Raw genomic sequence first — 250,790 nt, 5'->3', positions numbered from 1 at the left:
TTACAGGTGAAATGGGTATAACTAATGCTTACCCTCATTTCATCACCAGCTTTCACCTGTCTTTGAGAGTGTGGGCCAGCCATCATTCGAGGTGTACCAGTTATCTTCCAAAGCATTTACGAAGAGGATTTTTCTTTTTTATAGAAGACTCTAGCAGAGTCGGGCATGACTGTGTGACTGAAACAACAAAAGCATAAGTAGAAAATGCTAGGCTTTCTTGTTGTGAACACAGAATCTTTAAAAGGACTCTGTGATTATCCTGATGCTTCCTATCCCTAGACTCTCCCCTCCACACACATATTTACATATGAATTCACTGAAGACTGCCCGAGAGTTTAGATTTATCCCCCCAAATGACTCTGAAGCCAGGCACACTCCCAATGTGGGCCTCAGACCAGATATGTTTCCTGAAAGAGCTTTAGAAATGCAGAGTCTCGGGCCTGCAAACAAGGTTCCCCAGATTATTCCTCTGCATAGTAAATATTTAGAAGCACTGTTTTAAAGAAGTGGGTTGTTTTGTTTGGCTGTGTATTGGAATCACTTGGGAAGCTTGAAAAACTGATGGCCCTATCGGCAGAAATTCTGAATTAATTGGCCTGGGGTGCTGTGGGATTCTTACTCTTAGAACTGTTATTCTTTGAGCGATGTTCCTTTGCTATGAAGTAGGGATAATGACACCTGCGCTTAATACTGCACAGGAGTGTAGAAGGGATCAAAATAAGATCATATAGGAAAAGCTTTAGAAAGATTCATTGTGTGCAGATAAGGAATGATTGATTACTCTTTGCCCCATGTCACTAAACACTTTAAAACCTCAACTCTTCTACATGATCCTTTTACTTCAGCAAAGAATTAGTCTGGGTTCCTTCTTCTCGCTTCCCTTCCCAGCTGCTTTCTTCCAAATCTGAGGCCTCCTTTGGATACACTTTCCCATCAGTGATAGCCATTAGCCACATGTGGATATTGAGGATTTAAAAAGTACTACAACTGAGGAATTGAGTTTTGAATTTTATCTGCTTTTAGTTAAATTTCAATAGCCACATGTGGCTAGTTGTGGGCAGTACAGAACTAGAGTCTGACCATTCACTGGCCCTCACACTTTGAGACGATCCATTCTCTCCCAATTCTCATCCTCAACCTGTGGTTTTCTAGTGAAACATGGGAAGAAAGCTATTTATGGCAAAGAAAACAATGTCCTTGAGGCTACAACTGCCCTCCAAAGCAGATTTACAATCAATGTTCAAGAAAAATAATAAATGAATGCACATAAGTCATCTTGCCTTACCTTCAGAGATCACTGCATACATTTCACTTCCTGCCATATGTAATCAATCATTTTTGGCACAACAGCAAAGAGTGGCAAGAGGAGGATTAGACTCCTGAGCCCTGTAGAAAGAGAGCCAGAGATTCTGCCAAGACAGAGAAAACTCCATCTCTAGCTCTTCTGGCCTCCATTGCCATAACTCAGGTGTTCTCCAAGTGTGAGCCCCAAACAGGGGCATTGGCATCACCTGGGAACTTGTTAGATATGCATATTCTTAGCTCTACCCCATACCTACTGGATCAAGAAACTCTGGGCTTGCAGCCAGCAATCTGTTTTAACAAGCCCTCCAGAAAATTCTGATGCATGATAGTTTGAGAAAGGCTGCTGTAAATAACCCATCTGTTGGGTGCCCACCAGGCTCCAGAAATCATGGGACTTCTTTCAGGAAGATGCCCTTCTATGCACACATATTGAGATAGGAGTTCAGTTTCATTCTCTTTTTCCTATTTTTCTTCCCCATTCCCCCATCTTTTTGTCAGTTAACTGGCCTAAACTTCATCCCTCCAAGTGGGCCCAAAATAAATACCTTTTTTTGCACCTCATCCAATAGGTGTTTTATTTACTGATGGTCTACTAGAGCACACCACTAATTATATTTCATACATTTCACATTTAATCGTCATAACAACCCTGTCACCTGAGTATCAAGAGGTGTTGCTGGAGCTGGCTATTACCAGCTCATGAGAACTAATTGTGTATGTTTATTCCCAACCCACTGGTGGCTGGAAATTGGCCATGCTGAGAGTATTTACACCACAGAAATTGGAAAATGGAGAGTGAATTGTTAAGCATTTACCAGTGTACCACTGAACGAGCCTTTCTTATAAAAGAGGGAAATAGGATCAAGGAAGCTGAGTTGGCCAAGATTGCATATATAGGAATTTTAACCCAGGTCCTGTAACTCCCAAACCACCCTGTTTTTGGTACAAGGCTCTCCTGGGGACACTTGAGTTTGCCTCAGTCAAATGGGAGTGGGAGGCATCCAGAAGGCACCGTAACCTTGTGTTGGGCAGAAAGGGCTTTAAAGGCTCAAACTGATACAATTCGGTGGGGGTAGAAGGGGAAATCTATTAGTTAGAAAACAATAAAGCCCTGCTTTTGAGGACAGCCTTAACTATTTTTCAAATCACTCCACTTTAAGAAGGGCTTTTATGCTTAAGTTTTTCTTGGCTTCTCTCTTAGAAAAACTGGCCACACTGACCTGCAGTGATCTCAAGTTTAACGGGAATGTGCTCTCCCATCCTCAGCAGGATCTGGAGACTCAGACAGGGATTTTGATAGGGATTGCACTGAAGGTGTAGATCAATTTGGAGAGCAAATTAATATTAAGTCTTCCAAACCACAACCATGAGACATCTTTCCATTTATTTAAATTTTTAATTTGTTTCAACAATTTTATGTAGCTTTTACAATGTAAACTGTATACTAATTTGTTAAATTATTCCTAAATATTTTATTATTTTTGATGATACTTAAATGGAATTGTTTTCTTAAGTTCAATTTCAGTTTACTTGTTGCTACTGCACAGAAACACAGTGTGTTTTACCTATTGATCTTATTGACCCCACTCCCAGCAAAGCATTTTCAGTCCCAGCACATCTGCATTAACCTTCCCTTTCTATGCTATCCCTTTCTGGTCTCCTTTTTCAAACCATAAACTTGCTATCTATTGATTCTTTGTTCTGTGTCAAGCCTGTCATCCAATTTTCATGAGATTATTACTCCATTTCCATGTTACAGATGAGGAACTGTCATTTGGAGAGGTCCCAGGTATCCACAAGAATATTACCCAGAATATCAGCTGTGTTCCCAGCCCATAGTCCCTTCCACCATGACTGAATTGCCCACAGTCTTGTATACTCTTGCTTAGAAGGAAAGCATACACTTCTTAGTTTACAGCAGGAAATTTAAATGGGTGTAGAGGAGATTCTCCTGCAGAATCCCTTGTTTAATCACTCAGTCATGTCCCACTCTTTGCGACCCCATGGACTTTAGCCCACCAGGCTCCTCTGTCCATGGGATTTCCCAGGCAAGGATACTGGAGTAAATTGCCATTTCCTTCTCTAGGGGATTTTCCCAACCTAGGGATTGAACCTGTGTCTCCTGAATTGGCAGATGGATTCTTTACCACTGAGCCACCAGGGAAGACCTTCAGAATTCCTTAGGACAAGTCTTCAATCAGACTCATGGTTACTTTGCATTAATGAGTCCCAGGTCACAAAGGCTGAAGCAGAAAGTCAGGCTCAAGAGTATATATCTTCTTCATTCATTCCTTCAATAAATATTTACTGAGTACTGGTATGTGCTGGGCAGCATATGAGGTGCGAGGATCCAGGAGCAATCTTATAAACAACATTCCTGTTTTCTTGGAAGTTCCATTCTAGTGAGGAGACAGTAATATCAAGTATAATGTCATGTTAGTGAAAACTCTCTACGGTTAGGTGGAGAGTGTTGGAGAGAGGCTATTTCCCATAACATTAAGAAAGGCGTATCCTGGAATTATATTTGAGCTAAGACCTCAGAGAAGTAAGGGCATGAAAAGCCTGCAGATATCTTGGGGAAGGAGCTCCTCTGTCTTAGAGGAAGTACAAAGAATGTGCGTTGGGGGAGTCTGGGGGACTTTCAGGCCAGCAAGGCCAGTGTGGCTACAGTGGAAGGAGCAGTCAGTGGAACAGTAGGTGATGATGGCTTTAGAGAGGCAAAGGGAATCTTATCCTGTGAGGATCTCAGGCCTGGGTAGGAAAGTGTTCCTACTTCCTAAGATTTTTTAAAAATTCTCCTTCAACCTTTAGGCATCTCAACTTTTCATCCCATTCCCAGACTCAATGTCCTTAAATGATGAATCATTTTCTGCTATTTGTTAGCAAACTCCTCTTCCTCTCTGAAGGGGTGATCCCTGCTGGTTCCTTCCCTTGTGGCTTTAATAGTTCCCTACAGGTTATTCTGAGCTATAAAAACCCTGGGGCCTCCTGCGGTACACACACAACAGGATGTCACGTTGCTCCTGAGCCGCAGGTGGAATGTCCTGCTCTTAGAAGAGAAAACAGCCCTTTCCTCTCACCCTTTGGAAACCCAGAGAGCAAGTGCAAGGGATGGGTCCTGGGAAACACACCCAGCAGGGTCCACTTCAGCCCCTTTCCTTTGAGACCCAGAAGTTCCTACCAGGTGGGATCCTTGAGGCGTTGTGTCCGTCTCCTCCACAGGTGGGCAAGGAGCAGAGGGAAAGCAGTTGAAAGGGGGAAATGGTTTGTATAGATTTTATCCACATAGAATTGGATGGGCACTAATTAGCCTCAGCTAAGATTTTAAGGGCCAAAGAAAATTGTCATTATTTCATCTCTCTAATAAACATGTGCTCAATGCTTATTTTACCTGGTACTGTGCTTGACCCTGGGAAGATAGACATGAATAACTTGTAGTGCTTGACCCCATAGCTAGCTCAGAAGAAGATGTGAGCCAAATTAACCGTGTTACAACAAGGTAAGTAATTCAGTGGAAGCTGGAACACAGTGCTGTGGAAACAAAGAGGACCCAACTGAGTCGGCCTGCTGTGCGGGTGGGGTGGGATGGGGCAGAAACTCGAGGCAGAAAATGAGATGATTGGAATTGTACTGGCTTTAAATTTCCCTAGGGAAAAGAAAGCAACATCGCAGCCACTTCACCTGCCCTTCTTTAGAGCTCTGAACTTGGAATCTTAGACTACCTTCCTGATCCTGATTCTGGCCAAATATGAGACCTTGAACAAGGCTCTGTACCTCTTGTAGCTTTGTTTATTTCATCAGTAAAATGAGCTCTGAGGTCCCTACCATGTCAAAACTTGTCTAATGCTTTGATTTCGAGAACAAGATAGCGGAGGAGTAGGTGGACATGGAGTACATCTTTCTTCACAGATACATAAGGAATACATCTTTAAAAATAGAAGTGCGTGCAGAACACCAGCTGAGAATGGACAGCAGTACCCGACCAGAGAAAAATAATATATAGACCCACTCAAAACTCGAAGGACGAAGGAACTAGGGGGGAAAACAGGAGTGTTAGTAGGACTGGACCTGCCCTCAGCAGGTGGAGGAACTGAAGCAGGGGTCTGATCCCCACATCGGGGCAATTATCTGAGTCAGAGGAGAAACATTTAAGGCTGGGAATGAAACATCTGATCTGTGGCAGCCTAAATGGAATGAGAATCAGACAGTCCTTGCCACAGCCATACATACCGCAGACAGGGATGCAAGTCTCCTGGAAGGCGCAGCAGCTAGAAGCTGGAATTTAGGGATCGTGGAGCAATCCCAGGGTAAGGGCTGCTGTTGACTGCGGAGAGATGGATCGAGGGGATATGAGGAGGAGATTGTTGTGCAAAATGCCTGTGGAGGAAAGCCAGGCAGCCGTGAAAGCAAGGCGATACTGCTGAGTCATGCGTAGGGGTTGGAGCCATCACCATAGCTTCTCTCTCCCCACATGCCAGCATTGGCAGCTGAACAGCAGAGAGGTTGTCCTGTCAAATACCTGATGCACTGAACTATAGAATAGGACCCCACCCAGGGTGCTCCTTTAAGTGACTATAGAATAGGACCCCACCCAGGGTGCTCCTTTAAGTGACCGATGCACCAAACTACAGAGTAGGACCCCATCTTTGATTTCCTTTTACCAAAATGCCTTCTGTTTCCCAGCCTGAGTTTCTATTATTGTAAGGTGTGAGCACATACAAGATTCCCTATTGGCTTAGAACACCTTAACCAATCTCAAGAAAAGTCGCTGGAAAGCTGGGTATTTGTATGCTCCATAGATGCATAAAAACAGGTGATGAGTGTTCTAACAATAGACAGGCATCCTGCAGATTAGAGCTTCAACATTTGGAAGACTTGACATGAAAAATATTGGTTAGATTCTAAACCCACAACTTTATGACAAAAAGTTTCAATTTTGCATTTGTCAATGTGAGAAAGAAAGAGCTTCTTTAAGTACAACTTAAAGAGTCAAATTTTTGAATGATTTTTAGAAGATTTAAACATTTTTAGCTATCTGTGCAAATTTTTCACTGAAGGTGATTGTTACAAAGTCTGAGAGATCAAAGTAAAAGTCTTGATAAGAATTGCAGGCAGTAATTTAAAAGATAAAACATGAAAGTTTGCAGCTGCAAGCTTAAGTTCCTCAGTGAAACTTTAAAAAAACATTTTATTAGGAATGGTTAGGAAAATTATTCTATACTTATTATCATACCTGCTACTTCATATTTTATCTTTCTTTAAATGAATACATGTATAATATAAAAAAATCTTAATGATTTTTTTTTCCATCATGCTCCACTTAGAGGCCTCAAATTTCCTCCCTCTTATACCAGAGTGCCAAATAAATACCTGTGAAATAGGCTTTTTTGCCATCATGTGAAAAACATTACGAAGCATGATTTCAGGGTATATTCTTGTAGATGGAAATGATCATTTTATTTAATGGTCATCCTTCACCCCACTGATTTGCTGTGATAACTCTGACACAGATCAAGTTCCCACTATGCATGGCTCTATTTCTGACCTCTCCATTCAATTCTATCACTTTGAGTTTATCTCTGTGTCTGTGCCATAGTGTTTTCATTACTATAGCTTTTTCTTAAAGCCTTCATTTTTGGTAAAGTCAATCTTCCACCTTTTGTTTTAGGAGTACGTTCACCTTTGCATTTTTTTTAATTAATAGACTTTATGAGCAGTTTTATGTTTATTGAAAAATCGAGAGGACGACATAGGGTTCCCATCCAGTGAACTAGTTAAGACCTCCAGTACAATATTGAGTTGTAGAATGGTGGGAGCAGGCATCCTGATATGAAAGAAAATCCTTTTAATATGATGTGTGCTATTTAATTTGATGTGTGCTTAACTGTTCTTGTGTATGTCTTTTATCTGGTGAATGTTCCTTCCTATTCCTAATTTGCTAGGGGCTTAATATGAATATACATGCTGAATTTTATTGAATTATTTTGCTGCTGAATAAAATATCCCTTTTGGTTTTGTTACCAACAGAAACCTCATGCAATTTAGGAATAAAACTCAGTCTGAAACCTGTCTGAACTGGCCTCTGTCAGGAGGAGTATTCAGTAGGTCATCCAAGAAACCCAGGTCCCATAGGATTCTAAAAATGTTCATTGATCGATTGAGATAATAAAATCTTTTATTATTCTCCCTTTAAGTAGGTAACGAAGTTAGCCAATTACTGGAAATTATAACTTGACTTCTCAAACTGTATACAACTCCAAGTACGTACCTTGGTGCAAAATTAAAAGCATGATTATATTGCATTTCCAGAGGGGCTTGTCTAGGAAGTCTTCAGTTCAGAGGCATAGAACAGCCAAATGTAGTGTCCTAACACCTAGGAGGCACAGAGTTACTTTATTTCCTCTAGCAGCATGTATCCTCCGTACACCATCCTCCAATCTATTCATATTAAAAATGAAAAAGCCAACAATATAGAGAAGAAGTAAGAAAGGGCAGAGTAAAAAACAGAAAGAGAATAGCAGTAACGAGATCTCCTAGGAAAAGAACACAGAGGTACTAGCATCAGAGCAAAGTGGATATTGTCCATCTAAGAGCCAGTGGAGACATTGCTATAATGTTAGTGTCAAGTGTTTGCACTAGAATCCATTAATTTTTCTTCTGTTGTTTATAGCATACAGTCAGCCCTTCATATCCACAGGTCCTGTATCCTAATATTCAAAAGTTTACTCCTCTGGGATATGGGACCCACAGATATGGAGGGCCGGTGGTCCTATGTCATATTATATAAAGTGTCTGTGCATCTGCCAAAGTCCTGGAATCAGTCCACTATGGATACAGAGGGACAACTGTACCAATATTCAGTGAAATATTTTCTTTTACTGTATGTATGAGTGTAACGTGGGCATTCTTTCACATTTATTTTCTTGTTTTATGTTTTGCACCAAATTCTTACTGACTCCTTTGGCTACTGTAAAGGAAATTATTATTAAGTACTCTGTTTTGCTAGTTGATTTGTATTAGTTTGGGTAAAAATTTATTCAAATTTATTTCATGTTGTCATTAACGCTTGGTTTCCAATATTTGTTGGAAGAGCGTATTGATATCCTTTTATACAGTATTCCATTTGGGATATGAGATTTCATTTACCAGTAAATTTGTTGTTTTATAGCCTACTCAGTACCAAATGTCACTGATATATTTCTTTTTAATTGTGTGAATGTATATTTTTTCAGTTTTAGTAGACTATTCATGCATAATCAAAATCAATAATTTTCATCTATTTCTATATATAGAATAGTGTGACTACAAAACCCTTTAAAAATCTTTTTAAAACAAGTGAGATGAAAACTGTTTCAATTTTTTCTCCCACATTCCCCTCCACCAAATTTTCTTGTAAAATTGGCGTATGTCTTCTGTCAGTAAACACAATGCATACTGACCTTTTATTGTGTGCCAACTTCTTGCTCAGGTCTTTACACCATTATGAATTATATAAGTCGAGCTTGCACAGCATTCTCTGGAGGTGGTTTGCAATTTTTTTTTTTTGGTCTGTTTGTTTTTTGTTTCTCATTTTTTAATTTTGGTCTGGGCCAGTTCCTGGAAGTCAGCTGCTCAAGCCTGTGGATATAAGCAAAGCCCGCTGTCTCCTCAGCCCTGACCCACTGGCACCTCTACAATGGATGACAAACCTGCAGGAGAAAGAAAACAGATCTGGGTGGTGCTTGTTTTTAGAGTCAAGGAATGACATCACTGCCAGCGATTATGACTTTGGACAAGCCAGTGTGTGGGCTTGGATTTACAGCACAGAAAGGTCAAGCTTTGGTTAACAGGGCACATCATTAGCACACAGAGAGCACTATATGTAGCTTAAAAATAGAAACATTAGCACTCTTATGAGCTTCGTGTAAACTGGATGGTGTTCATCAAGGCCAAAAAGTTTGCTTTATGTAAAACTTATATGATATGCTTAGGCCAATTTTTTTCTTTTATTCTAAATCTTGTGATAGCGTTTTTTTTTTTTTTTTCCCTCCAGTAGGCAAAGGCTCTTGCTGGGTTAAAAATCAATGAGTTGGGCTTTGGCCAATTCCCTGTTTTATTTCCATGGGCTCAAAATAGTCAGTCGGGGTCTTCCCTGGTGGTCCAGTGGTTAAGAATCTGCCTTGCAATGGAGGGGATATGGGTTTGGTCCCTAGTTGGGGAAATAAGATCCCGCATGCTATGGAACAACCAAGCCTGAGCATGCCAACTACAAAGCCTGCGTGCCCCAGCTGGAGAGCCTGTGCATCACAACAGAAGATCCCACGTGCTGCAACTGAGACTCAATGCAGCCAAATAAGTACATATTTTAAAAAATAGTCAGTCAGTGTAGAAGGTCACAATTAAAAGAGCACAGATAAAAAGATGACTTGGAAATGTCCAGTAGGGACCGAAAAGTGAATCAGTGCCGCTCATTCTCTGTAATGGTGTGTAAATGGAGTGAGCTAGGGAGAACAGGGCAGGGGATTGGGGTGTTACCAAGGCAAGGGCTCTAATGGGCCAGATTTTCTCCACATTGAGGACACTCTCAGAGTAAACTGGTTGCTATGGAAGCTTATGAATTACTTTAAAATCAGGAAAACATAATTGCTGGAAATAGAACTGCCATACGACCCAGCAATCCCACTGCTGGGCATACACACCGAGGAAACCAGAATTGAAAGAGACACATGTACCCCAGTGTTCGTCGCAGCACTGTTTACAATAGCCAGGACATGGAAGCAACCTAGATGTCCACCAGCAGATGAATGGATAAGAAAGCTGTGGTACATATACACAATGCAATATTACTCAGCCATTAAAAAGAATGCATTTGAATCAGTTCTAATGAGGTGGATGAAACTGGAGCCTATTATGCAGAGCGAAGTAAGTCAGAAAGAAAAACACCAATACAGTATATTAACGCATATATATGTAATTTAGAAAGATGGTAACAATGACCCTATATGTGAGATAGCAAAAGAGACACAGATGTAAAGAACAGACTGTTGGACTCTGGGAGAAGGTGAGGGTGGGATGCTTTGAAGAATAGCATTGAAACATGTATATTAACATATGTGAAATAGATCACCAGTCCAGGTTTGATGCATGAAGCAGGGTGCTCAGGGCTGGTGCACTGGGATGACCCTGAGAGATGGGATGGGGAGGGAGGTGGGAGGGAGGGTCAGGATGGGGAACACATGTGCACCCATGGCTGATTCATGTGAATGTATGGCAAAACCACCACAATACTGTAAAGTAATTAACCTCCAATTAAAATTAAAAAAAATAAAATTAAATCGGGAAAACATAATACAAATTTCATGGCAGGTTAGCACTGCAGTTTAGTCATCACTAAGCTTGAATGAATGGTATTTGGGTCTTTGCAATGGAAAACAGGGATTAACGATGGGCTTTGAACAATCTTGGTCTGAGAGCATCACCACTGGATGGCAGTAACAATCCTTGGATGCCCCCCGCCCCCCACCGCCACCCTTTTTCTTTCTTTCCCTTCTACTCATTAGCTGGTCCTTCTTGTCCACTTAAAAATGCCTTGCTTTTAGAGTTAACTTTTACCAGAACACCTAAATGTGATATGCTTGTGACTTACTAGGCTAAAGTTCAAAAATTTAAAAATAGAAAAAGGAAAGATAATTATGTGTATTACGGTCAAAACAGGATAAAGAAATCTGGATGCCAACAAAAGTCAGGCAATTTCTCCATCATTTAAAGTCAATATCCAGTCTCTATGTCATTTAAAATATCAAATTATCTCAAAAGTGATGGGATATTGTTTATACAAGGTGTCATAGGGACTTCAAACTTCTAAATGCTATAGAGAAAAATGGCCTCAAAAAAGAACACAGTAGTTATCTTTTTACTGGTTACCTTCAGAATTGAACAAAAGGTTATACAGTCCCTAGAGTGGACTTTCAAAATCAGACTCATGGGCATTCAAAAGTCTCCATTTCCAAAATTGAATTCGTTATCTTAACTTACAAGGTTACCTATTAACTCATTCATTTACTCAAATATTTGTTGAATACCTACAGACTGGGGCTGAGTACTGGAAATATAATAGTACCCAAGGGATTCTGAATCTCTTGGAATGGTTTTATGTCTGGTCATTTTACTTTGGTATTTTTTAATTTTGATATAAATTAAAACTTTCAGAAAAATTACAAGAAGTCTATAAGCTCCATAGTTTTTACCCAGGTTTTCCAAATATTTCCATTTTGTCCTATTTTCTTCTTTTTCTCTGATCCTCCACCTCTCCATGCACAATTTTTTAAAATCATTTGAGATTAAGTTGCATATATCATGTGCCTTTATTCCTATTTTTGTCAGTGTATTTCCTAAGAACAAAAACATTCTCTTATATAAACACAATATATTATGATCAAATTCTTGACAGTCCCATGGACAGCAAGGAGATCAAACCGGTCAATCCTAAAGGAAATCAACCCTGAATATTCATTGGAAGGACTGATGCTGAAGCTGTAATACTTTGGATACCTGATGCAGTGAGCCGACTTTGTGGAAAAGACCCTGATGCTGGGAAAAATTGAGGACGAGAGGAGAAGGGGATGACAGAGGATGAGATGGTTGGATGGCATCACTGACTCAATGGACATGAATTTGAGCAAACTGTGGGAGATAGTGAAGGACCAGGAAGCCTGGCTTGCTGCAGTCCATGGGGTCACAAAGAGTTGGATATGATTTAGGTATTGAAGAACAACAATTAAAAAACAATTAAAACAATTTTAAAAAATCAGGAAATTTAACACTGGTACAATCCCATTATCTAATCAAGAGTCTATATTCAAATTCTATAAGCTGTTTTTCCCAATGATGATTTTGTAGTAGGGTGGGTTTCTTAGGAAGCAAACTCTGGGTTGAATATTAGTGTGGAGAAATTTTTATAGGGAGCACTCTCAGGATTGGGCTTCCCTTGTGGCTCAGCTGGTAAAGAATCTGCCTGCAAAGTGAGAGACCTGGATTCAATCCCTGGGTTGGGAAGATCCCCTGGAGAAAGGAATGGCTACCCACTCCAATATTCTGGCCTGGAGAATTCCATGGACTATATAGTCCATGGGGTCACAAAGAGTCAGACATGACTGAGTGAATTTCACTCTCAAGATCAACATCATAGAAAGGAAGAGAAGGAAACAGAATTGGACAGGGGAAGAAATTGCACTGTGATGTAATCTCAGCAAAGGCTAGGCCAACCCTTTAGGGACCCTGAAGCTGTGATGCCCTTTAATGTTGTCCTGAGATAAGGTGAGGGATTTGGGTCTTTATATTATACATTGATCAGTTATCAGATTTGAGCTGCCCTAAGGAAAGAAACATGGGAAATTTGTTCAAGGCAGAACTCTCCAGCTTATGATAATTTCTGATGACTGTCAGCCAATGGTGCCATCAGTAGCTAGAGGAATGTACCTGAGTCTTCTAGTGGACAGAGTGGCAGATCAGATCCTTCACTATGGTTCACCATTTGCACTACTCAGATCCACTTCATATAAATTCTGAGAAGAGTTCTTCCAAGATTCTGTTGGGTCTCTTTTCCTAAGGGAAATAGACAAACAGTTAGGGATAAATTATAGCCCTGGATATAAGCAGTTGGAGCCCAAGCGCTTGGGACCACAACTGTTATTCATTATATACTACCCATTCTAGATTGCCTCATTCTCAGCCACTGCCTTTGCTGAGTAGATGGTTTTCCTATTGGCATGACTCAGATCTTCATTTCTGAGGCCTCTGTGCTCCTGATCTCCACACCTTTCTGATGTATGACAGCTGTGCTTATCCATTTATCATCAAGATGAGCAAAGGAATGTCAAGAGGCACCACTTGTGGATCGACGGTACCATCACCTTCTTTTCTGTCACATTATGTAGAGCAGCCCTCCTCCTTCTGATGACCAGGGTCCTCACTTCGAGATGGCTGGCAACTTCAGAATCCCTCATGAGCGTCTAATTTCTTGGACCATTCCTGCCACTACTGCAGGTTGAGTTTCCCAGGAAGCAGACTCATCACACAGGAATTAAACCGGGCAATGTTCTTGGGAAACATGCCTGTAGAAGGGAAGAGAAGGAAGTGTTATCAGGCAGGAGAAGAAAATGGATTTTCAATCTCAATAGACTCCCTGTCTCCTTACCATCTTGTAAAGTTCTACTGTTTAAAGGTTTTCAATCAAACTAATCACATCAGTGGCATCAAGTAGTATCATGGGCACTTCTAGCCTCAATTTCTTCACTACCTTAGCTCCCCAATGGATGAACACCACCGAAATGAACATCCTTGTCAAGGTTTCCTAAAATCCTTATTTTATTCCTCTACAGGAATACCTTTTATTCTTCTGAATTCAGTGGCTACACTTCAATTGGTTTCTCATAAAATCTTTTTTTTTCATTTATGAAATCATTTATCATTAGGATAGTGATAGGATTTTTCAGTACTATATTTTAAATGCCTCACCAAAAAAAAGAAGTTCTTTGGGAATGTAACTATTGAAATAGAATCTAACAAGCACCATAAATGGAGACATGTTACAAACATTTGTACTATCACCCAAATGCATGACCAATCTGTTCTAATATTTGTTTCTTCATATGTTCAGCAATGTTTCTATGTGATTTCCCTAAAAATGTGCTGACAAAGAAATGCTTTTGAGTTTGTTGGTCTTTTGTTTTATAATTATTTCAAACATTTTTTCTGTGGGAAGAAGAACTAGCGACCCCGATGGTTCGTGACTTTTATTCCTTAATTGTAAATTTGAAAAACCTCAAGAAAGGCTTCTAAGCAATTGTTAGTAGGTTTCATGAGATTTGTCGAGAACTAGGTTTGTTCCATATAACTTTAAGTATCTCTGAAAAACTGCTGACATTTGTCTTCCTGTTCTGAATGCTTAGCTTTTAAATGTCTGGCTAATCACTGGAATTCATAGTATTACTAGTTAATATCTCAGGACATAATATGCTAACCAACTACCATTAATGGAGAAGTTCATTAATATAAGTGGGTGTAAATCCATATTTTAAATGGTTTCCTTGATAACTTTAGATTTGGAGGGATTCATTCTTATATGTGCTCAGTCACTCAGTCATGTCCAACTCTTTGCTACCCTTTGAACTGTAGCCCACCAGGCTCCTCTGTCCATGGGATTTTCCAGGCAAGAATACTGGAGTGAGTTGTTATACTCTCCTCCAGGAGAACTTCCTGACCCGGGGATCGAACTCATATCTCCTGCACTGATTCTTTACCCCTGAGCCATAGGACTGTTCTAATTACAATGTTATTTTTTTTTTATTTTACCATAGTGCAGCTGATTTATATTCAAAATAGAAAGGTTTGCTCTGCCATTTTCTTTAAGTTCATTTTGCTGTTATCTTTCTATTACCTGTTTGTTTTTTGAAGAAATCTTTTAAAGCCATTTTTCCAGTATGAGTGTTAACTTAGTTAAAAGGAAATATTAGCTGAATCTCCCCTTACCGGGCAGACATTATTGGAATGTCTGGAAACCTGCTAGAAGCAATCAATTGACTGAGCCGGGACTACCATCCCTTTGGCACTTTTTCCTCCCTAGGATATCTTAAAACCACTGAGTCCTTGGAATTAAAATTGTAGTCATTAGCATACCCTGACTAACGTAACATCAACAGCAAGTTTGAAAACTATGGCTCCTGTCAAGCCATGTCTCCCCATTCTGAACATGTGCAACTGGGTTTTTTAACATCAATGTAGAATTTTACCTTTGTGCCTGCTCATTTCACTTTCTGTCATTTGTCCTTTTAGTTTAGCCTATCAAGATCTTTTGAGATTCTGATTCTATCATCCAGTATGGTTGCCATCTCTTGTAAGTTTGCATACTTTCTACATCTTTATTCAAGATTTTCATATACATGTATCTTAAGAAGCATATTTCTTTAAAACAAAAATAAAACAATACCAAAAAAAGCGACTTCCCTCTGCTCCAGTTGCTCAGCCCATGGGGCTGACAATGTCAGGATGGTGTAGTCTGTATTCTCTACACAGGGTTTCCTGTCAGGAGACTTCTGCATTTCAAACTCAGGCAACTGGAGTCAAACAACTCTTCGAATTTTTGTTCTCAAACTCCTCCTGCAGTTTAGAGCTAGAGTTCAGAATTCTCTCTCCATGTTCCTAATCACCAGCTCCACCCTCCGCTTGCTCACAATTCCCTTCTAACAGAGACATTTGAATATTATAAAAGTCTTCCCCAGATTTGCCTTTTACTGATTTTTTTTTCCAATTAGGCAACAAAGCTTCTTTAATTCACTGATAGTCCACATAGATTCCCTAAGCAGTTTGAAGACAGTAAGACAGAGGAAAAGGGAAAATTCTAAGATGACACCAGATTTCTGTTTCAGGAGCTGCTTTGAAGCAAGCTACTGCTTCTCACCTCCTTCCTATGAAAAAACATGAATGGAAAAGAAATGGAATCCAATCTTAACGTGATGAGTTTGAGAGGCCCAGGAATACCCATGTGGAGATGTTGAGACTCCATGAAATGGACCAGTCTGGAGCCAAGATAGCCACCAGGATTAGTACTCTGCAATGTGCGGATAGTAATTCCGAAGACTCGTTGAGTATGTGCTCTCACAGCTTTGGTCTCAAGGCAATTCTGGTCCTTGCAGTAGACCTGGAGGGCCAGAAAGAGACACGGGCAAAAACTGCCCTCTTTTTCAGGTGTGTCTGACTCTATGACCATAGACAACATACATCAGGAATCGTTTTGCAAGCTGCCTTTGGAATTCATCAACCCCAAGTGTAGACAAATGGGGATTGCTACCAGAAGAGTTAGTTGCCATATTCAGCCTACACAGCTCCAACAGCCGACTGTGAGCCACAATAGCTGGTTGCGGTCACTGCTCTCTGCTGCCACCTTCTGGTGGGTATGTTGTTGTTCAGTCACTAAGTCCTGTCTGACTCTTTGCGACCCCAGGGACTGCAGTATGCCAGGCTTCCCTGTCCTTCACTATCTCCCTGAGTTTGCTCAGATTCATGTCCATCTAGTCAGTGATGCCATCCAACTATCTCATCCTCTGTCACCCCCTTCTCCTCTTGCCCTCAATCTTTCCCAGCATCAGGGTGTTTTCCAGTGAGTCAGCTCTTTGCATCAGGTGGCCAAAGTATTGGAGCTTCAGCATCAGTCCTTCCAATGAATATTCAGGTGGGCATAGAGCTGTTCATGTATTGTGCAAGGGCATGTCACATTACATACGGGTACTGGTCTGAGCAGCGCACATCTGCTACTGGGAAAATGAGACTGGCCAGCCAACACCCACACAGATCAGAACAATCAGCGCCCACCTCCAGGTTTAAGCCATAGTAAAATCAGAGACACCTAATAGCATCAAGACCTTCTAGAACTAACACCCAAAAAAGATGTCCTTTTCATTATAGGGGACTGGAATGCAAAAGTAGGAAGTCAAGAAACACCTGGCGTAACAGGCAAATTTGGCCTTGGAGTACAGAATGAAGCAGGGCAAAGGCTAATAGAGTTTTGCCACGAGAACGCACTGGTAATAGCAAACACCCTATTCCAACAACACAAGAGAAGACTCTACACGTGGACATCACCAGATGGTCAACACCGAAATCAGATTGATTATATTCTTTGCAGCCAAAGATGGAGAAGCTCTATAGAGTCAGCAAAAACAAGACCGGGAGCAGACTGTGGCTCAGATCATGAACTGCTTATTGCCAAATTCAGACTTAAATTGAAGAAAGTAGGGAAAACCACTAGACCATTCAGGTATGACCTAGATCAAATCCCTTATGAGTATACAGTGGAAGTGACAAATAGATTTAAGGGACTAGACCTGACAGACAGAATGCCTGATGAACTATGGACAGAGGTTCGTGACATTGTACAGGAGACAGGGATCAAGAAAATCCCCATGGAAAAGAAATGCAAAAAAGCAAAATAGCTGTCTGAGGAGGCCTTACAGATAGCTGGGAAGAGAAGAGAAGCGAAAAGCAAAGGAGAAAAGGAAAGATATTCTCATCTGAATGCAGAGTTCCCAAGAATAGCAAGGAGAGATAAGAAAGCCTCAGCGATCAGTGCAAACAAATAGAGGAAAACAACAGATTGGGAAAGACTAGAGACCTCTTCAAGAAAATTAGAGATACCAAAGGAACATTTCATGCAAAGATAGGCTCGATAAAGGACAGAAATGGTATGGACCTAACAGAAGCAGAAGATATTAAGAAGAGGTGGCAAGAATACACAGAAGAACTTTACAAAAAAGATCTTCATGACCCAGATAATCACGATGGTGTGATCACTCATCTAGAGCCAGACATCCTGGAATGGGAAGTCAAGTGGGCTTTAGAAAGCATCACTACGAACAAAGCTAGTGGAGGTGATGGAATTCCAGTTGAGCTATTTCAAATCCTGAAAGGTGATGCTGTGAAAGTGCTGCACTCGATATGCCAGCAAATTTGGAAAACTCAGCAGTGGCCACAGGACTGGAAAAGGTCAGTTTTCATTCCAATCCCAAAGAAAGGCAATGCCAAAGAATGCTCAAACTACCGCACAATTGCACTCATCTCACATGCTAGTAAAGTAATGCTCAAAATTCTCCAAGCCAGGCTTCAGAAATACGTGAACCGTGAACTTCCAGATGTTCAAGCTGGTTTTAGAAAAGGCAGAGGAACCAGAGATCAAATTGCCAATATCCGCTGGATCATCGAAAAAGCAAGAGAGTTCCAGAAAAACATCTATTTCTGCTTTATTGACTATGCCAAAGCCTTTGACTGTGTGGATCACAATAAACTGTGGAAAATTCTGAAAGAGATGGGCATACCAGACCATCTGACCTGTCTCTTGAGAAACCTGTATGCAGGTCAGGAAGCAACAGTTAGAACTGGACATGGAACAACAGACTGGTTCCAAATAGGAAAAGGAGTACGTCAAGGCTGTATATTGTCACCCTGCTTATTTAACTTGTATGCAGAGTACATCATGAGAAACGCTGGGCTGGAAGAAACACAAGCTGGAATCAAGATTGCCAGGAGAAATATCAATAACCTCAGATATGCGGATGACACCACCCTTATGGCAGAAAGTGAAGAAGAACTAAAGAGCCTCTTGATGAAGGTGAAGGAGGAGAGTGAAAAAGTTGGCTTAAAGCTCAACGTTCAGAAAACTCAGATCATGGCATCTGGTCCCATCACTCCATGGGAAATAGATGGGGAAACAGTGGAAACAGTGTCAGACTTGACTTTTTTGGGCTCCAGAATCACTGCTGATGGTGACTGCAGCCATGAAATTAAAAGACGCTTACTCCTTGGAAGGAAGGTTATGGCCAACCTAGATAGCATGTTTAAAAGCAGAGACATTACTTTGCCAACAAAAGTCCATCTAGTCAAGACTATGGTTTTTCCAGTGGTCATGTATGGATGTGAGAGTTGGACGGTGAAGAAAGCTGAGCGCCGCAGAATTGATGCTTTTGAACTGTGGTGTTGGAGAAGACTCTTGAGAGTCCCTTGGACTGCAAGGAGATCCAATCAATCCATCCTAAAAGAGATCAATCCTGGGTGTTCACTGGAAGGTCTGATGTTGAAGCTGAAGCTCCAATACTTTGGGCACCTCATGCGAAGGGTTGACTCATTGGAAAAGACCCTAATGCTGGGTAGGATTGGGGGCGGAGGAGAAGGGGACGACAGAGGATGAGATGGTTGGATGGCATCACCGACTCGATGAACATGGGTTTGGGTAGACTCCAGGAGTTGGTGATGGACAGAGAGGCCTGGCGTGCTGCAATTCATGGGGTCGCAGAGAGTCGGACACGACTGAGCGACTGAACTGAATAGCATCAAATTTTTCATATGTGATTTGGGAGTAGCAATTGAGTTGGGAAGGGGAGCTAGGGAGTCTGTCATTTAACTGCTTTTGTATACTAAGAACTCTATTTTTACTTAGATGCTCTGCTCATTTGGAATGACTTTGGGTGTGGAGGCTAATGAATGTCCTGGGAGCTTAACGGCCCTTTTGAGATACCTTTGGTTCCATGACTTGGACCACCACTCTGCTATGAAGTCCAGGCCATAGCTTAGGGATCCCAACAACCTTTAGCCAAAGTCACAGACCTCTCAGGCTTCCATATACTTTCCAGACTTTCTTTTTCCTTCTCAGCTTTAAGATCCTTACCACACCCAATTTTTAGCAGGAGGCTTTCATCACTGAAAGGAGAAAAATGCACCTCTGCATCAGGAGAGCATCTTCATGTTATATGGCATTTGACTCATGTCCTTGCCCCATAGGAAGTTATTGTTAGAATTTGAGTATACATAGGGAAATTGATATTTGGTTTAAAGGTCCTCCAAATGGTAAGCAGAAGTAGAATTTGAGGCTGGATGTGTCTGGCTTCAAAGTATAGGATCTTTCTGCTTTTTCCACACTTCCTTTCCCGGAGCAGAGCTCAGATGAGCTTCAGAGCCAGTCCAGCATATAGAATAGAACAGGTGTCTATTCCTACAAATTGATTAGTTTAATGCCTTGGAGGACACTTGTATATAAGTTCTTGACTTCCCTCAGGGCATCTCCCAACCCTCTTGGATGCATGCATGCTAAGTCGCTTCAGCCATGTCCAGCTCTTTGTGATTCCATGGACTGGAGCCCACGAGGCTCCTCTATCCATGGAATTTCCCAGGCAAGAATACTGGAGTGGGTTGCTGTTTCCTTCTCCAGGGGATCTTCCCACCCCAGGGATCTTACATCTCCTGCATCAGCAGGTGTGTTTTTTACCACTAGCACCACCTGGGAAGCCCCACCCTGTTGGATAATCATGGTCTGTTCAATCCATTAACCATGGCCCTTGATAACTGCTAATGGCTCTGTATTTAGACTAGTGCCTTTGACATTTAATTCTATTGACACCTGTGCTGAGAAAGCAGAGATCCACAGTGCCCCAAGGCCTGCCCCAACCACTCCAATCCTCGTAAACTATCCCGGTGAGTTTTATCACAGATCTGCTCATCTCTCAAGTCTGCAGCAAATTTTGGAAGTGGCATATATCCTTTATAATCCCTAGTCTTCATCCTCTGACCTTCTTCTCAGCTACTTTTGTCATAGCCATTTGTTCACCAAAGATGTAGGAGGATTATCTGGTATCTGACAGTGACTGTCAGTTCGTATCTGGCTTCAGAGAGCACATGTCTCTGGCACCCAACACCCATAGCCAGAAGGCCAAACTGTATCAACTCAGTTCTGGAAAATGCCTCTGCCTCTATATCCATCTGTCTTTGCTTTGCTCCTTCCTTCTGCTTTATGATCTCATTTTAAAAATCTCATTCCTGATTTTGGTGTTTGGATTCAACTCTACTTGCTGTCTTTTCCTCAAACCTGACACCGTCATGGGATCATGTTTTAAAAATGGAGACTTTATTTTAGAAAGTAGCATGGTGGTTACCAGGGCTTGAAGGAAAGCAGAAAGGGGCAGTTGTTATTTTAAGGGTGTAGGGTTTCAGTTTTACAGGATAAAAAATTTCTGGAGGTCTGTTTCACAACAATATGAATATATTTAACACTTCTGAACTCTACACTTAAAAATCGTGAAGTCTTTAAATTTTATATTAGGTGTTTTTTACTGAAATAAAAAAATGAAGAAAAAAAATTTTTTAGCACCCAGAAAAAAAAAATGGTCTCTCAATCCCTACTTTTTCATGGAAATACAAATTCAATTTGCTACCATTAGGCACACATTGGGCTTCCCTGGTGGCTCAGATGGTAAAGAACCTGCCTGCAATGCAGAAGACCGGGGTTCTATCTCTGGATCAGGAAGAGCCCCCGGAGCAGGAAACGGCAACCCACTCCAGTATGTTGCCTGGAGAATTCAGTGTACAGAGGAGCCTGGTAGGCTGCAGTCCATAGGGTGACAAAGAGTCAGACATGACTGAGTGACTAACACTTTCACCTTCAGGCACAAATTAGAACTGGTTTTAAGGGAATTTTATGCTGTAGCATGTATTCCAATATGGAACCTTGATGTTGGCTACAACTGTAATCAGAATTCACGCAGTAATTACATAACCTGACCCTTTGGGTCATTCTCTTGTGTTAGTTAAAAATATACATTTTGACCCCTGGATCATGGGTTCTGAAACTTACAGACTTATTATATATGTGTATTCCATGGCTTACTCTAGACCTACGGAATTAGAAATCCTCTGAATCTGAGGCCCAGAAATCTGCATGTTAAATAAACTTGATGTTATGTTGAAATAGGCTGTCACTGTATCACAGTTTGAGAAATTCTGCTTTAGAAGGTATGCTGCTTTTAAAGCAAAGACAAAATATTTAATTTTACTGTTTCTTCTGTGGACTCAAGCTCAGAGCTTTGTACTCAGTAGGGACTTACATGTGGTTGAAAAAATACCGTAAAAAAAAAAGAAAAAAAGAAGCATTTTGCTGGACTCGTCCAAATAAAATACAATCTGGAGCATGTGGCTTATTTCAGAATTAATTATGCATTAATATGTATTTGAGCAAGCCATATATAATAATAAGGAGCTATAATGTGATGCTATCTCCAAAAATGTGGTTTTAGTGTTTAGTGTTGTGAAATCCAGACTCTTAGAGCCTCTAATCTCATAGAGCTCTAAAAAGTCATTTCCTTTTTTGAACTTTTTATCCCTCTTCAGCCTCTAGATGGAAATGAAGCATTCCTAGTTTCAACCTGACTTACAACTTTCAGTGTGTTCTCAATGAAGTATTAGAGGACATTTATAATCTTCATTTCATTGTGTAGTCTGTGCATACAAGAATAACTGCGAAGATACTTTTTAATTCCATATATTTTAGAATTTAATGTTTTGCTGAAGGAAAAGTTTCATTTATCTAGTAAGCAAAGCAATTTGGAGTTGCCTCATTCAGATTAAATTCATGTTTATTTTTAATAGCCATTTACATTTATGATATCACAAGTATGTACAATGGCAGTCTTTTCACTTAGAAATTAATAAGACAATTTCTTCTTCATGTTCTGGAGGATTTTTACCCATTAGATGGGTGGTTAGATAAATGTCTGTAAAGGGTCTATCTAACCCCTAAAGTCTGTGAATTTATATTGCCAATGTAATTTTTTGATACACTCAGTATTACTTGGATGTAATGTGAAATGTAATTTGTTCCCCAGAGAGAACATACTTTTAGCCCAAAATTTGCCTGTACAAAGAGAATTGCCTGATAGTTTTATCTTCATGTGTTTTTAGAATGACATCATGCTTTAGAAATATAAACATCCAAATGGAAAATCAAAAATTAGATCAGATAGTAACACCCCAACAGATCTTTTAACTTTTCTAATGGACTAATCTATTATATATGCTCTTTCTCACGCATAAGTCAACAGTAGTAACACAATGGTCACCAAACACCTTGTATGGATACAGCCAGGACTTGTGGCATTCCAAAATGTCTTGAGAGGCTTGAAAGGGCAGGTCCAAAGTCACGGAAGCTTAGAACTGAAAGGACCTCAGAGATGGAGCACAGCTTCTATGGTGGCTCAGATGGTAAAGAATATGCCTGCAATGCAGGAGACCCGGGTTTGATCCCTGGGTTGGGAAGCTCCCCCAGAGAAAGGAATGGCAACCCACTTCAGTATTCTTGCCTGGAGAATTCCATGGACAGAGGATACAATCCATGGTGTACAATCCATGGTGTCGCAAAAAGTCAGATACAACTGAGCGACAAACGCAGCAAACAGCAGAGATGGAGTAGGAAATTAATTAGGTTACTGAATTGTTGAATAGCGTATAATGGTGGAGAGATGACTTGCTTCTCTCTTGAGGCAATGTATTTCCCACTGCTTTGAAGGAGGAAAAATTAAGAAATTGTTTTGTCAGGACTTCCCTGCTGGTCTAGTGGTTAAGAATCTACCTTCCAATGCAGGGGAAGCAGGTTTGATCCCTGGCTGAAGAACTAAGATCCCACATACCCTGGGGTGACTATGCCCATGAACTGCAACTACCGAGCCCACCACTAGAGCAGCCCATGCTCCACAATGAATAGCCTGTGTGCTGAAAAATCCCATGAGCCACAACTAAGACCCAATGAAGCCAAAAAAAAAAAAGAGAAAAGGAAAAGAAATTGTTTTGTCCATTCTGCCTGTGAATGATACTGTGTTCACTATCCTTTTGAAATCCCTAGCTGGTACATCTACTTACTTCTTTTTTCTTGGTTGGGTATCCAGTGTGGCAGACAGACTAGGGCAGCCCCCATGATCTTCTGCCTCTTGGGACTCACACCCTCTTATCCCCTTCCCCTGAGTATAGACAGAACTAATAGAATGCAGCAAAGATGACACGATATACATGGTTATGTGTATGTGATGACCTCACACATGACCGTAAACCATCTTGATAATAGACCTCCTATAGCTTGCCTGGTCAGATATGGTTTAGCCCAGTCCACTGATTCAGAGTCTTACAAGGATCCAATCAAGTTATCAGCGGAAGCTTTGGTCTCATCTGAGGCTTGATTCTGGGGGAAGGGGCTGTTTCCAGCTGCTCTGGTTGTTGGCATAAATCCAGTCCTTTGCATGCTCTTGGACTGAAGGCCTCTGTTTGTAGCTGTTTGTTGGAGGGAGACTGCCTTGCCACGTGGTACTCTCTAGAGGCACTCACAACATGGCAGCTTGCTTCTTCAAAGCCAGTGAGGGAGAGTCTTTGGGTCATACTGTATACAACCAGAAGACTTAGTTATTTTAACTTGCTTCATCTAATTGGGGTGAATTTGCATCTGCAATTTATGTTAGGATTCTAAAACTTGTGACTGTGTTTACTTTGACAACATCAATATAAATGCAGTTTTTTCATTAATTGCATAATCATACAGTTGAAGGGATTATGGAGTACATGGACTCTTTTATGAATTCAAACAAATCTATTGTGTAAGCAAGGAACCCGTATAAACTATTAAATCAGCCACCAACCTACCGCTTGACCTTCCTTAGACCAGAGTGTCTGCCAAAGCAATAAATTTTACCTTGGAGGGGTAAATTAGTTTCACTGCCATGTTCTCTCTCCTACTTCCTTCCCTTCTTCTTTCCAAATGTTGCACAAAAATGTAATAATTGGGGACCAAATCTCTTGGATCCCATGATAACCTCCTTCTGTCTTCAGAAGTGTGCCATGCACTGTGCCTACAATGATCTGTATTCTTTTCTGCATATTTTCCTCCCAGTGAGGGCTTTGCTCTTCCTGATTCCATCAGCGATTAGCTTCACAAACCACCTTATGGTTGAGTCCAGAAGTTTTCCCCCCAAAGAACACACAACTGACAGAAACAATAAAATGAAAGTGTCTATATTTTTAAATTAACAGAAAAAACTTTTACCACAACACCAATGAGAATTTCCTTTAGCTATTATGATATCAGATCTTAGCCTTGACCAAACTGTAAACTCTAGGCATTCATTACTGGAGAGGTTCAAGATTCTTTATTTTAAAATCATTTTTCTGTGGAAACTAGTGCTGTTTCATCTTAGGTGCATGGCGAACTGACAGAAGACCAATCACATCCAAAGTCAAATTCAGTGAGGGAAGTCTGGTTTAGATTTCCCCACTGAGTTTTTAACCAAAGCTGGGCTTCTGCTTGGAAATATTGTGAATGGTTTCATTTGTGCCAGGATTATTGTAATTTTGCAAGGTAAATTTAACATTGTTAGATTAAGTAGAAATAAACAGCTGATGAACACAATTTACGGAGGTTAATGGAGAAGGTTCATCTTTATCCCACTAAATCTTATAATTCCTTCAAAGAGTTGTTAACTTTTATATTGTATTTTTATAATGTAGAACTCCTTCCTGACTTTCCACCATCTTTTCAATGTTCCTGCTAAAATGTATAAACCCATCGTTTACTTATATTCTTTGGACTATTCATTCCAGCAGCTCTGATATATTTTTTATTTGTTTAATACAATTCAAGTCAAAGGAACACAGTTCCCCACAATTTGATAGCACCTAGAACTTCTGCACTTTGTGAACAAAGGACAGAATACTTTAAAAAATACCTACAAAGCACTGAGATTCAGATCCATGCAGTGCATTGAGTCATTTGAGAAATAATATGCAGGCTTTTTTTCACATCTTCCTTGAGGACTTTTTTGTTTGGGTTTCCTTTACATGGTATACATTGAAATTCTTTGTAGATGACTGCAATAAAAAAATGTATTTTCCTCCACTTGCAAAACCAGAAGAAATTGGCACATTACTTTTCCTCAAGAGGTCTTAGACTTTCTCCCCTAACGCCTTTTAAGAGAGTCTACTGCTAATTTTAGATTAAGAGTACAGAGCTTTTCTGTTTCCATAAATGTTTTAATGCTTCATTCACATAGACAGGCTATTTGGGGAGCTCTGTGAAGTTGTTCTTCTTGACAAGTAAAATATTTCCCCACAAAAAGAGAAGGGATGTTTCCAGTGAACAATGAAAGCCTGGTGAATGTACTTCGAGCTCCTTAGAAGAGCTCATTCTCACATGGAGAATGGTTTGCTCCCAGAAACTTATTCCCCCCTTGCCAGTCATTTTTCTGCCAATGTCAACGCATGCACCTTTCAGCCACTTCAGTACACTGCAGCTGTTATATCCTGACCACCATGGACTTCCTTCTTCCTTTCTGCTGCCTCAACGAGGTCATTCACTCCTTTCTCTCTCTCTCTTTTAAAAGAAACCTTTTCCTCTCCATCTGTGCCTGGGATGCAGATACTCTTGCTTTTCCCTCATCAGTTCTGGCTGAGCTCATTGTTCAATCTATTGTTTCTCATGGATAGGGCTTTGCATTAAGGCTACAAATGGACAGAAGTGGCTGCTTAGAAAACCATAATCAAATCACTAAACAAAAACAGGGAGTGGAATATTTTGTTTGCAGTTAGAGGCTTTTCATTTGCTTTTTTCATATTTTCTTTGTTTTGTTAACATCCGTATTAGTAAAGTCTGCTTTGAATTCATCCATTTTAACTATGGCTACCCACAATGAGACAGAGATCTTGTGTCTCCCTTAAATATCATCAGTTTGCTCTTTCCACTGCTTTTGCCCCGCATCAGGTAGCTCCTCGAAATTAACTGGGAAATCGATTGACTTTTTAAACTTTATGTGTAAAAACTCTTGTAGTCTTCTTAACCAGAGTCACTGCGATTGTGTTTAAAGTTATCCTTATTTTTCCATAAAACAAAATCATTTGCCTCAAATCTTTTTATTTGTATTCATGTCTTATTTTAATTGAGGTATAATTGATATTTAACATTATATTAGTTTCAGGTATACTATATACTGGTTTGATATTTGTGTATATTGGGAAATAATCACCACAGTTGGTCTAGTTAACAATCTGCCAACATTCACAGTTACAGAAAATTTTCCTTCTTGTGATGAGGACTTTAAAGATTTACTCTCCTAGCAACTTTCAAATATGCAATATGGTATTAACTCTGGGCGTCCCTGGTAGCTCAGTTGCTAAAGAATCTGCCTGCAGAGCAGGAGACCCCAGTTCAATTCCTGGGATGGGAAGTTCCCCTGGAGAAGGAATAGGCTACCCACTCCAGTATTCTTGGGCTTCCCTGGTGGCTCAGAAAGTAAAGAATCTGCCTGCAATGTGGAAGACCTGGATTCTATCCTTGGGTTGAGAAGATCCCCTGGCGGAGGGCATGGCAACCCACTCCAGTATTCTTGCCTGAGAATCTCCATGAACAGAGGAGCCTGGCAGGCTCCAGTCCATGAGGTCACAGAGTCAAACACGACTGAGTGACTAAGCACAGCACATTATTAACTCTAGTCACCATGCTGTAATCTCAAATTCTTTTTAGAGGGTGGGATATTAATAAGCAAAGTAATTCTGTAGACTGATGCTTCTTATCCTCTAGTGAGCATGAGAATTATCTGGAGTTAAAACACAGATTGTTGGGCCCAGTCGCGGAGACTTTGATCACAAAGTGCCACTGCTTCTCAAAGTGTTACCCAGTGGAAACCGATGTAAAGAGAAGCTTGTTGAGGTGTTAAGTGTATAATCATTGACAGATGATAGATAATAGAATCCTATGAATCCTATGTTACTACTTATTATTTAAATAATAGCAGTTTTAAAAACTCTATCCCTTAGTAAGTTTTTAAAGCCTGGCATACACAGTATAAAAGTTTAAAAAAAACACACAAAATATGTCTATCAGAAATTAAACTGTTCCTTCTGTCTAGATCTCCACACCCACTTTGAAGAATCAAGCATGTTTAATATCTTGTTAGAGTATGTGCACTTAACATTTTGCAAGAAGCTGGAAACTTCCCTCTGTCAAATAGTTTATGCCAGTTTACACTTCCATCTACTATTATATGGATGCTTATTTCTCCACACTTCAATGGTATCGAACAATATCTAAAATTTTGATCTGCCAATCTGACATGTAAAAAATGACATCTAATCTTCATTTTACTTCATGTTGCATTAAACTATGGCAGAAGTTAAACAACTTTGAGTAGCAAGACTGTGGGCAATCTATTAATTTTGTTCAAAAGCTGACTGGTTTTTAAATTCGACTTCATGCTTTCATCCAAGCAGAAGTATCTGATTCTCTTGCTCACCTTTGGTTGACTCTTGCTTCACAAAGTGCTGCTTCACCTCCTTTCGAACAAAAAGAAACAACTATGGTAACCCTCCTTGTCTGCCCTTTTCCTCCTTTCCCCCAGGAAATTTGATTTTTTTTTTTTCTGACAATCTTTTGAAAAATGAAGGCTTAGATGTAGATTTTTTTTTTATGGTCTGTATAGAAAATAATACATCTCCAAACCCAAGCTCTGCTTATGGAAAATGACAGCTGACAGCTAAACAGAGGTTATAGGAAATCAAAGAAAATGTTCACTATGGTGTAACACACCAAAGCTGAATTTTACTTAAATTGTTTATTGGTGCTCACTTGAAAGACACCCCCCCCCCCGGCCCCCAAGACTGCTTTTTGAAATCAAATGTATTTCCTGCCTCTTCTTTCCTCTGGACTCTTACCACCAGCCTATTTATAGCCCAGGAAAGGAAAAAGCACCGCTGGAGGCAGGAAAACTAAGTTCAGAAAGAATAGGAGGAAGTGTGCCTGCCATTTAGCCAAACAACCTTTAATTCATTGAGCTCAAAGCTTAGCGGCTTCGCTGTTGTCGTGAGGCGTAAACAGCTTGCAAATTAGAATTTTTTTCTCTCCCCACGTTTGAATTGGATTTGGGCAATGGAGATGATGGCAGCATTTTAGAAGAGAGAACAGGAATCTCCAGGTGTTTAGACACGTGGAAGAGGAACTGGTGAGGGGTTGGTGAAGCAGAAAGGAGAGGATGAGCTTGAAATGATTCCATGCCTGCGAGTTAAGGTAAGTGTTCTTTTCAAGACAGTCTGCTGTTGTGTCTACACGCATATCATGTGCTATGGAGATTAGCCCCGATGGTGTGTATAATTTGAGGGCAGAGTCTCTTGAAGAGCTCATGAGCTTTGCTTTTATCGCTGAAGAAATGGGGAAATTTCTTTCAGCCTTAGTTGTGACATCTTCAGTTTTAAACAATAATATTTTTAAGTAGTTGTTTCTTTAAAATAGTTTTGTCTCCAGTAAGTTTTCTTTGGTTTCTTTGTCACCAGAGGATTAAATAGTATAAATAATTTCATTGAAGATCATTTTTGAAAAATCATTTCTTGATATTTGTCTGTTTTTCTATCCTTTTCAAAGTACTGATTAATATTCCACATACCAATTTTTGAATCAATACTGGTTTAGAATATATTGAATAGAGAGGCTCTTAAGCAAAAGTGGTCTATTTTAGAAAAGTTATTTTAACTGAAATTTAAATTTTGTATAACATTCAGTGAAGACTGAATTTTTTAATGCAAAGCTTTTCCCAAACATGCATTTTCAGACTAAGGAAAACCCTCTAGAAGCATAAAAAAAAAGAAAACCAGCACTTAACAGCTCCAATGATAGAAACTGTTCACAATAATTACTTACATTTAAATTATTATTTCAAAATATTCATTCAACATATATTTTCTGAGTGACCTGAAAAATTGTTCCTGAGTTTGGAAGTGGAAAGGTCAAAAGGGAATGGATTATATCCAAGAGCAGCTGATGCTGCCCACAAAAACTTGGAAAGCTCCTAGGGACATTCCAACTCTTTTAACATTTTTTTGCCATCACACAAGTACGTTTGTTTAGATGATCCACCGTATTTGCATCCCCCACTGATTATATTCACATTTGTGTCCTGGAAAAACTTGATTAATGTTTCTGTGATGTCAAACAAAGGAATAAGGTTCTGGTGGTTTATTGAAAAGGAAAAGCAGAAGGAAATGTGTTGCTGTTATTTTGGTTTATCCCCGTTTGAGATTGGTATGTTTAGAATCTGTCCTAAGAAGATAGCAAAACTGGAAGCCAGAAAAGCTGAGCCAGCCAGATTGAGACTAACGCAGGAGGCCAAGGCTGAGTTCTGTCTCGATGTGGATTTTATTGCCTGTTCTCCTTCCTGGAAGAATTTAAGGGTTATTTTCTTCTGATTAGAAAATTATAATTCATTCCATGGAAATAGCAAAGTATAATATCCTTGAGTAGAAAGAGCAATATTTCTTAGTTAAAGCTAGGTAGTAAAAAAAATAGAGGGAAATAAAATTAATCTGGACAAATATGATGAGTCTGAAGAAACGGAACAAATTCTTAGCCCTTGTTTCTAGGACACTCTAATTCTGCAAAGTCCTGAATTCAGTGCTAAATACATTTTATTATTTCCACAAAATAAAATCTAAGATAACCTAATTAATTGCCATTCCATGTGGGTCTAGTGATAGAAACACTGCTTACAGTGATTCTGATTTCTCTGTGTATGTTGAACTTTTTCCTCTTGCAATTTCAAAACAACACTCTCATTTGACATATTCGTATGTTTACATTATGAGAATAAAATTGTTATAAACACTATTGAAGGCTTAAATAATAAATAAAACTGTGAGCTATGTATTTTATTCTAAGAATATGTATCTTTTCCAATTTTAAAAGTTTTGTTTTTGGTCATTAGTTTCTGGATGCCCATAGATGCTTATAAATGTATCCATGAAGTGGCAGTTATTTAAAATAGATTTCTTGGGAATTGCTTAATAGTTTCACAGTTTTCTTGATGTATTCTCAAGTTCCTGAGATTATAGTACATTATTGTTGTTGTTGTTTACACACTAAGTCATGTCCCACTGCGACCACATGGACTGTAGCCTAAAAACTCTGTTTCTAGGATTTCCCGGACAAGAATACTGGAGTGGGTTGCCATTTCCTTCTCCAGGGGATCTTCCCTACCCAGGGACTGAACTCCCATCTCCTGCATTGCAGGCAGATTCTTTACTGCTGAGCCACCAGGAAAGCCCATAGTACATTACTAGACTTAGCTAATTTTGAAAAACAAACAAGTAAACAAAAGCCAACTTTTTTAGCTTCTCTGTTAATTAAACAACCATTTGTTTCTTGGCTTCCAGCATAACTCCTACAACCACTATGTGTTTACAGGTTACATGGTATAGCCACCACTTGATACTCATTGAAATATAAATGAGATCAGATTGATGAAGAGATAGAGTGGAGTTTTAAGAAATGTAGGTTTCACAAAATCTGCAACTTGTAATCCACAACTTGTAGGAGGTATTGAAGGAGGATGTGGGGAGAAGTGACCCATGGCCAGGCAGCCATATTCATCTGGCCTGATGATGTGCCAGCAGGGGCAGCTGCAAATTGATTTTCCTGGGTCTATGAGAACCTTAAATCCAGATTAGTGACCTCTGGAGGTTCTTTTTCTCCTATACTCTTATCCCTTCACATCCTATATTACAGATCAGCAGTAGCACCACCAAAGCATATTTATTAAGTTCTTCTACTTATAATCTCTACCTTTGATACACTCAACATTAACTTGGAGAGTTGGAATTATACAGAACACAAGGCATCCTATATATGGAACCAAATGAATGATGTGGATAAGGATTATAGGTAAGGAAGTTCTGATCCTGGCAGGCTTCTTAGAGGGAAGAGGTTGAGCTGAGCCCTGAAGGGCAGATCTGATGAGTATGGCCAGAGATAAAAGCCTCCAAGATAAGAATGGAACTGTGTGCATGGGAAGAGATAGGAAAGTAGGATTCCCACTGAAATGTGAATTTCAGATAACAACATATACTTTTCCTAGTAAGAGTATGTGCATGAGGTCTGTTGCATGAGATATACAAAATCTATTTGTTGTAGATCTGATTCACATTTAACTGGGAGTTCTGTGTTTTTTATTTCCTAAATCTGGTCACTCTACCAGGGAACTCTGTGTCAACCAGACAGGAGCAGAAGCAATGCACATATGGAAAAAGTGAAAAGTGTCTGGAGGAGATTGAGGTCAGACTGTGGTGGGACAATAATGCTAGACTAAGGAATTTAGAATCTAATTTGAAGACACTGAGGAGACACTGAGGGTTTTGAAATGGGAAATGACATCAATAAGATCTGGTCATTTAAGGCAGGACCTGCTGGGGCAAAGAGAGCAGCTCACTGAGGTCTGGGTGCTGGTGACAAAAGAGGGAAAGAAACCAGTCAGATGAAGTCACGTTAGAGAACAAATCCACGTGTCTTGTAAATTAATTGGGTGTGGACCTGGGAAGAGAGGAAGTGTTAGAAAGGATATTATGTTTAATTTAGAGTCCATTCAGAGAAACAGTCAGAGATAGCAGCAGGTCAGGGAATTGGTGAGGGAGGCAAGGATTTTGGTCTCACACATACTAAATTTGAGGCAATGGTGGGATAATCAGGTAGCAATAGTAAGTGGACACTGGAAATGTGAAATAGCTTAGGAAAAGGTAAAGGCTGGAAATAATGACAACGCTGACACTGGTGGAGATTTTCTTTATGCCAAGCTTTCTTTTTTTTAATATCCATTCTCTATTTAATGCTCACAACTACCTATGAGCAGATTCCATTGCTAGCCACATTGTACAAATGAGAACACTGAGGCTCAGAGAGGTTAAGTGACTTGTCCACGATTGCCTGGTTAGAGACAGAAAATGGAACCCAGGTGTCCATATGCTCAAAGCCATGTTCCCGCTCATTCCCATGGAGAATGTTGAGTATCTTCTGTGGATTCATTCCTCCATCTACAAAGATCTAAAGGCAAAATTGTTCATGCTGTAACCCAAATCTTCTTCTTTTTAAAAAATTTATTTATTTATTTTAATTGGAGGACAGTCACTTCACAACACTGTGGTGGCCCCTGCCACACATCAGCACGGATTAACTAGATGCCGGGTCTTTGTACCTCACTGTGGTAGCCCTCAGAATTCTGCACCTTTTGGTTAATCTCTCTGAGGAAAAGGGAATAGTTTTTACACAGAAAATTTCCCACTTATTTATTTGTATATTTATTACCCAAATTGTTTTTCCCTTCAGTGCCTTGATTTTAGATTTTTCCTCGGTTATTTGGTGAAATTAAAATTACCATGAAGAGAAAACAGGACCAAGGGTGTTAAACTCCTCTCCTTGTCTCTGGCTGCCCTCTAGTGGCAGAACCAGGTAACAACGCTTAGCTCAGGTCTGGGAACCGTAACTCTTTAGGAAACCAAGTCAGAGGCAGCAGAAACATCTGTGGGCTCCTAAAAGGTTTGGAGGCTAGTTGTGCTAAGAGATTCTGGAAATGGATTTCATAGAGTTACTTACACCCTTCCAGCTGGCTGGCTTGAAGGGTATCCCACTCTGGGTTTATTAAACTTGGTGATCATTAAAAGTATTTCACTTGTTTATCCTGTTAGGAAGGTAAAAGCTGAAAGTCTCTCAGCTGTGTCTGACTCTTTGAGACCCTGTTGACTGTAGCCTGCAAGGCTCCTCTGTCCATGGCATCCTCCAGGCCAGAATATTGGCGTGGGTAGCCATCCCCTTTTCCAGAGGATCTTCCCAACCCAGGGATCCAACCAGGGTCTCCTGCATTGCAGGCAAATTCTTTACCACCTGAGCCACCATCAAGTTTGGTTATGAAAATTTTAATACACAATTGTGCCTTGATTGTTAAGAAAATTTCCTAGACCTTTTATTCTAAATATTTATTTAAGAATACACCATATATTTTCTATTAAAATATAGTCTATCTTTTAGAAATGTATCCTAAGGAAATATTCATATATTGAGACAAAAACGTATGTAAAAGAAAGTTTGTCTATTTGAAACAGAAAAATTTTGGAAAATACACAAAGATAGGGAATTGCCAAATAATAGTCCACAATATGGAATTACAAATGGCCATTAAATTACATTAAAATATTTAATGGCAATGTTAACTGTTCGTAGTAAATGTATACATGAAAAAGAAAAGACAAAAATGTTATATTCGTGGCATGATCCCATTTTCTTACAAATTATAAATGTATATATGAAAAAGAACTAAGAACTAAAAATTCATATGCTAAAATGTTAGCAATAAGAATCTCTGGTCAGTGGGGGTAATGGAGATTTTTATTTTCTGCTTTCTCTCTGGGATAAGCATGTATTACTTTTATAATCAGGTATGAAAACCAATGTGTTTTGAAACAGTGGAGAACTAAGTCCCAATGCTCTAATTTCTTGCTTTCATGACTGACGATCAGGTTTGTGCTAATTCAGCCCCATTTAGGCTTCTCTGCCCAGTAAGGAGCTGTATCCTGTTTGTGACAGCATAATTCATTGTAATGGAAAAGATTATGATGCACTAGGCTGGTCTATGACTTCACTGTATTCATTGGCAACAGGAAACAAAGACAGACACTTGTGTTTTTTTTCATAATTGTTTTAGCAATAATTGACAATTGGAGGAAATGAATGGCAGAAAACAGTTATGGGCAGACAAGACGATCAGCAAATCAGACTGGGAAATGCAATGGAGCCTGTCTTAGTTCTATTCGTGCAACAATTTCAGAACATTACAAAGATACTATTGTTTTGTTTTCAACCTACTTCTGAAATCACTATTGTTTTTAGCAGCAGTTACACAACTCTTCGCTGGCAGCAATGACCCCCAATGTGTTTTTAATTCAGTAAACTGGTAATCCACGTCAGGGATTTGGGACTGAATTTTTTATCTATGTTAATATTCAGGGTCAGTGTGAACTTCTCAGTGCGCACCATGTATCCAGTTACAGTGCTCCTACAATAATAACTAGCCCCCTGTTGCCTATACACAGGATCTTAAAAGCTTTATTTTCCAGTAAATTTAAAAAAATCGAATTCATATTTCTATTTTCTGTGAAAAGATTGCTTGTTTTTGTTTTAGCAGCAATGGTGAGGGAAACAACAAAAAGTCAAAACAAATGAATTCATGATTCACTGTCTTGTTTCCATGCTGTGAAATGAGTACAATTAACAGCAACCGAGATGAAAATGGATGTGTTATCAACTGGGAAAGAGCTTAAGTAAGGCAGGTATTACATTCACTGCAGTGACGTTTATCTCAACCAGTGGCTTGCGTAGCTAGACTTGACTTAACTGTCCTGTTGGATATTATTAAATGTTCAGATGAAAAAACTAAACATGAAGGAGCTGCTTTAACCTCTACTCCTGGTAATATTCTCCTCTGATTAGTCTGATTTGGAGTAAAATTCTGCAGCAGCTCTGACTTCCAGTCTGAAAGACCAATTATTGGTCATGTGACTTATTGAGGAAGCCTCTAGACTAAACACCGTTCACTAGAAATATAAAGTGAGCCACAAGTGTGGGCCACACGTGTCAGTTTATATTTTCTAGGGGCCACATTAAGAATTTAAATAGAGTCAGGTAAACATTAAGAATTTCGTTTGTTGAACCCATTATATCCAAAACATTATCATTTTGAGTTGCAATCAATATAAAAGATTAGTAACGAGACATCTTACCTTCTTCTTCTTTGGTACCAAGTCTTTGAAATCCAGGGTGAATTTTATGCTTGCTACAACTCTCAGTTCAGATGGGCTCTATTTCACGTGCTCAGTGGCTTCAGGTGCCTTTGTGGCTACTGTATGTAGTGGGCAGTGCAAATCTCAACAGCAGAGCTACCATGGCTTCATAAATGGCATGTGAATTTTGGACTGTGAGATTCCACTATCTGTTCAGGACTCATGGTCTTCTCCATTCTGATTAGGCCAACCTTACATGTATCAACTAAAACTGAATAACTGAAAAGCAAGCAAAGGATTGACAGTTTCTGAGTTTTGTCCTCTTAGAACAATCCAACTGTTTGCTGCATCAGCTGGAATGCTGCCTAACTATGGATTCCTCAATTGAGAGTAAGGGTAAGAGGTTTTAAAAAACTCTCAGACTTTGAAACCTGGATTATGTGATTATAAGAAACTTTATTTTATCATGATGTTTCCAAGTGAATTTAGGCATGTGAACAGCTTAAAATAAACTTCTAGAAAGCATTATAGATATTCTCTTAATAATGTGTACAATAGTACAAAGAAAGAAATCTTTAGCAGTTCTCATATGCACACATACACAAACTTCTACCATTGTGACCATTTCTGATGTCTTTTCTGCATTCTGCATTGTCTTATTTGAAGGGGAGGAAGTATGCTTAAATAATCTTGTATAGCTACTATGCCCTGGGGACTCTCATGCCAGTCAGCTGGAGTGATAAAGATAGCTCTCTGTGCTAAGTATGGAGATGCAAAAATAGAACTGATAGAAGTGGATAAAACTAAAAGACATTGTAGTTTCTTAAGGCCCCACCAACGGCAGAGACCTGGAAACAAGGGCTTCTGAAGTCCTGGCAAGGAGTCACAGTCAACTGAAACAATCATATTTTAGGTTCATTGCTTATTCCATGAAGGTTTGGTTATGGAGCTAGATTTAAGACAATCAGAAAATTCTAAAATCATGATAAAAGTTAAAGACATTTAAAATATAAATAGTAACCATCCATTGCATGATATATAAATCAGAAGTGTTTCAAAAGCGTGTTTTTTAAGAATGTTCTTGGTTCCCTGAATTGACTTTCCATTTTTCCCAAAGAAACAAAGTTATAAAGAGTGATTGGTATGTGCACCTAAAATACCATATGCTTACAGTGAAATCATTACAATGTATTTAGAATGTACTACATTAAATTATTGTGCTTTAATTATAATTTATTATAAATGTGCATTATTACTCCAATGCATTTACAATGAAATATAATTATTAACATTTTGTTTCTACATTAATACATTATACCATACAACACTATGTTGATAATTATATTAATACATTAATAATATATTAATAATTAACCCAAACAGGGCTTTCCAGGTGGCACTAGTGAACCCGCCTGTCAATGCAGGAGACCTAAGAGATGTAGGTTCGATCCCTGGGTCAGGAAGACCCTCTGGAGAAGGACATGGCAGCCTACTCCAGTGTTCTTGCCTGGAGAATCCCATGGACAGAGGAACCTGGTGGGCTACAGTCAGTAGGGTTGCAAAGAGTCAGGCATGACTAAAGCAACTTAGCATGCAAACAGAAAAATAGTATATTGAATCAATTTACAATCTCCATCTACCCAAAGCAAAAGCACGGATGGAGAATTTAGGAAGTGCCAGGTCCTCTATCAGGTACCAGGACAAGCATAAAAGATGAATTGTATTTATTTTGTTTGTCATTGTCAGTAGGACAGCAGCTTCACTAGAGAAGAATGAGGAAATAGATGGAATTCTTTCCTACGGAGACAGCCTTGTTATCTGCGTTAGTCCTAGGTGGAGAAGACCTTTTCATTTCTGTGTCTAATTTTAACTTCTTAACTTTGGATTTGCCTTTTTTTTTTTTTTTCCATCCTTAGGACCAAGTACCTCTCTTCAGTGTGTAGCCACAATTAGGAGCTTTTTTGGTTCCCATATAGGGCGTGATTTTCCTAAGTCACATTTGGCAGAGCTAGGTAGAAGAGACGAAGGTGAGAGGAAAGTTGTGATGAAAGAGAACGTGGAGCCATATGAGAAAGAGAGTTCGCCAAACTGCCTCGGTTCTCCTTGCGGGGCCGGGGGAAGGCCGGGCACAGGGGAACCAGGATTTGGATCATTCCGTGAATTTTCCTCTGCAGCTTCCAGAAAGGGAAAAGGAGGGGTGGAGGCCTGTGCAACTGACCTTTTTCTGTGTGTAGAGCGTACCTTCCAAGTCAGGGTTTTGTATCTTGGTGATCGCATAAACTGTTGGATTCTGTAGTACTGCCATTGCTTTTGCTCATCACTAGCAAATGAGAAGCAGGTGCAAGGTCAGGGATTAACGGGCCTTTAGGCAAAGTCAAGAAGTCTGGGATGAGTGGGGCCACTGATTGAGCTCACAAACCAGCAAGAGAATTCAGGGAAGTACAGGTGAGTTGAGATTATCCCGTTCCTCCCCTCCCGTCACCACTGCTTCTGTGTTTGCTCCTTTTCCCCTTATTTGAAGACTCACTCCAGGGGACTTCCCTGGCAGTCCAGCGGCTAAGACTTCGCCTTCCCACACGGGGTGCAGGCTTGATCCCTGGTCAGGGAGCTAAGATCTCACATGCCTAGGGGCCAAGAAACCGAAACATAAACAACAGAGCAATATTATAACTAATTCAATAAAGACTTTAAAAATGGTCCACATCAAAAAAAAGTCTTTAAAAAAAGGTAGGGGGACTCCCTTAAGCTGATTTCCTTTCCTCGGAGTCTCCTATCCACAGGGGATTCGTTGCAAGATCCCTCTGAGGTACCTCAAGTCCTTTATGTAAAATGGCATAGAGTTTGCATTTAATGTAAACATCCTATACTTTAAATCAATACCTCTAGATCTTGTAATACCTAATACAGTGGAAGCGCTGTGGAAGTAGTTGTTGGTTTGTGGCAAATTCAAGTTTTGCTTTTTGGAACCTTCTGAAAACCACAGATACAGCGTAACTGACCGACTATAATCTGTCTTGGGGGTTGTTGTGACTTTATTGAATTAACATTTGTTAAGTAGAACCCCAGGTGTAGGATGGTAAGCAAAACACAAGACCATAAGAGAAACTGATATATGTTTATCCTGAAGATGTACATGGCAGGCCTGAAGGGAGAGGTCAAGGAAGGGGCAGGCTCACGACCTGGGGCACAAGATTTTATTAGGGTGGAGTGTGTGGGTGGAATGCTTTGAGGTTCCTGAGCTAAGCTCAATCCAAACCCCAAAGGCAGGATTTTGGTAAGTTCCACGGAATGTCTTAGCTAAGTGACACAGGGGAAGGCTCTTGGAGATTGGGGAGACTGTTGATCACAGGGGTTATTGGGGAAGTCATATGGGCTTCCCTGATAGCTCAGTTGGTAAAGAATCCTGCTGCAATGCAGGAGACCCTGGTTCGGTTCCTGGGTTGGGAAGATCCCCTGGAGAAGGCAAAGGCTACCCACTCCAGTATTGTGGCCTGGAGAATTCCAGGGACTGTATATGTATTAGTCCATGGGGTCACAAAGAGTCGAACATGACTGAGCGACTTTCACACTTATCAGGAAGTTACATTTACCGGTGGCTCTTTTTGCTGTTTTCTAGGGCACACCCTTGCGTGAGGGGCTAGTGTGAATTTAAGGCACCCTGCAGGCCTCTTTAGCCAAACAAAATGGATGCCAAGGCAGCAATACCATGGCGTAGCTTAGGTGAACACTTGGCAGAGGACAACACACTGCCTGGGATCTTAGCCAAGTTACAATTGATAGAAATACATTCAAAATAAGCTATATTGGTTATAAGAAAAAAGTGTACCTCACAAAAGCACAAGAAATGAAGCTCAGGTTGCCAGGGGCCTCCACGCAGAAACCAGATGACCAGGGGCCTGAGACCCAACAGGAGAACTTGATGGTTCCGAACCTCCAGTCCTCCTTGGAGGTTCTACTTCTCTCTTCCTCTGTCTCTGTCTCCCTCTGTCCCTTTCTCTCTGTCTCTTTCCAGCTTTCCCTGTCCCACCATGCACAGGGAGAAAGAGGATGTCCATCTGTGTGACTGTCCTTGGAATGTTCAAGCGCTGGTAGTTCTAAATTCCAGACTCTCTTGTAAAAAATCTGATTATCCAACTGGCCTATACTTGCCTCAGGTGTCAATACCTTGTCTAGTCATTTATGACCTTGGGAGTGGAGGTCACTAGACTAATCCTGCAGATGGGGGCAGTTTTCAGCAAAAAGGGGCTTGAGCTGGGATGCCCCAAAGCTATTATACACCTGGCATTCATGTGTAATAGGGCTTTTGGTTTTTTCTGACCTCTCTCTCTCTCAGGCCCTAACCAATGCGTCTCCTAATTGTCCGTGAAATTGCCATGTATTTTCCCTCTCTGTAGACTTTCCTGTGCTGACCTGGCCAGTTAGGGTTGTGCCACCCCTCTCCTTTCTCTCAATCCAAAGCCTCTGTTTCCAGACGCTGCACAGAGTCGCTCTTTTTGATAAACCTATCACCAGCCTTCTGTGACCTTTGCCCACTTTCAAAATACTGTGACGCATGGTCTATTGTCTAATACATGTAATCACATGGTGTTTGGTGGTATTTCTTTCACTTATTCAGCTATTATTTGACTTTATAGTTAACTTTCCAGGAATTTCTTCTCTCTTCAACCTAACTCTGAATTCCTTGAGGTATAAGCCATGTTTTGTTTTTGCTTTTCAAAAACTCCCTCTGGAGTAGGTCAGTGTTCATAGAAGCATTATTCACAATAGCCAAAGAGTGGAAACAACTCAAGAATCCACCAATAGATGAATGGATAAACATAAAATGGTATAAACAGTTGATGTAATATTCTTCAGCCATAGGAAGGAATCAAGTTCTGGTATATACTACAACATGGATGTATGTTGAAAACAAGTATGCTAAGTGAAATAATCCAGACACAAAAGGAGAAATATCATATAATTTCATTTAGATTAAATATCTTGAATAGGCAAATCATAGAGACAGAAAAAGGTTGTTGGAGGCTGGGGACAGGAATGAGTGGAGAATTATTCCTTAATGGTTATAGAGTTTCTAATCAGGGTGGTAAAATATTTGTGGAAATAATGGTGGTGGTTGCACAACATTGTGAGTGTGACAAGTGGTTAGGCTCAGAGTAACAATTTTTTGTTCCATATATCTTACCACTCTTTAAAAATAATAACAATGCAACATACCAAAATCAATGAGTTGTATGGTATGTGAATTATGTCTCAATAAAGCTATTTTTTAAAAATACCCTCTGGGAACCAGATACTAGGTATAATAAGTGAGTGCTTAAGTAATACTTGTATCATTTGTTGTGAGTTAACATGACACTATCATTTGTAATGAGATTCATTAAGGCACAAATTTACATGTGGTAGAGAGCAGGTATATTTCCTCAGTTATATATACACCAGATATAACACGATTGCTCTGTACTTGGTGCTAAGGTAGGTGTTGAGACACATGTCAAGTGCTGTCCAGGCATGATTTTAGATCCTAAATTTTGTCAATCATTTTTACCTTTTGTGGAGTACCTGCCATAAGGGATTACCCACCAGTATATGAATTTTATGTTCGGTGAAAGAAAGAATAAAAATATTAACAAAGTATATAGTAATAGAATTTGCACTCATACATATATATTTTTCCACCACCAACCAAATATATATATTTTACTATCTCTAGAGATTCATTCTTTAGGGCTGAGACATTGTTTTCCAAATATCTGCTTTTAAGACACAATATATTATAGAAGAAGTTGATTTGTGAACTAGGTTCCTGCTTCTCCATTCTCTGGTCATTTAATAAAGCTTGTGTGGTTTCAGTCTCAAAAAGAAAAAAAAGACATATTAGACTATTGTATTGTTGGTAAGATTGTGCAGCCATGGGAGAAATCATGTTTTAGAGGAATATTTGATGACATTGGAAACTTTAAGAATATTGAATGATGTTGGAAATATTTATGATACTTAAAGAGGCAGACTAAAAAGCTATCAGTTCAGTTCAATCGCTTAGTTGTGTCCAACTCTTTAGAACCCCAGGGACTGCAGCATGCCAGGCTTCCCTGTCCATCACCAACTCCCGAAACTTATGCAAACTCATGTCCACTGAGTCAGTGATGCCATCCAACCATCTCATCCTCTGTCGTCCCCTTCTCCCGCCTTTAGTCTTTCCCAGCATCAGGGTCTTTTCAAATGAGTCAGTTCTTTGCATCAGGTGGCCAGAGTATTGGAGTTTCAACTTCAGCATCAGTCCTTCCAGTGAATATCGAGAACTGATTTCCTTTAGGATGGACTGGTTGGATCTCCTTGCAGTCCAAGGGACCCTCAAGAGTCTTCTCCAACACCACAGTTCAAAAGCATCAATTCTTCAGCGCTCAGCTTTCTTTATGGTCCAACTCTCACATCCATATATGACTACTGGAAAACCATAGCTTTGACTAGATGGAATTTTGTTGGCAAATAATGTCTCTGCTTTTTAATATGCTGTCTAGGTGGGTCATAACTTTTCTTCCAAGGAGCAAGCATCTTTTAATTTCATGGCTGCAGTTACCATCTGCCCATCTGCAGTGATTTTGAAGACCCCAAAATAAAGTCTCACTATTTCTATTGTTTCCCCATCTATTTGCCATGAAGTGATGGGACTGGATGCCATGATCTTAGTTTTCTGAGTGTTGAGTTTTAAGCCAAACTTTTCACTCTCCTCTTTCACTTTCACCAAGAGGCTCTTTAGTTCTTCTTCTTCTTTCTGCCATAAGTGTGGTGTCATCTGCATATCTGAGTTTATTGGTATTTCCCCCAGCAATCTTGATTCCAGCTTGTGCTTCATCCAGCCCAGCATTTCTCATGATGTACTCTGCATATAAGTTAAATAAGCAGGGTGACAATATGCAGCCTTGATGTACTCCTTTCCCAATTTGGAACCAGTCTGTTGTTCCATGTCCAGTTCTAGCTGTTGCTTCCTGACCTGCATACAGGTTTCTCAGGAGGCAGGTCAGGTGGTCTGGTATTCCCATCTCTTGAAGAACTTTCCACAGTTTGTTGTGATCCACAAAGTCAAAGGCTTTGGCATAGTCAATAAAGCAGAAACAGATGTTTTTCTGGAACTCTCTTGCTTTTTCCATGATCCAGCAGATGCTGGCAATTTGATCTCTGGTTTCTCTACATTTTCTAAATCCAGCTTGAACATCTGGAAGTTCACGGTTCATGTACTGTTGAAACTTGACTTGAAGAATTTTGAGCATTACTTTGCCTGTTATAAATTGTATAAAACACAGGAAAGATATTTATTAGTTGCCTGTCTCTGTGTAACAAGTTACTCCCTAACCAAGTGCCTAAAGGGTGGGTTGCAGTCAGGTGTCAGGTGGGGCTCCAGTCATCCAAAGACTTGATGGGAACTTGAAGACCTACTTTTGAGACAGGTCATGCCCATGGCTGAAAAGTTGGTATTTACTGTTGGCTGGGACCCCCAGGTCCTCTCCTGTTGGATTTCTCTGTGTGCTTGAATATCTTCATGACATGGCATTCGACTTGTGAGTGAGAAATCCTCGACTAAGATGAAAGCTGAAATGCTTTTTATGACCCTGCCTTGGGGGTTACACACCGCTATGGCTCTTGTATTCTAGCAGTTATGCCGGGCCAGCCCTGAGTCAGTGTCAGCAAGGACTACAGAGGCCATGTAGGATCACTGGGAACCATTGGCAGGTGACTGCAAATACATTCTGAAATAAAAGTTTTAAGAATGGTTAGAATTGATTTTATTTTGGGAGGGAGCTTTTCTTACTTTAAAAAAAATTTTATGGTGAACATACACCAGTTTTGGAATCACACACATCCAAATCAACGCAAGTTATTTTTTCAAAACCATAGCTATTCCACTGAAGACAAGCCCATCCCTGATACCTTGGTATAAAGTTGGGTTATCTATACTTTTCTTTCTCTGATATAATCCTGTAACTAAGGAAAGGGAAATCTATATGGAAAGAGGAATAGTTTTGAAGTATGGGGCACACAACTGGGAAGATGTGGCCAAAGTAGAGAGCCTGGGGTAAGCATAGCAGTATAGGAGCCCCAGAGCCAGAGAGACATCAAAGAGGGTTAAGAATATTATAAAGAGTGACAAGTGCATTGAAAGAACCTTGAGCTTTCAGGTAAAGGTGGGTTTAACATACACTGTTACTTACCTCTGCTTCCTTCTGAGAGCCTATTAAGGCAAGATCAAAGGATTTGGGTTTTTTATAGTCACAAATACACTATGACAATATTTTGGAAGCTTGAAAGTAGATGGTGACTAATTCAATAGTGGAAATCAGAAAATCAACCCAATTTGCCCTGGTGGTGTTGGTGGTTTTAGTTGCTAAGTCATGTCTAACTCTTGCAACCCTGTGGACTGCAACCTGCCAGGCTCCTCTGTCCATGGGATTTCCCAGGCAACAATATTAAAGTGGGTTGCCATTTCCTTCTCCAAGGAATTTGTGCTGGAGAACACTTCAAAGACTTGAGAATTAGTGGCACCAAGTACTATTAAAACTGTAGGTGAAGGTGAGACTAAAGGGAGGGAGACTGGCTTAAAATCTTCCTAGAAAGCAGTTAGATTCCCAGGTCCTCTCCCCTGTTTTACACAGTACCATGATACTGGAGGTTTACTCTCTCAAGAGGATACAACGTAGGTGTTTAGATTGCAGGACCCTGGTCTTTGGATGAGGTCCCGCTGCAGGTAGACACATTCTAGTTAAAATCGGAGAATTATTTAAAAGTTGAAACCCAGCCCTCTTCTCCCACTTGACTCCCAGAACACAGTTGGCAAAGCAGAAAATATGATTACTAATAGGTTCTGGGTTTTATATCTTAAGACTTGGCCAAAGAAAAAGAATGTTCTGGCTCCATGTCTGAAAAATATGGGGAAGGGACCCATTAGGTTAGGGAATCAGCTGCCCGAATCAGGTGCTTACCCCTGACGCACTCCAATTTAGCCAAAGTGAGAGAGGTACTCTGACTGGCCCAGTTAGGATCACATGCCCATCCCTGGACCAGTGAACCTTGCTCAAAAGATCAAGGAAGTTCCAAAGGTCAGAGGGCCAGATGGGCTTATTGTTGAAGAGGGTGATAGAGAATGGGCATATTAGAGAGACAGTATCCTAGATGTCAGCTAAAACTTCTCAGCCTCCTCTGTAGGAGGTGATGTCATGTAAGGAAAGGACCACAGCTTAAAACTCTTAAGTAGTGAGAAATGAGTACACTTTACATTTCTACAATACATTATAGGTTTTCAAAGTACTTTTTCCCTATATTTATTTCCTTTGCTTTCCTATATTTACTTTCTTTGCTTTCCAGAAAAATCTGTGAAACAGATATTGCTATTTCCACTTTCTTGATAATTAAGGGGAACTCATCATGGTAAATGTGGTGGACTCACTCACTATGCCTTAACTAGATGAGGGCAGAGCTGGTATGAGAAATCCTGTCTTCTGATTCTTGAGAGATTTATTTTTTAGCCTCACAGCTATCAGCCCAACATCACAAACTCCTAGATGACTGAGCAGGGAAGGATATGTGGAGATGCTGTGTACAGGCAATAAACTGCAAGACTATCCACAGTCTCCTATCGTCTGACCCACAATTTCCCTGCACATCAACCCCAACACATGTAAAATCAACAGAGGCTAGGAGAGTACAGCCAAATGCACACAGCTTGAAGGAACCACATGGCCTCCTTTTGGAACAAGACTAAAGAATTAACTTCTGGGGAAAATTTTCCATCTGTTTTCCAGATAAGATTGATTAAAACCCAGTTTCACAGATTCCATGAAAGGATGGATGAGCTGTCCCTTCTGGCCTGGTTAAGTTTAGTTCACACTCCTCTGCAGAGTTGCAACTCCACCACACGAGGAAGGCCACTTCTTTACCTTCAGACCTCCTAAGGAGAAGAGGAATGGAGGTCCCAGATGTGAGCCCCACCCTGCACTGAGCACCTTGCTTTAAGAAGGTTGGCATTTTTGCTGCAGACCAGCTGAGTAACAGACAACCTCACATGCATTTCATTTACCATTTTGAGGAGGTAAAAGCAGGGAAGTGTGTTTCTCTTTGCCAGTTCTTGTCTCCCTTCCACTTCCCTCATGCTCTTTCCTCCTGATCTAGTTTTTTCAGTTCCCTTTGTTATTTTTAGTATAAAGAACTTTCATTGAATGACTTTTAAGGCTTCAGGAAAATGGTTAAAAGAAGCTGAGTTGGGGAGCACTGTCTGATCCTCTTATCTGTGTGTGTAAACTCAGTCCTGAATATTCATTGGAAGGACTGTTGCTGAAGCTGAAACTCCAATACTTTGGCCACCTGATGAGAAGAACTGACATTGGAAAAGACCTTGATGCTGGGAAAGGTTGAAGGCAGGAGGAGAAGGGGACGACAGAGGATGAGATGTTTGGATGGCATCACCGACTCGATGGACATGAGTTTGAGCAAGCTCCGGGAGATGGTGATGGACAGGGAGGCCTCGTGTGCTGCAGTCCATGGGGTCACAAAGAGTTGGACACATATGACTGAGTGACTGAACTGAACTGAAACACACATACACATTCATACACACACACTGTTACACACACACATATCCGACACCTGGGGAACTGAATGGATTAAAAATGGATCCATCTTTTGTTTGTTATTTAATGATAGTCTTTGCATTTTAATGGTGAATTCAGACAACACTGTGGTTCTTTAGGTATTTTTTATTTTCTCTTTACCATTCTTTTCCTTTCCTGCTTTCTTTTGGATTTTTCAACTTTTCTGTATTCCGGTTTCTCCCCTCCAGTGTTTTGAGGGTTACGTTGTCTATTTCTTTTCTTTTAGTAGTTATACTTAAAATTTTAAAACACATATTTGATTGAGCAAAGCCTAATGTTAATATCTTCATATTAACCTCATAACATCTTCTAAATAACATAAGAAAATTTTCTGAATATAAATCTTAGAAGCCTGTAATTATGCTCTCATGCTCCCATCTCTCATGTTATTACGTTGAAAATTTTAGCCCAATATAAAACACCAATTTTGTTGAGGTATAATTGATGTATAATAAATAGCACAAAATAAAAATATACAATTTGATGTCTTGACGTGTATATATCCATGATATGTATCACCACAATAAAGATAGTAGTCATCCACTTGAAAATAAAACACTGATTGAGTTCACACACGAACATACCTGGTTGCATGTAAACTTGTTTTACTTAAGGAGTTCTGTCACTTCTGAACAGAAGGAACTAAGATAATCACTATTCATCCAAGCCCACTAGCTGCTGCTGCTGCTAAGTCGCTTCAGTCGTGTCCGACTCTGTGCGACCCCATAGACGGCAGCCCACCAGGCTCCCCCATCCCTGGGATTCTCCAGGCATTGGCATTCTGCTAAATTCTTTACATTAATTATTTCTCATTGTTTTCTTTTTCATTAAAAAAAATTTTTTTAATTATGAAATATTATAACACATTTACAGAAGACTTGGAACATATGGAATGAAGTTACATAGAGTTCCACTATATCATTTCTTTATTGTCATTACTTTTCAATTATAAAAAAATGCAGGTTTAGTATAAGTGAATGTACTCAATATCAAATGAACAGTATGAAAGAGGAAAGACTTGCAATCCTTTTTTTCTTCAGAGTAGTTACATGTTTATTGCTTGTTGTCACTGCAGATATTTTCTATGCATTTGAAAACATAAATACATTATGGAGTTTTTTTGGCTTAAAACAATAATCATTTATGCATGCTGTTTTTATGCAGCTTGCCGTTGTCATTTATTACATCAAAGCCATCTTCCCATCCATCCTTCTCATGGCTGCATGATTTATTCAGCACTGAATTAATGTATTGTGATTATTTTGATCAATCATCACCAACTCAATGGACATGAGTTAGAGCAGGCTCCAGGAGATGGTGAAGGACAGGAAAGCCTGGTATGCTACGGTCCATGGGGTCACAAAGAGTCAGACATGACTGAGTGACTAAACAACAACAGCCCCTTATTTTTGGTTGTGTCCCTTTTATTGTTGTTATTACAAGTGTTGTATTGAACTTGTCTTATGTCTGTAGACAACAGGAGACTTCCCTGTAGCTCAAACGGTAAAAAATCTGCCTGTGAGGCAGGAGACCAGGGTTCGATCCCTGGGTTGGGAAGTTCCTCTGGAGGAGGGAATGGCAATCCACTCTAGTATTCTTGCCTGGAAAATTCCGTGGACAGAGAAGCCTGGCAGGCTATAGTCCATGGGGTCACAAAGAGTCAGACATGACTGAGTGATTAACACAGTATGTCTATCCTTGTGCATTTATTGAATATTTTTATAGGATAAAACTCTGAAGTACAATGCATTATTTCCAATGAGTTGGGTATTATCATTTCCGTTTTACAATTGAGGAATCTTACACAGGCCTTCCTCTGCTTACAATGGGGTTATGTCCCAATTAGCCCAATAAAAACTGAAAGTATCACAAGTGGAAAATGGATTTAATACACCGCACCTACTGAACATCATAGTTTAGCCTAGCCTAACTTAAACGTGCTGAGACCACTTGCATTAACCTATAGTCAAGCAAAATCATTTAACACAAAGCCTATTTTATACCCAAGTGTTGAGTGTTTCATGTGGTTGATTGAATAGTGTACAAAAAGTGAAAAATGAATGGTTGTAGAAGTTCAGAATGGTGTTAAGTGTATGGGTTACTTCCTCGTGTGATCGCTTGGCTGACTGGGAGTTGCAGCTTGCCACAGCAGCTCAGCATCACTAGAGTATCAGAGTGTATACTGCTGGCCTGTTGTTGTTCAGTTGCTAAGTTGTATCCAACTCTTTGTGACCCCATGAACTGCAGCACACCAGGCTTCCCTGCCCTTTATTTTCTCCCAGAGTTGGCTCAAACTCATGTCCATCAAGTCAATGATGCCATCCAACTATCTCATCCTTTGTCACCCCCTTCTCTTGCCCTCAATCTTTTCCAGCATCAGAGTCTTTTCCAAAGAGTCGGCTCTTTGCATCAGGTGGCCAAAGTATTGGAGCTTCAACTTCAGCATCAATCCTTCCAATGAATATTTAGGGTTCATTTCCTTTAGGATTGAGTGGTTTGATCTCCTTGTAGTCCAAGGGACTCTCAAGAGGCTTCTCCAATACCACAGTTCAAAAGCATCGATTCTTCAGAGCTCAGCTTTCTTTATGGTCCAACTATCACATCCATACATGAATACTGGAAAAACCATAGCTTTGACTTTGTGGACTTTGTGGACTTTTGTCTCTGCTTTTTAATATGCTGTCTAGGTTGGTCATAGCTTTTCTTCCAAGGAGAAAGTATCTTTTAATTTCATGGCTACAGTCACCATCTGCAGTAATTTTGGAGCTCAAGAAAATGAAATCTGATGCTGTTTCCACTTTTTCCCCATCTACTTGCCAAGAAGTGATGGAACCAGATGCCATGATCTTAGTTTTCTGAATGTTGAGTTTTAAGCCAGCTTTTTCACTCTCCTTTTTCACCCTCATCAAGAGGCTGTTTAGTTCCTCTCCACTTTCTGCCATAAGGTCAAAACTCAGAATTCAAAGTATGATTTCTACTGAATGTAGATAGCTTTCACAACACCATAAAGTCAAAAATTTGCAAGTCAAGCTATCATAAATCAGGGGGCGCCTGTACTTGAAGAGTTAAGTGACTTATTCAGCTAGTCAGTGACTGATTAGGGAATGAGAATCCTGATTTTCCAGTTCTCCAACGTGCCAAAATCCTCACCACTCACTGTACTGGCTCTCCTCCTAGTTTGGAAAATGGCTAAAAAAGAAAAAAAAAGTTATTAATGTTGGAATTGTCAGGAGGAAAACTAGGGATTTTCAGCTAATAGTAGTCCTATGGAATTAGATTGCAAGGGACATATTTCAGGCAACTTAGAGTTTCACTTGGCCCCTATGCTGAGGACACTAATGTCAGAGTTGAAGGGCTATTTTTAGCAGGTTACTTTTAAGCACCCCTGGAGGGGTTGTGAAATAACCTCTCTTTCACAGGCAACTAGGAATTGCTTGCCTATTTTTTTTTTTTTTTTGTTCTGAAGAAAAGGACACAGACCATCTAGGCCAGTAAGTTGGGTCCAAAATTGGACTCATGTTTATTTTACTTAATAAATGTGTTCTTGAATAATATGAGTTGAATTTTGGTTGGTCGAATGCCATTTTTAATGAACCAGGGCACACACATTTCTTGTAATCCGGCAATGAGTGGCTTTCTAAAACAAAGAATGCTTTGGTAATGTGAACAGTTTTCCTTTAATTCATGTTGAATAGAACTTTTTTTTTTTCTTTCCTTTGGGCAAGGAACTCTATGCTCAGTTGCTGGTGTCTTAACTTGTGTTGGCTGGTATAGCCATATTAGTTAATGGTCATGTGGAATATATAAGCTGTTAAAATACAGACTAACATAGTCCAAACTTTCAGTCCAAAATCCCAAACCAAATGACATGGTGAAACTATATAATTTAGAAGAGGTGGTTTGTGATAAACGCCTAACGCCAGAAAGAGTGTAGTTGTAGACTTGGGGTACTCCTACAGTTATATTTGGATTGTAAGCCCCATCCCTCCCTCACTGAGATGGCATGTGGAAGAGCTGGCCCTTCAGTTACTAAGGCCACAGTCCAGAAAATAAGATAGAAATAAGTGAGGGCGCTTCTGACCCTTTTCCACCCAGCACTAATTTCTAGTACAACATTAACATGTTTGTTCTCCTAACATATCAGTTCATTTTTGCTTATACATTTTTAAAAAATCAATCAGCAAGAGATTCTGCAACTGGAATGGGCTTTAGAGTCCATGGAACTTTTGGTGTATGCAGATAATAAGGGTTGAAGTGAAGTGAAAGTCATTCAGTTGTATCTGACCCTGTGATCCCTTGGTCTGTAGCCTGCCAGGCTCCTCTGTCCGTGGAATTCTCCAGGCAAGAACACTGGAGTGGGTTTCCATTCCCTTCTCTAGGGGATCTTCCCAACCCAGGGATTGAACCCAGGTCTCCCACATTGTAGGTGGATTGTAGGTGGATTCTTTACCAACTGAACCACCAGGGAAGCCCAAGAATACAGGAATGGGTAACCTTTTCCTTCTCCAAGGGATCCTCCCAACCCAGGGATCAAACTGGGGTCTTCTGCATTTCACTCCAATACTTTGACCACCTGAGGCAAAGAACTGACTCACTGGAAAAGACCCTGATATTGGGAAAGATTGAAGGCAGGAGGAGAAGGGGACGACAGAGGATGAGATGGTTGGATGGCATCACCTACACAATGGACGTGAATTTGAGTGAGCTCCGAGAGTTGGTGATGGACAGGGAAGCATGGTGTGCTGCAGTCCATGGGGTCTCAAATTGCTGAACAAGACTGAATGACTGAACTGAAGTGAACTGCATTGCAGGTGGATTATTTACCAGCTAAGCTATCCAGGGAAGCTAGAGAAATAGATTCTAACTCTTAACTTGGGCCAATTTTAGTGATTTGGCTTAATATGCTTTGGTTTTTTAAAAATGTTATTATTCTACATGAAAATCAAGCAAAATCTTCAACACAGATGATTTAGTTAATATGTCTGGTAGGGCAGGATTCTGCAAATGAATAATCTTGATCCTCTAAGTTTACATTGATCAGTCTTTTAAAGGCCTTGACCCTTGCATTGCTTTCAGTTTAATCTTGGGAAAATAAATGAGCGTTCAGAATAAAATGAATAACTGAAATCCCAATAATTCCAGTTTTGGAGATCTATACTTTGGAAATAAAAGCACCAGAAACTAAGATGTATGTGCTAGAATGTTTAGTGCAGCACTGTTTATAGAGGCAAAACACTAGGAGCATCTTTATCGTTCAGCAATAAGGTGAATAAACTATATAACTACGTATGAAGGAGTACAAAACTATTAGGAAAATAAATCTATGTTACTGATAGTGAAGCCAGTGTATGTAACCACGATACACTGTGATGGGGGAAAATCAAATTACAATAATTTTTTAATGGAAAAATAGAGCCCTATGTGTGTATGTATGTATGAGATGCATTTCTCATAGGTGTGTGTCATCTCAGTGAGAAAGAGGAGTTCTACAATGACATATTTTATTTATTTTTTTGTACTATTTACCTTACATATATCTCTATATTTATCTATGATGAGCATTATTACTTTTTAAGTTTAAATATTTTATAAGTTAAAAAATTCACACAGGCATCTGTTTCTCTTACAATGTAAAAGGAAACAAGAGCATTCTTCCAAGTGATAAGGTAGTTTTCCTGACCATTAGAATATATATTTTTAAAAAGAGTTTATGAGCATTCAAATACCTATTGAAGCCTCACCACTGAGGTTGCTATTTTCAGCTATTTTAACCTATGCTCTCCTGCAGTGATTGCTCACTACCATGTGTTTATTTCCACAAGCCAAGATGCTTTGGCTGACTTTCTTAGTTCCTATGGTTGTATTAAGGAAACAGCACCCGCCTCTCAGCTCTGACACTTCCCGTGTACTTGCCTCTCAGTTTGAGAGTTTACCACAACATAAATAGATCTATTGCCTTTCACTAATAAGAATGACAATCACCAAGAAAACCCCTGAGAATAAGCACTCCTTATTTAATTAAAATATGAAGGAAAACTGGAACCGTTCCCACCACTTTTTTATGTGCTTCTAAAAGGGCTTTCTTAGTTGACCCCCTGTGATCTGCAAATAAGAAAATCCTATAGCAAGAATGTTAGATCCTCATTCCACAGCAGGTTCCCACTCTTGTGGTTGCCTTTTTGTTTTTCCAGGAAGTCATAGAAAGGAATATCTTATCCAAAGACGTTCTACACACAAAGGGTATAAGTAACCTGAGATGCAGTCGAAAGTTTCAGCAAAGAGAGTGCAAGTAAACCATGGCGATATTTGATCAAGTATATGATAAATGGAAATGAGGTTAGAAGCTCAGGCCTCACAGATTGAGAACCTACAGGTGGTGATGGTTGGATTAAAGCTTGAGCAAGTACTTTGGCACTAAAGACTGGAAAATAGGACTTGTAGTCAGCCAGCTGGGTTTGGGTAATATGGTAAAGTAAAGAGCAGAAGTGATTTAAGTAGAACATTGACACTGGTTAGAATTATGTATAATTTTGAGCAAAGGGATTTGGTATCAAAATAGTATGGCTAATGTATAGTATAACCATGGTGTAAAAATAAATTCATTCATTCATTCAGAAAGTGTCCACTGACCATCATCTTCCAGCCCAGGCCAGTGGGCTGTGATGTGAACCCAGGACAGCTTAGCAGACTTACAGAAGTCCAGCAAGAGCAAAACAGCAATGAGAGAACAGGGAGAAGTGGGTCCAAGGGGTCCTATAGTTTGCATATAAGAATAAGAGGATTTGGAGTTTCTAACTGTGCTTTTCCTGTGATTCCTAGGAAGATCAAATTGTGCTCCACTTCGTGCATTTGGCTATCACATAACAAGAAAAAAAACAAATTTGAATATTTTCTTTGCCTCATTTATCCCTGAATCAACTTTGTGTTTTATACTTTGATATAACAATAATGCTGACACAAATAGGAAGGAAACCATAAATCTGAAAACTGCCCTTCTATTATTTTCTACACACGAAATGATTCTCAGGAAAATGCATAGAGACAGCCTTGGGGATTTTGTTTATTTATATTTATTTATTTACTTATTTTTTACTCTAAGCAACTTTTTTCAAGAATTGAAAGAATTCTGGAAACTGCAGTGGCATTTTAGAAGATTTAAAGTTAATTTTGTCATTAATCTGTGGTATATAGTGATGAAATCTTCAAAGACTGATGAAATTTGCTGTCAAGTCAGGATTTTGAAAGAAGACTCTTAGCGGGGGAAGTTATTGTATAAGCAGTTATGCTAGGTAAGGTGTTTTGTGCCATGAATACTTAATTTTCCTTCCTGTTTTTTTAATTTAATTGAATATAGCTTTAGCTAGCGTGGTCTAAGAAGCTACACTAAGAGGTCTGAGAAGCTTAGATGAAGGGGAAAATGTTGCCATTAAGATAAATTTAAATGAATTAGATTGAGTAAATGCAACTCTAATAATATGTAATTTATTTTTAAAAAGTAAATGAAATTTTATAAAAAAAAGGGAGAAAAGAGAAGAGATTGGCAGGAAAAAGAGATACTGAAAGTGGAAGGCTATTTTTAATCTGGATTGATTTGTTCCGAAATTTGGGAGTTCCTCCTGGGATGGTGCATAAAAGGGGAGCACAGAGGATGGGGTTTGAGGGCACCTTCTGCTGAGGCCTCCTCTGCTACAGACTGTCCTTATTCATTCTCCTCTTCATTTTTCTACAGCCTGTCTCCAGTTTATGAATGGCTGGGTTCCAAAGACTCACTTATAAATCAGTTATTGGGAACTCAAGATATTTTTAATCCATAGAAGTATTATGCACAGAAGCAATAGTTTTTTAAAATATTTCTTTTACTTATTTGGCTGTGCCAGGTCTTAGTTGAGGCACTCTGGGTCTTCACTGCAGCATGTGGAATCTAGTTCCCTGACCAGGGGTTGAACCCGGGCCCCCTGTGCTGGCAGCATGGAGTCTTAGCCACTGGGAAGTCCTAGAAACAATGTTATAAATGCCACTCAGTCTACCAGACCACCTCACGACCACTGACCCACTATCACTGGCTGAAATAGCACACGTTTGTAATGGACAAGAGTGGCAGACTACTGTTGTGATGCCAATGATTAGATCTTAAAGTGCCATGCAGTTTACTTGGCTTTTATGCTTGAGGGTAAGCAGGGTAAGCTAGAAAAGGACAAGCAAGTCTCTGAAAACTTCTCTGACTGCCAAATCATTTTGTGGGGTAAATGTGCAGGGTTTGGAGTCAGACGGTCGCATTCAAAATGTCTCTTTCTTTGCTGCTTCCTAGCTGAGGGCAGGCTAGTTAATTTTGTTAAAGGTCCTCTGGGAATAATAGCATCTCCATAGAGCATTGCTGTGAGAATTAAAGGAGCGTTTTAAGCAGCTGATAATTTGTTATAAACTTTTAACAATATATTAATATAGTACATTATAATATTAATAGATGCTGATTGTTATGATAAATATTTGTTGTTATTCCTTACATATGGCTTTCTACATGTTCCACTTTTCTCCTGGAGGTGTAATAAACCTTGAAGGTAGAGATTTTTGTCACATACTTTGATGAATCCCTAAATGCAATGTACTTTGAACACAAGACATTTTATTTTCTCATTTATTGACAATGGTTTACTTAGTTCAAGGGCTTTGGCGGTTCAAAACTCTACTCTGATTCTTCACAATTATTTTTCTTTCTGTGACTGGCATGTAGCTCGCATGGGTCTTACAACTGATTGTGATTATGTATTTATTTTGGCTCACACACGGTGAAAAAAAGGGGGGGAAAAAGGGAAGAACAAGAAGGTGAAGGAAGATCCCCTATGATTCTTAGACAAATGGTGGAAGAAATAAAAAGGAGAGAAAGGGCCCCCAAAGTATATGTATCTGAGAAAGCAATGACCAGGTAGAATTTACTGAACTCAAGAAACATAAGTGTAACATTGCATATGAGGTTCCCTGAAAATAAGGTGGGGGTGAAGATGCAGCATAGCGTTGGTACCTCAGGTTGACCAGCAGGTGGTGTGTCACCAGCTTGGAGCAGCTTGTATGGAGCCTGGCACCAAGCAGATGGATGGTTGGGCAGCTTCAGAAGGGGGCAGCTGGCAGGGCTGAGGGGAGTGAGGCGCGGCGGTGGTGGTGGTTCATGCTCTTTGATCATGTGTGCATGGGATGGATACCACTTGGGAATTTCTGCTTGTGGGAATGCCTCTAATAGGCACAAAGGCCCATCGGGACATCTCTGAGAAACTGAATCCAAGGTGCTCCAGCCAGGCCATGATTCCCTCCTCTTCCTTCATCCTTTGAACCTGGTAGTTCCACCACTTCCAGTGACTTGCTGTCAGTTATGGCATCTAGGACCACCAGTTTTGAGAATAGAGACTTAGTTGGGAGGAAGTGGCTGGCTTTGTTAATGGATGGTGAGGCTTTGCTGCTCTGAGTCCTTTCTTCTTAATCATGTTTCTCATCAAGGGCTTTCTCTTCTTCATGTAGATGATTGAAATACTTCAGTATGTTTATAGGCCTAGTATACTTTTTCTTATATAAAAAAGATCTCATTTGAAAATGAACAACTGATACATATTTATCATGGAAACGCTAGAAAAGAGCTGATAAGCATAAAGAAGCAGGGAAAACTGGATGTGACCTCAACTCCCAAAGATAACTGCTATTAAAAATTTGGTGTCAAAAGTTTCAGTTTTCTACATGCTCACATATTTTCTTAGAAAAATGAAATCACACTGAATAAATTGTTTTGTAATTTGTGTTTTTCACTTAATCTATACCAAATAGTTTTCCACATTAACATATTTCAACATTATTTTATGATGACTCCATAGTGGTCCATCTTATGAATATGTTATAATTTATTCTACTACTTTTGGCACATAGATTGTTTCAAATTTTTCACTAGTAGAAATAATGTTGTGAAAAACACCCTTATATATGAATATCTATATTATATTTTGGGGATATATCTCTAAACACAAACTGAAGAATTATAAAGTATACATATTTTAAAAAGCCTTTGCTACATATCACAAAATTATCTTCCTCAAACATTGTAGCAATTTATATTCTTTCCAGTAGAGTATGAAGGTGCCATTTTCCAAACCTCCTGCCAACATTGGAAAGTATCAATTATCCATCTTAGTCAAGTTTTTAGATAATAAATGATATCTTATTATTTTTTAATTTATATTCATTTTTAGGAAACAATATTTTTCAGATGTGTATTGGTCATTTATATTTCTTCCCTTGTGGACCATTTATAATATCCTTTGCCTTGTTGTGAACTATAAATGCTATTCATGTGTTAAGGCTCTTAACCCTTTAATGTACAGGTTTCATTTTTTAATCTCATTTTGTCATTTTTTATTTAATTTTGGTTCTGGTGGGGTTATTTCTGACATATGCAAATTTTACATTTTATTCATTTAAATAGTAAATTTTTTTCTTTATGATTTCTGCTTTTCTGATCATAGAATAATTTTCTTGATAAACATATTTAACCATGATTTAAATGACTTTTAAGATTATAAAAACAATTACATCATTTTCTCCAAGTGTGTGGTTTTATTCTCATATTTCACTCTTTGGTCCACTAGGCATTTACTTTGTGTATGATGTGAGGTAATAATTACATCTTTATTTTTCCTAATAATTAACTATTGAACCAGTTAATTCAACCAGAATAATTTTTCCCCACTGGGTTTAAATGCCATATTTAACAAATAAACATTTTATTTTAGTACTTGTGTTTATAGTTCTGGGCTTTGTGTTCTGTCCCATTGCTCTGCCTCCTTTGGCATCAGTATCAAACTGTTAAATTTGTGATTTTTTCTTTTTAACCTATTTAATATCTAGGACACACCCCTTTGTTTTTTTCTAAAAATTTCTTTACCATTCTGTAGTTCATTCTTTCAAATAAACTTCAGGATTTCTTTTCTAAGCTGTTTGAAAAATCTTTTTGAGATTTTAACCAAAAATTAATTATATTTATAAATTAAATAGGGAAAATTGACATCTTGACAATGTTGAATCTTCTGTTCCAAGAAAATTACATAACTATTTATTGAAATATTTTCTCAATATAGTTTTATAAATTTTTAAATATAAGTTATTCACTTTTTTTTTTGTCATTTCTAGAAATTTTGTTGCTACTATTAAGCTTTTTTTCTCCATTATGTTTCCCAACAGTTTTGGCTATTATATGGAAAATTCTTTTATTTTGTGAATTTGTTTTCTAACTGTTCACCTCACTGACATTTCTTATTATTTAAAAACTTTTTAAAAAGCTGATTTTTTTGAGTAAATGATTATAACATGTACAGGTTAGATAATTTTGTCTTCTGCTCTTTCATAATTCTTTTTTTAGTTTCTTTTTCTTATCTGGTCTAGAATAGTATGCTAAAATAAATGATGGTAGTGATAATGAGCATCCTTTTGTTTGTTTCTGACTTTAATGTTTATACTTCAAGTATTACACCTTGAGGTATGATGCCTGTGTTTGATTTGGGATACACAATCTTTACTGTGCTAAGAAAAATTCTCCTATTAATTAAAAAAATTGATCTTTAGTTCTATCAAAAGACTTGTTAAGATTATCTATTGTGCTAAATCAAAAGTTTTTCTTCTGTTGACTTATTTATGTTACTATGCTAGTGCATTCCTTAATATTGAGATTTTTTTTTTTCATCTCAAGTGTTAACTATGTTTATACAGGAATTTAGTCTGCGGTTTCCTTTATTATGTTCTATCAGTTTGTTTGTTTGTTTGTTTTTAAATTGAGGGTATTATGTTAGCTTTCTGTTACTTTTGTCCACTTGAACATTTTGTAAAGCCTGGGAATTATCTATGGCTTCAAGCCACAAGAAAACTTGATCGTATGAGTAATTTGGACCAAAAAGTTTTCTTGGAACAATTTCTTAATAGCTTTTGCATTTTCCCATGATTATTGATCTATTGTTTTTTAGCTTCTTCTTAAGTCAATTTGTCTCTAAGTAACTCTTTTGCTTTGTGCATACTGTTTGATATGTGGTGTTCTTACTACTGAAATTTCTAAGCATTCTATAACTGTTTTTTCTTCTTTTCCAATCAATGATTTTTTTTTAAGACAAATTATAAACCTTTTGAAAAGCTTGGCTCTTTTCTGACTTTTGTAATTGTTTTATAGTTTTACTACAGTGTTGTCAAAGAATGTGGAGAAAATAATTTCTTTGGGGAGGGAATTGCTTAGGATGATTTCATTCACTAATATAAAATCCATTTTTGCAAACTTGAAAAATATCTTTTCTTAAAGGAATAGGCAGATGACCCTTCTCTTCAATCATTCATTTATTTATTCAACATGGTTACAGCCATGTATCTCCTATATATCAGACATTGCACTAGGCATTGCAGGATATAAAATGAGTAAGTTATACACTTTCTCTAAGGTAGTTGAAGTTTGGATGCAACATAGATGTATGAAGACCTAACTATAACACAGAGTAAGAAATGCGACAGCAGTGGAAAATACAAGAGAAAAATTCAAGCCCAGTCACAGGTTCTGGTAATATAAAGGTACCAAAGCCACCGCCATGGCCTCTGAGAAGCTTTTAGTGTTAAAAAAAAAAATAGATTGAAGGCAGAGACGGGCTTTTGAAGGCAATGCAACTAATTAGGAAACCAATAATCAATGAAGACACATGCAAGATGTAAGAAAACAGGAAGAAAAGAGGGGATTTTCACGTTTAAGGGGCAAGTAGAAGAAAAGTCCACATAGGAGGCTGAAGGAGGCAGGAGTAAAATTTTATAGAAGTCACAGGAGAAAATTTTAAGGAGTGTTTGGATCAAGTACAGCTGAGAAGTTGAGTAAAATACAAGTGAAGCCAATAACTTTGGTTTTCGGTGACTTGGGGGAAGGTTTTATGTGTTAAACATATGCTATTTTAATGTTGGAGAAAGATAGCTGACACATGTACTTAGTGATTTGTTGTTGTTACATTAAAACTGTAGATTTGTATATTTATGTAGTTTCTGTATCGACATTCCTATTTATAGCTTTTTTCTCCTTGAGCTATATAATCTTTCTGTGCTTTGGATTGTCTTGATTTGGTCAGAATTTTGATACATATTAGCCACTTTTAACAACTAATTTTGTTTGATTTATATTATAAACTTTTATAGTTTTTGAATAAATCTAGCCTGTTTGCCCTTAAAATAAATTCATTTCAGTGAAATTGATGGAAGAAGCCAGACTGTAAGCAGGTTGAGACTTAAAATGGGATGCAAGACCATACAAGTATTTTTCCAGAAGTTTAGTCATGAAGGGAATGAATGGGTTAGGGCAGGAGTTAAAGAAGCGAAGGATCAAAAAGGATTGCTTTTAGGACACAGAAAACCATGAGCATATTTAGATAATGAGGAGGGTGAGAAGCTAAAGTTGTTGGTGAAAGCATCCTAAATAGGTGGGAGTTGCCCAGTGAGACCCAAATCCAGTAGGTAGATGGCCTCTGATAGGAGGAGGGCCCCTCTCTTTGAGTTGAAGGAAATGATTGGTACCTGTAGACAGTATGGGCATGGAGGTGGGATCTCCCCATTTCTTTGCGAGGCTGAAAAGTGTCATTGTAGAACCTTCCATTGCACTTCTGGACCCTGTTGGGAAGGCGTGTTCCCAGTCGTGATCTGCACCGACAGTTTGCTTCAGGGGTGTGACTCAGGGTCCATCCTTTTGTTCCTCTCTGCCAACAGAAGGAGCAAAGTATTTCCTTCTTTTATTTTTCTGGAGTATAGCTGCTTTACAATGTTGTTTCTGTGTTTACCTGTCCTTAGGCTCTTTTTTCTATTGGTTATTGAAGGGTTTCTCTCTTTCATTGACCATGTGCTATGCATCAGAAGAATTAACAAGTCAGTTACAAGTAAAGTAACTGATGGATGCCATCAGGTGACAAAAGTTTCTATAATTATAAAGTAAAAATAAATCAAAGTAATATTTCACATCTTCAATAGGCCTCCTTTTCTGTTTCTGGTTAATGATGGTCGTATGAACACATGAGGAAAAATTGCTTATGAAGCTAACATGTATTTCAGCACATTGTACGCTGATGTCCTATTTCTGTTACTAACTTTGAACCCTTAAAAAAAGATACATTTTGAAGCTTTAAAAAAATTTCATTTGTACTTTGGACTCTCACATGTTGCTAACAAATGAATCCTCCGAAAGAATGGCAAGACTGATGGTTTTTTTCATCCTTTTCTGATTTTCTGGAAAAACATTTTATCTTCTGTACAGAGGAAAATTTCTGGTTTGATTAACATTGTAAATAATCATGAAACAAAATCCAGATTTGAAAAGTGGCCCCCACAGGCTCTTCTATTGAATAAGATCTTATTTATGAAAAAATCAAGGTTGACAGTTTAACAGGCTCATTATGGTTCAGAAATCCCCTGGGGCATTTTAACCTTTTAAACATCTTTTTTGGATGTTCAGTTTGCCAAAAGGGCTGAATCTCCGTCCCATCTCCCCTCTACCCTGCTCGGGCACAGATTTGGGTAAGTGTCACTCTTACCACACCTTGGGTCAGTTACCCAAGGTCAGATACTGTCCAAAGCCAGATAGCTTAAAGGCTTTCTTTGCAGAGAGAGGCAAAGAAGAAGGGGGGTGTGGTGGTGGGAAAATCAGCCCAGGTGAGAAATATGAATTCAACAAAGCACTCAGGATGGTTTGCCACTTTTGTGAGCAACACAGGAAACAGCAGGCTGGTCCCATTTCCTGGCATACCAAAGGGGGCAGCGGCACATCTGCAAAGTGCTTTGTGAATTTCTATGATTATTTCTGTTTCCACTCTCATTCCCTCGCTGATAATCTCAACAGTGCCACCAAATGTTGACACAATCCAGTAGATCACTGTGTGGAAGTTTGGTCTCAAGTGCCTGAAATCATTTCCATTTGCTCTTTAGATAAAGCTGCATTTGCTATTCCTCATTAAGCCTCCACACATCTGCCCCTCAGCATCACAGGGCATAGTAGCCCTGTCCTTTGAAATTAAGCCTAAGCTTTCTTAGACTGACAGTCTGCCCTCCTCAGAAGAGTCCACTCAGTTCGTGGCTCTTCCAACAAACTGGAGCCTGGGATGCTGAGAAAATAAAACCAAGATGGAGCAGCAGATGGATGTAGACTGGGGACACCTGGAAAGAAGAGCAGCTGCCGCCAGCTGTACTGCTGGGGTCCCTTCCTCTTGCTGTTCAAGTGCCCATTGAAAACCTGAGGGAGGGAAGAGAGCAGACGGACTGTCAGCCTACCCCCCGCCACCTCCTTCCTGACGCAAACACATCAACTTTCCACTTGCAGTGACCTGCTCTCCAGGGTGAGTTATCAGCTGTTCGTGTTTTGTCACAAAAGAAAACAAATGATGGAATGTGCTGCTCTACATGCTAATGCACTGGCTGAGCCAGTGCACGGGTTATGAGATGGTTTGCGAATTAGGAGAATAATGATCTTCAGTTTCTGACCTCCTGGCACGTAGCGGTATTTATCAGGAGGTGCATGTGACTGGTTAAGACACAGCCGCAGCTTGAAGGAAACAGCTGCTCGTCGAGTGCTCTGGCACTTGGCAGCTGAACAGGCAGGGTGCTGATGTGAAGAATACACGGCCAACCATCCTAGTAAGTAACTGGAGAACTTTCTGCTCCGTGTGTGTGTGTGTGTGTGTGTGTGTGTGCAGGTACACACATGTTTTGCAAGCCACTGACAATTTTTAATTTTGGTTTCCCTCTGACACTAAAGAAGGTATTTTATTTCTACCTGTTGCTAATAGCCATTTGTGTTTCTACTAGTATTATTTTAAAGAAACTATTCTTTCCAGCAGCGTTGTTTTCTAACTTTGAGGATTAGTGAGGCATATGACTTGATTCCTATCTAGGAAATAGTGAGTTTATTTCCTGGTATTTGGAATTTTAATGGTACATGTCATTTAGTTTCAAAACCAAGATTCAGTTTCTGAAGTAGAGACTATTGAAGTGAGTTGATGATTAGATTTGATTTTCATTTGTTTTTACCACTGACGCTTGAGTCTTAACCATTGAAAATATTGTTTGAGAAATAGCTTGTGAATCAATTGTATGTCTGACTGGACCATTCTTAGTCAATTTTGAAGACTGTCTCATGTAACTGTGTGTAAAAATCTGCAATACAGAAAGCTAACAAAGTAAGACTTAGATTAGAAATCATATTTAGATTTCAGACATGCTTTCTAACTCATAGAAAGATAAATTTTATAATTCTTTTCATCTTCACTAGTTTACAGCTTTTTAAACTCACTTCTATCACTTTATAGCCAAAATTTTAGTCGTCCCTGGTCTTCCTTATTTTAGATAAGGGAAAATTCCTGTGTTCTTGATGTAAACAGCCGTTCTTCCTTGTTTACGACCCAGATTATAGAAGTATTATAATTATATTTTCTGAAGCTAATTATCAACTCTAGGGGACCTGGCATCCAACACTGAGAGAACTTGTTCTTTCTTTGGTTCATTTGGCAGTAATGGAGCTTGGTTTCAGGAGGGCAGCAAAGCAGGCACAGTCCTGAAACAAAGCTTTCGTTTTGGGGACTTGTCCTTGCATTGTTGTCCCCGAACAGAATGTTTAAGAAAGGGAAAGGGGAAAGGGCGAAGGCAAAACCTCTGGAAGTGACAGGTCTCTGAATCAGACCCATGGGGGCAGATAACCAGACAAGTTCCTTTTTCTGGATTGCCTGGACATTAAGGGGGGTGGGGGTGGGGGTGCACAGAGTGGTGTTTTGATTTGAATTCTGACCAAATTTTCAGTTTTGCTTGTGAGAAACCCAGGGCACCCTGAAGTGCGCTTCTTTCCCTAAATGACTGGCAGATTGTCATACAGGCTCAAGTTCTCCCTCCACCACCCCCACCCTCCTCATACATGGAGAGTGGGTTGAAAATGACACACTGATTCTGCCCAAGTTTCCCTCAGTGCGTTTGGCCTTGAGTTGCCACATCAGCCAAAGACCTGGGATGGAAGCAGATTCAGATGCCTAGCTAGTCTGGCATTGGGAGATTTTTTTCCCCTTTATTTCTATCAAAATGTAGACGGATTCACAAAAACTAGAGTGTCCAGTAAGGAAACAATGTGTCCAACTCCTTTGTTCCTCTGTATGCCAGCTGTGTGAGGTCCTCCGGTCGGCATGTGGCCACATGGCCCAGCGAGTTCTGGCTGGCTGTGGGGCACCGGCTGTCCAGGGAGCCATTCTTCAGAGAGTTTGTTTCTGGTGTATTTCCCTTTTTCCAAAGGCTGACAGGAGAAAACAACACTCAGGTGAAGTCAGAGTTAAAAAGCCACCCACCTCAAAAGTGGGGGGTGTCTAAATGGCAGTCTGATTGTTCTTTGAATTATGAGTACTGAATTTTTGAAAGCCCACAGATTATTTTAAAAACCAATGATATCTTGACTTTCAAAATAGTAATATCAGAATAATAGAAATGATTATTTTGTATGAAGATAGTATGTCCATAGAACCAAAGTTTTGTGTGTCTCTGTGTGTGTATTTAGTTAGTTAGTTTTTAATCGGAGTATAATTCCTTTACAATGTTGTGATAGTTTCTGCTACAACAATGTGAATTAGTTATATGTATATATATTTCCCCTCTCACCTCCCCATCCCGCCTCTCTAGGTCATCACAGAGCACCAAGCTGAGTTCTTTATGCTAGACAGCAGCTTCCTACCAGCTAGCTATTTTATACATGGTAGTGAATATATGTCAATACTGCTCTCTCAGAACCAGAGCTTTAAATTCTAGGATGGGAATGATAGAATGTGCAATTTAATGCCTTCATTTCAAAGATGAGGAAATCATAGCATATTTATCTAGATCCCAGAACTAGTCAGGGGCAGAACTTGAAAAGATATCAAGGCTTCTGCTACCACTACCATCCCAATGTTAGCACTAATAATTATAGGGCTTCTCTGGTGGCACTAGTGGTAAAGATCCTACCTACCAATGCAGGAGATTTAAGAGATGTGGGTTAGATTCCTAGGTTGGGAAGATCTCCTGGAGGAGGGCATGGCAACCCACTCCAGTATTCTTGCCTGGAGAATCCCATGCATAGAGGAGCCTGGTGGGCTACTGTACATGGGGTCGCAAAGTCAAACCCAAATGAGCTACTTAGCACACACAGCACGAAAATTATAACATAAATTTATTCTGCACTTGCTGTGCCAAATATTGCGGTGAACAACTGTGTTCATGTTCATATAATCCTCACAGTAAGTCTATGTGCTTTATATAATTATTCCAGTTTTATAGATAGAGAAACTGAAGTTCAGAGACTGTAGTCACTTGGAGATACATGACGCAGGCAGAAGTGATACCAAGATCTGACTCCAGAGCCTGCACACGTTAAACAAACAAAAAAAAAAAGTGCAGCTCATCTGCTAATCTCACACACTGAAGCTTAAAAGCTCATGAAATGCAAATGAGACTATTTCAGCACAACACGATTAGACACACAATGAGCGTTATGGCCTTTTCGAACTCTCCATGGCAGGAAGGGCGAGGCTTCCCTTTGTGACAATCCAAGCACAGGCTCTGTAGCAGCACTGACTGGCAGCGTGTTTTTCTCCGTGAGACGGTTCACTGATGGCCCTCGCATTGGTCAGAACAGCCACTGAGAGCTTTATTATTACCCAGGGATGCACTGCTCCCGCTGCCCTTGCTGGCTTTTCCTCAGTTGTTCCCGTCACTCCTTTCCTTTGGAGGACAGCCACTCCACCCATGCCCCACCCCAAACAGTTAATGGTGATAACACTAGTGTCAGTCCTGGAAGGCGGGTTGTTCAGAGAGTTCAGGACTAGAAGGCTGTTCAGGAGTCAAAGCAATGCACTTCTTCCCTCTCTTTGCTCCATTTGGAGGGTGGGGGAGAGGAGAGAGGTGCTTGTCTCTGCTGATTGGAATGCACCCTGGCACCACCATTTCCCCGAGTGCACACTCCTCCCCCCACCTGCTAAAGACTGACCTTCTTCTCACTGTGGCCCATGAACCTGTGGCTTTCCTGGGTCATCAACCAGAGACAGAGCCCTGAGAAAAACCTACTTCTCAAACGCTTCTGAAAATTTAACTCTCCATGTCCCTCCATGTGGTTCAATGTCAAAATGAGGGCTGGTGATGAGAAAGAGCACTGAGTGAGGAGCAGAAGGGTCTTTTGGTCAAGCAGGAGGAAAGTGAAGTAAGCAGACCACTCAGGCGTGTCTTTGAAAAAGTCGTCAATGTTTTTTCAAGGTGGTTGTAACAAGTTTATATCTTTTGAAGACCAAGCTATTTGTAACAAGAAGAGGGAATTTTTCACCTACTTCTCACCTGCCTGATCCTTCTAAACCTAAGGCCAATTCAAGAGCAGTCAGCAATACAATCTGCTAACCCAGAGCCACTGGAAATCACCTCCAGTTCTTAGCAATCGGTGTGATCTGGTGGGTGCCACATGGCGACTCCTGAGATGAACTTAGAGGTGCAGCTGAATCTGCAAGTCACACTCCAGAGACCTGCTTTGAAGCAAAATAAAGTGATTATTTTCCTGGGATCTTTTATAAGGAAACCAATCTGGTGATGCAGTGCTTGTTTCACTTCTTTCTCTTTCGGTCTCTCTCTCTTTTTTTGCCAGCTTGTGTTCCAAAGAAACTCTTCCCAAAGAGTTAACTCCCTTGGGTGCCATTTCTGTTTGTATTGGTTGCTCATTTGCCCTCCCTGGAGTTGTTTAGCTGTTTGTGTGTCACATTCGCATTGTTTTTATGGATTTGAAGGTCTGGAATTTTTGCCGCTTTAAATGATCACAGTAGGGTATGTACCTCTGGAGTCTGGTGTTATGTGGATTCTCTGTGTTTGCATCTTCTTTGAGCGGCTCTGCTGTATTGATAAGGCAAATGCCTGCATTTTTATGGAAATCTTCCAGCCTTAGACACTTTTCTTGCACTTGGCCACAATCCTATGAAAGGGGGGTGGAGCGGGCACCATCACCACTGATTGCAGTGAGGAAACCGAGAATGAGAGAAAGTGAGTGACTTGTCCATGGTCATGGTACCAGTAAGTGACCAAGCTCAACTAAGCCCCCAGGCTTCTGACTCTGAATAATATCCATTGTTCTTTATAATCATAGGACTTTGTGTTTGTGTTGTATTCTCATGGGTGGAAGGTAAATGGATGACTGATTCCTGATGTGCCATTTAACACATGTCAATGATGATGTTTCCAAAGCCTTTGGATATTTGGCTTCGGCAACAGGGTCAGCTTAGTTACAGACATGATAGTGTTTATTTTGGTCATATTTTTTAAAGGAATTGGTGGTCATTTTCCTACCCTGCAAACCCAATGTGGTTAAGGTGGAGTCGTATCAACTACGGCATGATGTAATATTCAGCTTTTAGGAGGGCTCTTGTTGGTTTTTGAGATGAAAAAGCATAGTCTGATGTCTGCTAGGCACTCCTCTTACCCGACAAAACATCAGCTTTCTTGGAAGTTCTACCTGGTTATATGGTACCTTTATTCTCATGAGAAAAAGATGCACTCTGACCACCTGGCACAGTGTCCCTGTGATCATTTTCTTCTGCCCACAACTGAGAGAGTCTTAGCTTGTTAGACTCATTGAGAATCCTCACTACTAGTTAATTTTCTGTGATAGCAATCCACTTCACTGTATAATCAGTATGTTCGCAAGGTCCTAAAAATGACAGTGTATGGTGTGTGATGACTTTACAGCACAGCTCTGTATTTTGATGACTTGAGCTTAGAGGCAGAGAATGGCGAAAACAAGTGAACAGTTTTTTGACAATAACAGCTATTATGTCGTTTCTTTCCATAGTAGCTTTTTAAAATTATGGGTGTGAAAAATAGGCTTCCTCAAATTAAAACATCCTGAAAAACTTTTAATTCATAAATTGATTCAAGGATATTTTTCCTTGGTAACTATGGTGTAATACTCAGAATATTCTGCACCTTTCAAGAGGAGAAAAGGGGAAATTTTGTTTTAAAGAAAAGAAAAAGATGAAAAAGTTGATTTAAAGGCTTACATTCTTGGGTTACAGTCTATGGACTCTGAAGTAATGTATTAATATTAATAAACCTTATATATATTAATAAACCTTAATGCTCCTATTGTAAGTGGTGAACTTAAAATATTCAACTCAATATATAAATGACGTATGTAGCTGCAGTTATTCCCAACATATTTTATGTTTCTACATGATCAAATTGGTCATTTTATTTTCTGAAGACTTCTCTATGTGCCAACTGCTGCCCTATCTTTGCTGCACTTCGTGTTGGTTTGGGTAAACCTGTCCCTACCTCACAAAATGTTCCAAGACCCTTGCATAGATCATTAGTCCATTGGTTTTCTTTAGTATCATAGTACACTCAGAGTTTCGTCTTTGAATGTGTTCCAGGTATAATTTTTATTTTTTTTAGTTGAAGGATAATCGCTTTACAGAATTTTGTATAATTTTGCAGGTACAATCTTTGATCAAGAACTAGTAAGGGAAAAAATTAAGTTCACGGTTAATTACAGAATTTCATTTTAATCACCACTTTACTGATGCTTAATAGCTGCCAAAGTTACAGACAAATAACTGCATTTGAATGTGTCTAAGTGATTTTAATTGGTTGTCTTTTCCCCCTCTTGAGGTATTTGTAGTAGAGACTTTAGCGGTTGATGCGCAGGCTAAAAGGAAGGATAACTCAGGCAAAGGGTCCATCAATCGGCCATGGGATCAAACTCCATATTTTTTTAAATAAAAAAGAAAAAGGGACTGTTTAATTATACCTCTGATTTGTTTTGAGAAAGTAATATTTTTACTTTCATCCAGCAATTCAAAATGGGCTGAACCAAGTTTCTCTGGAGTCTTTTACTTAACTTCACTTTCGGAAGATTCCACTTAAAGGATTCCTTTTTAAGAACTGATGTACGGTAAAACTGTCCTGGTTTTTTAGAACTCTTTAGACCTAGGATCAAGGAGTTAGGAAAAATGAATGTTATTTTCCAACTACACTCTAAAAACTTGCCTGTGACTTGGGAGAATGAATGTTTCAAATCTCGAGTTACTGTAGTTTTCTGAAGCTCACAGACTATACAGCAGTTTAAAACAGGTTTAAAATAGAAGAACTGAGTATAATTTCCTTATTTGGTTCTGGAAAACTCATACCATGAGTTCAATTTGACTAAACTTTGGATTCTGATCCACTTAACAGTTCTCCTTTTTAGAAATAGAAAGAATTTCACTTTTGTATGGAACCACTGCCATTCAAAATCCTATGAGCTGACAGAATATTTTAGACATCATTATTTTCTTATGGCAAGGATAGGGCTCAATCTGAATGGTGCTGCTCAAGATTTCTCTGTAGTCTCTTTCCAATCACTTCACTCTGATTCTAAGATGAATCTGTCTCTTCCTGTTTTCCTCTGTAGTAGGCATTTGAACTGAATCTGCTACTGTGAGAAGAAAGAATTTGGTGTTTATTTTCACAACTCCCAGAGGTAGATAGTACTGCTGACACTTAGAGAAGCGAAAACTAAATTTCATGGAGGCTGAGGACCTTGTGCAAGGTCACAAGGCGGTGAGTAGTAAAGCTGGAGGTCCCGGTCTTCCTAGAAGCAAAGTGCATGCCTTTTTCTAATCTATCATACCGTCTATATCACTATGTTTATGCTAAAAACTGATGCTCACTATGGAAAAGGCATCCATTCTGGAGGGTCCAGATTCTGCAGTTTTGGTCGTGCCCAGTGCATAACTGTTTCCATTAGAAGCATGCTGCAGGACAAAGAAACATCCTAGTAATCTGGATTCAAGATTGTATTCTGCAGTCTCATCCTGTTTCCATTGTTGAGGTGCTCCCTCAGCTGTGGTGCTCTGTACCTTGGGCAGGGGGCCCCTGCAGAGCTAAGCCTCTGGTAACACTCAAAAATCATTGTATTATCTCAGATGGTGACAGGTATAAAATAGATCATGACCATGGGACTTAGCTAATTAACCAGCAGTGACAGTCTGCTTTACATGGTATTTGGTTTTTTACAAGAAATGACATAATATTGGCACCAAGAGGGGCATTCATATTCACTCTATAAATTGTTTCTTGGGGCCATGATTACAAAGAGAGAGAAGGGCCAAGCAGAACTTGAAGCAGGGCCTATGGAACACATAATATCTCACTCTATTGTAATTCTCTAAGCTTTAGAAGAAATACTACCTTCAAATTCTCTTTGGAGGCTGAAAGAACTTTGATGGACGTAAGCCACTGATGGAGTTATTGTGTAAGAATTGAGTTGCTATCTTTTTAGCTAGAAGGATGACCGAGAAATATGTCATGCATAAAATCCTGCAACTATTTGGAATATTCTTGCACATCAAGCTTATGGAAGAGAGGCGAAGACATCTGAAACATTGTGTAGAGTTGTAATCCTCACATTTGGAAATTTTACTCAACTAGAAGTTATCAAAATATGACTAAGTACATTCTAGTTTATGGGACCTCTTATGTGAAAGTCAGAATCCACATTTGGGTAACAAAAGTAAAAGAAAAATCAAAGTATGTTTTCCTATGAATCATTTGGCAAGTATTTTTACACACATGCTTTGCACTGCATATTGCACAAACGTAAATAATGGCATAGACTTTACCCTACAGGATATTACCACCTAGTAAAGCAGACTGATATTTTAAAAAAATTATTACACCAAACATCTTACAACACACAAATATTTGTTCTAGAAAAGAGGTTTTCACAGAGTTCAATAGAAATCTGGGAAAAGGAGATGACTATATGAGATTAAGTCAGGGAAGTTTCCTTAGGTTTGGTGACTTTTGAAGAGGATATAAAAGGATAAGTACTCATTGTTCAAAAAGGAAAAAAAACCCGTATATTTTGAAAGATTCCTTTCAGGAGTCATATTTCCAATTGTTCAGCTATATTTCCAACTTTTCAGTTATATTTCCAATTTCCAGTTATATTTCCAATATTTCCAGGAATAACATGTAACTTGGTAGGGCTGAATCATAGGGTAGGTGTTGGAGGAGGAACTGGATTCAAGGCTCAAAGATAAGGTAGTTCCAGAGGTCAAGGGTAATGTTTGCCCTTCTGAAGCATTTAGATAGTTTTGAGGAAAATTTAAAGTTAAAAAGTATTTTTACATGTGTTCCCACCCATGGCTGATTCATGTCAATGTATGGCAAAAACCACTACAATATTGTAAAATAATTAGCCCCCAACTAAAATAAATAAATTTATTTAAAAAAAAGTATTTTTATTATAGAAAATTTCCAACATACACAAAAGTAGGGAAAATTATATGGTGAACCTCCATGTGTTCATTATTTGACTTTAACAATTTTCAATGGCCAATCTTGTTTGATATATATCCCTACTCATGTTCACTCCTTCTCATTTTGAAGCAAATATAAGACATCTCATCATTCTACCTGTAAATATTTTAGTTTATATTTATAATAGATAAGTTCTCTTTGTAAAAACCCACAGTATCATTAATACATCTAAACTAATTGACAAAATTGAAGCTTGTCAATAAAGGAGTGATGTGATTATATTTGCATTTTAGAAAGAAAATCGGAGAGGCAATGAGGAAGACAGGTTAAAGAGAAAAAAAAATGCCAAAGACCAATAGAAGACTCCAGAGATAAGTGTGAATTAAACTAATGGTGAGGATGGAAGAATTTTCAGAATGTTTAAAAAGTAAAGTTGACAGTTCCTGAGAGCAATTGGATATGGGGGTGAAGGAGGGGAGGGAATTGAGAAAAAAAATTTTTTTTGGCCACACTGCATCTGGGATATTTGTTCCCAGACCAGGAATCATATCGTAACCACCTGACTGCCAGAAAAATCCCTGAGAAAATTTAAACTTGTGTTAAACTTGTGTGAACCTGGAGATTTTAAACTTAGTGCAGGAGACACCGGAGACAGTGGATTGATCCCTAGGTCAGGAAGATCCCCTGGAGGAGAAAATGGCAATCCACTCCAGTACTCTTGCTGAGAAAATCCCACGGCAGGCTACAGTCCATGGGGTCGCAAAGAGACAGACATGACTGATCACATGCACACACACAATCAGCATATGAGAGATGTGAGAGTTCGTCCATAGAAAAGGCTGAGTGCCAAAGAATTGATAACTTCAAATTGTAGTGCTGGATATATTTCCTAAAGGAAATCAACCCTGAATATTCATTGGAAGGACTGTTGCTGAAGCTCCAATACTTAAGCCACCTGATGCAAAGAGCCAACTCATTGGAAAAAGCCCCTGCTACTGGGATAGATTGAAAGCAAAAGAAGGGGGTGGCAGAGGATGAGATGGTTTGATTGCATCACCAACTCAATGGACATGAGTCTGAGTAAACTCTGGGAGATGGTGGAGGACAGAGAAACCTGGCATGCTACAGTTCATGGGGTCGCAAAGCGTAGGACATGACTTACGGACTAAATAACAATGATCAGCATATGAATATGCCAATAACTGATACAGTTTAGGCATTCTATGAAAAGCAGTTTAGATTGATTTTTCACTCACCAGAGACTATTGTAAACAAATACAAAAATGTTTTCCTATTACTCTAAAACAAAGCTTTAAGACTTGGAATATTTGGAGTAATTTTGATAGCTTCACCTGAAGAGAGTCATTAGCAAAAATTAGAAAACAAGAGAATAGCATCTAAAATGCTCCAGGGGAGAAAGGAGTCACTTAGACAGACTGATAACTGACACCTCTTCAGTTTACCTATGATTAATAGTTATAAAATCATAAAGGCTAATGTATATGACTTATTCACCAAATCCCCAAACACTAAAAGTTTGAAAGATATCAATTTAAAATAATGGAAGTACCCAAAAAACAAAAGTGTAGGACCAGACAACTTCACAGGTGAATTCTACCAAACATTTAGAGAGGAGTTAACATCTATCCCTCTTAAACCATTCCAAAAATTTGCTGAGGAAAGGATACTTTCAAACTCATTCTATGAGGCCAGCGTCACTGAGATACAAAAACCAGACAAAACTATCACAAGAAGAAAAAATTAGAGGCTGATGTAACTGATGATCACAGGTGCAAAAATCCTTAACAAAATATTCAACAAACAAGTAGGATTATCACAGGGATGCAAAGGTTTTTCAATATCTGCAAATCAATCAATATGATATACCACATTAAGAAACTGAAGAATGAAAAGCATATGATCATCTCAATAGATGCAGAAAAAGCTTTTGGCAAAAGTCAACATTCATTTGTCATAGAAACTCTCCGGAAAGTGGGCATAGAAGAAGCACACCTCAAGGAAGGCCATCTAAACACGCATATGTGACACACCCACAGCTAATATCATACTCAACATTGAAAAGCTGAAAGCATTTCCTCTAAGGTCAGGAACAAGACAAGGATGTCCACTCTAGCCACTTTCATTCAACATAGTGTTGGAAATCTTAGACATACATAGCATTCAGACAAGAAAAAGAAATAAAAGGAATCCAAATTGGAAAGGAAGAAGTAAAACTGTCACTGTTTGCAGATGACATGATATCATATATAGAAAATTTAAAGATGGCACCAGAAAGCTACTAGAGCTCATCAATGAATTTGGTAAAGTTGCAGAATACAAAATTAATATACAGAAAGCTGTTCAATTTCTATACAATAAGCACAAGCTATCAGCAAGTGAAATTAAAGAAACAATTCCATTTACCATCACATCAAAAAAATAAAATACCTAGGAATAAACCTACCTAAGAAGGTAAAAGACCTGTGTTTGGAAAACTCTAAGACACTGATGAAGGAAATTGAAGATGACACAAACAGTTGGAAAGATATACAGTGTTCCTGGATTAGAATCATGAATATTGTTAAAATGACCATATTACCCATGGCAATATACAGACTCAGTTCAATCCCTATCAAAATACCAATGGCATTTTTTATAGAACTAGAACAAATAAAATAAAAATTTGTATGGAAACACAAAAGACTATTAGTGGAAATGTAAATTGGTACAGCCACTGTGTAAAGCAGTATGGAAGTTTCTTAACAAATTAAAAATAGAGTTACCATATTATCCAGTAATTCTACTTCTGGGTATATATCCAAAGAAAAGCAAAAACGCTAAATCAAAAAGATAAATGCACCTCAATGTTCATAGCAGCATTATTTACAATCGCCAAGAAGATACGGAAGCAACCTAAGTGTCCATCAACAGATGAAGGATAGAGAAAATGTGGTAATGTGTGTACGTGTGTGTGTGTGTGTGTGTGTACATATATATAAATGGAATATTACTCAGCCTTAAGGAGGAAAACATTTTGCAGCAACACAGATGGACTTGGAGGGCCTTATGCTAAGTGCAACAAGTCAGACAGATAAAGACAAATACTGCATGATATCACTTATATGTGGAATCTAAAAAATACAACAAACTAGTGAATATAAAAAAAAAAGGAGCAGACTCAGAGATATAGAAAACAAACTAGTCGTTACCAATGGGGAGAGGGAAGAGGGGAGGGACAATACAGGGATACAGGATTAAGAGGTACAATCATGTATAAAATAAGCTATAGGGATATACTGTACAACATGGGGAATATAGCCAATATTTTTAATAACTATCAGTGGAGTATAACCTTTAAAATTATGAATTACTTACTGTATTGTACACTTGTAACATAATATTATTCATTAATATAATATGTATCAATATAATATTATCCTTTTTTTACTTCAATTAAAAAATTAGTTGACTGTAAAAAACACAAAATAAAGTATAAAATAATGGAGAGAATTTTTCACATTTTATGATGACAGTGTTCAAGCAAAAAAAGTTGAAAGAAGGGTATTGTGAATATCTGTGTGAGTGTGTTAGTCGCTCAGTCGTGTCCGACTCTTTGCACCCCCATGACCTGTAGCCCGGCAGGCTCCTCTGTCCATGGAATACTCAAGGCAAGAATACTTGAGTGGGTTGCCATTCCCTTCCCCAGGGGATCTTCCCCTGCCAGTTCAGTTTTACCACTAATAATTTCCTAAGTTTGTTTTTTCACGTATCTACCCAAATATTCATTCCTCTATTCATCCATTGGTCCATCTTTCCTTTTCAGTATAATTGTAGACAGCAGTTCACTCCTCTCCTCAACACTTAATCATACATTTCACTAACTGGAGTTCAGTGTTTGTTTATGCAGAATTGTATTTTACACAAGAGATATTAAACTTATGCACTTGTTTTGCCAGAAGGAAAGGCTGTGATTCAAGAAGGATTAACAAAATTCATGGCTGATTGTTCTTGGGTTATTTATAGAAATGAAAACTCTTTGAGAACCTCTTGATCCTCAAAAGTTGTTGCCATATGGAGCAGACACACCCTCCCACAAAACAGCCTTTGAGGCACTGTCAGGTATTGATTTGGCAAGAACACCTGCCTCTTAGTAAATGTTAATTGGATTTGAACGAAAAAAGAAAAAATGACCCCCAGAAGCATAAGCTATTTTCCAGTAACTGACAGAGCTGGTAGGAGGAAAAAAAAAATCACTTCTAATAGTTTCACATTGAGCATCACTCTCTGCCTGAAACAACTCTGCAGAGTAACAAGGCAACAGAGTAGATGATTTATAAGTAAAAACTGTAATATAAGCTATGCATTCTATGTAGAGTCATTCTGAGATTATTCAAGGGGAATCAGTATTGGGACAATGGGAAAGGAAGCAAACTGTTCTCACAAAATCGAATTCCTTATTCCCGTATTGAAAAAAATGTCTTTGTTCATAAATGTTTATCCTCTGATATCCTCCAAAAAGAATTAAAACAGCTTATGATAAGCAGCAAAAATAAAATGAAACTGAAAACAGTTAGCATAGGAATAAAGCAAAGGCCCAAATAATGCCAGTCTAATACTCTTAATGAAATACCACTGTATCAACACCAGGGCACAAATGAGATACAAAATGACTAGCCCTTCAGAATAAGGTTCAGAAAAAGCCAAGCTGAGTGGTTCACAGCACAAGCTGACAATTAGTGATTTATCAACTTGTCTGTCTACTTGTGTGTTGTTGGTTTCCCTCGGTAAACAGTACACTCCACTGGTCAAAGATCTGGTCCATTTCATTCACCACTGGATACCCAGGCCCTGGCATAATGAATGGAAGGTAGAGGTGTGTACTCAGTTGATATTAGTTGAGGCAATAAAGAACTCAGAATTTGGATATCGAATCTAAACATTCTTTTTTCCTGACAAGACAAGAATCAGGTCCTTTTGCAGTTAGAACCATACTTTTAATTAGATTAAAAGACTTAAACATGTTTAAGATTTAAACGTCAGTGGGGGGAGGAGGGGAGGAAAAAACCTGAAGATATTTAATAAATGTGTGTTGATTAATGGATAGATTAACATTTACTTAATTTATTTGTATTCTAATTTATTTAGTTATAATACAGAAATAGCACTATTAACTCTATTTTTACAGAATTATTTTATAAGGCAAAGTTAGATTATTGCCCTTTAATCTCCTTTGAAGAAAGACATTAAACATGTACAAAGCCCCATTTAAGATGGTGCAAAGGTTACATGTACTATCAATTTCTTTAGCCTGAGAACTGCACTCCACTAATGTCTGAACTCTTGTGGTTTGTGAGCCAACAAAGTGTCATCGGTCTAAATTGTTATACACCCCATTTGAAAGGACACCATTTGACAGTGTTTTTGTGAAGTGGCTAGAATTATACCATAGTGTATGCAGCCTTAGAGCCCTCTTCTCTGCTGCCCTGCGCTGTGGGGAGTGTCCTATGAAGCAGGTGGACCCCCAGCACGGAGCCCACCCCAACTTCCCTGGCTGATGGCATCTGACCAAGGTACTGAAGGGTAACAGAAGTGAACAAAGCGGTGAAGGAAGCAACTTCACAGAGAGGAGTAGAGGTAGTACTTCTAAACCTTGATGGGGCATAGACGCCTCTGCAAAAAGGAAACCGTATGTTTTTAAATTGGATCCTAAGCCTAAGTTTGCTCATGGACTCTTTGGAGAATGTGGAAATTTCTAGTAATATACCTCAAAGTTTTTTGACTGTAAAAAGCTGGTGGTGAGAATCAAGGAATGATTTTGTGTTTCCTCTCTTTTTGCATTGGACAACTTAATCTGTTTTAAAATATAAAAAATGGCATCAGATGGTGTATCCTCAGGGAATATTGATTCTGTGTCTTCTGAAATCCTCCAGGCAATCAGTTTGTGTGTTTGAGCAGTAGTTCTTAAACTCTTATTGATCAAAAGCCCCTTTAAAAGCTCATGGACACCAACACAAAATTCTACATATGATGCCAGAAGTTTTTATAGATCTCTGATTCTTGGTTAAGAGCTAAGAATGGACTGAATGTGTATCCACCCCAAATTCATATGTTAAAACTCTAACTCTCATTGTAAGTATATTTGGTGATAGAGCCTAGAAGAAGGTAATTAAGGTTGAATGAGGTAATAAGCATGGGGGCCTAATCCAATAGGGCTCTACCCTTATAAGAAAAAGTCCTCTGTCCACCATGTGAGGACATAGCAGAAGGTTGCAAGTCAGGAAGGGAGTCTCACCAGGAACTGGACTGGCAGCATCTTGAGCTTGGATTTCCTAGCTTCTAGAACTATGAGAAATTTCCTTTTTTTTCTATTAGTCATACCACACAGCTTGTAGGATCTTACTTCCCCAGCTGGAGATTGAACCGGTGCCCCTGGCTGTGGAAGCATGGAGTATTAACCACTGAGCTACCAGGGAATTCCTAGAACTATGTGACCTCTCTGTTTAAGCCACCTAGTCTGTGATATCTGTCATAGTAGTACAAGCAAACTAAGACAAGTCTCTATGGTAGACACTGGTTTCCCCCTCAAAATATCTATAGTCACTGATCCATGAAGGAGTGGGCTGGGGGAGGGGGACTCCCTAGTGAGCTCACTTTCTGTGTGTGGAAGAACCACCCTTTGGGGTGTATGGAAGAAGCCTGGATGCACAGGGACAAGATCAGCTGGCAGCACCATGCCTGGTTCTCTTTCTGCCCTGGGCTTCATGAGTCCACACTACAGAACAAAGTACGAAGGCCATGCAGAAGAATGACAAGCTCATGCTGGGTGTGGGCCATTTCTATAGGTTCTCCTTCATTTCACTGGGCATGTTGTCCATCTTAGCCCAGTGGCCTCCTTGAATTTCTTTCAAACATTTCATGAGACAGGTATCCTCCTGAATACAACAATCCCATTTTGTAAAGTAGATAAATCTTTTTCCCCAGAGTTAAGTTTGGAATCGCCTGAGCCAGGAACAAACTGATGGGAATGCGGGAAGAATTTGCTTCTTAAAAACCCACTTGCCTTGTCATCATCCCTCTTGAAAAATCTGCTGCTGTCTGCTGTGAGTGGAATTTGAGGACAAGGACAATGAGAGCTGCAATTTGTAGACTATTTGGTCCCAAACATGGGAGAGCAGAGGCCGAGTCTCAAAGCCTGTAGTGGCATTGAAGGAGTGAGTTTAGACAGGAGGAATAGAGCATGTAGAGCTCCTTCCTGGAAGAACTTGAAAAGCCAGGGACTTCCGTGGTAGTCCCGTGGTTCAGAATCCACCTGCTAATGCAGGGGACATGGGTTCAATACCTGGTCTGGGAAGATCCCACGTGCTGCCGAGCAACTAAGCCTACACTCTAGAGTTACAAGCTGCTGCTACTTCTGAAGCCACTGAAATGAGAAGCCCCCACGTGGCAGTAAAGAGTAATCCCCGTTCTCTGCAACTAGAGAAAGCCTGCATAGAGCAACGAAGACCCAGCACAACTAAAATAAATAAATAACAACTGAAAACAGAGAGAAGCCAAAGTTTGAGTGACCAAAAGTAACCAAGAAAATACATGGGGTTCCATATGATAAGAGTAGATGTCTGGACAGAGTTCAGGATCAAGGCATCAGAGCCAGAGAGCCAGCTGTTTGTACCAAGATGAATTTTGAGTTCCACGACTCCACCTTCTCAATTTCACTTTCACTGCAACTCTTTACACCTGATCTCAAAGGTACCCAGAACTGCTTCTGATGTCTAGTAGCCACCAACTGGGGATTTTAGCTTCCTACCATACCCTCCACATCATTTTAGACCCCTGAATACAAAAACTGTTTTCACAAAGGGAGATGATTAGGTTGGAATAGTTTTTGCAAAGTTCGAGTGTCAAATTATCGTGAAATCAGAATGGTGAGCAGAAATTCCACAACTCACAGCAACATCCATGCTGATTCATTTCTTCATATCAACATGGTGAAGAGTTGCTTCTTATCAGAAAACTCACACTTTCTTAAGCAGATGCATTAGTTTAAAACAGCCTCTGACACATGCACCTTTTATGTCCCAGAGAACCCGACTCACTATGAGTCTAGATTCTATGGAAGCTCTACTATGATGGTGTATTTTCCTTTCTCTCATTATGTCACTGTTTAAACTTGGGGGAGTTATGCTATCTTTTTGATCCTGGGCTTCTCCTTTGTGAAGTGAGGTCACTAACCTGATAAATAAGAGGTTCCCTTGAAAAGTGGAAAAAAACATGCCTATGTCTTTCCTGCACCACCGACTATTTCTGTTAGCACTAGAGAGTTTCTCTGAATAGACAAAAAAAAAAAAAACTCTCTCAGAAGACTTGAATGAGCAAGATGAGGAAATCAGGTGTTTAGAGGTCAATCCTTGCAGCTGCACTGACTAGTAAATAACCCTCGCTTGGTTGCTGGTTTCTCTGTTTAGAATCATAAACAACAACAAAGGAAGAATACCAGCTCAGCTTGTATCATGACTAGTTATCCAAGTGATTCATTATCTAAGGACTGGAAATGATCTTGGAAATTATCCACAGGAAATTATCCTGAAAAGTCTACAGTGACGAGTACCTGTGAGTTACTCAGATCTGACAGGGAGGAATAAGCTGTTACTGGTTGTAGTCAACAAATCCAAAGCAACAGAGAGAGGAAGTGGGAGAGAGTGAAACTAGATATTTGCTGTAGTGTATGGAATCTGAAAATGCATTTGCCTCTAAGCGTGAGTAGATACATAATTTTTGTATAGATAGCCCTATATACATTCTATTTTCCTGTAATCATTCCAGAATCTACAACGTGAAGTGTTGAGAGGCATTGGCACCAAGTTCCCATGCTCCTTGGGAATCAATAGTGTACATCTATTTTGTTGATTATGAGAACTTTTCTGTAGAAGAAAAGCACAGGAATCTGACAGGACTTCCCTGGCATTCCAGTGGTTAAAACTCTGCGTTTCCAATGCAGGCAGCACGAGTTTGGTCCCTGGTCAGGGAGCAAAGATCCCACATGCCTTATGGCATGGCCAAAAACAAAAGAAAGAAATAAAAACACAGAAATCTGGGGAAATTGCAAAAGTTGGAGATAATCTAGATGTTTTAAGCACATTATAAGTGAAAATAAAGAAGATTTTATTAGCCTGATAAGCCTTGACAAATGCTGTGGAAATCCATAAACTTTTCTTGTTTGGGCAAGGATTGTCTTGCAATCTGAACTTACTTTTTGAATGGAAATAGGCCAGAAGGCATAGGAGCTGTCTTGTGAGTCTTCCTTGTCCAGTCCACGAATAGGAACATTCTAAAGAGTCCTTCTTAGCATCTGTGATGTCAGTGAGCAGCCTGGTGAGCCTGAGATGGGGACTTGCAAAGACAAATGTGTGTAGGGCCAAGAAGGGACCAGAATGAGTGAAGTGGATGAGGGATAAAAAGAATTGTCTCTGTCTGGGACAAGTGGTATTTCACTTTCCTCTTAAATGTCTCAATATAGTGGGATGATAAATGGCCGTGACACTTGGCCTCAGTTTGGGGAGATGGTAGAGGGTAGTGGGGACTTTAGGGAACTAGGAGTTGATTACTCCTTAGCTCCGGCTACATGTTGCCTGGTGGGGATGCAGCCCTAAAACCAGCAGATCTGATTTTTCCATAAGAATTGAGAAAACTGTATTTTTTAAAGTGAAAGTCTGGACTTGTATATTTTTGCAACTAATTCAAAATATTTGCAACTTTGTGAGAGTCAATCCTGTGTGAGGAAACCTAACAAAACTACATCTTCAAGTTAGATCTCTGTAGGAGGTCACTGTTTTACAACCTGCTGATGGTGAGTGAGTGAGAACTTGTTAATGCACACCATCTTCACTTTGGAGGAAAAAAGCCTAACACTTGTGGTTTATTATTTACATGTCTTTAAGTAGATTTTTACAGATAATGAGAAAAATGCAAAAGAGAAGGGCATTTGAGGGACTTCTCTGCTGGTCCAGTAGCTAAGACTCTGCACTCCCAGTGCAGGGGGCCTGGGTTCGATCCCTGATCAGGGAACTAGATCCCACATGCCACAATGAAGATGGAAGATCCCATATGCTGAACTAAGATCTGGTGCAGCCAAATAAGTAAATGTAAAAAAAAGAGGGGCATTTGAGAACGATATTTATAATGTGTGTATGGCCACTATGCTTTCATATTTAATTGTCGTGGCATCAGAACCAGAGGGCTTGGTTCAGAAAGGATGATTTTCTGTTAGGACCTGAATGCACATCTATACGAGATATTGCTGATGTCACGCATGGCACTTGTTCAGTCACTTTGATGTTAGTATGATTCTCAGGAAAAAAAAAACTAAAAAACTTATTGGAAAGACTCAGGTTCTTCCACAAAATATTGAGATTTGTATACATCTAGGTGACAAAAGGAATAGTTTAGTCTTTATAAATCAGATGTTTGGCACTCTGCAGCCAACACATTATTAAATTAAAAAATTTTTGTTCTTATCCAAAATCAATATTTGGAAAGAAACAATAATACCTAAGAACAAAGGCACTTTTTATAAAATCTGGGCTTCCTCCATGTTGTTTTAGATGCATGAAAGTGATACATTTTGGGTCTTGAGCAGTCTTTGATTTTTCAGTGAGATACTGCTTCAGACATTCCAATATTGTCCCCCAGTCATTGATGTTTTTATGATGGGTTTTTGCCTTTATTTCCCAAACCAAGTGTTACTACATTATTATGAAGTGATAAGTTAATGAGAAATTTAACCATTTTCTTCTGTATTTTTCTGTTTTAAAAATTCCATAAATAATTTATGTTGCATTTAGTAGGGAGGAAGTATCTTTTTGCCCAAGTTCTTGGTGAATACCTTCAGGTTTTATGTGATTAATAGTTAAAAAGTGTCTAAGATAAATAAATAAATACATGTCCAGTTTCCTGGACTAGTAATAAGAAGCAAGTGTTGAAAAAAGTCACTGAGTATGAGATATTGTGGTGAGATAAAGATTAACAAGTGTATAAAACTATGTGAACATGCGGACTTGTGAAATCCCCACAAATTACCACAGAAGCCGATGAGGTTCTCAGTCTAATTTTAGCACCCTGCTTGGTTTCACTTACTATTTCAGCTCTTCAACACCCTTCTTGTCACAAGTAGATCCATCAGCAAAACTTTTGGTGGAAATGTTTTTGCGTAATATCCACTCTCAAGAATTGCTTTTGAGGACATTAGTAATCTAACATTTATTTCCATTCTGCAGAAGAATGAATGCAATGTGAAGACCTGGGTCCCATTCATGACTCTTTGGTACACTCGAGATATTGCTGGCATTTCTATGTGTGTCTACTAAACTCTCCTGGACTCTTTTAGGGCATGTATATGTCTTTGTGGGGATTCCCAGGGGGTGATAGTGGTGAAAAACCCACCAGCCAATTCAGGAGATGTAAGAGTCGTGGGTTTGATCCCTGGGTTGGGAAGATCCCCTGGAAGAGGGCATGGCAATCCACTCCAATATTCTTGTCTGGAGAATCCCCTTGGTCAGAGGAGCCTGTCAGGCTACAGTCCGTGGTGTCACAAAGAGTCAGACATGACTGAGCACACATGGATGGATGTGAAGCCTACACAGACATACAGAAAAAGGCTACATTAGATTATTTCACATGGACCATCACAGAGGCTTTTAGTTCTGATCCTGAGAACATGGTATTCTCTCTCCCTCTCTCCATGTTTGTTGAGTGAGTAAATAAACACATAGGTACTTTAACTCCAGTTTTAAGACCTCACCATTCTGTTGGCATTCCTGCTCTTTCCACATCTATCTGCTTTTTTCAATGTCCTTTTCTCTGCAAACAGTGTTCTTTTCTCTGATCAGTGAAACCTCACTTATGCTTTAAGGCACAGTTTAATTCTATGAGTCAGAACTTGTTTTTACTTCTCTCATGACTCTTTCATAATGCCCTGTGTCATAATTTCTGTTCATGTGTATCCCCTCTTTAGACCCTATGGTCTCTGTACCTGATATAAACTTGTACCTCTGCCATGGTGTTGATCACACTGTCTGGCACAGAAGTAAGTATTTATGAAGTAGATGAGAAAGTGACTGGAAGAAGTATTTGGTGTATTTTTATTCTCTCTAACATAAATCTGTACTACTGCAAATCTGGAAGCATGTCTTGAAATTTCATTATGGGCATGCTAATATACGAAGTAAATTCATTCAATAGTCCAAAGAAAAAGCTTGAGACAAAAGTAAGACTAGAGAAGAAAACTGGAAAAGAAACAAATTTGAAGTTTAGACACCATGTTGGAAGACTGTGATAGCACAGAAAGATAACCATATATAAGTTATCAGACATACTTCTGTGTTGGGGGCTAGAAAGACAAGAAGACAGGGCCTACTTCTTAAGAAATTACTGGGGAGACAGAACTACTGAGTAACGTAAATCATACAAAGCCTGAAGGAAGTCAGTACGTTGGGTGCCTGGAAGAGTTGTGAGGGAGGAGGAGAATTCAAATAGGCATTTGAAAAGTGAGTTTGTGATTGCCATGCAGACATACTTGGAGGAGGAGAGACATTCTAAGAAAAAACAGTATGTGCAAAGCATGATGTTTTGGTTCAAGCTGCTGTTAAACCATATCATAGACTGCGAGGCTTAAATAACAAACCACACTCATGAGTTAATTACCTCCCAACAACCCAATCTCCAAATAACATCACATTGAGGATTAGGGTTTCAATATTTGAATTTGCTGGGGGATTCAAACATTCAGTCCCTATCACAAGTTCATTTTACAACAAAAGATAAAGTGGAGATGAGGAAAGAAGAGTGAGGGAATAGGTGGACAGAGTGAGGGCCATTCATGAAAGGCTTTGTAAGACAGGCAAAGACTTTTAATTGAGCAGACAGCGAATGGTGGAAGAATTTTGAATAGGGGAGTTATGTCATCAATCCGATAATTCGGAAAGATTGATTTGGCACCAGTAGAAAGAAGAGAGAAACAGGAGATAAGAGTTGATCTAGAAGCCTGACGAATAAGCATTCCGTGGACCAGGGGAAAGGTAATGACAGCTTGAAGCCAGGAGTGGCAATGGAGAGGAAAACAAGTGGAGGATATGAGAAAGTGCCTGGAGGTACATGATCAGACTAGGATCTGGAGGGATGATGAAAGAAGGCACTAGGCAATCTAGGGTGAACCCCAAGTTTCTGGCATGGAATACTGGAAGAAAGGTTGAGCTATAAATCAAGGAAGTAAATACAGGAAATATAACAGTTTAGGAAAGTGAAGAGGACATATTTTTAAGTAATTACAAATTAATTGGTATAATTCACATACCATTAGAATCTGCCTTTTTATTTTTTTATTGAAGTATAATTGTTTTACAATACTGTGTTAGTTTCTGGTGTATAAGGAAGTAAATCAGCCATGTGTATACATATATCCCCTCCCTCTTGAGACTCCCTCCCAGCCCCCCAGCCCCCCTCTCTAGGTCATCACAGAGCACCAAGCTGAGCTACCTATGCTAGACAGCAGCTTCCGACTAGCTGAATCTATTTTCTAGAATCTACCTTTTTAAAGTGCATTTTTAGTATATTCACAAGGAATTTAATATATTCCAGAACATTTTCATCACCCCCAAACGGAAACCCTGAAGTCTTCTCAGTCACTCCCTCCTCCTCCTTTCCCTCAGCCCCTGGCAACTGCTATTAATAGTTTACTTTCTGTCTCTACCTGCTAGATTCGCCTATTCTGGACATTTCATATAAGTGGAATTTACAATATATGGCCTTTATATATTTACAATGGCCTTTAAAATTTACAGTATATGGCCATATATATACAATATATGGCCTTTTTGTCTGGCTTCTTTTACTTAGCATTATATTTAGAAGGTTTATCCTTATAACATGTATCAGTACTTCATTTCTTTCTATGGCTAAATAATGTTCCATTGTATAGATACACCTCATTTTGTTTTTCCATTTATCAGTTCATGGACATTGGGTTATTTTTACTTTGGTGCTATTGTGAATATCACTTCTATGAATATTTGTGTACAAGTTCGTTGTAGACATACGTTTTCAGTTCTCTTGGGTATATACCTAGGAGTGAATTTTCTCGACCATATGGTAACTCTAAGTTTTTGTGGAGCTGCGAAACTGTTTTCCAAAGTGGCTTCTTCATTTTACATTTCCACTAGCAATGTATGAGGGTAAGAAATGCAAACTTACCCTGAAGTTAAGTAGAACTCTCCCAGAGTCACTCGTTAATAAGGAGCAGAGCCTAGATGTTATCTCAAGAGTGCCTCTCTCCAGAGTCCACTCTGTCCTCTATAGCAGGAGTCCCCAACCTCTGGGATCTAATACCTGATGGCCCGAGGTGGAGTTGATGTAATAATAATAGAAATAAAGTGCACAATAAATGTGATGTGCTTGAATAATCCCCAAACCACCCCTCCCACCCCCACATCTGTGGAAAAATTGTCTTCTATGAAACTGGTCCCTGGTGTGAAAAATGCTGGGGACTGCTGCTATACAGTACACCACGTAGCTGGAGTCACTGACGCAGAGGTGGTGGTTGAATCTTGTGATTGTGGATGAGTTTACATGAAGAGTTTGAGGCAAAATGGAAAGTCATGGAGACTGCAAACCCCCAGCAGTAGAAGATCCTGCACATCAGACTGGGAAGGTGTGACCAGAGGCATAGTAGGCAAATCAGGGAAGAGAAGATGGCAAGAAAATCATCCAAGGGGAGAATTTTAGGGTGAATGTGGTCAAGAGGTAACACGTGGCAGCTGAGCCTTGACCTAACTTGTGACAGAATGCACTGACTTCTCTACCAGAGTGTTTTTGGAGAGGTGTAGGGGTGGGGAGTGGAGGGAGAATTGATTTTGACTGGCTGAAGAGGGGATGAAATCAAGCCAGCTAATTCTACTTGGCCATGGAGGATGGGGAAAGAGGAGAGATGGCCAATGGAAAGCTTGTGTTCTTTGTTTGAGGCCGGGAAAGACATTTAATGTTTACTTAAACTGCTAACAATTTAGTTCCAATTCATCAGTTCCTCACTTGTTTTATAACTGTGCCAACAGAATCCTTACTCCCATTTCTTTGCCTCTTCTAACTTCTAACAGTGACTTTGTAAAAAGCTATCTTCCTCTCCCTCTCTCTTTCTTTCCCCTCCTTTGTCTCTCTAACTAAATATATCTATCACTTTCATGTTTCCAGAAGTTACACAATTTCTGAAGGTTGATTTGGCATATGGAGCTTCCCTTGTAGCTCAGTCGGTAAAGAATCTGCCTGCAATGCAAGAGACCTGGGTTCAATTCCGATAGGGAACCAGTGCTGTCTACCTCTAAACTTGAGAATTCCAAAAGTTCTTTTTAGTGTTTTTGACAGATCCCCACCAATATCCTTGTCCTCCGTGTGTAAATCTACTAGTAATCCATTTATAATATTGTTCTAATGTAGAAATATATTCTAAATTCTGAATAACAACTTTTCAAATATAGCTTAGAACATTTCATAATTTTAGGACTTCCTTTTTTTCCTGTAGTGTTTAATGCCCTTAAAATCTTTTCAAATGAAGGTTATTTTTGGTCTGATGGGGAAGGCAGAGTAATGTTATTCCTCTCATGTTGCTGCTGCTGCTGCTGCTAAGTCGCTTCAGTCGTGTCCGACTCTGTGCGACCCCATAGACGGCAGCCCACCAGACTCCGCCGTCCCTGGGATTCTCCAGGCAAGAATACTGGAGTGGGTTGCCATTTCCTTCTCCAATGCATGAAAGTGAAAAGTGAAAGTGAAGTCACTCAGTCGTGTCCGACTCTTAGCGACCCCATGGACTGCAGCCTACCAGGCTCCTCCATCCATGGGATTTTCCAGGCAAGAGTACTGGAGTGGGGTGCCATTGCCTTCTCCCCTCTCATGTTAGGGATGATGAAAATGAACCTTAGAGAAATTAAGTGGGACTAAAGATAGGACTGAAATTTACTGTTCACTTATGTTTTCTCTTTTGTTGGTATGTACTGCGATCTCTTCTCAGGAGTAAGGTGAAATTAGTTAATGTCTTAGATGGGAGGAAGAGATATCACTAACTCTTGAGATTTGTTTTTCTTTGACAGAAAGAAAGAAACGTTTGCTGTAGGAGAAAAATCTGAAATAAAAGAATCATTAAGTGGTGCCTTCTAATTATGGGCTTCAAGCTGTGTATATTTGATTGAGAATACAGAAATAAGTTAAAAAAAAGCATTTTGGGGAGGTTACAATAGTTTACTTTTAATTGGTTCCAATAAAAAGTGTACCTGCAAATCCTTGATTCAGGAGTAATTTCAAACTGAGACTTGGAGAGAGTGGGACAAATTAAGAGAATAGCATAGAAACATATATATTACCATACATAAAATAGATAGCAAGTGAGAATTTGCTGTGTAAAACAAGGAGCTCAACCCAGTATTCTGGGACAACCTAGAGGGATGGGATGGGAGGGAGATGGGAGCGGGGTTCAGGAAGGAGTGGATATATGTATACCTGTGGGTGATTGATACTGATGTGCGGCAGAGGCCAACACTAAATCAATTGTCCTTTAGTAATTGTATTTTGTTCTATACTTCTTAATATTGTATAATTATAATCTTTGAAAATTAAAAAAATAGAAATAAAGTTTTCATAACACTAAAAAAAAAGAATGTTATAAGCGTATGAGTTTCTGAACAAGTGCAAAATGTTTTCACTTATATACGTATAGCTGATTCACTTTGCTGTACAGTAGAAACTAACACAACATTGTAAATCAACCATACTCCAATAAAAATTAATTAAAAAATAAATATAAACTAAATGGCAACCCATTCCAGTATTCTTGCCTGTAGAATCCCATGGACAGAGGAGCCTGGCAGGCTACAGTCCATGGGGTCACAAGAGTCGGACACAACTTAGCGACTAAACCACTACCACCAAAGTTTTAGAAAAAAATTTCCCTTGTATGAGAACATTGTACAGTTCACTTGAAAAGGAGAAATTAATACTATATCTTCAAGTAGGCCTGTATCTCTGTAAACAAAATTAGCATCAAAATGGTGTAAGAAATCTAGTTTTTAAAGCTTATCAGTGTAAGTAATAAAATTAAATAAATAATAATACTGATAATGATCAAGCATTGTACAGTCCCTTTATTTTTGTGGTACATTCATTACTTATATGTTTTTTAAATCTTCAAAATTCAGCTCATACCTGCCCAGCCCCAATTATTTAACTCTTACTAGCTCTTATTCCAAAGACTATCTTCTGTGTGTTCTTATTCTTTTTTCACATGATGCTAAGTTTTGATAGCAGATTGGTAATATCCATCTCCTGTCCAATTCTAAAATCATGCTCATAATTCTAGCCACTTTGCTATCTGACACCAGTGAATTTTTCTGATGTTTTCTGTCTTTGTTTTGTGACCCATAAACTCAGTACTCTCAGATGTCTCCTCTTTGAGGAAGCCTTCCTAAATCTCTTTGGTTAAATTTGGTCCAATTCCTGGGCTCCTATAATGTCTTGGGCATATGTTTCTGATACTGGACTTAACACTGTTTTATAATAACCAGTTTATAATGGGTCTCCCTTACAGGGATGTGGGTCTTTATGAACAGCTGTTTATACCTTCAGGCCATAGCACAGTGCTGAACATTTAATAGGTAAGTAGTAATCACTGGCCTTTTTGCTCAATCAAACAAATGCCTTTCTCTGAAAGCATGGAGACAGTTTGAAGGCAATATTTCATTGTGTTATCTTCTTGCTGCATTCCTTTGTAACAACTTAAAACTCAGGTTTTGAAATCCTCTCCCAGTCTCTTCAGAGACAGGCAGCTTCCACTCCCAGCTCCAAGTGGTGATAGATAAGAGGGAGATTTTGTCTTCTGTTCACATTCTCTTGCTTCTCAGTGGTGGTCTGTGTAATGTCTTCATTCCTTTGGAGCCTCTTTTGTATAGATTCTGTTTCCTGAGATTGTCAATTGAGTCCCAGTGGGAGGATACCTGAGTTTTACTTAACCCATGCCAGTTACTGAGAATGTCCTCCTGCTCATGGTGGGTTTACAGGTATGAGGATGTTAGTGTTGGCACCAAGTACTAAACGGAAGTTAATAACTAGCTCAGAGCTCACCCCACAAGGCCTCCTTGCATTTTTTTTTTTGTAACAAATAACAAAGTTTTGTTGTTGTTGTTCACCCGCTAAGTCATGTCTGACTCTTTGCCACCCCATGGACTGCAGCACGCCATGCTCCTCTGTCCTCCACTATCTCCTGGAGTTTGCTCAAATTCATGTCCACTGAGTCGGTGATGCCATCTAACCATCTCATCCTCTGTCGCCCCCTTCTCCTTTTGCCTTCAGTCTTTCCCAGCATCAGGGTGTTTTCCTAGAGTCAACTTCTTTTGTGTAGCTGCATTTTATTTATTGCTGGATTTCTGTGGTGGGGCCTGGCCTTCCAGAATTCATTGGGTAAAGTGCTCAGCACAGTGACTGGATTGCAGTACTCAAAAAGATGACTTCCTCTTCCTCCTTCTCCTCCATCATCATCATCATACACTCACTCTAAGGTAAATAAGCAATCAAAGGGTAAGGGAATATGACTTTATTTCAAGCATTTGGAACCAGATCTTTCCAGAGTACTAGTGCTACAGACAGGATTGGTATGAATATATTATTGGCATCTTCAGGAGAAGAAAGTATTGATCTTTAAAGAAAAAACCCTATATTCCCAAAGTTTAAAGTATTAACTTCTGAGCTAAGCATCTCCTATTTCTGGGTCTTATTTGGGGGATATTTACAATTTGAATACTGGAGTTGCCATAACCCTTCTGTGTGGGTGAATGTGTCCAACTAGAAACTATGACTGCAATTACCTAATATGTGTATATGTTAATACTCTTCCATGTTCGTCTACAGCCAAATGCAAGGAAAATATCCCCTTGGTTTAGACTTTAGAGTTCACTGAATTTTAAAAATTTTTATTTTTTTATTGAAGGATAATTGCTTTACAATATTGTGCTGATTTCTAACAGATATCAACATGAATTAACCATGCTGCTGCTAAGTCGCTTCAGTCGTGTCCGACTCTGTGCGACCGCATAGACGGTAGCCCACCAGGCTCCCCCGTCTCTGGGATTCTCCAGGCAAGAACACTGGAGTAGGTTGCCATTTCCTTCTCCAATGCATGAAAGTGAAAAGTGAAAGTGAAGTCTCTCAGTCATGTCCTACCCTTAGCGACCCCATGGACTGCAGCCTACCAGGCTGCTCTGTCCATGGGCGTTTCCAGGCAAGAGTACTGGAGTGGGTTGCCATTTCCTTCTCCGGAATTAGCCATAGGTATACATATATCCCCTCCCTCCTGAGCCTCCCTCCCTCTTACCACCCCATCCCACCCCTCTAGGCTGTCACAGAGCCCTGGTTTGAGTTCTCTTCCACTGCATTTATTGTTAGAACTTCTTCGAGACTTTAATTTCTCATTCAACTCATGTCAAGTGGCTGCAAATACATTAGTTTGGTTGTCAGTATTAAATACTGTTAACCAAGAAAAAATAAATAAAATACAGTTTAACCTTTTTACCAATACTTAATTGTTACAAAAAAATGCTATGAAGACTTGTGAGATGAGCTCTGAGATGGTTATTGACTTCTGTTTGTGTTTGGTACCAGTGAGTCCCTAAATTGTCAAGCTTGCTCTAATAATGATTGTTATTCATTTTTGGACAATGGTACCAGTGATAGAATGCTTAGAAGCTAAGCAAAGGGAACAGTAAGCATTTGTTCTAGATAATGCCTAAAAATTGCTCTAATAGGCAAGCATTAGCAACAGCTAACATTTGTCTGGATAGTGAAAAGAATATAAATTTTTGGAGCCAGATGGACTTAGCTCTGCAACTTAACTAGTAATATGATATAGACAAATAATTTCACCTCTCTAGGCCTCAATTTCCTCCTCTATGAAATGGTTATAATAATACCTAGCTCTCAGGGTGTTATAAGATTGAAACCTAATATAGGTAATTTCCCTAACATTACGTCTATCACATTATATGCCCCAACAAGTAATATTTGTATAAGTTATTCTTATTTTGCTTTCTAAAGTCCAGAACAACATCGATTATTAATGCTCCATTAATTTAGTAAAAGATCTTTGTAGGAAAAAATAAACAAGCAAAACAAATAAAAATTTAAAACCCAGGAAAATCTCATTGTGACATTAAATAAACCTATCTAAGTCAAAAATGAAAAAAAATGCTTTTATATTTGAGAGATTCAATATTATCCATGACTATTGCTTCTGGTCAGTCTTAAATAAAATTTGGGAATATTGATCCACTATCTGTAAATGTGGGATACTTTCTTCTATGGGTCATCATTATGGCCCATTTGAAATGCTTTAACTTTGCTATTAGCACTAGGCTCATTTTCTAAGTTCATACTATCATACTTTCTAAGCTGCTTTGTGATGGAATCAACCCTGACAGTGCTGGCAATGAGACTTTAACAGAGCACTTGAGGAAAAGCAACTGATTGGAGGAAATAAAGTAGAAAGATAAGTTCCAAGAACTCAAGTTTCAAGAACTCAACGTCCAAGAGTTGACGTTGAAAGAAATGAAAAAGAAAATTAAAACAAGACCAACATAGAAATAACCAAAGAATGCTGAATCTGAATAGTGAGCAACAGTAATGTGTCTTGTGACATGTGACCTTTTAAAAAGTAATGGATAATGAAACTGTTGGAGATTGTGCATGGTGGATCCGAAACACAGAAATCTTGACTAGAAAGATAGAGAACATGGGAGTGAGTGGCTGAGGTTGAAGTTGCCAGAATGAAATTTCCTGGAGCAATCAAAGTATGGTAGCTAAATTATTTCTTTATTTTAGTTTCCTTTCCAATAGTATCTGTCTCCATCTTCCCTGTTGTAAGCAAACTAGGTGAGATGGGAGCAGAGACCCATGCCCTCATATGGAAACCATCCAGAAAATGCCAACCATGCTTTAGCTCTGAGGTTCATACTTATAGAAATTTATGTGACTAGATGATAACAGTAGAAACCCAGAATTGCTTGCTCCATACAGAAGAAGATCAATACTTGATCTTCTTGTATTGACATGAGTAAGTAATGTCACGCAAGGAACAAGGAACACTAAACTTCCTCTCAAAACAAACTCCAGAAAAAGAGAAAATCAGCCTTTTATTCTTGATGAAAATAATCCCAATACTTCTGGTTTCTTTCTTCTGATCTTATACAGTATCTTTTGTTTATTTTCTCCTCTGCGTAAACCTCAGATCTGCTTCCATCAGACCTTCCAGCGGATGACCTTGTCTCCTTCTTTTAGAGTAAATAGAAGTCACTAGACAGGAACTTCCTTGACTTCCTGCCATCAAAAGGACAAATATACCTGTATCTATACCTGTTTTTTCCTCTTCCATGCTTTTACATTGAAAGAGGCAACCTTCTAGGACACAAACAGATGGAGAAATATACCGTGTTCATGGATTGGAAGAATTAATATAGTGAAAATGAGTATACTACCCAAAGCAATCTATAGATTCAATGCAATCCCTATCAAGCTACCAATGGTATTTTTCACAGAACTAGAACAAATCATTTCACAATTTGTATGGAAATATAAGAAACCTCGAATAGCCAAAGCAATCTTGAGAAAGAAGAATGGAACTAGAGGAATCAACCTGCCTGACTTCAGGCTCTACTACAAAGCCACAGTCATCAAGACAGTATGGTACTGGCACAAAGATAGAAATATAGATCAATGGAACAAAATAGAAAGCCCAGAGATAAATCCACGCACCTATGGACACCTTATCTTCGACAAAGGAGGCAAAAATATACAATGGAGAAAAGACAATCTCTTTAACAAGTGGTGCTGGGAAAGCTGGTCAACCACTTGTAAAAGAATGAAACTAGAACACTCCCTAACACCATACACCAAAATAAACTCAAAATGGATTAAAGATCTAAATGTAAGACCAGAAACTATAAAACTCCTAGAGGAAAACATAGGCAAAACACTCTCCGACATAAATCACAGCAGGATCCTCCATGACCCACCTCCCAGAATATTGGAAATAAAAGCAAAAATAAACAAATGGGACCTAATTAAAATTAAAAGCTTTTGCACAACAAAGGAAACTATAAGCAAGCTGAAAAGACAGCCTTCAGAATGGGAGAAAATAATAGCAAACGAAGCAACAGACAAACAATTAATCTCAAAAATATACAAGCAACTCCTGCAGCTGAATGCCAGAAAAATAAACGACCCAATCAAAAAATGGGCCAAAGAACTAAACAGACATTTCTCCAAAGAAGACATACAGATGGCTAACAAACACATGAAAAGATGCTCAACATCACTCATTATTAGAGAAATGCAAATCAAAACCACAATGAGGTACCATTTCACACCAGTCAGAATGGCTGCTATCCAAAAGTCTACAAGCAATAAATGCTGGAGAGGGTGTGGAGAAAAGGGAACCCTCTTACACTGTTGGTGGGAATGCAAACTAGTACAGCCACTATGGAGAACAGTGTGGAGATTCCTTAAAAAACTGGGAATAGAACGGCCATATGACCCAGCAATCCCACTGCTGGGCATACACACCGAGGAAACCAGACTTGAAAGAGACACATGTACCCCAATGTTCATCGCAGCACTGTTTACAATAGCCAGGACATGGAAGCAACCTAGATGTCCATCAGCAGACGAATGGATAAGGAAGCTGTGGTACATATACACAATGGAATATTACTCAGCCATTAAAAAAAAATACATTTGAATCAGTTCTATTGAGATGGATGAAACTGGAGCCCATAATACAGAGTGAAGTAAGCCAGAAAGAAAAACACCAATACAGTATACTAATGCATATATATGGAATTTGAAAAATGGTAACGATAACCCTATGTGCGAGACAGAATAAGAGACACAGGTGCATTGAACAGTCTTATGGACTCTGAGGGAGAAGGTGAGGGAGGGACGTTCTGCGAAAATAGCACTGAAACATGTATATTATCATATGTGAAACAGAACACCATTCCATGTTCGATGCATGAGACAAATGCTCGGGGCTGGGGCAATGGGATGACCCGGAGGGATGGGATGGGGAGGGAGGTGGGAGGGGGGTCCAGGATGGGGAGCACATGTGGACCCATGGCTGATTCATGTCAATGTATGGCAAAAACTACTGCAATATTGTAAAGTAAATAAATAAATAAATAAATAAAAAAGAAAGAGGCAACCTTCTGTTTTATCCAAGGTAAATCCCTCCACCTGGGCACAGTCCATCACTCTTGTCTTCCCAGAGACCTTGTTATATAAGTTCTTTTCCTCCTGCCCCTTAAATTTCCCTTTCCACTGATGCTTAGCACTTAAACATGTAACAGATATCCAGAAGCGAGCTCAACATTCCCCTTAAGATGTCTCAGGCATTTCTAACTCAACACATTCAAAAGTGCATTCATTGTTTGCTGGCCTCTCCATGAACTTCCTACTCCTTCCCCCATTCCTTAGTTTCTCAGTCTCAGGGAGATGGCCCGTAACCCAACCAAATGTCTAGCTGGAAATTTGGAAATTAGCCCTGATTCCTCCTTTCTACTCATTCCCCATAGCCAACAGATCAGCAAATCTTGTTGGATCTATCTTCAAAATATGCTCTGTGACCAATCATGTCTCTCCATTTTCACTGCCACACATTGGTTTAGATAACCACTATCTCTTGCATGGATAGTTATAATTAACTCTGAACTGGTCATTAGTGTAGGTCTTTACTAATTTCTCCTCCATATTGCAGCTGGAAGAATCTTTTAAAAAATCCAAATTTGATCATACTATTCTCCTACTCACTTTAAAAACAATGAATTCTCATTGACTTTCAGATAAAGCCCATACTCCTTAATATAGCTAACAATATCGTTCATGAGCTATTCCTACTGACCTTTTTAGGCTCATCTCTTGCCCCATTCAATACATCAGTTGTTCTAAATATCTTTTCACTTTTCTTAATTGCCATCATCCTATCCACACTTGGACTGGCTAAAACTCCTCTGACTCCTAGACTGTCTAAGTGCTCCAGCCCTTCACAGGATACTTTAATTTCTTATTTAATTCTTTGCTGGAGTATAAAGAGCAAGAATTATGTTTGTCTTGTTCATCAATTTATCCTTCTCTTTGCTTGTCTCCAACTTTTTCTACCAGCCACTCAAGTGTACTTTGCTTGGTATCTGGGGTCTAGTAGATACTCAATAAGTATAGGGTTAGCCACAAAATTCATTTGGGTTTTTCTGTATGATCTTACAGAAAAACCTAAATGAACTTTTGAGCCAACCCAATATTTGTCATGACTTCACTGGTGGCTCAGATGGTAAAGAATCTGCCTGCAATGCAAGAGCCCCAGGTTCAATCTCTGGGTCAGGAAGATCCCCTGGAGAATCCCCTATCCACTCCAGTATTCTTGCCTGGAGAATTCCATGGACAGAGAAAACTGGTGGGCTTACAGTCCATGGGGTCGCAAAGAGTTGGACACAACTGAGCAACTAACACTTTCACACTTAACACTTACTTAAAATATTTGTCAAATAAATTAACTATCTTTCATAGTTTTGTCATTTCTCTTATTGAACTCAATAATCTTGATTCTACTGTGGAGTCTTAGTGAATATAATCACAGTACTTTTAAAATTTCATGTCTCTGTAGAGAAAGGAAGATTAAGCTTGAGTGTTGCCAGAATTACAAATGCTGTGGCACCTTAGTTGTTAAAACTTAAAGTGTAAAAGTTTGTAATAACTACCGCTCATTTTAGCAAAGGATTTAGACTTTTGGAGCAATCCCCTTGTCTCCATATGAAGGTGATATGAGTGTGGGATCATACTTATGGTTACTTATATATTAAGGCAATATCTGCCATTAGGTGGGAAGAATCGTCAAGAGATTTCATCTGTCATTTCTTGCAACAGAGATAGTGCTACAGACAAGACTATCTTTGTAAGTTCTAATATGGTCAATATAATTTCAACACTGTTGCTTGAATACTTACTAGATGTAATATTTCACCTTATAAATTCTGCAATCCTAGAGCTACAGGCAACCAACCTTTGCTGTTATTCTGGCATGTTTCCTAGACGCTGTCTGGGAGTTTAGTCTACAACGTCTATGACAGTCATTACCTTACTTTGGCTTCAGCACTTTCAGGAATGGGATTCCATTGCTGATGAGGCCACCTGCCCACTACTGGATGCCCTAGTGTCATAGTATTTTTTTTCTCCTATTTCCTTCTCCTTTCTCTAAATTAACCTCTCTCTTCCTGTACTTCTAAACCTTGATCTTCTATAATACTTCACCTTACGTCCTCAACTTATATGCTTTTAAATATGGGAAGGGAAGACGAACTGTGTACAAAGGGAGACACCTTCCCGAGCACCCAATTTTTTGCAAGATTGACAGTGCGTGCCTTTTATGTTACCTTCTAACTCAAACAGTCTAGTAATTAGCGTTAATGGCATTTCACTCAGAATGGTAATGACATTTTACTCAAACTAGTAAAACTCTCCCCATTTGTCTATCTAATATTGAAACATGATTTTTGGAAAACTAAATGCTCTGAGTCAAGAGTCTGGGACTCTTAAGATCTGTCCATGTATAGTTGCATGGAGTTGGCTCCTTTGCACAATCTCTAACATTGAGAGCATCATTCTTACTGTCCTAAGCCACCTCAAAAGGAATTTTTGGGTCTTCATAAGTGAAATTAATGAAAGTCTTTTGCTGCATGAAGACATCATGGCCTTTGGAAATCACACCCAACAGAAGTCTATTATTCTTTTGAAGTGAGACTTTCTCTCTTAGAAAGAATTCAAGCTCTGGGGAAATTTTGACTTATTGTGTCCTTTTCAAACTTGTGAAAAATGTTTATGCTGGGGAGCAATAATTTTCACTAAAGCCAGAGAGTACCTATCAACATGAAAGCAAGTCCAAAGCCACCAGAAGACTAAACAACATGGACTAAAACAACATTGACATTCTCACTGAGACTGTCAGGAGTGATTTAGAATCAGTTTCATGATCACCACAACAAATTGTTTTAGAGATTTACTAACATTCAAAAGTCAATGTTTGGAAATTCTTACTGAGTAATCTACCCATAGATGTATATTTGGACTAAAATAATATTTTATGTTGTGTATAAATTTTGGTTTTGTCACACTTGTAGGTTTTTTGGGCTGCATAGGGTCTTAGTTGCAGCACGCTGGATCTTCATTGCCGTGAGGGCTTCTTTCTAGTTCCCTCAGGGGCTTAGTTGCCTCATGGCATGAGGAATCTTAGTTTCTTGACCAGGAGTTGAACCCACGTCCCCAGCATTGGAAGGTGGATTCTTAACCATTGGACCACCAGGGAAGTCTTCCATACTTATAGCTTTTAATTGGCTGGAATTTATTTTATTTTATTTTTAAAAAACAATTTGATCTTAAAAATATCATGGCACCAAATAACTACCTCAAATGTATGGTCTTTTTAATTAATTGTGTGGGTGATGTTTAGACAAAAATCTCAAAACCACTTATAACTGAAGGGTTTTGGAAATGCTTTAACACAATGGATTATTTGGGTCTCCTATTATTTAACTCAGGGAATTTATTTCTGTTCTTTTATCAGGTTCTCCAAAGTACTTATTATTTGTGTTGGGTAAACGAATTCAGCAGATTGCATTCTCGATGCATTTGCCAGTGATGAAAACTGCCCTTAATATTCTTTCAGGCCTGGATATCTATCTGTGTAAGACCAATAGGTAAGTATTTCTTTAAACTATTGTAGGTTATGTAAGAAACTTGCCAAAATAATTAAGAGAGAAAAACTAAAAGAAACATGCCATGGTATTAACAAGAGTTCTTTGGGTGATGAAATTGTGGATAATGATTTTTCTTTCCTTTTTCATTACTGTCCTATTTTAAATGAGGAATGTATATTGCCTTTGAAATAAAGAAACTTTACTTTTGAAAAAACAGTTATAGACACAATAATATCCACACAAATGAAATGAGATCTCAAGTACATATGCAGGTGATAGAATTCTAAACAGGGACACAGATACATCTACTGACTGCAGAAACGGATTGTAGCTGGAGAGCCTCGTCCATCTGGCTCTCATGTAATGATTCTTTGCAGATCACAAATATAACTCCAAATATGGTGATAGGTCTTTGGTGCCAGATTACTTCTAACCCTTTGGGGAAAGTCAATACCTTCCCCAGACAGATTAGCTGAATAATTTTGGTTTTGATCTCAGAATTAGTTTAATCAATCCAGGTTGTTTGGTTCTAAGTAATACATTTACTCTTCATTAGCAAGCATTAACAAGATTAAAAAAAAAAGTCTGTTTATTGAGGGCAGGAGGAGAAGGGGACAACAGAGGATGAGATGGTTGGATGGCATAACCAACTCAATGGACATGGGTTTGGGTAGACTCTGGCAGTTGGTAATGGACAGGGAGGCCTGGCCTGCTGCGGTTCATGGGGTCACAGAGTCGGACATGACTGAGCGACTGAACTGAACTGATACAGGAAGGTAATCAAACTTGTTAATTGTCCAGTGTTGACTTTTCATGGGGTTGACAGAATTTGCATTAAGAAAATCAGAAAATTCTGCCCCAAAATGTCTTGGAAGAGGTACCAAATTCTTGTTATCAATGGAGTATAGGCAGATACTATCATATCTAGAAAGCTGCAGAAAATCTAGAAAACTTCTGTTCCAGTAATCTTTACTAAAAGCTGCTACTAAACTAGCTACAGTTTAGTAGCTTTTAGTACTAAAACAAACTAAAAAACAACCTCTTAAAATTTTATGGTATCCACTATCCCAAATATATACATATTCAAAGACCAGCTTTTTATCATTTTTATTTTACTCTTTCTTTATCCATCCATTCACTCATTCATTAATTCAGCAAATTCTTTTTTTGTGAGGCAAAATCTTAGGAATTGGGAAAAACACCAGAGAACTAACACAAAAATTCCTGTACTCATGGAGCTTATGTATGTAGTGCTAGAAAGATTTAAATGCAGATGAACAAGTAAAATGTATAGCATCTCAAATGGGGATACATGTTATGAGGAAAAATAAATCCAGGAAGAGAGATAGGGCATGCCATTTGGGAGGTGGACATGGAGAGAGAGTGTTGTGTTAAATTACGGTGTTCGGGAAGGGTCTTACTGATAAGGTTACTTTGTTAAGAGATGTAAGAGTTGGTTCTGCACTACTTTAAAATTCCCATTTCACAAACCCTTTGAGTATCAAAGTGGCACAGCATTGATCCAGTGTTTCTGTTATTTTTATGACACGTGAAATAATTCTTCTTTTGATGCTCTGAGAGTGGTACCTTTAGCACAAGACTGTGTTTCCACTGGATTTATATAGCTGGTGAATAGACTCATTCAGATGTCAATCTTCAGTGGCATCATTGAACTAACACAGCCGCACATGTGGACCTTAGGCTATTTTTTTCTTTTCTTTTCTTTTCTTTTCATTCATATGTTTGCCTTCTGAAGTTGACTATGGGCCCACTGAAGGCAGGGATGAGGTGATGATGTGTTCATCTTGGCAGCATCAATGCCTTGCCTAGTGCCTAACAATTGTCAGGTGCTCCATGACTACCAAGGAATAAATAAACTTTGAGAGTAAAACAGACATTGACTTTAAACAGTTCAAGAGATGAAGTCCAAATGGCCACATTTACCTACTAAACTGTCCAAAGTGGATAACTGTCTTACATCATGATGATGTCTCCATTTCTCTAAGCCTTGTATGGAGCTGGCATCAAGGACTTGCTCTATAAAATAAAATGATGGTGTGTTTCCTACAAGGACACATCTGGTATAAGCACCTTGGAGAGGTTGTTTCTAATCCCACTTTCCCCACGCTGTTGCTATAAAATGGACAGCTCTCAGGCCCACATTTTCCTTCTACCTCTGTGACAAATAATCTGCTTATATCCTCTTTTTGAGATGGTGTAGAGTGATATTTTTCACACTAGATTAGGGGGCAAAATTATGACAGCTCGTGATGTCTGCACTTGGGAGAGCAATAAAAGGGAAAAAGGGAAGCCAAAAACTGTTTTATAATGGAGTTGTGATTCAAGGCCTTAATAATTGTATGGCTTTAGACCAACTGCCAAATTTCTATGAATCCCATGACCTTGTGTCTATACTGGAAATAATAATTACTACCTTACAGTATTGCTGTGAAGGTCAAGTTGGATAATATATGCAAAACATCTGATATAGTCCTGGTACATAATGTAGACGTTCAATAGATTATTGTTAATATTTTTAATACTATTAATAATACTATTAGAAAAGTTATGCAAATAATTTTTTTTACCAGTTGTTCAACATTTACATGATCACTGAGGATAATCCTCAGTAATATATTTGCACTTTAAAGTTTATCTCTCTATATATACTTGTAGGGGCTTCCCTGATAGTTCAGTTGGTAAAGAATCCATCTGCAATGCAGGAGATGCTGGTGCGAAGATTCCCTGGAGAAGGGACAGGCTACCCACTCCAGTATTCTTGGGCTTCCATTGTGACTCAGCTGGTAAAGAATCTACCTGCAATGCGGGAGACCTCGGTTCGATCCCTGGGTTGGAAAGATTCCCTGGAGAAGGGAAAGACTACCCACTCCAGTATTCTGGCCTAGAGAATTCCATGGACTTTATAGTCTATGGGGTCACAAAGAGTCGGACAGGACTGAGCCACTTTCACTTGCATATACTTGTAATAAAATTAATCCAAGTAATCAGCAATACGTGAACCGTGAACTTCCAGATGTTCAAGCTGGTTTTAGAAAAGGCAGAGGAACCAGAGATCAAAAGCAAGAGAGTTCCAGAAAAACGTCTGTTTCTGCTTTATTGACTATGTCAAAGACTTTGACTGTGTGGATAACAATAAACTGTGAAAAATTCTGAAGGAGATGGGAATACCAGATCACCTGACCTGCCTGTTGAGAAACCTGTATGCAGGTCAGGAAGCAACAGTTAGAACTGGACATGGAATAACAGACTGGTTCCAAATAGGAAAAGGAGTACGTCAAGGCTGTATATTGTCACCCTGCTTACTTAACTTATATGCAGAGTGCATCATGAGAAACGCTGGGCTGGAGGAAGCACAAGCTGGAATCAAGATTGCCAGGAGAAATATCAATAACCTCAGATATGCAGATGACACCACACTTTATGGCAGAAAGTGAAGAGGAACTAAAGAGCCTCTTGATGAAAGTGAAAGAGGAGAGTGAAAAAGTTGGCTTAAAGTTCAACATTCAGAAAACTAAGATCGTGGCATCCAGTCCCATCACCTCATGACAAATAAATGGGGAAACAGTGGAAACAGTGGCTGATTTTATTTTTGGGGGCTCCAAAATCACTGCAGATGGTGATTGCAGCCATGAAATTAAAAGACACTTACTCCTTGGAAGAAAAGCTATGACCAACTTGAACAGCATATTAAAAAGCAGAGACATTACTTTGTCAACAAAGGTCCGTCTAGTCAAGGCTATGGTTTTTCCAGTGGTCATGTATGGATGTGAGAGTTGGACTATAAAGAAAGCTGAGCACTGAAGAATTGATGCTTTTGCACTGTGGTGTTGGAGATGACCCTTGAGAGTCCCTTGGACTGCAAGGAGAACCAACCAGTCCATCCTAAAGGTGATCAGTCCTGGGTGTTCGTTGGAAGGACTGATGTTGAAGCTGAAACTCCAATACTCTGGCCCCCTGATGAGAAGAGCTGACTTATTTGAAAAGACCCTGATGCTGGGAAAGATTGAGGGCAGGAGGAGAAAGGGACGACAGAGGATGAGATGGTTAGATGGCATCACGGACTCAATGGACATGGGTTTGGGTAGACTCCGGGAGTTTGTGATGGACAGGGAGGCCTGGTGTGCTGTGGCTCATGGGGTCGCAAAGAGTCAGACACGACTGAGTGACTGAACTGAACTGAATGTTTATGATAATATGCTCCTGAATTTCTTTATCACTTAAGAAAGTAAAGAAATTGTAAAATGCTGTAAATTCTTTTCAACTGAAAAACAAGTTGTTATTTGATAGGGAACATTCCCATGGTCTGGAGAAGGAAATGGCAACCCACTCCAGTATTCTTGCCTGGAGAATTTCATGGACAAGGGAGCCTGGTGGGCTACAGTCCATGGGGTCACAAAGAGTCGGACACGACTGAGTGACTAACACACACACACTTTCCCATGGTCTCAGAGCATCATACACGCTAAGGAATAGTTTAGCAGGCATTTTGCCATCATGGTGATTCACACAATCTCTTTTCACTTTGATAATTTTCTTGCAGAAATACAGAGTAAATGGAAGTCATTATCTTTTCAGGTAGGAAAGCCATGATAGTTAAAATATCTTTAACTAGTCTGGCAGAACTCTAGTCTGATACTTTTTCTTCTTGTTTTTTAGAGCCCTGAGACTTTAGGACAGAGATCACCACTAAGCACAAACATCACCCGCTTGCATAATTATGGAGATGATCTGCATGACGTCGAAAATGCCCCTAGTTTTTTGACGACGGCTGTGTAACCATGGGGTCAAGTGGACTTGGGAAAGCAGCAACGTTAGATGAGCTGCTGAGCACTTGCATTGAGATGTTTGGTACAAGCCTTTCTCCCTTTTGTACATCTTTTTACTCTTACCTCCCCCAGTTCAGTTGCAAGTGTTGCTATGGAACAGAATTCAATCTCCATACGTGGTATTTGGGACTTCCCAGGTGGAGCTAACTGTAAAGAACCCGCCTGCCAGTGCGGAGACATGTGTCGCAGGTTCAATCCTGGTTGGGAAGGTCCCCTGGAGGAGGGCATGGCAACCCACTCCAGTACTCTTTCTTGCAGAATCCCAAGGACAGAGGAGACTGGCAGGCTACAGTCCATGGGGTCGCACAGAGTTGGACACGACAGAAGTGACTTAGCAAGCACTCACGCACCTTGTTATTTAAGGCCTTTTTATTAACCCCAGTCTGTCTCCCCAAATTCATTGCCCCGTGCGTTTCCTTCCTTTTACTGTCCACAGCTAATACCCAGACATACTGTTCACTTGATGCTTCTGGAACATTCCCTGCATCTTTCTACCTTTATGCCTTTATCATACTCCTTCATTGAAATTCTGCTTCAGGCCTCATTTAAGGTGTCATCTCAAATCTTCATAGTATCATTCCTATACTCTCCTGTCAGGAATGCTGACAGCTTCCTCCACTCACCCATAGCCCTTTGTGATTTTTTCATGGACATGGTATATGCTGCTGTGATCCTTTCTTGGTCCTTTGGCTTAGACACGTGTGAATACCACAATCTCCTACATTCTATATTTGTCCATAAGTCTTACATCTCCTCCAAAGTTGTAGACTTTACAGATATATGCTTTTAATGTTGTCTAACTACCTTAGCATTTTGGATTATTCCTTGTACAAATAGAATCACAAAGAAGTTGTTTGTTGAATTGATTGCTTTAGGAAGAGTTAAACCAGACAGAGTAGGGTTGCCAGATAAAATACAGGATGATCAGTTAAATCTGAATTGCAGATGAGACACATTTTTAGTACAAGTATGTCCTAAATAGGGCATGGGACATACTTATACTAAAAAATTCTCTGTGGTTTGCCTTCATTCAAATTTAACTAAATGTCCTATATTTTTATATGTGAAACTTGGCAACCGTACACCAGAGGAAGGATGAGACCTACCCACTTAATTTGCAAGGAAATACCAGAAGTAGGAGGAAAATAATTGGGTCTATAAGAACTTTTTGACACTAATGTTTCTCTACTGATATTAGAAAAAGAGAAAAGTAGTATGTGCTGTTGTCTCCTCACCTCTTAATCTTCTTTTATTTTTTAACAGATGACAATGGAGAGCTGAGTAATAGTTATTTGCCAAGAATAGTTCTACTCATGCACCGATGGTATTTGTCTTCCACTGAATTGGCAGAAAAACTTCTCTGCATATATCTTTTTAACTAGTGTGTAATTTTTACAGTCATAAATCAAGTTCTGTACTTAGATGAAGTGTCTAACCAAAGCCAGTAAATTAAGATGAATAAACAATCTTCAGTCAATTATCCAGCTGTTTTGTGAATGTATATAGATGTCTAGACAAAACATTTGGATGATTGACCAAATAGTTGATTATCCATCTGAATGTTTTGGCTCTACTTGAAAATAACCACTTGATATGAAATGAAACAGGAGCTGTAGCCTGAATGTTTCTAACTTGTCTTAAACATTTCTGCTGTTAGTATAATGAAAGAATATTTAACACTGATTCAAGAGTTATTTTATTCCTTTTAGGAAGGCAGAATGGTAGACCTAGAGGATACAGTTTAGACATATGGAAATGCCAGCCAGAATAATATGATCTGGCTCAGGCATAAACACCACCTAAATTTTCACATTGTCCCTTGCTGGTGAGACACAAGGAACATTCTAGCAGGTTTACTATAATCTGTTGATTGACATTAATTTTAGATCTTCTTCTGATACAACGGCAAAGGAAAAAACCACAGTTAGAAACCCCTTTCTATAATAAAGACTTTTAGCAATCCACCACTTTTGTGCATGGTACAATCCTAAAAGGTGGTTAAAAGCCAAATGACTGAAAAATGGCTACAAAATAGTCACATACTTATAAGGAGGTTTTAGTCCCTGAGATCTAACGTTTATTATATAATTGCTAACGTAGGTTCCTATAGTCTCTGCCTGCTGCAAGCCCAGGGGACCTGCAGATGAGTGAGAAGCCTCGCAGGGCAGGGAGAGCCTGAGAGGGAGTGGGGCCATTGAGTGTTATTAGGGCTAGCAGGGCTTCCATCTGCTTCCTTCAAGTTTCCTCCACTTTCTACTTCTTCACTCCATCATCAATCATCCCCCCAACCTCAGGCAGGGAGTGGGTGTTGGAGACGAGAAGGGGACATTCACCCTGAACAGAGGTCCCTGGAAATGAGCAATATCTTAGTACCTTGTGGTCCAAGGGTTCCGCGGGTCCTGCTCTTGAAAGGTGGTATGTAGAGAAGGATGGAGGGAACTATTTTAGTCTAGCCCCGTTCCCTCCTTAGGTTCCAAACACTGTCCACAAAATGTGCCCACAGACAGTATTCTCATCATCAGTATGTCCACTGCTATATGAAACACAAATAGAAAGGGATAGTTAGGCACAGTAAAGCTTAATATCTGAAAGTACAGATTGTATGAAAGTTGAAGCCACCTGTGAATTCACATTTCTCTAGATTTTCCTCCCTTTGGATTCCCTGCTCACTGCATATCCATGGTACCTGGCATATAGCATGAACTCAATAAATATTAGCTAAAAAGTATGAATAAATAGACTTGAGACTAAATAACTGTAAGATGTGTATATTAATATACCCCAAAATGACATTTTCAAATACTAAAGAAATTAGAGTACTTATATACACCATTAATCCTGCATACAAAATCTTTTTGGCTAAAATGGTGTTTCTATGTACTATTCATTTTAAATTATCTGTAGTTAGTAGTATATTTGTCATTACAGTTGACAGTCATCATTTGGTAAGTGCTCAGGAAGGTAAAATTCATTTTATAAGTGGCTTCTCTTCCAGACCAAAAAAATACATCTCAGAGCAATCATACATGGTGCTAGTTATTTAGCACTGATGTCATCAGCACCCACTTTTCTCCCATGAGAACATCCATGTCACCCTAACAGTATAGTCCTCTTCTAAGGAATTCATCTAAATTGATTAAACAGCCACAGATCTGTGCAAAGGAAACAATGCGCAAGGATTTTTTCCCTTAACTAGTGTACTTATCGAAATGCCAGTGGAGAAAGCTGTGATGAATTTCGATTAAAGATCTGCTACTTCATGAGGTACTTACAAATTTAATTGTCTTGTTTCTGGTTCTGGAATTATTGACAATTTTCTTTCCCCCAAACTACAGACCTAATCTGACAATAGAATTGGACTCAAGTCCCCCCTTTATTGATTTTATTAAAATTGGCTCTCCTCTGTTGCTGGGGGCATAGAATTTATCTTTCTTTTGGACTATCAAGCAGTGGTCAATGTAATTAGGGGATGAAAGCATCTCTGAGAAAGAGTGCATTCAGTTTTTTCTTCTCCCTCACTGTACACATCCCCACCTACTTGCTATGAGTTGGGAGAAGGGTTTCTTCTCAGCTGTGGTTCTAGAGAGAAAGAGACTCTCAAAGTAAGAGTGATGGACTTGGGTCCTTGATTAAAGCAGGGAAGAGCAAGACTCAATGCGATGGATGGGGGATAAGAGATTGCTAATGTGAGGTATGGTCTTAAAGCATTGTTAAATGTAATCTGTAAAGTGACACCATAGTTTCCATAGAGATCTAGCTTGAAATCTTCTGGTTGTCAAAAATATTTGATGTCTTTCAGGTACTGGATTGTGAAATTTCCTGCAGAGTTTAATTTGGACCTCGGTTTGATCCGTATGACTGAGGAATTCCGGGAAGTAGCTAGTCAACTAGGATACGAGAAACACACCAGCCTCATCGACATATCCAGCATGTAAGAATGGGGCAAGCTTCTTTCAAATATGATGAGTCTGCTTTTTGGAGGAGGGAGTAGTGATGATCCCACTTGACCTCCATCCATACGTGTTCAGAATCAAGGTGTCCTCCTTTGAGGAAAGCTTTGCTGCAAAGAGCACAGTCCTGTTGGACATAGTTTCTCTCTCCAAGCTTCAATTTCTGTGTTTGTGAAGTAGAAATTGTACCTTTCTCATGGGGTTATAATGAGTATCCAAGAAGTACATGAGATAATATGTGAAAGTATTTGACACGTAATAGATGCTCAGTACTTGGTTGCTGAGTCTAGTCTCCTATGCCCTTGCCACAGTGTTCTCTGGATCAGCAGCTCTGGAATTACCAGGGGGTGGGGGCTCAAGAGAAACATAGAATCCCATGCCCCACCCTAAAGCTGCAGAATTGGAAACTGCATTTTAATAAGATTCCCAAGTGATTCATATGCTCATTCAAATTTGAGATGCTCTGTACCATGGTGCTTCTCATGTCAGCCTGAGGCTGTGCAAATGTGGACCATAGCTGTGCCATGAACTGATTAGCTCAGTAGTTAGGAACTTGGTGCTAATTAGGCTAGCCTTTTATATTACTAGCTAACTTTACAGACAAAGCTATTTTACGGTTGTAAGTATTATTATCCATATTGAAAATATATATATACTTTTGTGTCCTAGGCATTCATACTCTAGTCTCCTTTCCTAAAATGCTTCTTCAAGAGTGATCCATGGTGAATAGTCCTGGAATTATTAGGGGTGTTGTTAAAAATATAGATTATTCAGCCCAACTCCTCTACTTACTAGCTATGTGAGCTTGGATAAATTTTTAACTTCTTTGTGCCTATATTTTCTCATTTATAAAATGGGAGTAATAATAATATTACCTGATAGAGTTGTGAAGATTTAATGAGTTAATACCTGTGATTATAGTGGTGCCTGGGACATCAAGCGTCTAATAAATGTTGATGTTAAAAAATAGATTATTCAGATTATTCACTCCTAGTAAATCAGAATGTCTGGTAGTGAGGCCCAAGCCTCTGTTTTATAACAAGCTTTTCAGATAACCCATATGTTGCTGACCATATGGATTTTGATGGTTTCTATGCCAACTATATATTGACAAAATCCCTCATGATTCAGACCTTACTGCTCACAAGAAAGACCAAGTAAGAGATTCTGGATGGATCCATGCAAACCAACCCTGTCTGGAGAAACAACTCGAAGTTTATGTCCTATTGGCAATGGGTCAGTGGGTTTCTCTTCAAACACAAAGGACAGGGCGTGTATTTTGCACAAGCCCCTGGAAGCAGGCCAAGAGTTACAGAGTCAGTAGGTTAATAACTTCCATTGAGTGAAATGGGCTTTCAGCACATTGACCAGACTTGCTCTTCTTTCATAGTCCTTCCTATGACTGGATGAGAAGAGTCACACAGAGAAAAAAAGTATCCAAGAAGGGAAAAGCCTGTCTGCTGTTCGACCATCTGGAGCCCATTGAATTGGCCGAGCACCTCACTTTTCTGGAGCATAAATCTTTTAGAAGGATCTCAGTAAGAACCTGGACATTTATTCTTCCAAGGATAACAACCTCCATGCCAACTTTCCCAAGAGCTGCATTTTCATACTCTGAAGTGTTGGCAGCCTCTGTCACTGTGCTCCTCTGGAAAAGTGCCCTTAATTCACAGGAACAATCCCTTTTAACCAAAGATAAATATTATCCTGTCTTTCTTTTATGGCTCAGGAGCTATATTTCTGTCGCTATTTTCAATGTCTCCTTTCATAGGATTAAAGCATGGTTTTCTAAATACTCGGTGGAGATTTAACCATTCAAGGTTTATTTAGCTCCATTGATGTCTCCCAAGTGAACACATTTGGCTGGGCCCTTCATTTGGGGGGAAGAAATATTTATTTAAGTTGGGATTTGTATAAATGCCTAATTATGGGTATAGGTTGAAATTAGGAACTGTAAGCTTTCTGAAGAATCTTAACATTAGGCTGTTTCTTTCTCAGGGATGGAGATTCTGGATTAATTTTTTCTTTCTTATTTTGTCTTGATAGAGTTCCTTCTCTATGACCCCTTTCTTCCTTTCGACTATGGTCTCTTCCTAGCCACCTACTCACTTATTCACTTTCCATTTGTTATATTATTTCCACAATTGTTCACAAGCAGACTTTGTCTCACCAAGCTTTGGGCATATCACTCCTTTTCCAAGATGCCAAAGAATGAATTACATTATTGCTTGCAAAGAAGAACATGAGGTCAGAAGTATGGATTTCTGAAAGACTGATTCTTTTCACTAAGTAATACTGCTTGGAGAGGACCTTTGGAGTCCCCACAGGCAGGCCATGAGAGGAAACCTCGTGCTCTGTTTATATGATGGGAGGCTCTTGTGTATTAATATCTGATGACTTCCATGCTGACTTCAAGAAAATGTGTCTGTTTTGCAAAAGAGTGGCCTTACTTCAATTACTATTTTTTTTCTCTTCTTTTCTTGAGAACAATTTTGCAAGCTTATTCTGACTTGAAATTATGATCTTTATGTTCATTTCCTCTTCTTTGATGCATGCCATTGTATCTCGAACTTGCCCAATCACTGGAATCACCAGTAGTGGTGAAAAATGGAGATTCTTAGATTATTCCTCTGGAACAGTGATCCTTTAGGTCTAACAAGTTTCCTGAAACCAGTGTTTTAGCAAATGCCCCATGTGGATATTAAGATCCAACAAATTTTGGACTCACTGGAATGTGACTTTGAGTCTTGCCCCTTGCTCTCCCCACCAACACTACGGTGTGTAATAAGTGTGTGTCTGTGTATGGGAGAGTGAAATGCAGTGAAATAGCATGTTAAAGGTACAGATATAGTCATTATTCATAGTATATTCATATGTGTAAGATGCCATTGTAAGTGTGAAATGAAAGAAATAGTGATGTTGTCGTGAAACATTGTCTCACCTCTTCCATGAAACATTCTAATTTATGATTTTTCAAAGACTCCATTATAACTCAGAGTCTCTGAATCTTCCTTTACTAGTTCACTGATTACCAAAGCTATGTCATCCATGGCTGCCTGGAGAATAACCCAACCTTGGAGAGATCTATTGCTTTATTTAATGGAATCTCTAAGTGGGTCCAGTTGATGGTTCTTAGCAAACCAACTCCGCAGCAAAGAGCAGAAGTCATCACAAAGTTTATCAATGTTGCCAAGGTATGTATGTCTGTTAATTAAACTGAGATTCTCAAAGGGTTGTAGACATTCATTCACTTGGTTAAGAAAAGTCATTGAAGAAATTTGGAGTTCACAATGTAGAAGGCAATTAAACTACCCATAAATGTCTAATGAACAAATGTACTTCTCTCATGCAAGAAGATTGCTTTTAATTGGCAACACTTGGAAGTATTTAATGTAGCTATTTTCTGTGAAAGGACTGATATATTTTTCTAGTGAGTTTCGTTTGTATTTCATTTTGAATTGATATTGTTTTTCCTACATCCTTGTTATTAAAATTGTGCATGACTTCATCTATACTGCAAAAAGGTGACAATAATTCAAAAATTGTTACAAAGTACTGAAGTTAACATTTTTTTATTGCAGAAGCTCCTTCAGCTCAAAAATTTTAACACCCTGATGGCAGTGGTGGGAGGCCTTAGTCATAGTTCCATTTCCCGGCTCAAAGAGACCCATTCTCATCTTTCTTCAGAAGTTACAAAGGTACAGTGAATCAGATCATAATCCCAAGTGAAAAATTTGCTTGGAAATTGTTTAGATGTAGGATGATCCTAACAAATGTCACTCAAAAGGGGAAAGTTTTCTCCTTAGACAATAGGAGGTTATAGCCATACCTCCTGGAAAAACAGAATAGAAGTGGCAGCAAGTGTTCCAATACAAATGCTTTTAAACCCCATTAACGTATTGTAGTTGTAAATATTAAAAAAATATGTATTTGGTGCTTACTATGTGATCAGTGTTGTGAAATACATGAAGGTTACAAGGCAAACAAGACAGATATCATTCCTATTATCCCCTCCTCAAATGAAATCATCGAACACCTGCTCTCTTCATAGCACTGGATTCAACATGGTGGAAGATACAAAAGAAGAGGGAGGGGACAGAAAGAAATCTTTTGTATAGAAAGCCTTCAGATTTATAGCTAAGTTTCCAGGAACAAAAATAATTTAAAGCAATGATTGTTTCCCAAACTGAACTTTTTCCAGACCACAATTAAATTTTTCCTTACTGAGCAAAAAAGAACATTTCATCCTAATAAAAAGATTTCTCTGTAAAAGTGTACTTTGCTATATCAGTAAGGACACTTTCAACTATAAGTTAAAACAAAATCTTGGAATTGCCTAAATAATAAGGAAATGGATTGTGTCACACACCTAGAAAGTCCAGAGGCAAGGCCAAGTCTATGCGTGGGCTGATCAGAACTCTGGCTCAATTGCTCTGAATTCCTCTGAGTGTGAGATTTTTGTGTTTGTTTTTCATCAAACTGATTTCCCTCCTGACTGGGTTGTCTGCGACAATGGAAAAATTTTGCTGTTTTGTTTATAAAAGTTGGAAGTAGGGAAAACCCCTCTTTAGCTTTGCCCCCATGGAATAAAGACCTTCTTTTTTTAGGTAGATTGGACCATCTCAAATCACATGCCCACTCCTGGGCTGATAACAGTATCCAGAGGAATACAACATGTTGATTGGCTTAACTCTGTATTCCTGAACCAATCATAAACCAGAGGGATGAAATTATGATGATGGTAGATCAGAACCTATGCTTGGACTTGGACATGGAAACAGCTCCATCCGAGACACATGGGAAAGAGAATACTAGTCAAAGTTAGAGTCTATTAGGAAGGTCTGGTTGCTGTTAGACAACCAACAATAACTTGTTCATATGAACAGGAGAATTTAAGCCACAGAAGCGCTGCTGACTGACCTCAAATACTGTACTCATTTCACGTATAATGGGGCTCATTATATGTTTTGTTTTCCTCTAGATTAGTACTGAATTTCCAGTAGAGAGCAAAACATATTTTAAATGTGAAGAATAAGAACTCAATGGAAAAAAAAAATTGAAAGAAAAAGAGAATTCAATGGAGTCTCATAGAGGCTTGGAACCACCAGTGTATATTGAAAAATTATTTATTCAGACTCCTCTTTCTTACAGAAAAAGAAAGCTAATGTCCCTAAAAGTGAAGTGACTTGCTTAAGGTCACCTTCTTACTTAGTGGCAGAGTCCAAAACCACAGCTATCTCACACATCAATATGACTGTTCCTGCCCCCATCCTGTCCCCTTCAAGTTATATCTCGAATGCAACTTTCTTGGAACTAGGAAATTTTAATATACTTCATATCTTAATATAATACATGCTTATTTTTTAGATTGTAATATTTCCATGAATTATTAAATACTTATATAATGATGCCATTTAACATCTCAACATCCCTAGTAGGTAGGCAGAGGTGTGGGCTATTTCTGTTTTGTAACAGAATGGAACAGGCTGTCCAATTCATAGTCAGGTTTTCTAGCTTTCTTTTTCCTAGTTAGTATCTCCCTGCATCAATGTTGGTGCAATCAATACTTCTCTTGGTAGCAGAGGAATTTCCTAGCCACACACTGTTGGGCCTGGGGATGGGCAGAAGGGAAGGTTGTTTGAAAATCTACTTTTCCATCTGTTCCCAGAACTGGAATGAAATGACGGAGCTGGTCTCCTCCAACGGCAATTACTGTAATTACCGCAAGGCTTTTGCCGACTGTGACGGCTTCAAAATCCCAATCCTTGGCGTCCACTTGAAAGACTTGATAGCAGTCCATGTCATTTTCCCAGACTGGACAGAGGAGAACAAAGTGAACATTGTGAAAATGCACCAGCTCTCCGTTACCCTGAGTGAACTGGTCTCCCTGCAGAATGCCTCTCACCACTTGGAACCCAACCTGGATTTGATCAACTTGCTCACAGTGAGTTCAACGGGCTGGAGCTTGTGCTCCAATAGGCTGGAGCTTGAACCTCACCTCCCAGGGGATGCGGGAAGATCCCTGCCAGCAGTTTACAGGGAGGGGAGGGGAGGGGTTGGATGCAGGGTCAATGGTTGGGAAGAAATCTCAAAGGAGGAAGGGTGAGGGAGCCGTACCTGTAACCTGCATAACTTCAGACTGTTAAATATGATCTCCAAGCGAAAAAAATTCTGTTTGCTTTGAGAGTCCCAGTCTCTGCCCCCACAGCTCTCGTTTCTGGAGTTCTTAGAGAGCCCCTCCAGCTCTGTCCTCAGTGCCTCACAATCCTGCATCACACTAATCTAATTCACCACCACCTTCCCTATGCCCTCAGCTCACTGGCTTCTCCGGATCCTCACCGCATTGCTGTAGCTGAAGCCTGGAATAAAGCAGGAACCTCCTCCCAGATCTCCCTGCCCCCACTCCCACCAACCTCCCCAAACCACCAGAGGCACTTCCCAGTCTGGCCCTGGAGGCCCTTCAGGACTTGTTTTCTGACTCTTAGTCTCTCCTCGTTTCTGATCACCGGATCCCTCATCACACCTGCCTTTGAGGAGTATGGGACTTACACTTTCCACCATTAATTGCTGCCTTTTATTTTCTGGCCATTGCATTTTCTTGGAAAATCCTTTCCTTACCCCTCCATTCTACCCCCCCTCCACCCCATGACTAGCTTGAATTTAAATGCCTCTCTCTTTATTTAAATACTCTCAGGGAGCATTCTGTTTCCCTCCAAAAAAGTAACGCATCTGTCACCTGTGTTGCCCTTGCACTTTGTACTTTCTTATCTATAGGCGTTACCACTTGACATTAGATTTTTTTTTCTGTCTACTTGCCTTATGCATCGCATGTCCCCAGCACCTTTCATAGTACCTGGCATATGCAGGGGCTCAACAGATGAACTGAATGCTATATTTAGGAATGATGTGGGTTGGAAGAAATTAACCCACTTCTCATCATTTTGGGCATTAGTGGCACACACAGTTAGCTGGTCTCTAGGTCCTAGCACTTTTAGATACACAGGTGTGTAGAAGAGAATATTTCCCATTGGCTGCTTCTTTGTCAGGGGGAAAAGAGGCATAAGCAAATTCTCTCAGCCTAGCTGAAACAAGTGGAGGAGTAACTTCCTTGTTTGGGTTTATGACACTGTAGCATTTGAAACTTGGCTGCAATACTGAATTAACTACTTCCTTCCAATGGCCATAGGAAATGAAAACAATGATCCCTCTGAAGCTCTGAAGGGCTAAATCCTCTAGGGCTGCTGCATTGGAATAAGAGTGTGGTTCCTAGACCTTCTCACCCACTGTTCCTAGAACACATAATTGTCTACCAAAGAGTTGACCCCCTAGATGTAGGCAATAATGGAAGCTGCCTTCTTCGTATAAAGCAGAAGTGGCTAACACACAGAAACACAAATCTCTTGGGGTTCAGATTGTGTGATAAATAATAAACACACAGACATTCTCACTGGGTGTGGGGGGAACCTCACAATCATCCAGGCACCTGCATTTATTAATCATTTGCCATGTAAATCTGTTTCTATGAATAAGTGACCAGAGTTGCAGCCCTAATCAGACTGTGTAAACCCACACACACAGGTGATGTCTGCAGACCAGTCTCAGGGTGTAGCCGAGGTTTTAGGTGTCTGTGTTTAGACTGTCTCCCTGAGGTGGAGGATAGCTTCACATAGCAGGTGCCTACACCTGGGCAGTTTCTCATCTGGAAAAAAGATAATGATAGAGTAGGGGAAATAGTTTTTAATCATAAATGCAGAGAAATCTTAAAGGATTTTGAATGAAATTTTGGAACGCCAATGGAAAATCTGAACTCCAGAAGTAAAAGCTAGGAAATAATTGGGTTTTGCTGAGAAGGAAAGAAAAAAGAAAAAACCTTGATCTCTAGCTATCTCTCTCTCTCAGAAATTGAAGGAAAATTTAGAGGCCACCAGGCATCATATTTAGTCAGAGCAGTGGTAGTAGAGTGTAGTATCTGGGCCAGAATCCCTGATGGGAGATATAGCTGTTAACATTGCCTCTGCAGTTTTTTAGCTTTGTCTCCTTGCTAACTGACTTTGGATTTTTTTTCCTAAAGAGTTTTGTGCTCATTTGTGAGATCTCACCCAGTTCTAAACTTCTGTGGTTCTAGATGTAAGGAATGGTGGAGCCTTGGGACTAAGGAACCAAGTGTCAGCCCAATCCTGTGGTTCCAGCCCAGCATGCATCAGGATAGCAGATTGCCAGAGATGAGCACAGTCATCAAGTCAGTTCCTACTTAAAGCCAAGAGCCTTACTCTCTCCCCACAACCAAGGAGAAAGTTCAGTGCATTCACTCTTCCTGGCCACAGGCAGATTAATGTCCTCAGAATGAGGGTGGAGGAGGCTCCCAGGAGGTGTTCACTGGAGCCCAGTGAACATTTCATGAACCACATACATGTTGGGGTGAGAACCATATGATTGATGGCAGCTGCCCAAATGCATATGAGGTCATTCCCAGGCACAGCATTGAAGGGGTGATTCTTTCTGCTCTAAGACTCTAGGTCAAGTTTCTGCCTGAAGTGACTGCTTCTAAATATGGCCCCTGGTGAGGAAGCTGATATCAATTGAGAGCTCCAAAAACAGGAAAATAAGAACTTTTAAGTTCGTCAACAATTACTATGTATTTGCCCGCTCTATGTACAGCAATGCTTGAACTTTCTGTAGTAATCAAATCCAGTTTTCACAGCACTTTTCACATACGTTGCCTCAGTAGATTCTCACATACACCCTGTGATGTAGCCTGGGCAGGTCAGAGGGTGTAACATCACCCCTACTCCTTCCTGTTTTAGAAATGAAGAAGCTGAGAGTCATAAAAGACAAAAAAGCTTGCAAATAACCAACTTCTGAATCCCCAGTTTGGTTGTTTCTCTCTCTCACGCTCTGATGGACATTTACTCAGTAATGTGGGAATATTGCTGATATTTGTTTTATTTTGCATCTTTGAAAATTAAATAATCTCTCTTTTCATGGATGTCAGTTGCGTCCGACTCTTTGTGACCCCATGGACTATACAGTCCGTGGAATTTTCCAGGCCAGAATAGTGGAGTAGGTAGACTTTCCCTTCTCCAGGGGGTCTTCCCAACCCAGGAATCGAACTGGGGTCTCCTGCATTGCAGGTGGATTCTTTACCACCTGAGCTATGGGGGAAGTGTGTAAAGAAAAAGTTAATTGCAAAACAAAATCTATGTGAGCAGGGACTCTGTTTGCCATTTTTTTATCGTAACCTTAGCCCCCCAAACAGCACTGGGCACATGAAGGAAAGGCAACCATACACCAAACTGCTGTGATTTAGGTTATTCCCTGTTTGAGGGAAGATCTGGAGAAGACCCTTTCTATTGTGATCCTAATGCATGTAACAGGAGCTTTCAGACTGAGGCTTCTTGTTTCATGGTACATGAAATAGTCTGATTTTTTTTCATAGTATTTTTAGATCTATCAGTTACGTTTACCATTCTGACTATATGCAAATAACTGGAAAGCCCCTGTATTTTTACAATTGAAGAAGAAGAAGAGGAGAAGAAGAAGAAGAGGAGGAGGAGGGAGAGGAAGAGGCAGAATTGTAAAAATTGTGAATGGAGACAATTTGATGATCAACTGTGTGTTGTTTTACAATTCTCCAGTCAAGGCAATGTCAGTCGTAAGATGCAGACTAAATCCACAGCCATCTCTGCTGATAGGCTTGGATGTAAAAGCAACAACCTGAAACATTGTCTCAAAACATTTTTCATTTTTTTTTAAATAAGTTTATTTATTTTAGTTGGGGGCTAATTACTTTACAATATTGTAATAGTTTTTGCCATACATTGACATGAATCAGCCATGGGTTTACATGTGTTCCCCATCCTGAACCCCCCTCCCACCTCCCTCCCCATCCCATCCCTCTGGGTCATCCCATTGCCCCAGCCCTGAGCATTTGTCTCATGCATTGAACCTGGAATGGTGTTCAGTTTCACATATGATAATATACATGTTTCAATGCTATTCTCCCAGAACGTATCACCCTCACCTTCTCCCTCAGAGTCCATAAGACTGTTCTATGCACCTGTGTCTCTTATTCTGTCTCGCATATAGGGTTATCGTTACCATTTTTCAAATTCCATATATATATATGCATTAGTATACTGTATTGGTGTTTTTCTTTCTGGCTTACCTCACTCTGTGTAATGGGCTCCAGTTTCATCCATCTCAATAGAACTGATTCAAATGTATTCTTTTTAATGGCTGAGTAATAGTCCATTGTGTATATGTACCACAGCTTCCTTATCCATTCGTCTGCTGATGGACATCTAGGTTGCTTCCATGTCCTGGCTATTGTAAACAGTGCTGCGATGAACATTGGGGTACATGTGTCTCTTTCAAGTCTGGTTTCCTCGGTGTGTATGCCCAGCAGTGGGATTGCTGGGTCATATGGCAGTTCTATTCCCAGTTTTTTAAGGGATCTCCACACTGTTCTCCATAGTGGCTGTACTAGTTTGCATTCCCACCAACAGTGTAAGAGGGTTCCCTTTTCTCCACACCCTCTCCAGCATTTATTGCTTGTAGACTTTTGGATAGCAGCCATTCTGACTGGTGTGAAATGGTACCTCATTGTGGTTTTGATTTGCATTTCTCTAATAATGAGTGATGTTGAGCATCTTTTCATGTGTTTGTTAGCCATCTGTATGTCTTCTTTGGAGAAATGTCTGTTTAGTTCTTTGGCCCATTTTTTGATTGGGTCGTTTATTTTTCTGGCATTCAGCTGCAGGTGTTGCTTGTATATTTTTGAGATTAATTGTTTGTCTGTTGCTTCGTTTGCTATTATTTTCTCCCATTCTGAAGGCTGTCTTTTCACCTTGCTTATAGTTTCCTTTGTTGTACAAAAGCTTTTAATTTTAATTAGGTCCCATTTGTTTATTTTTGCTTTTATTTCCAATATTCTGGGAGGTGGGTCATGGAGGATCCTGCTGTGATTTATGTTGAAACATTTTTCAGAAACAACCAAACTTAAAATGTTAGACACAAATAAACATTTTTGAAATCCCATTGACAAGCTGCCTCTATTATTAAAAAGGTGTGTAGGAAGTAGAACAGGGCCATAATGCCCAGAGGAGATCCAAGAAAGCAAGTAAGATTGTGACTGGGAAAGAAGAGAGATGGCAGGACTGACCCAGATGGCAGCTCTGTATTCATGGTTGAACACTGTGGCATTTGGCTGCTATATTGATTGGAAGCCAAACCCTGCAGTTCCCTTCTGTGTGACCTTCTAAAACAAACTGCAGTGGACATATACTAGCTTGTTTAATCTTCCCAACAATCCTGGGAGGGAACTATTATTAATTCCCATTTTACAGATTGAGATAGATTCTAAAGGCTAAAAAACTAACACAACATTGTTAATCAGCTATACTCCAGTAAAAAAAAAAATTTTTTTTTGAAGAAGGTTAATAATTCACTTAGGTTCATACTGCCACTAATAAATGGAAAGCAAACCTTGGAAGGAGACCAAAACATTTCCATCATGGAGTCAGGTATCTGTCCATTTGACACAAGAAAATCCCCAAGGATGTTCTATATCTTTTGAAAGAGCATCTCCCCTACTTGGTGTGTGGCATATTTAGGTTTTTGGTTGGATGTTCTTGCACTGCCATCTTCTCTTCTCCAGCAGATGCCAGTGCCATCATTAGAGGAGGAGTCAGGAGGACAGGAACATACTCACCAAAGCCCAGGTTAACTGCTAATATCGAGTAATTCAGAAGGAAGAAGTCACTCAGTTTTCTAGGTAGCATTCACAATGCAAGGTAGCAAACTAGGACAGGGGTTATGGGGGTAGAAAAGACAGGTATACTCTTTGCTTTCATGAGGCTTGGAGATCAGCAGAGTCTTCTATTGTGGAATTTACAAAATGGTCAGCGGCTTTTCATGGCAGATGTGCTTTATTTGACCCACAAGGAATCATAATTTTTTTTTTATTATTAGATGCCAGTGCTTAAAACGGGAGTATTTCATATAACAGTTGTGATTTATGACTTCTTTTGATAAATTGGAAGATGTGGCAATTGTTGTCAGACTGATGACAATTTGCCTTAGCTGAGTAGTGGCTGTCTCCCATTCATCAGAGTTCACACCCGCCCCCTTGCTTCCCTAACCCAGAGATCCAGTGTCAAATTCCACTTATCAGCAGAAATTTTTCTTATTGTTAGGCTAAGAGGAAAGATCCCCAAGTTAATCACATTGCAAAACTCTTTTGCCAAATACTCCGTTGTACCAATGTCTCTATCACAATCTCCCTTTCACGCATCTTCTTTCACTCCATTATATAGTAGGCTGGCTCCTAAAAGTATTTGTTTGTGACATGGGGCTAGTTCCTCTCCAGCAAAAAGTCAGGGTGCCTGGAGGTAGAAGTGACCACTCTTCAGGGGAAGATGAATACAGTGTGCATTCTTTGTGAGCAGGATTTTCCTAATCTGAAATGATACTGGGGTAATTTTGTAGTAAAGTCAATTGTCAATTTTATTATGCTCAGAAAAAACCTTTGGATGGCAAAGTCTAGGTAAAGCAATACATGATCAGATGTGTGAAATTCTTAACTTAAATGTTATGTTTAGTAGGTAGAATAGTGACTAGAATGGTCCTCACCATGTATTAGGTGGCCGATAAATATTTGTTCAATGAACGATGCAAGAATGCTGTTTTATAATGCCAGCTTCTTCTTTTTTTAAAATGAGATAAAACATAAAGATAAATTCTTCAAAGATATCCTTTGCCTCTGAGTTTTCTCTTGCTTCCTTCTTCTTTTTCTTCCCTCTCATTCCATACCCGTACACATTAAGCCTTTATCTAATTTATCTAAGCCTTTTTTTAATTGAGTTTTTAAAGTTTGAATTTTTTCCTAAGTATAAAACTATTTAACTTTTTTGGCTGTGTAGGGTCTTAGTCGTGGCACTTTGTGGGGGTGGACTCTTTGTGGCTCGTGGGCTTCATTACCCCAACCAAAGATCGAACCTGTGTCCCCTACATTGGAATGTGGATTCTTAACAACTGGACTACCAGGGAAGTCCCTAAGGTTTTATTTTTAGATGAAATATATTAAAGGAAAATTTTCATGCTTAAGTGGTCAGAGAAAGGATAGGGAACATGGTTCTCTTCCCTGATAATACTATGGTATGATTCACCTTACCAGTGAAGGGCATGTATGGCAATTATCCAGGCTTACTTAAGTCTTATGAATTCTGTTTTAGGTGAATGAGACCATGCATTTTGAGGTTTTATAGATTTTATCCATACTCTTCAGTCTTGGTGTATGTTGTCATCCTTACCTACCCTGTTTTTTTTTCTCTGTATTTTTCTAAGTCTTCCCAGGAAGGTCCCAGTTTACAAATTCCTCTATGAATCCATTCTGATCTTTTCAGTCTTCAGTGGTCCCTCCACACAATAATAAGAGTAGTTTTAGTAGCTGTAACAATAACAATGACAGCAACAACATCTGATTATATTTCCTGAGATTTCACTGTGTACCAGGCCCTGTGTGAAGTCCTTTACATGCAGTATTTCATTTGATCCTGAAAAAATCCAATTAGATAAGGAATTTTTGTGATCGTTCCCATTTTACAGAAGTGGAAACTGAGTGTCAGAGAGAAAATAACTGGCTCAAGGTCACAGAGTTAACCAGAGACAGGCTTAGAATTTGAGCTCAGGTCTCCAAAACCTCTCTGCCATGCTTATACACGCTGCGCTATGAAAAGTTCCTACAGCACTCAGTGTGGGACAGCTTCCTCGCATTTAGCTTGTGTTGCCTTTTGTTGACATGAATATATATTTTTGTGTTCAGGTCCTATTTATTCAAATAAATGTGTCAGGTCCTTGAGGGCAGAAATCACTTTATACCATTTTGTATCATCAGAACCTAGCACAATGATTGGAAATAATAGAAATCTTTTAATTCCTCCTTTATTTCTACAGTTCTCTAATCAAACCTCTAAGACAGCACTGATTCCATTCCCAAGTCTTATTTTATGCACTTGTCCTATTCCATAACATCAAGGATTCCTGATCTCTGGCTCTTAGGAGCTTGGTTCTTAGGAGCTGCTCAATAATTATTGAGAAATTGAGTCAATGGTTCTTTTTTATTTTTTAATAAATTTATTTATTTTAGTTGGGGGCTAATTACTTTACAATATTGTAATAGTTTTTGCCATACATTGACATGAATCAGCCATGGGTTTACATGTGTTCCCCTTCCTGGACCCCCCACCCACCTCCCTCCCCATCCCATCCCTCTGGGTCATCCCATTGCCCCGGCCCTGAGCCCTTGTCTCATGCATCGAACATGGAATGGTGTTCTGTTTCACATACGATAATATACATGTTTCAATGCTATTCCCCCAGAACGTCCCACCCTCACCTTCTCCCTCAGAGTCCATAAAATTGTTCTATGCATCTGTGTCTCTTATTCTGTCTCGCATATAGGGTTATATGGCTCTTAGGAGCTTGGTTCTTAGGAGCTGCTCAATAATTATTGAGAAATTGAGTCAATGGTTCTTTTATGCTGATGACCGCACTAGGTTTAACTTTTTCCTTTTTGAAATTTCATTTTCCGCCTCTGCATGCTATCTTTTTAGTGTTCTACATTCAGTTCACTACATTGGCCCCAAGCATTTGGTTTGAAGAAATTTCAGCAATGTAAATAAGTAAATAAATAATTCAGCATTCTGATTTATCCCTTCTAATTTGTTGTAGCTTTCTCTGGACCTCTATCACACAGAAGATGATATTTACAAACTATCACTGGTTCTGGAGCCTAGAAACTCTAAATCGGTAGGTATTGCTTTCTCTCTAAGGATTAGTGACAAACACCATTATTTGTCATTTACAATAATTGCCCATTACAATAGTGCTATGTGGTCTAAAGATTAAGGAATTAAAAAAATCTATATTCTCATCTTACCAGTGGAACAGCTTAGCCTTGACAGATAATTATCTCTTCACTTCACAGGCTAACAAAGAAGAACATCATTTCCAATTACTCTGTTTTATTCTTGATCTTCCATGTTCCCTCCGAGAACTACCTACATACAGGGCTAAAAAAAAAGAAGCGGTAACAATAACTCGTCTTAATGTTAAAGATCATTCTGACCCTTCCAGGCTTTCTTTTAATCCTATTCAACATAAAATTAGATTTAATAAATTTTAAATACACTAATCATAATTCACAAATTTCTCTACTAATGATTGACCCAACTCAGAATTTCAATATCTCATTTGGATGGAGCCTCACTTAATTGACTCTTAGTAAAGAAACATTATACAATGAGTTGAAGAAATTGTATTACTGAGTGTACACTGCTCATTACTTTTAGCAAGTAGACTGTAGCTCAGATATGTTTTACACTAGGAAGAAAAATATCAGGATGAATATGAAATTTACAATAAGGATGAGGTTTGCATGATGAAGAAAAAATTTCTGTCTGTTTCTTATATATATCCTGAGATCAGTTTTCTTACAAATGTCTCATTCATTACCTCCATTCCAGTTGAGTTCTGTGGTGTGTTGCCAGCAACTCTAGGCTCTAAGTCTGTCCATCTATTAATACCCACTACAATTCTGAACCATTGAACTGAAAGAGGCAGAATGACTGTGAATGCTGTTCACAGCGAAGGCCAGGTGGGAAAGCATAAACTTGAGTCTGAGTCAGTTGACCTAGTAGCATCTGTTATTAAAATAATAAGTGGTGTTTCCATCACTATGTTGCCCTCCCTGCCAGTCCCAAGAGGCTCATCTTCTGGGGACACTGCAGAACGCAGCCTTATGGGAAGACACAGCACAGACGAAGGGAGGGGTTAGGGCCAGACTCTTCAAAATTAGCATGCTAAAGAGAGCTAGAAAGAAAGGTGGGCTTCCCAGGTGGTGCAGTGGTAAAGAATCTGCCTGCCAATTCAGGAGACGGAGGTTTGATCCCTAGGTTGGGAAGATCCCCTAGAATAAGAAATGACAGCCCACTCCAGTGCTCTTGCCTGGAAAATCCCATGGACAGAGGAGACCGGTGGGCTACAGTCCATGGGGTCACAAAGAGTCGGATGCAACTGAGCACAAATACAAGCAAGAAAGAAAAGTAATGTTACTGAAAAAAGGGAATTCGTAAGCTTCTCTTTCATTCCATAGCTCCGGTGTGATGAAGCTGTCCTGTACATGCGCACACAGAATTGCTGCCTCCTGACACCTTCCTTTATCTGTAACCAGGCATCTTAATTGCTGTCTGTTGGTTGTTGAATGCCTGGCAGGTCATAATGTGTATGCTATCTCATTGACTCTGTTAAGGAAACAGAGTCTAGTGAGCATAGGTATCTTCGACAGACACACAGCCAGTAAGTGGGAGAATTTGGATTCCTCTTGGGACTGTCTGGCTTCATCACCTGTGCTTTTTCCTATGATGCTTCCCATCATTTCTACACCATCTCTTGTTCAGAAACTGGGTAGGAATGACCATGTTGGCATACATGCCTGATTTATGCCCTTTAGATTTACTTTATTTTCAGTGTCAAGTTTTGCCAATTTTAGGAGATATTTCCATAGAATATAAAAAAGAAATCTTTAAAAAGTATTTATTTATTTGATTGCACCAGGTCCTAGTTGTAGCAGATGGGATCTTTAGTTGCAGCACATGGGATATAGTTCCCTGACCAGGAATCGAACCTGGGCCCCCTACATTTGAAGCATGGAGTCAGCATGGGACCACCAGGGAAGTCCCAAAAGAGTTTTTATCTCTTATCAAAGCAGAAGCTTTTGAAGACCTTTCCAAGTGCTAAAATCCTGTTGTTGTTTAGTCGCTCAGTCATGTCCTACTCTTTTGTGACCCCATGGACTGTAGCCCACCAGGCTCTTCTGTCCATAGGATTCTCCAGGTAAGTATACCGGAGCAGGTTGCTATTTCCTTCTCCAGGGGAATCTTCCTGACCCAGGGATCGGACCCATGTCTTCTGCATTGACAGGCATATTCTTTACCACTGAGCCACCAGGCAAGCCCCCTCAAATGAAAACTCTATGAAAACACATTTCCCAATCCCTTTCTGTCTCTTCTCTAAGTGGAATGTCATCCTATTTTGTATTTAGTGTTTTATGCGTGTTGGGAACTACAGAACAATTTCCAGTCAGGATTATTACTGAGAGCCTGTGGCTTTAGCGTGCTTATGGCTGGAGCTGGCCGACCTCCCCTACTTAGTCTCAGAGCCTCTCGACCTTTTTCTGCTCACAGTGGCATCTCTGTGCCTCCCTATTTTTTGTGTTTTACTTTGTGTCTCAGTTTTTTCATGCTACCTCTAGGTCAAAAGAAATACCTAATATTTCTACTTACAGAATAGTTAGGTCCAAGCAACTAAATATGTATAAATACTGATATCCTAATGACTTAATACCCGCTTGAAAAATACACACTGAAAAAGATATTATTTTTATTTCATTCTTAAATAACCATAAATACTAATGTGTGTTAGGCATTGCACAATTTCTTAAATGTTGAAATCATATTGATACCATATCCTTGTGAAGCTGTCCCCCTTATCGCTTGTTCCAGATTGATTTTTTGCTTCACAAGGATATGATATCATTGGTAGAAACATAGCATGATTTAATGGGTGAACTTTGTAGTTTGGGTGGAGTCCAACAAATATTGAGTATAGCTATATTTCTCTTGGAAGTTTGAAATATCTTCTGGTATCCCTCTGAGTTTATGATAGTGCTTTGAGGAGAGGGGGGTACTTTACCAAGTACCAAGGGAACCAAGGGTTTAGTCCTTTGTCATATCAGCAAGATGAAAGACTTGACCGAAAGAGCCGAGATGGGAGAGTGTGTGTGTGTGTGTGTGTGTGTGTCAGAGAGAGACTGTGTGAAAGGGTGACCATATTCAGATGGCAGATATTTTTTGTTTTATTTGTAGCCCACGGGATATCAGAAACACCCACCTCACTACATTAGTAGAGGCATAAATCCGTATAGTTACACCTCAGCTCCCCTTGCAAAAATGTTTATTCCAAACTCAGTGTCCAATTAAAAAAAAATCTGCTAATACATGTTTGTATGTAGGCACCAGAAAAAATATTTCATTGTGTGAGAGTCCAAGGGAGAGGACGCAACGTGCACAGCACTCTTGGCTGGTCTCCTGATAGGACTGTGTTTTGTGCTTGTGTCGTATAAACGTGTTATGCCTTATTGCCACCATCTTCTCACATTCTTAAGTGAAAATATCTTGCAAGAACGTAGTAACACCTGTGGAGAAAACAAGTTGCACTGAAAAGGGCTCAAGGGAGCTAGCGATTATTCAAACCATCAAGAAGTGATTAAGCATATTGAGAGAGATGCTAGCAAGATGACATAAACTTGGCTGTGCACTGCTGCCTGCTTGCTGCACACACCTAATTTATCACTACCACTGAGTATTACAGAATTAGATAACTGGTGTTTCATAGGCTTTCTATTATACAAAAAAAAACCTGTATGGAGTGTTATAGAGATGTTTACCAGTGTTTTAGTATTATTTAGGGAACTTGGATAAGATTTTTGGATTAGCTGGATGAGCAATGTTTTTTCCCACCTAAAATAATGCAATCTAGGCTCCTGCTAAACAAAACGCACTATCCAAATATGTATTTGGTTACAGTTTAGATTCTACGACAAAATATTCCATTAACAACATTTTCATTGATGTTTGTTTTAAAAACATGTAAGTGCTACACAAATATAATTTTCTACTGATGTGAACATGCAAAACTTACATGTCTTTCTCAGTGTCCCTGGTCCAAATTGCTCAAAGTCCCAGATAAAGTTGAAAAATGTGTGTGTTTTCCACATGTAAAATAGATAGCTAGTGGGAAGCTGCTGTCTAGCACAGGAAATTTAGCTTGATCCTCTGTGATGACCTAGAGGGGTGGGCTGAAGGTGAAAAGTGGGAGGGAGCCACAAGAAGGAGGGGATATATGTATACATATAGCTGATTCACGTTGTTGTACAGCAGAAACTAACACAAAAGCAATCATACTCCAATTTAAAAAATCAAAAAACTTTTTTTAAATGTGTATGTTTTCTGTCAGCAGCCTACCTCCCCTACGACGCCCACCAAGCCTGTGGTGCCCCTGGAGTGGGCCTCAGGAGTGATGCCGAAGCCAGATCCTACAGTCATCAACAAGCACATAAGGAAATTAGTTGAGGTAAGTGAGCACTAGGAGGCCCCTTTCTCTTTCCAGAATGTTCTCTGGTACCAGCCTAGGTTTCAGCTGGAGTCCATTAAAACAGCCCTCTGGCAGGTAGGAGAAATTCAACAGACATTTAGCTCTGTCTGGCCATGGCTTCTGGGGGAAGAATCTCTCTGGAAGGTCCCCTTTCCCCTTTCTGTACGTTCTCACTTGTCCGAATACTCACAGCTACTTAGAATTCCTGTCTTCCCCAGGCATTTGACACATTTGTCATTGCCCCTGAAACCCAAAGGATTGTTTGAAGGTTAGAATCTACTCATTAAAAATCCACATTGGGGGACTTCCTGGTGGTCCAGCGGTTAAGAATCCACCTTCCAATGCAGGGGATGTGGGTTCAATCCCTGGTGGGGGCATTAAATATCCCCCAGGCCACAGGGCAGTTAAGCCTGTGAGCTGCACCGTCTAAGCCCATGTGCCACAATGAAGACCCAATGCAGTCAAAAAACAAACAAGAAACAACCCACGTGGATCATAATAAAATACTTGATAAATTGGTTACCTGAGGGTAAGAGGAAAATCCTGCAAGTTAAATAGTTTCTTCAGCATTGTGTGTTTGGAGGTCTGTGACACAGCAGCACAATACCATTTAGGTCAGAAACATCACTTAATGAAAGGCAAGATGATGTCAGAGTTCTCCATGTAAAAAAAGAGCAGATGCACCAATGTGGGAAAGATGGAAATATCTCAGGCGCTAGAAATTGTGATTATTGATTACACATCTACCTTCAAGGATCAGTATATCCTCAGGTGCAATAGAAACAAGTCTTTGGTGTATAACGTACTCTTTGCTGGGAAAGAATGTTTATAGAAAAAGAATGTTCTACATCTTGGATCATCCACAAAACCATGAGGTGCTGATAGAAAAGTTTCATGGAGCATGTGAGGCAAAAATGGAGGAAAGGGTAAGGGAAGATGATGAGAAAGCCACAAGGTCCAGTGGGGACCATATGATGATGTGGTAGTGACAGACCCCACTTGGAGCCAGGGAAAGTGGGCAGAGGATCCAGGGACATGGAATTGTGGCTCAGGAAAGTCTAGAATCAGGAAATAAAAGAAGTATTCTCTCTCCTGCTCTTATGTCTACTTTTCTCCACATGCTCACTCCATTCTCTGCAGACAGGCCTTCTTGGCTCCACATGCGGAGTGTATTTTGCCCCTCAGCACTTTATCTCTTTTCTCTAATTCCAATTCCATGGGGGAAGGTTGACCCAGTTTTGATAGGTTGAGTACCACTAATTTAATCATATAAATGACTGGGTTTTACTTGAGTTTCCATAATGAGTTTTATTCCACAAAAAATCTTATACTCTCGGTATAAATATGGGTATTAAATGATAAATTGTAAGCACTCCATAATAGCTAAATTTTAAGCAGTTTTGATTTGGATAAGTATTGAAAGTGAAACTTACAATAAAAGTTCAGTTATCTATGGATAAACTTTATAATGAGTGCCAAACAGTCATATTTTAATGAAGTAATTTGTTCATTTATTCATTGCCTACTTCCCCAAATACTCCTGAAGCAGCCTACAACCTAAGGCAATACAGATAAAATATAATAGAAACCACAAGGGAAAGAGAGAGAGATTCATTACAGCTAGACTCTAAGTCAAGTATTTGCATACATGTGTTTGCAGGGAGAACTCACAAATTTTTTTAAAATCCAGTTTAGCAGAGGGCAATAGAAAATTCTTTTTTATTTTTATCTGATTATAAAGAAAGCCAGGGAAATTCCACTGGAAGTCCAGTGGTCGGGACTCAGCACTCTCACTGGCCCTGGTTCAGTCCCTGGCTGGGGAATTAAGATCTCACAAGCCATGCAGTGAGGCCAAAAAAAAAAAAAAAAAGCCAGAAACACTGTGAATATTAATGCATTACATAAAACGTAGAAAGTTTTACTTTCAGGTCTTGGTGTTTCTTCTGCCTAGGGATAATCACTGATAACTTGTAGATGATCTTGTATGACTTTATTCTACTTCTTCCATACATACACACATGCGTGCACATATATACATGTGTATCCTTGAGCAAACTTGTTTAAGAATTCTGAATTCTTACATATATATAGACCTGTTTCTAGACTGTACTGTCTCTACTAAGTTATAATACCATGTTGTTTTAGCTAATGTAGCTTTGATTTCTGATAAGGTACACTGTCTCTCATTACTCCTCATTTTTTTATTTGAAGTATAATTGACCTTCTAGGTGTTCTAGGTATTTGACATTTCTACACATTATAAAATGATCACCATAATAAGTCTGGTTACCCACTGTCACAATACAATGATATTAAAATATTATTGACTGTATTCCCCAAGCTGTGCTTTCCATCCCATGTCATTTGTAACTGGAAGTTTTCACCTCTTAATTTCTCTTGCCTATTCTTTCATCCGCCCCCTCTCCTCACCTCTGGCAACCACCTGTTTGTTCTCTGTATCTATGAGTCTATTTCTGTTTTATTTTGTTTGTTCATTTGTTTTTTGAATCCTACATATAAGTGAGATCATATGATATTTGATTTTCTCTGCCTGACTTATTCCAGTTAGCCTAATATTCTAAAGTCTTTCCATGTTGTAAAATAATGGCAAGGTTGCATCCTTTTTTTATGGCTGAATCTATTCCAGTTTATTCGTATACCACATCTTCCTTATTCATTCATCTATCAATAGACACTTAGGTTGCTTCCATATCTTGGTTATTGTAAATAATACTGGAATGAACACAGGGGTGTATACACCTTTTCAAACACAAATATTTTTGTTTTCTCTGGAAAAAATACACAAAAAGGAATTGATGGATTGTATGATAGTTCTATTTTTAATTTTTTGAGGAACCCCCTTACTGCTTTCATAGTGGCTGCACCATTTTATAATCCCACCGAAAACAGCACACGAGGGCTCCCTTTTCTCTACATCCTCAACAACAGTTGCTGTTTGTTGTCTTTTTGATAATAGCCATCCTGACAGGTGTGAGGTGGTATCTCACTGTGGTTTTGATTTGCATTTCCCTGAGATGAGTGATGAGAGATATTGAGCATTTTTTCATATGTCTGTTGACCATCTGTAAATCTTCTTTAGAAAAATGTCTATTCAGGTCCTCTGCCTTAAAATTTTTTTTGGTCAATTCTTCGTATATTTTGAATATTATCCCCTTTTAAGATGTATCATTTGCAAATACCTTCTCCTATTCAGTAGGTGGCCTTTTCATTTTGTTGATAGTTTCCTTCCCTGTGCAAAAGCTTTTTAGTATGATATAGTCCCAGGTGTTTGTTTTTGCATTTGTTTCCCTTGCCTGAGGTCATTACTCCTCATCTTTAACAATTTTAGGCTATTTTCAACATGTCACTTCTATCGGAACTTTAGAATTAATTTGTTCATTTAAAACAAATTCCCACCGGGATTTTTATTGGAATTGTATTACATGTATACTTTGATTTTTGAGATAATTTAACATTTAAAGTTTCACTTTCTATTGTCATGGTGTTGGCATTTGTAAATTCACCAGCCTCACTCCTACTCAACCCAGAGGTCTCAGTTTAGACCTTGCTTTCTTCAGGAAATATTTTAAAATTTCCCTCCCCACCTCCCGTCATAGCATTCTGCCTTTATCTTCAGCATCGCAATTATCTCATTATACCCTAAAAGCGTCTCAATTTCATTATCTCCCACTAGATTTCAAGCTCATTGATAGAAAAAGTAATATGCTAATTATGCTTTCCCTATAACAAGTTCAGAGGCTGCCTCATAAACAGTCATTCAATAAATATTTGTCTTTCCTTTGCAGTCTGTGTTTAGGAACTACGACCATGACCATGATGGGTATATCTCCCAAGAAGACTTTGAAAGTATAGCTGCCAATTTTCCCTTCTTGGATTCCTTTTGTGTACTGGACAAAGATCAGTAAGTTTAATTTTGTTATATTATAGTGCAGCTGTCCTGAAGCAGAAAATTACTATCAAAGGAGAGCAGAGAAGTCTCTCTCTAATTTATATCCTGAAAGCATTGATCCTAGTGATTTGATGAGATGTGTCTAACTTTTTGCTAATTTTTTCTTGGTGTCCATGAACACGACTGGTTAGATGGAATCACAAGGCAAATCACATCATTAGTGTTAAGTAGAAGTTCACTTGCAAATTAGCCCAGCTCTCCATTTCACATATTACCGCTACTACTTAGCAGATGAACTATCATCAACCCCAAAACCTCCATCAAAAAAAAAATAGAGGCTAAATATTGTTAGGTCTAGTATAGCAGAGTCTTTATCATCACTGGACGAGGGAGTAATCTTAAAAATCAAGTAAGTAAGATTTTTTTTTTTAGATTACTTACGGTATTCATCTACAGGTGAGCAGGTGACAGGTACAGATAACCAGAAAGTGTCCATGCTTTGTTTTTTTCTTTGCTAGCTCAAATGTTGTCAGGAGAAACAAAGGAAAAATATGTTTCTCTTTAGCTTCAAATGATTTGTGAGAGATTAAGTAACTTTAGAGGCTAAAACCTGGATCATTAATTATTTTAAAAAAAATTGGCAAGAAACTCTGACAGTAATAATTTTATCACTTCATTTTTAATTATGTGAGATTAGTTCCTAGTTTAAAAATCATCTGTAATGAAATACTGGATTTTATATTGGTTAAATATCCAAATTATATCATATTAAAATCCTCTAATATTTGTGTTGGTGTGAGAAATTTTTAAAAAGTTAAACCTATAAATAATTCAGCACAAGGAAAGCCTTGGTAATTTATCATAAACATATTAAAACCTTAATCTATCTTCACTGTATAACTAGATCAGAGAAATACTTTAAAAATACTTATATACTTTTAAAATAAATTATTAGAAACATAAACTTCTCTTATAAAATCAAATTTAAATTATCTGCTGACTACCCACTTCTTCCCTGTTTATTTCTGTCGGTAACATGTATGTAAAATATGAACTTAAAATCACTTTCCAGTCTTCATTTTCTTGCTCTGACATTCTTTAGATGGAACTGTGTCTGTCCCAGCAAATACATATATTTTTTCCTAAAAATATAGTAATCTTCCCTAAAAATGAAGGTTTAAAGTATCCCTACATGATTTCTTGTCAGACATGCTTAGATATGTTGATTTTGAGAGGAAAGTGGACCATCCAGGAGAAGATTCTAGCAGATTGTTGAAGATATGGCACCAAGATTCAAGAGAACAGTCAGGGCAGGAGACATAGATGGTCAGATCTTCAGTCCAGTGGTGTGAGCTGGAGTCCTAGGAGTGTGAGCACATTCTGATGGGAAAGCTTATTATTTTAACTAAAAAAAATTCTTATCTTTTGGCCCCACCGCACAGCATGTGGGATCTAGTTCTCAGACCAGGGATCAAATGCATACCCCCTGCAGAGGCAGCACAGAGTCTTATCCACTGGGCCATCAGGGAAGTCCCTCTGATAGGAAAATTTAGAGGAACATGAGCATGGGGCCTGGGAATGTGGCTTCAGGGACTCCTCTCCCCACATGCAGAAGCTGAAAGACATGGATCCTTCAGAAGAGCTAGAGAAGGAGGAGCAGAGCAGGGAGAAGGGAGCCATGGCTACATGGAATCACTGGGGAGCATGGAGAAGGGATGTCAAAAAGGAGGAATCCTGTCCCCATGTCACATGCTGCCAGGATGTCAGGAAGTTCAAGGAATGAGAAAAGGCCCCTGAGGATGTTACTGTGACAGCTTCAGTAGAATGGTGAATTAGAAACCTGATTATTTGCAGGAAAAGAGTAATTGAAGGAAATGGAAAAAAATGTCTACTGAATACTCCTCTGAAAAACTTTAGAAGTAAGAGGACAACTTCAGGAGTAAGAGAGAAAAGACACACAATAAGACATGAATGAAAAGGTTACCAATGGTAGTGATCTGAACGACATCAGGTGGAAAAATTTGAGAATGGTGGGTCTAGTTGTCATGGTTTCCTGCCTTTCTCCAGCAACCTGATTCTTGCAAACCCTATTATGAGGCAATGGCTAGAGAGGAGATGTCCTTCTGAAGCTACTATTGGTAATGAAGAAGACTTTCTGTGCTACAGTGCACAAGTCACCCCCCCCCCCACACACACACACGCTCTGCTTACTAAGAAAGCCTTTGGCACTGAAAGCTGTCCTTTGAGGTCCTCTCCTTTTGGATGTGAACATGTGAACAGGATAGTGAACATTCCCACCTGCTTTGGTCACAAAGGTTTGGGAGGCGAGTGATTTAAGTGTGGCAACTACTGAGCGGCATGTGTTTCAAGAGTCCTCTGTTCTTGGTTCTCTTCACAGGGATGGCCTAATCAGTAAGGATGAAATGATGGCTTACTTCCTGAGAGCTAAGTCCCAACTACACTGCAAAATGGGACCAGGATTTGTCCATAATTTTCAGGAGATGACCTATCTCAAGCCAACCTTCTGTGAACACTGTGCAGGATTTGTAAGTCTGTTTTTCAGTGTTTTCACTTGTATGTAGTGATTTGTGCAGTATTCTGAGAATGTGGTAAAATGGTCCACTAACAGAGTTCATTGTCTGTCTTAGATCATGTAAACCATGATGGCTCCCTGAAATGAAACATTCAATTAAAAGCAAGATCTGCAGGTTTAGCTACACTCTTTCTAGGAATGCAGGGCTGGTGAAGACAGGGAAGGTTGGTGAGGCCTATTAACTCAAGAGAGCAGTTTGACTGTTCTTACCTGCCAGGGAAAGGTTCTGCCCGGTGAGCCCTGGCATTCATCACTAAGTGGGTACAACTAAGTAGAGTATTTCTCATAGCCAGCTCCTCCCAGTTCTTGTTTTATATGGTGTCAATCACTAGAAATCTATCATGACATGGCTCAATAATTCAGAGCTCAGAAAAGAAAAAAAATCTTTTCAAAGATAAGGTGGCTATAATAATAAATAACATTTACTTGGCATTTGACAGGAATGAACTATTTAGAGACATTAGTGTAATTGATCCTCATAAGTAGCCCACAAGGTGGGCATTTTACTCTCCCCATTTGTGTATGAAGGAGGGAAGTCCAGAGTGGATAACCCAATTCTCCCCAGATTTCACAGCCAATAATGACTAGAGCTGGGACTCAAATGCAGGTATTCTGGTTGTACCTACACCACTGCAACAAAGGAAGGCTGTACACATCATTCCCACATTTGATGATTCTTTGGCAATTAAGATCAGGTTTGGCCTTGGTATTAAACAAAGACCCTTGAGCTCTGAACATCTTCTGGTTGATATCCTAGTAGTAAAAGATGGAAAATGTGGTACCTACACGAGGGTAGCCCAGCAGCCAGGTGAGTGGGATTTGTTCAGGTGCCAACTCAGTTTTGTTAGCTTCATTCAGCAGTCCTGTCCCGCTGTGGGCCCATACAAAATTCATAGCTGATATCATATAAGCTCCCACTAAATTATATTTTTCCCTTTCATTCTTTAAAAAAAAATAGTTTAGTATTTATTTATTTACTTTTTGTCTGTGTCAGATCTTAGTTGAAGCAGGCAAGTACTTCATGCCACACGTGGACTTCTCTCTAGTCGTACTACATGGGCTCAATAGTTGCAGTGAGCAGGCTTAGTTGCCCTAAGTCATGTGGGATCTTAGTTCCTTGATCTGGGATCGAAACCCCATCCCCTACATTGCAAGGCAGAGTCTTTACCACTGGACCACCAGGGGAGTCCCTCCCTTTCATTCTTGAATAACTGGCTTTGAGGAGCCGAAGGACAGGAGTTTCTATTCAAGCATCCCTCTGAGAATGGATAAATTAGAGGCAGTGGTTACATCAAAGATAGCCCCATGTGATCATAGTAGCTGCTGTGGTCAAGGGGCAAGGCCAGCCTAACAGCTCTCTTCGCCCACCCCAGGGAAGGAGAGATTCTCCTACCAGCTGTGCCACTGGGATTGCGTCACCTGACCACTTGATCATCCAACAAATACGTCTCCTTTTTCATGTTTCTCTCTTTTGAGGGGGACTTTTGCCTGTGTCTAGACCTGAAGAGTGCCCTAGTGGGATGGAGCCATGTGCAACTCTCTACTGCAGAGGGAGGCCCAGGGAATTTCTTTGGCCAGGGCCCGGCTCAGCCAAAAGTCAAGCTGAGACTTCTGACTCTGGCATGGTGTGAGAGTTCGTAGGTCCTTATCAAATCTCAAGGTCTTATCTCTGCTCCCCAGTGCTTCTGGATGTCTCTCCCTTTCATGGAGGCACAGGTTCTGTAGAAGCAACAAGGTAGGATTCTTGGAGCTTCCACACTCCCCTCCTCAACTCATCACAGTACATTTGCTGCACTAGGTTTTAGATGCAGCTGTGATCAGATAGAACGCTCTGGACTTGGAGTCCAGAACTCTGAATCTCAGTTCTGTCCTTAACTCTATGTCCTTGACCAAGTTATTGATCATCTCTGAGTATCTATTTTCCTATTTGTAAGAGAGGGTTAAGACTTACCTGTCATGTAGTTGTGATGATTAAATGATATCAGATGTTGCATGCCACAGAGCTCAAAGTAAATCCTTCTCTCTTTGTTTTTTAGTGTGCCTTGATACTTTTGGAGTTTAATTGAAATTAACTCATTTATAGTTTTAATAGCCCTTTTTACTTTCCAAAATACACTTAATTTCATTGCTACAATTTGAGTTGATATTTACACAGGCATATTAAAAAAAAAAAAAACCTCATTGGTTTTCAAAGGAATTTATAAAATATCATGTTCTAGATGGGCATTGAAGGGAATTATGGGGGAATAGAAGGAACTATTTTTTAGTGCCTGTACCAAATACTTTTGAAATAAATTCCATTTTGAGGGTAAGGAAGGCAAACAGACATTGCTTGAAATACATTGATTTTAGAATTAGAATTCCAAAGCTGAAAGAGTTTTGCTAATTCCCTTACTTTGAACTCTGGAGAAGTTAAGTGACTTCCCTAAGGTCACATGGATCATGAGCAGCAGAATCATGACTCATATTCAGGTCTCCTGATGCTCAGTCCAGTGCCCCTTCCACCACAAACAATCACTCCTACAAGAGCCTGAGATCTCACAGTCAAAGGGCGGTGGGAAGTATCCTCTCCTGTCCTTGGCTTGTATGCTGACCCAGAGCCTCTTTCTGCCTCGTGCTGTCTCCTGGTTCTTAAGTAAGGATTAGCAAGCAGTGCTCTGACTTACCCTCCTCATGGGTCTCATGCTTGACTTTATCTTTTTCAGCAGTTTAGCAGTTTCTGCAGCTGTGCTAATAACATGCTATAGCCAGATAATCAAATGTTTCTTAAACCTTATCCTCTCTTGTCCTAGATCAGTGGCTTTTGCTCTGATCTCATGCAAAACACCCAGGATCCATGGCTTCCTGTCTTTCCTCAAGTGACACATTCTTCACATTCTTCTTTCCCTACTGACTAGCTATGAGATCTTGTCAAGTGACTTCACCTCTCTGTAGCTCAGTCTCCTCATCTGTAAAAATGAGAAAATTATCATTACCTATCTCATAAGGATCTGGAGGAGGGCATGGCAACCTACTCCAGTATTCTTGCCTGGAGAATCCCCAGGGACAGAGGAGCCTGGCGGGCTACAGTCCATGGGATCGCAGAGTCAGACATGATGAGTGACTAAGCACAGGGATATTGTGAGCATTAAATGAATTGCTACACATAGCTTACTCATTACTCACTTACTTTGTGAAGCTGCCTTTCACATAGCAAGAGTTCATTCAGTGCTATCACTGTTATTTTTGCTATTACAAAAACCAAGGGCTGTGGGAGGAAACATTTTCTCATACCCACAAAGTTTCCCAGATGTGGGACCTTGCAAAGTATTTGACTTCCTGCATCATGACACTCACCTTTTATAAAAGGGAAGCAAACTTGATTATAATAAAGATCCTTACAGCTATGACAGATATGATTGGCTACCTACCCACTTCCTTTTCTGCAGTGACACCTCCCCATCCCTCTTCCAGTCATCTGAGACACCTGAGGCCTTGCTTCCCGTTAGTTGTCTTAATAATCCTTCCTGTCTCCAAGGCAAAATGTTACCTTGTCCCAAGAGACATTTGTAATGTTTTCTGAAGGAAAAAATTACTTTTAAGGCTCAAAGGAATCACTCTCCACTGGTAGGATTTCCTTGTCAGAAAGAGAGTAAGAAGCAACCTTCCTACTGCTTTGAATCAGCAGCTACTTACTCTTCTCCTAGGGCCATGATGCCCACACTCAGGGCATTGTTCTCCTGTAACACATTGTGCACAACACCCTCATCAGTGTCATTAGCCCCTACCAGCCCTGTTTCTATCAAAATGATTTTATTAGGTAGATATCAGTCACTCAGCCTAACCACAAACAGGTTAAGAATGGAGCTTATCCAACTTTAGGGCTAGGCCCATTTAATTCATCCATGCTCCCTGCTCCTGATGTCCCTGGTTCCCATATGCTAGTGCTGCAGGAGGCCTGAGAAAGAATGTGGGAAACGCCCTTCTTCATGGAGGTTACAGCGAGGCAGAGGCCTTGTGAAGACGCTGTCACCACGATGATGATCCTCAAGCACCTGGGCAGACTCTCCCTTGTCACTTCCTACATCCTACTTCTACCTGGGTTGGCACAGCCCAAACACCGGGCACATGGAGAGAATAATGGCATGAATGCAATATCTTTTCCTCTTTTGTGTTCCATCAAGGCAGAAATGCTTCTCAGAAAATAAGCAAGCAGAAGTCAAATGCTTTGGTAGGATGGTTTGCTTGGGTTGCTTAATTTCCTGTGCTGTGTGCTGTGCTGTGCCTAGTCATTCAGTCATGTCCCACTCTTTGTAACCCTGTGGACTGTAGCCCACCAGGCTCCTCTGTCTATGGGGATTCTCCAGGCAACAATACTAGAGTGAGTTGTCATGCTCTCCCCTAGGGGATCTTCCCACCCCAAGGATCAAACCCAGGCCTCCCCATTGCATGTGGATTCTTTACCGTCTGAGCCACCAGGGAATCCCAAGAATACTGAAGTGGGTAGCCTATCTCTTTGTGGGGGGAGCTTCCCCACCCAGGAATCAAACCGGGGTCTCCCGAATTGCAGGTGGATTTTTTTACCAGCTGAGTTACCTGGGAAGCCCTTAATTTCCTGTAGGGGGCGCCAAAGCAGTGTGAATTGGAAGATTGGGAATAGATGCGTGGGCACTGCCATGTGTGAAACATACAGCTAGTGAGAACCTACTGTACAGCACAGGGACCTCAGTTCGGTGCTTTGTGGTGACCTAGTCGGATGGCATGAGGAGTGGGGATAGGAGGAAGGCTCAAGAGGGAGGGGATGTATGTATATATATATATATATAGCTGATTCACTTTGCTGTACAGCAGAAACAAGCATAACTATAGTTGTAAAGTAACTATACCCTAATTTAAAAACAAAAAAGAAAAGGAAAGGAAAGCAGAGGGATCTAGGGCTTCCAAAGGCAGAGGGACAAAATCTTTCCGTGAATTTTGCTGAGAGCGCATTACAACAGAGTCCAATAAATTCACCAGTATCAGCTTCCCATCCCAGCTCCCGTTTGGCTCCCAGAAAGAAAACGGAAGCCAAACTCCTGTTATTGCTGCAGCTGGAGTGGGCTGGGAGAGGGTCCTTCTATCTGACAGGAAGGGTGTCAGGAGCAGCTACATCCTGTTTGTGCTCCACCAGTCATCACGCTTCCCAGGACTTCCTTCTCTGTGGCCTTGTTTTCTTTCCAGATTTCTCTTCAGATTCCCTGACATTCCTTTGTCTTTTTGTTACAGCTCTGGGGCATAATCAAGCAAGGATACAAATGCAAAGGTACGTAAACGTTCTTTTGTTAAAATTTTTAAACGTGACATTTGGGGCAGAAGTCATAATTGTCTGATGGAAACTTTAAAGCTTTTGGCATCTTGGAGAATCAGGGACTTTGGGGCTACTGGCAACTGAAGAGTTAATGTGTCCAGGAAAGGACTCCCTGACATTTCATTTTGGAAAGCCCATGCTGGAATTTTATCCCAAGCAAACTACACTTATCATCCCCCACACACCTAACCCCTATCTCTAAGATGTCCTGCTCATCATTAGCACACATTCAAGGTGGGAATTCTGAGGAGAGCAAGTCCAATGGAAATACTGTATACAAGAACTTTGTCCTTCAAGGGAAAAAAAAGAACCCATGCTCATTTCTGTAAAACATATGCATCTCTTTTGGCTCTCACATAGCTAGTCCTGTCTCTACTAAATCATAGATGATGATGAGAGAAGAGGAGACACTTTTGCCCTTTTCAATGAATTTGTTCATGTACTCCCCCCATTTAATTGAAATGTATAGCAATTGAATAAATATATATTTAATAAATGCAAATTGTAAATACTTTTGTTGCTACTCATAGATAAAAGATTATTACATATAATTATGTAATATGTATTATGTATTATGCAGACTGTTCATACTGGTCCTTTTAAGACTCTGATAATGCTCTTGAAAAATATAATAAAACCACAAAAGGAACTATTGTAATCACAGAATGCCTTCAGATTAATAATGTTCCCTGTGATGCCTTTTTTTCTCTAGCTATCTTTCAGCATTTGGCTCTCATTTTACAAAGAGTAGGGAGCTTCCTTAAACCTCTATGGGAGTCACCCTTTAGTGCTCAGGAAAAAAAAATTCCCTTTAGTTTTCTGAATCAGTTGTCTTAGTCTAACTTGAGTTGTTCCTTTCAAGCAGCAAAGATACTGGTTTCTCCTCCTTATGCCCTAGACAGACAGACAGACACACATACACACATAGAATTTTATGAAGATGAAAACCAGTTAACCCTAAGATCTCTATTCATATGGTATTTTCTCTTAAAGATACATAGAGTGAAAAGTCTAATTAAAACAGACCAAACATCATTACAATTTGATCTTTCCATGATGTCATTACAAAATCATTTAAAACTAGACCACTTAGGACTGGAGTCCCCAGTCTCCAGGCTGCAGACCAGTACCTGCTGTCAGATCAGCGGCAGCATTAGATTAGAAATAAAGAGCACAGTAAATGTAATGTGCTTGAATCATCCCCAAACCATCTTCCCTACCCCTGGTCTGTGGAAACATTGTTTTCCATGAAGAAGACATCCCCTGGTGCCGAAAAGTTTGGGGACCACTGATTTAGAGGGAAACGGTTTTGAAAATAATGAGAAAGCTCCTTTTTGACGGTGAGAGAGAAATATACCCTTTAAAATGATCGTATCTGTCCAGTGATTCTAAGAGGAATGTAGAACTCTCATCGTAGGAAATAATTGTGCTGTTATCTTCCAAAGTGGCCAAAATTTTCTACTCCAAGTAGCAATTAATATCTGCTTTCTTGACTAAAGCATCTCATGGGGTGATCACAGGGTCTGCTGCATGCCATTTCCAAGCCACAGTCAATGAAACATGTTTATTGAGCATAAGCTCACCTTGTCTTCTGTTTCTGTGCCAAGAAAGGAAGCGGAAGATGAAATCACTTGCTCTAGAAAAGGTCTGGGGACATGAAGAAGACTAGAAAATACAGACAAATCCTGAATGGAGGGATGCCTTGCTATTAATAATGAGAGGCAGCAGTAGGTCCTGGGAGAGAGTAGACGCTGAGGCTTCTCACCCTCGTTCTGGCTCAGGGAGTGCATTTGTGGGGAACGGATCTTGGTCTGGAGAAGAATCCCAGGCCCATGTAATTTACATCTAGTTTGGGGACAAAGGCAGCTCCTTCCCTCAGGCTGCCCCTGCTTGTTGCTCCCCAGCACTTTAACGAACTGTGTAAAAGAAGCAACAGAACAAATATGAGAGAACTTTAGGAACCCCAGGAAGGGAAGAGAGTCCTGTTGGCCCTTTTACTGCCCCTAGACACACCCTGTGGATCTGAGATTAAACACAGAAACAAGGGTTGGGGAGGGGAGTCCTTACAGCCCAAAGACCACCCTGGAAACCTGGTCAGCACCCAACACACAAGGTTCACGCTAATCACCTATGATGCTTTGGGTTATTTCAGATTGTGGAGCTAACTGTCATAAACAGTGCAAAGACCTCCTTGTTCTGGCCTGCAGGAGGTTTGCCCGGGCACCCTCCTTGGGCAGCAGTCATGGGTCGCTGCCTGGAAGTCCCTCGTTGCCCCCAGGTAATGTCCTCTACTTTCTTTCCTATGGTGATTTCTCTCTGCTCACCTTCCAATCCTGCACCTTGGTTGGGTTCTGGATCTAAAACTGATCAGAGCCATTAGAAACACAAAGGTCTTCTTTGGGGTGAGCAGCAGTCGCTAAAAACCGTTGAACCCCGCATGCTGCTCTCTGCTTTTAGGTGTTAATAACCTGAGGCCAGTTTCACTCCGCCTCTGTTCCTCTAGGACCTTGCCTTTTGGGGGACTCCTGTTGTCTGCAACCACGTTGACTGTTTGCTATGAAGCAGTCGGTTGTCAAATAATCACAATAATCACAGTAAGCTTTCCCCTTCCAGTGCAGGATGAGGTGTTCGAGTTCCCTGGTGTCGCCACTGGACACCGAGACCTGGACAGCAGAGCCATAACACTGGTCACAGGCTCCTCTGGCAAGATCTCCGTGCGGCTGCAGCGGGCCACCACCAGCCAGGCCACCCAGACCGAGCCTGTGTGGTCAGAGGCTGGCTGGGGGGACTCAGGGTCCCACACCTTCCCCAAAATGAAGTCCAAGTTCCACGACAAAGCAGCAAAGGACAAAGGCTTTGCCAAATGGGAAAATGAGAAGCCCAGGGTGCAGGCTGGTGTGGATGTTGTTGACCGAGGCACCACGTTTGAACTTGACCAGGATGAAGCAGACATGGATGAGACCAAACAGGATGGTGAGGTCAGTGCTGGTCAAACCACAAATAAAATCAGAAGAGGGAAGCAGAAAGGGACTGAGATGAGTGTTATAGCGAATCCACAAGGCACCCTGGTAGTTTTGAAAGCAGAATGGTTGGGAATCAAGATATATCACTTTTGTTTTTTTAAGACATATCACTTTTAGTCTTGCTGTTGGCTAATTATGTGACTCTGGACAAATGGGCTCTTCTCCTTGGGCCTCAGTTTCATCATGTATAAAACTGAACCAAGGGGCTTCCTGGTGGTCCAGTGGTTAGGATTTCACCTTCCAATGCAGGGAATGTGGGCTTGATCCCCTGGTCGGGGAGGTAAGATCCCACATGCCTCGTGGCCAAAAAACAAACATAAAACGGAAACAATATTGTAACAAATTCAACACAGGTTTTGAAAATGGTCCGCATGAAAAAAAAAAAAATCTTAAAAAAAAAAAACAAACCCACCTGAACTGAATGGGTTCTAAAACTCAGTGAAGATTTTCCTGTGTACTGATGTGATATCCAGGGATCCTTGTGTGTATCCAATATATCAGTGCACTACACCCACCAGCTTAGTTTTCCAACTAGAATCAGGGCCCAAACTCAGAGAAGGCAGTGGGAGCAAAAAGTTTGCAGACAGAGGAGAGTTGGAAACTCTTGCCCCTACTTAAAAAAAAAAAAAAGCCTTTTGACAGCATCATGGGGGAGAGGGTGGTGAATATCAGAGTTGTGGGGGCTTTAGGATTCTATGAGTCTTTGCCTCCACACAAAAATGATGCTCAAATCATCCAAAGCAAATTGGGAAGTATATGCAATGTGTTACAACAAACTGAAAATATAAATTGATTCAAGATGGACTTAGATAAATTTATTAGTCAACGGTCTATAGTGTATTAAGAAAAGGATTTGAGGAAATTGGTGTCATATTCCTAACCTTTAAAGCAGTGTCATAGAAGGCAGCCATTGCCTCCCTACTGAATCATAAACAGAATATTAGGTTAGGCAGATATCCTACTGGATCAAGCTGATACTCTTTATTCTTATGATTGGACCTCCACATTCCACTTGTCATCAGGAGATCTCAGCATAGTCTCCATAGTTATTGTGATGAGAAAAATGTCAATGACCTTTAACCAAAATTCCATCCTCATTGAAGACAGTAAGGATGCCACACATGATCGTCAGTCATATGAAGTTTATTTTAAGTTCCTGCTGAGCTATTGTTTCCCTTTTTATAACAATAACTTTTAAAACAGCTTTATTGAGATATAATTTGTGTACTATAACATTTCCCCATCTAAAGTATATAATTCAGTGGGTTTTTGTATAGTCACAGAGTTGCACAAGCACCACTACAATATAATTTAAGAACATTTACACCATGTGCTGGGTGGACTACATGATCTTCTAATCCTCTCTAAATCTTGAGAGCACAAAATACTGGTCATTTGTGATGTTCCCTCAAAATTATCTGATAAATTGCTTTCTGGGGATAGTTTTATTTTACCAAGAGAGACCCCTTGGTACAACAGATTCTGATTCATATTGCAGGATGGCTGACTTCAGCTGAGGACACTGAAGGCAATTGTGTTGGCATTTGGAAGGAGCAAGATAAGAAACTCTGAAGAACACTCCAATGCTCAGGAAGTTACCTGAAAAGATATCTGGACATTTACTGGCTTGTGACACTGTGAGATCTAAGACTGAACTATGGGCCAGAGGATTTACCCTATGAACTATTTATTTCCTCCTCCCCTACTCCTAGTGAGGTGCCAAAGAGAAATGTGTTATGTAGTTGGTGATTTTCTCTCCTTTCTCTAGAGCCATTTATATACGGGTGAAATGGAAGCTTTGGGGCATGTGTTTGATATTCATTCTCTAAACTCAGACTTTACTTTTCTGTGAGAATGTTACTTCAGTGTTTTTATAAACTTCTGAGGGGGGTGTTTAATGAGGAGTTGATTTAATGGTCTTTTTGTGTGCTTTTTGGACGGCACCAGGACTTAACATTTTCTTGAGAGACAAGGAAGCTCTTCCAGGCTTGGAGTGAAGTGGTTCTTCTAATAATGACCTGTTGCAAGAAGAAGCTCTTTACATTGTTCTTACCATACAATGTGCAACAAGCCACACTTTTATAATCATATGTCTTACCAATTCTGCATAACTAGGTAGCCATGATACATCCATGAAAACTCTCCTAATATTTATAATTGCCATGGGGGAAAAATTAACTAAATACTTGTCCCATCTGACTAGGTTTAGCCATCTTTCCTAAGACTGCTATTAAGAAGTGTCAATAGCAATTAAAAAAATCAATTCAAGTTTTTGGGAATAAAATTAAGGAGAAAAAAAACCATCCCTCTAACCATATACTGAAATATTTTTAAAACTCAACCAGCAATTTTTAAAACCTCAAAATAGCTTTAAGAATTTTGTTTGTTAAAAAAGAAAAAAAATTTTGGTTGTGAAAGAGAGCTGGCATGCTCTTCCTAAGAAATTGCCATCCATGGTTAAAAAAAAGAGACATAGAAAGCAAATCACCACAAACTGCCTCTGATTAACATTTCATTTAAACTTTTAAAGTATCAGTATTTTGAATATCTTCCTTTGACTCAGCATTACTAGACATGGGTCTGTTTCTTACATGATGCATTAGGAGAAAGCACTTGGTTCAAGATATTGAAAAATAGAGATGGGTTTGAGCCTAAGGGTGAGGAGAATGACCTGCTACCAAGTGACCAGTCAGAAACTGGATCCACAGAGGCACACTGGTCTGCATCTGGGAGCAATCCATGTAAGACTGAGTTTCTTTGGGGGCAGTCGCTTCAATAAAGAAATGCCTTTCTTCTCATTTTCCATTAGGTAAATGAAGAGAGTTCTGTTCAGCAAACACTTGTTGAGTACCTGTTCTGGGCAGGTCCTGTGTTAGATGCACAAAGAGGAGCAACCCTTCATCTCTCCCCTTGGAGATGAGAGTCTATGTGTGTTAAGGCATGTTGATTCTCTAAAATACTGTTTCAAATTTGCTAGAATTAACTTAATCATGCCAAACAGATCCAGAGATCAATTTGCAAAGATAATGCAAATTAAATAAAGTTATTAGGTGAGGGGTTGTGATTAAGCTAGAAAATACAAGAACTCACCATTTGCAATCACCTCAGAAAGCAAACAGCCATTCTCAGCCATTGGTTCTATGTATATGTACTCTCTATTCCTATTCATAAATGCAATGAAATACATGTTATCAAAATTAATAACAGTAAATGGCAATTGAAGTACAAGAAAACTTTCTTGTGTGTATGTCTTGTGTTGTTGTTAAGGAATGTTAAGACTTCTTTTTCTTCTCAAAGCAGTTATTTCACTCACCATTTAGTTTGGGTTGTTTTTGAGATTTCAAATATACGGAAAGTTTTATATGATCAGCCTTCCTGTGACAAAGATACTAAATGAAACTGGAGTAAAAACAAACCAAAAAAATAATAAAACAAGCATATTTGTGTGTATATATGTATACAAATTATTTTGTATATATGTGTTTATATATATATATATATATATATATATATACATGGCTAGTGGTTAGGATTCAGCGCTTTCACTGCTTCCATGGCCCAGGTTCAATCCCTTGTTGGGAACTGAGACCACTCAAGCCATGTGGCAAAAACGAAAACAAAACCAGTGAGTATTATTAGATACTAATAGGCTTCCCTGATGGCTTAGCAGGTAAAGAATCTACCTGCAATGAAGGAGATATAGGATACAAGGTTTGATCCCTGGGTCAGAAAGATTCCCTGAAGGAGGAAATGGCAACTCACTCCAGTATTTTTGCTGAAAAATCCCACGGACAGAGGAGCTTGGAGGGCTATAGTCCAAAGGGTCACAAAGAGTGGGACATACTTGAGCAAACACATGCAAAGGAAATATTAGCTACTGCAACTGAGTCTTCATTGAAAGATGTGCAAACTGGATTGATGCTTTCCCAGATCTGTCTAAACAAGAGTGATCCTAATTGATATTTTGAACACTTTATGTGGAGCGACTGTTTCCTGAAGTAATAATGTCCCCAGATTTCCCTGGTAATAGAGTCTCTCCAAAAATCAAAGAAGTTTGTTATTTGACAATGAAGGCAGGACTCCTACAGAAGGAAGTGCCAAACTGTTATTGATGGCAGGAAGCTTAAGCATCCTGAAGATAAATATCTAGATTTTTGACTGAGGAGGTAAATTCAGTCAAATGAGATTCCCACAGCACACCTTTCGCATGCAATCCACAGCCAGGTTTAAATCCCATCTCTGCCAGTTGTAGTCATGAGATCCTGGGCAAGTTATGTACATATATTTGAGCCTCAGTTTTCACATTTGAAAAGGAGAGATTTCACCACCTTCTTCATCTACCTTGTGTGTGTATGTTCAGTTGCTCAGTCATGTCCGACTCTGTGACCCCATGGACTGTAGCCCTCTAGGCTCCTCTGTCTGTGGGATTTTCCAGGCAAGAATACTGGAGTGGGTTGCCATTTCCTGCTCCAGTTGATCTTCCTGACCCAGGGATCAAACGCTTGTTTCCTGCATTGCAGATGGATTCTTTACCCCTAAGCCACGGGGAAAGCCTTCTACCTTACAGAGTTTTAAAGATCAAGTCTAATAATACATGTAAAAGTACTTTGTAAAGACCTTATAAGAATATTATTTTATAGTCAAATAGGGTTCTTTTCTAAACTTGTCTTCAGACTACATACTTACATAACTCTGTTCTTTGGAGGCTCTAAATCCAACATTTAACTAAATTTTGTGTCAAAGAAGAATTAAACAAAGAAATATTCACAGGGTTTTATTTTTTATTCCTGGCACTGTGTGTGTATAGGGTCAGCTCTGTTCTGTTTTCTAACATTGGTTATTCTCACTTTGTTTGAAAATAGGTAGATGAGATTAAGAAACCAAATGGGTAAAATGTAAATAAGCTTAGAGAAAAAGATCAAAGTATAAAGGTGCTTAAGAGGTTGACCTTTTGAAATAATTTATTTTACTGCAGGGATACAAAAGGAAAATAAAACTTAACTTTTTAAATAAAAAATACTTCATTTATTTGATATCTGCAATGTATTCTGTAACTACTGAAGGTGGTAATGATAGGAAACTACTTGAATTTAAGGTTCATCAGAAAACTGCTTCCTCCATGCTTCATCCAAAACTTGCTTGCCGAAGTTTAGAGAGTACTCAGACCTCGAACAAAAATATTTATTCTCTTCTTAAGAGGTTAATGGCAACCACGTTGGAATTCACATCTATTCAGAATCTAAGTGACTTGCAGTTTACACAAAATAGCATAAGGAAAGCATCACATGGGGCATTCTATAAAGCAGTGGACCCTAATGCTTCAAAAATAAATTGGCTTTAAAAAAAAAAGTAAAAGGAGGGATGGAGCAGTTATAGCTCAACCAAAACCCGACAACAAAATGAGGTGTTGTAAACCTTGATTGGATTCTGGACCAAAGAATAAATAAAGCAGACATTTTTTTGGAAGGCAACATATTTAAATATTTAAATTTGGGGAATTTAAATATGAATTATATATTACATGACATATGGAGTGAATGTTATTAATTCACTCCAGTCTGAGATTTTATGGTTGTGTAGGAGAATGCCTATTTTTAGGAGATACCTACTGAAGTAGTTAGGGATGAAGTATTAATATCTGCAATTTACTTTGAAATGGTTCAGTAAAAAAAAAGGAAAGCTTTTTCTGTAGAGTGATAAAGCAAATGTGGCAGGATGTTAACAATTGTTATATTAGGTAGAGCATTATGTAATAGGGAAGAACCTTTGTATTCTATTAGAAGCTAATCACTATAGGGATGTTGCCTATAAGCTTAAATTATATATAAAGGTGCATCTCTGGGAAACTTGCCTCCCAGGTAATGAGCATTAAGCTAAAATACCTTTGTTTAGCTCACGGGAAACAACCTGACCAGGCCCACCTGTGAATGACTACAGGCAGGAAGAAATTAACATCCCCTCAGGAGGCTGACAGGAACCAGGAAATGTTTGAACTTGCTTTTCCTCCTTTTAGTGTAAAAGAAGCCTGAATTCTAACTCAGGCAAGATGGTTCTTTGGGACATGAGTCTACCATTTTCTCAGACTGCTGGCTTTCTAAATAAAGTCGCCATTCCTTGCTCCAAAAACTTATCTCTTGATTTATTGGCCTGTCATGCAGCAAGCAGTACAAACTTGGACTTGGTAACAAATTTTGTTGTAGTCAGTCAAGAGCCTTGTTGCTCATTGCTAGCCAGCCCTGGTTGGGGAATTTTCAGGTAAGGTCCTAGCAGGTGCTGGGGTCCCTCGTCCTGAGGATCTTCCCTTTGAATTTCCCTAAGGCAGTACCAGCTGCCTCAGTGTTTGGCAGTCAGAGCAAGGAATCAACATTTGGGAGCCAATGGGATCCATACAGTAGATTAAGTCATCCTGGTGTGAACAGTCGGGCCTTTATTTCCTCTCTAGGGCTTTTTCTCTGGAAGAGTCAATTTATTTTGTATTTGAGTAGGGTACCCTTTTGGAGAGAGGAAGAGTGGTTGGACTTTTACCTGATTTATGAACTGGTTCATTTGTTTCTTTGGATGCATTTGTTTCTTTGGATGCATTTGTGTGTATATTATGTATTTTGCTTGTCTTGAATTTCCTGTCTTTAAAAATGGGGAATTTTAAATGATCAACTAGTTTCAACTATCCCTAAAGCAAGTCTTCTGAGGCTTATTTTGAATAAGACAAATGCATTGGTGGGAGGAAGATGCTATTTTATTGTAACAACGTGTGGCCATAGTACCTGTTGGGATCTCCACAAGGGGTTTAGGCAAGGTTATCTTGGGGTCCTGTGTCCCAAGTACTGTGACCTTTCTTGTATTAATTATGTCATTTATGGTCTACTGCGTTATCGGTATTTGTAAAACCCTAAGACCAAACTTAAGGATTTATTTAGGATTTGTGTTTGTTCTTTGGGTTTTTCATTTCGTTTGGTATTGTTTCTCCATTTACAGCCAAAGAAATTTTGTGATATTTAAAACTTTTACTGATTTCAGATGGAGGAAAGGATCAGGAAAAAAAAAAAAAAAAAGGGAAAAAAACCTGTCTGTTCTTGTCCAAGAGTGGGACATCCCCAAGGAGAAGAGAAAGGTTCCACTTGGCTCCTAAAATCACCAAAATCTATGAATAGAAGTGTCTTTTCCATAAATGTTATTAAAAAAGGGTATTGCCATCTAGACAGGTTAGCTTGATTTCTCACTTCTGCCAGAAACCCAATTTGAATCCAATCTCTTTTGTAACTGATGGGTTTTGCATTGCTGTACCTGATTCATGACTGAAATTTTGGAAGGGGAACTTTGAGGTCCCTGTGTTTGTGTGTTTGTATGTGTATAACAGATGTGTGGCACTGCCTAAATTAATTTGTAAAAGAGCTGTATTTAATTAGTTGAAAGGAAATTAAGCACTTACATAAATACTCAAACATATAAGACATTGGCCAGAATACACTTTAAGTTCATCAATATTCAATATTGAATTAATATCTGGTATATCTGGTATTAAAGTTACCTTGGGCTTCCCAGGTGGCTCAGTGGTAAAAAAATCCGCTTGCCAATTCAGAAGACATGGATTTTATCCCTGGGTCGGGAAGATCCCCTGAAGGATGAAATGGCAACCCATTCCAATATTCTTGCCTGGAAAATCCCAAAGGCAGAGAAGCCTGGAGCGCTACAGTCCATGGGGTTGCAAAGAGCCGACTGAGCACACATGAAATCATTAAAGTTACCTTAAGCTTTCTGGTTTGATTAATACAGACATGTTTTACAGTTATGAATTTAGGTATAATACTTTTATTGTACATATGTTTACTAGAAATAAAATAAGACTGTTATAAAATTTGTCAGCAAGAAAAACAAACTATATGACAGAGCTTTTAAGTAAATAGAGGTAAATAAGGTAAGAGTTTTCAATAATCTTTAGGAATATTATGTTTTGGGAATGTCTAACTAAAATAGTCTCTCCAGATTTTTGTAACTTGAAACTAAACTAAATTAAATGAAGAGAATTCATTGACTATCTGAGTCATTTCAAATAGGATAAAACAGTGGAACATTAATTGCTGGGCAGGTCTAAGTTTACCTACCTTTGCTTCTTAGGTTCAGTTCAGTTCAGTCGCTCAGTCGTGTCCGACTCTTTGCAATCCCATGAATTGCAGCACGCCAGGCCTTCCTGTCCATCACCAACTCCCGGAGTCCACCCAAACCCATGTCCATCGAGTCGGAAGACTAAAGCATAAGTTTATCAATCAGTAAATGCTGATATGATAAACAGATACAGTCACCATATTATTTTTAAAGCTTTTTTTGAAGGTTTGTAATTTTAAAAAGTTGTGAAACAAAGAAATCCTTACTACTTTTCTTATCAGAATTCATTAGAAAAGCAACAGTTAGAATAAAAACAAAAAAGCAAGCTCCATTTGCAGAGAAACTAGAAGAGATCTGAAATCCTAGGCCCAGTAGAGGAAAGATAATCAAAAGCATCAGAGGTTGATCAGAGAGGCTTGTAGGAGAACATGAAGAGAAGTTGCGGTAGTAGAGAGGGATTCAGTAGCTAAAATATAAACAAACGAACAACTAGCAGGCAGTAACAAACATCCCTCTCAGCATGTAAGGGTAGATTCCTTTAAAAACAGAAGCAATGGATACCAGCAGGAGCTTCCTGGATCTGGTCTGGTTGTGAGAAGCAGTAGAGGAGCACACAGATGAAACATTTGTAAGAGGGGCCCTATTATATGAAGGGACTATATATATATTCATATAATATACAAATTTCCTTTATAATATATATATTACATACTATTATTTGTAACATATATAAGTAAATATTATAAATTATATAAAATATAAAAATAATATGTAGTTATATAATATGTAAATTAAAATTCCAGGGACTGTATAGTCCATGGGGTTGCAAAGAGTCTGACACAACTGAGCAACTGAACTGAACTGAATTCTAAGATAGCGAACTTTGTCATGGAAAAAAAGAAAACACAATTGCCAGTCCCTTCCAATTAACCTTTGCTAAATGAAGTTACATGCAAAACCTAGCATCATAAGACATTTTACCTGGCCTGGATATTATCCTGGCTTCTTCCCAAAGGGAACTTCCTACAAATTTTGGATTACAAACAAACCCACAAGTAAAACAGTTGAGACGAGACAAAAACTCAGGGCTTACTAGAGGGAAAAAAAGGGATAGTTAAATGTGAGACCTCTCACTGCAAAACCAAACAACACTGTTAAAAGCTAAGATTAAAGCCACTTATTGAATTCCTGATCCCAGAAACCATGATAATAATAAAAGCTTATTGTTTTAAGCAACTAAGTTTTATGGTGTTTTGTTACACAAAATATTCTACTTGGTGATTAGACCGTAACTTTGGGGTTATTTTGTCTGCTGTACAGAATTTGTACTTCTATCAGATACCTTGAAAAGATGCAAATGATTTTCTTCTCCAAGTTAACACCTGGGCCCTAATCCATAATAAATATTATTATCAAACTAAGTTATATTCTCTTCGAAGAGTTTCTCAACCTCTGTGCTGTGGATGTTTGGGTCCAGTTAATATTTTGTTGGGATGGGGTGGAGGCTGTCCTGTGCATTGTAGTAAATGTCACGAGATGCTTATAGCACTCTGTCTTCCCCACTTAAGTTGTGACAACCAAAAAATGCCTCCAGACAGTTCCAAATGTCTTTTTTGGGACAAAACTGCTCTTGTCTGAGAACCACTGCACATGCATCAGAATCATGTGGAGGTCTTGCTCAAGCACAGATTGCTAGACTCCATCCACAGAGTTTCTTTCTTTTTTTTTTAATTTATTTATTTTAATTGGAGGCTAATTACTTTGTCTAGGGTGGAAACTGAGAACTTGTATTTCTGAGTTTCCTGGTGATGCTGGTGCTGATGCTGTTAGTTGAGTACTGCACTTGAAAATCGCTGCTCTAGGAAGTCAGCTAACCCTTAAGCAGGCTTGTTAAGACACTGCTCTAGAATGACATCCAAAGGACAATGCAGCCATTCTTTATTTCCAGGTGTGGGGTGAGCTTTCTTAGTAATTCTTTCTAAAGACATAGAAGGTGAACACAATTCTACATAGTTATAAAGGTAAACATTGGAACAACACTCTAATCTTTCTAAATATTAGAATAAATACAAAAACCAAAGCAAAGAGAACCTCTATGACATTTAAAAGTTGTAAAAATAGAAAACAGAATCTAAAATAAGACAGAACTAAGTTCAAATATATCTGTCATGTAAATATAAATGGGCTACACTCAATTATATTTTTAAAAAGATTCTCAGACTGATAACAAAGAAAAATCCAATTCTGTGATGTGCTCAAGATACTTCTTATAAGTGATTCAGATGGTTGAAAAATTGTTTTAAATGCTGGTCATAAATATAACACAAAATTCAAAGCAAAAGTCACCAAAAGAGACAAAGGCAGGCTGATTTTTGATGCTAAAGGATACAATTCACAGTGAAAATTTAATGATTAAGTATTTTTGCACCAAATTACAGTGCATCAGCATTTATAGAATAGGAACTAAAGGTGATTCAAGGAGAAATACCCAGAAATATATTAATGGCATAAGAGATTCATTTTCACCTTACTTAGCACATGATATATAAAAGACCAAGTACACAAAACATACATTGCTGGACCTGTGCCATCTAGTACAGTAGCCACTGACCACATGTAGTTGTTGAGCACTTGAAACGTGCAAAGCCCAAAGTGAGATGTGCTATTAGTACAAAATCTGTCAGATTTCTAAGACAGTGCACAACAAAGAAGGTAAAATTTCACTAAGAAATTTTGTATATTGATTATATGTTATAATGTAATATTTTGATATAATGTGTTAAATAAAATATTATTAAGAATAATCTTACCATTCAAAAAAATTTCTTAACATAGCTACTATAAAATTTTAAATTGCATATGTGAATTGTGTTATATTTCATTTGGAGAGTGCTGCTCCAGAAAAATTCTAAAAATTAACAAAGTAAATCTAAATAATTAAAACAGCTAATACATATATGGTGCTTATTTGATTCTAGACACTATCTTAAATGCTTTGCATATGTTAATACATTTAATCCTTGTACAACCCTAAGAAGTAGATATTATCATTACAGTCACTTTACAAATAAGGAAACTGAGACATAGAGAAATTAAGTAACTTGCCTAAGATTCCAGTAAAAAATCTGAGATTTGGATACTGTTAGTCTGGCTCTAGAGTCTGTACTCTAAACCATGATGTTAAAAATTGATGCATACACATATTAACCCTATCCTCTAAAAACAGACTGTCTTTAGTTCTATCTTCTTCAATGAAACAATTACAAAAATTGACCATATGTTAGGTCACAAGGAAAACATCAGTAAATTTCCAAAATTTGGAAATAATAGAGATAAAACTTTATCATAATACTATAAAATTAGAACTTGATTGCAAAACTAGAAAAATAAATTCCCTAAAATCCAGAAGTTAAAACACAACAAAACTCACCTCTTCCAAAGCTTTAAGAAGAAATTGAAGAATTTATAAGAAACGGTCATGAAAACACTATACATACTTCCTACAAGTTCCACATAAGCACCACCCATAAAAGGAAAAGTCAGTCTTAAATATATTAATATACTATAATATATAATATATATTAATATATATCTTAAATATATAAATATACTAAATTATATTTAATATTAAATATATTATGTATATTAATATACAAGAAAGAATAAAAATAAATGACTATTCAAATTTAGACCTAAAACAAGGGAAAAAAAGAAAACCTAGTTAAAATGGATAATTTCTAGGAAAATACAATCTGCAAAACCTGACTTAAGAAAAAAATAGTGTGGTCATTGAAGAGTTGCTGTCCAAAATTATCATCAGACTCAGATAGTTCTACTAAAAAATGTTATCAAACTTTTAAAGTATAGATTAATTCTGTATAATTTACATAGTTCTAGAACATAATAAAGACTTCTAAAAACTTTAAAGTAAGTCAAACATAATATTGATATCAAAAGAAAACTGGAATAATCTCATTTATGAATATCAAGGCAAATCTGAAATATTTTAAGTACAGTACAAAATATACAGGTTAGTACTAGGAATTTAAGAATGGTTCAGTACTCATTTATCTATGAATATGTGATTAGGTTAAAATCTAAAGAGAAAATTATATAATCATCTAAATAAATGCTAAATATTTGACAAAATATACAGGTTAATACTAGGAATTTAAGAATGGTTCAGTATTCATTTACCTATGAATATGTGATTAGGTTAAATCTAAAGAGAAAATTATATGATCGTCTTAATAAATACTAAATATTTGACAAAATTCAACACGCATTTTTATTTAAAACTCTTGAAAATAAAAAACAATTTAAAAAAATAGATGAAAACTTTTGAATGTGATTAAAATGTATTTATCTCAACTCCCAAACCAGGAAGATACTTAGAAAACATTGTAAGCGTTGTGAGTAAAGACTTGCCGATGATAAGAAGGCCTATCATCATTTATTATCTAACACTGCCTTTGAGAGATGTTAAGTAATACAGAAGATAAAAAGGAAAACAGGAGTATAAATATTTTAAAGAAGGCAAAAACAATTACTGTGAAGTGACTACACTGAGAAACTACAAGTGAATCAACTGAAAATGTTCTACAAACAAAAAGAAAAACCAATAAGGTAACTGGGTATTAAATGAATAGAAATAACAGTCATTAATACAGACAGTAATTAGAAAATAAAAGACCTCATATACAAGTGACAAAATAGTTAAGATATCAAGGAATAAACTTAATAAGAAACAAGCAAACTAAGCTTTAAAATGCTCTTGATAGACACAAAACCAGATTGAAATGCATGGAAAGGTACCAAGTTCCTGGATAGGAAGGAAACATTGTGAAGATTTCAGTTTTCTCTAAGTGAAACTTTGAATTCTTTACTGTGAACTCCAAAAAACACCAAAAGAATTTGTGTGTGTGTGTGTGTGTTAGCAAATTGATTTTAAAGTTTATAGGAGGAAAAACACACATAAATAGCTAGAAAGTATATGAAAAAAAGCAATGAGTAAGTACTAATTAGCCCTGTCAGATATTAAAGCATAAAACAGTTTATTAAAAGGGTATGAATCCTTAGAAAAGGAATAAGCAGTCCGAAACAGGAGAGGTAATACAGTAATTAAGTATACAACAAAGTGGCCATCTCATATCATTTCAAAAAAAGATATTACTCAGTAAAATAATTTGAGACAACTGGGTAGCAACCTTAAATTTGGATCAATAGCTGAAAACTTCTATCATGATAATTTCCAAATGAATAAAAGATTTGAATGGAAAAAATCAAACCACTATGTAACTATGGAATGACTGTAAACTATGGAATGAAACTATGGAATGATTATTTTAAATTGTTATCTTGGATAGTGAATGCCTTTTAAAACATGACAGTACCCAGAAATCATAAAAGAGAAGACATAAAAATCAGCTATGTAAAAAATAAATAAGTCTGAGTGGCTCTTCCCAGCAAAAGTTGTCAAAAGATAAATTTAAAAAATATTTTAGAATATTTGCAAGTCATACCACTAACAGACAGTTTATTTAATATAAAGAGCTACAAATTCATACAACAAATTCAACATCCTGGTTTCAAATAAAATGGGCAAAGGAACTGAACAGGTAAGTCACACCAAAAGAAATCCAAAGGACTCATAAAACTGTATTACCCTCCTCACAAAAAAAGAAATATAACCTTTTTAAAAGTTTTTAAACTACTATGCAATAACAGTTTTCACTTGTCAGATTCAAAATTCTTAAATACTTTCTGGGCATGAATGTAGAGAAACATGCTATTCACACATCATTACTGGTAATAATTTGTAGAATCTCGATTGAAGACTATTTTGGCAATACCCATCAAAATTAGAACTGTATTTTCTTTTTGACTTAGTAGTTCCATGTCTGGGAACTTACCCTAAAAATAATGGTGATAATAATACCAATAACAGTAGCAGCAGCAACTAACACTTAAAGCATTTACTGTATGTCAGGCACTCACTCTTCCAAATAGTTTATATAAAGGGATTCTTTGAATCTTTTCAATAACCTGAGCTCTTACAGATAAGAAACGTGAGGCACAGAGAACTTAAGTCACAGGCTCAAGGATGCAGTTACTAAATGGTGCAGCCAGGCTTCACATCCCAGCAGTATATCTTTAGAATCCAGGCTGTTACTTATGACCTCTCAAGATACACTTGCACGTAAGAGAAATACAAAGTGAGCGTGTTTTTCACAACAGCATTGCTTGGGATAGGAAACAACTGGAAATAATCCAGTATCCATTAATAAAGCTTCGGTTAAATAAATGGCTATATCCACATAATGTAATACCATTTAGATGTTAAAAAAACTATGAAGTGATAATGGTCTCCAAAATAAATATTCAATAAATATCACAGTGAAAAATGGTATGTATTGCAGCCATCATTTGTGTACAAATGAAGGGAAAGAACGAATATATTTAATCTCTTTATGTTCAAAATATCTCTGAAAGGGAACACATGAATGCACACACCCCTAACATATTAGATGTCTGTGACAGTAGAACCATGTGGCTGAGGGGCAAAAGTGAGATTTCTTTGAATAACTTTTTCCTATATTTCAAATTTTGATCCAGGTTATTACCTATTCAAAAATTAAATAATCATAATAAAAGAATGGCCCTCCTTGGGCGTCCCTGGTGGCTCAGTGGTAAAGAATCTGCCTGCAATGCAGGAGATGCAGTTTCCATTCCAGGGACAGGAAGATCCCCTGGAGAAGGAAATGGCAACCCACTCCAGTATTCTTGCTGGGAAATCCCATGGACCCAGAAGCATGGCAGGCTACAGTCCATGGGGTCACAAAAAGTCAGGCACGACTTAGTGACTGAGCACGGGAGCATGGAGTAACCCTCCTTAGGGTCTGTGTCATACAGGAACAAACTGAGGCAAGGTGAACAGTGACAAGTGCCCTTTTGCAACAAATTCCTCTCTAAGAATGACTACAGAAGAATGCATAGTTATGATTTTAATAATCACTTAATGAAACGAAGATGGAGCATCCAAAGATGGAGAAGCTCTATACAGTCAGCAAAAACAAGACCGGGAGCTGACAGTGGCTCAGATCATGAACTCCTTATTGCCAAATTCAGACTGAAATTGAAGAAAGTAGGGAAAACCACCTACTTTCAAACCATTCAGGTATGACCTAAATCAAATCCTTTATGATTATACAGTGGAAATGAGAAATAGATTTAAGGGACTAGATCTGATAGAGAGAGTGCCTGATGAACTATGGATGGAGGTTTGTGACATTGTACAGGAGACAGGGATCAAGACCATCCCCATGGAAAAGAAATGCAAAAAAGCAAAATGGCTGTCTGAGGAGGCCTTACAAATAGCTGTGAAAAGAAGAGAAGCAAAAAGCAAAGGAGAAAAGGAAAGATATACCCATTTGAATGCAGAGTTCCAAAGAATAGCAAGGAGAGATAAGAAAGCATTCCTCAGCGATCAGTGTAAAGAAATAGAGGAAAACAACAGAATGGGAAAGACTAGAGATCTCTTCAAGAAAATGAGAGATACCAAGAGAACATTTCATGCAAAGATGGGCTCGATAAAGGACAGAAATGGTATGGACCTAACAGAAGCAGAAGATATTAAGAAGAGGTGGCAAGAATACACAGAAGAACTGTACAAAAAAGATCTTCACAACCCAGATAATCACAATGGTGTGATCACTCACCTAGAGCCAGACATCCTGGAATGTGAAGTCCAGTGGGCCTTAGAAAGCATCACTACAAACAAAGCTAGTGGAGGTGATGGAATTCCAGTTGAGCTATTTCAAATCCTAAAAGATGATGCTTTGAAAGTGCTGCACTCAATATGCCAGCAAATTTGGAAAACTCAGCAGTGGCCACAGGACTGGAAAAGGTCTGTTTACATTTCAATCCCAAAGAAAGGCAATGCAAAAACTGCTCAAACCATTGCACAATTGCACTCATCTCACACACTAGTGAAGTAATGCTCAAAATCCTCCAAGCCAGGCTTCAGCAATATGTGAACCGTGAACTTCCAGATGTTCAAGCTGGTTTTAGAAAAGGCAGAGGAACCAGAGATCAAATTGCCAACATCCGATGGATTATCAAAAAAGCAAGAGAGTTCCAGAAAAACATCTATTTCTGCTTTATTGACTATGTCAAAGCCTTTGTGTGGATCACAACAAACTGTGGAAAATTCTGAAAGAGATGGGAATACCAGACCACCTGACCTGCGTCTTGAGAAATCTGTATGCAGGTCAGGAAGCAACAGTTAGAACTGGACATGGAACAACAGACTAGTTCCAAATAGGAAAAGGAGTACGTCAAGGCTGTATATTGTCACCCTATTTAACTCATATGCAAAGTATATCATGAGAAACGTTGGGCTGGAGGAAGCACAAGCTGGAATCAAGATTGCCGGGAGAAATAATAACCTCAGATATGCAGATGACACCACCCTTATGGCAGAAAGTGAAGAAGAACTAAAGAGCTGCTTGATGAAAGTAAAAGAGGAGAGTGAAAAAGTTGGCTTAAAGTTCAACATTCAGAAAACTAAGATCATGGCATATGGTCCCATCACTTCATGGCGGATAGATGGGGAAACAGTGGAAACAGTGTCAGACTTTATTTTTCTGGGCTCCAAAATCACTGCTGATGGTGACTGCAGCCATGAAATTAAAAGATGCTTACTCCTTGGAAGGAAAGTTATGACCAACCTGGATAGCATATTAAAAAGCAGAGACATTACTTTGCCAACACAGGTCCATCTAGTCAAGGCTATGGTTTTTCCAGTAGTCATGTACGGATGTGAGAGTTGGACTGTGAAGAAAGCTGAGAGCCGAAGAATTGATGCTTTTGAACTGTGGTGTTGGAGAAGACTCTTGAGAGTCCCTTGGACTGCAAGGAGATCCAACCAGTCCATCCTAAAGGAGATCAGTCCTGGGTGTTCATTGGAAGGACTGATGTTGAAGCTGAAACTCCAATACTTCGGCCACCTCACGGGAAGAGTTGACTCATTGGAAAAGTCCCTGATGATGGGAAGGATTCGGGGGCAGGAGGAGAAGGGGATGACAGAGGATGAGATGACTGGATGGCATCACCAACTCGATGCACATGAGTTTGGGTAAACTCCGGGAGCTGGTGTTGGACAGGGAAGCCTGCCGTGCTGCGATTCATGGGGTCGCAAAGAGTCAGACATGACTAAGCAACTGAACTGAACTGAACTAATGAAACAAAAATTACAGAATTAGTTATTAGCAGAACTGAGACAAGAACCAATTATTTTCAGCTCCTAAGATGGTTCTCTTTCCAGTATATCACATTATTATCCTTATTTTTCCCATGGCTAAAACGACTTTAAAGGTGGTGTTCTATACACTCCAAAGAGAGAGCTTATATATTCAAATAGGGGCTGGTCTTGTATATAATATACAGGGAGAGATTTCTTTGGTTCAAGACAATGCATTAGTAATGAATTATTCCTCAAACACACATGAAGACATTTATCAATCAGAAATTAGTTTATCAATTTAAGCCTTTCTGGTCACCTGCACATTTTTAAGTTTATCATAAGTTTAAATGTTTATTGTTTTCTGTAAAATGAAATGAGTATTGATAGTGATCAGAATACATATCTCATAACATGACTTGATAAAATCGGTTCTATCTTATTTAAGGCATAAAGACCCCTGAAAGTCACTTAACATTTTCCCCATGAGTTTTAATCCAATGTGTCTCAATAGATTATGTAAAATAGTCTATTTATATATTTAAAAGAATCCATATGATTAACTAGTACTCTTTCGGTTGCTCTGAACTCAGTGTCTCTAGATGGGTCAATTTGTAAGAGGAAAATGCGGGATGTATTTTGGAATTTTTTATTTTTGCAAAGTGGGAAAACGTATGTTCTCAGCTCATTTTAGGAAAGAATACTTTTGAAAAATGAGGATTTTAAATTTATTCTTTTGCCTAAAGCAATCCATTCAAGCAGCATATCCCTTGCAATGACTGTTTTTTGCTTATTCCATTTTGGAAAAACATTATGCTAAATCACAGACATCAACTTACCTTCTTATTTTAGATTGATTTTTGATGAAAAAAAAGATGCTCACCTAGAGGGAACACTCAGAGATATAAAAAGAATTCTGTAACATGAGCCAATGAGCAATGAGTCTCCTAATCTTCGACTGACTCCCTTGGTTTTCCTTGATGATGCTGTTACAAGGCTGTTCTAAACACACACTAAATACATTGGAAAAGAATTCTCATGTCAGACAAAAAAAAAAAAAAAGAACAAAAACCTAAAAAACAAAAGGATGCATAGCGACTGTCCATCATAGACTCTGTATGTGCAGGCAATTGGGATATTTTAGGCTGTTTTGAAATTGTAGAAAAGAGAGAATGCTATGTACTTCTTTGCAATATTTGTTTCAAAATGAAACAGGAAGGGAAAAGAGATATAATCTCTTAGGTTCTGGTTAAGGTGTTCCGGAGTATTAATTACCTCTGTAGTGATAATTGCTAAACACTGAATGCCTATTATGTACCATACACTATGGTAGGCACTTAACACAGATCATCACACTTAAACCACATACTTGTCCTATGCAGGTAGGAACTGCTATCCAGATTTTCCAGATTGGAAGATTATTTACGGTTTGTTGGTGATGTTGTTCAGTTGCGAAGTCATGTTCTACTCTTTGCAACCTGGTGGAGTGTAGCCTGCCAGAATCCTCTGTCCACGGGATTTCCCAGGCAAGAATACTAGAGTGGGTTACCATTTCCTTCCTTCCTTTCCTCCTTATATTTCCTTCAGGGGATCTTCCTGACTCAGGAATTGAACCTGTGTGTCCTGCATTGGCAGGCAGATTCTTTACTGCTGCGCCACTAGGGAACCCTGGTATGGTTTAGCTAAATTAAATAACTTGCTCAAGGTCACAGAGCTAGTGTACCAGGTTCTGAATCCAGATTACCTGCCTCTAGGTGTTCTAAATGAATCGTTAAGATAAATATTTCTTGCAACCAGCCATTGCTTTTGAATTTTAATACAGATACACATTCATAGCTCTAGTTTGTTACAGAGAAAGTGCCTCTGGGGAAACATGTTTTCAATCACTTTTGTTTTTCCATAGCAAGCACTTCAGTAACTGGATAAGAAGTTAACTGACAGCAGCCCTACAAGATATTAAGGGCTCCTCAGGTGGTGCTAATGGTCAAGAACCTGCCTACCAATGCAGGAGACATAGAGATGCAGGTTCAATCCCTGAGTCAGGAAGATCCCCTGGAGAAGGGCATGGCAACTCACTCCAGTGTTCTTGCCTGGAGAATCCCATGGACAGAGGAGCCTGGCAGGCTACAGTCCACAGGGTTGCAAAGAGTCGGACACAACTGAAGTGACTTAGCATACAGCACACACATACAAGATATTAAACTGTTATAGATCATCATCATTGTAAATAAGATTATAGAATAGTCCTTTCTCATCCCTTTAGGTTAGGGTTTACTTTCCACTTGATTCATTTGAAATTTTTATATAAATTTCTGATAACTGAAGGTTAGTTAGAACGAAACAAATTTCTCTGTAGTTTCACGTTAGTATAGTCAACTTGTGACTGGTCTTCTATACCACACAACTGGTCTGTACTGATCCTTCAATTAAAAGTGAAAAAATTATAAAAAAAAGAAAATACAGCACACACACACAAAAAACCTGTCACACTGAATTTCTTATTCTTACTCTAAACAAAAACTATCCTACAATTTTACCTCCTAATTATTTCCTGAATTTGTCATTTTGCTCTATTATGCTATATTAATTTAAGCTCTAAGCTCCTGATTCCAATCTTTGCCTCCCTCTTTAAATCGATTCTCTACTTCTTAGCCAGTGATTATTATATAGAATCCAAAACTGACCAGGCTACAAGCCTCAGCATACTAAGGCACATACATTAGGTTCAATTTACTTAGGAAAGTATACAGAGCCCTCCATAGCCTGACCCCTGCAACCTTTCCAACTTCTCCAGGCAATTTCCACCTCATATGAGCAATTCTGAACACTGTGCTAGCCTAGCACCCTGGTACAATGTTCAGTTTTTATTATGTTATGATACAATCATCTATTTCTGGCTCTGCCTCTGGACATTTCCCAAGGTAGGGACTTTCTGACCTTTGTGCTTCAAATACCCAACATGGTGCCTGAATAGAGCAGCACTCAAGTGTTTACTGAAGTGCAGGCCTCTCTTATTCAGGAAAGTATAGTAACTTAACAGGTACTGGTCATCTTCATAAACTTATCCCCTAAGCTTTTCCCTCAAATTCCTAGGAAATATGTTAAATTTCTTTTTTTCTCCATTTCCACCCTAGGCTTCTTCATTTACATTTAGTGGGCAGTGAATGATTTACTATGGAGGTTCTCATGCCAACTGTTAAGTTTATGCAACGTCTTTAGCAACACAATTTTGCAGGTGACTCAAAACACCCAAGGTGAAGGAGAGTTTCAACACTGACATACATACCTGCTTAAACATTGATCTGAACCCTTGGAACACATTAACCTAAACAAATGTGGATGTGTAGCACTGAGCAACACATAGCATTTCTAATGACTACCATCATGTTAGTGGAAAATGAGAGAAACAAGAAAAGTGGGAAAAGAGCTTTCTATAATATTAGATACCCTGTGATGAATGCATTTTTTAATTTAGGTAAACTGAATAGTCCTATTTTAAAAAAAATTTGAATCAAATACCATCCAGGTTACCTAAAGGGGGAGATGGGTAAGTAGTATACACACATTAAAAATCTATTTTCAAAATAGTGTAACACAGGCAAATAAAGTGTCCAAAATGGTAGGATGGGCACAACAAAAAAAATCTCAGTGTAAGAATGTAAATGACCTGGGCAGTGGAAAAACATCTAAATATGCAGTTTTGAATAGCACAGGTCCACTTAAATGTGGATTTTTTTTCCAATAAATACAGTACTATACAATCTGCAGCTGAATGCACAGTGCAGAGGGTCAGCAACCCTAACTCCCGCACTGTTCAAAGGTCAGCCGTACATAGAAACAAATTTAAATGCTTTCCCTCAGCATGAATTTATTTAACTCTATTCCAGTTGGATGTGTTGAGAAGGAAGAAATTTCCACCTCTACCCTCCTTGAGTTCTTGTGGACTAATAATCAAATTGACCTAAGACAGATTAGTAGGAGAAAAAGAAACCAATTTTAATTTCTGCATGCTAAGGTCTCACAGAAATAGAACCCAGCCAAAGAAAGCAGCTTTTATGTTTTAGATAAAAGAAAAAAAATTTTTTTGTGTGAGGAATTAACAGGACAAAGAAATTCAGGTTTTGGGCACTTAATTAGTGAAAACTCTAAACAGTTTGGGTTTGGGGTAGTAAATTAAAGAAGTAATAAGGTTGTTTATATGGGCTTCTCAACCTGAATTCCCTATCTTCCGCAATTAGGGTGTCCTTCTATCTTTAGGTGCATGGAGTATATGTTTCACATGAGAGACTTATTTCTTGCTTTCTGTGAGACAGAAAGGAGGGTCAGAGCGTCCCTCTTTCGTTGGCAGTTTCTTAATTTTAAAATAATCAATATGCCCTTGTGGTATACTTTTGGGGTAGCCAACAGACACTAGCTCTGTTTGGACCTAGAGCAAGAAATGGAAATGGTAGTGGCATATCTCTGGTAATTTTCACAGAAGATGTTGACATCCCGTTCTAGCTCCTGGTAGAGGTGGATACAAAACACCAACAAAAATGTACTGTCTGTCTCAGTCTATTAAGAAACAGTATTTTGAGATTCCCTGGCAGTCCAGCAGTTAAGGCTCAGCGCTTTCACTTACAGGGGGTGGGTTACATCCCTGGTTGGGGAACTAAGGTCCCACATGCTATGCAGTGTGGCCAAAAAATATATATATATTTTAAGATTTCACACGTCAAAAATTCCCTCCTAAAAATAGTTTCTCTAAGAAATTCCTACATTCCCTACACCAGTAAGTCATTATTTTCTACAAGTAAAGGTTAAGAATGTATGTAAAATCAACACTCTAAATAAACCTAAGAACTTTATTTTAATAAAACAAAACTAACTAGTGGTTTGAAATATCCTCTTTCTAGAGCACTAGAATATATGTCAAAGAAAAGAAACTAAAATACAATTCTTTTACAGATTTATAATATGAAAATAAAGTTCTGATATGAAGCAGAAAGTAGAGTGCATTGTCAAGAAATATATTGTTTTCTTATATGCTCACATATGAAAAGTAATCACATAAAAATGACATATGAAATGTAAGCTCTTAACCATAAAAATAAATCAAAATTCTATTTGTCAGAAGAATGAAACACCTTCATTAAGTACACTGTGGAGTCTGATGCTAGAAAACAGATTAAAGCAAACACTAATGTATGTGTTAATACATTCTAAGATACCATTTTAAGATATAAAACCTTGGCAATTTTATTTCTAATAGGAAATCCTATACATACTAAACATATTTAACAGCATAAAGCAAAGACAAACACTTAAAACTTTCAAGATAGAACTTAAAATCTTTAATGATAAATAAAAGTATGTTAAATTATCTTCAAATCTGAACACTTCAGAAAGGTAAATTCCAGTCGAAAAATCTAATAAACAGGTAAAATTAACAAAATGATCAAGGCTTTTAAAAATGGTTTTAGGAATCAAAAGAATGTGCTTATCTCAACAGCAAATAGAATATTTTTAATGCTAAGTTATGAGTTGATTCTTTACTCTAGAAAGCCCAATTTAGTAGGAAAAGGATATACTATTTCTTCTTACAAACATATATTTATATTTTGAATTCACTTCATTCAAAATGTCTCCCATCCTAAGAAGAATGGAGAAACAAACAAAAAAGCCCCCTAAAAGATCAGGGCCATTCAAGGATCTTTGCCTGACATACCGTGTAGCAACAGCTACACCTACTGGTCAGGAATGAGTAGTGACGTTATCCAGCTATAAAGCCATAGTAAAAGGTAAATTTGGAAATAGGTCTTTTTCAACTTACTTAGGGTAAGGTTTTATCTTTTACCACAAACTATGTTTCAAGGAAACACTTGAGAATCTTTGGGGAACAAAGGCCTTAGTTCATAAGCTTGAAGCAAGCGTCCAAAATCAGTTCAGTTCAGTTGCTCAGTCATGTCCGACTCTTTGCGACCCCATGGACTGCAGCACACCATGCTTCCCTGTCCATCACCAACTCCTGGCGCTTGCTCAAATTCATCAGTTTAAAAAAAGTGGCTAAAATAAAACTCAAACCAAAGAGAGAACATACAGATACTTTATTGCTCACCTTTCACACAAAGCACACCTCCAGCCATTTTCTTTCACAGCTTGACAATATTTACGTGTACAAAAACCCAGCAAGAAGCGTCATGTAGATTTCAGTAAAGGTGAGTGTCAAACATCAACTCAGCCAGGCTTTTGTTTTCTGCAGCAATAATAAAGGGCCTCCTGCTCTAAGCAAAAGTCTGTCCTCTTACTTGGTAGTGCATTTCTTTCATTACAAAAAGTCTCCTGCCCAAAGCAAACTAACTTGTATCTGCTGAGCCAGTGGTATTAACTCGTGCATAAAACAAATTTCAGTTTGCTGTTTCTTCTAGCAGATTTCAAGTAAAAATAAAGTTGAAAGAGGAACTTGTTTTGAATGGATGCAGGTCAGTTTGAATTGCTAAACTTAACTAAATGACTACATGTACTATAGGTTCACAACTTAGTCTGCTTTTATAATCTTTATGGATTTTGGCCATGTTCAAGGTTTTCAGAGTTGAGCATATGGTACAGTATTCTGTCAAAAGGATAAGGCTACTGAATGTGCTATCTGCAGAAGAGCTCATTTAATAGGAACTGACCTTAAAGTTCTATCATGAAGCAAATGTTGCATAACCTCTCTGAATAAAAAGCCAATCAGGGCAGAACTGTGCTTGGAAAATAGGCATTAGAATACTTTAAGGAAAACACATATAAATGGATTGTTAATATGAGGAAGGTTTCCTAGTTGTAAATCTAAAAAAATCTAGAAGAATTCTCATTTTTCAAAACTGCATATTGAAAACATGAAAACTACTTATTCAAGTAATTTCTTCAGAAAAATACGCATGTTCTGACTGTGGAATTAGTCTACTGGTCAGTTAAAGGCAGTTTTAATTACCTTTTAAGAAATTCTTCATACAAAGGAGAGATATTGTATGTGTTTCTCAAATAAACAGCACTATGTAAGTCCATTAAAAAAAAAAAAGGAACAGTATTGTATGAAGACCTACAAATGCTTATGCCAAGCAGGAATCTGCCTGTCACCGGTGGTCTCACATTAATTCAAAATCAATGCTGGATTCAGGATTCTGAAACTAAGTTTCTATTACTTGAGCTCTAGCAAAATGTAAGGTTCTATGTAGCCTCAACTAGTATAATGTCTTCCCTGCCCAAATCCAGAATGATTATACTGGTAACCTCCATGCTGGAAGTGCTGTTCAAATTGTCCCCCCTGATGATAATTCTGGCTCCCTCTTCCTCCCCAACCTCCTCCTTGGCCAGCGCGTCCACCTCGGCCTCCACGACCCCCTCTCCCTCCACGACCGCTGCCTCGATCACCATGATGCCCACCATCTTGGTATCTATTGTCCTGCTGATAGCCACCACCCTGGTATCCACTTCCTGTGTATGTAGATGTTTGGAAGCCACCATAACCACCGCCCTGATAGCCACCACTGTGGCCACCATGATAGCCACCGGACTGGAAACCCGAATCTCGATAACCGCCATCTTGGTAGCCACCCCCTCCTCCACTCCCTCCATCTGTCCAGCCTCCTTGATGCTTATTTCCTCTTCCTCCCCCTCGGCCACCATGGTCGTAGCCACCACGTCCACCTCTCCCTCCTCCTTGTTGTTCATGACCTCCTCGTCCTCCATATGAGGAATGTTCATAACCACCTCTCCCGCCTCCTCGTCCTCCTGCTGGTTGCTGGGGGCCATCTTGCCTTTTCTGCCATGGTGGCATCTCTGGGGGTGGAGGTTCGATTTCATTGGGCCTACCTCCTCTGTCAGGAACTCTGCCCATCAACACCTATGGGATAAGAAAGTTATTTTAAATTTTAAATTACTTTATTTAAAAACATAAATAAATGTGTTTGAAAGAAAATTAAAGGTAGTCTTATCACCTTATTGATGGCGCAGGCAGTCTTTTCTCTTATAGAGCCACTGCTCGTCCTTAAGATCTTTGACAAGTCTTGTCTTGCAGCCAACAGGTGGGCAACAGAAATAGTACTTTTAGGAGATAAGACTGAGCGTTTTGGCTGGTAAACCTTCGCCAATTTTTCTGTCTGACTCTGAAAGAAAGTGTTCAAAGACAAATGTCAGTTTTCAAGATGACACAGAAATACTGATACTAAACAAGTTAAATAAAGATTTTTGAAATGTTTGATGATAGTATTTACTAGGCTGCAAATGAGAGAAAAAGTTACATACTCACCACTGTTCCTATCTAGTGAGAACTGTCTTAGAGTATACCTGTCAGACCTGCTGATACAACAAGGAATGATAGAAGGGATAGAAGGGGGTATGGAGATAAAGGGGCTTCCCTTTAAGACTGTGGAACAAAAAGGTTTCCCATGCCATTGGTCTCAAATGCCTTCATTTTATCTGTATCTTATATTTAAATAGACAAAATGAAGGCATTTCTATTATAAAAAAGACTCTACTTTATAACCATTTAGTAGAAGTACATTTAATGTATTTGTAATATAAGATCACAAAAGATGAATGAACAAATGATATAAAGAGCAAGTTTACACAAGAGAAAATAAAGTTTCAATAAATATAAAACATGTTTTCCAGACAAGGATCAATAAATGCAAATTAAAGTAACCTAAATGTGGGGAAGCAACAACAAATTCTTACCTATTAAATTTTGGAAGCAACAGCTACAGCTACAATACACAGGAAAACAGCACAAGAACAAAACATAATTGCTCAGTCTGTTAGTTATGTGCAGGTACTCAAATATTGATGGTAAAAGTTTAAATTACATTATGTGAAAAGGTGTAAAAAGAGCTGTTTACTATGATTATATATGTAAAGAAGATAATGCTAAAAATGAAAACAGCTATCATGGTTAAGACAGTGGGATGATAAATGAGTCTGGGAAATGTTTCCTGAATGTCTTATATTTCATTCCCTTGTAGTCACTATTGTACCTACAGTAAGTGCTCAATCAATCTTTAGGTGAATAGAAACAAACAAGTTTGCGAAAATAGTTTCATATATGCTTCAAATAAAACTGATTTTATAATGCAATTTCAAAGTGAGATATAAATACATAAATTTCATTACATGAAACAAAAGTTCAAAGAGTAAACAGAAGCTCAGACATACTGCATCAGAACCCCAGAAGTAGAGTCCATTAATGGCAGTCTTAAGACCAGAACTGCAGTGTTAATACCTTGGGTCAATGCACATCCATCAATCATTACATGCTTTCAAGCTGAAATTTGCAAGTTTTTGTTTTTGAAGTACAGTATTATGCCAAGAGTGAAATGATTGTTATCATCAAAGATTTTTTAAGAAAGGACTGGTATTTCCTCAACAATAGGCCCAAAAGAGAACAATTTATTCCTTGTGTTACTACTGATTCACTGTGAGATCTCAGGCGAAACCTTCCATTCACTTGGGTCTCCATTTGTTTTTAGTTGCAAAATGAGGGGAGTTAAGACTGATCTCTAAGACCCTTTTCCAACACTAAGATATTGTAATTCAGTAAATATCTACTGCATCAATTTAGCAGCTAAATAGGACTATTCTATGGTTTAAAGATTTTAGGTGAAACTAACATTTATTGTATTAGGAAGATAATGGGAGAACTAAATAAAAACATTTTCTCAGTCAATTAAAGTTCAGAAAAAACCTACTTTTAAAAATGAATGCACCATTAAGGGAACTTCTAACATTTTGAATCAATCTCCACATAAATTCAAGAATTAGTTCTATTTCAGGGTTCTAAGAAGGTCAAATTAACCAACTGTGCCAATTAATTACCACTTACTGATAAAATAGTAGATATTTAATTAATACCCATTGGAATGACCAAGACCTTTACCTGGATTATCTTACTTAAGCTGAACTAAAACGAAGTCTTACTGGATTCTCCAATTCTCTATAAATGGGTCACAATATTTGGTCCTCCAAAAATCAGTATTTTTAATTTAATTAATCTTATTTAATTAGCAAGTTAAACTGTTAGCTTAAAGTACAGTAAACAAGTAATTTAAAATTTTATTATTTTTAGTAATTTTTAGATACTCTACATTTCTCTTACAAATGGATACTTCCAGTAGGGTTTACAACATATAGCTTTGCTGAAAAATATTGAAAAATTGAACAATAAATGTTTTCATTATTGCTGAATGGCTGAATTGCTACTCAGTAATTCACTAAAGAAAAACCCCTATGTGTATCTCCTATGTATTTCTCTTATAGTATACACTATGTCTAAGCTGTGTTAAGTATGTTTAAAGATCATGTCCAGAAATATTCTGCTCTTTTCAGTGATTTAATGTGTACCTTAGCTCTGTCAGACCAGCCAAAAGACTGGACAGTGACATCCAAACGTTTTATTAGCAGCTTTCTCCGAACTTCATATTCATTGGCCACAGCTTGGTTAATTGCTTCTATCTTTTCCTGAAACAAAATTAAAAAGACCAGTTAGAATTTAAATCTACTTGACCCCCTATTCCAAAAGGGGAGAAACTGTTTCATTCACAACAGAACGCCCAGCACTCAGTACAAAATGATTTAGGTTATATAATAAACAGAATAATAAGTTATAATAAACTAATGAAATGACAGGCATAATAACGTCATTTCAAAATAGAATAAAGAATATGTAAGTACAAAATTCTCATTTAGTTTTCCTATAACTCACTGTGTGGAGCTCAGCCCAGTGAAGCTTTTGGCTTGAAGGCAACCCATTTGGCAATTAGAAACATGCATCATACTGAACTTCAATTTAATCAGCTGTGTGAAATTTTTTACAAATTATGTAAGAAGTACTTCTAACGTTACATAAATAAAATTATTTTGGATAAATCTTAAGACTTACAAAAATGATTCTAAGGATGTCCACCTTATTAGAGAATATAACTTCAAAGCACAAACATAAATATCCTGAGACAGGTAGATGGCTCCTTACAAAGTTTACTCAGGATGCTCACTACTCACCCAGTGGGCCGGTCCCATTGGCTTCTTCAATAAAGGCTTTCCCACATGATTAGGTGGAACTTTTGCTAATGTTTCCTTTAACTGACACAAAAACATAAATGAATGAATAAACAAATCTAAAAGTAAAACACACATCCTCCTCATCTTCCCAACTCCCATCATATCCTGCCATCAAAAGAAGATTCCTGACAGAGGCAAAGGTGGAGGATGTTTTGAAATGTACAAGACCCACACGATAAAGACACTCACTTGACCCACTCCTCAGGTGTCTATGGAAGCATGAGTCCTTCACTGCACCTAGAACAGTGCCTAACAACAGTGGGCACTCAATATGTATTTGCTGAATGAATGAATGAACACACAGAAAAATATGGACTATGGATACACTGCTGCTCCCCGGTAGAGTTCAGCCAAATTTGTGCATCATGGCGTCCATCTATCCCACAAGGAAAATGTACCAATTCTTAGAGTCCAGCAGATATGCATATAGAGAATAACTTTTCTATAATAAGTATCATTCTCTTCTGTTCATTAATTTTTTAATTAAAATTGCTTGTTCCTAGTCAATTATATAAAGACTCTGTTGATAATATGTGGTATAAAAATAATTCTGACTTATTTTCATGTACTAGATTACATTAGCAGTTAACATAACTAGTTTGTCAAATGAAACATGTAAGACTTGAAGTGACTGGATTAAAATCCCAAAACATTTACATCCTTTTCTGTCCAGTCAATGGGGAGAATGGTGGTAACATTTAATGATAAAGACCTTAAAATTAATTGCATCGAAGTTCAATGATAAAATAACTTTTAAATGGACTTAAGTCCTAATTCTCTTTACATTATTTCTAGTTTATTTCAGTTTATAAATCAAGGTGCAAAGTTTCCTTTTTGAAAAAGAAACATGCTAGTATGTTAAAAATAATAGTAAAATATCAATTGTTCTTGAAGGTATCTAGGATTTAAAACGCAAAACTCATTTAGTAACAATCACTTAAAAATATGTACATTAGGTTCCCATTAAGAGAAATTAACTTGCTTCATTTCAAACAATTGTAGGACTATGCCTTTAATACACTACAATCTGGTACTAAAGGTCTTACTTTTTTTTCAATCCCGCTGAAGAATTGGAACATAGTTATATTGGCTGGAGGTTTGGACATTCCTAGAGCAATACATATGCCTTTCAACTCTTGAAAGACCTCACTACCGCCTCCTTCTTGAGCTTTTTTTGGAAGAGTATTCACACAGAGCATTCTGGCAGCTTCTAGTTCTGAGATGAGGTATGCTGAAGTAAACAAAATAAGATTTCAAAATGAGATACAGCTACAATTAATAGTCATAAGTCTGGAGTCACAACTCTATAGACCTAATGATACGTAATAAAGCTGCAAGAATGGATAAAAACAAGAAAGGAAAACAATTTTTTACCTGCATTATGTAACACATAAACTGGTTCTGTAATTCAGTATTTAACCAATATATGTTTAAAGCCTGATTTAAAAGCAAGCAATTATTTTTTGAAACCAAAAGATCAAGGTAGATCACATCGTAAAACCTGATTCTTGCATTTCACTATTAAGGAACCTTCAGAACATGGGTTGGCATCTGTTAACAAATTGGCAAAAGGTGGCAGGTGGCTAATTTTCAGCAAGTTAAAAAGGTTATATATCTATATCTATATCTATACTTTACTTCTCACAACTGATACACAGCAGTGATATAACTATCCTGCCCTCTTACCTTCCTACACTCAAGTAGTCTGTTTAAGACTGGAGTGAAACAGCATTTTTAAGTAGTCAAAGCTTCACTTACAAGAGAAGGGGGAAGGTACTAAATTTACAAACATCCCTTTTTCATGCATGGTCTCCAGTAGCCTAATGTCACCTTCTGGCAGGTCACACAATACCCTCTTTCATCTATATTCTTCTTCACATTCCCTTTCCTCCTACATTCCTCATTCTCACCCCATCCCCTGGTGGGGGGGAACCCCAAAACTTTCTAATCATTTCTGGGCAGAGTCCTTTCATATCAGTATCATTCCCTTGTTTGTTGACTTCAGCCAGGTATAATGAGGGCTGCAATCTACTTCAGGTAATTCAGTTGAAACTAAAAATATTCAATCTTATTCCTTTTACCTTCCAAAGGACATTTATATTTTTAGATGTTTAATAATCATTTGGATCTTAGGATTTCAGGTTATGTGACAAAGTGAGAACCTTCTGACAATATTAGGAAGAGAGCTGGAAAAAGACATTTTCTGGGCTCTTAAGCCCTACAGTAAGTATAAAAGAATGATCAGCTTGAATATCTCATTTCCTACACCCAAGGTGTAATGTGAGAAGTACAGGGGTCATAATTTTAGCAGACTGTTTCTGAAAAGCTGCCAAATCCTATTCTAGAATAAACATAGCTAAGTTTCCAGAAAGGTCATTCTAAATGGGTTTGGTAAAATCTTAACATGTTCTGTATAGCAAACTGCATGAGTTAAAAGATCAAAATAGTAAAACCCCACTGCTATGAAAATAATCAACTGTTTTTGCAAATAAGGTTTTATTGGAACATGGCCACACTCTAAAATTCATTTACATGTCATCTATGGCCACTTACATGCTACAACAGTGGAGTTAAGTAGTTGCCAGAGATTTTATGGCCCACAAAGCAGAAAATATTTACTATCTGGCCCTTTAAGAAAAAGTTTGCCAACCCTTGCTCTAGAAAATCATATATATGATTTAATAAATTGGTCTCTAAATTTGGGACAACAAAGCTCAGGCATTCACAAAATTAGTTTACTAACACAATTACCATCAAAAAGCAATAACTGTAACTGGTGTGTTCAAAATATCAGAAAAGGCACTGAGGATATATAAAACACAACAAAGATTATCTCTACTGACAATCTAATTAGAAATAAAGAATATATGCATACAAAGATATCAGACTTATTATATCTAAGGGAAATATTAATATCCTGACAACCACAAAGGCCAATGAACAGCTACAACAGTTCTTAACCTGACACATGAGAGTTTTTCAGCCACTATAGACTATTAGAGAATACACTATTCTGTTTTACTAACAATTCTAACGAGGTTGGTTCTTTTCCCCCCTCAGGACGCAATGTATTAAAAGATTCAATTCAATAAGGTAGGGTGCTGCAAGAAGCAAGTAAAATTATAGCACTGAGATGTGACAACTGATACTTGGAAAGATGAGAAATATTTATACAGAGTGAAAAGAGAATGAGTACATGTACATAAATGCATACTAGCATGAGAGAGGATACAAACCGGGGAATATTCAGAAAGAGGAAAGAGCAGAAGCAAAGATAAAGAGAAGGAAGGAAGCAGCGTGTATGCATGTATGAAGAATTCCAAAAGCAGAGTAAGCTTTAGTTGATTTAGTCATTTAGTTAAGGAGCAAACAGTTGTATATTCTTGAAGAGCTTTTGAGGTAATAGCACATTAAAATATAATGATGACCCCGAGTCCAAAATAATAATGTTCAGAACAGTCTGCTTAAGAAACAGGAAAGAGTTAAAGGCATTTTTATAAAATATTTATATTCCAAGTGGTTTTTTATAAGTATCAGGAACAAAAAGACCAAACTCTGAGTTCTCTGGAAGAATTAGCTAACTCAGGGTCCTTACTGAGCTTTCCACACAGCTGTTGTCTTCCTATGTAAGATAACATATTCTAAGTGCCAAATATCAGGTATTGGTAAGGATAAGCAGTGCTACAAAGGAAGATTCAGTGAGTATACTGTGGCTGAGCCAGTTATTAAAATTACACAATCTGAAGGATAATGAATGCATGTATAAGAACTACATGCCAGCAATATCAGTATCTAAAGCAATATCTAATGATATGCACCCATCCCCCACCCCTATACCCACCCAGTAACAATCATTTGACAAAGGGGAAGTTAAAGTGATTTTAGAATACCCTCGTTTCTAAGTATAACGGCTATGAACACATGCTTTTTTAAAAACTAAACATTCAAAATTGGAGTTGCATCATTTTTCAGAAGCCATAGTTAAGTTGTAAAGACAAACATTTGAAAGATGCTCTGAAATGTGTTTGTCATAATAAGAACTATAATATTCACTTGCTAAGTCTTGCTTGCTAAGTCGCTTCAGTCGTGTCCGACTCTGTGCGACCCCATAGACGGCAGCTCACCAGGCTCCGCCGTCCCTAGGATTCTCCAGGCAAGAATACTGGAGTGGGTTGCCATTTCCTTCTCCAGCGCATGAAAGGGAAAAGTGAAAGTGAAGTCGCTCAGTCGTGTCCGACTCTTAGCGACCCCATGGACTATAGCCTACCAGGCTCCTCCATCCATGGGATTTTCCAGGCAAGAGTACTGGAGTGGGGTGCCATTGCCTTCTCTTAATATTCACTTAACCAAAGCTTAATCTAAATGTGTCTCAGAATGCTACAAAAATTCTGAGTTTAAGATGACTGGTGGTTATTTATTGGAGAGTTTACATAAGGCAACAAAATTTGAGTCTACTTACTGTTTCTCAGGGTGAAAAGAAAAATAGTAGTTAGTATATTAAAAAAAATAACATAGAAGGAAATAACTTTTCATAAAAATTTACTTCCCAAATGATAAGTACAGGAACAATCCAACAATCCAAATAGTATTCTAGAAATGCTTACATTGTAATTTGACATCTTTACAAACAAAATTGAAATCCACAAATAATTACCCAGCCACAAAGAAATAACAACACAAAATACTTTAAATAATTACATTTTCCATTTACTGTGCCTAGAATGGTTACTGTCCACAAATTAAAAAAAACAATCTTCATTATTCCCATAGTATCTTCCTAGTTGATTTTAGTGTGCTTCTGGTCTAGAACACTGATGTTTGGATGATGAAACAACCGGATAACCCTCTAGCACTACTTTTGGTCATGTTAGGTGAAGCACAGCAGGCTGAGCACCACACCGAATTTAAACTGTAAAAGAGCAGCAATTACAAAAGGACACTGCCACCAGTGCATGAACCCACCACTAGCTTCTCAGTTAGAAATTTTAAACAAAGTTTTCTTTAAACCTGTTTTATTAGTCATGGGAGACATAAACAGAAAACAGCTACATTCTAGTAGCCATGAACTTACTGAGCAAAAGGAGGCAGTTCTTCTGAATGAGAAGGCGCTTGGTCACATCCCCAGATGTCAGTGAAAGATATGGACAGTTCATCTCCCCTAGTAGCCCACTCACCTCAAGCTGGAATTCTTCAGCTTCACTTGGGCCTTTTAAGAATTAAAATAATCTTATTTAACAAAAATTACTGTTTTCCCCATTGGCATAGTAATTATGTATAAATTGAAAATTTTAATAGTATTTTCCTAACACAAATTCATTTCTCTTCTAATCCAGCCTTTCTCACACCACTGCCTATTTGCTTTCTTAAACAATTTTCATTAGGTTATTACCTTTAATGGATTCCTAAGTTCCACCTCATCCAATCTAATTTTTTCTGTTTGCCTTTAAAGATTCTTCATAGCCTCTCTGCTTGCCCTTTCCAGTATATTGGTAGGAGTAGTTCCTATTACTTGTATATAGTTGTTACCTACAACCTCCAGGAATTTTCCCTCTAGTTGTGCCAGGCTGGACTCCTCACCATCCTGGAAATGGTCAGTCTCATTTCTACCTTCGTGTCCTAACTTAAGTGACTCTCTGTGATTGATATGCCCTTTACCCTCTCCTCCTCTATTAAATCCCACATATCCATCAAAGTCCAGTAGTCTTGCTCCTTGATGAAACCTTCCCCAAAGCCTGCTACACTCACCGAGTCTCTTTCCCTGTGAACCACAAAGTGAACTATTTAACTACTGTTCTAACCTCCATTTGTTTCAGTTGTGTCTAAAATTCCCATTTGAAGATGGTGAACATGATTTGTATTTCTGTATTCTCATAACATGTCAGATACAGCGTTTACTGGGTGAACCAAGAAAAAGCAATGCTCCTCTTACTGTTTTGATAGTCCTCTATCCAGTATTGCAAAGGGGTAAAATCTAACTAATACACTTTGAGAGAGTCACTTGATTTGACTCCATTTTCTCACCTATAAAATGGGAAGAATGCATTATCAGTGTTTTGCAAGCTGTGTTCTGTGAACTCTAGAGTTTCAAAGAACTCTGTTAGAGGCAGCTGGAGAAGAGACAGCTGTGCTCAAAGCACCCCCTCTCAACTTCAACTACAACACCATGCTTTTACCTGTTTTATATTGACTTCTATATGTTTTCATCTGAACAACAGGGCTCCTGGTTATAAACAGTTACCGTCAGTATTAAGTGTTTCCAAAGGCACCCACAGTCTCTGAAATGTCAGGTAAACAGGCAATGTAAAGAACACTGGCTCCCAAACCTGACTGCTGGGGACTGAAGCCTGCCTGTATCACTTACTGGTTGTGTGACCTCAGGCAAGGGACTTAAACTTTGTGCTTCCTTGTTTGATGTATAAAAGGAGGAACAAAAGCAGCCTGGTAGGGTTGCCCTGTGGTTTAAATGAGTTAATACTTGTAAAGTGCTTAGAATATGGCTAGTGCTCGGTAAGTGTAAGCTGTTGCTACTACTTTTACACTATACTCTCCTTAATAATTACAGTTGGATCCAACCAACTATACACATTAAATATACTAAATACGTTAAGAGTAAGCTCTTCGAAATGGGATTCCGTAGGGGGGGATTATGTGTATAGTTTTCCACAAGGGTGAGTTAGCAAATTTTTCTTTGTTTCCTACTATGGGTTTACCTATGATAGGAGGGAACCAGATTGTGGAGTGTCAGGTTCCAAGCTTTTGATTCTTTCACAGCATCAAAACTAGTGCTAAAGCAGTAACAAAACTGGCAAATATCAAACAGCTCTCCACACCATAAATCTGATGATGATGGATCTGGTTGTGATGCACCTAGTGATACATTCCTGTGATACAGACAGTTCCTTAATAAAGTGTTTTTTCTTCCCATGTTTAACAGAATGCATTTACATGTTATATATACTTCTGGAATTTGGTAGTCCTCAGAGAAAACACCTCAATTTCTAGTTTTGGCCAACAATTTAAGATCTTACAATTTTTGCAAAGAATGAAAAGTTCATATATACTCTGTCTCCATTTTTTTGTATCTCAGTAAAAGGGTCTTTTCAATTTCCACAAACAGCTGTATGACTACATTCTGGTTTTTCAAATTCAGAATCACCTTATCTATAAAAACAATGGAGGGGAAAAAAAGCATTCTGTTTCCTTATGAATTTTTGAAATTTCAGCTGTAATACTGATAATGTTCACCCAAAATACAAACTTCATTTTTATATTTGCACCTAAAACTGAATGTTTACTTACTGTTAGTTGCTTGCACATTTTCCTCTAGTTTACAGAGCACTCTTAATTCAGACACCAACCAAGCACAGAGTTTGGTAAACTCAGGGGAACTGGCTCCAGCAGTGACGGCCTGAGACAGAGCGCCATCTTCTAACAATGGACCCTTGTAACTGGTGAGTAAGAAATTACACTTCAGAAGAACAGAAAATCACATCTAATATGTTACAAATACAATATATTCACATTTTATTTGTTTAATTAAACAATGATTTAATAAAGCTACAATGACCAATCTCTAAACTTGCATATATAAATAAACCATTAAAAAAACAAGCTAATCCCTTCAAAATATGTGAATACTGAATAGACTCACATGTACTAGTAAATTATGTCAACCTCTGTACATTTACCAAGAGCTCACTGTACAAAGGTTTGCCTTCTCACTTTAATTGAATTAGCATTAAAACTAGATTATAAGTGATAAATTATACTATAGTCTGGGCTTCCCTGGTGCTCAGTGGTAAAGAATCCATCTACAAGGCAGAAGACACAGGTTTGATCCCTGGGTAGGGAAGATCCCCTGGAGAAGGGCATGGCAACCTACTCCAATATTCTTGCCTGGAGAATCCCACAGACAGAGGGGCCTGGTGGACTAAAGTCCATAGGGCTGCAAAGAGTCTGACACAACTGAAGTGACTGAACATGCACACATGCATGCTACAGTTTACTATTTGAGAAATAAAACTTAGATTGTCTTTTCTAGAAGATATTCCAGAAATTAATTAGAGGTTTTAATGATTTTCTTTAAAAGCAAAAACTTGCCAATTATTATATCCTTCTTCTATATTTAATGATAGTTAAAATTTGTAAGACATACTAGTACCAGAGAAATGTCAAGATTAATTTAATAATTGCTGGCAAGTTGATGTTTGGGTGAACTGGTGCAAATGAATCCCAATCCTTTGTAAGGGATTCAAATGTAATTTTTAAAAATTATTAAATGTTTCAATATTCATAAAAGACAATAGTAACAATAGACCTCAATAGCTAGAATTAAGTATTTTGTCATTCTCAAAGTCATCTTAAAATATACATTCTTCAGAAGGTTCTTTTATCTTTTAAATGTTATACTGATAAATACTTATGAAATATGCTCAAGGTAATTCGATATTTAGAGGTACAGAAATGCCAGAGAAATAACGTTCAGTTCTTTTAAAAATATAACTATATGCTTACCTATTTAATGGGACAGAAGAAACCTCACACAAAAAAATGAGGTTATATATAGTATAGTCTGGCCTCTAGATTTAAAATCAAATTATTATTAGACAGTGAAATTAAAAAAAATACAGGCCTAGAAACTTCTCCTCCTGTTACACATTTAAACTTTATTAATTTTTTCCTGCAAGTAATTACTGAATTCCTACTGTGTACCAGGCTAAAAATAAATGATGGTCATTTATTTCTAATTGTTGTTGTTTTTCACTCACTCAGTCATGTCCGACTTTTTGTGATCCATGTATTACAGCACACCAGGCTTCCCTGTCCTTCACTATCTCCCAGTGTTTGCTCAAACTCATGTCCACGGAGTTGGTGATGCCATCCAACCATCTCATCCTCCATCACCTACTTCTCCTGCCCTCAATCTTTCACAGCAAATCCTTGAAAAGTACATGTCATTTAATTAAGGCTAAATTTTAATGGCTGAATGCCACCAAACTAGACAGTTATATTTTAAAATTTATAGTCAAAGTTTCAGAGTATCCCACAGTTAACATTAAAACCCATCTCCATGATTTATTTAACTAATTATTATAGCAACAATAACTTTTATAGTACCCAAGAGAAGAAAAACATAGTTAACAGAGAATAAAAGAACAATAATGGGAAGAAGTGGCATCAATCACTTAATTAAGGGACCTCTATCCATGCAGAGTGACTATATTTAAATAAGGTTTACCTCCATCCTCTCTCTACTTCTCCTTCATCACTAATCTTAAGTGTTCTTCCAGGAAGCTTAGGACTTGTTTTCTTTTCCAGTTTTCCTTCCCCATTTCCTCTCCTTTTCCTGGTTCTCCTCAGTTCTCTTCACAGCTGTTTTCACAGTGTGAACTTCTCTTCTACCTCACTCTCTGCCCTCAAGTGCTCAGACCAACACTGTCAACAGAACAAATGTTCCTCAAAAATGTTTACTGAATGGTTTCATGTCTGAAATCTAGCAGTTTAAAGTTTGAGAGATCCACCAAAAAGACCATTTCACTGAGTGTGACTTTTCCATAGGCCCTCATCAAAGAAATAAGCCACCTAAAGCCTGGAATATTCATGAAAATTCAGAGCAAGTTCCAAAGAAAAGGACAATGACAATTGACGTTGACAAAAAAAGATGATAAGCACTACCATTTCCTTTCCTAAAAATCCCTGCCAGGACAAGTTACTTAAACAGGCAGACTTTGGGAAACCTCACGGTACCCGTTCCTAAATAAGAAAGGTTTTCCACAGAAAGGTAAAAACTAGGGGAAGGTTTTAGTAACAGACTTGTTACTTTATAAATATAGTTACCTAAATCTGTTTTTCTTTTCTTTCCTTTTTTTTGGGGGGGGAATATCATATCTATAAGCAAATATTTAATCATACAGTTTGTTTCTGGAACCACATTTAGCCCAAGAAATTCTAAGTTCTCAAGTTTTAACTGAGCACCCTGAACTGGGTGACCCAGTGAGATAAGAAGCCCTATTTCCAGCTTCTAGATACTAATGAATTATGGTTCGATAACTGTCAGGGAGAGACAAAATGCACAACAAATACACAGAGACTTGGTGGGTGAAGATGCCCCTAAGGGAAAGGGCTAATTGGGGTTCAATGAAGGAGTGTCAGAGTCAAGGGAAACTCCCCATGGTTCCCATGAAGGTGGGCGACAGGTTAGGTGCACAAGTGAGCTGGCAGGAGGAACGCATGCAGCGCACAGACTTGTGGCTGAGCGAAGCCTGGGTGCATGCAGACATGACTGGGCAAAGGAGATTTTTTTTGAGAGAACTGGGGTGGTGTAGGAGTAGGGGCTCAAGACAGGAGCAGGAAGTTTGGAGGACAAGTAGGAAAACAGAAAATCAACTTTGGCAACCTCCAGAGTGAGGGGGTAGGGCAGGAAGATAGGGAGCGAGGAAAGGAGCTCAGGGAGGGTGGTGGCGAGAGCCAGAACCCAGACAATGACACGCGTGACTGACAAACGCTGCGGGTAACTCGGCTGCAGGGTGCACAGGGCAGGCCTAGGGGCGTCGCAGCTGGAAGAACCCGACACGACAGGGCAGGCAGTGGACGTGGTATTGGGGTCCCGGAGCTACAGGGAGGCGACAGCCAGCAGCCACGGGATGCGGCGCGGAGAGGCAGGTGTCTCTGACTGGGGCGGGGAAGGAGTTCCCGAGAGGTCTGTAGTGTGGGGTTTGAGAGACCGGCGCCCTGGCAGTCTTACCCGAGATCTTCCAACGACTCCAAGATGTCAGTCTCCATGAGGTCACACTCCATGCTACTGTGGTATTCAAATTTCCGAGTCGTCAGGCTCCCCTCTTCGCCGGCAACGCGTACACTCGCGCATGCGCTGCCTCTCCGGAACCTCCAAGTCAACAGCTGGCGCCTCAACCCCTGCACTGCGCATGTCTGGAGCGTGCGCAAGAAACTTGGTTCCGCCTGTAGCCCTGCCCCGGCCGGCTAAAGGCTGGCCAGGCGACACCTTTCGCACATGCGTATTGCTGAATAGTGAAGCCGGCGGCCCCAAAAAGGGCAGGAAGTCTGGCTGCGTGGCAGCTGGGCGTGGGGATTTAGGCGAGGCGGGGAGCGCGCTAACTTTTTCTAATTGGTGTACGCATGTGCGAGTCATGGGGCGAGGCAGGTGGGGGAGGATCGTCGGTGGTGGGGGTCCCAAGACCTGGGTGAGTGCTGGCTGAGAATGAGTCTCTGGATCTCAAACAGTCACCAGAGTGGACGTCTGCAGCCAGCTGGCGTTTTGTAGCTTTAGCTGTGGGTCCTCCGTGCGCTCCGAGATAGTTCTTAGCTTAGGGGTAGACGGGCCAAGTGCCGAGAGAATGGTAGAAGACTGGATTTCCTTGTGGCTGCAATAGTTGTAGTTCAGCGTTACGGAGGAGTTGACTTTCCCTTGACACGGATTAAGAAAGTTGTTTCGTTCCCTCCCTTTGCGTTCTTGACTTCTTACGCCCTTCCCAGACACTAAGCATCTTATTTTAAAGCGGGGAGGGAGGTAAGAGGAGGTCTTCATTCCATATCAATCTCAAGTAGACTAAAATATCTTTAAATCCACGCAGTTTTAAAAGTAAATACATTTTTTGTTGTACTACTATTGACTTGGCAGAATGTGACACGGTTCACAATTAGTTGTTTCTTGGCATGTATTGGCTGGGTATGTGCTTAGAAATTGAAAAAAATGAGAAAAATTGTATTCAAAGTGATGATATATTTGGAAAATTATATTTAACTATAAATTGGCATATGGCACACTATGTAGGCATTTAATTAAAGAGTTTTCACATTGGTACTAGTAGATTTAATTTTGCAATTCTTAAACGTTTTCGTGTCTGATGGATAAATGCTTCCCACCCTTAATAGTAATTTTTTAAAATTCTTTATTATGCACCATCTGGAGTGGAGGGAAGGAATTAACATTTATTATGTACCCAGTGTGTTCTTGACGTGGTATTAATGCAAGCACAGTAAGTCTATATGAGTATTACTCCCGTTTTATAGATGAGGATACTAAGGGCTAGGTGAACTTAATGGTCTGTCGAAAAATGGTACCTCCTATAAGGAACTGGCTTTTGAAATGAAGATACAGAGTACATCATGAGAAACGCTGGGCTGGAAGAAACACAAGCTGGAATCAAGATTGCTGGGAGAAATATCAATAACCTCAGATATGCAGATGACACCACACTTACGGCAGAAAGTGAAGAAGAACTAAAGAGCCTCTTGATGAAAGTGAAAGAGGAGAGTGAAAAAGTTGGCTTAAAGCTCAACGTTCAGAAAACTAAGATCATGGCATCTGGTCCCATCACTTCATGGGAAATAGATGGGGAAACAGTGGAAACAGTGTCAGACTTTATTTTTTGGGACTCCAAAATCACTGCTGATGGTGATTGCAGCCATGAAATTAAAAGACGCTTACTCCTTGGAAGGAAGGTTATGACCAACCTAGATAGCTTATTTAAAAGCAGAGACATTACTTTGCCAACAAAAGTCCGTCTAGTCAAGACTATGGTTTTTCCATTGGTCATGTATGGATGTGAGAGTTGGACGATGAAGAAAGCTGAGCGCTGAAGAATTGATGCTTTTGAACTGTGGTGTTGGAGAAGACTCTTGAGAGTCCCTTGGACTGCAAGGAGATCCAACCAGTCCATCCTAAAGGAGATCAGTCCTGGGTGTTCATTGGAAGGACTGATGTTGAAGCTGAAACTCCAATACTTTGGCCACCTCATGCAAAGAGTTGACTCATTGGAAAAGACCCTAATGCTGGGAAGGATTGGGGGCAGGAGAAGGGGTCGACAGAGGATGAGATGGTTGGATGGCATCACTAACTCGATGGACATGGGTTTGGGTAGACTCCGAAAGTTGGTGATGGACAGGGAGGCCTGGCGTGCTGTGATTCGTGGGGTCGCAAAGAGTCGGACACGACTGAGCGACTGAACTGAACTATCTCTAAATCCATAGTTTTTCTTACCTGAGTAGTCCAATAAGGATTTACAAGCAGGATATGAAAAGAGGAATATCTAGCTAGTTGAATAAACAGATTATGTATGTTTGTGTATCTTATATGTAATTACAATAAAAATGGAATAATTATTCTCATTGGGTTGTTGAAAGTGCTAAACAAAAAGTAATTCTCAGTGCAAGATCACTTTAGGGGGAAAAAGCTTTCATTCTTGACTCACTTTTCTTCGTTTTATAATTTTTATTTTATTTATTTGTTTGTTTGGCTATACCAGCCTTCATTGCCATGTGGGCTTTTTTCTCTAGTTTCGGTGATCAGGGGCTACTCTCTAGTAGAGGTATGTGGGCTTCTCATTGCTGTGGCTTCTCTTGCAGAGCACAAGCTCTAGGGTATGCGGGCTTCAGTAGTTGTAGCTTCTGAGCACTACAGGGCTTCAGTAGTTGTAGCTCCCAGCACAGGCTCAGTAGTTGTGGTGTAAGGGCTTAGTTGCTCTGCAGCATATGGAGTCTTCCTGGATCAGGGATTGAGCCTGTGTCTCCTGCATCCGCAGGCAGATTCTTTACCACTGAGCCACCAGGGAAGCCCTTGACTCACTTTTCAGTGTAAGTTGTAACAAATACTATTAGTGAGTGAACAAGTGATGACTCCTCTAAATATATTATTCTTCTCTATCTAATGCAGAGAGTAAATGTTAGAGTATATGAAGGGTAGCCAACATAAAGTTTTTTTTTTTTTTTCAAATATTACTTAAATCTATAAGGTACTTTACTGCAATACTTTTAAGAGTAAGTATTGCTGTCATTTCTATAGGATATAATAGGACTCTTTTGCATTTTATTTTGAAAATTTTATATTTGTATTGTAACCTGGATATCTAAGGACTTCATTTGAGCTGAATTGCATGAAAAAACTGATCTGGGAGGAGGGAACCCTGGTTTTTGCCTCAGTTCAATGTAAGTAAGACTTTTTCTTTAGAGTTTTCTACAGTCCATCAGATTATCTTTAAGACGTAAGTTTTCTGTTTAGAAGGTGTTTAACTAGAAATGACGAATAATCATAGTTTGAAGTCCAAACTTTCCAAATATCCTTGCAAAGAGTAAATATATTCTATACTTGTGGAAAAAAAATGTAACAGGGAAAATGGAAATGAAAATTGAATTTAGTTTTCAGAGAAACATCTTTTTATGTCACAACCTTAAAGATGATTATAGGTGAAGTTTTGAATTATGTAGTAGTTGTATTTTTTTGCAGATGAGATTGTAAGAGTTACTTTTAAAATCCATACAAGGGTAGTTTTTATAATGACAAATTAATTGGTACTAATTAGAATATAAGATTTGTCATAGAATGGTTTCTCAAAGCTGGTTAAACAGGCACCTAAAATTAAATTATTTTCCCCTCAGTTAAAAGAAGTTAAAAAATTACAGCATTTTCCACTTTTGATGAATTTGCCCTTAGAATGACTCTCCAACAGGAGAAAATAAGAAAAACCCTAGGTTTGCTTATTTTGCTCATGAAATTAAAGTTTGTATATGCTATTTAATAAATATAGTCCTTTTCAGCATGCGTACTCAAAACGGTACTCCCCTCCCCTAAATATTAGCATGTAGAATTAATCTTGTAGGGTCTCAAATACTCTTATAAGTATGCCTTGGAGAGTTTGCAGGTTTGGTTCCCAACAACAGCAATAAAGTGGATATTACAATAAAGGGAATCTCATGAATTTTTTGGTTTCCCAGTGCATGTAAAAGTTACATTTATACCATACCATAGTCTATTAAGTGTGCACATTATGCCTTTAAAAATGTACATACCTTAATTTAAAAAATACTTTACTGCTAAAATATGCTAATCATTATTGAGCATTCAGTGAGTCATAACCTTTTTGCTGGTGGCGAGTCCTGCCTTGATGTTGATGGCTGCTGACTAATCAGGGTGGTGGTTGCTGAAGTTTGGGGTACCTGTGGCAATTTCTTTAAATAAGACAACAAAAAAGTTTGCCACATCAATTAAATCTTTCACAAATGATTTCTCTGTAGCATGCAAAATTGTTTGATAGCATTTTACCCACAGTAAACTTGTTTCAAAACTAAAGCCAATTCTTTCAAGCCCTGTCATTGCTTTATCAACTAAGTTGATGTAATATTCTAAATCCTTTGTTGTCATTTCAGCAATCTTCATAATTTTTCCCAGGAGTAGATTCCATTTTAAGAGAACACTTTGCTTATCCATAAAGAGCAACTCCTCATCTGTTAAAGTTTGATCATGGGATTGCAACAATTCAGTCACATCTTTGGGCTTCACTTCTAATTCTAGTTCTCTTGCTTTTCCCACCACATCTGAAATTATTTCCACTGCTGAAATCTTGAACACCTTGAAGTCATCCATGAGGGTTGAAATCAACTTCTTCCAAACTCCTATGCATGTTGATATTTTGACCTCTTGCCATGAATCACAAATGTTCTTCATGGCATCTAGAAGGGTGAATCCTTTTCAGAAGGTTTTCACTGTACTTTGCCCAGATCCTGCAGAGGAATTGCTAAGTCAACCACAGCCTTACAAAATGTATTTCTTCAACAGTAAGACTTGAAAGTTGAAATTACTCCTTAATCTATGGGCTGCAGCATGGGTGTCATGTTTCCAGATATGAAAACAACATTCATCTTATTGTACATCTCCTTCAGATTTCTTGGGTGACCAAATTCATTTTCAATGAGCAGTAATATTTTGAAAGGAATCTTTTTTTTTTTCTGAGCTGTAGACCTTGATAACGAGCTTCAAATATTTAGTAAACCATGTTGTAAACAAACGTACTGACATCCAGGCTTTGTTATTCCTTTGATAGAGCACAGGCAAAGTAGATTTAGCAGAATACTTAAGTGCCCTAGGATTTTTAGAATGATAAATAAGTATTAGTTTCTTAAAGTCACCATCTCCCTTAATCACTAACAAGACAGTCAGCCTGTCCTCTGAACTTTTAAAGCCAGGCATTGACTTCTCCCTAGTTATGAAACTCTTAGATGGCATCTTCTTCCAGTAGAAGGCTGTTTCCTCTACACTGAAAATCTGTGGCTTATGGTAGCCACCTTCATGAATTATCTTACCTAGGTCTCCTGGATAACTTGCTGCAGCTTCTACATCAACACTTGATAATTCACCTTGCACTTTAATGTCATGGAGATGACTTTTTTCCTTTAAACTTATGAACCAACCTCAGCTCACGTCAATCTTTTCTTATTACCTTCCTCATAGAATTGAAGAAAGTTAGGGCCTTGCTCTAGATCAGGTTTTAATTGAAGGACACGTGGCTGATTTGACCTATTCAGATCACTAAAACTTTCTCCATATCAACAATAAGGCTGTCTCATTTTGTTATCATTAGTGTGTCACTACAGTAGCATTTTAATTTCCTTCAAGAACTTTCCTTTTGCATTCACATCTTGGCTAACTGTGTGACACAAATGGCCTAAATTTTGAACTCTCTTGGCTTTAGATGTGCCTCCCTCACTAAGCTTAATCATTTCAAGCTTTTGATTAAAGTGGGAGATATGTGACTCTTTCTTTCATTTGAACATTTAGAGACCACATTATAACACTTAGAGGCCCATATAATAAAGGAAGGATTATCAACAGAAGGATTATTAACTGGCCTAATTTAATTAGTATTGTGTTTCAGAGAATAGGGAGGCCTGAAGAGGGAGAGAGACAGGGAACAGCGGGTGAGTGGGAACAGTCAGAACACACATAACATTTATTGTTAGCCATAGTATATGAGCATAGTTTGTAGAGCCTCAAAACAATTACAGTAGTAACATCAAAGATCACTGATCACAGATCACCTTAACAAATAATAATGAAAAAATTGTTATCTGCAGGAATTACCAAAGTGTGACAGACACAAAGTGAGCAAATGCTGTTGGAAAAATGGGGCTGGTAGACTTGCTCAAGGGACTTCCCAGGTGGCTCAGTGGGTAAAGAACCTGCCTGCAATGCAGGAGACCCCAGAGATATGGGTCCTGGGTCGGGAAGATCCCCTGGAGGAAGGCACAGCAACTCACTCCAGTATTCTTGCCTGGAGAATCTCATGGACAGAGGAGCCTGGCGGGCTACATTCCATAGGTCGCAAAGAGTCAGATGCAACTGAAGTGACTGAGCACAGCATAGCACAGACTTACTTGAGGCAGGATTGCCACAAACCTTCAAGTTGAAAAATGGTGAAGTGCAATAAAGTGAAGCACAATAAAATGAAGTAGGCCTGTTCATTAAGAACACTTTTTTTCAAAATCATGCCCCTGGCTATGTTAGTATATTTTCTAAACCCTGGCAATTTTTGAAGAATATTACAAAGTTCGAGAATAATATCTTGCTTATAATTAAACTGAGAAAGATATAGATATACATATAGATATAAATCATATTGATATATATATATGAATATATATATATATATATATATATATATAGAGAGAGAGAGAGATAAACAGGTCTTTCCAGAAATAAAATCTCCAAAGATGATTTTTTTTCTTTCCCAACAAATCTTCAACCTAGCTGCCATGTTCTGCCAACCCTTGAATTAGGCACATGGTGAATCAGAAAGACACTGGTCTAATTTGGACGTAGTAAGAGTTTATTAGATCCTAGCTCAGTAATGATAAACTAGCATCCATATCAGCCCCATAATTGTAGGGCATTTTGGCCTGAAAAATAACTTGAAGAATTTTGAGTCATTATTTAAAGATTAGGGATACTATCTAAAATTTGGATTTCTGGGTTTTCTTGAAAACATAAATCAGAGGACTTGGCAGCACCAGGCCCTTCATGCCCAACAAGGCAGCAGCTGGCTTGGGTTGAAGAGACTGCCCCTTCTGTATGTGACTTGAATCTACCTGTTCTTTGTGGAGCCTGTTACTCACACATATATCATGTGCATGCGAATCCAGCAATTTACTTTTTCCCCTGAGTGTTTGAGAAGTTCAGCTTTATTCTTTTACTTCTTAATCATGTTGACCCCTTTTCCTACCCTACCCCTCAGATAGGCCTCTCCTCCTTCCTCTGCCTATTCTAGTATAGGGGAAGAAAATTTTTTCCTCTACCCTCTTAGGTTTATGAATGGGGCCTACAAATCAAACTCACAAGGCAGATTAACAGGAGGAAAGGCATCCAAATTTTTATTGATATTATTATTAATGCTCGTGGTGCTTCACAGAAATAAAGTGAAAACTCCAGGAAGATGGTTGGACTTCAGAGTTTATATACCACATTTAAAAAAATTTATTTATTCTTTAATTAATTTATTTTAATTGGAGGCTAATTACTTTACAATATTGTAGTGGCTTTTGCTGTACATCAACACAAATCATCCATGGGTGTACATGTGTCCCCCATCCTGAACCCCTGAAGGATTATTGCTTTACAGAATTTTGATGTTTTCTGTCAAACCTCAATATGAATCAGCCATAGGTGTACATACATCCCTTCCCTTTTGAATCTCCCTCCCATTTCCCTCCCCACCCCACTCCTCTAGGTTGATACAGGGGCCCTGTTTGAGTTTCCTGAGCCATACAGCAAATTCCCATTGGCTATCTATTTTACATATAGTAATGTAAGTTTCCATGTTACTCTTTCCATACATCGCACCCTCTCCTCCCTTCTCCCCATGTCCATAAGTCTATTCTCTATATCTGTTTTTCCATTGTTGCCCTGTAAATAAATTATTCAGTACCATTTTTCTAGATTCCATATATATGTGTTAGAATACAGTATTTATCTTTCTCTTTCTGACTCACTTCACTCTGTATAATAGGTTCTAGATTCATCCACCTCATTAGAACTGACTCAAATGCATTCCTTTTTATGGCTGAGTAATATTCCATTGTGTATATGTACCACTACTTCTTTATCCATTCATCTGTTGATGGACATCTAGGTTGCTTCCATGCTCTAGCTACTGTAAATAGTGCTGCAATGAACAATGGGGTACATGTGTCTTTTTCAGTTTTGGTTTCTTCAGGGTATATGACTAGGAGTGGGATTGCTGGGTTATATGGTGGTCTTATTCCTAGTTTTTTAAGGAATCTCTGTACTGTCTTCCATAGTGGCTGTATTAATTTACATTCCTGCCAACAGTGCAAGAGTGTTCCCTTTTCTCTATACCCTCTCCAACATTTATTGTTTGTAGACTTTTTGATGAGGGCCATTCTGACCTGTGTGAGGTGATATCTCATTGTGGTTTTGATTTGCATTTCTCTAATAATGAGTGACGTTGAGTATCATTTCATGTATTTGTTAGCCATCTGTATGTCTTCTTTGGAGAAATGTCTGTTTAGGTCCTTTTCCCACTTTTTGACTGGGCTTTTTTTTTTTTTTCTTCTGGTATTGAGTTGTATGAGCTGCTTGTATATTTTGGAAATTAATCCTTTGTCAGTTGTTTCATTTGCTATTATTTTCTCCCATTCTGAGGGTTGTATTTTCACTTGCTTATAGTTTCCTTTGTTGTGCAAAAACTTTTAAGTTTAATCAGGTCCCCCTTGTTTACCTTTGTTTTTATTTCCATTACTCTAGGAGGTGAGTCATAGAGGATCTTGCTGTGATTTATGTCAGAGAGTGTTCTGCCTATGTTTTCCTCTAAGAGTTTTATAGTTTCTGGTCTTACATTTAGGCCTTTAATCCATTTTGAGTTTATCTTTGTGTAGGAAATGTTCTAATTTTATTCTTTTACATGTAGCTGTCCAGTTTTCCCAGCACCATTTACTGAAGAGGCTGTCTTTGCCCCATTGTATATTCTTGCCTCGTTTGTTAAAAATAAGGTACCCATAGGCATATGGGTTTATTTCTGGGCTTTCTATCTTATTCCATTGGTCTATATTTCTGTTTTTGTGCCAGTAGCATACTGTCTTGATGACTGTAGCTTTGTAGTATAATCTGAAGTCAGGAAGGTTGATTCTTTCAGCTCCATTCTTCTTTCTCAAGACTGCTTTGGCAGTTCAGGGTCTTTGGTGTTTCCATATGAGTTGTGAAATTTATTGTTCTAGTTCTGTGAAAAATGCCATTGGTAATTTGATAGGCGTCACATTGAATCTGTAGATTGTGTTAGGTAGTATAGTCATTTTCACAATATTTATCCTTCCTACCCAGGAACATGGAATATCTTTGCATCTGTTTTTGTCATCCTTGATTTCTTTCATTCAGTTCAGTTCAGTTCAGTCGCTCAGTTGTATCCGACTCTTTGCGACCCCATGAATTGCAGCACGCCAGGCCTCCCTGTCCATCACAAACTCCCGGAGTTTACCCAAACTCATGTTCATCGAGTCGGTGATGCCATCCAATCATCTCATCCTCTGTCGTCCCCTTCTCCTCCCACCCCCAATCCTACCCAACATTAGGGTCTTTTCCAATGAGTCAACCCTTCACATGAGGTGGCCAAAGTATTGGAGTTTCAGGTTCAACATCAGACCTTCCAATGAACACCTAGGACTGATCTCTTTTAGGATGTATTGATTGGATCTCCTTGCAGTCCAAGGGACTCTCAAGAGTCTTCTCCAACACCACAGTTCAAAAGCATCAATTCTGCGGCGCTCAGCTTTCTTCACCGTCCAACTCTCACATCCATACATGACCACTGGAAAAACCATAGCCTTGACTCGACGGACTTTTGTTGGCAAAGTAATGTCTCTGCTTTTAAATATGCTATCTAAGTTGGCCATAACCTTCCTTCCAAGGATAAGCGTCTTTTAATTTCATGGCTGCAGTCACCATCAGCAGTGATTCTGGAGCCGAAAAAAATAAAGTCTGACACTGTTTCCACTGTTTCCCCATCTATTTCCCTTGGAGTGATGGGACCAGATGCCATTATCTTAGTTTTCTGGACGTTGAGCTTTAAGCCAACTTTTTCACTCTACTTTTTCACCTTCATCAAGAGGCTCTTTAGTTCTTCACTCTCTGCCATAAGGGTGGTGTCATCCGCATATCTGAGGTTATTGATATTTCTCCCGGCAATCTTGATTCCAGCTTGTGCTTCCTCCAGCCCACCGTTTCTCATGATGTACTCTGCATATAAGTTAAATAAGCAGGGTGACAATATACAGCCTTGACGTACTCCTTTTCCTATTTGGAACCAGTCTGTTCCATGTCCAGTTCTAACTGTTGCTTCCTGACCTGCATACAGGTTTCTCAAGAGGCAGGTCAGATGGTCTGGTATTCCCATCGCTTTCAGAATTTTCCACAGTTTATTGTGATCCACACAGTCAAAGGCTTTGGCATAGTCAATAAAGCAGAAATAGATGTTTTTCTGGAACTCTCTTGCTTTTTCGATGATCCAGCGGATATTGGCAATTTGATCTCTGGTTCCTCTGCCTTTTCTAAAACCAGCTTGAACATCTGGAAGTTCACGGTTCATGTATTGCTGAAGCCTGGCTTGGAGAATTTTGAGCATTACTTTACTAGCATGTGAGATGAGTGCAATTGTGCGGTAGTTTGAGCATTCTTTGGCATTGCCTTTCTTTGGGATTGGAATGAAAACTGGCCTTTTCCAGTCCTGTGTCTTATAATTTTCTGTGTACAGTTCTTTTGTCTCTTTAGGTAAGTTTATTCCTAGATATTTAATTCTTTTTGTTTCAATGGTGAATGGAATTGATTCCTTAATTTCTCTTTCTGTTTTTTCATTGTTAGTATATAGAAATGCAAGTGATTTATGTGTATTGATTTTGTATACTGCAACTTTGCTAAATTCACTGTTTATCTCTAATAATTTTCTGATACTGTCTTTAGGGTTTTCTACGTACAGTATCATGTCATCTGCCAACAGTGAGAACTTTACTTCTTCTTTTCCAATCTGGAGTCCTTTGATTTCTTTTTCTTCTCTGATTGCTGTAGCTAGGACTTCTAGAACTATTTTGAATAATAGTGGCAAAAGTGGACACCCTTGTCTTGTTCCTGATCTTAGGGGGAATGCTTTCAGTTTTTCACTGTTGAGAATAATGTTTGCTGTAGGCTTATCATATATGGTCTTTACTATATTGAGGTAGCTTCCTTCTACGTCCATTTTTTGAAGAGTTTTAATCATAAATGGGTGCTGAATTTTGTCAAAGGCTTTTTCTGCATCTATTGAGATGACCATATGGTTTTTATCTTTCAATTTGTTAATATGGTATATCACATTGATTGATTTGCATATATTGAAGAATCCTTGCATCCCTGGAATAAACCCAACTTGATCATGCTGTATGAGCTTTTTGATGTGTTGCTGAATTCTGTTTGCTAAAATTTTGTTGAGGATTTTTGCATCAATGTTAATCAGTGATATTGGCCTGTAGTTTTCTTTTTTTGTGTTGTCTTTGTCTGGTTTTGGTATCAGGGTGATGGTGGCCTTGTAGAATGAGTTTGGAAGTGTTCCTTCCTCTGCAATGTTTTGAAAGAGTTTTAGAAAGATAGGCATCAGCTCTTCTCTAAATGTTTGATAGAATTCTCCTGTGAAGCCATCTGGTCCTGGGCTTTTGTTTTTTGGGAGATTTTTGATCACAGCTTCAATTTCAGTGCTTGTGATTGGGTTGTTCGTAATTTCTATTTCTTCCTGGTTCAGTCTTAGAAGATTGAACTTTTCTGAGACTCTGTCCATTTCTTCCAGGTATATATCACATTTTTTTTCTTAATATCTAAGACAATTTTTTTAAGTGTTTTTTTAATTTATTTATTTTTGACTGTGCTGGGTCTTCATTGCTTTGCAGGCTTTTCTCTGGTTTCAGCAAGCAGCGGTTACTCTCTAGTTGTGATGCGAGGGCCTCACATTGTGGTGGCTTTTCTTGTTGCAGAGCTTGGGCTCTAGGGAACACAGGTTTCAGTAGTTGTGGCACATGGGCTCAGGAGTTGCAGTTTGAGGGCTCTAGTGCATTGGCTCAGTATTTGTGGTTCATGGACTTAGTTGCGCCATGGCATGTGGGATCTTCCAGGACCAGGAATCAAACCCAAGTCTCCTGCTTTGGCAGGCAGATTCTTTACCACTGAGCCACCAGGGAAGCCCCACAGAGTTTGTGTACCACTTTAATGAAGAGTGATACATTGTGATTACTGTGATATTGAATGGTTTGCCTTGGAAATGAATAGAGTTCATTCTGTCATTTTTGAGATTGCATCCAAGTACTGCATTTTGGACTCTTTTGTTGACTATGAGGGATACTCCATTTCTTCTAATGGATTCTTGCCCACAGTAGTAGATACAATGGTCATCTGAGTTAAATTCACCCATTCCAGTTCATTTTAGTTCACTGATTCCTAAAATGTCAATGTTTATTCTTGCCATCTCCTGATCGACTACTTGCAATTTACCTTGATTCATGGAACTAACATTCCAGGTTCCTATGCAATATTGTTCTTTACAGCATTGGACTTTACTTCCATCACCAGTCACATCCCCAACTGGGTGTTGTTTTTGCTTTGGCTCCTTCTCTTCATTCTTTCTGGAGTTATTTCCCCATTGTTCTCTAGTAGCATATTGGGCACCTACTGACCTGGGGAGTTCATCCTTCAGTTTCCTATTTTTTGCCTTTTCATACTGTTCATGGGGTTCTCAAGGCAAGAATACTGAAGTGGTTTGCCATGCCCTTTTCCAGTGGACCATGTTTTGTCAGATGAGAGTCCCTTGGACTACAAGCAGATCCAACTAGTCAATCCTAAAGGAAATCAGTCCTGAATATTCACTGGAAGGACTAATGCTGAAGCTGAAGCTCCAGTACTTTGGCCACGTGATGCGAAGAACTGACTCATTGGAAAAGACCCTGATGTTTGGAAAGATTGAAGGCAGGAGGAGAAGGGGGAGACAGAGTATGAGATGGTTGGATGGCATCACTGACTCAATGGACATGAACGTGAGTAAGCTCTGGGTGTTGGTGATGGACTCAGTCCATGGGGTCACAGAGTCAGACAGGACTGAGCAACTCAACTGAACTGATACATTGTGAAGAAGTAACTAAACAAAGGGAAGGGAAGTTGAGTTTCTTGTTGTTGTTTAATTGCTAAGTTGTGTCTGACTCTTTGCAACTGTTTGTTGAGTTTCTAGGGGTGGTAAATTGTGGGAAGGTAAATGTATGGGGAAACTAATGAAAGATCAGCATTATTTTAGTAAGGTGTTTTTTTGTGTGTAGATTCATTTCAGTGCCAACTTTCTTCTTCATGGCCATAAAACTCCTTCAGAGTGGAGAATTATGACACTCCTAGTTTCTTAGAAGTTTCTGCTTATAATCATTTAATGCAAACTCTGAGAAGATTTCTTTCTGCATCTGTTGATTCTCAATTGACTTCAGCTCCAAATAATCTACATGCCTGTCAACTGAAAAAAAATTGCACAACCTAAAAGTTGAGAATTATGTTTTATTCAGCAAACTTGCTGAGGACTTCTGCTCTGGAGACAGCCTCTCAGATAGCTCTGAGGGACTGCTCTGAAGAAGAAAGGGAGGAGCCAGGACACATAGGAGTTTTTGCAACAAAAAGCAGGTACATAGTCAGAACATCAAAATATCACTGTTAATTAAAGAAAAAGCAAACATCTCCAGTTAATGAATTTAGTGTTTTTTTTTTATGTGTGGGAAGATGCAAGAGTCTGGACCTGATGAAATTATTCCTCCGATATACTCCTTAACTATCTAGGACCAGTATCCTGTTCTTTTTCATCCTGAATCCCCTCAGGGCATACCACCAGGGGGCAGCCGCAGTGATTGATGACCACAACATCCTTTGTTTGCTGATACTATGGCAGGTGGCATCCTTTGTCTACTTGCCAAGCTAGCATATTTTGGGATGGCAAAAATTCTGATCCCCTTCGGTAGTCTTATGAAACTTCTGTTATTCACTTAACACACCTTGCCTTTCTACATCTCTATACTTTGTATAAGTTGATTCCTCTGCCTGTAATACCCTTTCCCTCTGTTTGACAGATTCTTCCTGCCAATCTTTTAGGCTCAGTTTGGGCAAAGCCTTCTCTGACTGCCTTAGGCTCCCATTCTCTCCTTTTCAAAGCTTCCCTCACTTCGTCCCAGCTAACATTCCTGCTTCAGGCAGGTGCCAAGATGTTCTCTGGTCTCTCTCTTGCTTTCTTTACATTCTACCCTGTCTTCAAAACTAAGCTCAGCTTCACTGTGCCACAGAGGTGTTCCCTGATTGTAGTAGTTGAGATTAATTTTCCTCTTCTGGATTTGGAAGGTGCAAGGTACCTAGCTTGACTATCATAAACATCAGGAAGATTTAAATGGGCTCTGGGTCTCATCCTGGGCCCTGCCTCTGATGAATTTTATATCAACATTTCAAGGATTGGGCATAAGAATCCATTTTTCTTAAAAGCCATATCAAATGGTTTCATACTTCATCCTTCACAAGTTAATATTAATGTTATATTTTTACGTTGCTTATTTCATATGTTCTGATCTTTTCTATGCAGTTGCTATAAAACCGTGCACGTCCTACATAGTTCTTAGTACACTGATGCATACACAATAGGCATGAAAAATGTTGATTAGTTGATTGACAAGAAAATTTTCCCTTTCTCATGACTGGATTTTGCTTTCTTCTGAAAGAATAAAGTGATTCTTTGCAGGGAATAAATAAGTATACAACAATGAATTATGCTTTGAGCTCTTGGATCATCCTGGAATTCAGTCAATGCCTATTTAAAACTAGGCTATTCTGGTAGGACGATATGTTCTCTACTGACTTAGATTGTTATTAGCAACTTTGTCTTTCATCCTAGTGTTGTGATACATTATTGTATGGGGAGGCTAAAATCCTCAAGGAAACTTTTCAAGCTCTCTCCTCCCTGAAAAACAGTCCCCATGGGAATAGCAACATTGTGATGAGAAATGATACTGATTGGGAGTGTGTTGTGAACAAAACAGGGTGAAAGGGGGATTAAGGTTATAAATCACTGTCCTAGGGAGAACTTGTCAATATGGCATTATGTGTCAGCAGAAAATCTTGTTTTCCAGTTCTCGATAACAGTTACATACTTAATTTCTTTATTATCACAATAGGATCATTGTTTAGGAAACAATAGAGATAAGAAACTCTATTTTGAGCAGAAACAGTTATATTCAAATCTTTGTGTTGGAGTACTTTATGTTTTGAATTTAGGTATAAAGTCACATAAATTTGACTCAAGAGACATTTGGGATATTAGACCAGTCCTTCTCAACCACCTGCAAGAGAAAATTAAGCATTAAAGCCTTAAGGCATCCATTGTATGTGACAATTTGCTTCTCTCCTATGTGTCTACAATGCCAGCTGTCTATGTAACAATACTGGGAGAAAAGAGTCACATTTTCTCTAAGGCTCATATCTCTCCTTTGATTAAGAAAGGCTAAATTATCTAGATCCAAGCAGTTTTCAATTTTTTTGTGTCTATCAGAACTACCTGGAGGTCTTTTAAGACAGATTGTTAGGCCTCACCACTAAAGGTTCTAATAAAGTAGGTCTTGGATGAGGTGCAAAAATTTGCATTTCTAATGAATCTCCAAGTAATGGCTGACACTGCAGGTGTAGAGACCACAATTTGAGAACTATAGATCTAGAACAACTTTTACATTGTTTAAAAAGACTGATGTCTCTCAGTAAGAAAGCTGCACATATACAGCTGAAACAGTTTAGTGAGACAAATCATACGCTTTGCTAGCCCTGTTTTTTGTTTTCTTTCCTTTTTTTTTGTTTTTAAGCTTATTTCATTTACTTGAAAATGCTGGTTGGGAGCCACTAAATTGATCTTTCAGGTCACTGATAAGCAGCCTGAAAAAAAATGGATGAGGAAATCTGTCTCTTCCAGGTTTAACATTTCACTTCATGGCTTGATCACCCTCATTTTATGCCTAAGTACAAGAACCTCCGGGCACACTACAATACCCTCTGATGAAAATTTTTTTGGTATAAGTTCTGAAAGGTCTTGTAAGTCTTCAGAGAACTTCAGTCAACTTCAGCTTCTTCAGCTTTAGTGGTTGGGGCATAGATTGGATTACTATGATGTTGAATGGTTTGTCTAGGAAATGAACCGAGATCTTTCTGTCATTTCTGAGGTTGCACCAAATACTGCATGTTGGACTCTCTTGTTGAGTACAAGGGCTACTCCATTTCTTCTGAGGGATTCTTTCACACAGTAGTAGATATAATGGTCATCTGAATTAAATTCACCTAGTCCTGTCCACTTTAATTCACTGATTCTTATGCCTATGTTCACTTTTGCCATCTTCTGTCTGACCATGTTCAATTTACCTTGATTCATGGACCTAACATTCCAGGTTCCTATGGAACATTGTTCTTTACAGCACTGGACTTTCACCACCAGACACATCCACACCTGAGTGTCATTTCCACTTTGGCCCAGCCATTTCATTCTTTCTGGAGCTATTAGTAATTTCCCTGCATTCTTCTCCTGTAGCATATTGGATACCTACTGACTTGGGGGGCTCATCTTCCGGTGTCATATCTTTTTGCTTTTTCATACAGCTCATGGGGTTCTCGAGGCAAGAGTACAGGACCGAGTTGTCATTTCCTCCTCCAGTGGACCATGATTTGTCAGAACTCTTCACCATGACCTGTCTGTCTTGAGTGGCTCTGCACGACATGGCTCATAGCTTGATTGAGTTACACAATCCCCTCTGCCACAACAAGGTTGATCCATGATGTAGGAAGTCAAGAGATACCTGGAATAACAGGCAAGTTTGGCCTTGGAGTAGAAAATGATGCAGGGCAAAGGCTAATAGAGTTTTTTCAAGAGAACATGCTTGTCATAGCAAAAACCCTTTTCCAATAACACAAGAGACGACTCTACACATGGACATCACCAAATGGTCAATACTGAAATCAGACTGATTATGTTCTTTGCAGCCGAATATGGAAAAGCTCCATAATTTTCTGTCAACAAAAGAAGACCCAGAGCTGACTGTGACTCAGATCATGAACCTTTGTTGCAAAATTCAGGCTTAAGTTGAAGAGAGTAGGGAAAACCTCTAGGCCATTCAAGTATGACCTACATCAAATCCCTTATGACTATACAGTGGAGGTGACAAACAGATTCAATGGATTAGATTTGGTAGACAGAGAGCCTGAAGAACTATGGATGGAAGTTCATAACACCGTATGGGAGGCAGTGGCCAAAACCATTCCAAAGACAAAAATGCAAAAAGGCAAAGTGGTTGTCTGAGGAAGTTTTACAAAGCGCTGAGGAAAGAAGAGAAACAAAAGGCAAAGGATAAAGGGAAAGATATACTCACCTGAATGCAGAGTTCCAGAAAATAGCAAGGTGAGATAAAAAATTAAAAAAAAAAAAGGCCTTCTTAAGTGAACAGTGCAAAGAAATAGAGGAAAACAATAGAATGGGAAAGACTAGATATCTCTTCAAGAAAATTAGAGCTATCAAGGGAATATTTCATGCAAGGATAGGCATGAAAAAGGACAGAAGCAGTAAATACCTAATTGAAGCAGAAGAGATTAAGAAGAGGTGACAAGATTACACAAAAGAACTATACAAAAAAAGATCTCAATGACCTGGATAATCACAATGATGTGGTCAGTCACCTAGAGCCAGATATCCTGGAGTGTCAAGTCAAGTGAGCCTTAGGAAGCATTGCTACCAACAAAGCTAGTGGAGGTGATGGAATTCCAGTTGAGCTATTTCAAATCCTAAAAGATGATGCAGTTAAAGTTTGCACTCAATATTGCCAGTAAATTTAGAAAACTCAACAGTGGCCACAAGACTGGAAAAGGTCAGTTTTCATTCCAATCCCAAAGAAGGGCAATGCCAAAGAATGTTCAAACTACTGTACTGTGCTGTGCTGTGCGTAGTCACTCAGTCATATCTAACTCTTTGCGACCTCATGGACTGTAGCCCTCCAGGCACCTCTGTCCATGGAGATTCTCCAGGCAAGAATACTGGAGTGGATTGCCGTGCCCTCCTCCAGGGGATCTTCCCAACCCAGGGATTGACTGTGGTCTTATCATATGCTAGCAAGGTCGCAGTATGTGAACCGAGAACTTCCATATGTACAAGCTGGTTTTGAAGAGGCAGGAACTAGAGATTAAATTGCCAACATTTGTTGGCTCATGAAGAAAGCAAGGAAATTCCAGAAAAACATCTGCTTCATTGATTTCCCTAAAGTCTTTGACTGTGTGGATCACAAGAAACTGGAAAATTCTTATAGGGTTTGGAGTACCAGGCCACCTTACCTGCCTCCTGAGAAACCCGTATGAGGGTCAAAAACCAACAGTTAGAATGAGATATGAACAATGGACTGGCTCAAAATTGGGAAAGAATACATCAAAGCTGTATATTGACTTGTCACCCTGCTTATTTAACTTCTCTGTAGGGTATATTTTGCGAAATGTCAGACTGGATGAGTCAGAAGCTGGAATTAAGATTGCTTGGAGAAATATCAATAATTATCAGATATCAGAAATATCAATATTAAATATTAAAAAGCAGAGACATTACTTTGCTGACAACTACTGGAAAAATCATAGTTTTGACTATACGGACATTCATATACGGATGTGAGGGTTAGGCTGAGCGCCAAAGAATGTGCTGGAGAAGACTCTTGAGAGTCTCTTAGACTGCAAGAAGATCAAACCAGTCAGTCCTAAAGGAAATCAGTCCTGAATATTCATTGGAAGGACTGATACTGAAGCTGAAGCTCCAATACTTTGGCCACCCGATTCACAAAGCTGACTTATTGGAAAAAGACCATGATACTGGGAAAGACTGAAAGCAAAAGGAGAAGAGGACAATAGAGGATGAGACGGTTGGATGGCATCATTGACTCAATGGACATGAATTTGACCAAACTCCCAGAGACGGTGGAGGACAGAGGAGCCTGGCGTGCTACAGTTAATGGGGTCACAAAGAGTTGAACATGACTTAGAGACTAAAGAATAAACAAGAGAGTCCAAGCACAAGAGCCTAAGAGATGGCTACTCATTAAGGATTCAGACATGTCTGGTGAACCTAATGGGAAGATGTTTGGGACCCAGTGAGCAAATACCTGAAGGTGAAGTCTTGCCCTCAACATCCTTTAGCAGTGAAAAACCAACATCCAGGCATTCAGCTAGACTGGATAAAGATATCAGCCTAAGCAGAGGGCATGGGTCTGTACACACTTAATCTGAGACACTGACCAGGGTTTGTCCAGGAAGAATGGTTCTGAGCATGTTACAGGGCAATAACACTTAAGTGGACTTTTGATTTGGCTCAAAGGAAAAGTGGGCCTAAGTCTTAGAGTAGGAGAAGAGAGATAAAGGAGAACTCTAGGGAATTTAAAAAAAAACTATTATAGGGGTAAGACAGACATTTAGACCACAAGGAAGCTTTTTTAAATGACCTGAAGACACAATAGGATTGGGGAAGAGGAAAGGTATTTGTTCTTTTATTTGCTCACTTTATTACTGTGAACTTGGACATAGAAAAACTATGGATGATAGTATGAGTAGTATGAGAACAACGTCTCCAACAGAAATGAGGTTAGGAGCTATGCTGAGAGAGGAACAGATTGCTCCCCCGACTCCACTAATGAGGAGTGTTTTTAGATTGAGGAGTTTTTCAAAGGGAGATTCAGAACCTGAGATTGTTCCCTAGGCTAGTGTGCCCTGGACAGTATATTTATTCAGGAAAGAGGGTTTTTAGTTTGTGTGAACTGACCTGCTCCAGACCATGAGTAACGAGGAATTGATACATGAACCCATTTCCTCTGATCCTCAACTTTCTGCATATGCATTTTTGTTGTTATTTGTTTGTTTACCTTTTGAGCAGGATGGACACACCAACGCAGCTTGTCCCCCTGGAAGTCCCTGATTGTGGCCAAGATTACCCCTCGGCGTTTCCGAACCCGTGCTGAACCCAGAGAGCCTGAAAGCTGTGTGGGCGTGGCATGCGCCTGCGCAGTTCCGTCAACGCTCACCTGCCCAGGGCACCCGGAACCGCTAGGTCTGTGAGAACCCAGGCTACCTCAGCTCAGCCAGCAGCCTTTGTTGAGCTGCGCATCAGCTGCAGGGTACTCATGATACGGAGTAGAGAAGGTCGTTGTATTCCGACCTGTTGGAGGACACACAGAGCGTCTGTGGGAGTCAAGTTCCCGAATGTTTCTCCTCAGAGGACTATCAGGCCTTGCAGGGGGATGGCAGACTTTCAGGCGTTCCGGTGAGACGTGGCTTCCGGCTGCAGGGGAACAGGTAACTCTGTTTTGGAGCTGGGTGGACCTTGACATCGCGGTGTGCCCTGCATAAGCCCCTGCTCGTGGCCTATTCTATTCCTACGAGGCCTGGGCCCGGGGAACGTCCCGGGATAGCCTGAACGCTGAGTCCCACAGCCCCTGACGTGCCCCTCTCGTGGGATCACCTGCCTCAGGTCCCGGGCCCTCCTGGCCACAGCACAGGGCCTGCCATGCCCGCCAGGCTGTCCTCCAGGGATTGCGGGTCCCCTCAGTCCGCCGGGGATGGGGAAGTTTGAAGGAGAGTTACCGGCAGGCCCCATGTGGGGATCAGGAGCCTGCCTGACAATCCTTGTGTTTTTAATCCAGGGTGTTTTCCGTAGGTAGAAATGCTTCTTTGATTGTGAGGTATAATTTATTGTAAGACACTCCGTTAATACAGTAATAGATTTTTTGGAAAGCGTAACAGTATGTGTCAGAATGCAGAGATCGCTGGTGATAGCTTGGCTGCAGGAATAGGCCTGCTGTCTACATTCTCTTAGGCCTTCAGAGGGGAGGTCTCAGTTTCTTCCTGAGTGGTTTGGGCCTTGATTTCAGCTGGAAATAATCCACAGCCCAAAGAGACATATTGGGGTGGTAAATTTTTCCCCCAGCACCCCGATTTTACTAGTTCGCCTGAATAAAATCTACCTTACCATTGTGACAGGTGTCATAAAGAATATTTTCTTTAGCAGTACTAAGGTGTGGAGGAGCTTTACAAGCTGGGAGAATGAATGATAATGATAACATAACTCCATGTTATGCAGTAGTGAATCAGTTGATAAAACTTTCCTACAATAACTTTGGAGACGTATAAATAAAAACGTTTAGACGTAGGGAATAAGATTGGAAAACAGAATGTTAGAAGCTTATTTAGGTTTTAATTGGCTGCATTTGCAAGGTATTATTTGAAAGAGATGAACTCAGGAAAGAATTTCTGTGTGGGCAATCAGGAGCAGAGAAAGTTCTCAAATTCAGGGACTTACACTTGGAAGAAACAGTTGCTTCTTAGTCTTCACTAGAAAAAATCTGTACCGAAAAGGCTTCTGTGCATTCAAAGCTGATTAAAATTCGATCTTGTGTCAACTGTTAAACTCTCCATATTAAAACAATGGAATGAACTAAGATATTTCAGAGTAAGCACCCACCTAAATTCGCTTGCTGAGAAAATCCCTTCAGTGATTCAAGGAAAAGAGATTAAATGTAAGATGTTCCCCCTGAAACCTTATAACCAAGGTACATGCAGTTAATTCACGTGAGAGAGTCTTGAGGGCTAGAAAGCAAAGGAATTCTGAGAACTCTGCCTGAAAAAGAAAAATCAGAGCTGACAGGAATCACAAAATGGGAGACCTGTTTAAAGGAGTTAATTTGGCAAAGGAACCTCACACCTGGTCAAAGAAGCTGTGATTGATTTAGACTTAACTACAATCTGGGGTCCTGAACCTTTCATGGGCAAGAAGCTGCCCAGGAAAGCTGCTCAGTGCTCATGGAGGGACTTTGATCCAATCCTATGGCAGGTGTGGCTAAAGATGATGAATAGGAAGAGTCTCCAGAGGGTGGAAATAAAGGTCATGGAGGCACTTTCAGGGGTTTCTTCAGTACCTTTCCCACCACAGTGACTCTTATTCTGCAGTTCAGAGAGGCTCGTGATTCTTTCAGCTGGTGATTATATTCATCACTGTTCTACACTCAGAGGCCAGGGAAATGAGTAGAAAGCGGGTCTATTAGGCAAATTGGAGGTAGACTTGAGCTATGACTCCATGTGCTACCACCCTGAAGGGCAACAGGCATGACAGCATTTTGGTTCCCTTCATTTTGTTGTCAGCCTGCTCTGTATATTACAAATCTGGGTATTCCCTTTATTCTAAGTAAAGTTATTCTAAAATGCTATACATTGGAATGCTTCCCTGTTGGCTCAGACAGTAAAAAATCCTCCTGCAATGTGGAAGACCTGGGTTCAATCCCTGGGTCGAGAAGATCTCCTGGAGAAGGGTATGGCACCCCACTCCAGTATTCCTACCTGGACAATCCCCATGGACAGAGGAGCCTGGTGAGCTACAGTCCATGGGGTCTCAAAGAGTTGGACATGACTGAGAGACTAAGCACAGCACATACATTGGAATATTATACAGAGGCAAGAATGTGCAAACCATAATTACTCACAGTATTTTTTTTTTTATACACAGTATTGATGAATCCCAAACATTGAAAAACAGAAGCAAGACAGAGAAAGAGTACAGTAGTGTGTGAGTCTACACACACTTGTCTTTATAGAAAGATCAAAACCAGGCAAAACTAGTTTGTCATCTTTGATGTCAAGGTAGTAGTAAACTTTGAGGGATTAGAGACTGAGAAGGGAAAAAAACATGGTCTTCATAGGTGTTTGTAAAGATTAATTAATCTGTACATCATAACTTAATTTGTGTTTCAGTTCAGTCACTCCATTGTGTTTGATTCTTTGCAACCCCATGGACTGCAGCATGCCAGGCTTCCCTGTCCATCACCAACTCCTATAGCTTACTCAGATTCATGTCCATTGAGTCTGTGATGCCATCCAACCATCTCATCCTCTGTCATCCCCTTCTCCTCCTGCCTTCAATCTTTCCCAGCATCGAGGTCTTTTCGAGTGAGTTAGTTTTTCACAGGTGGCCAAAATATTGGAGTTTCAGCTTCAGCATCAGTCCTCCCAATGAATATTCAGGACTGATTTCCTTTAGGATTGACTGGTTGGATCTCCTTGTATTCCAAGGGACTCGCAAGAGTCTTCTCCAACACCACAGTTCAAAAGCATCAGTTCTTCAGCACTCAACTTTCTTTATAGTCCAACTCTCACATCCATACATGACTCCTGAAAAATCATAGCCTTGACTAGATGGGTCTTTGTTGGCAAAGTAATGTCTCTGCTTTTTAATATGCTGTCTAGGTTGGTCATAGCTTTTCTTCCAAGGAGCAAGCATCTTTTAATTTCATGGCTGCAGTCACCATCTGCAGTGATTTTGGAGCCCCTGAAAATAAAGCCTGTCACTGTTTCCACTGTTTCCCCATCTATTTGCCATGAAGTCATGGGACCAGATGCCATCATAGTTTTCTGAATGTTGAGTTTAAGCCAACCTTTTTACTCTCCTCTTTCACTTTCATCAAGAGGCTTTTTAGTTCTTCATTTTCTGCCATAAGGGTGGTGTCATCTGCATATCTGAGGTTATTGATATTTCTCCTGGCAATCTTGATTCCAGCTTGTGCTTTATCCAGCCCAGCATTTTGCATGATATACTCTGCATATAAGTTAAATAAGCAGGGTGATAATGTACAGCTTTGACGTACTCCTTTCCTGATTTGGAACCAGTCTGTTGTTCCATGTCCAGTTCTAACTGTTGCTCCTTGACCTGCATACAGATTTCTCAGGAGGCAGGTCAGGTGGTCTGCTATTCCCATCACTTGAAGAATTTTCCACAGTTTGTTGTGATCCACACAAAGTCATATTTTGTGTTTGCTATGCTATAAATGTTACACAAATCTTTGTGGGTAGATCTATTGCTATGAGTTTATTTCTTTAGGATACATACTTAGGAGTGGTATTACAGTATCATAGAATAGTTGTTTTAATGTTATTAACTACCAAGTTTTCCAAAGAGGTCATAGCTTTTTACATTCTTATCAGGAATAAGTGAGAATTCTGGTTCCTTCACTTTCTTGTTATTGTCAACCCTTGTTATTATTTGTCTTTTTTACTTTAGCCATTCTGCTAACTGGCCTTATCTCATTGTGATTTAATTTTTATTTCCTTCTTGGCTAATGGTATCAAGCACCTGTCTACCATTGTGGATATTTAAAACAGGGTCTGGCACAATGTAAACATTAAATAAATATTTCTTTAATGCATAAAGGTATTAAATATCACAAGGTTCAACTTTATGCCTTTTATTAAATATATTTCTGTCTCTTAAGCCACAATTAATAGCACAATGCAACATGTGGCTTTTCTTCCTTCTTATATGTGAAGTTCCTAAAAGCAGGATAGTCTTAACTGTCCTCTTTATATCTATGATAGAGTAGTTAAAAGTCTAGGTTCTAGTAATAGACTCCCTGGCTCTATCCTTTATTAAATGTATGATTTTAGGAAAGTTACATGATAGATTTGGGCTTCAGCCTTCTTATCTGTACAATGGGTATTATAATAGAATCTACCTCATGGTACTGTTTTGAGGCTTGAATGACACATTCTATGCGATGTGTTTAGAACATAGAGCCTGGCATATAGTAAGCAATCAGTAAATATTTTATTATTATTTTGAAGAAATGTAAAACAAAGCTTGTAACTCTTCTAATATAAACTGTTGAATAGTGCAATTGAATAAGAAAAATGGTCTTTTTTTAAAAATAAGAAACTGAAGCTTAAAGAGATACTGTTTAAATTTGTACAGGGTGCCATCACTAAGCACTTATAGTAAGAGTTTCTCTTGAATAACAGAGAATTCACCTGGCCAACTTTCTTAGCAGAGAAAGTTGCCAGTAAAAGTGTTCACTGATAGGGTATCTTGTCAGATCACATTTTTATCTATAAAAATGCTATATGAAGAGAAGTCAGAAAAAATAGTAGCAGTGGAGAAAGAGGTAGTTGAATATACATGCTTGGCTTTCAAGATAGCAGCTTGTTTTGTGGGTAGGATATACATATAGCCTCCTGTTCTCAGAGGTACTGAGTTCAAGCTTGCCTTCCAGTCTTTCAGTATCCACTAAGTGAACTGTCTGAGATGTTAAAATTGAGTTTGGGCTTTTGACCTCTGAAGCCTTTTTAAGTTGGATCCAGTTTGAGAGGCCAAGAAAAAGATGAACATGTGATGCTCAAACACCTTTTCCATGTAACCAATGTTAGACCTTTATTCCAAAGGTCAGAATACCATTATTGAAAGTATTGAAGACTCATGATCTTCCAGGTACTGTTCTTAGAACCTCACAAGTATCATCTCACTTGTGCCTTGAGATTGGTACAATTATTATCCTATTTTACCAATGAGAACATCAATACATAGGGAAGGTGGGTAACCTCTCAACAGGCATTGAAAGTCAGAGTAAGAACCATGGCCAAATGAGTCCAAAAGTGCACTTCACTGCCTTGCTCTCCATTATATAAAAGGTGGTAGAGGACAGAGTTGGGAGAAAGAGAGGGGAAGAAGGAGTAGCTACAGCGAAAGGAACAGAAAAAGATGGGAGCATGGAGATACAGTACCTGCTTAGACCCCTAGATCCTCTCCTTGAGAGCAGATAGCTCCCCAGATGGCCTGGTTGTCTTTGCTGGTTATGCAGAGGTGTCCTGAGAGTGGACTCTGGGTTCCCAGAAACTACTAAGGAACTGAGGCCTATGCTTTCTAAATACTTGGAAGTAATATTCTTTGGTAAATTCATTCACACTAAGAAAAATCCAAGTAAGGCCACACCTCCTATCTTTGCTCAACACGTACCTCTCCACTTTGGCCTGTCTTTGCCTAGTTAAAACCCTCTTCTGTTTGCATTATAACTCATCTTTAGAAAAATACTTTGCATTAGCATCTTAATTAAAACTACCTAATTGCTTTCACTTTGCTAAAGTAATAGAAAACAAAAGCTTTGGTTCCTTAATACATTTGATAAACGTTTATTTGTCATCCAGTATGTGACATACTGATCCAGAGCCTGAGCTATTCTGGTGCTCTCCTCCCTCCCTATCTCTCTTCTAGAAAAGATCACTAGTTATTCACAGATTACTGGGTGACATTTGGTACTTGAGACTGAGAGCAAAATCTGTCCCAATAAATGTCTTGGTGGTTTGTTTCATCATCATATTATCTATCAGATCTTAGACTGTCATATTCTAAAGTGAATAAAGTTCTCAAAATTTGTTTGAATTGCTTTGACTTTTCCTTCTGCATTTGAATTTTATGGAACTTCACTTTTTTTTATTTCACTCTTACCAAAAAAGATACTTGAGAATTTGTTTAGTATTGAAAAGTGATAAAGAAACCCAAGAAACATATATGTAAGTGCAGTTCTAAGATATTTTAATTGAAACTTTAAAATATTTTATTGTTAACCCAGAGTTATTGATCATTGACTGCCCCTTTCACTTCCTCCAAAAATTTCCAAAAATTTTTTGGATTTTTTTTTCCCCCAACACCATGTAGGATCTTAGTTCCCCAACCAGGGATGGAACCTATGCCCCCTGCATTGGAAGCATGGAGTCTTAACCATTGGACCACATGGGAAGTCCTTCCACCTTCTTTTTTATTGAAATTTTCTTTGCTGTTGCTAATCCAACAATGGGATTTTGTGTCTTCCTACAGTCACAGTGGTAGTTGACTGTGAGGGGAGAATACATGACTTAAGAATAATGTCCCCAAGATCTATATCCTCATGTTAAAAGATGAGCTGGGCCAAGCATTTTTCTCCTTTGTGAATTTGCAATTGGAAAACTGAAGAACTAAGACTGAGCCATTTGGCCATAGGGATAGTGGTGTAAAGGATGTGCAGAGGGCTCCTTTGGTGTAGCATGGCTGGGGTGTCTGAAGTTAGGAGAGAGAAGTAATCTTAAAATGCCTAGCCTAGTAAAATGAAAGATTAATGCTTTATTCTCTTTAATCTGCTATTCGTACTTATTCCATCCATTTTCATCTATATCTAAGACTATTTGTTTCTCACCCCATTTCTAATAAAATTAATATCTACAGCCTGCTTTTTGCTTACTGTTCCAGTGAGTGCAAGTCTTTCTGTTTAATGAAGAAGGCCCAAAAAGAGGAGAATGAAAGGTTCTTTCTTTCCTGCAGCTTCTGGGGGAGAGAGAGCTTTCTGTGTCATTGAAAGTGGTCAAATAATTGAATTTGATGAAGCACTAGAAACATTCATTAGACTCATAATCTCGCTTTTCTGTGCAGTAAAGAGATTTCTGTGAATATTAATAATTGTTACTAACTTGTTTCCTGCTAATATAAATCTGCCCTTGGAAGCAAAAGTGAAACAAAGGGAACTTGTAAGATTCCAAAGACTTTAGAAAACAGTATCATGTCCTGTGAAAATAACCCTCAAAGAGAAACATGAAATTCAGATAGTTTTCTTATTCATTCTTTTACTTTTTTTTTTTTGTCCTGGTTAAAATGTTGAATTTGACATCTTTATATTTCCAAAAAGGAAAAATAATTAGATGTTTTTCTCAAATTGGTGTCCCTTTCTTCTCCCTCATGTCGTAGAGAGTGGATATGACTACTAGTTTTCATTGTTTAAAAATACAGTTTGCAACTTCTCTGGTGGCTCAGATAGTAAAGAATCCGCCTGCAATGCAAGAGACCTGGATGCCCTATTGTCTAAGACTCTGTGCTTCCAGTGCAGGGGGCCTGGGTTCAATTGCTGGTCAGGGAACTAGATTCCACATGCTGCAACTGAGAGTTTGCATGTTGCAACTACAGACTGAAGATCTGGCGTGCCACAACTAAGACTTGGCACAGCCAAATAAAAATCAAGTTAAGAAATGAACAGTTTAATTTAATTTATGTTATTAGATATGCATAATTTATTAATTCATGATCTCTCTTAAATGAATCTGACCTGTTTCACCTGCTTCAGGAAAAACATCACTTCATACTCTTCATCCTCACATGCCTTATTTGTCAAGAAATCAAGTATCTCCTACTGTGGTTTTTTTTTTGCCCTTCCCAATTGTCCAAGGACCCTTAGACCAAAGTTTCAGTCTCTCCTTAACATCAGGCAAAGAGTATGGTGGGAAGTCCTGACAGTCCATTATCTGCCTGTTCAGATGCTGTCACTGAGTTTTGTTGCTAAGTGTCTTGGATAGCCTGATAGACTCTTGTCTATTTCTTCACTGATCCCTTTTTTTGACCCAGATCCTTGTAAAGGCTGAGGCTTGGAACCTAGCTCAAACTTCAGGCTTATGTTGACGTGATCAGCTGTTTTCTCCACAGATTAACACTGTGGCTCAGGATATGGATGGGCTGCACAGTCATTCCTCCTCTGTGCTAGGATTAGTTCCCTATGTTGGCTGAAAACAAGAACAAAAATGCACAACTTAAAATTTGAGGGTTATGTTTTTTGGAGGGACCTTACTAAGGACTATAACCCCGGATACAGTCAGCCAGATAACTCTGAGGAACCATTCCAAAGAGGTAAGGGAAGAACCAAGATATATAGGAATTTTTGCTGAAAACAAAACAAAAGCCCATGTAATCAAACATAAAAAGATTACTGCAAATCACAAAAGCCAGGCATCTCAAGTTAATGTTTTTGTGCTTTTCTATGTATGGGAAGATATGAGAGTCTGGGGTAGTTGAAATTATTCCTATGATAAGCATCTTAACTTTCTAAGGTCAGTATCCTGTTTTCCTCCATCTTGAATTTCCCTAAGGATATGCCATCAGAGTGGCTGCAGTGGCTGATGGCTCGGTGGTAAGCAACATTCATTACTAGAATGGCAGGCAACATTCTTTGTCCACACTAGATTTTGGCTTTTAGTCAAACCTAGACTACCATCCCATACTCCTGTCCCCTATAGTGATTCCACTTTGGGGCTCTTGATATTGAAGCAGGATAGAAGGGGGCAGGGCACAAGTTATAAAAGAATGGCATAGCTGAGGACATGGCATAAACTGATTAGAACCAAATACGTCCAGGATGGCAGATAAGTAGACTTCTGCTTGACCTTGAGCCTCAGTATATGCTCAGTGTAACACATTAGCAAGCTAAATGACACACTCGCAGGTGCCATGACAGTTCCAAAGTTGATGAGCAAAGATCAAAAAGTGGATGGTGGCCTAATTCCTGGAAATCCCTGCCTCTTCCCTGATATAGTTGGAATAATCCCCCCACTCATTAGTCTATGGAATTAATCAACCCATAAAAACTAACTACAACATATTTCAAGGCCACTGTCACCTTCTGAGATAGCCTACAGTCTGTGGAGTGTGTTTCTCTCTAAATCCATTTCTTACCTATCACTTTGTCTCTCACTGAATTCTTTCTGCAATAAGATGTCAAGAAACTGAGCTTCATTAAGTCCTTAAACTAAGTGTGTGATCTCAGTTAAAAGACTGTGGGTTCAAGTCCCAGTCTGAGTTACATGGTTTCAATATCTTTTCTCACCAGTGAACTACCCTCTAAGCCACCCTAGTCTGCTTGGGTCATGTGAGGTTTAAGCATCTTTCCTCCCAGGGGTCTTAGGATCCTAAAATAAAATGGCCAACTTCTCCTGAGTGCTACATACAGGTGGGTCTTAGGTGGGAGGGCCTTTATCAAGCCTCACAGGTTTCCTCCAGGACTTGGCTACTTGCTGCCTTTTACTTGCATCACAGAAAGAGCCACCATTCAAATGATAGCCCACTTAACAAGAGTCTGCTCCTAGATAAGTTATGCTTCAACCTTGGATTCAGAGTCAGCTTCCATAATTTAATCTTTTCCTCATTTGAGACACCAAACACCTTGGCCATGTGCTACCGATAATAGGGGATTTGAGGGCATGCAAAAGGAGGTATGAACTTTTGAATTTGTGTGTTCATGTTGAGTAGAATTTTCCTCAAATTCACCCCAAACCAAATTGGACCTCTGTCCTCTACCCTCTCCTGTTTAGTGCTGAAAGGCTGCAAATTAAACTGACAAACAACAATTAGCAAGAGAAGAAAAAACATGCATACTCATGGGAATGCTCAGAATGAATAACTCAAAGGAATAGTCAGCATTTAGGATTTATATATCCTGTTAATTGGGAAAGGGGAAAAAAGCACTGGGAAAACAACTGACTTATTAGAAGGCAGGCACGAGGAAGGAAATTTATTGAATAGAAAAGACTTTTTGGATGGATAAAGGGGCTCTTAGGATGGGAGGTATGACAGTTTTGTGACATGTTGTTGGGTGTAGAACACACTTCTTAAGTTGCAGTCTCAATATTAGAGTTGCCCTTAGGGAAGGGACTTTTGACATTTGAGTTCTTTTGGCAGTCTCTGCTTTTAGCACATGAAGGGTTTCAGGAACTCACATGCCTTCAGTTTGAAATAATTTTTATGCCACAGTGGCATATTTTGGTGTGGCATGTCCTGATCCCTTTCAAAAGGATCAAATAATTTGGACATTGTAAACTATGAAACTTAAAAACTATAACTTAAACAATATATAGAGGATAATTTCCTGTTCCTTCCAAGAAAAATATAATTCACTTTAAGAAAGTTCAATTAGAAAAATACCCCCAAATCCCCTAATCTCTCTAGAAAGTCAACCATAATTAATTTTAATCCTAAATGCATGTTCATCATGTTGATTAAAAAAAAATGTACAACCTTAAAAGTTGAGAATTATGTTTTATTCAGCAGACTTGCTGAGGGCTTAAGCCCTTAAGGAGGCAGCCTCTTGGATAACTCTAAGGGACTACACTGAAGAGGTAAGGTGGGGAGCCAGGATATACAGGCGTTTTTGCAACAAAAACCAGGTAGTCAGAACATCAAAAGAGTACTGTTAATTCCTAGAGGGCTGGGATGGGGAAGGAGATGGGAAGGAGGTTCAAAAGGGAGGGGATATATGTATACCTATGGCTGATTCATGTTGAGGTTTGACAGAAAACAATGAAGTTCTGTAAAGCAATTATCCTTCAATAAAAAAATAAAAAGATTTTAACATTGAGAGAGGCTAGCTAAAGAGTAAAAAAGAAAAGTATTGTTAATTAAAGGAAAAAAACTCAGTGAATTTAGTGCTTTTCTTTGGGAAGATGCAAAAGTCTGACCTGGTTGAAATTATTCCTTTGAAATGCATCTGAACTGTTGAGGGCTAGTATTTCTCCCTCAGAGTGCACCACTGTGGGCAGCTACAGTAGTTGGTGGTTTGTTGGCCACATCTTTTGTTTGCTGATAAGACAGACAACACTTTTTTTGTTTGTTTGTTTGTTTGCTGATAAGGCAGACAGTCACAATGGATCTTGGACAAAGAAGCTTTGTGATCTTAGGATTTCCTTTACTATGAAACCTCAGCCATATTAGCAGGAATAAATTCTTCTATCAGTGGACCTTGACTGAGTTCTTTTATTGGCCAGTTCCATGGTGCCTCACAGTATAGGAGTGAAGAGGGGGCTGGTGGCCCACATGGTGCACTGAAAGTGTAAAATGCAGTTGCCTCACATGATAAAAATGTGATTTCTTGCTTTTAATTTTTCTACTCTTTGATTTTTAGTTTGTTGTCACCAACATCTAACGATAATTTTTTTCTGCTTGATAATTTTTATCAGCTTCATGTCTTACCAGTTTGGTTGACTCTAGTTTCTACTGAGAACTAATTTAGAGGAAATATCATTTTCAAGTTAATTGTGTGCTTGTGGATCCAGAGAAAACAAAAGATGAGTTGACTAAACGCTAACAAAGTGGAAAATATGCGTATTTTGTATTAATAACTGTAAGCATCAGAGCCTGTGTGAACACTTGGTTTTTATTCTTTGTTGTAGCAGGTACTCAGCAATGGCTTTGAAATAGTCTCTTTGTTCTGTGGCCAAAGAAGTTTTCCTGCCAGTGGCAGATGGCAATTTATTTTTAAATTGACCTAGACAGGGATATTTTTTTCCCACTTGGTTCTGGTGATGATTTGGGGGAGACAGAGCTCTTTGGAATCTTAATTCTGGCAGGTTGGATTTTTCATGTAACCCTAATTGGAAGAATTGGGAATAATGACTGTAAACTGACTAATAAATACTTCCCACAGGGGAAAGATCTACTCAGAGTTGTTGCTAATGATGTCAAGGTCTCCAGCATCTTCTATAGCTGATGACTGTTATAAATTCAGACTTCTCTCTCGAGCCTTATCCTGGTAGATATGCTTTGAAGCCCCTTCTCCCTTTGCTTCCACAAGGTCCCTAAACATTCTTGCATAACTGCTATTTCATGTTTATGTTTCCTTGATGGCTCTCCTGAGCCAATAACAGCATCTGCTCCCACAGTTTGCAGGGCATTAAAGCAAGAGCTCCTCTCAGCACTCTATGATCTATGACGGACACTTCTTATTGACTGCATTTTAATCAGGTTCTCTCTCTCTCTGCTTCTAGGTAGCAGTGTTTTCTACATTGTGACATTGACAGATAAAAGTTCTCTTCAACTCTGTTCAGAAATTCGTAAGCCAATTGGTTTACAGCTATGGAATAATACATTATATTTTCTTTATTCAGATTTGTTTTTATCAAAAGAGGAAGATTTGTTATTTGCCTAGGAAGGACTGAATTGGTTCTGTTTTTTGTTAAAACACTGAAGGACACTTTGGCAGTGCCTCTGTGTGTGTGTTTTATCAATTTTTCAGAGAAGAAGACTTTCATCTGTTATGTAACTTACACTACATAAAAAGTTTTATATAATCTGATTCTGTAGATCCAAGCTGTGCTTTGAAATGATCATTCGTTTTATGGGAATTTTAATTCTGAAAGACATTCATAATCTTATGTTAAATGACTTCTTTTAAAGTTATTTCATAGCACTGAAAAAATAAGTCAGGGCAAGAAATAATTTAAGTATTAGTACCTTTTCTTAAATCTATCCAAGAGCCATTGTATGAGTATTGCTGTGGAATCTTATGTAACAAAGGAATCTAAGAATATTCATCTTGGAAATTATCTTAGGGTAGTATTAATAGACTGAATGTGTCCCCCTCAAATTCATATGGTGAAATTTTAAGCCCCACTATGATGGTATTATTACATTGAGCCTTTGGGAGGTAACTAGCTCATGAGGGTAGAGCTCTTATGAATGGGATTAGTGCCCTCATGAAAGGAATTCCAGAGAGCTCTCTTGCCCTCTTTCTTCCATGAGAGGACCATAATAAGAGAATGTAAGTCTGCAATTTGGAAGAGGAATCTCACCAGAACCTGACCAAGCCAGCACCCTAATTTCAGGTCTCTATAGTTAGAACTGAACATGGAACAACAGACTGGTTCCAAATAGGAAAAAGGAGTACATCAAGGCTGTATATTGTCACCCTGCTTATTTAACTTATATGCAGAGTACATCATGAGAAACGCTGGGCTGGAGGAAGCACAAGCTGGAATCAAGACTGCCAGGAGAAATATCAATAACCTCAGATATGCAGATGACACCACCCTTATGGAGGAAAGTGAAGAAGAACTAAAGAGCCTCTTGATGAAAGTGAAAGAGGAGAGTGAAAAAGTTGGCTTAAAGCTCAACATTCAGAAAACTAAGATCATGGCATCCGGTCCCATCACTTCATGGCAGATAGATGGACAAACAGTGGAAACAGTGGCTGACTTTATTTTTCTAGGCTCCAAAATCACTGCAGATGGTGATTGCAGCAATGAAATTAAAAGACTCTTACTCCTTAGAAGGAAAGTTATGACTAACCTAGACAGCATATTAAAAAGCAGAGACATCACTTTGCCAACAAAGTCCGTCTAGTCAAAACTACGGTTTTTCCAGTAGTCATGTGTGGATGTGAGAGTTGGATTATAAAGAAAGCTGAGTGCTGAAGAATTGATGCTTTTGAACTGTGGTGTTGGAGGAGACTCTTGAGAGTCTCTTGGACTGCAAGGAGATCCAACCAGTCCATTCTAAAGGAGATCAGTCCTGGGTGTTCATTGGAAGGACTGATGTTGAAGCTGAAACTCCAATACTTTGACCACCTGATGCAAAGAGCTTACTCATTTGAAAAGACCCTGACGTGGGGAAAGATTGAGGGCAGGAGGAGAAGGGGATGACAGAGGATGAGATGGTTGGATGGCATCATCGACTCAATGGACATGGGTTTGGATGGACTCAGGGAGCTGGTGATGGACAGGGAGGCCTGGCGTGCTGTGGTTCATGGGGTCACAAAGAGTCGGACATGACCGAGTAACTGAACTGAACTGAGCCTCCACACTGTGAGAAATAATTATCTGTTGTCTGTTGCTGCTGCTAAGTCACTTCAGTCATGTCTGACTCTGTGCGACCCCAGAGATGGCACCCCACCAGGCTCCCCCATCCCTGGGATTATCCAGGCAAGAACACTGGAGTGGGTTGCCATTTCCTTCTCCAATGCATGAAAGTGAAAAGTGAAAGTGAAGTCGCTCAGTCATGTCCGACTCTTAGCGACCTCATGGACTGCAGCCTACCAGGCTCCTCCGTCCATGGGATTCTCCAGGCAAGAGTACTGGAGTGGGTTGCCATTGCCTTCTCCAATCTGTTGTCTATAGCTACCCAATTTATGCTATTTTGCCATAGTAGCCTGAATTGACAAGAACAAGTGGTCTTTCCTTATGTTTCTCACAGAACAATAGTTTAGAGACCTGTCAAGAGGTTCAAAGAGGAAACATGGTGAGGAAAACACATGATCCAAGAGATTTATGAAGAAGTTTAAAAAAATAGAAAGTTTTCTTTATTATAAGATTTCACACCCCCTTTAAAATGTTAATGTGTATCAGTGTTTCCAAGAGACAGTTTAGTTATATTGTGCTTCCCAAAGTTATTTGACCACAAATTATTTTTTTCCAATGAATCCTTTTGTGGGACTCATGAGTAATCAAATACATGTGGGTCTAGTATGGCTTCTTAGTGCCTCAGTGGAAGAATATGTACCCATGAGAGGGAATTGATGTGTCCAATATGTACCCAGATGGTGAAGCACTGACTCAAGGCTGGACCAAACACCCTAGTCTCTGTTCTGATTCCTTACTGGCTTTATCTGGTTATGCTCTTACGTGAAGACACTATTAGAGTAGATCCTATATAATTTTTTCATGCCATGCTTTTTACAATACACGTTTTTAAAAAATCACTTTTGTAGAGCAGTTTTAAGTTCATAGCAAAATTGAACACAAGGTACAGAAGATTTCCCATATACCCCCTACCACCACACATGTATAACCTCTTTCATTATCAACATCTTCCACCAGAGTGGTACATTTGTTACAATAGATGAGCCTATCTTGACACACGATTATCACCCAAAGTCCATTGTTTATATTAGGCTTCACTCTTGATGTTGTACATTCTATGGGTTTGGACAAATGTATGATGACACAAATCCACCATTATAGTATCATACAGAATAGTTTTGCTGCTCTAAAAATCCTCTGTGGTCCTTCTGTTCATCTTTTTCTCTCCACTAACATCTGGCAACCACTGATCTTTTTCACAGTCTCCACAGTTTTGTGATTTCCAGAATGTTATTTGGTTGAATCATACAGTTTGTAGCTGTTGGAGAGGAAAAACTTAACTTTTTCCCCTCTGCCCTCCTGGATTCTCTAGCTGGGGGCTGTAAATTAAACTGACAGAAGATAAACTAGGAAGAGAAAAATAAGTTTATTAGCATATGCATTGTGCATGCACATGGGAGCCCTCAGAAATGAGAAACTCTAAGGGGTGGTTAGAATTTGGGCTTATATAGCATCTTAACAAAAGAACAGTAAATTTTTAGAGAAGTGACAAGACAAAGGAAAATGACTTTGTGTTTCTAGGGTGGCAAATTGTGGGAAGGCAAATATATGGGGAAATTAATGGAAGACTAGTTTTAGCAGGGTTTGTTACACAGATTTCTCTGGTGCTATCTACAGTTTTATCTGGTGATTAACTTCTGTCCTCCTTGATAGAGAAAGAAAATTAGGGATTTTGGCCATTCTAATAGATGTATGGTCCTTATATAATTTAAAAATTTTATTTTGCATTTCTAACTGGAATTTAACATTTAAATAAAGCAAAAGACTTTAAGGAAAAATAAAATCAGCCTGTTGGATTAACCCTTCCTAATCCCCAGTCCACTTTCCCAGAGGTAAGCACTTTTAACTCTTTTGCCTATTTCTTTTGGTATCTTCCTTCATAGTTTAAAATAATACTGCAGTGTCTTAATATATTATTTCTGAGCATTATCTATTCATTTCCTATTATGGGAGATGAAGATTTAACTCTTTGAAGCATTGTTCTGCCTCAGCCTAATTTCATAGTTCACTTTCCCTATTTGTGTTTATTTTCTGTTTTCTGTAGTTTTTTTCTTTTTTTGTTCATCCTGAAGTTAATAATTGTTGTTTTCTCATTTGCTTTATTTTTAATGTACATGAAAATATATAAAAGTACTGACACAGATATATTTATGTACATTTGTATATAATATACACGCACAAACTTACATAGGAAAAAGAGAGGAAGAGAGAGTGATGGAGGTGTTACTGAACTGAAATTGTGTCCGTTTGCCTGCCTGTCTGCAAAGCCAGTTTACCGACACCAGTTTGTGAAGTGTTTATACAGGACCCATCAAGGGGAATAGGCAGCGTATGATGAAAAAGTCATGAACTCCCTGATAGCTTTCAAGTAAGAGTTTTTAAAGGCAAAATTTGGGGTGAGGGCTTCAGGGTGCATGACTTTCTTCTGATTGGTTAATGGTGAGGTAACAGGGTGGTGGTTTAAGTATCTTAATTATCAGCCTGTTGGTTCCAACCAGTCTGGGGGTCTCTGTGCTTGTGCTCAGTATGTTGTCAACATCTTCCACCTGAGTGGGGTCTTAGTGCCTGCAGAACAACTCATTGTTACATATATCCCCTGAGGAAGAATTAGGATTCTAAACTATTGTTTCTTGACTGTTTTTTCTTTGATTTCCCATTCTCTTGCCTCCCTAAGTAGTAACTGCTTGAATCTGCTTTTTGGACCTTAGGGAAGGCCTAGGAGACTAAAGGTTTTTTCTACAAAAAAAGAAATGGGGGACATGGAGGGGTTCTTGTACTTGGTGGGCTCTGCAGGGTCTTGCTTGGTTTCAGAAGGAGGAGTAAGAGAGAGATCTTTTCAACAGATATGTGTAACTTCTCTTAATACAACTTTGTATATGGACAAGCTCATCAGATGATTCATCAGATCCTGTTTTTCTCTGGAGACCTTCCTTGTGCCCACACATATCCTGTCCCTATCTCTAGGCTTGTTGTACAACCATCCTCTAATAATATTCTCTGTCACCCTTTTAGATTCCTGTTTCATTGGATACTAAGTTTGTTTTCTTATTTTACTTACTTTGGTAAAGGACATTCTTCAACCTGTCTGACAAATATCTTAAATGCACTCTTGTACTTGATTAACATTTCAGCTAAGTATAAATATCTAGGTTGAAGGAAATTTTCCTCAGAATTGAAAAATATTGCTTCCAGATTCCATCATTCTTTTTGAGAAGTCTAATTTAATCATTCTACATTCCAAGCCTTTACAACTGATGTTTTATATATTTTTGTCCTGAAAGCTTTTATAATTTTTTTAACCTTGATGTTCAAGAATTTCATAGTGACATAACTCTATTGTGGCTCTTTTCTCATTCTCTAGTCTGACTCTTGGTAGCCTTTTCCAGTCTTTGGATTAATGTTCTTCGTGAGTGAGCATCCTCTCATCTGTGTTTTTTTCTTAAATTGTGGTTTTGTTGTTGCTCAGTTGTGTCTGACTCTTTCTGACCCCATGGACTGCAGCACACCAGGCTTCCCTGTCCTTCACCATCTCTTGGAGTTTGCTCAAACCCATGTCCACTGAGTCGGTGATGCCATCCAACCATCTTGTCCTTTGTTGTCCCCTTCTCCTCCTGCCTTCAATCTTTCCCAGCATCAAGGTCTTTTCTAATGAGTTGGCTATTCGCATCAGGTGGCCAAAGTATCGAAGCTTCAACTTCACCATCAGTCCTTCTGTTGAATATTCAGGGTTGATTTTCTTTAGGATTGATTGGTTTGATCTCTTTACAGTCCAAGGGACTCTTAAGAGTCTTCTCCAACACCACAGTTCAAAAACATCAATTCTTTGGTGCTAAGCCTTTTTTATGGTCCAGCTCTCATATCAGTGCATAGCTTGCATGTGAAAAACCATAGCTTTGACTAGATGGACCTTTGTAGGCAAAGTAATACCTCTGATTTTTAATATGCTGTCTAGGTTTGTCACAGCTTTTCTTCCAAGGAAAAAATGTCTCAGTTCATGGCTGTAGTCACTGTCCACAGTAATTTTGGAGCCCAAGAAAATAAAGTCTGTCACTTTTTCCATCGTTTTCCCATCTATTTGCCATGAAGTGATGGAACTGGATGCCATGATCTTAGTAAAATATACATAACATAAAATTTACCATCTTGGGACTTCCCTGGTTGTCCAATGGCTAAGGTTCTGTGCTCCCAGTGTTGGGGGCCTGGAGTTCCACCCCTCGTCATGAAACTAAATCCCACATGTTGTAACTAAGGCTTTGCATGCTACAGCTAAAAGATCCTGTATGATACAATGAAGATCTATGATGTGGTATGCTACAACTAAGACCTGGTGCAGCCAAATAAATAAATATAAAATTGTTTACTATTTTTCAATGTAGTGTTTGGTATCTTTAAGTACAATCACATTGTTGTGCAGTCATTACCACCTTGTATCCACAGAACTCTTTTCATCTTGCAAAAGGAAGCACTGTACTCTTTAACCAGTGCCTCCTTATCCATCTCTCCCTTCAGCCCCTGGCACCTACAATTATATTTTCTGTCTCTATGAATTTGACTCTTCTAGGCACCTCATTGTGTTAGTGTTTTCCAGAGAAACATAACCGGTAGGGGTGTGTGTGTGTGTAAGAGAGAGTGAGATTGAGAGAGATTATTTTAAGTAATTGGCTCACATGATTGTAGGAGTTGATGGGGTCACTGGTGGGAGGTTCAGTGAGGAATTGATGTTGCAGTTTGAGTCTGAAGGCTGTCTGGAGGCAGAATTTCTTCTTCCTTGGAGGAAGTCAGTCCTTGTCCTCTTAAGGTCTTCACTGGATTAGTTGAGGCCTACTCACATTATGATGCATTTAATCTTGTCAAAAAATGCCTTCACAGCAACATCCAAACTTTTTGACTAAATATCTGGGTACTGTGGCCTAGTAAAGTTGACATATAAAATTAACATTTAATACTGTATAAGTAGAATCATACAATATTTATCTTTTTGTTTTTGTCTTATTTTACTTAGCATATCATCAAGGTTCTTCTGTGTTGTAAGCTGTGTCAGAATTTCCTTTTTAAGGTTCAGTAATATTCCTTTGTATGTATATACCACATTTTGTTTATCCAGTCCTCTGTTGATGGGAGCAACTTGGGTTACTTCTGTCTTTTGGCTGTTGGGAATAATGCTGGTATGAACTTGGATGTGTTATAGCTCTTCAAGTCCCTGCTTTTAATCCTTTGGGGATGTATACCTAGAAGTGGAATTACTAAATCATATGGCTGTCATTTGATTTTAATTTTGAAATTCTGTTAGTTGGATGTTAGAATACTTAGATTGATTCCCTAGTTTTCTTATCTTTTTTCACCTCCTGTTTAATTTTCCTTTTTATTCTGTTTTTAGAAAGTTTTCCTTTCTGTGGTTTAAGCTACTCTTCTCCCCTTCTAGTTTTCTTTTCCTTCTTACTTCCCTCCCTCTCTTTCTTCCTCCCTTTCTTTCTTGTACTTCAGCTATATATCTCCTATGGAACAAGTACTGCTTTGGAGTTGAATCATGAAGCAATTTTATTTTTGTCTACTACTCTCCTTTTGTTATTCTGTGGGGCTAGTGTTTTCTTTGCCCTTGAATGAAATTTAAAGCCATTCCCATAACTTTTCTCATCATTTTCAGGTAACCAAAGATGCTTTCTAGTCCCATGTCATAGTTAAATGTTTAATCTTGATTTAAAGTTAAGTCTTGTTTCTTTCTCCAACTTAGGCTGCTGCAGATGGGAAATTTGAAGTCAGGAAAGAGAGGCTATAGTCACTTCTTTCCTCCTTTAAATCTGGCACTTTTATTCCTCTGCATCCTCCCCCCTGCCATCATTCTAATAACATTTTCTGAGCTCCATCCCCATCCAGGGTCGGAATCTTCTGAAGGGGTAGGAGAAGGAATTAGAGACCTGTCTATGATGACAGTAGGGTCAAGGTGTGTGTGGTTTCTTATAGATAATACTCTCCTATACGCTTTTATGAGAAAACATAATCATTGTTAATTATTTAATGAGAAAACGTAATCATTGTTGATTATTTAAAAAAATTTACAACCTCATTAACAGATATTAAATGTTGTTTAATAACATAATACAACATAATACATCACTTTAGTGATGCTGAAGCATCTTCTGAGAACCCTTCTATGGAATCTCCTCAGTCCCACCTATCTCCAGCATGGTTGATCTTGCCCACATCCTTTACTACAACTTGTGCCCACTTCTGTTTTACTTGTAACAGACTGTATTCGGATCATCTTTTCCCCCTCCCAGACAGTAAGCTCATTGAGAGACCTCATTATTTCTCCAGTGCCTGGATTATAGCGTTATTATGGAAATTTCTGTCAAATTGAAAGAATTCAAAGGGTCAAAGCTTCAGCAAAAGAATCTGCCAAAGTGAGTGCTGATTCCAAAAAAGAGGCTGTTTGTCTTTTTCGGAAGCAACGTTTCCTACCCTAAGTTGTGATCTCAGGTCCCATTCTTTCTTCCTGCTTCAGTGAGTAGGGGTAGGGGCCGACAGGTTTTTTGTACTGTAAGCTCAGGACTGCCTCCACTCAGCAGGTGTTAGACAACAGTGTGAAGAATATTTTCCTCCTAATAAGGAAATTCGGATTACAGTGATCTAGCTCACATACCTTAAAGCACTGCTGGACTCTGACCTATAGAAACCCAGGGAATTGCTGTATTGGGAAAAATCAGTATAAAAAAAGTTAATGAGATAGTCTTGTTTGTAAATATTTTGTTCACCTTTCTGAGAGACAGATCTTTAAGCTATAAAAATGTACAGTATGTTTTATGGGTTTTATCTTCCTTCATAGGTATATAAAATCAGAGCTTTATTGGTGTGAGCCCTCTGTGTGAAATAAATGATAGATAAGCAGATGATCATTTTATTTCATGGTTGAGACAAGATGTGCTGGGCTTTTATTGCACCTAATTCTGCACTGAAAGGACAGTTTTAAAGTGCATAGTTGTTAATTCTCTTTGACAGATATGGGCTATAAACATGTTTTTATCTGCTTTCCTTATTAAATGAGAAATTTTTAGTGATTATAGGTTTTTACTTCTCTTGTGGGGAATTTGCAAATAATTTTTTTGTATCTATCTTTCCTATTTGTCTGATGCAGTTGCAATGTTACCTGGAATGACCTGGGATACCAGTGTTAATTAATTTCAGATATCACTGCAATCGATATAAACAACTTTTTTGGCTTGAACACAAAGATTAGCCATCTTCACCATTGTCAAAACAGTGATTCCTGATAATAGCAACCAGAAAAGAGCCATCTTGGTCCTAATCTCTTTCACTTTTTGTCTGCACTTAGTAAATAATGTTCCTTTACTTGGGAGGCCTATATAACAACATAACTAATTTTCACTCTCCTTATCCCTTCTATTCCTGCATATGGGACTGTCTAACTGGGTTAGATCCCTGGATTGGGAAGATCCCCTGGAGGAGGGCATGGTCACTCACTCAAGTATTCTTGCCTGGAGAATCCCCATGGACAGAGGAGCCTGGTGGGCTCCAGTCCATGGGGTCACAAAGAGTTGGACATGACTGAGAGACTAAGCACAACTGTGATTAATATAGGACAGAAAATTGATTTTACTTTTCATACCAAGTCTGAGAACGTTTTTGGCTTTATGGAGCCTTGAGCCTAGAAGATGGTGAGGCCACACCTAGACTGAATACGAAACAGTGGTTAGAGATGCCTTCCCAGATTCAGGAGTGGGATCCCAGTCATGGCTCACATTATTACATTACAAAAGAGTAGGGGGGAAGGGAGTTGGATTTTATTGAATTTTCAGGCAGGTTACCTTTCATAGTAACACCATGAATCCAAAGGTACCCATTAGGAATGGACTTCAGTTTTATTGACAGGTAGCTTCATTTCTCCCTTCTGAATTTTTCTAAGCCATCTCTACTTTCCAAGTCAAAAACACTCAGTCAAAGTAGAATATAGAACCATGCTAGGAAACTTTGCAGCAAAAATGTTTTAGAGGAAAAGAGGCTTACATACAATCCAATATCTTATGGCAGGAGCCTCTACTTCACCCTAAACCACAACGTGAAGTGGGCGGTCTTGTGAACACAGGCTACTGAAAGGTCTGGCCCCAGCTTCTTAGAAGAAAGAGGGGGTAGTGTTTTACATGGGGGAGAGCAAAAGAGAGAAGGAGGGAGGCAGGGAGGGAGGGAGATATGGTTTGGAAAAATAGGAGTATTGGTTTAAATGTACTATTTACATTTATAAGTTTTTTCTTTTTTCATTCTTTATTTTGATTTCATAAGGAAGCTTTAGTCATTTACTGAATGGAGATATTCAAGGCAAGTATGACTTGTTTCTTCTAGTTTCATAAACTTTTGCTGATAGATAAACCTAGTTTCCTTGCTGACTCGTGACCCCATCTTTCATTATTTTATATTTCAATGAATAGCTCATAGTTTTTCACTCTCTTCCTAGTCTTTATGCTTTTGTTTATTCTTCCACCTTCTCCTAGAATGCCCTCTCTCCCTGCCTGCTCTTCAAGCTACTCCTTCCTGGGTCCACCCAATCTACCATATCTCTGCTAGCGTGTTAAAATTTAGCTCAGGGATTGCCTTTTCTGGATCACTTCCTTTTTTCCCACTATGGCAGATGTTGGTTGCTTCCACATATCTTATCTTCTTCCCACCAAACAACACTCTGATTTTTTATCGTCATGGGTGGCTAGACCTCTTCCTGGACCTAGGGGTTGAATCTTGACCACTTTAAGCCAATAGTAATAAATCTGTTCTTACAGTGATTGTTTTGGGGATTACCAAGTGATGTAATTCTGATTACTAGCGCATGAGGGAAGTTCTGATGGAAACTTCTGGGAAAGTGTAACTAACTCTTCAGAAGGAGTCCAAAAGGGATATTCTCTCTTCTAGTATGTGAATGTTGCTGGTGAGGAAATAACATGTGGAACTGTGGCAGCTACTTTGTGATTATAAAGGGACAGGCCCGAGGGCAAAGGCCCATAAGAGAATGGAGGAACAGAAAGATGGAAATAATTGAAATCCTAAAGATGCCACTGAGTTTCTGACTTAACCACCATGGAACTATCCTTCTTCCTGACTCCTTGACGTATAAGACAATAAATCCCTTTGTTTTTGAATCCAGCTAAAATTGGATTTTTCTCTCATTTGCAGCTGAAATCATCCTTACTTATACCCACCACACCCCTCATCTATACTTCTTTTAGAACCTTGTGCATTTTTCTATTATCCATGATGTAGCATGTACTAGTTCTTCATTTACATTTTTAAAGTCATTTATAAGGATGGACATTTGAGTTGTTTCTACTTTTTGGCTATTTTTTCCCGCCTTTTGTCCTTCACAGCTTGCAGGATCTCAGTTCCCTGACCAGATATTGAACCTGGGGCATGGCAGTGAAAATCCAGCATTCTAACCACTAGGCCACCAGGGAACTCCCTTGGCTATTATGATAAGGCTGTTAAGCACATTTGTGAACAAATTTTTGTGTAGACATGTGTTTTCATTTCTCTTGGATATATGACTGGGAATAAAATTGCTGGGTCATATATAATTTTATGTTTAATATTTTGAGGAACTGCTAATCTGTTTTGCAAAGTGGCTGTACCATTTTACAATCCTTCTAGCTTTGTGTGAGAATTCTAATTTTCTCTACATTCTCACCAACACTTAAAAAATATATATATATATATATGTATGTTGTTGAGGTATAGTTGACTTACAATGTTTCAGGTGCACAGCAAAGTGATTCAGTTATACAAATACACATATATTGTTTTCTAAATTATTTTCTATCATAGGTTATTATAAGGTATTGACTATAGTACCCTATGCTATACAGTAAACACTTGTTGCTTGTTGCATGTCTATTTTTTAGTTAGAAATCTAGCATTCTATTCATACTAAGTTTCAAAGAAGTGGAATCAAAATGTCATAATGTTTTTACACAAAAAAATTAATGATTTTTATAAGTATATATATAATATGTATTATATATGTATGTACCCATTTGAATGCAAAGTTCCAAAGAATAGCAAGGAGAGATAAGAAAGTCTTCCTCAGCGATCAACGCAAAGAAAAAGAGGAAAACAATAGAATGGGAAAGACTAGAGATCTCTTCAAGAAAATTAGAGATACCAAGGGAACATTTCATGCAAAGATGGGCTCAATAAAGGAGAGAGATGGTAGGGACCTAACAGAAGCAGAAAATATTTAGAAGAGGTGGCAACAATACACAGAAGAACTGTACAAAAATGATCTTCATGACCCAGATAATCACGATGTGACCACTCACACTCACCTAGAGCCAGACATCCTGGAATGTGAAGTCAAGTGGGGCTTAGGGAGCATCACTATGAACAAAGCTAGTGGAGGTGATAGAATTCCAGTTGAGCTATTTCAAATCCTGAAAGATGATGCTGTGGAAGTGCTGCACTCAATATGTCAGCAAATTTGGAAAACTCAGCAGCGGCCACAGGACTGGAAAAGGTCAGTTTTCATTCCAATCCCAAAGAAAGGCAATGCCAAAGAATGCTCAAACTACTGCACAATTGCACTCATCTCATATGCTAGTAAAGTAATGCTTAATATTCTCCAAGCCAGGCTTCAGCAATACGTGAACCGTGAACTTCCAGATGTTCAAGCTGGTTTTAGAAAAGGCAGAGGAACCAGAGATCAAATTGCCAATATCCGCTGTATCATTGAAAAAGCAAGAGAGTTCCAGAAAAACATCTATTTCTGCTTTATTGACTATGCCAAAGCCTTTGACTGTGGATCACAATAAACTGTGGAAAATTCTGAAAGAGATGGGAATACCAGACCACCTGACCCACCTCTTGAGAAATCTGTATGCAGGTCAGGAAGCAACAGTTAGAACTGAACATGGAACAACAGACTGGTTCCAAATAGGAAAAGGAGTACGTCAAGGCTGTATATCGTCACCCTGCTTATTTAATTTATATGCAGAGTACATCATGAGAAACGCTGGGCTGGAGGAAGCACAAGCTGGAATCAAGATTGCTGGGGGAAATAACCAATAAACTCAGATATGCAGATGACACCACCCTGATGGCAGAAAGTGAAGAAGAACTAAAGAGCCTCTTGATGAAAGTGAGAGAGGAGAGTGAAAAAGTTGGCTTAAAGCTCAACATTCAGAAAACTAAGATCATGGCATCCAGTCCCATCACTTCATGGCAGATAGATGGGGAAACAGTGGAAACAGTGGCTGACTTTATTTTAGGGGGCTTCAAAATCACTGCAGATGGTGATTGCAGCCATGAAATTAAAAGACGCTTACTCCTTGGAAGGAAAGTTATGACCAACCTAGACTACATATTAAAAAGCAGAGACATTACTTTGCCAACAAAGGTCCATCTAGTCAAGGCTATGGTTTTTCCAGTGGTCATGTATGGATGTGAGAGTTGGACTATAAAGAAAGCTGAGTGCCGAAGAATTGATGCTTTTGAACTGTGGTGTTGGAGAAGACTCTTGAGAGTCCCTTGGACTGCAAGGAGATCCAACCAGTCCATCCTAAAGGAGATCAGTCCTGGGTGTTCATTTGAGGACTGATGTTGAAGCTGAAACTCCAATACTTTGGCCACCTGATGCGAAGAGCTGACTTATTTGAAAAGACCCTGATGTGGGGAAAGATTGAGGGCAGGAGGAGAAGTGGACGACAGAGGATGAGATGGCTGGATGGCATCACCGACTCAATGGACATAGATTTGCGTAGACTCTGGCAGTTGGTGATGGACAGGGAGGTCTGGCATGCTGCGGTTCATGGGGTCACAAAGAGTTGGAGACGAATGAGCAACTGAACTGAACTGAACTTAATATGTATTTATATATACGTATACAAAAGCTTTCTACTGCACTTGATAAAGTCTTGAGAAAGAAAATAAAAAAAAAGAAGAGATGGAGAAATTGGAATGCAGAAACTAAATGAAATGGGAGCATTGAAAATGAAATTGAAAAAGTGAAACAAACTAGGTAAAAGTAAAAGATCATCATATAGTCCAGTTGATTTTATACATGACTGGTCATTAGAAACATATCTGGAGCTCTGGAGAAAAAAAGCAATACCTAAGCATTTGTATTTTTCAAAAAAATTCATATAATTCTGACATGCATATGGATTTTAAAATTGATTACAGGTTTTTCTGTAATCCTAGTTTTTGAGTTAAATTCTAGTTTTTGAGTTCTGTTATTTTTCTGTTGATCTATCATGATACAATGGTGTTAAGTGAGTAATAGTTATATAATCACAATAATAAAAGATGTTTATCAGTTTTTGCAATGAATAGCCAGACAAAAAATAAAATATAATTACAATTGTAAGCCATAATGGGTACATGATTAACTTAACAATATAAAATATTTACATACAATTTTCGGGGGAGTCAAGCAGAGTGGCACAGTAAGTGGAAGTGCACACATGTACGTTTTCACCCACTCAGTCTATGTCTTTTGGTTGGTGCATTTAATCCATTTACATTTAAGATAATTATCAATATGTATGGTCCTAGTACCATTTTCTTAATTGTTCTTGGTTTATTTTCTGTAGGTCTTTTCCTTCTTTTCTGTTTCCTGCCTAGAGAAATTCCTTTAGCGTTTATTGTAAAATTGGTTTAGTGGTGCTGAATTCTCTTAACTTTTGCTTGTCTGGAAAGCTTTTGATTTCTCCAGCAAATCTGAATGAGAGTCATGGTGGGTAGAGTATTCTTGGTTGTAGGTTCTTCCCTTTCATCACTTTAAATATATCTCTTCTGACTTGTAGAATTTCTGTTGAGAAATCAACTGATAGCCTGATGGGTGACATTCCCTTATATGTTATTGTTCATTTTTCCCTTGTTGTTTTCAATATTTTATATCTGTGTTTAATTTTTATCAGTTTAATTACTATGTGTTTTGTTGTATTCCTCCTTGGGTTTATCCATCCTGGGCTCTCTGTGCTTCCTGGACTTGGTTGACTATTTCCTGTCCCATGTTAGGGAAGTTTTCAACTATTATCTCTTCAAATATTTTCTCAGGTCCTTTCTTGCTCTCTTCTTCTGGGACCACTGTCATGCAAATGTTGATGCTTTTAACCTTGTCCCAGAGGTCTCTTAGCCTGTCTTCATTTCTTTTCACTCTTTTTTTCTACATTCTGTTCTGCAGCAGTGATTTCCACCATTCTGTCCTCCAGGTTGGGCTTTCTCAGTGGCTCAGACTGTAAAGAATCTGCCTGTAATGCGGGAGATCTGGGTTCAATCCCTGGGTTGTGAAGATACCCTGGAAGAGGGCATGGCAAATCACTCAAGTATTTTTTCCTGGAGAATCTCCATGGACAGAGGAGTCTGGTGGGCTATAGTCCATGGGATCACAAAGAGTTGGACATGATTGAGCAACTAAGAGAGCACATGGCACAGGAGTTCTCCAGGTCATTTATCTATTCTGCCTCAGTTACTCTGCTATTGATTCCTTCTAATGTATTATTCATCTCTGTTTGTTTGTTCTTTATTTCTAGGTCTTTGATAAATATCTCTTGGATCTTCTCAATCTTTGCCTCCATTCTTTTTCCGAGATCCTGAATCATCTTCGCTATTGTTATTCTGAATTCTTTTTCTGAAATGTTGCCTATCTCTACTTTATTTAGTTGTTTTTCTGGAGTTTAATCTTGTCCCTTTATCTGGGACATAACATTCTAATTTTTTTATCATGTTTCAGTTTGGTTCAGTCACTCAGTCATATCTGACTCTTTGTGATCCCCTGGACTGCAGCACTCCAGGCTTCCCTGTCCATTACCAAACTCATGTCCATTGAGTTGGTGATGCCACCCAACCATCTCATACTCTGTCGTCCCCTCTCCTCTTGCCTTTAATATTTCCCAGGATCAGGATCTTTTCCAATGAGTCAGTTCTTCACATCAGCTGGCAAAAGTGTTGGAGTTTCAGCTTCAGCATCGGTCCTTCCAATGAACATTCAGGACTGATTTCCTTTAGGATGGACTGCTTTGATCTGCTTGCAGTCCAAGGGACTCTCAAGAGTCTTCTCCAACACCACAGTTCAAAAGCATCAGCTCTTCAGCATTCAGCTTTTTTATGGTCCAACTCTTACATCCATACATGACTACTGGAAAAACTATAGCTTTCAGTAGATGGACCTTTGTCTGCAAAGTAGTGTCTCTGCTTTTTTTTTTTTTTAATTAATTTATTTTTTATTGAAGGATAATTGTTTTACAGAATTTTGCTGTTTTCTGTCTAACCTTGACATGAATCAGTCATAGTTATACATATTTCCCCTCCCTTTGGAAACTTCCTCCCATCTCTCTCCCCATCCCACTCCTCTAGGTTGATACACAGGCCCTGTTTGAGTTTCCTGAGCCATACAGCAGATTTCCATTGGCTATCTATTTTACATATGGTAATGTAAGTTTCCATGTTACTTTTCCATACAACTCACCCTCTCCTTCCCCTCCCCAAGTCCATAAGTCTATTCTCTATGTCTGTTTCTCCATTGTTTCCTTGTAAATAAATTCTTCAGTGCCATTTTTTTAGATTCCATATATATGCATTAGAATATGATATTTATCTTTCTCTTTATGACTTATTTCACTCTGTGTAATAGGTTCTAGGTTCATCCACCTCATTAGAACTGACTCAAATGCATTCCTTTTTATGGCTGAGTAATATTCCATTGTGTATATGTACCACTACTTTTTTATCAAGTCATCTGTTGATGGACATATAGGTTGCTTCCATGTTCTAGCTACTGTAAGTAGTGCTGCAATGAACGATGGGATACATGTGTCTCTTTCCTTTTGGTTTTCTCAGGGTATATGCCTAGGAGTGGGATTACTGGGTCATCAGTTCAGTTCAGTCGCTCAGTTGTGTCCGACTCTTTGCAACCCCCAGCACGCCAGGCCTCCCTCTCCATCACCAGCTCCTGGAGTTTACCCAAACCCGTGTCCATCGAGTTAGTGATGCCATCCAACCATCTCATCCTCTGTCGTCCCCTTCTCCTTCTGCCCCCAAATCCTTCCCAGCATTAGGGTCTTTTCCAATGAGTCAACTTTCGCATGAGGTGGCCAAAGTATTGGAGTTTCAGCTTCAACATCAGTCCTTCCAATGAACACCCAGGACTGATCTCCTTTAAGATGGACTGGTTGGATCTCCTTGCAGTCCAAGGGACTCTCAAGAGTCTTCTCCAACACCACAGTTCAAAAGCATCAATTCTTCGGTGCTCAGCTTTCTTTACCGTCCAACTCTCACATCCATACATGACCACTGGAAAAACCATATGGTGGTCTTATTCCTAGTTTTTTAAGGACTCTTCATACCATCTTCCATAGTGTCTGTATCAATTTACATTCCCACCAACAGTGCAAGAGCATTCCCTTTTCTCCACACCCTCTACAGCATTTATTGTTTGTAGACTTTTTGATGAGGGCCATTCTGACCTGTGTGAGGTGATGTCTCATTGTAGTTCTGATTTGCATTTCTCTAATAATGAGCAATGTTGAGCATCTTTTCATGTGTTTGTTAGCCATCTGTAGGCCTTCTTTGGAGAAATGTCTGTTTAGGTCCTTTCCCCACTTTTTGATTGGGTTGTTTGTTTTACTGGTATTGAGTTGTATGAGCTGCTTGTATATTTTGGAAATTAATCCTTTGTCAGTTGTTTCATTTGCTATTATTTTCTCCCATTCTGAGGGTTGTCTTTTCACCTTGCTTATGGTTTCCTTTGCTGTGCAAAAGCTTTTAAGTTTAATCAGGTCCCCCTTGTTTACCTTTGTTTTTATTTCCATTACTCTAGGAGGTGGGTCATAGAGGATCTTGCTGTGATTTATGTCAGAGAGTGTTCTGCCTATGTTTTCCTCTAAGAGTTTTATAGTTTCTGGTCTTACATTTAGGCCTTTAATCCATTTTGAGTTTATCTTTGTGTAGGAAATGTTCTAATTTCATTCTTTTACATGTAGCTGTCCAGTTTTCCCAGCACCATTTACTGAAGAGGCTGTCTTTGCCCCACTGGATATTCTTGCCTCCTTTTTCAAAAATAAGCTACCCCTAGGTGTATGGGTTTATTTCTGGACTTTTTATCTTGTTCCATTGGTCTATACTTCTGTTTTTGTGCCAGTACCATACTGTCTTGATGACTGTAGTATAATCTGAAGTCAGGAAGGTTGATTCTTTCAGCTCCATTCTTCTTTCTCAAGACTACTTTGGCTATTTGGGGTCTTTTGTGTTTGCATATGAATTGTGAAATTTTTTGATCAAGTTCTTTGAAAAATGCCATTGGTAATTTGATAGGGATCACATTAAATCTGTAGATTGTGTTTGATAGTATAGTCATTTTCACAATATTGATCCTTCCTACCCAGGAACATGGAATATCTCTCCATCTGTTTTTGTCATCTTTGATTTTTTTCATTAGTGTCTTATAATTTTTTGTGTATAGTTCTTTTGTCTCCTTAGGTAAGTTTATTCCTAGATATTGAATTCTTTTTGTTGCAGTGGTGAATGGGATTGATTCTTTAATTTCTCTTTCTGATTTTTCATTGTTAGTGAGAGTGTAACAGGCAGGAAGGCCAGGGGTCTCCAAATGGAGGAAATAGGCTGCAAGTGTAAGACATTTTTTATCTCTCTCTTAAGCAGAAGGAGGAAACAAACTAGTGTTACATTTTTCCCCTTCTCTATATAAATTTAAAAAGAGGTTTCTCTTAAAATTCTGTGTTGCCACCTGAACTTAACTTTTCTCAAACCTTGAGCTAACCAATGCATTTTTCTTATGGAAATGTTTGTCTTAAGCTATGTTAATGTACTGTGCATTTACCCAAGACTCTCTCTTCAAGTCGGTTCTCTCTAAAGTCTCAGAACCAGTATGTTATACTCATACATTGTTCTCTTAGTCTATGTTAATGAAACTGTATATTTGTATGGAAATCTGCCTTTCTTCAAGATTAATGTCAATCGTTTTATGGCCAAGGATGACTCTCCTAGTGCCAAGATTATCTCAAAATGCATCTTGTGGGTGAGGAGCCTGGTGCCATTCTCTGAGTTTTGAGACATTTCCTTTCTTTAATTAGCAGACTGTTAGTAGCTATTTAACATCCAGCTAAAGACCAGTAGGGGGTTACTCTTTCTGCCCTCTTCTGATGTCTATGTCAGAAGCTTTCTCTAGCTCTTTTATACTTTAATAAAACTTTATTATACAAAAGCTTCAAGCAATAAAGCCTCGTCTCCTGCCCCAGATTGAATTCTTCTCCTCCAGAGGCCAAGAATCCCAGCGTCTTTTGTGGTTCAGCAACAACCTTTCATTAGTATATAGAAATGCAAGTGATTTCTGTGTATTGATTTTGTATCCTGTAACTTTGCTAAATTCACTGATTAGCTCTAGTAATTTTCTGATACTGTCTTTAGGGTTTTCTATGTACAGTATCATGTCATCTGCCAACAGTGAGAACTTTACTTCTTTTCCAATCTGGATTCCTTTGGTTTCTTTTTCTTCTCTGATTGCTGTAGCTAGGACTTCTAGAACTATTTTGAATAATAGTGGCAAAAGTGGACACCCTTGTCTTGTTCCTGATCTTAGGGGGAATGCTTTCAGTTTTTCACTGTTGAGAATAATGTTTGCTGTAGGCTTATCATATATGGCCTTTACTATGTTGAGGTAGGTTCCTTCTATGTCCACTTTTTGAAGAGTTTTAATCATAAATGGGTGCTGAATTTTGTCAAAGGCTTTTTCTGCATCTATTAGATGACCATATGGTTTTTTTTATCTTTCAGTTTGTTAATATGGTATATCACATTGATTGATTTGCATATATTGAAGAATCCTTGCACCCCTGGAATAAACCCAACTTGATCATGCTGTATGAGCTTTTTGATGTGTTGCTGAATTCTGTTTGCTAAAATTTTGTTGAGGATTTTTGCATCAATGTTAATCAGTGATATTGGCCTGTAGTTTTCTTTTTTTGTGTTGTCTTTGTCTGGTTTTGGTATCAGGGTGATGGTGGCCTTGTAGAATGAGTTTGGAAGTGTTCCTTCTTCTGCAATTTTTTGAAAGAGTTTTAGAAGGATAGGCATTAGCTCTTCTCTAAATGTTTGATAGAATTCTCCTGTGAAGTCATCTGGTCCTGGGCTTTTGTTTTTTGGGAGATTTTTGATCACAGCTTCAATTTCAGTGCTTGTGATTGGGTTGTTCATAATTTCTATTTCTTCCTGGTTCAGTCTTAGAAGACTGAACTTTTCTGAGAATCTGTCCATTTCTTCCAGGTTATCTATTTTACTGCTATATGGTTGTTCATAATAGTGTCTTATAATCCTTTGTATTTCTTTATTGTCTATTGTAACCTCTCCTTTTTCATTTTTAGTTTTATTGATTTGAATCTTCTCTCTCTCTCTCTTTTTTTTGATGAGTCTGGCTAAATGTTTATCGTTTTATTTATCTTCTCAAAGAACCGGCTTTTAGTTTTATTAATCTTTACTATTGTTTCTTTCATCTCTTTTGCATTTATTTCTGCTCAGATCTTTATGATTTCTTTCCTTCTACTAATTTTGTATTTTTTTGCTCTTCTTTTTCCAGTTGTTTTAGGTGTAAAGTTAGTTTGTCTATTTGATATTTTTCTTGTTTGTTGAGGTAGGATTGTATTGCTATTAACTTCCTTCTTAGAACTGCTTTTGCTGCATCCCATAGGTTTTGAGTTGTCATGTTCTCATTGTCATTTGCTTCTAGAATTTTATTTCCCTTTTGATTTTTTCAGTAACCTGTTGGTTATTTAGAAATGTGTTGTTTAATCTCCATGTGTTTGTGTTTGTTACACTGTTTCCCTTGTAATGGATATCTAGTCTCAGTATTGTGGTTGGAGAAGATGCTTGATATGATTTCAGTTTTCTTAAATTTCTGAGGTTTGATTTGTGACCCAAGATGTGGTCTGTCCTGGAGAATGTTCCAATGTGCACTTGAGAAGAAGGTGTATTCCTCTGCATTTGGATGGAATGTCCTAAAGATATCAATGAGATCCATCTCATCTAATGTATCATTTAAGACTTGTGTTTCCTTATTAATTTTCTGTTTTGATGATCTTCCATTGGTTTGAGTGGGGTGTTAAAGTCTCCTATTATTATTGTGTTACTGTCAATTTCTCCTTTTATATCTGTTAGGGTTTGTCTTATGTATTGAGGTGCTCCTATGTTGGGTGCATAGATATTTACAATTGTTATGTCTTCTTATTGGATTGATCTCTTGATCATTATGTAGTGTCCTTCCTTATCTCTTGTACTATTCTTTATTTTAAGATCTATTTTGTCTGATATGAGGATTGCTACTTCAGCTTTCTTTTGCCTCCTATTTGCATAGAATATATTTTTGCATCCTCTCACTTTCAGTCTAGATGTGTCTTGAGGTCTGAAGTGGGTTTCTTGTAGACAGCATATATATGGGTCTTGTTTTTGTATCCATTCAGCCAGTCTGTGTCTTTTGGCTGTAGCATTTAATCCATTTCCATTTAAAGTAATTATTGATATATATGTTCCTATTTCCATTTTCTTAATTGTTTGGTGTTGGTTTTGTAGATCTTTTTTCTTCTTTTGTATTTCTTGACTATATAAGTCCCTTTAACGTTTGTTGTAAAGCTCATTTGGTGGTACTGAATTCTCTTAACTTTTTCTTGCCTGAGAAAGTTTTTATTTCTCCATTGATTCTGAATAAGATCCTTTCTGGGTACAGTAATCTTGGTTGTAGATTTTTCCCTTTCAGTACTTTAAATATATCCTGCCATTTCCTTCTGGCCTGCAGAGTTTCTGTTGAAAGATCATCTGTTAAGCATATGGGGTTTCCCTTGTATGTCACTTGTTGCTTCTCTCTTGCTGCTTTTAACATTCTTTCTTCGTGGTTAGTCTTTGTTAGTTTGATTAGTATGTGTCTTGGCATGTTTCTCCTTGGGTTTATCCTGTATGAGACTCTTTGTGCCTCTTGAAGTTGATTGATTATTTCCTTTTCCATGTTGGGAACTTTTCAACCACAATCCCTTCAAAAATTTTCTCATACCCTTTCTTTTTCTCCTCTTCTTCTGGGACCCCTATAATTCAAATGTTGGTGGATTTGATATGGCCCCAGAGGTCTCTGAGACTATCCTCAGTTCTTTTCATTCTTTTTACTTTATTCTGCTCTTCAGAAGTTATTTCTACCATTTTATCTTCCAGCTCACTGATTCATTCTGCTTCAGATATTCTACCATTGATTCCTTCTAGAGTATTTTTAATTTCAGTAATTGTGTTGTTTGTCTCTGTATGTTTATTCCTTAATTCCTCTAGGTCTTTGTTAATTGATTCTTGCATTTTCTCCATTTTGTTTTCAAGGTTTTTGATCATCTTTACTATCATTATTCTGAATTCTTTTTCAGGTAGTTTGCCTATTTCCTCTTCATTTATTTGGACTTCTGTGTTTCTAGTTTGTTCCTTCATTTGTGCAGTGATTCTCTGCCTTTTCATTATCATTTTTTTAAGTTATTGTGTTTGAGATCTCCTTTTCCCAGACTTCAAGGAAAGTTGAATACTTTCCTTGAAGAAGGTTGAATTCTTTCTCCTTTTTGATTCCTGCCCTCCTAAGGTTGGTCCAGTGGTGTTTGTGAGATTCTTATAGGGTGAGATTTGTGCAGAGTTTTTGTTTGTTTGTTTGTTTTTCCTCTGATGGGCAAGGCTGAGTGAAGTGGTAATCCTGTCTGCTGATGATTGGTTTTATATTTTTGTTTTGTTTGTTGTTTAGATGAGGTATTCTGCACAGGATGCTACTAGTTGTTGAGTGATGCTTGTATTCAAGTGGTTTCGTTTGTGTGAGTTCTCACTATTTGATACTGCCTAGGGTTAGTTCTCTGGTAGTCTAGGGTCTTGGAGTCAGTGCTACCACTCCAAAGGCTCAGGGCTTGATCTCTGTAGGCTTGACTGTTCTCCAGATTTTTCTCCCTCAGTCTCTTTGCTTCATTTTTTTTGGAAACTACTCCACCTTCAATCAGCAATTTCAGTTAAAGTAATTTTGGACAGAGGCAACTTCTGCATCCCTTACATCTTACTTCCCATTCTGGAAAATTATTTGCCCAATTGCCATCTGAGGAAGCCAAATTCAAAGCAGTCACTGCCAGCTGAGCTCACACCTGGCTGCCTCCTTGGGAAGGAAACGTTTTCTTGAAAATTTTCTAAGCCAGTCAATGTGGGCAGATTCCGAAGAAAATGAGATGACCATGCGTTTCTGTCAACCAATTTGACGCTGAGTGGCAAAAATTCTATAAAGGGGTAAGGACGTCCAGGGAAAAGTTCGCATCTCACTAGCTTGGAGTTTGATGCCCCCTCGCAGACCCCAACGGCTACAACAGATGTGAAGCCCTCCTGGGAGGAGCTTCTGCCATCCGAACTGAGTCACAGGCCGTGCAGGGGAATGTCCATTCCTGGATGCATAGTGGGAGCCCCATGTCTCTGCTTTTTAGTATGCTGTCTAGATTGGTCATAGCTTTTCTTTCAAGCAGCAAATGTCTTTTAATTTCATGGCTGCAGTCAGTATCTTCAGTGATTTTGGAGCCAAAGAAAATAAAATCTGTCACTGTTTCCATTGTTTTCCTGTCTATTTGCTGTGAAGTGGTGGAACTGGATGCCATGATCTTTGTTTTTTGAATGTTGAGTTTTCAATCAGGTTTTTCACTCTCCTCTTTAACCTTCATCAAGAGGCTTTTTACTTCTTCTTCACTTTCTGCCATAAGGGTGGTGTCATCTGCATATCTGAGGTTATTGATATTTCTCCCAGCAATCTTTTTTCTAGCTTGTGCTTCATCCAACCTGGCATTTCTCATGATGTACTCTGCATAGAAGTTAAATAAGCAGGGTGACAATATACATCCTTGACGAACTCCTTTTTGAATTTTGAGCCAGTCTGTTGCTCCACTTCAGGTTTTAACTGTTGCTTCTTGACCTGCGTTCAGATTTCTCAGGAGGCAGGTCAGATGGTCTGGTATTCCCATCTCTTTAAGAATTTTCCACAGTCTGTTGTGATCTACACAGTCAAAGTCTTTGGCATAGTCAATAATGCAGATGTTTTTCTGGAACTCTTTCTTTTTCTATGATCCACCAGATGTTGGCAATTTGATCTCTGGTTCCTTTGCCTTTTCTAAACCCAGCTTGAACATCTGGAAGTTCACAGTTCATGTACTGTTGAAGCCTGGCTTGGCGAATTTTAAGCACTATTTTGCTAGTGTGTGCTGCTGCTGCTAAGTCACTTCAGTCGTGTATGACTCTGTGCGACCCCATAGACGGCAGCCCACCAGGCTCCACTGTCCTGCTAGCGTGTGAGATGAGTGCAATTGTGTGGTAGTTTGAACATTCTCTAGCATTGCCTTTCTTTGGGATTGAAATGAAAATTGACCTTTTCCAGTCCTGTGGCCACTGCTGAGTTTTCCAAATTTGCTGGCATATTGAGTGCAGCACTTCCACAGCATCATCTTTTAGGATTTGAAATAGCTCAGCTGGAATTCCATCACCTCCACTAGCTTTGTTCGTAGTTATGCTTCCTAAGGTCCACTTGACTTTGCATTCCAGGATGTCTGGCTGTAGGTGAGTGATCACACCATTGTGGTTATCTGTGTCATTAAGATCTTTTTTGTATAGTTCTCTGTATTGTTGCCACCTCTTCTTAATATCTTCTGCTTCTGTTAGGTCAATACTGTTTTTGTCCTTTATTGTGCCCTTCTTTGCGTGAAATTTTCCCTTCAGTTCAGTTCAGTCTAGTCGCTAGTTGTGTCTGACTCTTTGTGACCCCATGAATCGCAGCACGCCAGGCCTCCCTGTCCATCACCAACTCTGAAGTTTACCCAAACTCATGTGCATCGATTTGGTGATGCCATCCAGCCATCTCATCCGCTGTCGTCCCCTTCTCCTTCTGCCCCCAATCTTTCCCAGCATCAGGGTTTTTCCAATGAGTCAACTCTTCGCATGAGGTGGCCAAAGTATTGGAGTTTCAGCTTCAACATCAGTCTTTCCAATGAACACCCAGAACTGATCTCCTTTAGGATGGACTGGTTGGATCTCCTTGCAGTCCAAGGGACTCTCAAGAGTCTTCTCCAACACCACAGTTCAAAAGCATCAATTCTTTGGCGCTCAGCTTCCTTCACAGTCCCAACTCTCACATCCAAACACGACTACTGGAAAAACCATAGCCTTGACTAGACGGACCTTTATTGGCAAAGTAATGTCTCTTATTTTTAATATGCTATCTAGGTTGGTCATAACTTTCCTTCCAAGAAGTAAGCGTCTTTTAATTTCATGGCTGCAATCATGATCTCTAGTCTTTTCCATTCTATTGTTTTCCTCTATTTCTTTGCATTGATCATTGAGGATAGCTTTCTTATCTCTCCTTGCTATTCTTTGGAACTTTGCATTCAGATGGGTATATCTTCCCTTTTCTCCTTTGCCTTTTGCTTCTCTTCTTTTCTCAACTATTTGTAAAGCCTTCTTAGAAAACCATTTTGTCTTTTTGCATTTCTTTTTCTTGGGGATGATCTTGATAGCTGCCTCCTGTACAATGTCATGAATCTCCATCCATAGTTCTTCAGACACTCTATCAGATATAATCCCTTGAATCTATTTGTCACTTCCATTGATTAATCATAAGGAATTTGATTTGGGTCATACCTAAATGGTCTAGTGATTTTCCCTATTTTATTCAATTTATTTATTTATTTTTTACCTGCTTCAGTTTAAGTCTGAATTTTGCAATAAGGAGTTCAAGATCTGAGGCACAATCAGCTTCTGGTCTTATTTTTGCTAACTATATAAAGCTTTTCCCTCTTTGGCTGCAAAGAATATAATTAATCTGATTTCAATGTTCACTGTCTGCTGATGTCCATATGTAGACATCGTCTTTTGTTTTGTTGGAAGAGAGTGTTTGCTATGAAAAGTGCATTCTCTTGGCAGAACTCTGTTAGCTTTTGCCATAGTTTATTTTGTACTCCAAGGTCAAACTTGCCCGTTACTCCAGGTATCTCTTGACTTCCTACTTTTGCATTCCAGTCCCCTATGATGAAAAGGACATCTTTTTTAGTGTTAGTTCTAGAAGGTCTTGTAGGTCATCATAGAACCATTCAACTTCAGCTTCTTTTGATTAGTGGTTGGGGCACAGACTTGGATTACTGTGATGTTGAATGGTTTACCTTGAAAACGAAGAGATTGTTCTGTCGTTTTTGAGACTATAAGGGCTACTCCATTTCTTCTAAGAGATTCTTGCCCACAGTAGTAGATATAATGGTCATCTGAATTAAATTCACCCATTCTAGTCCGTTTTAGTTCACTGATTCCTAAAATGTTGATGTTCACTCTTGCCATCTCCTGTTTGACCACTTCTAATTTACCTTGTTTCATTTATCATAACTAACTTTCTGTAATATGGTTTTTGTTCCAGCCAAAAAACACAAAAATACTTTGTGGTATTGTGCTTCTTTTTGCTTCTTCTGTCTTCCCTCTGATGGATGAGGCTAAGTGGCTTGTGTAAGCTTCTTGATGGGAGGATCTGGTGATAGATAAAATTGGGTCTTACTCTGGTGGGCCAGGCCTTCCTCAGTAAAGCTTTAATCCAATAATCTGCTAATGGGCAGATTCGCACTCCCTTCCTGGCCTGAGGCAACCCAGCCCTGGAGTCTACAGGCTCTAACCCTAACCCTGGTAGGGTTAATGGCAAACTCCAAGAGGGTTTACGCCAAGGGGAACCTTCTTGGCCTGCTGTTGCCAGTGCACCTGGCCTTGGGGTGAGCAGGAGACCCTCACTAATATGAATATTATACCTCACTAGTAGGTAGTTTTTGTTCAGTCTCCGTTTGGGTCACTGCTCCTCTCCTCTGGGTCTTTGTGCATGAAAAAATCTGTTTATACCCTCCAAGATGAGTCTTTGTTTCCCCTAGTCCTCTGGAAGTCCTATAATCAAATCCTACTGGCCTTCAAGGCCAGATTCCCTGGGGATTCCCAGTACTTTTATCAGATCCCCAGGCTGGGTTCAGAACCTTCACAACAGTATGAGAACTTCTTTGGTATTATTGTTCTTCAGTGTGTGGGTCACCCACCTGATGGGTATGTGTTTTGATTTTATCATGATTGCACCCCTCCTACCATTTTGCTGTGCCTTCTTCTTTGTCTTTGAACGTGGGATAGCCTTTTTGGTGGGTTCCGGCATCCTCTTGTGGATGATTGTTCAACAGCTAGTTGTGATTTTAGTGCTCTCAGAAGAGGACGTGAGTGCACGTCCTTCTACTCCACCATCTTGAACTGGAATTCTCTCACTAACACTTATTATCTTTTTTTTTTTTTTTTTACGTTTTTAGCTATTATTGAGTGTGAAGTGGTACCTCAGATGGTTTTGATTTGCATTTCCCTGATGGCTAATGATATGGAGTCTTTTTGTAAATCATGCTGGTGTAACTCCCTGTTTCTGTGCCAGTCATCAGTGCTTACTGTGTGCCACGTACCTAAGTACAGGTACATGAATGTACCTGAAAGAAACTTAATTGTAAGTTGGGGATATAATATTCATACAGTAGTTATAAGGACCAAACAATGGTTTACAGCTTGGTCATTAAACCAAATCAACTTAGATTCTAATCCAGATTCTTTCTTACTCTCTGTAACTTCATATATTATTTGATGTTTCTTAGTTTTACTTTCTTCATCTGCAAAAGGAGGAAAAGGTTATCTGTCTCTCCATACTATTGTGAAGGTTAAACGAGACATTACAAGAACTTTTTTTTTTTGCAAGAATATTTTTGAGCACAATATCTGGCACATAATCATTGAAAGGCAGTTCTTCCTTGATAAATAGATGCTAATTCCTGTAGTAGACTGTGCAGTGCCCATCTAGACCCCCTTTACTGTGCCTACCCATCGCCCTGCTCTGTGAAGATTGGCTTCTTAGAACTGGTGGCCCACTTTCTCCACAGCATTGCCCTGGCAGAGTATAGCCCTGCATAGCTCACCCACTCCCAGAGCACACAGCCAATGATTGATCCTCACACAAAAGGTTCTTGGGTGTGATTTCTGCTCCAGAACTCTCTCCCCATGGATCAAGAGAAAGTCAGTCTTTGCCTGATACCACATACTTGCTTGCTTTTTGCTTTCTAGCTTTACTCCCAGACTTGCATGCTTTTTCTGAGCACATTCCTTCAACATGTCTTGTATACAACAAATCCAGTCTTGGAGTCTGCCCCTTGGGAGCCTGCCCAAGACAGTGCCCTTGCCCATCACCCGAGTGCCCCTCATCCAGCAACCCTCCCTTTACCATCACCCCGTTTTCCCTTAGCAGCTTCCCACCCTCCTCTGCCAAGAGAAGGGGAGAAGCAAGTTATAAAAGTGTGAAAGAGATAGAAATAATAAAAGAAAAAGAAGTAAAACTATGGTGAAGAAAACAAGGTTTGAAGAGTTGAGTAAGTGCAAGAGAGAGGAGAAATGTCACCATACCACAGAGAGAGGATGAGTAAAATAAATTCAACAGTAACAAAATCTATGGCCTTGGTATGGCAGGAGAAAATTATTATTTACAGCCCTCTCACAGACTGCTTTCTAAGAAGGATGTATCCTAAAAATGGATTTTTGTTTAGGAGGTTAGCTGATGCATTCGAAGATGAGAAGCAGGAAGGAAATAAATTACTCTGCATAAAATAGAAAGGCTGGGCAGGCAGGGAGACTGGAGGATGCTGTGGAAGGGAGAGGGGATATCATGTTTTTGGTGACTGATGGGATTAAAACAGAGATCATTAAAGGTGATTTTTATTTTAGTGAATTTTTTTTTTTTTTTACCCATAGGTGTTCAGTGTAAAACAAACCTTCCAGTCTTCTCCAAGAAATACTTAATAAACATCCATTTCTTAGTGTGCTAGGTAGAGGGGTTTATCTATTTTTGGAACAGTGAGTCTTTTTGCAAAAGTAGATGTAGGAGCAGGAAGAGGGATTGCCCCCAGGGAGCCAGTCTCAGGGGTCACAGTGGTATACCTTTCCCACTTTTAAAGGAAAATTTGGAGAAAAAGAAAAGACATACTGAGAGATTGTGAATATGTATTTCTGCCTTTAATGGAAATTATTCACTAAAATAGAGCCAGGAGGGAGGAGTATGAAGACAAAGAGGCAAGGGGAGATGCAGTAAAAATCCCTCAAGCAAATGCTTGCATATTTCATTGAGCTGCTCTAGGAAACCTGAAAATTTCTGTGAATGAAGATTTTTGATATTGTTTCGTGACTCGTATCTATTTCTGGGAACTTTACTGATTCCAGTGGCTTCTAAGTAATTAAATTTTTTTTGTTTGTTCTCACCATAATTTTCTAAGTCCTGTTATACATTAGCATGAGGCATCTGTCTGCAATTTTGGATGTGTCCTGCAGCCCCAGGAAGAAAGGAGAGTGGGATGAGGACTACATCTGCTTCTCTTAGAAAACTCTGCTGCAGCCCCATTTAGTGTCTTTTGTTTCTGTCTCATGGGTGAGAACAGGATCCCCTTAGCCAGCCTGAGCTTAAAGTGATATGAGAAAGTAAGTATTTTAGCTGTCCAGCCGCTTTGGTAGAGGATGCAGTAGAGAAGTGGGCTTCCCTGGTAGCTCAGATGGTAAAGAATCTGCCTGCAATGCAGGAAACCCCAGTTTGAATCCTGGGTCGGGAAGTTCCCCTTGAGAAGGGATAGGCTACCCATTACAGTATTCTTGGGCTTCCCTGGTGGCTCAGGTGGTAAAGAATCTGCCTGCAATGCCGGAGACCTGGATTCTATCCCTGGGTTGGGAAGATTCCCCTGGAGTAGGGCATGGGAACCCACTCCACTATTCTTGCCTGGAGAGTCCCCATGGACAGAGGAGCCTGGTGAGCTATAAGGGTCACAAAGAGTTGGACACGACTGAGCAACTAAGCACATTTCACAGCATAGCAGGAGAGAAGCAGGATGCTAATGTCTTTTGGGTAGCCAGTCTATTCCGTCCACCAGAAAATGGAACAGAAAACCATTAGGAAAGTGAATAAATGTATGACAACTGACTTAACTTAGTAGTTTAGGTGCCCTCTGGGAGGAGCACCACTGTTGAATATGGAGAATTCCTATACACGGAAGGTTTGAAGTCTCAGAATTTAGAGAATTTAGGCTCTGTAAGGTGGGGGGAGGGGTGGTGGGAGAAAGCTGAAGATGGTCAGCATTGTTGAGAATACACACAGAATAGTTTAGTCTCTGGAGACATTCTTTGAGATGGCATGGAGAGCATGTGACACCTGCATTCTTAAACATGGGACCCCTACCCCTCCTTCTCCCTCCATGACCCCAAAATACTAGAACCAGGGGGATATACCCCAGAAAGGACATGACGGATTCTTCTCTGAAGAAATTACAAGCCCTTGAAAAAGACTTTCAGACATTGACATTCAGCCTTTAACCTCTCTGTGGTCTCTACCTCTGGGCAAAATCACCGAGTTACTGCTCCAAAACTAGGAGTAAGGGTAGTTGTCCACATCATTCATAGTGAAGCCCCTGCTTTATGAGCTGTGCTCTAGTTGAGTCAATAGCTTGGTCTTTTTGGTTTGCTTCTACTGGCATTGAACTGCAGCCCTATGAGTGGGTGAGGAGTCTTAGAACCTCAGTATTCCTGGTCTGCTGTGCTTGGAGTGGACCCTTCACCTTGTTTGTTGGAGGAAGGGAGCCCTCAGCTCTCAGGTGTACTCACCCAGAAGTGAGCCTCTACTGCAGGGAGCCAAGAGTGCTGACAGCATCCTCCTCTTAAGGAGGTACTGTGGCCTCTGACCATGAAGAGACCAGGGGCACATGGACCATGTGTGCCCGGCACCCCGATCCAGAGTGGAACTTGCCTCATGCTCTTTGGGGATGAAAGAGGGAGCAGGTCATGGCTCAAGTGCCACAAATTCTCACTGTTCTTGTCAAGATATAGTAGATTTTTGAATAAATGTTTCTTCATTTGCTGTATTTCCCTAGAGCAATTTCAGATTTTAAAATTGTTGTGTATTTATGCTTTTCACCATTTATGTTTGTTTTGCTGAGGAGTAGGTCTGCTAAGCTCCTCATGTTCCAGGTCTGGAAATTGCTCTTTTTTTTGGCAATTGGTAGAAATGTTGGAGGGACTTCTTTAGAGTGTCTACAGCTCTACACTTGTTGTAGAAGAGATATCATACAGGCAGTTTATTCTTATGGAGGAGACATACATCTCTGAACCTTAGTTCCTTTGCCTCTTTCCAGACTTAGAAGTCATTGGGCAGATGGTTTGGATGTTACAGTTCAGCTTCAGACTATAAGTGAATGTGTGGGAGCAAGATTTATTGAGTGTTCTTTGTCTTCTGCAACTCTTACTAGCTAGAGGTAATTTTGTCTTCCCTCACACAGATTCTCCCCTCCCTTTAGTCTCTAGGAGATTTCTATCTTTGTCAGCCTGAATCCAGGCTTTTAAAATTATCTAGAATTGAGAAAACTGGTAGAGCAGGATAAGATAGAGGAAAGATAGAAGAAAAGGAAAAAAAAATCTTAGGAAGAGAGGCTCAGAGAAGCTGGATGAGAGTAAGAGAATGAAGGTATATGTGTGCCTGCCATACCAAGGTAGTTGGGTGGAGAGACAGTTTGTTAGATTGGGGAGATGAAAGAATTCACAAGAAGAAAAGGAATTGACCAAGTTTTGCTTTGAGTTATGCATGGTTCCTGAGAGATGAGAGGTTTGTAATACTGTTTTAATTTTGTTTGGCTTGTGATCCATAGTCTGCTATATGCAGCTGGTCTATATATGGCTCTTGTTCTTATTATATTTTAATAAATAAACACTAAATATACTTCTCCCCTGCTTCCTTATTAGATTTCTGCCAGTGGTACTGATTATAAAGAATGCTTATCTTTATATCAGATGCAGAAGAAATGGAGAGAATCATGTGCTGTCTTAAGAAAAGCATCTGATTGTTGTGTGATTCTAAAAAAGATATAAAATAGATATTTTTATTTGATTTACATATTTAGTTCCATAGTTATATAATGCATGTTTTGTTAATAACTCTTAAAAGTGGGGTTCTGTAATGCTATCTCAGTCAACAGAAGTCTGACCTAAAGGATATGAAATGACATTCTGCCCATATCGTTCAAGAAAATAAATGCCATTTAAGGAGTAAATCAAGAATTTTTCTTTTTTTTTTTTCTGGATTGTTTCATTGACTGATATGAGGGCTGGTGGGGAACATTAACAGCTGTAAAGGACTCCTCCCACTTTACAACTTAGATAACTGAGGACCATGTTGTTTCAATAAGATATGCGTATGGGAGAAAAGCAATTAGGGGAGGTAGAAGAATGATGATGGCTTTCCAGGTGTCACTAGTCATAAAAAATACGCCTGCCAATGCAGGAGAGGCAAGAGAAGTGGGTTCCATCCTTGGGTAGGGAAGATCCTTGGGAGTAGGAAATGGCAATCCACTCCAGTATTCTTGCCAGGAAAATTCCATGGACAGAGGAGCCTGATGGGTTACAATCCATGGGGTGGCAAAGACTTGGACACGACTGAGTACACACACACACACACCCCCACACACACACTCACACCCACACACACACACTATTTATAGGTATTCTTGACCAGATGAAACTGGCTTTTGACCTTCGGGAATGAAAATATAGCATCACATATTCTGAATCTGAGGAAGTGCCATTTCCATATACCAATTAAACTGGGGGAAAACAAAACAACGAGGAAACACCCTCTGAATGCAATTATTATATTGATCTCAGGTTGATACACTGCTTAGAAGCTCAGCTCATGGGGCAAGGTGTTCTTGCCTGAATAGATCTTTGGCCCCCAGAATTTCTTCTATTTTGTGGACATCCTTGTATAATTCTTCTTCTGTTCTAAGGTGATGCTATTCAAACTTTAAAAATCACCCCCCCACCCTGCCCAAACCATCTTTTCAAATGAAATTTCATGCAGAAGCTGAATGTAAAGTGTAGTTACTCTAGCTAAGGCAAGGATGTGGGAAGTTTTCACTCTTGGCTGTTGGCTCTGCCTCAACTGCCCTGAGATACTTCTGCTAATCCTAGGGTTTCCAGGAACACAAATTGAAAATCACTACTTTAGGGTGATAGCAGCAATATCGAGGACCAAAGAGCAGAAAATAACATTAGACAGAGTGACTTGAATTGTTTGACCTACAGCAAAACAAGGCCACTTTCATTGAGTAGTTGCAAAAGGATGCCAATCTAAAATGGAATTGAAGGATATATAATGGATAATCTCATGTGTGTATCTGCAGAAGGATGAAATTTTAAGAACTGAGAGACTAATTTCCTGTAAATACCTGATTTCCCAAAGACCCAAGACTTACCTTTTGATCAGTCAACATCTGCTAAGAATCTCTTTCCATCTGTAAATCAATGAATTTACTCCTTGGCCTCTGGACTTTTCCCTCTTTGCACTCCATGCTCATAAATACAACCTATCCCAAACCCTCAGTGGGATTGCCTATAGCTTGCTATAGCATACGTTTCCCAATTTGCATTTCCTCTGCTATTCTGGGATAAACTGAAGTTCTGGTAATTAGATTTTGCCTCAGTTTACCTCTTTATTTAGGTTGACATAGTCAAGGCTACAGAGTCCAACATGCTCAGTGGGAATGCTAGGTATAGAAAAGGCGTCAAAGAAAGGAAATAAATGAAAGAAGAGAGTAGCCAGATAGTGTGAAGACTGAAAAATTATATTGTGGGAGATATAGTTGAAAGAACTGGCAATTTTTAGTTTAAAGAGAAAAAATGTGGTAACTCTTCAAATATTTTTAGGATTGTGATATGTAAGCAGGAACGAAGCAGTCCTGTATAGCTGCAGAGTAGAATATGCACCATTGGGTGGGAAGAAGTTTCAAGGAAAAATTAAATTTGGTTCAACTTAAGAAGTAAGTTTCTTAGAAATAGACTCACAGATGTAGAAAACAAATTTATGGTTACTAAAGTAGAGAAAGAAAGGAAGAGAGGGACAAATTAGGAGTATGGGATTAACAGATACCAACTACTGTACATAAAATAGATAAGTAACAGGGATTTACTGTGTAGCACAGGAAATTATAAGTTCCTGGTGACTCAGATGGTGAAGAATCTGCCTGCAATGTGGGAGACCTGGGTTTGATCCCAGGGTTGGGAAGATTCCCTGGAGAAGGGAATGGCAACCCACTCTGGTATTCTTGCATGGAGAATTCCATGGACAGAGGAGCCTGGTGAGCTATGTCCCATGGGGTCCAAAGAGTCAGACATGACTGAGCAACACAAACACACAGGAAATTGTATCTAGTATCTTGTAATAACCTATAATGAAAAAAACCTCAATCCAAAATCACTTTGTTGTACACCTGAAACTAACAATATTGTAAGTAAAATATAAAAAACAATTCTAATATTATAATGGATCCTGCTTCAGAAATTAGCAGGTTCTTAGTCCCTGGAGATGTTGAGCCATTTGACTAGATTACAGAGTCATTTGTTTACTCCTTCCATCCCTGTCACCCTCTCTCATATTCTTGAAGATTCACATTAAGTAAAATGATAACTTTCATCAAATACAGTATCTGCTGTATGCCACAGTCAATACAGTATCTACAGTATCTACTGTATGCCACACTGAGACGGGAAGGGGGCAGGGTACAACCTTCGAAAGAAAAACAGCCAGTGAGGACATAGCATAAACTGATCAGAACCAACATACTCCAAAATAGAAGACAGCTGACTTCCATTAGACCTTGAGCCTCAGTATTACAGCACTGTATTATATCAACAAGCTAAACGACACACCCCCAGGCGCCAAGACTGTTCTGAGGCTGTTCCATAAGAGGCCAAAAAGTGGTGGCCCAATTCCTGGAAATCCCTACCCCTTTCTCAAAATAGTTGAAGTAATCCTCCCACTCATTAACCTATAAAATTACCCACCTGTATAAAAACTGATATCTCTGTACCTCTGCCTTGTAAGATGGCCCACATTGTCTATGGAGGGTGAATCTCCCTGAATAAACTTCCTTTCACTTTCCTGTGGCTCACTCTTGAATTATTTCCTGAGCGAAGCCAAGAACCTATATTCAATGGCTGTCCCAAGGACTTGCATGAGATCTGGGACATGACCATTCTCTCTGGCCCCACTCTTTCTTGCAACAATATGAGTGGTTCTTCACTGCAGTGTTGACAGACAGAGATATCACAATTAGCTCTGAAGTGTCTCACAAGAAATTAATTCTCCATTAATACACTTGTAAATGATTTGCTTTAAAATAAATGACAAATTAGAATGGATTCAGTGTAGTACCTGTACCAGAGTCATTATTATTCTGCATTCTGTGGTGAATATTTTCGAAGAAAGAGATGTGAGTTATTTGCTAAAATGTTTAAAATTAATTATAACCTATGTCATATCAAATAACTATAACCTAGAGTAAATGAAATGCAGGGCTGGATGTGTTGCAAGCTGGAATCAAGATTGCTGGGAGAAATATCAACAACCTCAGATATGTGGATGATACCACTCTAATGGCAGAAAGCAAAGAGGAACGGAAGAGCCTCTTGATGAAGATGAAAGAAGAGAGTGATAAAGCTGGCTTAAAACCAACATTCAGAAAACTAAGATCATGGCATCCAGTCCCATCACTTCATGGCAAACAGAAGGGGAAAAGTGGAAGCAGTGACAGATTTTCTCTTGTTGGACTTTAAAATCACTGTGGATGGTGACTGCAGTCATGAAATTAGAAGACACTTGCTTCTTGGAAGGAAAGCTATGACAAACCTGGGCAGCATATTATAAAGCAAAGACATCGCTTTGCCAACAAAGGTCTGTATAGTCAAAGCTGTGGTCTTTCCAGTAGTATGTACAGATGTGAGAGTTGGACCAAAAAGAAGGCTGAGTGCTGAAGAATTGATGCTTTTGAACTGTGGTGCTGGAGAAGATTCTTGAGAGTCCCTTGGACAGCAAGGAGATCAAGCTAGTCATTGCTAAAGGAAATCAACCCTGAGTACGCATTGGAAGAGTTGATGCTGAAGCTGAGGTACGGTACTTCGGCCACCTGATGTGAACAGCCGACTCACTGGAAAAGACCCTGATGCTGGGAACGACTGAAGGCAAAAGGAGAAGAGGGCAGCAGAGGATGAGATGGTTGGATAGCATCACCAATGAACTTGGGAAAACTCCAGGAGATAGTGAAGGACGGGGAAGCCTGATGTGCTGCAGTCCATGGGGTCGCAAAGAGTCAGACTCAACTGAGAGACTGAACAACAGTAATAGTAAGTGACCGATACCGACTAGCTGACCCAGGTCTAATAAATAGAACTTTTATTATTAATGTCTGCTTAGATTCTTTTGTTGAGGAAGTAAGAAGTCTACTAAATATACATACAACAATACCTTTTTAAAAAGAAACTTTCCCTGAATCAAAGCACAGAATTTGTTAGTTTCCTGTGTTGTGGAAGAAAATCCACTAGGTGGTACTGTTACATAAGTGATCATATTTGGAACAGTACACTGAAATTTTCTTCATGGAACAACTGCTCACTGAAATATTTTTTCAACTCAAACTGTACCAACTTGATTAATAGTGTATCTTGGTGTAGAGTGAGGAAGTAAATTGTCGCGATTAAGATTTATGGTAAATCCTTGCAAAATAAATGAGTAAGGTAATCAGTTTAGTAGTCTTTTGGCAGTTTGTATGCATGGAAATTTGTGAACCGCAACATCCTGTATTTTGTGTTTGAAAACTGAACTCCTTTCAGAAGAATATTTTGATTCTTATGAGAAGGAAATTGCATTTGGTATGTATTTAAAATTTCTTGATTTGTAGATGGCAATTTATTGACTCTAGGTGTTTACAAAGTTTTGCCAGGCAATCCACCACTAATTGGGGAATGTTTAAGCCTTACACACTATGCAATTAGAAACCTTACCTACTGTGCAATGGATTAGCTACATGGAAGCCTCCTTGTAATATTTCCTGGAGTTCATGCACTGGAATCTACCTTGGAGTTGGGCTATTTGAAAGCAAGCCATTTTGATACCTAAGTATCCTTGGAAGTAATCCAAGATGAACCTGTTTCATATAGCGTTTATAGTATCATTATAGCACAAGGACTCTCCATATCACAAAAGTATGACTTACATGTGGAGAATTCAAAGGTTTGAATGTGAAAGATAATTCTATATTTGTATTAAAGTCAGCAATTAAATATATTGGCAATAAAGTCATTCAGTTCACTGTTGCTCAGTCATCTCCAACTCTTTGCAACCCCATGGACTGCAGCATGTCAAGCCTCCCTGTCCATCACCAACTCCTGGAGTTTACTCAAACTCATGTCCATTGAGTTAGTGATGCCGTCCAACCATCTCATCCTCTGTCATCCCCTTCTCCTCCCATCCTCAATCTTTCCTAGCATCAGGATCTTTTCCAATGAGTCAGTTCTCCGTATCAGCTGGCCAAAGTATTGGAGTTTCAGCTTTAGCATCAGTCCTTCCAATGAATATTCAGGACTGATCTCCTTTAGGATGGACTGGTGGATCTCCTTGCGGTCCAAGGGGCTCTCAAGAGTCTTCTCCAACTCCACAGTTCAAAGGCATCAATTCTTTGACACGCAGATTTCTTTATAGTTCAACTCTCACATCCATACATGACTACTGGAAAAACCATAGCTTTGACTAGACAGAACTTTTGTTGGCAAAGTAATGTCTCTGCTTTTTAATATGTTGTCTAGGTTGGTCATAGCTTTCCTTACAAGGAGCAAGCGATTTTAATTTCATGGCTGCAGTTACAATCTAAAGTGATTTTGGAGCCTAAAAAATGAAAGTCTCTCACTGTTTCCACTGTTTCCCCATCTATTTGCCATGAAGTGATGGGACCAGATGCCATGATCTTAGTTTTCTGAATGTTGAGCTTTAAGCCAACTTTTCACTCTCCTCTTTCACTTTCATCAAGAAGCTCTTTAGTTCTTCTTCACTTTCTGCCATAAGAGTAGTGTCATCTGCATATCTGAGGTTATTGATGTTTCTCCCGGCAATCTTGATTCCAGCTTGTGCTTCTTCCAGCCCAGCATTTCTCATGATGTACTCTGCATATAAGTTAGATAAGCAGTGTGACAATATACTGCCTTGACGTACTCCTTTCCTGATTTGGAACCAGTCTGTTGTTCCATGTTCAGTTTTAACTGTTGCTTCTTGACCTGCATACAGATTTCTCAGGAGGCGGGTCAGGTGGTCTGGTATTCCCATCATTTGAAGAATTTTCCACAGTTTGTTGTGATCTACACAGTCAAAGGCTTTGGCATAGTCAATAAAGCAGAAGTAGATGTTTTTCTGGAACTCTCTTGCTTTTTCGATGATCCAGCAGATGTTGGCAATTCGATCTCTGGTTCATCTGCCTTTCTAAATCCAGCTTGAACATCTGCAAGTTCATGGTTCATGTACTGTTGAAGACTGGCTTGGAGAATTTTGAGCATTACTTTGCTAGCGTGTGAGATGAGTGCTACTGTGTGGTAGTTTGAACATTCTTTGGCATTGCTTTTCTCTGGGATTGAAATGTAAACTGACCTTTTCCAGTCCTGTGGCCACTGCTGAGTTTTCCAAATTTGCTGACATATTGAGTGCAGCACTTTCACAGCATCATCTTTCAGGATTTGAAATAGCTCAACTGGAATTCCGTCACCTCCACTAGCTTTGTTCGTAGTGATGCTTCCTAAGGCCCACTTGACTTCACATTCCTGGATGTCTGGCTCTAGGTGAGAGATCACACCATCATGATTATCTGGGTTGTGAAGATCTTTTTTATATAGTTCTGTGTATTGTTGCCACCTCTTCTGCTTCTGTTAGGTCCATACCATTTCTGTCCTTTATTGTGCCCATCTTTGCATGAAATGTTCCCTTGGTATCTCTAATTTTCTTGAAGAGATCTCTAGTCTTTCCCAGTCTATTGTTTTCCTCTATTTGTTTACATTGATTAGTGAGGAAGACTTTGTTATCTCTCCTTGCTGTTCTTTGGAAATCTGCATTCAAATGGGTATATCTTTCCTTTTCTCCTTTGCCTTTTGCTTCTCTTCTTTTCATAGCTATATGTAAGTCCTCCTCAGACAACCATTTTGCCTTTTTACATTTTTTTTTCTTGGGGATTGTCTTGATCACTGCCTCCTGTACAATGTCATGAACCTCCATCCATAGTTCTTCAGGCTCTCTGTCTATCAGATCTAATGCCTTGAATCTATTTGTCACTTCCACTGTATAATCATAAGGGATTTGATTTGGGTCATACCTAGATAAAGTCATTCAGATCATACCTGAATGAAGTCATTACAATTATTTAATTATGGGATATGTACTTTTGTTGTTGTACAGTCACTAAGTCACGTTCAACTCTGCAACCTCATGGACT

General features: G+C 39.0%; 2 protein-coding genes and 2 long non-coding RNA genes across 16 annotated transcripts; 1 reads left to right on the top strand and 3 right to left on the bottom strand.

Annotated features, from left to right (window-relative positions):
- Positions 1-128: 128 nt before the first annotated feature.
- LOC145545538 (uncharacterized) lies at positions 129-2,748 on the bottom strand. The gene is made up of 2 exons (XR_014082143.1): positions 1,286-2,748; positions 129-177 (listed from the first exon to the last, which is right to left on the bottom strand). It is a non-coding gene; the product is annotated as an uncharacterized LOC145545538 (long non-coding RNA).
- Positions 2,749-11,563: 8,815 nt separating this feature from the next.
- LOC145545537 (uncharacterized) lies at positions 11,564-39,297 on the bottom strand. Its single transcript, XR_014082142.1, has 3 exons — positions 39,044-39,297; positions 13,102-13,397; positions 11,564-12,888 (listed from the first exon to the last, which is right to left on the bottom strand). It is a non-coding gene; the product is annotated as an uncharacterized LOC145545537 (long non-coding RNA).
- RASGRP3 (RAS guanyl releasing protein 3) lies at positions 28,380-143,218 on the top strand. 12 transcript variants are annotated; one of them, XM_081590218.1, is made up of 18 exons: positions 28,380-28,693; positions 96,856-96,988; positions 101,666-101,857; positions 103,099-103,201; positions 105,037-105,099; positions 105,635-105,766; positions 107,176-107,323; positions 108,806-108,979; positions 109,367-109,483; positions 111,454-111,729; positions 120,516-120,593; positions 124,860-124,976; positions 128,804-128,919; positions 131,306-131,453; positions 136,745-136,781; positions 138,979-139,104; positions 139,440-139,804; positions 141,348-143,218. In XM_081590218.1, the coding sequence occupies exons 3-18, from the start codon at positions 101,788-101,790 to the stop codon at positions 141,354-141,356; spliced, it is 2,079 nt and encodes a 692-aa protein (XP_081446344.1). In that variant the 5' UTR covers positions 28,380-28,693; positions 96,856-96,988; positions 101,666-101,787; the 3' UTR covers positions 141,357-143,218. The 12 variants fall into 12 exon arrangements, with proteins under 12 accessions (XP_081446344.1, XP_081446342.1, XP_081446354.1 ...); XM_081590216.1 differs by having other exon boundaries at positions 103,099-103,216; positions 105,052-105,099; XM_081590224.1 differs by having other exon boundaries at positions 28,397-28,693; positions 103,099-103,197; positions 105,032-105,099; positions 124,863-124,976.
- Positions 143,219-163,264: 20,046 nt separating this feature from the next.
- FAM98A (family with sequence similarity 98 member A) lies at positions 163,265-179,141 on the bottom strand. Of its 2 annotated transcripts, none has more exons than XM_081590215.1 (8): positions 179,014-179,141; positions 175,547-175,717; positions 173,341-173,513; positions 169,316-169,500; positions 168,210-168,290; positions 167,553-167,669; positions 165,155-165,322; positions 163,265-165,060 (listed from the first exon to the last, which is right to left on the bottom strand). In XM_081590215.1, exons 3-8 carry the CDS (start codon positions 173,420-173,422, stop codon positions 164,395-164,397), a joined length of 1,299 nt encoding a protein of 432 aa, XP_081446341.1. In that variant the 5' UTR covers positions 173,423-173,513; positions 175,547-175,717; positions 179,014-179,141; the 3' UTR covers positions 163,265-164,394. The 2 variants fall into 2 exon arrangements, with proteins under 2 accessions (XP_081446341.1, XP_081446340.1); XM_081590214.1 differs by having other exon boundaries at positions 173,341-173,475; positions 175,569-175,717.
- Between the last annotated feature and the right edge of the window lie 71,649 nt (positions 179,142-250,790).

This window comes from Giraffa tippelskirchi, chromosome 4, assembly GCF_054371585.1.
Source record: "Giraffa tippelskirchi isolate mGirTip1 chromosome 4, T2T-mGirTip1v1.2.pri, whole genome shotgun sequence".
NCBI classification, from domain to species: domain Eukaryota; kingdom Metazoa; phylum Chordata; class Mammalia; order Artiodactyla; family Giraffidae; genus Giraffa; species Giraffa tippelskirchi.
Note: the sequence above shows the minus strand (reverse complement) of the source record. Positions and strands in the feature narration are given on the sequence as shown.

Excerpts from the sequence above, each read along its gene's own strand:
- RASGRP3 (XM_081590218.1), top strand. The coding sequence starts at position 101,788 with ATGGGGTCAAGTGGACTTGGGAAAGCAGCAACGTTAGATGAGCTGCTG. Across the intron at positions 103,202-105,036 it reads GCAGAAAAACTTCTCTGCAT|TTATCGAAATGCCAGTGGAG; the intron begins ATATCTTTTTAA and ends TAACTAGTGTAC. Across the intron at positions 124,977-128,803 it reads ACATAAGGAAATTAGTTGAG|TCTGTGTTTAGGAACTACGA; the intron begins GTAAGTGAGCAC and ends TTTCCTTTGCAG.
- FAM98A (XM_081590214.1), bottom strand. The coding sequence starts at position 179,066 with ATGGAGTGTGACCTCATGGAGACTGACATCTTGGAGTCGTTGGAAGAT. Across the intron at positions 175,718-179,013 it reads GAGTCGTTGGAAGATCTCGG|TTACAAGGGTCCATTGTTAG; the intron begins GTAAGACTGCCA and ends CTTACTCACCAG. Across the intron at positions 165,323-167,552 it reads GCTGGTCTGACAGAGCTAAG|AGTCAGACAGAAAAATTGGC; the intron begins GTACACATTAAA and ends ACTTTCTTTCAG.